The sequence below is a fragment of the Cervus elaphus genome, chromosome 27, assembly GCF_910594005.1.
Source record: "Cervus elaphus chromosome 27, mCerEla1.1, whole genome shotgun sequence".
NCBI classification, from domain to species: Eukaryota; Metazoa; Chordata; class Mammalia; order Artiodactyla; family Cervidae; genus Cervus; species Cervus elaphus.
In genome coordinates, this window is record NC_057841.1 from 52,665,407 (window position 1) to 52,953,764 (window position 288,358).

The 288,358-nt window shown below is 46.3% G+C and overlaps 3 protein-coding genes and 1 non-coding gene across 11 annotated transcripts; 2 read left to right on the forward strand and 2 right to left on the reverse strand.

Annotated features, from left to right (window-relative positions):
• Positions 1–8,928: 8,928 nt before the first annotated feature.
• On the reverse strand, positions 8,929–10,358 carry LOC122684751 (atherin-like). Its single transcript, XM_043889061.1, has 4 exons — positions 10,309–10,358; positions 9,872–9,977; positions 9,497–9,751; positions 8,929–9,435 (listed from the first exon to the last, which is right to left on the reverse strand). Exons 1-4 carry the CDS (start codon positions 10,356–10,358, stop codon positions 8,929–8,931), a joined length of 918 nt encoding a protein of 305 aa, XP_043744996.1.
• On the forward strand, positions 9,072–174,862 carry MAPK4 (mitogen-activated protein kinase 4). 4 transcript variants are annotated; one of them, XM_043889505.1, is made up of 9 exons: positions 9,074–9,320; positions 31,151–31,351; positions 31,667–31,796; positions 37,425–37,750; positions 113,535–114,971; positions 163,337–163,481; positions 164,976–165,137; positions 168,238–168,439; positions 172,214–174,862. In XM_043889505.1, the coding sequence occupies exons 5-9, from the start codon at positions 114,426–114,428 to the stop codon at positions 172,896–172,898; spliced, it is 1,740 nt and encodes a 579-aa protein (XP_043745440.1). In that variant the 5' UTR covers positions 9,074–9,320; positions 31,151–31,351; positions 31,667–31,796; positions 37,425–37,750; positions 113,535–114,425; the 3' UTR covers positions 172,899–174,862. The 4 variants fall into 4 exon arrangements, with proteins under 4 accessions (XP_043745443.1, XP_043745440.1, XP_043745441.1 ...); XM_043889508.1 differs by lacking the exons at positions 31,151–31,351; positions 31,667–31,796; positions 37,425–37,750 and having other exon boundaries at positions 9,072–9,320; positions 113,535–113,681; positions 114,405–114,971; XM_043889506.1 differs by lacking the exons at positions 31,667–31,796; positions 37,425–37,750.
• Positions 174,863–211,317: 36,455 nt separating this feature from the next.
• MRO (maestro) lies at positions 211,318–251,181 on the reverse strand. Of its 5 annotated transcripts, none has more exons than XM_043888924.1 (8): positions 251,126–251,181; positions 234,848–234,969; positions 230,359–230,477; positions 221,330–221,432; positions 219,920–220,066; positions 218,653–218,835; positions 214,824–214,979; positions 211,318–213,184 (listed from the first exon to the last, which is right to left on the reverse strand). In XM_043888924.1, the coding sequence occupies exons 4-8, from the start codon at positions 221,426–221,428 to the stop codon at positions 212,978–212,980; spliced, it is 792 nt and encodes a 263-aa protein (XP_043744859.1). In that variant the 5' UTR covers positions 221,429–221,432; positions 230,359–230,477; positions 234,848–234,969; positions 251,126–251,181; the 3' UTR covers positions 211,318–212,977. The 5 variants fall into 5 exon arrangements, with proteins under 5 accessions (XP_043744859.1, XP_043744861.1, XP_043744863.1 ...); XM_043888926.1 differs by lacking the exon at positions 251,126–251,181 and having other exon boundaries at positions 211,318–212,488; positions 213,077–213,184; positions 234,848–234,964; XM_043888928.1 differs by lacking the exons at positions 214,824–214,979; positions 251,126–251,181 and having other exon boundaries at positions 211,318–212,488; positions 213,077–213,184; positions 234,848–234,949.
• LOC122685138 lies at positions 242,596–242,701 on the forward strand. The gene has a single exon (XR_006338302.1). It is a non-coding gene; the product is annotated as a U6 spliceosomal RNA (small nuclear RNA).
• Positions 251,182–288,358: the final 37,177 nt, after the last annotated feature.

Sequence of the window (288,358 nt, forward strand, 5' to 3'; positions counted from 1 at the left end):
TCCTGGAGGTCAGAAGGTCCAAGATCAAGGCGCTGGCAGAGTCAGTGTCTGGTGGGAGATGCTTCCTGATTTAGAGATGGCTGTCTTCTCACCATGTCTGCATAGGTGAGGGCATGGAATAAATGAAGGGGCTCTCTGGGGATTCTTGTGTAAGGGCACGAATCCCACTCCTGAGAGCACCACCCCCATGACCTAAGCACCTCCCAAAGCCCCACGCCTCCCAATACCATCACTTTGGGAGATTAGGCTTCAGTTTACGAATTTGGGGTTGGGGGCAGTACACAAACATTCAGTCTATAGCATCTGTGAAATGATTTCTTGAGGTTGAATGCCTCCTAGGAAATGATGCTTAAGTAATTCACTCACTCTTCAAGAATTCAAGCACAATCCCAGTAACTGACAGGCAACAAGTAACTGACAGATCAGAACTTCTGTGAAAACAAAGGCACTAGTTTACAATGTGCAAGCATACGTTCCTAACACATTCACTAATCTTTGCTTTCCCTCCTGGCGAACATGTATCCTGGCCATGAGATACCCTTTATGTGGACTCAGTTTGGGTACTTCCTGAGAGATTTAGATTGTTATATTCTTGACTTAGTTGAACAGAATGTATATTCTGGTCTTTGATATTTGACTGATTGCCCTGGAGAAATCACTGGAACTCATTATGCTTTCACTGGAGACTTGTGTGTCTGTGTGTGCTATTTATATTAAAAATATTAAAAACACATTTGTGTGTAATCTACTCAGCTGCAATTTTCTTTCTCTGTGAAAATTATTCACATAAGCTGGGCTGCTTATTGTATCTGTCACTAGTAAAATTCCTGATGCCTAGGACAGAGGCTGGCTTAGACTAGTGCTGGGATCATAGAAACTACAGTCTCTTCTTGCCTATACATTTTATAATGGTATCCATAGAGCCAGAGACAATTTCTGGTGAAGCAAAAATGATTCCAGCACTTAAGAAAAAACTTCCTAAATGTCCCTTGAGATTTTTTCATTCAACTACAAAACCACCGGGGTGCATTTGCAATTGTAGTCGTGTGTGTCTCATTCTGACATTGGGAGATTGGGATCCATGGGCTAGAGATCCAATTCCACATTTACTGAGTGCTTACAGAGGTGGTGTGTGGCTTCCCTTCCCCTGTATTTGTCAAGTCCACATTCAGGTTCAGAAAAACTGTGGTGATGATAATACTAATCTGGAGGTGGGGAGAGGAAGAAGGGCAGGAAGAGAACAAAGAGATGGAGCTTTAAAAGTTAGACAGCTCAGAGTCTTTGTCCTGCAGGTTATAACTATCAGAGTTTAAATATAGAACACTAGTCTAAACATGTCCTAAGCACTCAATAATTGATTGAGGCAAATGTTACATCAGTTGTCTTATAAATTCCTGGGTGCTAGGACCTTACTAGCTTGGCATAATATCTGTTAGGAATCTAGCACAATGGAGTATGCCTAATGAAGACTTCATGGATCAAAGGTTGAAGTTCATGGGCCATTCTAGGGCTGGCAAGCTCAATCAGGTACCAACGAGGCACCGATGATGAGTTTTCTGTCCTTATGGGTGTGAGCTACTCATCAAACCATGGGTCACTTTGATAAGCACGAGTCACTGTTGATAACGATAAAACTCTAGTTAAGGGGCAAGATTAGGAGATAAATGCCAGTATATTATAATACTGGTGGATTGTTTGAGAAGAACAGGATGTTTTAACAGGTTAGGAGATAAATAAAAATGACTTGGAGAAATGAAATGAGGTGAAGCAAAAGAGTCAACTCTCAGTGAGTTCAAATTTCTACACAGAGCAGAGGTGGAGGAAGGAAAGTAGTGAATCTCAAACTTTTTTTGATTATGACCCGTAATTAAGAAAACCATTTAATGCTGTGAGTGTGTATGCTCACACTCACATAGTCATCCTCATACAACATATATATCTGAAATTAAAATAGCATCAAGTGATGGTCTTATCACAGTGAACTCTGAAGTTTTCTATTCTATTTCATTGTTTCAAAAATGCTGGCAAGATCTGCTGAATTGATTTCACAGCTCATAATTACTGGGGTTATGGCCTATAGTTTGAAAAGCACATGACTGGGTGAAGTAAGGACAGAGCAGGGAACGCACAGTTAGAATTTCAGTGAGGTCTTATCGCGGGCTGAAAGAAGAGAATGCTGGGATGGTCCAAGCCAGTGAAGAAACTTCTGGGAAGTTAGCAGGCTGAGAGTTCAGCCCTGCCTGTGGGAATCAGGCCAGCATCAAGTTTTTCCCAAATCATCTGATAGGTCATACCTGGACTGACTTGCCTTGAAGGCACTGCAGGATTTCTGAGAAACCACTAAGATAGGGCGCATGTAGGGGATATTGGTGGCCAGTATCACTGAGTGATGCTCAGTTCAGTTCAGTCACTCAGTCGCTTCTGACTCCTTATGACCCCATGGACTGCAGCATGCCAGCCTTCCCTGTCCATCACCAACTCCTGGAGCTTGCTCAAACTCATATCCATTGAGTCCGTGATGCCATCCAAATATCTCGTTCTCTGTCATCCCCTTCTCCTCCCGCCTTCCATCTTTCCCAGCATCATAGTCTTTTCAAATGAGTCAGCTCTTTGCATCAGGTGGCCACAGTATTGGAGTTTCAGCTTCAACATCAGTCCTTTCAATGAACACTCAGGACTGATCTCCTTAAAGATGGACTGGTTGGATCTCCTTGCAGTCCAAGGGATTCTCAAGAGTCTTCTCCAACACCACAGTTTAAAAGCATCAATTCTTCGGCACTCAGCTTTATTTATAGTCCAACTTTCACATCCATACAGGACCACCGGAAAAACCATAGTCTTAATGAGACGGACCTTTGTTGACAAAATAATGTCTTTGCTTTTTAATATGCTATCTAGGTTGGTCATAACTTTGCTGCCAAGGAGTAAGCGTCGTTTAATTTCATGGCTGCAGTCACCATCTGCAGTGATTTTGGAGCCCCCCAAAATAAAGTCTGTCACTGTTTCCATTGTTTCCCCATCTATTTGCCATGAAGTGATGGGACCGGATGCCATGATCTTCGTTTTTTGAATGTTGAGTTTTAAGCCAGCTCTTTCACTCTTTTCTTTCACTTTCATCAAGAGGCTCTTTAGTTCTTCTTCACTTTCTGCCATAAGGGTGGTTTCATCTGCCTATCTGAGGTTAGTGATATTTTTCCCAGCAATCTTGATCCCAGCTTGTGCTTCTTCCAGTCTGGCATTTCACATGATGTACTCTGCATATAAGTTAAATAGGCAGGGTGACAATATACAGCCTTGATGTACTCCTTTCCCAATTTGGAACCAGTCTGTTGTTCCATGTCCGGTTCGAACTGTTGCTTCTTGACCTGCATACAGATTTCACAGGAGGCAGGTAAGGTGGTCTGGTACTCCCATCACTTGAAGAATTTTCCACAGTTTGTTGTCTGTGGAAACAAACTAACGTCAAAGGCTTTAGTGTAGAAAATGAAGTAGAAGTAGATATTTTTTTTGGAATTCTCTTGCTTTTTCTGTGATCCAACGGACGTTGAGTGATGCTAGGGACCAGACATTGGTGGGAAGTGCCGCCTTGCTGTGTTGTCATAATCGCTGCAGACCTTACAGATAGGTAATTTACACTGTAGAGACACAACTCTTCCCAGTTTAAAATACCAGCTTTCCATGACATTTATGATTAAGGCCACAATTTTTGCTACGGGCCACAGAGCCCTAATGATTTGTGCTCTGACCCTCTCTGACTGCTCTTCCCTCTGCCCACCCTGCTGGGCAGCCTGTGATCACTTCAAATGCTCTTGCTGTTTGCTTGGCCTTCCCTGCACTGTTCCCTCCCCTTAAGCCACTTTTCTTATTCCACACACAACCCAATTTTTGCTGCCCCATGAATCCTTTCTTGATCCCACCTCCCACACATAATGGAATGAAACTAGATCTGCCAGTTAGAACTTCCATACCAGGAAATTCAATTATTTGTGTAAGCATGTATTTAATACATGTCTCCCCACTAGACTATGAGCTCCATGAAAGCAAGAACAGTAACTGATAAAAAAAAAAAAGACAGTTAAAACAATTAATTTAAATTAAATGTCTTACTAGAGATCGGCACTCAATTTCTTAAAAATATCTCAGGCTTCCCTAGTGGTCTAGTGGTTAGGAGTCATGGATTCCATTCCTGGTCTGAGAGGATCCCACATGCTGCAAGGCAACTAAACCCATTCACCACAACTACTGCGCCTATGCTCTAGAGTCCATGCTCTGCAACAGGAGAAGCCACCACAATGGTAAGCCTGCCCAGGGCAACTAGAGAGTAGCCCCGACTTGCTGCAACTAGAGAAAGCCTGTGAGCAGCAACAATGACCTAGAGCAGCCAAGAATAAATAAATAAATAAAATATCTCTTAAATTTATGCTTACCTTTCTTTTTTCATTATATTTATTTTTTCTTTTTTTCCCCAAGACTTCTGAAATAATTATCAATTTATTGCTCCTCTCAGATAACCAGGTTTTGATTTTATTTTCTTTTTTTCTACTATTTCTAACCACTGAACCACATACTCTTATTAGCTCTGGTAGTTTTATATAAAAAAATAGCTAGAGGCCTAAGGTTTTTCATTGAACAGTTACAGCATCTACAGTAAAGACTGTTTTGTATCTTTCTTTTGAAAAGTTGTATTTACTATTTCATTTTCATATCTTATTGCTTTATTTTAGCCACTTAAACAATGTTAACAACATTGATGATAGCACACATCTCTCTCTTGTTCCTGAATTTGGTGGAAATGGCTTTAGTATTTTTCTATTTTTTATGCCGTTTGCTGTGCTATTTTGAGTAGTTTGTGTTTACTTTTTCTTGAGAGACCTTACTGGCCCTTACTGGTTGAATGAAAACCAGAAGTGTCCTGGGAGCCATTTCAAGACAGGAGTGATTAACCATGTCAAATGCTGGATGGGTCAAGTAAGACAAAGCCTGAGAATTGGTCTTTAGATTTAAAATCATGGAGGTCACTGATGACCTTGACAAGAGCAGTTTCCATACAGTAGTAACTAGAATTGGTTAAAGAAAGAACAGAAGAGAAGAATTAGAGACACCAAGCAGAGATAAGTTTTGTTTTGCCAAGATTTGTTATAGAAGAAGGAAGAGATTTGGGAGGGCTGCCAAAGGAACAGAATCAAAAGAGTTTTTGTTTTGTATTGTTATTTTCAAGATTCAAGACATTAAATCCTATGGGGAAGCCACTGCTTATGATCTCTTTATGAGGACAAACTAATGATCAAAGAGTATGCTTAGTCTCTGAGTTGTGTCCAACTCTTTGCGACCCCATGGACTCTAACCCACCAGGCTCCTCTGTCCATGGAATTTTCCAGGCAAGAATAATGGAGTGGGTTACCATTTCCTTCTCCAATGATTGCAGATAGAGGGGAGCATGTCCTTAAAGTCATGTCCTAAAGTCATGTCCTTAAGTGAGAGGATGGGTCTTGCATGTAAGTGGGAGGTGACTTCAGATAGAGCAGGGACAGCTTATTTATAATAAAAGGAGAGAAGGCAGAATAGGACAAATGGGGACAGACACTGGTGAGTGGGTCATTGTAGTCTCCTATTACTTCTTTTGCTCAGTGTATTTAAAGATTTTCTGGGTGATTCTAGTGAACATGTAGGTTTGGAGTCACTGGCCTATAGTTAAAACCAAGCAAACCAAAGGGCTTATTGTTCTTCTCCTCCAACTGTATGCTTGTCTCTCATTTTTCTGTTGGTGAGAAAAGAGCATATCTAGAGCATCCTGGGGTGATGGTGAAGAGTGAGTTGCCTCAATTTGTCAACCTTAGGTCCCACACTGTGAGAACAACCCTAGGCCTGTCTTACTTTCCTAACTGTACAAACTGCACATATGAGAATAGAGAGGAGTTAGACAGACACATGGATAGATAGATAGATACATAGACAGACAGACAGACAGACGGGTAGATAGAATGAATATAGGTGAGATCTCTCCCCAAACAGAGCACCCTAAGAGGGAGGAGGACACCTGGCCCAGCACAGGCTTACTTTTATGTCCCTGCTACTGGGACTCCACCTTCTAGAAGTCATAGTCCAGTCGGTTCCTTAAGCATGACCAGTCCATACCACAAGGAGAGAGGCCACAAAGTCATCATCCCTGATGCCAAATTCTCCTTGGAATAGAAGGAGTGGGGTGGGGAAAAATTGTTTAGTAAATCTAAATTGCCTCCCCTCCTCCACCTAGGCCCAAGTCAAAAATGGGTGTCACAAGAGATTGATTTAGCTAGCACAACGGTTGTGGTCCCTTTGGACTGATATAACAAAAATACCATAGACTGAGTGGCTGATGCAAATAATTATTTCTCATATGTCTGGAGCCTGGGAAGTCCAAGATCAATGTGCTAGCAGATTTGGCATCTGGTGAGAGCCAGCTTCCTGATTCTTAGATCATTGTCTTCAACCTGTGCCCTTTTATAAGGGCACTAATCCCATTGTTGAGGGTTCCACCCTCATGACCTAATCACCCCTCAAAGTCCCCAGATACCATCACACTGGGGATTAGGTTTCAACGTATGAATTTTGAGGAGACACAAGCATTCATTCTATAGCCACAATAACTTAAAAAAATTATATCTATCCACCCTAAGCATGGTGGACATGGCATTTTCCTGATTAAGGCAGCAAGTCCCTGTTTGTGTCCTCCAGGACCACGGCAGACATCAGCACCCTGGCCTAGCCACCAAGGTACAACTTGCATATCCAGTCATAGACAGTGGGAAAATGCTGGTGTATTTTTTCCCCCAGGAAAAAAGAAGTCCAAAATAACCTGGTGGCTTTCCCAACCCGGAAGCTCTCTGTGTGGTTATTTTCTGCTGCTTCACCCCTACTTAGGCCAGCTGTTTCTTTAGGTGTCTTCTCTTGAGGGTAAAAATAAGGAACAACCTGTTTCCTGGTAGCAGCATCCACAGGAGGATGACAGCATGTGATATCAATGTGATGGAGGGAGCCTAGTTCCTATTCATTCCCCTGGCATTGTGCACTAATGGACTCCGATATTAAAATGCATATTTCACACCCTTGTCCCCCGATTTGGAGGATGGCCATTCACTATGCATGAGCCATTCACTCATGCTCATCACACAGAGAAAATTACATTTTCCCAGTTGCCAAATGAAAGAGATAAATTATCTCACGTGGATAAGAACACTGCTTCCACAGCAGTTCCACAGACCCAAGACACTGATCTAAAGCACCCAGGAGGGAGATTGAGATTTCCTGGGGTCTTCCTGGTCAGATGAGTTGGGGCATTTGTTTGCCTTTCCAGCTTTTTTGGATAAAATGAGCATCCTTGAACCTCTTATTCTTCCTTCCTAGGAAATATGTTATAAAATGAATAAATCAACACAGAGCATTTCAGATTTATGCCTACCCACTGAATTGATAACACTTATTTGTAATGAAAATTAAAGAAGCAAAATGTTAAAATGTTCTCTTTCGGGAAGATACACTGGAATGTCTCACCACTGATGTACACATCTGTTTCTTGCACACTCTCTCCTTATCCCAGTGTATTCTTTTAGGTTAATGAGGATCCGATCACTGCTGTCTCTAATTTAGAATCTATTCCTAAACCTATTGGTGGCAGCAGTGGTAAAGAATCTGCCTGTTAATGCCTGTTAATGAGACGCAGGAGACACAGGTTCACTCCCTGGGTCAGGAAGACCCTCTGGAGAAGGAAATGACAACCCACTCCAGTATTCTTGCCTGGAAAATTCCATGGACAGAGGAGCCTGGTGGACCACAGTCCATAGGGCTCCTAAGCCCTTGTGTCCTAAGCAGTTGGACACAACTAAGCACACACACTTAAACCTATCACCAACACTCAGATAATTAATAGCAATTGTATCTGCACAGTAATTACAGCTACCATTTATTATCCTTCACATGGACATCACTATTCTAACCACTTAATGCATTTTTCTAATATGATCTCATAATTTAAGTTTTTTGTTTTTGCCCATGTTACAATTAGCACAGTTATATGATTCACACATTAATTCTTTCAACAGTTATCCAGCGCCTATTACACACCTGGAATTGTACGAGGCCCTGGAGGCTGAGGGGGGCGTGAAGCAGAACCAGAGTACATGGCAGACCCTCCAGAGTGTCGAAGTGAGGTTCTCGCACTGATTGCTTTGGAAGTTAGGAGAAGGGAGGGCTCATGGGCAGCTAAAGCCACTAGTGACCTCATTATACAATATTTAGGTTATCATATTTTTCTCTGCCTAGAAAAGCGGCTTCTCAATCACCCCACTGCGGCGCACGCATTAAGCGACGCCCCTAATCAGTGTGGACCACTTTGGATTTGCCCGAAGGCACCACCTAAACACTAATTATTACTAGCTTATGGGTCTAGTGGCTTCTGCTTTCCTTTTCTCTGGCTTCCTAAGTGTTGCTTCCCTTCTGTTAGTTTTATCCCTGCCGTGCAAAGGAGCACAGATCCACAGCCCCGGCGCCAGGCTCTGGACTAGTGCACGTGCGCTCGGCGCCCCCTCAACCTTCGGCGAGGTCCCCTCTCCCGCGCCACCCAGTCCGGGCTGGCCCCTTCTCCTCCCGGGCGCCCCCGCCTCCGGTCGCTGCATCAGAGCCGGGCGGACCCGGCAGAGAGGCCAGGGTTTCGGCCGAGCGCAGAAGCACTCCACTTCCCGCCGCCCATCCCTCGCGGGTAGAGCTCAAGGGGGTCCCCTCCCCCGGACAGGAGTGAGGACGAGCTCCAAAGGTGATGGAGGACTCTGGGGAGCGTGCGCCCAGGCAGGAAGGGCAGGCTACCCCGGGGACCTGGGTTCGACTCAGAGAACGCGGGTCCCTGGCCCCCCAGGTGAGGTTGCCTTCGAGAAGGCTGGGTCAGAGAAGACTGGTCTACACTGCGCGCGCTCCGCCCCGGAACAGCGCGGCGGAGCGGCCGCCGGGCTTGCGGGAGGAGGGAGCCGGGAGCGCGGGGGAGGCAGCCGCCCCCTGCCGCCCAAGGCCGGGCTCCCCCGCGCGCCCGCCGCCGCAGCAGGTGGGGGCCCGGAGGGCCGGGGGCGGGGCCCAGCTCGGGGCGGAGTCGCGGCGGAGAGCGGGGCGGCGAGGACCCGGGCCGGGGCCAGAGAGGCAGCCGGAGCCGAGCCGCGCGCCGGGCTGTCCGGGCGCCCGCGGGAGCTCGCCGCGCGCCGGGGCTGGGACCGGCGGGGCAGAGCGCGCCGGCGCCGCGGCCGCAGACAAAGGCGCTGCTCGCTCCCGGGCCGCCGCGCTCTCGGGCTCTGCCTTGGGTAAGTGGCTCCCCCCTGCGCCTTCTTTCTTCTCCCGGCTGCCTGCTCCTCTCGGAGTTCCACGGGCTCCCGAGGAGCCGGAGAGAAAGGAAGAAATGACACTTCCCCGCTCTCTCTGCAGCCCTCAGTACACCTTTTAAAAAATTCCTGAACAAAAACACTAGCCGGTTTCACACTCGCGAGTTTCCGAGCGGTGGGACGTCTCCCGTGGGATCGGCGCTGCCGCCCTCTGTGACCCCTTGCTCCGCCGACTGAGCGCGCGGGTGTAGACCCTGGATCGGCGGTTTGGACGTGGAAGTGGACGCTGGGCTCCCCTGGGGCGGAGGGGCGGGGGGTGTAGGGGAGGAGGTCGTGGGGACCGGTTGCCGCGAGGGGACCCCCATCGCCAAGGACTGCTCGGCGTGTTCTGGAGCGCCGAGGGGCTGTTCGCACTGCAAGTTCAGATTTGGATCTCGGTTATGGGGTCTGCCCCAGTCCTCTCGCACCCTCCTTTCCAGCCTTCTCCCTGTCTTCTTCAGGGTTAATATAGCGCCCCCTACGCCCCACCCCACCGAGGCTCCCACTCTGCCCCTTCGCGGCCCCAGGGCGGGGGCTTCGGACGCCTGGGAGGGAGGAAGCCCCGCCGAGTTCCCGGCTGGGGGAACCCCAAACGCTAATCTGCGGCGGGAGGGCGGGCGGCTGCCAGTGGAGAAGGAGGTTTGACATCACAGCGTGGTCCCGGGCCGCTCCCCCAGCCTCTTCCCGGGCTGCCCTCGGTCAGAAAAGGAATCCCGGCTGCCTTTTTTTTTTTTGCTTTTGTTCTGCCGGTAACTCTCCGGAATCCGGGGAGAAGCCGGGGCGTGCCGATACCCCCGGGAGGGGGACCTTGGCGGAAGCTCCAGGTGCAAGCCCAAAGTGACAATTGGAGGCGGCAGCAGTGCTCGGGAGCAGGCAGTGGATCGGCCGCCAGCCTAAGAGTGGGATGTCCGCCGCGGCCGCGCGCCGTCACGCGCCACTCCCGCACTCTCGGAAACGCTTCTTCGAGACGCGCATCGCCATTCACGGATCTGTGTCTGGGTCTTGATCAATGTCACCTCTGCCCGGGTTCTCTGAGGAGCGAGCGTCAGCTTCTGTTCAATTTAATAGCCGTTTATAGGGGCCTACTGTGGGCAAGGCAGCAGCCCTACTATTATCCTCAGAGATACTAATGGAGCACCTACTGTATGCAAAGCAGGTGTGTTATGAACTTTTCAGTTTAGTGGAGTTTATTGAGTACTTGCTGTATTCACGGTACCGATGCTCTGACCGTATCTTAATAGATATTTACTGAGCAACTGCAGCGTACAAGGTCGTTTCTGTTTGTTTTGTTTCTGAAGGGCTGTCCAGTGTATCTTTGGGGGCGGGGGACACGTGGAGGCAAGGAAGTCAAAATATGTCTTCGAACTCTGCAATTCCTTTGGTAACCTGCCTTTAACTTTCCCGGACTGCTTGCTGTGTGGTGTAGGAAGAGCTGGTCCGGTACACTCCAGCTTGAGGGGTTTATCAGACGGGAGCAGGGCAGAATAATGAAAAGGCTACTCTGGGACCTCTTTCCAACTCAGTTTCCTCACTTTAAAAAGAAGGAGGGAGGAGGCAGTTCCCTTTGTGCAAAGCACCCGGCGGTAGTTATTGCAGGGAATCAAAGGTTAATGAGGCAAAGCATTGACACTTAGAGGGGGGGAAGTCTATGGTGGGGACAGAAAGACAAAAGACAAGCCAGGGAGCTTGTGGGGTGGAGCATGAAGATAGGGCCAGGATGGACCGCCCCCCCGCCCCCCCCCCCAACCGCTGGCTCCAAACCACAACCCTGTTGAGAGTGGCTTTAAAATTCTATCTTTCTGGTGGCTGGGGACATAGAGGCAGAATCAAATGGCCTGAGGGCCCTACCTACTAAGAGATTAGATGAGTCTGTTACTCTGATGGGATCTTGAGACACACTGGAATATCCAGATTGACAAGAAAACCATGGGTCCTCAGCCTCTTGGCATTGTTGTTGTATATAGGCTGTTAGGAAAATGTAGACTAGTAGGTATGATGTAGTCTGGTAGGAGTTCTTGTGATAAACACATAAATGGGCTGCTTGGGCAGCATAGGTGAAAACCTAGGAGCAAAGTCTTCCTAGAATTTAATGTCAAAAACAAAATTCTGTGCTCATGGAATTGTGACTTTCCTTTTATCAGACAGTGAGAAATTGCTCTGTATCTAGTATGGTTGTCTTTTTAACTTCAGTTCAGTTCAGTTGCTCAGTTGTGTCCGACTCCGTGACCCCATGGACTGCAGCATGCCAGGTTTCCCTGTCCGTCAACTCCCGCAGCTTTCTCAAACTCATGTCCATTGAGTCGGAGATGGCATCCAACTATCTCATCCTCTGTCATCCCCTTCTCCTCCTGCCTTCAATCTTTCCCAGTATCAAGGTCTTTTCCAATGAGTCAGTTCTTCACATCAGGTTGCCTAAGTCTTTTTAACTTGGCCTCCAGCAGTTCCTGGTAACTGCTTTCCCCTAGTTTCTTGGTATGATGATCTTTTTCTTCTCAAATCATTTCCAATCGCCCTTGAAAAAAATTTTTTTTTAAAACTACAAGTTATTAATTTTTTGTTATGAACTTGAAAGCCCCCTTCAGATCTTTTCTGGAAGTAGCCCCATTATGAAAGATACCTAGGAAATATAGTATGATATATACCTAGGAAATATAGATGAATGACTTGGAGGCCCTGTACTTATATGAGGAGGGAGGGGAAAAAAGGTCAAAATCGATCTATTTTCAGGGCAGGAATAGAGACATAGACATAGAGCACAGACTTGTGGACATGGGAGCGGGGGAAGGAGAGGGTGGGGTGAACTGAGAGAGCAGCACTGAAACATATACACTACTTTTGTACAACAGATAGTGGGAAGTCGCTGCAGAACACTGGGAGCTCCCACGGTGCTCTGTGACTCCCTAGGGGGTGGGGCGGGGCGGGGAGAGAGGGTCACGAGGGAGGGGACATATGTATACTCAGGACTGATTCATATTGTTGTATGGCAGAAACCAACGCAACATTGTAAAGCAGTTATCCTCTAATTAAAAAAAAAGTCAAAATCAGGAATTACAGGGAAAATATAAACTGGCCTTGAAAGACAGAATGTGATTTAGATAGGCAAAGAAGATGAACAAAGACCTCCCTTCTAAATTGTGGGAAAGGATGTTAGTCTAAGCGTGATGGAAAACAAACCATCTTTCGAGCACTTTAGAAATCTGATAGCTCTTCATCTGGGAGAGTTTTGAAGCTCTGCCCGATCGTTTAGCTCTGTGCCCAGTGTTTTGCGAGGTGTCAGGTGGGGGCTTCACCCAGCATGGCCTGGCGTTCACTGTAATTCCCATGGCTGGTGGCTGGTGAGAACCCTTGTCTCCTGTTCCAGCTGCAGGGAGCAGTGCATCCTTACCATTCTTTCAAACATTCCTAGGGTTTTTTTCACCTGAGCTGAACCTGATTGTAATCTTCTTCAAAGCCAAGAATGTGACTTGGTCTTTTCTCTGCATCCTTCCCTCCCTGGAGGCTCGGGCGTAGTCTGCAGGGTAGGTGACTTTTATTCCAGAACCTTGGATTGTCCATTCCTTCCCTCTTTTCCTACTTCCTCAGGGCCTGACCTTTCTCCCTCTTTACCACTTTCAGCTCCTCAGAGCCTTTCACTGTATGAAAACTTAGGACAAAGCCAACCTGTCATCAGCCCCTTTCTCTTGACTAGGAGTGTAGGTCACTGTTCTGTCTTCCAGGGGTCCTTGCACTAGAAGCCTCATTATGGAACAAAAGGCTTTATCCACCATGAGATTTCAGGCTTAGACAAGTGGGTGTTGGAGGTAACTGGGGAGGCGAAGTGCCTTTCTTGGTGCTTCTGAAATGATGCTGCTACCACCTCCTCATGTAGCCAGTCTTGGCAAAGGTCCCTGCGGTCCCACAGTCCACAAAAGTCTGGAGCCTTCATTGCTTGGTGGCCGGCGTGGCGGCTGAGGTCAGAGAGCAGCCCGGTGTGTGCTGTCAACCCGGCCTTAGAGGATTCTTCCTTCCTTCCCTACATGTGCCGTTATCCTAAGGCTGGGATCCTCCACCTGGGCACTCCTGGTGTCGTGAGCTGGAACGCCTGTTGTGGGGCCTGCCCTGTGCATTGTAGCACGTTTAGCAGCAGCCCCGGCCTCTACCCGCTGGATGCCAGTCGCACCCCGCGTCCCCTCCCCAAGGTGTGACAATGACAAGTGTCCCCAGTTATTATCAGGTGTCCCCGGGGAGCAGAATCACCCCCTGCTGTGAACAGCTCTTCTGAGGGGTACTGGTTCTCTGTGCAGTGCCGTGTAACCATTCCCGCTTTCCGGGGAGAGGCCCCCTTTATTGTAACTTGGTTTTCAAGACAGATGACTTGGTAAATATAATGCGTGTGTGTGCTAAGTTACTTCAGTCATGTCTCACTCTTTGCGACCCTGTGGACTGTAGCCCACCAGGCTCCTCTGCCCGGGGGATTCTCCAGGCAAGAATACTGGGGTTTGTTGCCATGCCCTCCTCCAGGGGATCTTCCTGATGCAGGAATCGAACCTGCGTCTCTTACATCTCCTGCACCAGCAGACTGGTTCTTTACCACTAGAACCAGCTGGGAGGCCCACAAGTGTGTAGTGTACATTGTGGCATTTTCCAGGTGAATAATTTCCTGAATCAGAATAAACATCCTTTGCAGGTCACATATCCTAATCTGGTCATCAGTCAATCTTTTGAGACAAAGCAACAACTACCCCCCCCCCAAAAAAAAAAAAAAACAAACCCACTAAACACCTCTCAGCTTCTTCCCCTAGCATGTGTTTGATTTATATAGCAGAAATGCAGGTAGGAGAACCACCGTTGGCAACTACGATTGCCCACAGGGTCATCCCAGCCCACTGCTCGGACAGTGGCTGGTGGGTGGTAGTGGAGGTGGGAAGCGGTGGGCGAGGATCCAGTTCTGGTGGGATAGGATGCTGATATAAACTGAGGAGTCCTGTTTACGAAAGACAGTGACCACGTGAGTGTGTGCTCGGGCCCTTCACTGGCCCTGGGTGGGGCTCTGAGGTGTCAGTTCTATTTGCTTCAGGTGAAGCTGCCTCTGGGCATTGTTGACAGCAGTGGCTGCACAAACAGGAACCCAGAGGCTTGCTGCTACCGGTGACGGTCAAGAACTGAGAGAAGCTTCTCAAAGACTTGACTTCAGGAGAGCACCTGACCAACCTAGAGGTCAAAACAGGATGGTTGAACACAGGGCAGCCAGTACTTCTGTTCCTATCTGCCTTCGAAAGTAAAACTTCCACAGTGTTAGCAGCAACTGCATCTTTGTAGGATGGAAGAAGGGGCATGGCTAGTTCAAGTTTAGCAGCAGGATTCTTGAGTTCTGTCCAGTGGATGGAAGTAACTTAGTGGATCTTGTAAGTGAGATTGGTCTGCTGCCCAAGTTATTGCTTCCGAAAGTGACTGAAACTCTTTTTGAGGTCACTATAATCGTATTTGAAAAGTTTACAGTAAGATTTGGATTCAGACTTCTATTTTGGACCACCCCAGGGTGGGGTGAGACTTTTCCTATCATTGAAACAGGCCAGATAGGAAATACCTTTTGGGGGCAAGGTGGGAAAATAACTCCAGTACTTAAATACTTAATAAAACAAACAAATAAAACCCCTGTATATTTCAGGCTTTTCATTCACCTACAGTCTTTTTCCTTAATCTAAAGTGACATATTTTCAAGGAGGAAGAGAAAGTGCTGTGATTTGTATCTAAATGTGCCTGGCTATGCATGAAAGTGATCTGCCAATATTGCCATTGTCTACATTTAACAAGAATAGAGACTCTTATTAGAAAATCTGATATAGGAGGGATTCTTATAAAAATTAGTAGTTTTTCTATTTCTGTTTGAAGTGATTCAGGTTTTATAAAACTTTTCAAGAATCAAGATCCGTTTGGAGATTTGGGGTCAAATTTACACATTATCTAAGAACGTAGACCTGCAAGGGATCTTGGGGGTCAGTGACCAGCTCTCCTTGCCCCACTGTGTAAATGGGGAAACTGAGGCTGAGAGACGTTAGGTGGTTTGCCAAGGTCACGCAGAGGTCAGAGTCAGGAGTTTGTCCCATTCTCTTGGACACTCAGTACCACTGGGGAAATAACTCGAGTACTTAAAAACATAATAAAACAAGCAAATAAAACCCCTGTATATTTCAGGCTTTCCATCTTTCCAGGTGAATGTTGGTGGAGGAAGAGCCAGGAGGGAAAAGAGCTTGATAACTGGTCTCATTTCCATGTCGCCTAATCCTAATAGAACTAATCACTGACTCAGACTGATTACATCTGTGCCAAAGGTGTGTGCATGTACAGGTTGCACTGAATAAAAACTGAAACAGTTGGATTAGTGGAACGAGATTGTTTTATAAAACTTCCTATGTACAACACAGTGACTATAGTTAGCAATGCTGTATTATATGTTTGAAAGTTGCTAATAGAGTAGATTAATAAAAGACGCTTACTCCTTGGAAGGAAAGTTATGACCAACCTAGATAGCATATTAAAAAGCAGAGACATTACTTTGCCAACAAAGGTACGTATGGTCAAGGCTATGGTTTTTCCAGTGGTCATGTATGGATGTGAGATTTGGACTGTGAAGAAAGCTGAGCGCCGAAAAATTGATGCTTTTGAACTGTGGTGTTGGAGAAGACTCTTGAGAGTCCCTTGGACTGCAAGGAGATCCAACCAGTCCATCCTGAAGGAGATCAGTCCTGGGTGTTCACTGGAAGGACTGATGCTGAAGCTGAAACTCTAATACTTTGGCCACCTCATGCAAAGAGTTGACGCATTGGAAAAGACCCTGATGCTTGGAGGGATTGGGGGCAGGAGGAGAAGGGGATGACAGAGGGGTTGAGATGGCTGGATGGCATTACCGACTCGATGGGCATGAGTTTGAGTGGACTCGAGGAGTTTGTGATGGACAGGGAGGCCTGGCGTGCTGCAATTCATGGGGTCGCAAAGAGTCGGACACAACTGAGCAACTGAACTGAACTGAACTGAATAGAGTAGATCTTTAACATTCTCATCACAAGAAAAAAATTGTAGTTTTGCATGGTGATTACTTACTGTGGTGAACATTCCTGGTATAAATACAAATATTGGATCATTGTTTTACATCTGAAACTAATACAATATTACATGTCAATTACATCTCAATAAAATTTTTGAAAAAAAATTTTTAACTTTCTTTAATGTTGTTTTATATTCTCTTTACAGTAAATAGAAAGAAACATTTATTTCCCTATTGGGGAAAGGAATACAGATTCATTATGGAAAATAGCAAGGTGAATCAAAGTGATTCTTCTACCTGTGATAGACTGATCTGATCATATTGTGCTATGTTGATTTTTAGTGTTTTCTCCTCAGCTCGTTTTTAAACACAACTGAGATGACGCTGTGTTGTGTTGTGCTAAGTTGCGTCAGTCGTGTCTGACTCTATGCACTGTAGCCCGCCAGGCTCCTCTGTCCGTGGGATTCTCTAAGCAGGAATGCTGGGATGGGTTGTCATTTCCTCCTCCAGGGAATCTTCCAGACCCAGGGATCCAACCTGCATCTCTTAAGTCTCTTACGTTGGCAGGCGAGTTCTTTACCACTAGTGCCACCTGGGAAGCCCATGCATATAATTTTAATTTTTTATCTTGTTTTTTCTCAGCTTATATTGTAATAAGCAATTTCCATGTTATTACAAATGCTTTGTAAACATATTTTCAGTGGCTATGTAATTCAGTACTTTGGAACCCTGTTAACTTATTACAGTCTTTTGTTATTAGTGGGCATTGTTTTCTCCCAATTCTGATCACTGTGGCATGACAGTGAGTAGCTTTGCACTTATACTTTTCTACAATTAAAGTTGTTTTCTTAGTAAATATTTCCAGATAGTGAAATTAGTCAGCCAGGGGAAAGCACCATGTTAATACCTTGCTTTCCAGAACTGGAAATGATTTTACCACATCATTGACAACATAGGGTCTTTTATTTTTTTCAACTGTTTATTTAAGGTGAAAAATATGTTGCTTTCATTTGCATTTTGGTTACCAACATGGCTAAACATTTCTCTGTAAGAACTGTTACCTGTTTGTATTTTTTGTTAATTATCTACTTTTCTATTTGGGTTTAGTGCTTTAAAAAAAAATTGATCTGCTTGTAGAAAACCCGTTTTTTAAGACGAAAACAATAAACCTCTGATTGCACGGATATTTTATGAAGGGTTCCATCTAACCGTAATGTTCCACAGTTGCAATACTTCAAGGGCTGTATTTCAGGCTGAACTCTTTTTGTCATAGTGAGGGAGCTGCCTGTTCCATTCCTGAAGCAAGCTTACGTGGACAGGGAGCTCCGTCCTTTTGTCTAGCCAGCAGGCAGTGAGGACTTACTCAGTGCTTCCCAGGCATTAATTCTCAATCCTTTGTGAAGTGGGTACCGTTTTACTATATCCATTTAGATATGAGGAGAGTGATGTGCAGAGAAGTAAAATAACCATGGTCCCATATACCTTTTAAAGGGTTCTGACCACCAATTCCAGCATGTGTGGGTTTTCCCCACACATCTGATAAATTCTCTGTGACACCAGTTGGGTGTCCTGCGGTTCCACTTGATTCTGACATGCTCTGCCTGAGACAGCATCAGATCTGATGGGTCATGGTCTCAGTCCCACAAGACTGCCCTCCAGTTCCAGCCTCAAGCCAGGTTGTCACCTGTGTCTCTGACAAAAGTGAAAAGTGTTAGTCGCTTAGTCGTGTCCTACTCTTTGTGACCCCATGGACTGTAGCCCACCAGGCTCCTCTGTCCGTGGAATTCTCCAGGCAAGAATACTGGAGTGGATTGCCATTTCCTTCTCCAGGGGAATCTTTCCAACCCAGGGATTGAACCTGGGTTTCCCACTTTGCAGGCAGACTCATAAACTGTCTGGGCCACCAGGGAAGTTAAATCAAAGGTTCTCATGACTCCCTCCTTGAGTTCAATTAATTTGCTAGAGTGGTCGCAGACTTAGGAAAAGCCATTTACTCTCTAGATTACTGGTTTATTACAAAGGATATTAAAGTATGCAAATCAATAGCCAGATGAAGAGCTAGCCAGGGTGAGGGCCTGAACCTAGCAGGTTCTGTCCTTGTGGAGTTTGGGGCCCAGGATGGTGGCATGTGGAAGCATTCTCGTTCTCCAAGCTGGAAGCTCTCCAAACGTTTTGGATTTTTATGGAGGCTTCATTACAAAGGCATTATTGGTCAAATCACCGGCCACTGGCCGTTGATTCAATCTCCAGCTCCTTGCCCCAACCCGGAAGTCAGGGGGTGGGACTGAAAGTTCCATCTCTTTTTCCATGGTTGGTTTCCTTGACAACCAGCCCCCATTCCCTAGGTACTTTCCAAAACTGCCTCATGAATATAAACCCAGGTGTGCTGGAATGGGGGTGTATTATGAATACGGAGACACCCATTTCACCTGGCTCTGAAGCAATTTCAGGATCTGAGGACAAAGGACAATATTGTAACAAAAGATATTCCCATTGCATATGTGGCTCAGGAAATTCCAAGGCTTTGGGGAGCTATGAGCCAGGAACCATTGATATGAAGACCATATATGTGGAAAACATATTCTGTTCATCTGAACAGGCAGATACATGTTCCTTGTAAATCACAATATTGAATCTATTTATTTTTGGCTGTGCTGGGTCTTTGTTGCTGTGTGTTGACTTTCTCTAGTTGCAGTGCATGGACTTCTTGTTGCTTCTCTTGTTGAAGACCACAGGCTCTAGGGCGTGCGGGTCAATAGTTGTGGCACATGGGCTTAGTTGCCCCATGGCATATGGAATCTTCCTGGACCAGGGATTGAACCTATGTCCCCTGCATTGGCAGGTGGATTCTAAACCACTGTACCACCAGGGAAGTCCACAACATTACAACTTTCAACCACTGTTGTCCAACCTCTGAGTCTTCCCCAAGGGACCTGCCTCCATTAGTCTTTGAGGAAGCTGGGCTTAGGAAAATTAGCAACTTTTTCGAAACTCCACTACCCATTACTGGGAGAACTTTGTGGTGTAAGGTAATTTTGCTACCTTAATCGTCTTCTTACTTTTATGTCTCTTAGTCTCTCTTCTGCTTCTCCATCCTTTTTATATCTCCTAGCTACATCTGGTAGTGCTTCTGACCTGTCTTCTAAGTCTCACCGTGTCTCTTCAGCTGGGTCTAATCTGCAGTTAAATCCATCTGTTGCATTCTTAATTTCATTTACTGAATTTCAGTTCTAGAATTTTTAGCTCTTTTTCAGATCTTTAATGTTACTTTATATAGTCCTGGTTCCTTGTTCTGAAATTTTTAAGCCCAACTTCTATCACCATGAGCATAGTTAAGTACTGTATCGTTGTCTTACATTCTGTGTCTGGTAATTTTTCCATCTGGGATATGTCTGTTTCTTCTGTTTGGTGTTTGCCCTAATTCTCATGTTGGTTCGTATTTATGTCATCGTATCTCCTCATGTGCCTTGTTATCTTTGAATGTGCGTTAGATGTGGTTTTGAAAAAAAATTTGTATAAATACCATATTTCATCAATTAAGTACATTTTTTTCACATTTTAATCTCTGAAATTCAGATGTAATTTACAGTTGATCAAGATGTACGTTTACAGTTTGTAGCATTTTCCTCTTTTTCATTGGCTCATACCTAAAAAAAAAAAATAGTGCATCATATAATTAGCAGTACTGAAGGTTGATGAAATGAAATAATCTGAGGCTTTGAATGATGATAAACATGACAAGAGTTGTAGAGAGCCTTTTAAATAACCTCTGCAGGCTTTCCGGGTACCAGCAATCCCAGATCAGTTTGGGCACTTGAGATTTTCTAGGCCATTCAGATGACTGGAAGTTTACTTTCTGTTTTCTCTTACTTGTAGGGCTTAGTTGTTGAGGTCGCAACCATGGGCGTGAAGTGGCTAATCAGGCTTTAACCTTGTGGATGCCCTGAGTCCCTGACCCCTGAGGCTGTGAAGGTGATGCTCAGCTTTCCAGCTCTCTCGTCCTGCTTGACAGATTCCCCCCAACCCGGTAAGAGGGGCTTCTAAGACCTAGGGCCACATCTCAGGCTCGTATTCCAGATCTGAAGCCTGAATCCCCCTCTCTCTCATAAGCTCTTTGATACTTTTGTGTGCTGTGTTCAGACACTCAGTCGTGTCCGACTCTTTGCGACCCCATGGACTGTAGTCCAGCAGGCTCCTCCGTCCATGGGATTCTCCAGGCAAAGTACTGGAGTGGGCTGCCATGTCTTCCTCCAGGGGATCTTCCTGACCCAGGGATCAAATCTCAAGTCTCTTATATCCCCTGCATTGGCAGGTGGATTCGTTACCACAGCGCCACCTGGGAAGCTTCTAGGAATAACTAAAGCATTTCATCTGGGTTTCTTTGTTGTGGTCGCTGGGAAGGTTGGTTCTAGTTATGCAGTTTATCGCTGTCGGAAGGAGACAGTAGTGAATCTCACCTGTCTTAGAGGCTGACAGAAGAGCGTGGACTACCAGCTGCTCTTTGCTGGCTCATGGTTAGGGAACTTCCTCCATCCACTCCTGGTCTGTCATCCGGGTTGTAACTGGAAAGTGGAGGTTGGGATGAATACATTTCCACAAACTGGATATAGCTGAACATAGATATACTTCCCTATATAAAAGAGACGAATTCCGCAAGCTTTTCTTAACAAGGTGGGTGACTTGGCAGAGAAAGCGGTTCTAGGAGTTGCTTCTGGATCCCCACCAGTCATCAGTTTCCCCCCGGCTTCTTCCTTCTCATTCCTACTGTCCTACTGTCCTGCAGAAAGATGGGGATTTAGGACCAAGGACCCCGATGAGGGAGCAAGATGCTTTGTGTTCCAGCAACTGTTAGAAGTAAAACAAAAAACTAGACCATATTTGAGCTAGGTGAGGTTTCGTCCCTTCAGCATGGGCCCCGGCATTTCCATTTGGAGAGTGGAATTTCTCACCCGTGGCCGAGGCTGTTCCTTGTGGAAACTGACCTATCGTGTCCACAAGGCTCAGGGTGGCCTTTCCAGAGGACTCTCCTTAAATCTTATTTTTCAAAAGAAGCTCTGTGTTCCTTTCTGGCTTTTCAAAGGCATATGGTTTCCTATGGTTTCTCAAAATCAGCTGCCAATTGTATTCTCCTCCTGCCTCAGTCCAACTCTCAGAGATGTTTTCCCAGCAGCTTTCATGAAGCCAGAGAAATTTACCATGAAAAAAATGTTTGTATTGAGTTTGAAAAAGTTGGGTGAAGGGGCACAGAATGGCAGGAAGCCCTCCCGCCCACCAGATCAGAGCCTCCATTGGCTTTTTTTTGAATGGGGAGGGCTTTTGTGTTTATTTTGGGCTCTTATTTTTTTTTTTCTCCCTGAAAATCTTAGAACTGTCATCTCAGAAAATTGCTTCTGCCCAGGGGACTGCAGGTCAGGAGTGTAGCCATTGGGTGTAGTGATGAAAGGTATGTTATCAGGGACCTGTCCTTCTAGAAAGGCTTGTTTGAGGGGGTAGGTTATCCCCACCGCCTGTTCGGAGACCACCTCTTACCTTTTGTGTATTCCATGATGATTTATTCAGCTTATTTGGATTTTCATTTACTTTTACAGTATTTCACACATAGGAAAGATTACATATAACTATTGTAAGATATTGCATATAACTATGCATATTGCTAGAGATGGAAACCCTCCAATTAGCTTTTAATAACTGTCCTGAAGGGACTTCCCTAGTGGTCCAGTGGCTCAGACTCTGCACTCCCAATGCAGGGGGCTTGGGTTCGATCCCTGGTCAGGGAACTAGATCCCACACATTGCAACTAAGAGTTTGCATGCTGCAAATAAGACCCAGAGCAGCCAAACAGATAAACTGATAAATACACAAATATTTTTAAAAAGATAAAAGAATAACTGTCCTTAAGCAACAAGTCTGTCATTCCACTCCTAAGTAATTCTAAATTGTAACTGATACCTTTGGAAGAAATGATAAATGACTTAATTAATTTTGAAGAAGCAAATTTTCTATTCTCCCAGAAAATGTGCCCCCCCCATGATTATTTTTGGAGGCAGAACTACTAGAAAACCCCACCAACCATAAGAACTTATGAACCAAGATGTCTGAAAACTCTTCAGCCTGAAAGGAAGTGAATTAATTCCTCCAGCATGATTCATTTCAGGTACAAGCCAGCTTCCTTTATTTACCAGTAACTTAGACTCTTAAGCTGATTTTTCTAAAGAGGTATAATTATTTTGACATCAAGGCCATAGTCTATATTTCTAACATCAGATTTTCCATTTATTTGAAGCTGAGGTTTTTCCCAGCCATTTTGAGACTGTTTGTCTGCTAATAAGAGATAATATGCTGTGATTTCAATAACATGTGTGAGAACTACAGGAAGTTCAGACAGAGTTAGCTGAGCAAATTTCTGTACTTGTCATAGAGAGCTGGACACTGCCTTCAGAATGTGTCTGTGATAGTGTGAGTGAGTGCTAAGTCGCTTCAGTTGTGTCCAACTCCTTGCGACCCTGTGGACTGTAGCCCACCAGTCTCCTCTGTCCGTGGGATTCTCCAGGCAAGAACACTGGAGTGGTTTGCCCTGCCCTCCTCCAGGGGATCTTCCTGACCCAGGGATCGAACCCGCATCTCTTACGTCTCCAGCATTGGCAGGTGGGTTCTTTACCACTAGCGCCACCTGGGAAGCCCCAGTAGCGATAGTGCCTTTTACCAAACTTTCTACCAAATAGTCAGAACTTTTTAGAAGACTCAGAACAGTAAAGTGTGATAGCTCTTTCAACAGAAATAAAAGGGGTAGAGAAATGCAGAAGTCTGCGGTGATTTTATTGGTAAGAAGAGAATAAGGAAGATGATTGCAATAAATCACTTAGAAGAGGAGATGAGAAGTATGTTAACAATAGAGTAACCACAGTGACTGTTTTGAGCTTTCTGGAAAGAAGGAGTGAAAATGAAAAACGTCTTGACCAATTACTCTAACAACCCACCCATCTGCTGTGTAATAAAGCCAGTGAAATACGGGCCATCAAATGGACAGGGAGAACTTTAGGGTGTACAGAATAAAGAGAGAGAGAGAGAATTTTCTTTTTCTACACTATGAGAATTTGTCTAGTAAATAGTTCTGGGCATGTCGTGGCCTAAATAACTGTAAAAATTTTCCTATACTTTATCATTTTCTTGAGCTGAATGAAAATTAAAGACAAATAAAAGGCTTAGAGCCTTAACTAATTTTGTTACGTCTCTAGATGAAGGACGATAAGGAGGAGTCCAGCAGGAAAATGCTCATAGTTTATTATTTTAGTTAAAAGCTTGATGTCTTGTTTCTGAATTTTTGTGCATGCTTTCATTCTTCAGGAGTCATTCACTGAATTTGTTAATCCTGAAAGCCCCCTTCTTATGAGCAGTCTTTAAACCTGAAAGGCATTTAAAGAACAAGAGGAGGTTAAAAAAAAAAAAAATCCTTTGACTTCTCTCTCTGATTTATTCAGAAACAGATCCCCAGAACCAGAGATCTATGTATAGGTCCTTTAGCAGCTGAATTTTATTTCACCAACAAACAATACCGTTTTGCTCTGCACTCCTGAGTTGAGGATTTAGCAACTAAGCCACCACTGCCACCACAATATATTAAATAACCTTCTCGTCTTCTGTTCCACCTTTCCGATTGGTAAGAAATAATAAGAGCATTATTCCATTATTATTTAATTATCACCACTCGAAGCTATGTCAGATTTCAGTAATCTAAAACTATATTGTCTTAAACTGAGATTGTTTGAAATAAGATCTTTCCTGTCCAGTAATGGATACCTAGAAAAGGAGGAGGGAGTAGAATCAGGAATATTTACATACATAGTCGCAATTGGTAACCATAAGCTTTGTTTCTGGAAGGACACATGAGGCATCGTGAGTAGTGGCAAAGTAAGAAGTAACTGGTTACACAGGTGGTGGTGTTCAGTTGCTCAGTCATGTCCAACTCTTTGTGACCCCGTGGACTGCAGCATGCCAGGCTTCCCTGTCCTTCACCATCTCCCAGAGCTTGCCCAAACTTATGTCCATCGAGTAGGTGATGCCATCCAACCATCTCATCCTCTGTCGTCCCCTTCTCCACCTGCCTTCAATCTTTCCCATCATCAGGGTCTTTTCCAGTGAGTTGGCTCTTTGCATCACGTGGCCAAAGCATTGGAACTTCAGCTTCAGCATCAGTCCTTCCAATGAATATTCAGGACTGATCTCCTTTAGAATGGACTGGTTGGGTCTCCTTGCAGTCCCAAGGGACTCTCAAGAGTCTTCTCCAACACCATGGTTCAAAAGCATCAATTCTTCAGCACTTAGCATTCTTTGTAGTCCAACTCTCACATCCATACGTGACTACTGAAAAAACCATAGCTTCAACTAGACAGACTTTTGTCGGCCAAGCAATGTCTCTGCTTTTTAATATGCTGTCTAGGTTGGTCTTAGCTTTTCTTCCAAGAAGTAAGCGTCTTTTAATTTCATGGCTGCAGTCACCATCTGCAGTGATTTTGGAGCCTAAGAAAATAAAGTCTGTCACTGTTTCCCCATTTATTTGCCACGAAGTGATGGGACCGGATGCCATGATCTTTGTTTTTTACATGTTAAGTTTTAGGCCAGCTTTTTCACTCTCCTCTCTCACCTTCATCAAGAGGCTGTTTAGTTCCTCTTCACTTTCTGCCTTAAAGGTGGTGTCATCTACATATCTGAGGTTACTGATATTTCTCCCTGGCAATCTTGATTCTGGCTTGAGCTTCATCCAGCCTGGCATTTCACATAATATACTCTGCAAATAAGTTAAATAAGCAAGGTGACAATATACAGCCTTAACATACTCCTTTCCCAATTTAGAATCAATCTGTTGTTCCATGTCCGGTTCTAACTGTTGCTTCTTGACCTGCATGCAGATTTCACAGGAGGCAGGTAAGGTGGTCGGTATTCCCATCTCTTGAAGAATTTTCCATAGTTTGTTGTGATCTACACAGTCAAAGGCTTGAGCGTAGTCAGTGAAGCAGAAGTAGAGGTGAGGGAAGGGATTTTTAAATTTTATACTTTTCCATACTATTTAATTTTTAACATGAACCTATATTTTTATTTAATAAGTAAATATGGGGAAAAATTGAGAAAATAGAAAAAAGAAAAGAAGCCACTGTATATGAGATCCTGCAGCTCTGAATTTAACCTCTGGATTCCTTTCTCAGTGGAAATTCTAGCTTTTATGAGTCATCAGACCCAAGTCTGTATCGACTCAGTTATGTCATCCTCCATGGTTTTGTGTAACTTGTCTCATGTAGCATGTTTTCAATCCCTCTCATGCCTGTGTTTCCTTTGAGCCTCAGAGTGGCACTGTCCATTATGTTGGACTGGTATTATATGATTCCCATTTTACAGGTGAAAAGACTGAAGCTTAAGAAAGACAGGTGACTTATCAGAGGTGACATGTTCACTACCCATGAAGTTCAGAACTAGAAGTCAAGTTCAGTGTTCCTTTAACCCTTGTAGAAAGAACTTGGCCATTTATTTTGAACATTAAAAAAATATTCCAAGCTGTCTCCTCTCCAGTTTCATACCATAGCATCTATTTCATTCTGTCTTGTATCATGGTTAGATGTGTAATTGTTTTCCTCATTAATTTTTTATCACCCTAGACTGTCTCTCTTCTTTCTCTAGCCTTTCTGTGTCTGGTCCATTTGATGCATATATTAATTCTTAATCTTTGTTTTATGGAATTGGATACTCAAGGTACTTTCTCCTACATAATAATCCATTTTTAGGAAAACAAAATAGTAAAAGCCATTTCCACAAGACTAATATCACACTGTCCACAAGAGAATTCAAGCCACATAATGTTTGAGCTGGAAGAAAACCATCTTTTTGAGTATTTATTTTATTTCATAAATGAGGAAACTGAAGATCAAATAAGTGGCTCAAGATCACACAGGGAGTGAGAGGTGACTTGGTATCAGAGGACGGTTCTCTTTCAGCCCAGCCCGGCTCCTGCTGCAGCAATCATTACAGACACTTATTCTTCTGGTCATCAGGCATTTAGATGAATGGTCAATGTCAGCAAAAGATAGGTCACACTTAAAGCAGTAACCATGAAGTGGTAACCTCAAAAAGAAAATGAGGTATTGAGCTGATTTTTCCATGTTTTAGTGAATGATTTTGCAGTTTACGTCCTTTTAAAGCAAACTTGGTATATACGTGCCAGCATTTCCACAAAAGGATTGGGAGTAGGAATCTTTTATATGATAAGTAATCCCACCTTGAGCATTTGCAGTAGAGTCAAATCACCCTTGCTTGTGGGCAAATCTAGGTGCATAGCATCAAAGTTGTGAACGAGGAATTAATAGTGTTTTCTATCTTACTTGTTGGCTTTTTAAAATGCGAGCCATTCCTGGCTTGGTGAATAAGCCACCTGTTCTCCTCTTAAATGGGGAGTGATGAGTCCTCCAGTTCCTAAATTCACCCCTGGGTACCTGAGTGCGCAAAAGTGATTCCCAGTTTTCAAATATGCTGAGAAGGGAGCTGGAAAGGCTTTTTTTTTTTTTTTTTTTGTCTGAAGCTATGCAGAGGAGAAACAGAAGGATAAATTCCAAATAGGGTGACAGTATCAGAAGTGTGAGGACTGGGGGAGCCCTGGGCGTCGCTATCTGTCTCATCTAATGAGACAGATGCCTTTTTATGAAGTACGTTGTTTTTTGTGCCACCGCCTATTGGATTCATACAGCCCTCAAAGGCACCGGCTCCAGTGGGCATAGTTGTAAAAGACATCAGGGGAACAGACATCTTTAAAAATTCAGTTCAGGTTCAACAAATATTTACGGTAGGTGCTGTAGGAGAGTTACGGTAAAAATAGCAGAAGAGTGGCCCAGCTTTTCTGGAGATTGGAGTCTGTGCTGTGCTCTCCAAACTTGTCTGCATGTTGGAATCATCTAGGGACCCTCAGAAATCACTGAGATCTATGTCTAGTCCACCACCCCCGATTGAGCTCGTGGTCCAGCTGGTTTGGGATGTGGCCTAAGGTTTGCAATAGTTGAAAAGAGAATTCTAAAAGTGCAGTCAAATTTGGGAATTAGTGGTCTGTGGAGTGGTTCTCAGCCTTGACTGACTATATTAGAATCACCTGGACTATATATGTATGTCTGTACATATGTGCGTGTATGTGTATATGTATGCATATATATATGTGTGTATGCATGTGTATATAACCATAAGCATATGCACACGTGTGTATACAAATGCATGTGTGTATAAGCATGTATATGCATGTGCATATACCGACATGCATAATATACATGCACGGCTTCCATGGTGGCTCAGATGGTAAAGAATCTGGCTATGAAGCAGGAGACCTGGGTTCGATCCCTGGGCCAGGAAGATCCCCTGGAGACGGGAACGGCTACCCACTCCTGTATTCCTGCCTGGAGAATCCCAGGGACAGAAGAGCCTGGTGGGCTGCAGCCAGTGGGGTTGCAAACAGTCAGACACAACTGAGTGACTAGCACGTTGTTAGCCCTTATACATACTTGCCCAGGCTCCAGCTCTTGAGATTCTGATTTACGTGGTTTCGGATGGAGTCCAGACATCCATATTATTTAAAACCATGGTTCACCAAATTGCTGACACCTGGGTCTGACTCCAGACACTCTAGTTTAATTGGTTTGGGGTCTTGTCTTGGCATCAGAATCTTACCAACCCCCCCTCCCCCTGCCATGCGATTCTAATATGCAGTCAAGGTTGCAATCGACTGGGTTAGTGAGCGAAACCTGGCTACCTTGTGCATAGTAGGTTCTCAAGAAAAATGGTTCACTCTGAAATGAAAACTAGATAGAAGAATTTGTAAGAAAAGTCAGTGCTGAAAAATTGTACATTCCTTGTTCTTCGGGCCTTTCTGCAGGCCTGAATATGTGATGCAGTGATTTGGGGGGAGAGTGGGATGTCAAAAACCTCATCAATTCAGCTCACAACCATAGCCTTTGTTGTGGCCGCCAGTGAAACTTCCAGCTGAAACTGACAGCCAAGATCTTCCTAATTGCTCTCTTCCATTATATCTGCTTGTGATGGGTGGGGCGATCTGCCTGTCACACTCCTGATGTGTCCCACGTTGTGTTTTAAAGAAAAATAACCAGAAGCTGGCTTCTGTGAGATCTCAGTGCTCCAGCCCTGGATTCAGCCTGAGGTGAACTCTGTCCCGGGCAGCCAGCATCTGCGAGGGCCCTCCCAGCCCATCCTGCCCGGGGTTAGGGAGAGCTCTCTGGAGCCCAGAGCACAGAGTTGCCTGGTTTCCTTTGTTCCCTAGGTGATTCTTGATTAGTCCAAGGGGTACTGGGAGGGAAAGTATTTCCGCATCTGGCTGCTTTCAGCCGTGGAGAGGCTCCACCACCCTGGAAAGGGGGAGACTGCCAGGCAAGGAGTTCACCGCAGCTGCTTACAGGGCAAAATCTGAACCCTCCGTCCTGTTGGTCTTTGAAGGCTCTGGGGCACTGATGCCGAAACTCGAGTGGATCAGAATCCCCTGGAGTTGTGTTAAACTACAGATCACTGGGGCAGCTCCCAGATTTTCTGATTCGGTCGGACAGGGGTGTGGCCAAGAACTTGCATGTGTGATATAGGAGGAAGGACCCAGATGGCACCTGGGTGATTTAGCAAAAGGACGTTACTTGATTGCTGCAAATTTACCTAATGGTCACAGGATCAATTGAAGTGACCTCCAACTATAAGATTGATAGGTTAATTGATTTTTTAAAATTATGACTACATGCTAGGCATTGTGCAAGCCTTGTTGCTACAAGGAAGAGGAAGATGTGGTTCCTCACTGAGCAGTTTGTCTTGGGGGGTGGGTGACGCAGCAGTAAGGGGACAAGCACAGTACTGACCGCTTAGTGGAGGGAGTGCCCGGGCTCCGCTGGAACACACATGGGCAGGGGGAGTGTAGCTCAGGGTTGGCTTCCAGGAGTAGGTGATTCTGGGGTGGGTCTACCAGGTGAAGAAGGTGGGGCAGAGTTCCAGGGGCAGCGTGAGCAAAGATGAGCTGGAAGATGAGCACGCCTGGTGTGGGGAGCCCCACGTGGTTTAGGGTGATTGATGGGGGGAGAGAGCTTATTATGGACAGGCAGGCAGGGGCCGGATCCCAGGGATGCCTGTCTTCCACGTGGAAGAGTCTGGGCTGATCCAAAAGCCAGGACGGTCATTGAGGGGTTTTAAGTAGGTGAGTAACACCATCAGCTTTGCCTGCAAGTTGGAAAATGGGCTGCAGGGAGCAAGTGCCTTCAGGAGGCACGGGAGACTGCATGGGAGTCCCCCTGGGAAGTGACGCGGCCACAGGGGACGTGACCTTTACGTCACCTGTCCTTGCATCACCCTCTGCCTCTGCTCGTGTTTCAGACACTCACAGTCATTCCCAGCGTGTGTATTAGCTGATTTCTTGAGTGTTTGCTGTGTGTGCTTTTAGAGTGAAACCAGGCAATCAGTCTTGTGCTTCCCCTATAGAGATGCTGTGTTTCAAGGAAAATTAAGTTAAAGTGAACGTCAAGGGCAACTTTGGAACAGGTGAGCCCTGCATGAAGGGCCTGTGTGGAAGGGATCGGACATTTCCACCTGTTTGGTCTGGATGAGGTCAGGGAGGGATGGTCTCTGCATGTTGTCTGTCTGGTGTGTGTCTGAGTTTTTCCTTTTTGGTTCTAGCTGGGAGTCACTCTTCCCTCTCTTGCTCCGTACCTTGAGAACAGATTCCAAATCCGTATCTTAGTGCGGCCACCTGCTGGCAGCTGTCTTCCCCCACCTCCCCTCCCTTCGGTTTGGGGACTTACCCAGGGCAGTTTCCTAAATTCCTAGTACCCTGGAAATGGCTTGAGTGCTGGGCATCATGGAGGAACAGGGACATTCAAAGTGGATAAGACCCATGCATGCCCACCGCAGTAATGAAGGAATTGTGCATGAAGGAAACCTCACAGAGGGCTGCAGTGAGCTAGTGCTTGGGTAGAGAGCAACCTCTCATCTGTCCCTGACCCATCTTATAAAAAAAAAATCAACACTGGTGGATTCTGCTTGTGGTCCTTCATACTTCATCTGGTAATGAAAATTTGATTTGTGGTTTCCTCTCATAGGGCTCTTCAGCTCAGCGTAATTGATCCATCTCCAACAAATGGCTCTTGAGGAAATTAATTCCTACAGGTCTCGTCAGGACCCACAGAGCCTTCCAGGGATGTTGGAGGCTCCTTCTCCCCTGTGTACCCCTTCCTCCTGCAGGTTGTGGGGTTTCTCCATCGGCTGAGAGGGGCTCCCTCAGGAGCTGTGAGTGGGCTGCTGCTGGGGGAGGCAGGGGTCCCCTTAGGTAGACTGATGACCTGCGTCAGTGAGCAGTCTGTGCTCTGAGGTAATGGCATCAAGATTTACAGGTTGTCAATGCCGAGCTGGCTTTGCTGCTTCACACCAACACGGTAGATGTGAGACTTGATTGCAGAATGAATTGCTGGCAGCCCGCCTCAGATTGCAAGAGTAAGAGCAGAAAGGACTGGCGTGGTTGGTGTTTGCTCTGGTCAGTGGATGCTGTCCAAAGAGGCACAACCTGAATGCCTCAGTGAGGGCTGCCCCAGGCTTTTTGCTGGTGACATGGCCAACTGGGCTTCTTCTTGCTGGAGGGCTGCTAAAAAGGTTTGCCAAATGTCCAAGCGGATTTTCCTTGACTTTTGGCTAGTTAAGGCAGAGCTGCTTTTATCCTGATTCCATCTGCTGTTTGTCTCTGCAGGAAACTCACCATATAGTGGGCACCATCTTGGAAGTCTGTACTGAGGCCGCCTGAGGGGTCTCTGCTTTCTCTCTCTCTCTTGGTGTTTACTGTCGGCCCTGCTCAATGGACCTGCGTGCATGCCAAGTCTATTCAGTTGTGTCTCTTTGCCACCCTGTGGTCCATAGCCCGCCAGGCTCCTCTGTCCGTGGGATTCTCCAGGTGAGAATACTGGAATGGGTTGCCATGCCTTCCTCCAGGGGATCTTCCCAACCCAGGGATCGAACCCACATCTCTTTTGTTTCCTGCCTTGGCAGATGGGTCCTTTATCACTAGTGCCACCTGGGAAACCCCAGTGGACCAGCACTAGAATACAAATTGTTTAATTCTCTAATGATGTTGAATGTGCTAGTCAGATGCTTAATAAATCTTTTAAGTCAGGAACATAAACATATTACTGAACTTCTTTCCTACCACCCTCTTGCTTTCCATTTTCCATCACACAGCGGCTGTTGTCTAACTGTATGCTTGATCTAGGTGCCCGAGTTCCCTTTGGCTCCGAGTCAACTTGTTATCGGAATGTGTCTGCCTTTATGCTGCTCATGGGGCCTTTTGCCTTACACTGGCCCGGTAGGAATGCTTGAGGCGTTTATTCCTCCTTCACTCTGTGAGTAATAAGGGTCATAGTCTGCATATTCATTCTGGGTCTTCTCAATGTACCAAGATGCACTAGTGTTTTTACTTAAAAAGTGAGGAAACAGGATCTATTAATTGTCTGTTGCTGTGCAACAAATGACTTCACAATTTGAAAGCTTAAAATGGCAAGCATTTGTTATCTTATAGTTGTTATGGGTCTGGAATTTGGAAGTGGCTTGGCTGAGTGTATCTAGTTTAGGGTCTCTGGTGAAGGTGTAGTCAAGATGTTGGCTGGGGTCACAGACATCTGACGCCTTGCCCTGGGCGGGAGAAGGAGGGGTCAAGTTCATGTGTGGCTGTTGGCTAGAGGCCTCAGTTCCTCCCTTTGAACATATGTTAAACCACATGAAGTATGTGGGTTCCTGGGTCTGACCAAAGGGATGAGCAGAGGTGGCTGAGTCCATTCTCTGCTAAGAACTCACTTTTTCAGGTGGGTGACGTGGAGCCTGCTCTAGAGAACTCCCATGAGCTGTTGAGGGTGAAAAATGGTTGGGATACCCAGTTACAGAATTTAGAGTTTCTCCCACAACAGTTATTGACTAGGAGACATATCAGTACAGTCACTGCAGGCAAGTGCTTCTATATATTCCTGGGAATATGAAGCTCATTTTTCATTTAAATCTTTACTTTTGGGATGGGATTGCCACCTGGTGGTGACACCCTTAAATTGCAGGGTTTTTTGAGACATGCACCCTGGTGGCTTAGATGGTAAAGAATCTGCCTGCCCTACAGGAGACCCTGGTTCTATCTCTGGGTTGGGAAGATTCCCTTGGAGAAGGGAATGGCTACTCCAGTATTCTTGCCTGGAGAATTCAATGGACAGAGGAGCCTGGTGGGCTAGTCCATGGGGTTGCAAAGAGTCAAACCCAACTGAGTGACTGACACTTTCACTTTATATCTTTTAAAATGTTTTCAATTTGAAAAGATAGTTGTGAAATGACAGCTGGGAGAAAATTTGCATCATACCTTTCAAAGCTCATTTAATAAACTCTACCTCACTTGGTTACGACAAAAATTCTGTAGAGTAAATAGAACAGGCGTTATCATCTCTACATTATGGACGGGAAACAGGCAGTAGAGACCGAAACATTGCCCAAAGCTCGGAGTAAGTCAGTAGAGCAAGAGTGAGGGCTGGAACTTAGGCCTCCAGGTCTACACCAGCAGAGCTGGTGGCAGATGCTCCTGAAGAGGGTTTATTAAGTAAAGTGGGAAGAGGGGGCACATGAAAGACATTTCACTTCCCAAACTGCTGCTGAATACAAGATTTCAGCTGTTTGCTTCACAGGGCTTGCAATTCTCTGTCCACATGGCTGATGATGTCTTTTGTATAAGTATTGCTGAGTGTTCTTTTTTTGTGGGAGAATGAAGAGACCTTGCTGTTTCTGTTACACTGCAGCCTAACAACCCGACCTTGTAGGCGTCCCTGGTGGCGCAGTGGTAAAGACTCCGCTTGCCAATGCAGGAGATGCAAGAGATGCAGGTTCAATCCCTGGGTAGGGAAGATCCCCTGGAGAAGGAATGGCAACCCATAGTAGTGCTCTTGCCTGGAAAATTCCATGGGCAGAGGAGCCTGGTGGGCTACAGTCCATGGGGTTGCAAAGAATTGGACGTGACTGAGCACACAGCACAAGAAACCCACCCCAAAACTTGATGTCTTCACACAACAGTGACTTATTATTTCTCATGATTGTGTGATTTCGGCAGCGCTTGGCTGGGTGATGATTCTGCTTCATGCGGCATCAAATGGGACTACTCGTTTAGCTGTTCTCAGCTGCTAACTGGGTTGGGCTGGGCCAGAAGGTCCGAGAAGGCTTCGCTCACACGCCTCACACCTTGTGTTCTTTCTTTGTGATCCGTCTCCGTGTCTGGCTTGGGCTTCCTCACAGCATGCTTGTCTCAGGGTAGCCGGGCTTCTTACGGAGAGGCTGGCTCCCGAGGGAGCAAGCAGCAGTTGACGGTTCTCTTGAGACCCAGGCTCCAGAGCCCCAGAGTGAGCATCATTCCCATCACCCTCTGCTGGTCCGCGTTAGTCACACGGCCGAGCCAGACTCACAGGGAGGAGAAACGGGCTCCACTTCTTGGTGTGCAGGGTAGCATGCACACGCAATGATGGGAGGAGATGCTGGTGGCCAAATTAGGACTCTATTTAGTACATTTAGTACAATAACATTCATGTGTCCACTTGCTAAGCAAAACTCACCGTCCAGAGACACGAGGAAAAATTATCTGTTAAATCTACCAGCTGTGCATAAAGCATTTGTGAAAATTCAGGGATAACAAATTCAGCCCAATGTGAAGATTAGGGGGAGGAACAGCCCTGGGACATGGGTCCTCTCTCTGCCTATTGGCAGACCAGACTCTCATAGGGGCGCTTTTCTGGGACTGCAGGTAGCTCCAGGAATCATGGCCTTGGTCTTAAAGATTGCTTTATGTTTCAATGCTATTCTCTCAAGTCATCCCACCGTTGCCTTCTCCCACAGAGTCCAAAAGTCTGTTCTAGCACTAAAACATGTATATTACCATATGTGAAATAGATCGCCGGTTCAGGTTTGGGGCATGAGACAGGGTGTTCCGGGCCGGAGCACTGGGATGTCCCTGAGGGATGGGATGGGGAGGGAGTGGGGTCCAGGATGGGGGACACGTGTATACCCATGGAGGATTCATGTCAATGTATGGCAAAAACCACAATATTGTTAAGTAATTAGCCTCCAATTAAAATAAAGTTAAAAAAAATAATAGAAAAAAAGATTATTTTATGCATCTAACCCAAACTCAGTTCAGATAGATATTTATAAATAGAGGAAAAAACTTGGAAATATGGCTTAAAAGTTAGCTTGTTAGATGTTAGAAAAATATGAACTCTTCATGTCATGAGAACGGTATGTCCAAAGCCTTTTATTTGAATTTGAATTATGGTTCAAATTTAAGTATGCTCAAATATGTACTTCTCCAATTGTTTATGTCTAGAAAATGGTCCCTCTCTCTCAGTTTCTTTCTGTCCATCCACCCAACCACATTCCTAGTTCCTGAGCAAGCTTTTTTGTTAGCTCTTAACTGCATTGAGAGAATAGGATACAGGAGTTCAAATTGCAATTAACAGAATTCCCAGCTGGAGCTTCTATTGTTCTGTATGGTTGTCCTCTCACCTGCAAATTTGCATTGCCAATGTATTTGTAGAGCTCTTTATTATTTCAGAGAGCTTTCAGATGCATTATTACATTTTAATTTTCATGGCAACATCCTAAGATAACACTGAGTAAGATTGCTCCCTTGCAGAAAGAAGGAAATAGAAGTCCCAATAGAAGATGTTAACACATTATCGATTGGGTGGAGGGGGGGATTTTTGCCGAAACTAATTCCTGTGGCTGATGATTTGTTATATAAGTGCATATTTAAACTCTTCAGTCAATAACATTCAGGTAACAAAAAATGTACTAATATGTCTCTGGTCAATACATTGTTACAAATTTGTGTGGCAAAGAAGTGGCAAAGCCAGACTTATGTCCTTTTTTTCAGTGTTTTCTCCTCTGTTCCACATATCCAGCTTATAATCTGTCTACCCTAATGCCCAGGGCATGGTGACCAATCATGATGAAAGAATAGTTCTTAGACTACAACATTTGTTAGGAGCTTTACAACAGCCTTGGTCTTGAAGTTAAGATGCAAACATATGCATCTTTAAGTAGAATTTCAGTTAGTGGTGTAAAAACTTGCTTTTCACAGCCAGTGGAGGGGACAGCAGGAACGTGTTAGCCAGCCCTGATGGTGGCTTTCTCTTTGGAGGGGGATTTGAGCTCATTCATTCCTTCACGGACCTGAGCATCACGTAGGACAGGAATAAGAGCAGGGTGCTCATCAGGGGCTGAAGCTCTTCCACGGTGCCCACTCGGATCTTTACTGCCCAGGAGGTGGACAGGTGAGGGCCCATTGGCAACCCTGTGGAGCCACCAGCCGACTCAGAGCCCCACATGCAGATTCAAGAGGAAACTTTGTCAATAGCAGTGAATGGGCTTTTCTGCTGTGCTAAAATTAGAGCTGAAAGATAAACAGAGGTTTATCACTGGAGTGGAATAATAATGTTATGCCATATGCGAAAAGGCTAGTGTGGGTTAGTGATCCTATTGTCCTTGGAGTTCTTCGAGACCATGTTATGAGCTGTGCAGAGATGGGGGGACCGTGCATTCTGGTTGACCAGTGATATTCTCGTACAGTTTCTCATCCTCTTGTAATTGTCATGTAGTATGTTTCCTTTTACTCTCAGAGCTGTTCTGTTTGGGTGATAATTATATAGCCCCCGAAGCATGAAGCTCACGACGCCCCAGGGAAGGTTAGTCCCTTTCCTTGACAAGCCAGTAACGTATGCAGAGAAGTGACCACACAGTGTATATTTTGTGCTTTTTATTTTATTTTAATTAATTTTTATTGGCGTATAGTTGGTTTACAGTGTTGTGTTAGCTTCTGCCGTACAGCAAGGTGAATCAGCTGTATGTATACATAACATCCCTTCTTTTTGAATTTCCTTCCAGTTTAGGTCCCCGCGGAGCATTGAGTATTCCCCCGGGCTATGCAGTGGGTTCTCTTGTGTTCCCTATTTTATGTGTGCGTGTGCACTCGGTCGTGTCTGACTCCTTGCAACCCCATGGGATATAGCCCGCCAGACTCCTCCGTGCATGGAATTCTCCAGGCAGGAATACTGGAGTGCATTGCCATTGCCTACTTCAGGGGATCTTCCCGACCCAGGGATCGAACCCACGTCTCTCGCGTCTCCTGCGTTGGCAGGTGGATTCTTTACCACTGGCGCCACCTGGGAACAGTATCAGTAGAGTATGTCTGTCAATCCCAACCTCCCAATTCACCCCACGCACCCCCCACCTCCACCCCCACTTTATTTTGTGCTTTAATGAACCTGTTCTCCTTGACCCTAGAAGTTGCAATAAGGGCTTTTCTCTTGATTGGCCTCTTCTTCTTAAAAGTGAAAATGCTTGTTGGCACAGTAACAGGCTTGACCTCTGCCGGCTTTGGATTCGGCTGAGCATATGGGAAAAGGTGTCTCTGGTTCCTCGTGGAGGCATCAGTTACATCCTCATAATAATATCCTCCACTGTGTCGGTAACTTAGTCAATCGTTTCTCACTCTCTCTCACAGCAGCCCTCTTCAGTGGAACTAGAGTTAGAGAGAGAATCCCACAGCTTATTAATAATACCGCAAAAACCGGAACCAAGGCTTTTCCCACCTTTTGATTCTACATCCTTGTCTTCATCCCACCTTTTGTAGAGGCTCCCAACGGCTATATTTGGCCATGTTGGCTTAAGATGTTTCTCTTAAGGCCCGGTAAAACTGAAGACCCAGTGAAAGGGGTGAAGTTGTAGCATGCCGACCTCGGTGACCGCACAGAAGGTGGTTACTCTGGAACACGCATCGTTGCTAGTTTACTCCTCTCGTGTGGCCAAGGGGCACCCTCATTACACAGGCCTTCTATTTGTTTAGCGCTTTTATGGTTTGCAAGGCAATTTCTTGCCCTGTTTGCAGCATCTGTTTGATGCATCAGACGCGTAAGGCACAGGTGAGAGGTCTTATGATCATCATTTTTCCCTAACAGAGGAGGAAGGAGGCTCGGAAAAACCGAGTGGATTGCTCAAGGTGACACAGCAAGCGAAAGGCAGTGCTTGGCTCAGAGCGCGAGTATTTCTGACAGTTGACCTCCTCCTGGCCCTGCATTCCTGATTTCATGGAGATTTCCGAGCATGTGCTTAAACTCGGGAGAGAGGGTTTGACTCCAGAGCCACAGGGCTCCGAATGAGCACCTCGTGAGAGGCTGAGCTGGAGTCTCCTCCACGGAGAAGGACAAGCGTGGCCTCTTGACACCACACTGGTGAGAGGCGAATTAAAGCAGCTCATTTTCAGATGAAGCCAAGTGGACAAAAGGTAAGCAGAGATGGGCAAAGGACTTAGGAAGGAGAGGGTTTTTAAGGCTTGCAGATCCTGCCTGTCATGAGGAAGAAATGGGAAAATGCTAGAGGCCCACAGAGGTTGGAGATGATAAAAAAGAAAGGCCCAGAAAAGGGTTCAAGACAGGCCAGTGGCTCCTTCCACAGGGAAACTGTTTGGTTTTTCATTTGGATCAGGGAGCACTCAAGGGGCAAGGAATTTTAGACAAATATTGTGCAAATCTATGAAGGCCAGAGCTAGAAGAGAAACTGAGGGCCAGAATACTCACTTGCTCTGAGTTAGAATAATGCCTTTCCCCCTCGTCATGGACTTTGAAAGACCTCAGTAAGAGAGTCAAGGCCGCACCAGAGGAAGCAACCAGCTCATGTTGGGAGCAAACTCGCTGTAACTCCTTCTCTTGCTTTCTTTTCTTTTCATTTTGTTTTTCTACTTTTCTGTTGTTTTCTTTCTATTTTCTGTCTCCTTTGTGTGATGGAGGGCACAGGCTGATACAGATTTCCTCATACCAGTTATAGAGGCTTTTGTCTCCAAGCAAGCTGGGAATTTATTGATGGAGTGAAGGGAGAAGAGCTGATTGGATGAGAGGAGAGGATTGTCATGCCTTTTGTTCAGTTCCTAACTTTGGAAGGAGCTGACTTAGAATCCCTGGATCTTAGAACTCAAAAAAGGAACCCTAGAAACTGGGTAGTTCAACTTTTCATCAAATGCAGGTGCATTCAAGTTTTCTGCAACTACATAAATTGATGGCAATTCAGAAATTTTGGGAACACTTTTCAGAGAGTCAGAATTTCTAGGCATACCTCATTTTATTACCCTTTATTGCACTTTGCTGATATTGCAGTTTTTACAGATTGAAGGTTTGTGACAATCCTGCATTGTCAAATGATGGATAACATTCTTAGTAGTAAAGTATTTTTTAATTAGGGTGTTTACATTGTCTTTTTTTAGTCATGATACTGCACACTTTGTAGGCTACAGTATAGTGTAAGTGTAACTTTTGTATGCACTGAGAAACCAAAAGAAAAATAGATACTTTATTGCAATGTTCACTTTATTGCTGTGGTCTGGAACTGAACCTGCAATATCTCCAGTGTATGCTTGTACTGTCTCAGGAGACGGCCCCTTCCATCTCATTCTTTTTACCTGTTGATGTTGACATAGCATCTGCCATGTGCCAGACACTGATTGGTGTGTGTCCTTACTTAGTCATGGGGCTAACACAACTTTTATCCCTATTTTATAAATGAAGAAATTGAGACAGAGAGGTTAAGTAACTTACCTAAGGTCACATAGCAAGTAAGTGACAGAGATAGATAGGACTGGAACCCAGGCAGTCTGACTCCATAGTCTGTGCACTTAACCACCAACTTTGCTACCTCTCTGATAAGTGATTGCTTATCAGAGTAATTACTGTTTGTTTCTTATTTTGCATCAAATTGATCCCTTGCATTTTCTGTTCCAGGGTCTTTCACATGATTTGCATGCTCTTGGTACGTCCTCTGGTTGCATGCCGTTTTTTGCATGCAATAGATTGGTGAAAAGCACCTGAGATTTAAGATCAGACTTACTTAAGCTGAAATCTCAGCCTCCTTACTTACTAGCTATATAAACTTGAGCAGATATTTTAGCAGTTTTTCTCGGCAAAGGGCCCTTCATTTGTGAAATTAGACTAAATAAGCTTCCTGGGGTCATTGTAAAGATGAGCAAGGGTAGTACTCACAGTGTGAGCTCCATAAAAGATGTATGTTACTTTGTTGTAACTATCTAACTATAATAATGACATCTGTATTCATTCCTCTCAAATTGATCTGTAGAATAAAACAATCTCAAGCAAAACCTTACCTGACTCATTCAAAGAAACTGATAGGCCAATCTAAATTTATATGAAAATGCTAATCAGTAGTGAAAAAGAAGGACAAAGTTGGAGGACTCCATCTGATTTCAAGATTTACTATAAAGCTATAGTATCAAAGATAGTGTAATTCTGACATAGGAGAAACATAGATCAATGAAGCAGAATAGAGTCTAGAAATAGACTCACATGTCTACAATTAATTGATTTTTTTTTTACAAAGAGGCAAAGTCAAGTCAAAAGGGCTGTTTAACAGATGGCGTTGGAAAAAATGGGTGTTTGTGTGTGCGCTTAGCTGTCAGTTGTGTCTGACTCTTTGTGACCCTTTGGACTGTAGTCTGCCAGGCTCCCCTGTCCATGAGATTTCCCAGGCAAGATTAGTGGAGTGGGCTGCCATTTCCTTCTCCAGGGGATCGACCTGACCAGGGATCAAATCGTGTCCCCTGTGTGTCCTGCCTTGCAGCTGGATCCTTTAGCCACGGAGCCATTGGGGAAGCCCAGAAAACAATGGGTCTCTGTCTCTAAAGAAAAGGAACCTTGAGCCCGACTCCACTGTACACATTGAAACTAATGTTAGATCATAGACTTAACGTGAAAGCGAGACATAAAACTTAAAGAAGGCAATGCAGGAGATTAAGAATTGTGATTAGTCAGAGATTGAGACACAAGAAACATTAACCATAAAAGGAAAAAAAAAGGATACATTGAACTTCATCAAAATTGGATATTTTTGTTCCTGAAGAAATATTATTAATATTATTATAAGAAATATTATTAGAAATAATATATTATTGTTTATTATAATATACATAATATATAATATATAATAAATATTATTAATTTTGATGAACAGACTATCTTATGACTGGGAAGAACTATTTACAACACATATAAATAAGTGTGTGCTTGCTTATTTGTTGCATCATGTCTGACTGTTTGTGACCTCTGGCCATAGGCTTTTCCAGGTAAGGATACTGTAGAGGGTTGCCATTTCCTTCTCCAGGGAATATTCCTGACCCAGGGGTCAAACCCACGTCTCCTACATCTCCTGCATTGGCAGGCAGATTCTTTTCCACTGTGCCACCTAGGAAGCCCATATAAATAAGACTTAGTTAAGTGTAATAAACAACTCCTACAAATCAATAATGAGACAAATAACCCAATGAAAAACATGCACAACAGATTTGAACAGAATAAGATATGCAAAACCCAGTGAAGAGCTTGCATCATTTGTCATAAGGGAAATGCAAATTAAATGAGATGCTATTCATGATTGCTAGAATAACAAAAATCAGAAAAGCTGGGAATATCAAATGTTGGGAAGAAAATGGAGCAACTGAGATGCTTGTACAATACTGCTGGGTGTGTTAAATGATATAATCAACTTGAAGAACTGTTTGTAAGTTGTTATAAAGTCAAAATACATCTATGGCCCAGCTATTTCACTCTTATCAATAGATCTTTATACAGGAGAAATGAAAACATATGTCCATAAAAAGACTTATATGAGAATGTTTGTAGCAGCTTTATTCATAATAGTCCCAAACTGGAATGAACCCAAGAGCTCATCAACAGGGAATGAATGAATAAATTGTGTTATGATCATGGAAAAGGGAATAATACTCAGCAATAAGAAAGAGTGAAATACTGATATACACAACAGAGTCTCAAAAACAAAATAGTGAGTGGAGGGAAAAACCAGAAAAAAAAGAGTACTTCCTAAATTATTGATGTGAAGTTCAGGAACAGATAAGACTAATAATCTGTGATAGAAATTAGAACAGTGTTTGCCTTTATCAGGAGTGGGTGGGAATTGACTGGAAGGGGCTGAGAGGAAATTTTCTAGGGGGAAGAAACATTCTGTTTCTTGCTTGGGGTGATGGTTATATAGGTGGACATAGTCATGAGGACTTGTTATATACTTAAGCACTGTATAAATTCTACCTAAACACTTAAGAACAATCAAGCTATCTGAAATTGAATATGCTAATGATTTAAAGAGTAGCAAGTGCTTTTATTTCCATGGTTTATACTTTCTACTTCTATTAATGTGGCCTGAGATTGCATTTACTTTTTTCTTTTTAAGCAGCAACTTCATTATACTCTTGCCATTTACGGAATTTGTGGCTAATGAAAACTGCCAAGTCTCTCTCTCTTTTAAGCTTGAATCACTACCAAGCAGTGCTCCTTTCTGAAATGCCTTTTTTTGTTTATCTAAATGGGTCTACAGGTAGCTCTTGAAGGAGTAAGTAGAACTTAGATAAACAAAGGAGATATTTCAGAAGATGGAGTAATGCTGTAAATCATAACAATAACTTAAAATGAGGTCCTGCTGACTGCTGGGCACCTTCTGGGGCTTTACACACATTTGCCAATTTAACTCTCAGAACAACTCTTTGGGAGAAAGTGAAAGTGTTAGTCCCTCAGTCATGTCCAACTCTGTGTGCCCCTGTGGACTGTAGCCCGCCAGGCTCCTCTGTCCGTGGAATTCTCCAGGCAAGAATACTGGAGTGGGTAGCCATTCCCTTCTCCCAACCTGGGGATTGAACCTGAGTCTCCTGCATTGCAGGTGGATTCATTACTGTCTGAGCCTCCAGGGAAGCCCCTCTCTGGGAGAGATGTTACTGTTATGCCCATTTCATGGGATGGGGTGATCTGAGACCCAGTGGGAGTAAACGACTTCTGGTCCAAGGTCACGTGGTCAGTAAGGGATGGAGCTGGAATTCACATCCTGGTAGCTCTGATGCCCCAAACTCTGCTCTTAGCTCCTGGGCTAGGAGCACTCTACCTGACCCTGGGTTTGCTTCTGCTTGATATTCTGACACTTTGACCTGTTCTGTCTCCGGTTAATCTTCTTGGAATAGCTCAATCTAGGTTTACTTCCCTGAGCACTTCATGAATTCCTTACATGACTCTTGTGGGAGAACCTGTCTGTAAAGGGGCAGCTGAACACAGTGAGGGCAAAATGTCCCTTGTGATCTCCAGACCTAGTCTTTCTCCACACACCCAAGTTCAAAGAATTCCTTAAATACCATCAATTAGCCCTGAAGGTGCATGCTGCTTTCTACATATCTAACCAAATAGGCATCAGTTACATAAAGTCAGATTGGGCTACACTGCTGGGTAGCAACTCATGCCTGAAAGGAAGAGAGACTTGGCAGTTATCATTAGCCACAAATTCCATAAATGGCAAGAGTGTGATGACGCTGCTCACAAAAAAATAAAAGTGAAATCAAACTCCAGCTACATTAATAGAAATAGAATGGCAAAGAGTCAGACACAACTGAGTGACTGAGCATGCACACACATTCAGAATATGGAGTAATAGTCCCAAAGCACTCGTCCCAGTTTAGAATAAATCTTAACGTGTTCAATTTCAAATGTTATTATTATTACATTTTAACATTTAGGAAGATTTTACACAGATATCAAGTGTTTAGTTTAATGAATGTGCTAAGTCACTTCAGTTGTGTCCAACTCTTTGTGACCCTATGAACTGTAGCCTGCTAGGCTCCCCTGTCCGTGGGATTTTCCAGGCAAGGATATTGGAATGGGTTGCCATGCCCTTCTCCAGGGGATCTTCCTGACCCAGGGATCATTAAGCCCAGTTTACTGACTATGTCCACCCATATAACCATCACCACAATCAAGATACAGGATATTCCTGTTATCCCCAAAAGTTTCCTCATTTCCCTAAGTCAGTTCCCACTCATCCTCACCAAAAACATATTTTGATCCAGAGGGCAGAGGTCTTCTGGACCAGATTGGAATTTTTGTTTACTAACATTTACCAAGCACTTTGTATGGTCACAGACCCAGGGGAAGCATCCCTTGGAAAGGGGTGTCATATACTGGAAGTGGTTTGTTGCAGGGGCAGATTTGATCTTACCAGCTGGGAACACTGCTGTCCACAACTCACAGCCAATCTTGGAGGACACTCACCTGTGCTAAAATCATGACCCTGTCCTGCTCATTTTCCTTCTAGACCAGTGGTCCCAGGGAGTCCTGCTAGATGAAAGCATAGGTTTCTGGTTTTTCATGCCAAAGGATGCATTGAATTGCCTAGAAAGCTCCAGGTGGTGAGATACAAGTCTTATTTAGACCTTTTAATGATCTGCTTTCTTAATAGACTATGTCAAATTGGCCTTAAACTCAGTCAGAAAGAAGACATGAGAATATGTTGGGCCAGGAGGCACCCACAGGACACAGGGTGATGTGTTTGGGAGAGATATGTAGGCAGGGCTCCCCAACGCCTGGGCCACAGCCCAGTGCAGGACCAGTTCAGGCCCATGGTCTGTTAGGAACTGGGCTTCACAGCAGGATGTGAGTGGCTGGTGAGTGAGTGAAGCTTCATCTGTATTTACAGGTGCTCCCCATCACTTGCATTACCACTTGAACTCCATAATTCTGCTGATCAGAATTACCATCTCATCAGCAGTGGCATTAGATTTTCATTTGGGTGCAAGCCTACTGTGAACTGTGAGTGCAAGGGATCATGTAGGTGGCATGCTTCTTATGAGAATCATCCCTAAATCACCACCCACCCCCCGCCCCTGCCGCCCTGATTTGTGGAAAAATTTTCTTCCACGAAACTGATCCCTGGTGCCAAACAGGTTGGGGACTGCTGGCCTAGTGCGTGTGCTTGATAAAGAAGGCATACCTCAGTTTTCCTGGGGAATTCATCATAGGTCAGCTCTGCATATACACTTAGTTTCTCTGGGCTGCAAAGTCCTCAACTGAAAATTGGGATTAATGTGGTGTCTCTATCTCAAGATTATAGGTAAAGGGTAAGTGAGATATGAAGTGGTTAGAGGTCTGAAAATGTATAAAAGCAGTGTGACATTAGGGAACTTGGTCTGTCAAAGCCATCACTATGGCTCCTTGAAGAGGCTGAGCTAGTGGAAAACCAAAACAATACAATAGTTGGGCTTGGGGCTGTAAAACAACTTTTTCAGCCCCTGTGTATTTGAAAATTTATCCTTTGTCATTCATCCTTTAAGACTCCCTCCCCTCACAGCCAAAACCCTGAGAAATGTTAGACTCTGAAACTCGATCTAAATCGAGTCAACTGAATTTAATATTAAATATCTACTGTGTGCCAGGCACTGTGAAGGTTATAAAAATGAGTAAGAAATAGCTCCTGCCTTCCAGCAATTTACAACTTGGTCAGATCCCTTACACGAGGAGAATCTCAAGGAAATCATGCCCCTCTGTTTTACTCACTAACTAACACGGTTACCGGTCTTCTTACTAGTTCATCTTGATTTGTCCGAGTCTCTGCTTTGTCACACATTAAATGATTCCGGAGTTTCCTTTCTACAATGAAGAATGGCCTAGCCAAGAAAAAAAATCCTTTCCTGGACTTCTAAGATAGGCCCAAAATAAATTACTCTTATCTTTTGAAAGAGACATAAATAAACTTGCAGTTATTGTGTTCTCAATTTATGGATGGTTTTTGTTTTAAAAGTTTCCACACACCTTTATCTTCATCATTCATGCCCTGAGCTCTCTTCTTCTTCTTTTATTTATTTATTTTTAACTAAGTGCCACACTTTATTTGCATTTCACCAGCTTTTCCATCCATTAATGTCCTCTCTCGTTCCAGTCTTGAGCCAGTCTAGAGTAAGGCAGCATGCTTAGTTGTTTTGTCTTTCCAGTCTCCCCTGGTCTGTGATAACTTCTCCATCATCCCATGTTTGTTCATGACCTTGGCAGTCTTGAGGAGTACTGGTTCAGTGTTCTGTCCCCCAGTCTGGGTTTATCTGACGTTCTTCTCACGATCAGGTTAGGGTTATAGGTTTTTGGAAAGAACCCTACAGAGGTGAAGTGGCCTTCTTGTCACATCATCTTGAGGTGCAGGGCATTCACAGACAGCACTGATGATGTTAACGGTGATTGAGGAGGTGTTTCCCACGGTTTCTTCTGCCATAGAAAGCTACTCTTTTCCCCTTTGTATACTCTCTTCTTTGGAAGTGGGCCATTCAGTCTAGCACACTGTAAGAGTTACCTCCTGCAGCAGAGTATCTACATATATTATTTGGGTGAATTTTTTGTTTGTTTTTAAAAAATTTTTTTGGCATATAGTTGCTTTGCAATGTCGTGTTAGTCTCTACTGTGCTGCAAAGTGAATCAGCTATATGTTTACACACATCACTTCATGGCAAGTAGATGGGGAGACAATGGAAACAGTGACAGACTTTATTTTCTTGGGCTCCAAAATCACTGCAGATGGTGACGGCAGCCATGAAATTAAAAGTCGTTTGCTCCCTGGAAGAAAAGCTATGACCAACCTAGACAGCATGTTAAAAAGCAGAGACATTACTTTGCCAACAAAGGTCTAGTCATCCAGTACATCCAGTAGTCATGTATGGATGTGAGAGTTGGGCTGTAAAGAAGACTGAGCGTCGAAGAATTGATGCTTTTGAACTGTGGTGTTGGAGAAGACTCTTGAGAGTTCCTTGGACAGCAAGGAGATCAAACCAGTCCATCCTAAAGGAAATCAATCCTGAATATTCATTGGAAGGACTGATGCTGAAGCTACAATACTTTGGCCACCTGATGCAAAGATCTGACTCATTTGAAAAGACTATGATACTGGGAAAGATTGAGGGCAAGAGGAGAAGGGGACAACAGAGGACAAGATGGTTGGATGGTATCACCGACTCAGTGGACATGAGTTTGAGTAAACCCCGGGAGTTGGTGATGGACAGGGAGGCCTGGCATGCCGTGGTCCATGGGGTCACAAAGAGTCAGACATGACTGAGCTATTGAACAACAAAAATACATATATCCCCTCTTTTTTGGATTTCCTTCCCATTTTGGTCGCCACAGAACACTGAATAGAGTTCTCTGTGCTATATACCAGGTTCTCATTAGTTATCTATTTTACATAGTTATCAATAATGTATATGTATCAGTCCCAGTCTCCCTATTGGGTGAAGGTTTCTTGAACAGAATTATTATTCAGCCTCTACCACAGCACATTTCAACCTTATACTACGCTTCATCCTTGCTCTGTGCTTTGAGAACATTAGCTAATTAATCCTAATTAGCCATTATAGTAGAATTTCACTAATTCTCATTTCACTGATCTGTACATAGAACAGTTTTTCCAAAAACCCATCTGTCTTCACTTCTAAGCCGAGATGTATGTCAAGGAAGCCTACGTCTATGAGTGTGTTTCTAAAGGGCTTATCTGCAGAGTCTCAGCATGGGTAACTCTCCGCAGATATTTTACTCATTATTTTCTGCTTTCCTGTGAAGCATTATCCTAAGTCATTTCAAAGAATATGTTCATGAAAATAGCCTTGGATTTTAATCTGTTTATTATATTATGAACTCAAAATGGCACACCTTTTTCTAAGGAGTGCAAAGCCGATTATGACATTAATTATGTAATATCTTCACTCTCAAAACAACCCAGTCTCTTTATGACTTGGTTTCTAATAGAACACAGTTTGGTTTAGGATGAATCTGTCTTGGATTCTGTCTAGTAGAAGGTATTGTATTTGGTGCTTAAATATATCGCCTTGTATATTATTATTTTCCATGTATATGCATCTGTGTGTTTCCTCAATCATACCCTAAATGTTTTAAAGGTGTATTTTGTGACGTATAGCTTTGTCTCCTGTAGTGATTGGCTTCTGGTCTTTGTAGTTGGTGTTGCTGATTGTCTACGCAGCACCCATTTATGCCTTGCCTTCTACCCAATAGAATCCCAGTTTATTCAGGTACCCTCTGCCCCTCCTCAGCCAGGCGTCTCAGGAGAAACTGACCAATCCTTAGCTCCAAGAGTGGTCTGATTTGCTTAAGGACATTCATCTTTCTGGCTTATGATCAGCTTAGGATGTACACATGACCCCAAATAAGCCATGAGAGAGCTTGCTGGGAGCTTCTAATAAAAATTTCCTCCAATTAAAAAAAAAAAGAAAAGCTACAGGGGGATGTGAGTTGGTCCCTTTGCCTATGGACATCCTCGTTTGTAACTGTGAAGATCAGTGCTGCGGGAGCCTCCTCCCCGCTCCAGTGGGAGCACGAAGCTGGAAGAATCTCAGGCAAAGGCTGGGGTCTGCGTCATGCTGTGCCTTTCAGTCTTGTGAAACAACAGATGTGCTTACTGTTTAAGCCACTTTAAGATAAGTTTCTCATTACTTGCAGCCAAAGGCATCCTGAATAATATATAATAATGTATCCTAAATACATTGTGTGTTTATGGATAATGCAGAATTATCCATAAATATTTTTTCCTGATTGATTTTAGTGACACAGGTCCTCTTTGTAAAAGGAGATTATGATTGAACAAGAAACACTAGTTCACTTAGGGAAAGTCATTTCAAACCAGTTAGAAATTTTTAAAGAATATGTAGTATTTGGTCCTAATCAGTGTTTTTTTTCCCCCATAAACTTATTCATTACATGATAGTTCAAACTTGACATTGTTCATGTTTGATGGTATGAAATAAAATATTTGAGGTGGAGTGGACTGATCTGTTCTGTGCTAGTGTGCCTGGAGTGTGGAGCTGGTGTAAGTAATCTTGATTCGTCACCTCCTCCGAAACCCCTGCAGCTCTCTCCTCCAAAAGTTGTTTGCTCTCAATCCCATCTGCCCTTCTACGTGGCATCCCTTCTCTCCCTTTCTTCAGGCCATCCTCTTGTGGGCAGGTGTCCACAGAGCTGTCTTCCTGGAGGCAGGGTTAGTTTCAGCCTCTCTGTCTTGGGAATAGGACACATCCTTCGCTATTGTCCACCCTTGGGCTTCCCCCCTGATTTCCTGGAGATCCTATTTGCTGTTTCATGGCATTAACTTTTATTCATCAAGGCTCTGCAAGCTGACACCTAATAGGAATTCAGTTCAGTTCAGTCCCTCAGTTGTGTCCGATTCTTTGCGACCCCATGGGCTGCAGCACGCCAGACTTCGCTGTCCATCACCAACACCAAGTTGGAGTTTGCTCAAACTCATGTCCATCAAGTCAGTGATGCCATCCAACCATCTCATCCTCTGTCTTCCCCTTCTCCTCCTGCCTTCAGTCTTTCCCAGCATCAGGGTCTTTTCCTGGAATTCAAGCCCAGGACTATTGTTTCTCACCTTTTCCTATAGTTGCTTGGTCATCAGGCACATTCTCCACTCTACTCATCTTCCTTGTTCTTGCCTGCTGCCTCCACAGAAGCTCACTGTGAGGGGTTTACGAGAAAATTTCTCTCCACCTCCACGGACACATCAGTTTGTTTTCCCTCCATCCTCAGGAAAAGAGCCATTAATTTAGTATCTTAAGCCTTAGCCCAGTAAGTAAATTTCTTTTTTCTCTCCAACCAACTGCACGGTATTTCCCAGCTGGTATAATTCACCTCTAGCCCCTGTATTTTTATACCGTGTTTCTTACATTATCTTCCTTGGAATATAGTCCCTTAAGATGCTCTGTAGAAAAATGGTTCCATAGACTGAGTAACTTGAAAAATGCCACAGACCTTCTCAGTGAGTACCCATACATTTTGAAAGAAAGCATTAGTCACTTAGTCGTGTCCAACTCTGCAACCCCATGGACTGTAGCCCACCAGGCTCCTCTGCCCATGGGATTCTCCAGGCAAGAATACTGGAGTGGGTAGCCATTCCCTCCTCCAGGGGATCCTCCCGACCCAAGGAATGAACCCAAGTCTTCTGCACTGCAGGCAGATTCTTGACCATCTGAGCCTCCAGGGAGCCCTGGTCCCATACAGAATAGTTCCCAATGACCCTTATAAAGACTAAAAACAACTGCTGAACTTACATGACCGTAACGCCCCTCAACCCCTTTTTCCCTTGGTACCTCCCCTCCCCAGTTTATTGAGTAGCCTGTGGATACCACTGAGTAGAACTTAGAATTCCCTGAACCTGTTTGAGCTCTGCCACCTCCAAGCCCCGGCTCCGGGGCTTCCTTACCCAGAATAGCTCCCTCCCGATCTCTGCCGTAGGATGGCCAGCCCCCCACCCTACCCCCAGAGCCTGATGCACAGGGATGTCTGTGTGATAACTTACTCTCAAATATTTCCATATAAAAGTTGCAGCAGGAGTGTGGACACAGTTTAACTCTAGTCCACCTGCCCGTGCTAAGTGCCTAATATTTGAGATACCCTAATCAGGAACCAACATTCTAGAGATACTTACCTAGCATCCCAGGCATACATGGTGTCTATCGCTGGGGGCTAATTAGCATAGGATATTTGAGAAATGATTCTTCATGGGGGTACTGAACGGTGTTCGAGATCGGTGATCAGTTGGAAAGATTGTTGATTCCTCCTGCGTGAGGAAGGGTGAATCCCCGGGCCCAGGAGTTGGGTGCCCTCAGGGTCCTGAGATCCCTGTTTCATGGAGGACCCTGGCTGCCTGGGTTCGAAACAGCCTCCTAGAAAACAAGGTGCTGGCCTCGGTGTCGGGGGGCCAAGCTGGGGCCTTCCTGAGCTGTTGGCACTATTCGTGTGACTGTGTTTGCAGGCCAGCCGAGAAATGTTAACCAGTCAGCTGAATTTCACCAAAGACTCGCTTCAGTTGTATCGTACTAGCTGGTAGGGAGGGGGTGGAGATGGGCCCTTCAGCTCAGTCGCTCAGTCGTGTCCGACTCTTTGCGACCCCATGGACTGCAGCTCGCCAGGCTTCCCTGTCCTTCACCATCTCCGGAAGTTTGCTCAAACTCATGCCCGTCGAGTCGGTGATGCCATCTGCTGAGTTATCAGAACAGTCTCGCAGACAGTTTGGGCAGTCAGCAGAGGGGTCAGTCCCCACAGGTGACAGCAAGCTCAGAACCACCCCTCACCCCTCTGGTGCTGGAACTAGACTTGATGCCGAGCCAGGCAAGGAGTCATCAGCCACCCCAAGCTTTGCAGTCAATGGGCTGTCGTTTCCTACATCTCCTTTGTCCCCCTTAGTGAATGCATCTGCATCAGGGACCTCTAAGCCTGGACACCGACATCTCTCCTCTATGACCACAAAGAGGGGACCTTTGCACTCGACAACCACTCACTAGTTCCTGCAGGCGCCCTGCCCTCCATGTCTTCTGCTCCACCCCCCAGCACTCTCAGGGTTCTGTAGGAGCCCGTACCAGCAGACGGCACACTGGCATCCCTCCCAGAACCCAGTCCTCCACCCCAGGCTCTTGTGTTCAGTCTTATCTTTGCTGTGCCTCAAGAGTCCATACCGGGGAAATGGGTATAATAACAGGATCCCCTTCATGGGCCTGTTGCAGGGAAACGAGCTCACACACGCACAGGTCCTGGAGCACTCGCTGCCCAGCTCACCGTACACTGTGCCTGTTCATCCTTCCTTTCCTTGCCCGCCCCCCCTTGCTCCCTTCCTTCCCCTCTCTCTCTCTTTTTCTCCCTCACTCCTCTTGCCTTTCCTTCCTTTATTTTCTTTCTTCCTCCCTCCTTTCCTTCTTTCTTTCTTTATTCTTAATTATTAAAACTTTTTCTTAACACTTGGACTTGTTACACTGGTGAGGAATGAATGAGTTGTATTCCTCCTTGGAAATTTGGATCAGACTTCTATTAAACATCTATCTATGAAACAAGATAGATGTCACCAAGACCTTGTACTAACGTTCAGTTCTTTACTCAGAAAACCGTCCTTTAGGTCGGCCCTTACTTAATCTTATTTGCTCTTGGTTTGCATGGAGTTCTAATAAGCTTGATTTGCTTTGCAACTTGAAGATTAGAAAAGGCACATTGGAAGGAATTTGTGGCTGGCGTCCTCAAAGCAGCAAGAAGCGACTGCTAAAAGTGAAGGAAGAGGCATATAAATATAAATCAGACAAAAGAACTTTTAAATTCTGGAATCTTTGGGGGTAGAAACAAACCCAGAATAGCCCCATACCTCAGTAGTTCTTGAATAGTGTCATTGTTTTAAAAGCCCACTGGAATGGTTGATGCTTGTAATGATGGCCCTGAATGATTGAGATGATTCAATGATTTTTAGCTTGCTTTGTTTAAAGAGGCCGGAAAGAATGTGACAAGCTTTGGAACTTCCAGCAAAGGGGTAAATGTTCGTTTTGATGCTGAGAGTGAGAAATCATCATTTTATTTGTTAAGGCGATTTGTATAACATATCCAGGGCCCCGATCATGCTGGATAAATGAGGCGTCACTTTACACAGTTATGGCTGTTAATGTTTGTTAAAATATCCCCTAATTCATGAGATACAAGCTCGGTTACACTACTAGAGAAACAACCCCCAAATCTGACTCCTGCCAGATCTGCAGGAGTTTTACAGACACACGTGAGGACACAGAGCGTGGAGGATAATAGATCTGAGGAAGAGACTGAAGCCTGTAAATAAAGCAGCCCTTTCCTAATTTCTATTTTTAACTTCTGCTTTCTGTCTTTCCCTAGAAGGCCTTATCCACTGTTATGTTTTGCTAAGTTGGGAACAGATGTATTTTAGAGGTACCAGGGAAAGGCCTGTGGAATATTTTGCTTTGGCTGCAAAGACTTTCCTGGTCACCAAGTTTTGCCTTGGCCTTTTGGGAGCAACTTGTCTCAAGGGTAGAGGGCCCAGAGTGGGGCTTTTGCCCCACCAGTGACTCAGACCTGACCCAGTCTGGGTTAAATACTCGGGTTAAATAGGTAAGGGATTTGAAGGTCTGTGACGGATGATATAGAAAGAGACAGAGCTTGAAATTGCTGAACGCGCTCCCCACTGAGGAGGAGGATGGTAATTACTTTCTGACATCATTGCCATGGCCGTTACCTTACATGGAGCTCTTACTACGTGCCAGGCACCGTGCGCAGATCAACACTTCTGCTCAGCTGCTCTCAACCCCGTAAGGTCAGCCCTTTGTAAAATGAGGAGAGTGAGGCTCAGGGAGGCTTAGTGACTTAGCCAAAGTCACACAGCCCAGAAGAGAAGGAACCGAAGTGGAGATCCAGATCTGTCTGCCTCTGGACAGATGGCAAGGCTGTGCTTTTAATGACGAGGTGAGCACCTGGGGACACCCCTCCCCCAGGACCAGCCCGACCTTGGTCTTGGTGTACAGAGAGGGGCCAGGAGAGGGCTCCTGGGAGGATGCAAGTTCTGCTCTGAGAGAGACATGCCAGGGATGAAGGTACGCAGCCATTTGGATGGGGCCTCAGGCCCACTGCCTGGTCTTAACCCTCCTTGTGGAGTAGGCCCTGTGTTCTAGGACCAGAGCAACACACAGGAACCACTGGGGTGTCCCTCCCACCACCCGGGGAACGCTCTCTGTGCCCTGGCCCGCCCGGCCAATGTGCCCCGACGCAGGGCTTTGTTCAGGGTCACCTCTGACTGGGCAGCTCCATTGCTGATCTCCTTAGGTTTTCAGTTCAGACCTCGCCTTGTTTTTGTGGGGGATGTCTCCCAGGAGGTAGAGAGGAAGAGCGTCAGCCCCGCAAGCTTCCTTCCGGAGGCTGGGCCCCCAGGGCAGGATGCCTGCTTTCCTGGGGGTCCGGCCCTCTGTCCCACTTCTCTCCAGCTGACTTGACTGCTGCCCCACTTCCCCGGGGAACGTGGCAGCTTCTTTCCATGGGCTTAGCCTGAACCCAGTTCCTCAGGATCCTCTTGTCCATTCGTGAGCGGCAGTCAGAGGGGAAGGTCAGGGAAAGGGCCATGACCTCAAAGGGCAGGAGAGGTCTGCGCCAACCATTGCTTCGTCCTGGTGCTCGGCAAGATGTCCCAAAACACAGGGCTTTCTGGGCTGTAGCGGGAAGTGAGGGCCTGGGTTTCTCATGGGGGAAGCTGGGAACAGGTATCCTGGTAACACAAGAGCACTTGAAGAGGACTGGCCTCTGCCCTGGTGTCAGACGGACGTGGGGAGAAGGCCCCGTCCCTGGCTGTGTAGCCGTGGACATTTTCTTAATTTCTGAGGGAGATTAGATAGATTGAGGCAAAGGAATCCTTGTTAAGAATAGTGGAAAATATTACAGGGGGGATAGTATTTTATACACGCACACACACACATATACACATGTTGGCTTCCATAATGGCTCAGTGGTAAAGAATCCGCCTGCAATGTGGAGACGTGAGTAGACACAGGTTCAATCCCTAGGTCGGGAAGATCGCCTGGAGAAGGAAATGGCTACCCACTCTGGCATTCTTGCCTGAAAAATCTATGATCCATAGGGTCGCAAAGAGCCAGACATGACTGAGTGACTCTGTGTGTGTGTGTGTGTGTGTGTGTGTGTGTGTGTGTGTGTATGCACCAGATTTTTTAAAGTCTTGAGTGTCAGGCAGAGGGGTTGGAATTTTATGTATTAGGGATCCAGTCGTGTTTCCTGAGCAGGGATGTCACCCGGTGAAACAGTGCTCCAGTGAGATTAGCTCAGCAGTATTAGTTCCCATTCAAATCCATGCCTGCTCTTGGAGAAAGCTTGCGGCCATTTCAGAAATGCTACCCTGTTGGTGGCCTGGTGTGAGTCACTATGATAGACATCAGTGCTGTCCTCCAAGTAGTTCCAGTTCTGTTTTCTGGGACAGTAGCAGGTTTACATTTTCCTGCTTCAAAGTTAGGTGTGTCTGAGTGACTTGCTGAGACCCGTGCTGGGGTCGGTGAGCTTTCTCTTGAAGGACCAGACAGTGAAGACGTATTTTCAGCTCCTGGGTCCTGGCAGTCACTACCGCACCTGCTCAGCTCTGCTGTCGTGGTGTGGAAGCAGAGGGTGTACCTGGGAGCAGGTGTCACCGTGTTCCAGTAACACTTGATGCACAAGAACAGGCAGCTGGCCCAAGGGCTGTAGCTTGCAACCCCTGAACCAATGCATTGTGAGTGAGAAAAGCTCTGATCGGGGCGTGTGATGACCACGGAAGCACGTGTGAAAATGAAGCCTCTGCCAGTCCAGGACCCTACATGAGCATGTGGCATGAATGAGACGTACACTCGGCAGTGTGGAGCCATGGAGACTCTGGTGGTGTTGCTTATTGTAGCATAACCTGTGTCTGTGATGAGTGACGAGTGATCCGGCATCATCCCTGCGCACACAGTGTCTCCATCATCCATCAACATCCTCCTCCTCCTAGTCCTCACTGTCACAGCTGGTGTCTGCAAGCCCTTCCTGGGGCACGCTACCAGCTTGGTTTCAGTAACTCCTTCCCACGCACCGCCTTTCGCAGAAACAAGAAAGGGAAGTTCAGAGAGGTGAAATAACTTGCCCGCCATCTCACAAATGGTTAAGTGTGGGAACTGGGGTTTGAGCCCAGCTCTTCTAAATTCTTAACTTCTGTGTATCCCGCCTCGGGTTCGGGTCTTTGGATTATGATTTTTTTTTCTTTTATCCCTTCACCTCTTTGATCACTGCTCTTGGCAATGTGTCCTGTTTTGACAGGACCCGCAGTGGTTCTGGCAGCAGGCGGAGAGGGAAGAAAGACCCTTGCTTCCAGAAAAGCGCTGGTCTGGGCAGTGGAGGAGGTAGATGGAAGTAACCAGAGGGATGAATCAGGTTGGCAGCTCAGATGCTCCCAGGAGGAGGACCGCTTTGGGGACTGGCAGATCTGAGCAGTGGCTCTCAGTCCTGTATTTCCCGTATTTCTGTCAGTCATCTCCCAGGCACGCTGTCCTCTTTCCTTGCTCAGCCATGTTCTTGTCTTTCTTTGAAGCAATTAAAAAAAAAATTATATTCCGAAACAGTCTTGAGAAACTGTGTTACTCGCCTTCCTGGCCTGACAAAGCTCTGAACAAGCTATCGAGCTCTGACTGCCATCTTTGATGGTTTGGCAGATAATTTTCCAATCTGGTGTTACAAAGGCCTAGCTCTATTTGATCAAGTAATAGGAAACCATGTAATGAGTTCTTATAACTTCTGAAGAGCTACCACTGAACATACTATCCATTCTGTTATTCAATATTTCTTATTTAAAGTCTCACTTAATTAAATTTCTCTATTTAGTGTCATGGAAAATTTTCTCTCGTTAAAATGATCCCTTGTCCTAATCACCAGTGAGAATTACATAAGCGATTATGTTTCCCTTTTTACCTTGGCTGTTGGGAAGCAGGATTTATTTGATACTTGGGGATAATACCCGCTTGGACTCAGGATCAGAGTAGATTATCTACCCATTCCCCCCTCCTCCTTCACCTCTGGGTTCAGATCTCTGTTTCCGACTTTAAGTTTTAAATCGTGTAACATGCTGTTGTAGGTTACTGAAATTCCTTCTTGGAAGTAGATGAGATTTAAGTTGTAGTGAAGACTTCACGTGCCCATATTGGGGCAAGTCAGAGAGTGAAACTGAGAGCCACGGCTGGCCTCATCCTAGGAGGAGGTTCTTGGGTACCATCTAAGACTGTGCTCAATCAGAGCACTTGAGATCGGGCAGGTTCCCTTCCTTTTCCACAACGATAACTCCTGGGCAAAGGGCCTTTGCTGGGGTCCCGCTGCCAGGAACAGCCCTCCTCCCACCTTGCAGTTTAGTTTTAGTTTCCCTCTAGTGCCCACTGTTGGCAGAAACTGACAGGGCTCCCGTTCTCAAAGGAGCCTTGTGAATGGCAGAGAACTGACAGGTAGGTAGTCCAGAGCTGAGATAAGTGCGTCACGACAGGTGCACCCTCTCTGCCCCCACTTCTTTATTTATGACGTGATGAGATCGAGCACATGGTGTGCAGGGTGGTGGATGGCACTCTTGACCCTCTCCTAGGCTTCAGTCACAGCAAAACATAGAGCCAATCAGGTTCCCTCCTCCCCGCTCTGCGCTCAGTGGTAAGTAAGCATTCTGAGGCCTCATATGCCTCCCCCGCTCCCAGTTCTTGCCTAGTGCCAAGGACAGTGCTTACAGGGGACACTCATTGTATGCTTGAGATATTTAATTATTGAATTTTTAATATATGCAAGTCACCAAGTATTCAATAACTACAGACTGTATCCGGCCCAGGGCCAGGGAAGCAGACCATGCATGAGGCATGGCCTGGCTGTGAATGAGCTTACAGTCTTGTTATAAAGTGATAAACCCAGTAAGCAGAGAGCAGGTTTTTCACCTTTATGATGACAAGAATACTGGAGTGAGTTGCCATTTTCATCTCCAGGGGATCTTCCCGACCTAGGAATTGAACCGAGGTCTTCTGCATGGCAGGTGGATTCTTTGCTGTCTCTGAGCTACCAGGGAAGCCCCAATGAAAAGTCTCAAGTTTTAGTAGATTCAGGTGGAGTTTGAGTCCAGGGAAGGGATAGAGATCCTCATTGCTTGGACTAGGAGGTTTTCAAGAGGATCTGGTTTCTTACCCATCTCTCGTGTACTCACCTGGAGATACAATTACTCCAAAGACATGTGTGTTGGGAGAAGCTATTGATTCTGCTTCCTCTGTCATCTGGTATCGCTTATATTGTGCTTTTCCTCAACATCATCATCCCACAGTGAACCCAATAGTGTGCATCTTGCTACATTAAAAAATGAATGTTTGAGACACCAAGAGAACATTCAACATAGTTACTTGTTCGTGGCTGCAGAAAATCTGCCTCAGAGGAATTCCCTCGGGAGCAGCCCTGGATGCATCCTCACAAAGCTCCACCAAATGAGTGAGCAGAGAGGACCTTTGGCTGGAAGGCATCTCGGAGCTCCTTATCCAGGCCTGGCCCAGAGTGTTACCTTGCGGATGTCACCCCAGGGAGAGCTGACGGCTGGGGCACTGTTCCCTGGCCTCAGAGGAAGGCTTCAGGGACTCATTTAATGAAGCAGCACTTGATCTTCAAGGTCTGCAGAGAAGGATAAAGTGGCCCAGAGGAGAAGGTAGCATTCCTTCAGCGGCCCCTGTCCACGTCAGCACGACATGGGGGCGGGCACTGGATGAAACGACTGAGGAGGACTCTCTGATGCTGGATTCCTTCGAGATGATCACATTGTTGACCCCGCTTTGCCCGAGTTCTTGTGCAGGAATGGGGCTGTGTTCTTCACACAGAGCCCTTGGGCACACTCCCCTCTTTTTCATTTAGATTTTTACATATTGGAGTATGCGGCTCAGGGTAAAGCTTACGAATCTTAAACATACAGCTTGATGGATTTTTTTCCGTGTGTACACTATGCAAGCAGATAAGACTATAGTCTACTTCTAGTTCCCTAAAATTCTTCATGCCCCCACTCCCAGTCAGTTCTCTCCACTAAATATTAGCTTTGTCTGGCTTTGACTGGGCTCAGGAAGGAGGAAATTATCATTGTATATAACAAAATTTCATCTTTATTGTTTTCTTATCAACAGGGCTGCAGAATTTAAGAAGACAGGTAGGGTCGGGGTCATCATCTGTGTATCGCTTATAGGATCTTGCATTCGTGGAGCTAACAGGCATTCATGACCCAAAATCTCCAAACATTACAACATGTCTTCTCTAAGAGCGTGAGTAGCACACCTAGAACTTTCTAACTAGGCAGAGAGCAGAAAGCAACGGGTTACTTCCTTGATTTGATTAGACATCTCGAAAGATCAATGGTAAACAACGACAGTTTCAGCAGAGTTCCTGGAGTGGAACTTTCTAGGTCAGGTAAACACAGGGCCCTGTGTGAATTTCTGGAAATTATGTACATCAGCTTGCTTCTCTAGATAGGTGGGAACTTTTTCAAGCTCTCTCCCTTCTGTCAGAACGTAAGAGTACACACTGTGGCCGATGTCATCACGTGACCCTCAGTGAGTATAACCCCTTCATGACCCGGTATAACCCCCTCCTCCTGAGCATGATGGAACCTGTGACTTGGCTTCTAACCAACAGAATATGGCAAAGGTGACTGGGGTCGGGGGGGGGGTCATTCTCTTAATTAGGCTACATTATATGGGAAAGATGATAGGATGTCAGTCTCATAATTTTTTTTTCTTTTTTTTCATAATTATGCTACATAAGACTCTGCCTTGACAGACTAGAGAGGGAGTCTCCTGTTGGCCTTGAAAAAGTGTACAGCCAGATTGTGAGAAGGTTGGTGCAGAGGGCCACGTGGCAGGCAACTGTAGGTGGCCTCAAGGACCTGAGTGGCCTCCAGCCAACTGCTGGTAAGAAGCTGGGGCTCTAAGGCTTAGAGCTGCAAGGAAGTGAATTCTACTAACAACATGAATGAGCTTGGATTCTTCCCTGGTCAAGCCTCCAGATGAGAATGCATCTCATTCAATACCTTGAGACCTGAGCAGAGTAGACAGACACCTGACCCACAGAAACTGTGAGATGATAAACATGTGTTACTTTAAGCTGATAACTTTGTGGTAATTTGTTACATGGCAATAGATAACTAATACACATACTTATCTGCAAGCATTTGTTGTGTCAAAATAACCCCTCAGTGACACATGGCTCTGCAGATACTCTGAGTCCTGCATGCTGTAAAGAGGACGTTCAGTTCAGTTCAGTTCAGTTGCTCAGTCGCGTCCAACTCTTTGTGACCCCATGGACTGCAGTATGCCAGGCCTCCCTGTCCATCACCAGTTCCTGGAGTTTACTCAAACTCATGTCCATTGAGTCAGTGGATGTAGAAGTGGCCAATGAATTCCTTTAAGGATTGCTATTTATAATAACATTTTACTTTCATACTGTTTGGACTTGACTTCTATAAGAAGTAAATAAGGGCATTGTATAGGACATAAGTTTAGCTGTTCTGAGAGAGACCCAGTATCAATCAGCCCCTTTTCTAACATTTGTAGGGTCTGGGGCAAGAATGCAAATGGATGACATATCATATGTCTAAAGAATGAAAAGTTATAAATCACTGTTACATGTAATATATTCTGCCATGTTGATGAATATGTATTGTAATAACAATATATGTGTAAAGGTCTTTATATCACTGAAGAATGGCAAAATATTAAAGATAATGAAATGTAATTATTATTTTGCATTCTTGGCTATTCAGCTGATGGAAAATATTTGAACAGAGTAACAAAATGTTTAATTCATATATTATTGTATTTTCCATAAAATATATTTTCTTGCTTCCATTTCAGGAAAAGGTCACTAATTATTTTGTTTAACATAGTGGATGTTAGATTGACAGTAAGACTCTAAAGGATTAAAAAATAGATTCTGTGCCAAATTTGAATGTTATATTTTCATCAAAATATAAATTTAAAGTAGTCAAAAATTTTAAATTTAAGTGAAAGTTTTCAAATAGTTTTTTCCAAAGTATTCACAAATCTATGAAAACTAAATAGCAAACATACCAGTTATAAATTATAAAAAACTTAGCATTTTAAATACAGCTGAATTTTCAGTTTCTTAAACATTTAGTTTAAGATCTTATAAAATATTATTTTAAAAAGAGAACTACTTGTAATTGTAGCTTTTAAAGTTCACCTAGGGGCCAATGTAAAGAATCAGGGTCACATTTCATGTATATTATTTCTAGACCCAGATTATTATTGCAAACTATCCCTCCACTTTCCATATGCAACTCTTGTTGCACATTGATCCAGTGGTACTGATGAAATCAAGAACTAGAAGATGAAGAGAAGCAAAAAAAAAGAAAACAAAACCCACAGATATTCTGGCCTTCTGGGAAACAATACCTCTTCATTATGCAGAAATCTGTTGCACTGATGCTCTGTGAAGAAAGATTTGATGAGTTAATCCCCCCTGTGCTGGCACTGATCAAATTCTCCATCCTCTGCGGCTGCATCTGTCTCCGATCCTGGCGGTGGCGAAGTCCCCAATCTTTCACAGTGTTTGGACACAGTGGCCTTTTGTTTCGAGGACTAAGGCAAGAAATGTGGAGACATGTTTCCCTGGGGCTTGAATGATGTTCGTCATGCAAGCAGATGCTTCGGGTGCTGATCATGCTGTGTCAGCGCTGGGTCCCAAGTGATTGGAGCACCCATGTGTTCTTTAATAAGTGTGTATGTGTGTGTGTGAGAGAGAGAGAGATCCATTGCTTTCAGAAGTGTGGGTTCCCATGCATGCATCCTTCTTGTTTGAGTCCAAGGGGGTGTTTGCTGCCCCAAATATTAGCTTTTTAATCAGTATAACCCTTGCCTTCCTTCTCACATTAGTTTGCAAGCGCAACACTCTTGAACCTCTAAGACTTTGGCCACCTGATGTGACGAGCTGACTCACTGGAAACACCTTCATGCTGGGAAAGACTGAAGGCAAAAGCGGGGGCGGGGGGGCTGGCAAAGGATGAGATGGTTAGATAGCATCACCGACTTGATGAACATGAATTTCAGCAAACTCCAGGAGATAGTGAAGAACAGGAAAGCCTGCCATGCTGTAGTCCATGGGGTCGCAATGAGTCGGACACAACTTAGCAAGTCAACGACAACAAATAATAGTCCTTGATGGGATGGCAGCTCAACGGCATCACGGTCTCCAGGACCCAGGCTGTTTCCCTCTGGCTGTTCCCCTTCCCCTAGTTGTTGCCCTCGTCAACATGGCTCAAGATGGTTCCCACCGTATCTCTAATTCAGCCAGAAGGAAGAAGAAGGGACGAGAAGCAGGGCTTGTCCCTCTTGTTAAGAGTCTGACCCTGAAGGTGCGCATACCAATTCTGACATATCCCACTGTCCACAGACGACTGAGAAATGTGGTCTTCTACTGGATGTTCTCATGTCCAGCTAAAAATTAGTCTTCTGTGATAGAAGGGGAGAACACAGTTTGGGTGACAGCCAGTAATCTCTGTCACAAGTATGTATTTTTTTATGTAAGTTTGGAAGGATAATTATTTAGAATCATGGATACAAGGTTGCCCAAGTTCAGTTGTATTTCACAAAACAACAGACTTCTAGGAAAGAGCTTTGGATGGTTTTAAGCACATTACAGGCTGGGGCTGCCTGAAATGTTAAGTTGAGTGGGTGGAAAACTGAACTGGGTTCAGATCCACAACCAGCCACAAACAACTAAAGTGACCTTGCTCCAGTTACATCTGTTGGCCCCAGTTTGCTTTTTAGTAAAATGAGGGCTTTTTATTAGACTTACTGGTTAAGAACCGGGTACCATGGAACCTTAGAGATCCTCAGAGTCACTTCAGATGCTAGGGATTGGCTCTGAACCTTTCTTCCTTATGTATTAATTCTAATTAATTTAATTTCCTATGTATTAATTTTTATTGATTGTGTGATAAAGAAAAAAAGGGAAGAGAGCTTATATTGCCAAAATGAAACTTTGAAAATGCCTGCACACTGGGGTGCCTAGTGGATATAGTAGGATATAGAGGTTGGACTCAATGGATATGAGTTTGAGCAAACTTGCGGAAATAGTGAAGGACAGGGAAGCCTGGTGTGCTGCAGTTCATGGGGTCACAGAGAGTCAGACATGACTTGTCGACTGAACAACTGAGGGGTCAGATTGCCTGCATTTCAACCTCAACTTTGCCACTTACTCTGATACCTTACACTGAGGTCTTCCCCTTTCCTGAGTCTCAAGTATTGCTTCCTCATCTATAAAATGTCATTACTGTTATTTACCTCTTGGGACTGTCTTAAAGCTTAAATGAGGTAATATATCTGAGAGGGCTTACCTTAGAGGATCTGGTGTAACAGATGTGCCTAATAAATGGGAACCATTGTTAATCATTGTCACTATCACCAATCTCATCTCTAAGGCTTCAGCTTTGGGCTCTAAAGCTTTGTGTTTCTGTGAATTGACGTGCATAATGAAGGAGCTTTCTATGAAATAAATGGCTACCCATGGGTTTTTCTCTTTACACCTGGATTTTTGCAGGTTTTCTCTAAATGAGGCACACTCGAGTTAGCCCATCCTAGGTAAAGCAGTTTAGACATAAGTAAGATGTAGAGTTCTGTAATTTCAGAGGCAATATTTAAATAAATTTTTTCAACAGAGGAAAACAATTTCAGTCTTTTAATTCAAGGAGAAAATGAATCAAGTCTGCACATGGCAGGAAATAAAATGCAGAGTTACTAGCACTTTAAATAGTTAACCAGAAGGATAAGCAGGAAAATCCCATGATATGACTTTTTGTCAATCTTGACTTTCTAGGGATTAAAGCTGCTTTTGAGTTTAGACCCCTGCTTATTCCAGTTTGTTAAACCCTTGACAAACTCCAGTGTATTCCACTCAGCAGTTGCACATGAAGGGGTCATATTACAGTCTCCACATTACAGAGCCGATGAAGCAACAGCGCAGAACCGTGTGATCCTGGAACTGAGAGACTTGGAGGTCACTGACTGCAACCATCCTTGTGGGCCAACTGATGTTGTACCCAGAATCAAGTGGAAGAAGTGTAATGGGTCTTTGGCTCCACCCACTCATCTTATGGTGGCTCAGATGGTAAAGAACCCTCCTGCAATGCAGGAGACCAGGGTTCGATCCCTGGGTGGGGTAGATCCCCTGGAGAAGGGAATGGCAACCCACTCTGGTATTGTTGCCTGGAGAATTCCATGGATGGAGAAGATTGGTGGGCTACAGTCCATGAGGTCACAAAGAGTTGGACACAACTAAGCGACGAACACTTCAACTTCAAAAGACTTAACAGGAATGTGCGAGAGAGGATTTTAAATCTTAAGATGAGTGCTGTGTGGTGTTTAGTCGCTCAGTCATGTCCACTCTTTGCGAACCCGTGGACTGTAGCCTGCCAGGGTCCTCTGTCCATGGGGATTCTCCAGGCAAGAATACTGGAGTGGGTTGCCATGCCCTCCTCCAGGGGAATCTTCCCAACCAGGGATCGAACCCAGGTCTCCTGCATTGCAGGCAGATTCTTTACCATCTGACCCACCAAGGAGCCAAGGTTGGGGACTGTTAAATCTTTACTCTGACTTATAATCGTAAGGCCTTTGACTACACCCCATCCATCTTGTTTTCTAGCTCTGTAATGATTCTTGTTTATAGAACCTGAAAATCTGAGCACTGAAGTGATGCTCAGAGTTTATGCAATGCCAGAGTCTTCTTCATATCATCTTTGACAGATTGTTACTGCTCCTTCCTGACTGTGTCCCCATGATGAGGAGCTCATGGCTTTGTTAGGAGGCAGCCACTCCTTTGGAGGAAAGAGCCAACTTATTTGAAAATTTTTTCTTTTGCCCTGAAACTTGCTTTTCTGGTATATGTGTATTGTATATGTATTTATATATCTGACAGCCTTTTTTACCTTCCATATCAACCCTGTTTAAAATTGATCCCTCTTTGCAGGTGGTCTTTGAAATATATGAAGCCAACCCACTTCCATCTTCAGCCTTCATATGCTCTCAGCATCCCTCATATGTTATGATGCCCTTAACCACCTGATCATTCCCTCCGGGCTTCCTTGGTTTTGATGAAAGTGTGTTTGTTAAAGTGAATGAACCAAACCAGTTATCATACCCTTTGCCAGCTCTCACTCTTCTTTTTCCATTTTTCCCCATTTAACTTTATTATTTTTTAATATTAATTTGTTTATTTGGCTGTTCTGGGTCTTAGTTTCAGCATGCAGGATCTTCAGTTGTGGGATGCAAACTCTTCGTTGGGGCATTTGGAGATCTGGTTCCCTGACCAGGGATTGAACCCCAGCTCCTTACATTGGGAGCATGGAGTCTTAGCCCCTGGACTACCAGGGAAGTCCCTCCCCACTTCACTTTAGAAGCTGTGCGTGATACCCCCAATAATGGCTTGATTAATGTTGGGGGAAATAAGAGGAGGAATGTATGTGGGCCCTTAAGTTCTATTTCTCTGCATATATTTCTGTACCAAGATGGGCTCTAAAAATGGTTTTGTCATAATGATTCAGATGGAAATCTGAGGTCTGCCAAGTCTCTCAGACCTTTTCCAGTGGCCATTCCTGTATTTCAGACCTTCATAGTAAACCTGGAGGGTAACGGCTACATCTTTTATTTATTTACTACATTTCCCTTGGCTTTGAGGATACTTGTGCTTGTGTTTTTTAATTACCTCTAAAATGTATTAAGGTACTTTAAAAATCTATCTTTAGAAATGTTAGAGATCACTAGCATTTAAGCACCATATAAAACGCTGATGAGAAAGCATTTACTCTGTGATAACAGTGTCGTCATCATAATGGAGTGAGCCTTCACGTTTGAAGGGATGGATCAAGGTAAACAAGACCATCCCAAACCTGGAAAGGTAATGCACTTTGCTCTGCAGAATACTGTCTGAGTGTCACTGTGTTGGGCATTTGACACTTCCAAGATTCAGGCTCCTGGCTTAAGTAACTGCCTTTCTATAGCATGTCTAAAGACATGTGGGTCAAAGTCATTACATACTATATTTTTAAAAAAAGAAGAAGAAGGTGAATGAAAAGTGAGACATGAAAAATGTATCATTTTAATTATCCTGTCTGAAAAAGTGATGAAATATTCAGCAGAAAAAAATTAAATGATCTGCCATGGTGTGTTTTCCCATGAGTCATTACATATTTACCCAGTCATATGAACTGCCTTATCAAAATTCAGGAGTTTACATTAAACTAGACCTAGAACCCTTGACTTACCCAATGAGACAAGCCGATCTGAATTATCATTGACGACTGCCCCCTCCTGCCGTCATCTTTCCTTCCCCAAGCAGGGAGCACACTTACCCCATGGAAATCTTCTAGGCTTTATTTTTAACCTCTTGGTCCTTTTACCAAACCTGAGTACCATGAACCAAGTTGATGTTGCTTTTCCTTCTTCTCTGCAGGCCTTTCTCTCTGCAGCGCCAGGGAGAGAGGAAGCCCAGCCTCTGGCCAGTCCACAGTCCAGGCAGGGTGCTGGCCTGTGCTGCAGGGTTGCTGGCCATGGAACAGAACCGGGGGCCTGACTCTCTGAGGACATGCAGGTCGTGCAGCCTCTCTGTTTGGGTTGGCAACACAAGTCATGTGCTTCACGTTTGCTGGGGCCCTATCGCTTGCTGAATATTTATTTGTCCCCAAGATTATTTAGTTATCCTCAGGAATCCAGACTCTCTGGCCAGCTTTTCTCCTTTGGCATAGGTTCCCAGAGGGGAATGTGATTGACCCCCTTCTCCCTTCAGAAGGGGCCTTATTGCTCATCGTCTTGGCAGCATTAGAGCAGAAAAGCAAAAAGGGACCCGGGAGGACACAGACTGTGTCTACAGTTAGCAGCAGGGCTAAGATTAGAGCTTGGATCTTCTGATTCCACATCCAGAGTTCTTTCTAGAACCTCTCAAACTTTGGGGCACATGTAAGCACCTGAGGGACTTATTTAATAACATAAGCACCTGCTCTTGTTGTTGTTCAGTGGTTCAGTCGTGTCCAACTCTTCGCAACCCCGTGGACGGCAGCACGCCAGGCCTCCCTGTCCTCCACCATCTCCCGGAGCTTGCTCAAACTCATGTCCATTGAGTCAGTGATGCCATCCAACCATCTCGTCCTCTGTCATCCCCTTCTGATCCAATCCATCAGGGTCTTTTCCAGTAAGCACCTGAGGGACTTATTTAATAAAATTCAGAGTCTTAGTTTTCCCTCTTTAGAAATTCTGATGTGGAATCTGCCTGTTGAATGTGCATCTCTGTGATCTAAGATGTCTTGTGTACACTAGGTCACACTGGCTTATCAACCTTTACCTTCTACTTGCATTCACCTGGTGAAGCTACTCAGTTAAATATGAAGATTGTCATATCCCTTACTCATTAAAAAATTACAGCACAAAGAACATGATCAAATCATTGAAGTAACATAGAAAGTAGAAGAAATCCACCCATAGCCAAGCTCCCTATTAGTCTATCATCTACCTACCCTGTCATCTTTGGAGAGGTTATCTATCAACCTAATAATTCTATTACCTTATTTTCACTTCTTTTGAGTCAAGTAGGCTTTGTTACTTGACTTCCTAAGAAACGAGGCTCTCCAAAGCTATTAAAGTATTAATTAAATTAAATTAATTAATTAAAATAGTATTAATTTTATTGAGCATCTGGTACATTACTGGGCACTGTACTCAGTGTTTTACACACATTCACTCATTTAATCACATTGACCTTATGAAGAAAGTTCTATCATCCCCATTTTCCAGATAAGAAAACTGAGGCTTGGAAAGGTTAAGTGGCTTGTATCAAGTTTTCTGGTTGGGAAGCAAAGCTGAGATTCAAACCCTCCTACTCCAAAGCCCATGCTCTTCCTCACCACCCTGCTTTCCAAACATGCAGACGAAAGACAGAGATGCCTGAACTTCAGGTCCTCATCTCTGTGAAGAAAGGAGACATTCCTAAACAGAAAACAACCAGAGGACAACAAGAACAAGTGTATTTAATTTCTAAAACGTGTGCTAAAGATACATGCTGCTGTAGGGAGGAAGTATAGGGAAATATTTACTGGATTGGAAGCTTTTGAATGCAAGGGAGGAAAAAGACACTTCATCCTGATGGTGGAGGCTGCTATTATAGGTTTGGGGGCAAGGGAGTAGCTCCGTCAAATGGAAAATCACAGAGAGCCCCAGTCTGCTAAAAGCCATCCATTTTGGCTGACTCCCCAAGCAGATCCTTTGCCAGAGCCACTACAGATTTGGGATTTGACTCTTTTTTCCTCTCTCTCCAGAGCTGTTAATCAGCACAGTCAGGACCCCAAATGAGAGGGAAGAGGGATGGCAAGCCAGAGGATTACATTAATAATTCAGGGTATAGGTGCTGCCAGGAGCAGGGTTCTTCCCAGAAATGAAATCTCCATTGTCCCCGGTGAGTTAGTTATTAGAAAAGTTTTCTTGTGATTTCCCTGGAGTTTCTTCAATCTCTCTGTTCCCCAGCTCTCCACGATGCTTTCATTTGACTTTAGCATTAGACATGCTGTTGTTTCATGTACTAGTCATCACTGCCAGTGACATCAACTGGCACTTACTATCTCTTTAAAACTTGAGGTATAATTCACTTACAATATTATATTAGTCTCAGGTGTACAACGTAGTGGTTTGATACATGTATAAATTACAAAATAATCACCATGATAAATCTGCTTACCATGTCACCACCATTACAGTATTATTGACTCTATTCCTTATGCTGTAGGGTTCATCCCTGTGACTCATTTATTCTGTAACTGCAAGTTTGTAGCTCTTGGTTCCCTTTACCTGTTTGATTCCCTCCCACCCTTTCCCTCTGGCAACCTCTGTAGCTCTGAGTCTGTTTCTGTCTTGTTATGTTTGTTTGGTTTTGTTTTTTTAGATTCCACATATAACTGAAATCATACAGTATTTGTCTTTCTCTTCTGACATATTTTACTAAACAGAATACCCTCTAGGTCCATGCATGTTTTCACAAGTGACAAGTTTTCGTTCTTTTATCTGGATGAATAATATTCCCGTGGGCGTGTGTGTGTGTGTGTGTGTGTGTGTGTGTGTGTGTACATCTTCTTTATCCATTTATTTCTTGATGGACATTTAACTTGCTTCCCTACCTTGGCTGCAGTTATAATGATGCTGCAGTTAACACAGGGGTGCATATATCTATTCAAATTAGTGTTTCTATTTTCTTCAGAAAAATACCCAGAAGTGGAATTGGTGATTTATATGGGCTTCCCTTGTAGCTCGGTCAGTAAAGAATCTGCCTGCAATGCAGGAGACCCGGGTTCAATCCCTGGGTTGGGAAGATCCCATGAAGAAGGAAATGGTCACCCCCTCCTGTATCCTTGCCTGGAGGATCCCAGGGACGCAGGAGCCTGGTGGACCACAGTCTGTGGGGTTGCAAGAGTTGGATACTGCTTAGCGACTAAACCACCACCGTGGTATGTTTAATATTTTGAGGAACCTCCATACTGTTTTCCGCAGCGACTGCACTAATTTACATTCCCGCCAACAGTGTGCAAGGGTTCCGTTTTCTTCACATCCTCACCAACATTTGCTATTTGTTGTCTTTTTGATAATAGCCATTGTGACAGGTGTGAGGTGATAACTCACTGTGGTTTTGACTTGCGCTTGCCTGATGGGTCAGTTACGTTGAGCACCTTTTCACATGTGACAGTTATTCTTGGGCACTGCACTGTGCTAGGTGTGGAAAGAGGGTTAAGGCCCTGCCGTTGGGTGTTTATGGCCTGTCTGGGGAGACAGGACCCGTTCATAATACCAACTCACAGCCCTTAGAGTTCACTGTGATCTCAGTGGACTTCATTATAAAAGGAGGACGATGAAGGCCGCAAGTTAAGAGGACAGACCCAAAGCGAGCCAAAGAATAGGAGGCAGGAGAGGCCACAAGGCCTGGCATGGCCTGGGGTTTATAAGGGGCTCGTCTTCTGAAGAAGGCAGGCCTCAAAAGGGGGCTCTGTGGAAGGACTGGAGTTATGTAGGAGGTTTTAGTGAGGGTCCTCCCAGCCCTATCTTGCTGCCCAGACCATAGCAGCTGTGACGGTGTGGAGTTCCACCACGTCTTCCTTGGGGGAGCTACCCCTTGCATTACACGTCAGAGGCTTTCCTGGGAGGCAGGCTCCGTGACACAGATTTGTGTAAAGGGAGTTTGTTAAGAAGAAAGAAGGAAGCAGAGTTGAGCTCTGCTTAAGTTGGGCCGTGAAACCATCCAGTGACAGCCTTGTCTGACACGCTGGAGACTCGTGCAGCTGAAATGTTCTTCAGAGTTGCCCTGACTCAGGGGTCTTTGTGCTCACCTGTCAGTTTGTCCCTGGACGTGGGCTGCCCCAGGAAGGGAGCATGCCTCAGCTGTATTCTGGAGGAAAACAGAGGAGGCGGTTCTGAGTCCCGGCTGTAGCCCCTGGCGTCGGTGCAGTAAGTCCTCCTTTCCTGAAGGGGGCTCTGAGCCCCAGGGCTGGTCCATGCGCAGTGGACATGGTGACTGAGAGCAGCAGTCTCCACGGCTCTGGGTCCATGACTTGTGGCTGTGACGCAGACGGAGTAAGGTTGGAATTGCAGCATTGGTTTAAAAAATAATAATTTTCCTGACCAAGAAAGACCATTTTGTGAAGGGTTGAGTAGCAGCCACCACAAATGGCCTAGTGTATGGGTTTCAGGCTTTAAAATACCAGCCTCATTTGTAATGAGAGGGAAGGCAGTGTTCCCAAGCCAATTAGTGATGGTTGGGGAGGAATTAGTGACTTGTAGAGTCAGATAAATGGTATTATTTCAGATTCTGTCCCCCAAAGATATTTATTTCAGAGACAGAGAGCCCTTGGAGTAAGATAAATATCTCTGTGTACGCAACTGTTAGTTAATTCAGGAGCCAGCCTAAGAAACAAAATAATTTATGGTAAGCGTCCTTTCCAGGAGTTGAAATACTTTGGATATAATTTCTCAGCCTTTAAGAGAGCTGTAGGAGTTAGGAAGGGAGCACTTATTCTATTTATTTTGTTAAGATGGGGAATCTCCATAAAGTAAGGAAAATTCCCTGAAGAACCTGGACCACCTGCGTCTCAGTGCTTGAAGCACCAAGTTCCTTGGAGGCAGGGGAATGGATTACAGAAGATTTATAAACATTGTACAGCAGCGTAGTTTTCTACCAACTCATTTAGACTCCTCCCAAATCTGCGTGTCCCCTAGACTTTCTAATCCATGTAAATGGTACCATAAACCCCTGGTCAGTGAAACAAAATCATTAGGAATCTTGCTTTAGTTCTACCTGTCCTCATTCTTTATAGCTCACCTAGTAGCACATATTAGTTCCACTTACAGAATTCACCTTGTATCTCTCTCTAAACCCCTCCTCTTTGACTTTGACATCCAAGTCACCATCATTGCCCACGTGGACCTCCTTACCGGTCTCCCTCTTTTCATACTTACTTCCCCTGAATATATTCTTTGCATTTCAGGAATCAGCCAGAGGGAACTTATAAACGTGCAAATTAGATCACATCACTGCCCTACCCGAGCACTTCATGGCTTCCTGGTACAGTGGAATGAAGTTAAAACTGCTTTTTATGACATACAAGACCCTATGGGACCCTCCTCTTCAACCTCTTCCCACACTGCTCTTATTGCTTCAGCCCCACCAGCCTCCTTCCTGCCCCAGGGCGTTTGCACTTGCTGTTTTCCCTGCATTGCTTGCTCTTCCTTCAGCTGTTTACATGGATGACTCCTTCTCTTTCAGGTCTCAACCCAAACAATATCTTTTCAGAAAGGCCTTCTAGCTAAAACAACCCTCTCTCCTGAGATAGTTGTTACATCACCTGTCTTTTTTTTTTTTCATCCATGGCCCTTATCACATCTGTTTTTGATAAAAACCACTCCTTTTTAAAAATAACTGTCTGTCTTCTCTCACTGCAGTGTAAGTTCCATTAGAGCAGGAACCTTTTATTTACTGGTTTACTGTTATATCTCATTGCTAACACAATGATGGGAACGTAGGAGGCAAGTAATCAGCATATGGTAAAAGAAAGAATGAACAGGGAAATATATAAGTTTTCCAGGGCCTGCTGTACAGATGGAAGCAGAATACAGAGCACCGGCCGAATGCTGATTTCCTAATGGTATTCCTAGAGGTTTGCACATGAAGCTATAATTCACAAATATTTTATTTAAGAAGGATACACTATCTATAGGAAACCAACACAGGAGTGAGTTGTAGTTCTCTGTATGATGACGCCCTGAGCTCTTAGGTGATGCAGTGCCTCCTCTTAGGGTTTTGTTTTTTTTTTTTTTCTCTTAGGGTTTTTTTTATAGTATGTTGCTTATAAGACAGCCCATACTATATGATCCTTTTTTCCTTTAAAAAATGTTACTATATCTATTTATAACCTAGAGAGGTGGGATGGGGAGGGAGGTTCAAGAGGGAGGGGACATATGTATACCTGTGGCTGATTCATAACGATGTTTGGCAGAAACCAACACAGTACTCCAAAACAATTATCCTTCAATTAAAAGTAAATAAATTTTTAAAAAATGTTACCATAATTATACAGCAAAGGTTAGAAGGGTATTATCGAAGTGTTAGCCAGGATTATCCAGAGTGTTAAAGTTATTCTTTGTTTTTCTTATTTTTATTGTCTGATTTTTGTATGGTGAATTTGTAATCATTTTTGTTTTGTTTTGTTTTCATTGTTGATTTAGTTTTGGTTGCGCTGGGTCTTCATTGCTGCGTGTGGGCTTTCTCTAGTTGCAGTGAGCAGGGTCTACTCTGCTTCGGTGGGGTGCTCAGGCTTCTGCTTGCTGTAGCTTCTCTTGTTGCAAAGCACAGGCTCCAGGGCGCACAGTCTTCAGCAGTTGTGGCACACAGGTTTAGTTGCTCCGAGGCGTGAGGAATCTTCCCAGGTCAGGGATCGAACCTGTGTCCCCTGCATTGGCAGACAGACTCTTATCCGCTGTACCGGCAGGGAAATCCTGTCATCTTTTTAAAAGCAGCAACTGTGTTTGTTGTTTTTCTTCTTAAACATACTAATGGTGAATCCTTTCATGGAATAAAGAATGAGCATCAGCTTTATTTTTTTCTTTAACCTAAATCCAACTTTTCATACCTTGGTTCACTTGCTTGTCATGAATCAGCTGCGACAGGAGTTTTGCGGATGTGGTGGTAGTGATGTCATTGGTGATAATCTTGTTTTAAGAAAAATCCCTTCCTGGAGGGCCTTGTCTGGTACACTCTCCTGGTGCAGCCTCCCGGGAAGTTGTGACTGCCTTGGGGTCTCTAGAGAACCTGTTGTGTTCAGAAAATGACTCTTGAGAGCAGCCGGCAGCTTGCTGAAGGAGTACTGAGTCAGCTGTAGGTTTTGTCAGAGCCCACGGCTAAGCCAGAGCCTCATCCTTTGTGGCTCTGAATTCCGTTCTGATTCCCTCCCTAGGGAACCAGCATGAACAGCTGAAGCTCAGGCCGCCCTACACACTCAGCCGGCCTTGTGCTTCCCTGAGCAGACTGGGGTGCGGAGGAAGGCGCGGAGTGGGTGCAGATCAGGGGGAGCTGAGACTGGCCTCAGAAAGGGTCCACACTGGGGAGGCCTGGGGTCTTGACCTCAGGAAACTGAGCCTCTGGTGACCGGAGTCCTGGGATGCTAAGGGAGAGCAAGGGTGCTGGGCTTGAAATGGTGAGGTTTTTCTCCTTCCTCCCTTCACCCTGCCCCTGATCTTGGTCTGTTTCCTCTCCTGGGCCCCAGCATTCCTCTCTGAGAGCCCCTCTCTGGCCTCTTCCTTCCATAGACCCACCAAAGTCGAGGACCAGCATTCTGTAAATGAACGTGCATCAGGCCCCTAGCAGGCGCCAGGACCGTGACACACAGCAGAGGCCAAGGGGCAGAACTCTCTCCCCGTCGTGGAGCTTCCACCAGGAGGAGAGAGGGTGGACGTGCTCGTGTGGGCAGGACAGAGTGGAGATGTGGACGCCAGGGTGGACGTGAGGAGCAAGTGCCCAGTTCAAAGGCCAGGCTGGATCCAGGCCTGGAGAGGCCAAAAGGTTGTGCCACATTGGAAGCCTTCTCAAAAAGGAGAGAGATGAGCTACTAGGCCCCCTCCCAGGACTCTGAAAGGGGCCCTGCGAGTGAGGAACCCTTGGCTTAAGGTTTGTTAGTTTCCTGGTATGGTAGAGTTCTCCAGAGAAACAACCAATAGGATGTGTGTGTGTACACACACACACACACACACACACACACATATAAAGAGATTTCCTGTATCTTTAGAGAGAGAGAAAAATACATGATTTATTTTAAGGAATTGGCTCACTCGATTGTGGAGACTGGCAAATTCAAAATCTACAGGGCGGGCCGATAGCCTGGGTACCCAGGAAGAGCCGATGTTGGAGCTGAACTCCAAAGGGTGTCTGCTGGCGGAATTCTCTCTCGCTTGGAAGAGGCCAGCATTTTGTTCTGTTGGATGAGACCCACCCATACTATGGAGGGCGATCTGCCTTACTCAGTGTCCTGATTAAAATGTAAATCCTACCCCAAAACACCCCCACTAAAACTTCCTGATTGTATTTGACCTAATATCTCGCACCATGGCCCAGCCAAGTTAGCATATAAAACTACCCATCTCACCTGGTACATCCATCTCTGGATGTGAGGTCAGCAGAGGGAAGGATCGCTGTGGACAGAGCAGCAGAGAAGGCTCCTCAGGAGAGGTGAGGGTGGGCCATCCTTGGGCTTCATGGGGCCCACTGTCCTTGAATATTCAGCCACAGGAGGGGTTTGGGGTGGGGGGTGGTCTGTGTCCCATGACCCTCTACCAAACATCTCACTAGAGGCTGCAAGGATGCTGGTGTGGCTAAAGGGGTTGGTGACCTTTGGCTCAAGGAGTTGTCAAGGCCATTTCTTTTGGCCTACTTGCCCCCATACCGTCCCACCATGAGAACCTGTTTTTCCTTTTACTTGACCTCTTTCTCCTCCATTTTGTCTTCCTATCTTTTCTTGCTGTCCTCTCTCAGCTTAAACCTCAGACAGGACATGGCCCATCTGGCTCACCAGCAGTCACTAGAGGCTCGAGCAAGGGAGCTTCATTCCAAATCCTCAGAATGAGCCACAGCCTCGGTCCATGGTGTCACTCACACGCCCAGGCTTCTGTGATGTTCAGAGAAAGCCTTTGTTGTTGGTATTCCCACACCTGGTGCCCAAGTGGCTCTTGGCGGGTGTTAATTGGTGTGTGATGTCATTTATCATGTAGGTGTAATTTAAGGGAGCCTCTGTGTGTTCCCTGCACAGATCCTCCTTGCTCTCCCCAGCCCCCCATCAATCTGCAAGACAGATGGGGGTTTTCATTTGGCCCTGTACCTACAGGAGGGTAGAACATTCCAACTTTCCTTTCCAATGCACTTTTGCATTCCCTTCTCAAGTCTTGGCCAAGTGGCTTCTATTTCAGCTCCCTTTGTGTCTCCTCAGTTAGATCCTGCCTGGGCCTCCCTTGGGAGGTGGGGTTCTAGAAGCAAAAAGCTGACAAAAATCATTTAGGAGGGTACAATGGATAGCAGTGAGGAAGCAGAAGACAGCCCCCTCCAGAACATTCCTTCCAGCTCCTTGCCACCTGCTTTGGCGTTGGCCTGGGGTCCGGGGAAAGGAGAGGCTTCAACCACACTTCCTCCTCCTTCCAGAAGTCAGCGTCGAGATCCTTCTGACCTGAAAATGATTTGGAAAGTGGAACCAAAACACCCCACCACCAGGGTGCATTCAAAGCAGATTGGTCTGGTGGTAATGGCCCCTTGGCGGCGTTTGGCACAGAGGCCATTCTGTCCCTCACAGCATCCGGATGAGGAGGACACGGCATGTGATCATCCCTGTTCTGCGAGGTCAGGGGAGGCCCCTGAGTGGCAGGACTTGAACCAGAACCTAAGCCCAGTACTGCCTGCCCAGGAATGGCACAGAGGGCAGGGTCTCCGGTGGCCATGCCTTTGGAGGGTATTTACAGGCCACCCCAGAGACCTGGCTGCACAGTCTGCTCTCTCGTGGTTTCCTGGGGCCTGAAGGAAGCATCTTCGTGAGGTCAGTGAGACAAGTCTGGTGGTGGCCGCGTCCCCCCGCGGTGTTAGGTTCTAAGTGGAGCCATGGGGCCGGGGAGTGGGCGAGCTGACACAGGTTCTTCTCTCCAAGCGGAGGTTTAGTCACCAGGGAATTAACTCCCAGCAGGCCGCCCCCACCCATCTGGGCCCCGTGGTGACTTGTGACTCTCACGCTGAGCTGCAGTTCCCAGGGGGTGGGGTCCAGGGGGTTGCGGGGGGGAGGCTGGTTCCCATTGAAGTGCTCCCCAGATGCCAAGTTGCAGCCAGCTCAGCTAATTGGCAAGAGAAGGAGAAACAAAAATAGTGAAAATCTGTGAATTAATAAAAACAGCCTTGAAGCGACCGCCAAAATGTGTACAAATCATGAAGTAATTAGAAGTGTGAAGAATTCTATCGGGTTGACCGTTTCCAAATCCAGCATCTGATCGCTTTAGGAGGCCAAGGGCTGGCAGGCCAGGGGAGTAAAATTCTTTCCATTGCATTCTCATCTGGCCTCCTTGGAGCCTGAGTTTCTTAAAACCCTTTAGGGGTCCAGGCAGTGGCTCTGGGACCTGCTTGAGTCAAATGGGCACCTTCTGAAGGCCCTTTAGGACGTGCAAGATCTTGTCCCAATAGCATGTCATATTTTAGATAAAACTTTAAGGTTTCACAAAGTGTTTTTCGGATTGATGGTCTTATTTAATTTTACTATCACCAAATATTTTTATGTCAGTATTTTTTAGAGTAGGAAATCAAAGTCCAGAGAGTGAAGTGCTGTCAACCCAACTCCAAGAGCTAACCAGTAGCAGAAACTGGGGCCAGATCCAGGGTCTCCTGGTAACCCCGCCAACCTTTCCGTCCGTGCGCATTCTTCCTCTCGAACCCCCTGTGTCTCCCAGCCCACATGATCCACCAGGGAGGTGGGCTCAGACGAGCTGCTCAGCAGTGCTGGGTATTTCTATCTCATGATTCTCACAGCTGAGAGCTGAATGCAGTTCTGTTTGGCCAAGGTATTACATTTAGATAAGTTGCTTGACCCACTTGTTTGATTAATAAACTTGAGGCTCAGGCACAGTCACCTATTTGTTGATTTAAATTTCATTTTATATCCAGATTAGAGTAGGGAGGAGAAAAGGATCCATTTTTCTTATCTTTTTGGAAACACTTTATGGAGACAGATTTCAGGTCTTAAGTGTCATTTATCCGTGAGCAGAGATGGAAACAGTATGTGGTTAGAGTTTCTTTGTTTGGGCTTGTTCTTTTTGATCTGAGGGGACTTTAAGGGTAGGTGCTCACATTCAGTAATTGAAGGGCAGGCATCTCTGAGGGCTGAAATGCAGCCTGCCCAGGGTTTGAAATTCTGAGAGCAGACATCGGAGCAGAACCCTGGGAGAGTCATGTAACGAGCTTGACGTGTGTTGTTAATTCCCCAAGCGGCAGCGAAAGCTCCTGGGAGGATGGAGTTTACATGGTTTACAGCCAGACTGAGCAAACAACAGTGTGATTAGGTTACACGCATTAGTTGGCTCCATAACCAGAATAGAAATGTACATGTTAATCTGGGATGGAAAGTTTTCAACAAAGCGGAGGCTGCTTGCACTGACTTGTGGGAGAGGAGATGGAGATGGGGGAGTCAGAGGCGGTACGGGCTGTGGAATCTGAGGCGCCCAGTGCAAAAGGAAGATGGGGCCCCTTGCTTGAAAATCAAGAATTTTCAAGACGGCCACAGCAGAGCATTAAACCAAATACAAGGTCCTTCTGAGTGTGGGTGGGACCCTGTGAGGTTGCATAGGCTGGAAGCCCCTGGAGAAGGGAGGTTATAAGCTCTGGGCTAGAGGAGGGGTCTGTGTACCAAGTGGCGCTGCCTGGAAGGTCAGAGATGAAAGGCTTTCAGATTATATTTCTGGAGTCACTTGGATGCCCCAAGTCACTTCTAAGCTGCGGGGGTTCAGCCGTGAGCAAGCAGGAGATGCTGGGTGTGTGGTTACAGCTGCGGGCTCTGGCATCTGCCTGTCAGCTCGGAGAGTTTTAAGAGCTCCACTAACCTTGCACATTTCCCATCTGTAAATGGGCTGAATGATAATAACTCCTACTTCTGATGTGAGGACCATGGCTATCATGAATTATCATGTGCAAGTGTCTGGACGCCTCAAGGGCTTTAACGGATGTCAGCAAAGATGACAGGCAGGTAAACAGCCGTGATGCGTGATGGGGAGCCCTGGGCCCATGCAGGAGGGAGCTGGAGGACGGGGTCGGGGAAGGCCGCCCTCTGGGCGTTTGGCCTGCCTGGATCCTGGCTTGTTCCTTTTGGACGGATACCGAGACTTGGGAGTCTGACACCACAAAGCTATTTCCTCTTCTCACTCACTCTAGACCAGCCTCTCAGCGCCATTCTAAAGGATCCAGGGGTGGCCTGGTGCTGACCTCACCCGGCCTCTGAGTCCTGAGCATCCTCCCCTGACCCATCCTTCAAGGTCCTAAAATTATGCTCTTTTCCAGTCCTACCCTTGCCAGGTTCTCTGTGATCCGCTGGGTAAAGTTTGATCCCTTGTCCTGATCGTCACGGCCCTCCCAGCATCTGACCACCCCTGCCTCACTGGCCACGCCCCCTCCCATCACCACATTACCCCAAAACCAGCTTCCCACCCTCACGTCGTCAGCCTCCATCATTTCCCCCAGCTGAGAGCCTCCTTCACCTGGGTTTACAGTCAGATTCAATCCACAGGTGGGGACCGAGTGCCTCTCCTCACAGCCCTTCTGTAACAGAGTACAACTGATCCTTGTTATTCATGGAGTCTGCGTTTGCCAACGTGCCTACCCACCAACGCTGATTTGTAAGCCCCCAGCTCAGGACTTCTGCGGCTTTCACTGCTGTTCATGGTCAGAGCAGAAAGGCAGAATTTCGAGTCACTCGCGTTCCCAGCTGAGATACAACAAAGGTAACACTGGCTTCTTGTTTCCGCTCTCAGACGCTAGGCAAGCTTCCTTTCTGTGCCTGTTTAGTGCCATCTTTGTGCATTTTGTCGGTGATTTCATTGTTTAAAATGCTCCTGAGTGGAGAGCTGAAGGGCTGTCTAGAGTTCCTAAGGGCAAGAAGACTGTGGTGTGCCCTCAGGAGAGTATGCATGTAGCACACATCTGATACGCATCCTTCAGGTGTGTGTAATGGTGCTGCTGACCCAGAGTTCAATGCTAATGCGTCCACAATATGGTACATCCAGAAAAAGGAAGGGGAAATTCAGCAACATGTATGTCAAGTGGCTCCACTGTTCTAACCAAGGGAGGCTCCAAGGAACCTGACCCTATATTTTCCCTGGGAGCAGTGGTTCCGAGGTAACTAATTCAGTATCTGTAGAGACCAAGGCTCCTCTGTCCATGGAATTCTCCAGGTAAGAATACTGGAGTGGGTTGTCATGCCTGCCTACAGGGGATCTTCCTGACCCAGGGATCGAACCTGCATCTCTTACATCTCCTGCATTGGCAGGCAGGTTCTTTACCACTAGCACCACCTGGGGAGGCCATATAGGACATAACTACCACGAATAATGAGAATCAACCTTGCCCCTGCCCACCACAAAAACCCTGTGTTTCTACTAAGTGTCAGACATCGTTCAAACCCCTCTGGTACTTTGTCGCTTCCTGCTTTATCCAGACCAGTGCTTTCTCTGTCTTGTGAGCTGATTTTGCATCAGGGTCTGTGCATTCTGTTGAGTACTCACCCAAACCCTGCCTTCTGGTGCCTCCTCAACATTAACTCTCCAGTTGTGACCCCCAGATGGACACTAAGTCCCTTGAGGGCAGAAGACCATTGGCCCTCACATCATCCTTCCCAGGGAGGTGGATAGTGAAGATGTCCCGAAGCCAAAGGTGGAAAAATTGTTAGAGTGGAATGTGCTTATGGAGAGATGCTAGACCCAGCGGGGAATGGTTCAACAGAACCATGAGCTGCAGGAAAAACCGCAGAGCGCCAGCCCCTCAGGGATGTGGCAGAATCAGAGATCTTTGTAAAAGCACAAAGTGAGCTTTGGAAGTGCCATGTGAGTGTTCTTTGCTGTTGGAATCCGTGGGTGGCCGTAGGGAGGGACCCCGGGGGGTCGGGGGCTGCCTGAACTCCAGGCCAACGGGGCACCAGCCAGGATCCCACCGTGTCCAACCTGCCAAGGATGTCATGCTGCTGAGGGGAGAAAGTGGGGTTTCAGATGGCCCGGGATGGGTGTTCCCAGGCTGCTGCCTCCCGGAAGTGCCGCCTACTCTCAGGAGGTCACATGGCCTGGAGTGGTCACCGCTGGGGCTCGGCTGCCCTGTCCCCGGGCTGCGGGGATTCTCCCAAGCCTGTGGGTGCTGTGGTTGGTGGTGCGTATGCCCGTGTTTCTTCTATTCATTTGAGAGAAGTCAGTTTTTCTTCTTGTTGCTTGCTGCTGCTGCTGCTGTCGCTTCAGTCATGTCTGACTCTGTGTGACCCCATAGACGGCAGCTCCCTGGTCCCTGGGATTTTCCAGGCAAGAACACTGGAGTGGGTTGCCGTTTCCTTCTCCAATGCATGAAAGTGAAAAGTGAAAGTGAAGTTGCTCAGTCGAGTCCGACTCTTTTTTTTTTTTTTGAGTCCGACTCTTAGTGACCCCATGGACTGCAGCCTACCAGGCTCCTCCATCCATGGGATTTTCCAAGCAAGAGTACTGGAGCGGGGTGCCATTGCCTTGATTTCCATATAATTAGATTTGTGCGGTTTTTCTCTGTGGTTTGTCACAATCCACTGTCCTAATCTTTCGATTTCGAAGCATCCGCTCACGGGAGCCCTCTGTCTGTGGTGTTTCCCTCAACTGGTTCTCTTGGATTCTTTCACATTCACGTGCGGTCTCTCTTTGTGGACATTTGTGAGTAATATTAAGCATCTTCTGGTCTTTAATCTTCCTTGAGGACAGAGACTGGATCTGTTTTGTTTTTTTTTTTAATACGTACTACTGTGCTGATGGACATGAGTTTGGGTAGGCTCCGGGAGTTGGTGATGGACAGGGAAGCCTGGCATGCTGCAGTCCATGGGGTCGCAAAGAGTCTGGACTGAACTGTGCTGAGTACAATGCCGAGAAGGTCATAAATGATCTATTGAACTGATGGAGTCACTTACTGGAAACCTTAACAGAGGTTACAGTTTTACACCAGCGTCCCTGGGGCAATAAGGAAATGGACTAAGTCAGGCTGTCACCTGTCCCAGGTGTCTATGCCTGGGGGGGGAGTGTCAGCTTAGCTCTTCTCTACCTCGTGGTGAGAGAGGTGGGACGGACATAATGAAGTCCTGGTCAAGTCTAGAAGACCCTGAGGGCACTGAGGAGTCCCTTTCACGGGGGATCTTTAGGGAAAAGTGACATCCTTCTTTCTGAAGATGATTGCCTGAAAACAAGGACTTGCCTGGAAAGGGACAGCTATTCCCAGGCAGCCGGGGCCGGGTCCAGTGGCCTGAGCCGGGGTAGCCAGAGGGCCCGGGAGTCCTGCTTCCGAATCAGTGAGCAGGGGCCCTAGTTGATTGAAATACTGTCACACGCACTGGCTCAGAGAATATTCTAGTGCGTCTCTGGGATAGTGAAGGACACGTGAGCTTCTGAGGGTGTGATTCTTGTCGCCTCCACCTTTTGTTTAGTGACTCACCAGGCCAAACCACTTGGGCAGCCAGATCTGTCTCACTTAAACACCGTGATCCTCTCAACCTCACACTGCTGAAGGAATAAAACCTTTAACTCCTTCCGCCTTACTCTGAAATCCCGGAGGTCCGGGCCCCCCTCTGATGCTCCTTACCAGTGTCCTCAGGAGAGTGGAGATGGACAGTGATGCTGAGTGTTGGTTTGATTTTATCTGTGGTCACTTCTGGAGAATGGCAGGACTCTAGAAGGTTCTGTCTGTCAGCCGGCTCTCCATCCTAAGGCATTCAGACAAAGCACAGTCCAGCACTGTAGGGTCTCACAGTGGGATGTTACTTTGCTTCTAGTCAGGGGGCATCAGGAAGAATTCGGGGAGCACTGGGCACTGAGCAGACAGTGAGGTCAGGGCAGAGGGTGGGGAACACTAGTTTTGTTGGAGGTTGAAGCTCAGGTTTGTTATTTTTTTGGGTCCTTGCCACTCCCGCATTTTCTTATCTCCCGGGTGCCTCATTTTTCTCCTTTTCAAGCAGGCCTGATGAAACCCGGGCCCTCCCTTCCCATCAGCCCAAAGCAAAGGTGAGTGGGAAGGTTCTGAGCGGTGCTGGGCGCTGTTCCCGGAGGGGGCAGGATGTGAGCTCTGGGCTCTGTGGCTGACGTGGGGTTTGCCTGGCACATGCTACTTCTTTTCAGCCTGGCTGCCCGGTTTTTTTCTTTCCAGGAAAATTGAGGAATGTCTGCTTCGAGAGTGAGTTCAAGGGCAAGGTGAGTTCAGTTCCGGGAGTGAGGAATCTGAGTGGTCCATTGAAGTGACTTGGAAAGAAGTGTACAACACGAGCAGGCTGATGTCCGTTGGCATTTATTTTGTCCTAGATGTTGGCATGGGTCACACCCGCCTCATGTTACACTTGACTTCCATCTTGTATTATAGTATCAGCTCTTTCAGAGAAGGGATCATCTGTCATTCATCTTTGTTTCTCCCGTAACCATGAGAGGTGTTTCTCTGTGTCATGGGAGAAGCTCTATGATCCAAGACAGCCAAGCCCAGTTCTTCATGAGGGAGCCAGGGAACATCTAGGAACCAGAAATTACTAAGGATGAAAATATATTGGTTCAATATCCAAAGAATATCATCCCTATTATACCCATGTGTTTTATATTTCTGTTCTAACTCTCTGAGGCCTAAGAGCTTGAGTCATTTTGCTACTTCTCCCTCCTATGTGACTAGACGCAGGCCGAGCTGGGTCTTGCCTGCTCTGCAGCGGAGTTTCTCAACCCTGACTTCCACCACAGAGTCACCCAGGCCCACTCCTCCACACCCTGATGCCCAAGTAGTTGAGACCCCCTAGGTGGGACCTAAGCATCAGTAGCTGTCAGGCTCGCAGGTGATCCCAGCGTGCGGCCAAGGCTGAGCACGAGGTGTCTGAAGGACGGGAATCTAGTCATTGTTTTGTCTCCAGGGCCTCCTAGAATGCCTGGCACAGAGTGAGTGTTCAGCATGTGTCAATGTCTCCTGTTTCACCATCTCCTCATGGGTGTCACATAACTTCAAACAGTGAGATTCTAGGACCCGCCCGTCCCTCTTCTGGGTCTTCCTCATCTCAGCATTCGCATACCCATCTGTCTAATGGTTCAAGCTGGAGCTGGAGGTTCATCTCTGATGCCCCTCCCCACCCTGCCCAGCTTCCCAGCCCTTCACTATGGAATGTACGTGCTAAGCCTCTTCAGTCGTGTCCGACTCTTTGCAACCCCTTGGACTGTGGCCCACCAGGCTCCTCTGTCCATGGGATTCTCCAAGCAAGAATACTGGAATGGGTTGCCATTTCCTTCTCCAGGGGCTCTTCAGGACCCAGGGATCGAACCCATGTCTCTTATGTTGCCTACATTGGCAGGCGGTTTCTTTACCACTAGCTCCACTATGTGGATTTTACACTAAATCTGCCTCACAATTACACGTTTGTTTCCATCCTCACCCACATCATCAATCCATGGTCCCACCCTCAGTCCCCTGAACTACCTCAGAACTGCCCAGCCAGATGCCTGCACGCAGCCCAGCCTCACCAGTCCACTGCCCACACCAGTCAGAATCATCTTTACTAAGTGCAAGTGTGATCGTGTGGCCTGTTGATTGAAGCCCTTCGGTGACGTGCCACTGCAGTTGGGGACCAAAGTCTTTAATCCTGTTGACAAGACGCCATGGTCTGGTCCTCCTGTCCCGGTGGCCTGCCCACTAGACCCCAGGGTCTGACCCGCTTTCTCAGTCTCAGTTCAGTCCACGCTCTGCCACATCTTTGCTCTCCAGCCACTCTCGCTTTCTGTCCCTTCCTTGAATCTTCCGCTCCTTCCAGTCTTGGGGCCTCTCCCCAGGTGCTCTCCCCACACGCCCCTCCCTCTTTGCCTTGTTAATTGCTGCTGCTCCTTCAGTTCTCAGCTTAAGCGCCCTTATCCCAGTAAAGCCTTCTTAGACTTAACAACCCCTTTGTCGTGTGGTCCTGTGGCCTCAGGCTGTCTTCCCCACGAGTGTTTTTACCTCAGTATAGCTCACCTTCCATCTGAGTGATTTTCTGCCCTGCCTGACTGCAGCCACGGGAAGGCAGGGCTGTGTCTGATTGTGCTCATTCTCTCCCCCGTGCCGAGCACAGGGCAGAACACCTAGAATGTGCGCAGGAAACCCTTGCGGACTGAATGCCTGGCCTTTTTGGTCCCGGGCCTCCGTGCCTGGGAGTTGCTGTGGCTTCTCTTGCCTCCTCTTCTGTTAGGCAGCGGCTTCCTCTCCTGCCTGAGACGCGGTGCTGGTTCCTAGCTGCACAGTTGTATGAAAGATTCCACGTGACGCATCTGCTTTGCCCTATTTTCAGCAGCCTCCTAAAGATCTATTAATATCCACGTCCATCAATTGCTTTTCTATGGGAATCTTTTGATGTTTCTGAATCTCCTTAGAACTTCCCCAAATCTTAATTTTTCGGGCTTAAGGTGTATCTTCTGTCCTGCCCTTTGGCCTGCAAGGGATTTCAGGAGTTGCTCTTTTATTTTGCTTTAGAGCCCATGCCAGTGCCTTATGTCATCCGTGTTCTTTTACATATAAGTGTTTGTGGCCTCATAGTGATGCTTGGAGGGCTGAGTGGGGTGTGTGAGAGGATCTGTGTTTATAGACGAGAAACACAGGGTCCAGGACTGCAGTCTCCCTGTTCCCATCACAGCCTCCTGGTTGCCTTTAATCCACCGCACACCCTCCCCTCACTTTAAAAACCACTAGAAACTAAAGCCTACGTCCAAACAGTTGTTTCTTTGAACATCAGTGGATAGAACATTAGCCTTGATCCTGATTACTGGCTTTTGTGACCTTCTAAGACATTTCCCATTTCTGGAGCTCACTTTACTGATTTCATAAAATGAAAAGTTTAGACCAGATTATTAAGGATCCTTCAATCATAATAATGGTAATAGTAATACTAATGGTGAAAATTGTAGTAATAATAATATTAGCTAGTATTTACTGGGCACCGTGTGTCAAGCACTATGTGTCAGTATTTTACATTGTCTTGGGAAAATGCTGTGTTTTTTCTTTGTCCTTTCTTAAAACACTTCTGACACCAGATTGTGTGGGCTTTTCTCTGACACTGACCAGTTCTGTGACACCAGCTTGGTGTCCTGCAATTCCGTTCCGACACTGTCTGCCTGGAGTTAACGTCAGATTCTATAGGTGAAGGGCTGGTCCTCAAGACTGTCTCCACTGCAGACACCAATCGCAAGTCCACATTGTCACCTGTGCTTCTGACCAGTTGGCTGTCCATCAGAAGTGCTCATGACTGCCTACTTAGATTCAGTTAATTTGCTAGGATGGCTCACAGAATCCAGGAAAACAGTTTATGTACTAGGTGTCTGGTGTATTACAAAGGATATTAAAGAATACATAAGGTGAGGTCCAGAAGGGTCCTGAACACAGGAGCTTCTGTCCCTGTTGAGTTTGGGGTGTACCACCTCCCAACACCTGGATGCATTCTTATTCACCAACTTGGAAGCTTTCCAGACCCATGTTTTAAGGATTTATGGAGGCTTCACCACGTAGGCGTAATCAATTATTAACTTCTAGCCCCTGTCTCCTCTCTGGAAAATGAGAAGTGGAGCTGAAAGTTCCAAGCTTCTTATCATGGCTTAGTCCTGCTGGTCATCAGCCTCCATCCAGGAGCCCATCAAGAGTCATCTCAATAGAACAAGAGATGCTCTGATCACTCAAGAAATTCCAAAGAATATAAGAGCTCTGTGTCAGGAAGCAAGATCAAAGACTAAATAGTAGCAAGTAACAGAGCAGAGACATATATATATCTTTTTATTTCACACCAATTTTAAGTTCTTTAATCCCCTCTACAAGCAACCAAGTAGGGCTCTTTCTGTGGCTCAGTTTTACAGATGTTGAAACTCAGATACAGTGAAGTTAAGTAACTTGCTCAACGCCACAGAGCCAGGAAATGGCAGGGCTAGGATTCAAACCCAGGATCACTGGCTGCAAAGCCCTCACTCTTCACCAGCTGAAGTAGAAGTCACTAAAGTAAAGTAGACCAGGCCTTGGGTCAAACTGATCTGGTTTGAGGACTGACTGCCAGCTGTCAGCCGTCTGATTCCAATGTGGGCACTCTGTCCACCTGTTTTCCCATATGTGAAAAATGGGAAGAGTACCTGTAGCAGGTGTATCAGGTCTCTTGGGCTGCTGTAACAAAATAACTCTAGACATTTATTTTCTCACAGTCTGGAAGCTAGAAGTCGGAGATCAAGGTGTCAGCAACTTTGGTTTCTTCTGAGGCCTCTCCCCTTGGCTTGCAGGTGGCACTTCTCACTGTGTCCTCACATGGTCTTACCTCTGTATTTCTGCACATCTGTATCCTAATCTCCTCTTCTAATAAGGACACCAGTCTTATTGGTGTCCATTAGGACCCACCTATGTGATCTCGGTTTACTTGATACAGTCACATTCTGTGATTCTGGCAGTTAGGGTTTCAACATGTGAATTTAGGAGGTACACAATCCAGCCCAAAACAGCCCCAAAGAGAGTTTTGTGCAGCTTCAAGGACATTGTGTCGGATAGAGTACCTGAGTTAAGCACTCAGTTAATGCCAGACCTTCTCTCTCTGCCGGTTCTGACTCCATGTCCATCTTTTTATCCCAGGGTAATGATGAGACTTGACGCTCTGTTGGCAGCATGTGAGTGAGCATTGGGTGGAATCTGTCTCTTTGGCAGCTATTTCTAGAGTGGAAAAAAAAAATCTCTCCCTCATTTTAGATCACTTATGGCAGAGTTTACAGCCCTCGAATTAACACTGGAGGCCTTGAAGTCTTAGAAAAATATTATGATAAGTCACAAGCCTTCCAACTTGCATGACATACTTCATCCAAGGGTGGTAGCTGGCCTTTCATTTGTCAGTTTCTCCTTCTGCCTCCACTAAGGCAGTGCCTCCCTCCTCTTGCAGCTGAATAACTGAGGCATTAACACTTTCCATACAAACGACAAGAGGAATCTTGCAGCTCCCCACTGCTGTACCCTGGCCCTTCCTGTGTTTGCTTCTGGCCTCCCTTTCCTCCTGGGAGCCCACCTTTCTGAAGTCACAGAAGGTAGGAGGTGAGCTGGCCAAGAGGAGGAGCCAGGAGAACAGAAACATGAATTTAGTGCTGCTGAGTTACTGAAGATGTGCTAGCATGGTGACGTGGGCATGAAAGACATCCCTTCCATGCGGAATCTAAGAGGAAATGATACAAATGGACTTGTCTACAAAACAGAAACAGACTCACAGACTTAGAGAAAGAATTATGGTTGCGGGGAGGTGGGGTGGGGGGGAATGGTGGAGGGAAGGGATAGTTGGGGTGTTTGGGATGGACATGTACACACTGCTGTATGTGAAATTAATAGCCAACAAGGACCTACTGTATTGCATGGAGAACCCTGCTCAATGTTTATGTGGCAGCCTGGATGGGAGGGGTGTTTAAGCGAGAATGGATCCATGTGTATGTATGGCTGAGTCTCTTCGCTGTCCCTGAAATTATCACAGTGATGTATAAGCTATACTCCAATATAAAATTAAAATTAAAAGAAAAGTCTTTTTTGAAATGCCTAATTGAGTGTCTTTAATTAGCATTTCTGTTAAAAGTTTAATATGGATTTTTAATAAAGAGATGTGGAAGCCTTTAGAGACAGACCAGATTCTTCCGTGGAAGGAAGAACCGAGAAGCAGCAACAGCAGCATCATTAAAAAAATAGCAACTGCTGTTGATGGAGTGAGAGCCTGTTACGTGCCAAGCACCAAGCAGAACTCCATAGGTGTGTGATCTTAGCCCTCAGAGCAGGTTTGAGGATCCCCTTCCTTCAGACAAGGCACTGAGGCTCGGGGAGGCTTAACAACTCACCCAAGGAGTCTTAGCTCCTCAGCAGCAGAGCCAGTGTCCAAAGCCAGAGAAGGGAGCCTGCCCAGGGGCTCCCAGGGCACAGCCCGGGAACATCACGTGGGTGACCAGATGGATGGGGCAGAAGAGCTGCCTCTGAAATCACAAAGGAGCACCTGGTGCCCAGAGCTGAAATGAACTCGCCCCTTCAGATATCCAGGGGATGGAGAAAAACAGCAAAATTACAGCTCAACCTCTGCCTATGGGGAGAGTAAACAAGCTGCCTTGAAGAAACGAAAGTAATTCCTTCAGGGCTGATGCCAAGCTTGATGACTGGAAAGGGAGTGAACCTGGAAAGCAGAAATTCTTACAGTCGAGCCAAATTAGCTCAATTCCAAGACAGCAGCTTGTCATCTGTCTTTTCTCTGTGTCTGTGGGAGATTGTTTCCAGGACCTCAGCAGATACCAAAATCCCTGGGTGCTTAAGTCCTGTAGTCGGTTCTTGGTATCTATGGAGGTAGGACCTGTGGAGATGGAGAGGTGACTGTAATTTGCACACCAAAAGGACTTTATTCCTGCTGCTGATTTGAGTGATCTCTGAAAGTTTTGTATTCTATTAGGAGAGTTTGGGAAGAATGGGAAAGAACTGTAATCTCAATGTCAAACCACCTTTCCTTTACCGATTTTTTTCTGGTTGTAAAATTATGGTTATTGCAGGAAATTATTGTGACTAACACAGGAAATTATAAAGAGGAAAAATTTCTATAATCTACTGCTTGCAGATAGCAATCAAAAATTTTAAAGACCACCTTTCTGATCTCTTTTCTATATAATTTTAAAACCAAAAAAAGGATCATACTTTGTAACCCTTTATCACTTAGTGCTATATCCTGCACATTTTCTAATCTCTTTAAATGTTGTTCTTTTTGAATGGAAGTTGTTCTCCCTAATGGGTGATGTACCATAATCTAATTAAGTCCTTTTGTTGGTTGAGAGTTTCTTCCCTTGATTAGCTCACCTGGTAGATGACCATTAGGGACCTCCCAATAGCAGGGCAAGGTGTCTATTTTGGGAAATCAGTGCTATTTATATACAATTTTCTCTAGTAATTATCTCTAACATCAACTAACAGAGGTCTGAACTAGTGTCAGTATCTGCTATTTTTAGCCATTTCACATTCTTTTGTCCTCCTAATAGAAACAGTTCAAATGTGTCGCAAACCTGTAATTCTGAAAGATGATTCATCTTGGGAAGTGTGGGCACAACCCAATGTTCTTTATATACATCCACTCACATATGTGATCTTTATACATGCTCCGTCATTTCAGTCGTGTCCAACTCTTTGCAACTCCATGGACTGGAGCCCGCCAGGCTCCTCTGTCCATGGGAGTTTTCAGGCAAGAATACTGGAGTGGGTTGCCATGCCCTCCTCCAGGGGATCTTCCCAACCCAGGGATTGAATCTGCATCTCCTGCATTGCAGGGAATTCTTTACCCCTGAGCCACTGGGTAAGCCTGATCTTTATATATACACATACATAAAAGCAAAGGGCAAGTGGCAAAGACCACCATATTGGGAATAGAAAAATTCCTATTACAATGAGGTATGCGATGTTTTGAAGGAGACTGACAATCAAAGACTTACTACAAAGTGGACTTTTTGCCCTCTTGGGTTCCCGTCAGCAGCATGGCACCCCAATCTCAAATTAGGAATGATCTTCACACACACACACACACACACACACACACACCTGTGTATTTGGGATGATCTTCACACACACACACACACACACACACACACACACACACACACACCTGTGTATTTGTAGCTGAGCAGCCAGGGGAGGAGAAGAGGGAACATCTTACAGACCTACAGATGGAGCTGGCTTCTATGAGTGTATCTAGAAAAGGAGAAAGTGAATGTCTGATAGCAAACAAAAATTATTTACAAATTCACAAATCGGTGTTGTTTTTTCACTTCGTTATTGCCCACGATTATTATTTGTCAATTTCAGGAGAATCATCTGAGCTGCCACCTGTAAAAATGGTTGAATAAGTCTAGTTGGTGACACAAAATCAGCCTCCATTCTTTGTCTTTTCACTAGTCACCTAGGACCCTGGAGGAGTCACTTTCTACAAATAATCTGTTTCAAGTGTTCTCTCTCTGAAACATGGAACACCAAAAGTGGCCTGGCCGTGTTGTCAGGAGAAGTTGGTTCAAAGCTTACCCTGTCACTAATCCCTCTGTGGGGTTTGGGCAAGTCTCCCTGTCTGCCTTCCCCCTGATTGCCTCATCTGTAAAAAAAGAAAATTCATAAAGATTTTATCTTTTGTATTTGAAGGTACTTTGATGTTGCATAGATATTTGCATTGAACTTCTTTTAAAATATATTTTAAATTTCTTTTAAGAATTATGACCCCCCCAGTCACATTCAGATGAGTTGTGTATAGCACACTCAAAGTGTTAATTTGATTTTAGCTCACCTGAAAGTTTATTCTGCCATCTCTTTTTTTTTTTTTTTTTATTAGTTGGAGGCTAATTACTTCACAACATTTCAGTGGGTTTTGTCATACATTGATATGAATCAGCCATAGAGTTACACGTATTCCCCATCCCGATCCCCCCTCCCACCTCCCTCTCCACCCGATTCCTCTGGGTCTTCCCAGTGCACCAGGCCCGAGCACTCGTCTCATTGCCATCTCTTTTTAACTTAAAAAATAATTTAACATTGTCAGAGTGAACTATATCTTTTTCAAAAAGCTATTTACACAATTACTATAACTTATCTCTGTGAATCAGGATTTTTTCAATAATATAAATTTAATAAAATTTAGACATAAACTGGACAAGTATTACATAAGAATCAGGTTCAGTGTTCTCATTGTCTTTATAATGATTAGAATTTATACTGAAAATGGAATCAATTAAATAGCATAGCTCAGAGTCTGTCTTATAGATATTGTTAGAAGTTATTTAGAATGTTAGTGTTTTTCCATCATTTGTATTTGGTTTTCTGTGAGATCTTTTTTTAAAAAAATGTTCTGCAACATTACCTCTGAGAACCCCTCAGACTTGACATTCTATATAAATTACATTTTTATATGTAAAACAAAATGTATTTGTGGCCTTCCAAACATTATAGTATACATTAATGACCTTTAACGGTTTTAGTGAAAGGCAGGGGATTTAAATAACTAATTAAGTAAATGATAACCATTATAAAAGAACTGTAAGCAGAATCATAATTAGTGAATTTGCTAATTATTTTCCCCACTGCTTGGCTGCTGTTGGTTGTCAGCTGAAATGCATTATTGTGTTTTGGGGAAGAGGAAATTTACTTGGAGATTGCAAAGACTAGCCTACGCACCAGTGCTAAAGAATTCCATCCCAGGGGACTTTAAGGAATGGGTTTTGGACAACTGTTCAATTGATTATTCTAAATTAAATTACTAAGTACTGACTCCAAATTTGGTTTAGAGAAACCTTGCTGGTATATGCATTTCGTTTTCCTTCCCTTGTTTCATAAGTAGAGTCCAAGAAATTGCCTAAACTCGAGTAGGCAGGACTGCTGCTGCTGCTGCTAAGTCACTTCAGTCGTGTCCGACTCTGTGCGACCCCACAGACGGCAGCCCACCAGGGTCCTCCGTCCATGGGATTTTCCAGGCAAGAGTACTGGAGTGTGTTGCTATTGCCTTCTCTGGTAGGCAGGACTGTTGGAAAGTTATTTTCAGGGGCAGCTTTGTCCTATAATATAAATTCAGGGAAGTATTGAATAGAACTCCTTTTTACGGCTGATATCCCTGGAAAGAACGGATGCCCCTCATTTGATTACTATTGATGTTTTAAGGGGTTAAATGGTGCTGGGTATGAGATCTATCATGGCATATGTGAGCAGAGAATAGCATAGCCAGGTGCATCACTTGTTCAAAGCTCAAATGCTCCTCTGTGATTAGCACCCTGCAGGGGGTGGTTGGTAACAAATCAGCGTCAGTCTTGAGCCTTCAAAGTGAGACCAGATCAGCTACAGTGCCATCATTTTCTTGATGGCTTCGTATTGCCTTGGGAAAGGCGTTTCTGCCCCTACCCTCCATCTTCCAAGTCTCTCCTTTGCCAGTGGTTCTCAAAGGCTGGTCTTGAGACCAGTAACATCAGTATCACCTGGGAACTTGCTAGAAACGTAGATTCTCCAGTCTCACCCCATCCCGGACCTCCTGAATGAGACACTCTAGGGTGGGGCCAGTCATCTGTGTTTGAAGGATCCTTCCAGGTGTTTCTGATGCTCATTCAAGTTTAAGCACCGCTGCTCTAGGTCATGGCTCACCGGGGCAGGGGGGACATTCTGGAGTCAGTTCTAGGGACCTCTGTTGACATCATACCAACTGACCTGAGGAGAAGCTTGGGCTTATGCCCTAAGTATTCATTTGGCTTTGGTTCCGGACATTCCTCTTCTTGCTGACAGAAAATGGTATGGATGGTTTTGCCGAAGCAGCAGGAATGGTGGCTGCTTTCACACACGTGGGCACACACGCATCTACCCTACAGCACTCTACAATTGTCTGTAGCAATGAAAAACTAGCTCCTCTTGGCTGTATGCTGATGTGAAATATATTTTCTTATCCTTATTTGCCATCTGTGTATCTTCTTTGGTGAGATGTCCATTTAAATCTTTGGTCCATTTTTTAATCGGGTTATTTGTTTTCTTATTGTTGAGCTTTATGAGTTCTTTGAGTATTTTAGATAAGAGTTGTTTATCAGATATGTCTTTTGCAAAAATATTTTCCCAGCCTTTGGCTTATCTTCTCATTCTCTTGAGGCATCAGGAGCTTAAAAAGTTCCCAGGTGGTTCTAATATGCTGCTAAGTTTGAGAATCAGTGGGTTAAATGTCAAGGCACCTGATGAAGGTGAGGAGAAGGATGGGTGGGCAGTGAGACAAAAGCCCAGTCACTGACAAGAGACCCACGCTCTCACAAGATGGTTCTCTAGGCAGCTCTCAAAGCCCTCTCTTCTTCTCAACATCTTGTCCCACGGAACCAAAGCAACTTTCCATCTTCAGAACATCCTTTCTGCTTTGCCCTGGTGACCGTGAGGTTGACAGTAAGTGGATGACTTCCACTTTAATCTTTCTCACTTTAATCTCTGCAAGCCATGGTTTTTTTTTTTAAAAAAGTTCAAAAGGGAATCATAATGAAAAGCTACCAGGATCTTTCCCATCTTTGACTGCAAACTTTCAAGCATTTCTTTAGTTGTTTTGTTGTTTAGTGTCATATCTTTAAATAATGTACTTTACTTGTTCTGTTGTGGTTTTTCTGGTTTTGCTCATTTTTGTTGTTAGAAAAAAAAGAACAAGACAGAGAAAGGGAGTAATTTAGAGAGTGAAAATCTGCTTGTCTGCCTATGAAATAACCTGACATTGTTAGGTGTAATTTATTTTTTGATGAATCCTTAATTCCTCTCTCACTAGAAAATAAGCATTGTGATACCTGACTTTGATAGTAATTATCACTTTTTAAAGAGCTTATATTTTATCCTTTAACTTCCAGTCCTTATAGTCACTATATCTTCCTTTCTCTTTCCATTAGAGTTCAGCAATGACTTTCAAATTGGTTTGAGAATGTATTTATTTTCCTTCCCTCCTCCTTCCTTTCCCCCTTCCAAATTTTATTTGCTACTGAATCTTTTTTTTTACATGTCAAATTTGATGATATTTACCTTTTATTGGTGACATATGCACCTATAGATTGATTCTAAAAATCGAAAACCAGTAGATGTCAAATTCATTTGCATTGTGGATTTGTGAAAATAATGTGCCCTTCCCCAGTAACTCTCATCCTGCCCCTGATTCTCCACCGCAAGTGACAACCACATTCCCAGAACTTGGGGTTTAAGAAGAGAACGGGAAGGGGAGGGAGACCCCTGGGGTGATGCAGAAGAGCATCCAGCGGTTTCACTTGCAAACCTGCACAGAATCCCAGTTTCAGGAGTTACTTCCCACCTGCCTGTTACCCTCAGTCCGGGTGTCAGTGGGACTGGAGAGCACCCTGCTCTTTTGCCCCTGCCCTGCCCTCAACATGCCTCCTGGGCAGAGACTTCCAAATTCCCACCCTTTCAGAAATGTTGTGAAAACGCTTGTCTTTTGGTTTTTATGCTCTTGTTGTCTTCACTTTTATGGGTTTATATTGATTCAAAGGGCTTCCCTGGTGGCTCAGTGGTAAAGAATCCACCTGTCAATACGGGAGACACGATTTTGATCCTTGGGTTGAAAAGATCCCCTGGAGAAGGGAATGGCAACCCACTCCAGTATCCTTGCCTGGGAAATCCCGTGGACAGAGGGCCTGGAGGGCTACAGTCCACAAAAGAGTTGGACATGACTTAGTGGCTAAACAACAGCAGTTGGTTTAAAGACTCCCATCCGAGCATTTTAATGCCATCTCAGTGGAAAAGGGAGACATCACATGGCTGCTTGGCCCACATGTAGAACAGCATCTGAGTTGCCGCCTCCTCTCTCTGCAGCTGCCTCCTGGCAGGACTGAAGTGCAAGAAGATCTGGGATTTCTGCTTTGGAAAGGAGACCTTGCTTAGATTACTGTTCATTTGGGTGGGTGGGGCGGCGGGGGGAGAGAAGAGTGAAGGGAAAAACAGAATACGATAGTGTAAAATAATGTCTACATTCGGTTGCCTTGGTAACAGCCTCCCTCTGTAAATAACGCTTGGGAGGCTGAAGGAGAAGGGGAGAGCTGATGTCAGCAGATTGATGGGGTTGAGAGAAGGGAAGGGAATCACCAGATTGGTACCACTCAGTGGCTAGAATCAGCTAGTTGGCTGAGAACCAAGTAACACCTGTCGTTGGTATCTGGAGGGTTCCAAACTTATTCAGTCGTGTAAGCAAAAGACTCAGGAGCTGTTTGAACAGAGACAAAAGGCAGCAGTGTTTGGTGGTGACAGTACTACATCATTTACCCTTCTCCTCAAAGAGGCTCCATGACCCTCTCTTCTCCTTTTTTTGGCACCTGAGGAAATGACCTCTGTGATGTCAGTTTACCATTCCCCTAAATAGCCAAGGTGATGCCTAACCTTTCCTAACCAGGACACAGGTTTTCATTCCATGGTTAGTGTTAAGGCTTAAAATATAGATCCCCTGGGAGAGGGAACCTGGTATCTTAGTTACGGAGAAGTCTAGATGGCTAGACTCAAATCCTTCTGGAGGTGCTAACAGGGAGGGGTCTGGGTGTTTGAAAAAAGCGGTAGAGAGGACGTTGCAGAGAAAGAAAAGGAACAGAAAGTGACCTTGGAATCATCCAGATAGATGTTTCCTCACCATTTGCCTGTGACTGGCTGTTCCCCATCCTTCCACTGGCCTCATACCCCACCCCTGCATCCTCTTTTCTAAACTCCCAAGTGGCTGTTCTGAGGGGATATTGATCAGAGTTGGAGTGCAGAATATGGGATGGGATGAGGACTAGCAGGGGAGAACGCTCTAGAGGGAAGACAGGACAGCAGGAGAGAGCGGTGCTCATCAAGGGGACGGCCGGGAAAGAGTGCAGAGAGCGAAGACGGGAGGCAGAGGGGCCTTCTGCCGCACATTCTAAGCTGTGGGGTTAGAGATGAGGGGTGAATGCTGACAAGCCATCCAAAATGGCCCTGGAACTTGGCAGAGCACCACAGGCTCTCCATTGTGGCAGAGACTAGCTAGCCTGCGGTTGGAAGACGGATGGGCTTGTAAGAGTCTGTGTAGGATCTTGCTGCCGGGAGATTATTAGACGCTATATATAGCCACTTGATACTCACAACAGGAGCTAGTCACCTTTCTTGGGGTTTCCTACCATGAGCCCATTAACATGATTTCTGCCTCTGGTCACAAAAGGAAAGGGAAACAAGAGAAAGACAGTCCCTTGTCAAGGGGCACAGAGCAAGCTAGAGGCAATTCTGTGGTGTCAGTTTGCTCAGTAGCTCCACAGGCTGATTACTGGGGCAACTCTTAGCACTCACTGCCCTGGGGCATTTAATTCACTCAGACAGCATCAGTTCAGTTCAGTTGCTCAGTCGTGTCAAAGCAGAGACATTACTTTGCCAACAAAGGTCTGTCTAGTCGAAGCTTTGAGTTTTCCAGTAGTCATATATGGATGGGAGAGTTGGACCATAAAGAAAGCTGAGCGCCAAAAAATTGATGCTTTTGAACTGTGGTGTTGGAGAAGACTCTTGAGAGTCCCTTGGATTCCAAGGAGATCTAACCAGGCCATCCTAAAGGAAATCAGTCCTGAATATTCATTGGAAGGACTGATGCTGAAGCTGAAACTCCAATACTTTGGCCACCTGATGCGAAGTGCTGACTCATCTGAAAAGGCTCTGATGCCGGGAATGATTGAAGGTGGGAGGAGAAGGGGACGACAGAGATGGTTGGATGGCATCACCGACTCAATGGACATGAGTTTGAGTGAGCTTTGGGAGTTCGTGATGGACAGGGAAGCCAGGGAAGCTGCAGTCCATGGGGTTGAATAGCCTCATGGTAAGGGCGTGGGGTCTGGAGGCAGACTGTTGGGCTTTGAAGTCCTGCCCTGCCACTTCCCAGCTGGGTAAGCTTGGGCAAGTTCCTTCGCCAGTCTGTGCCTCAGTTTCCCATTTGTAAGATGGAGGCGATACTGATACGTTTCTGGGAATATCCTTGTGAAGTTTAAATGAGCTGGGGTACATTGTTATCAGTTGTTGTCTTTCAGTGTGGGGAGGTGTATAATATTTATGGGGATTATTACTGCAGCCGTCTTTTATGTGGTATTTACTTTTCACACTGCTTCAGGGCTACTGCTTTTAACTCTCACAAAAGCCCTGTGAGATATAATATGGAAGGTGTTAATATTCCGGTTAGTAGTGGAAACTGAGGCTCAAGGTCATGTCTTCTGTGAGTGGCAGAGGTCGGACGTGAACCCAGAGTTCTTTCATAAGCCAGAGGCTCACCACTCCACTGCAGCTAATGGGCACCTTCTCCAGGGGAGACGCTGCCTCCTCCAGGCAGTCCCCAAAAATCCACGTGAAGCTTTGCATAAAAAGAAATGGGACATCACAGGAGTACGTCTCCCTTGGCTGTTTCCCGAGAGTCAGGTGATGTGGTTTGGTTCTTCACCTGCATCTTCTGCACCTGGGGACACACCTAAAGCTGGTCAGTCAGAGTAGGCAGCTTCTGGGAACAGGAGATGGAGCCTGAGCACCTCAGCAAATCCCCCCGCCCCTCTCAGAGCACCCAAGCATAGTCAAGGGGGACCCGAGAGCCGGGAGCGTACACCAGGACTGTCGGAGGGCCTGCGTTGGCCACTGTCCCCAGAACATCCAGCCAAGAGCCCGCCCATCTCCACTCCACCAGCTGGAGAGCCTCTACTCACTCCCCAGGTCTCAGCTTAGATGTCACTTCTTCAGAGAATCTGCCATTTTTATCAAAGTCTCCTTGTCCCTGCTGCCCATCGCCTCCTATACTTTCCCATCACACGCTCATCACAACTGTAGTCACGCATAGGCTCTATTTGTGCCAGTATCTGTGTCATACCTGCCTCTCCAACCCCAGACTGTAAGTTTCTTGGGGCCAGGGATCGTGTCTGCTTGGTTTGCCCTGGGTCCCCCCCACCACTGCCCGGTACAAAACGATGCAATAAATATTCCATGGAAGTATTAAATATTTTAAAATACACGCAAATGCTTTGGACAGTGGAAAGTTGCTTTGCAAATGTGTTTTCATCTTCATTTTACTGCTGTCTGTGGGGCAACCACACAAGGAGAGAACAGTCTGCGGCAGCTGAGGCTCCCAGATAAATCAGGCAGGACAGTTCGTAGGAAGTCCCTGCAATTTGGCATGTCTGCTTCTGAAGAAGGAAAGTAGACAAGTGAGCCGGAGGAGGGAGTCTTGGTAAACAACCCGAATTTAGCATCCTGAGTTTGTCAGTGTGATGATCTATAAGCTGGGAGAAGGAAAAAAACGAACACCTAAGGGAATGGCTTGCAGTCGCCGTCTGGGTTTATTTTTGCTTGAGCTGGTCTGTTCCTGCCGTGCCCATGATGCCCGAAAGCAGTTACTGGGAATCGGCCAGCACAAGCCCTTCTCTGGTCCCAGCTTCTTTCAGTTCTGCTGGACTCTCTGCAACACTCCCACTAAATCAACTATCTGCCTCCACACCTCCGATCAGCTCCCACTGGACCTCACTGTCCCTCACACCTTGGTGGGTGCTGTCCCAGCGCAGTCTGTGAGCCCGGCCTGATCTTTGGCACCCACCGTTCAGCCGCCCCCTTGTTCCCCGTGAACATCCTACTGTTGTCCAGAGAGCTGACCACGCTTCCACCAGCACGTCGCCCCTCAGGCAAGGCGCCGTTATGAGTCACTTCCCCAAGTGCCCCTGCCGAACAGTTTCCACTCTCGAGTCCCTAAGCCTGCTGCCACCCATCTCTTCATCTGTCCATCAACTTTTTACTGAGCATCTACTGTATATCAGAAACTGTACACGATCGGGGATATAGGGATGAGCCAGCCACTGTGCTTTTGCTTTCGGGACATCCAGAAGTGGGAAGGATGACCCACAGAGAGGTACAGCCGCGTGAGATGACTGCCCGGGTGTAGGCATCGTGCCCCACCATCCTGGAGAAGGGAGTTTACTCTGAGGTCGGCAGGGTTGACATTTGGTGGCACTGCTCCAGGGACCCTAAGAGGACAGGATCACGGACATACAGGCTGTGTGTGCTGGGGAAACAGTCAGGGACTGCTGCCACAGTCTGTGTGTCGTGGGGTGCGGTTTGGGGAGTGGTTGGATTTGAGACAGGAAGATACCAGGTCCGATGTGGGAGCTGTGTGAAAGCTTGAGCTTCAACCTCTGGACAGTGGGGAGCTATTGAAAATCTTTTTTTGTAAAACAGGAGAATGAAATGATCAGATGCATTTCAGATATCACTGGAAGAAGAAAGGAGGATGGATTGTAGAGAATGCAGGAAGGTGGTGGAGAGAGCGTACGGGGGCTATTGAGGCTTCATTCATTCATTCACTCTAAACCTGTTCATGGAAGAAGCCACGGGGGCTACAGTGCTCTCAGCTGCAGGGAAGCCAATGCACGTGGTTCTCGCACCCTGCTGCTACAGTGGCGCGAAAGCTAGAGGGGGTCCGATGCAGGCTCTGGACGTGTCAGGATATCCAGGACCTAAGCTGAGGCTGTGTGGCTGAAAGAAAAGGGGACAGATGGCAGTATTTCCAAGAAAAAGTCTTATCTCCCCCACATCACCACCTCCCCCCTGTTCTCTCCGGTCACAGCCCTCACCAGCTTCCCCTGGGAAGCGATCCCACTGGAGACCCCAGCAGCGAGTGGGAAGAGACAGGCAAGGCCAGGCTCAGGAAACACCCTGAGCATAGGCGCAGGGGGTGGGGGGCTCTCAGATTCCTCCAGGCCTTCGTCCCCGTCGCCTTTTCTGACAACCCATTAGAAATCAGAGCCTCTTTGGAGCCTGTGGGCGTGGGGTAGAAGCCGACAGCCCATTTCTGTCTGCAGTTGTGTTGAAGAACAAGCGAACAGATCGATCCACGGGTCCAAGAGAGGATGATCAAAGTCAGTGTTTGGGTTGCTTTTTGTTTTATTTCAAAGAAAAGCTCCTTTATCATATAAAACTGAACAAAGGGATGAGTGGACCGTGGGTCCCGGGCCCTCCGCCTCAGTTCTGGTCAGTCAGGGCTCTTGCCAGCCCCTTGGCTCCACCCTGACAAAACCCACCCTGCTGTCCTCTCCAGACTTCCTGGGGCCCCGCCTCGTGGGCACAGGCACTACATCCTAAGACTCTCTACCCACCCACACTTGGGATCCTAATTTGCAGTTTCGGCGGTTAAGACAGATTCTAAACCAAAACCAAGTCACATTGTTGCTCGAAAAAAGAAAATGATTTTGTCATTGGTCATATAAAGTCTAACTCTAACAGCAAACTTCTTCCCACCTAGAAGGTTCTCAATGATGGTAGGGGTTGCTCCCACCACCCTCGGTGAGTAGGGGCGACAGTCCTCTGTATCTGTGGGTTCCGCATCTGCAGATTGAAACAGCTGCAGGTCAAAACTGCTAGAAAAAAATTTCCAGAAAATTTCAAAAAGCAAAACTTGAATTTTCCATGCTCCAGCACCTAGTAACGTAGCAATTTTTACTGTACTAGTGCCAAGTCGCTCAGTCGTGTCTGAGTCTGTGAACCCAATGGACAATAGCCTGCCAGGCCCTTCTGTCCATGGGATTCTCCAGGCAAGACTCCCCTCCTCTGGGGGAATCTTCCCAACCCAGGGATCAAACCTGTACCTCTTATATCTCCGAGCATTGGCAGGCAGGTTCTTTACCACTAGCACCACCTGGGAAGCCCTTATTAAGGATTGTACATAGTCTCGAGATTTGAAGTATATGGGAGGATGTGTGCAAGTTATTTGCGGATACTGTGCCATTTTATGTAAGGCACTGAGCATTCTTAGATTTTGGCATCCACAGGACTTACTGGACCCTGGGGAATGATGGTCATCTCTTTCTGCTCCAAGTGAGAGGTGATCAGTACTGGAGAAGACAGCTCCTTCCAGCCCACCCCTTCTAGAAGCTGTTCTGGAAGGCAGCTCTGTCTATGATGCACACCAGTCAACTGCCTTACCTACCCCTCTGAGCCCCAGTTTGCTCTGGCCTCAGAGCATTGATAGGTATTGAGGGCAACATCTACCTAGTAGCCTTCCTCCCAAGATGTGGCTTGGAGACTGGATCTGCCTTTAAGCCTGGGAGTGGCTGGGCGCTTCCCCAGGCAGCTCCCCGCCCACACCCTTGCCTTTTCTCTTGTTCCTGGCACCGGAGAACTCCAGCATGAGGAGGACACAGCCTGGTTTCTGCTGGTGCTCAGAACTCGTTAAATCCTGAGGTTGGTGTATCTGGAGCCTGTAGAGAAAGGGCGAGGTGAAGGAACGCTTCCCTGCATCCCTGCTCCACCCAGGCACTTGGCCCAGCTACCAGCCTGATCCGGGCTTCCAGCTAACGACGCCCAGCAGGTAAAAAAAATCCAGTCCCTGCCTGGGACTCCCGGTACCCAGGAGAGGTGTGGAGTCGGTGGCCGCGGCATAATTATGTTTGTATTGTGTTGGTCACGCTGCTGCCCTTCTCAAAGTTCCAGCACTTTCTGCAGTGAGGACTTTTAATGATGTGTCTAAGGCTTCCGGGCAGCGAGGATTGTCTGGGTACCAAGCGCTCACAACCGCCCAGAGACTCAGTAAGGAGGCAGGAGAGGTGTCTGGGGGTGAGGTGGGGCGGGGGTCCCTCTTTCTTCCCTTGCCCCCCCTTCTCTGTCTCCTCACTTCTGCTTCCTGGTCTCCTTCTCCCCCTTGTTCACCCCTCCAGCTCAGGCCCCACCTTGCCTCTTTTCAGGATTCGGGGTGCCCACTGTCTCGCTGGTACCTTGAGGCTTAAGACCACGCACATCCCTGTGTTTCCTTCACGGTCTCAGTTTTGCGTGAACAGACAGCGGGGGCTCTTGCCCCTGGCCTGTGGGGGCTCGGCTCTCCCCAGTCCAAAATGGACTTGGAGCCTTCCCAATGCTGCAGACACTGGCTCTGTCCCTCCAGGGTCCGTCCGGCACCGTGCTGGGCATCAGCCCTGCACATCCTCGGTGGGGACAGGGACCAAGTCACCATCCCCTCCCCCTCCTCCTCCCCCAGCCCGGCCTGGCTCCCAGCGCCGCTGTCACTGAGGGGAGAGGATCCCAGTCTGGAAGGCTGACAGCTGCTGCCACACGGTCCATATGCCACGCTTTTCCCCGTTGCTGAATAATTACTTAATGATTTGAGGAGGCGGGGCTGCTCCTTCCCAGCCCGCCAGTCCTGGCCGCGTGCTGCTGTCTGGCAGCCTGGTCAGGACGCCGTTCCTCTTTGATGGAGGCTGTCTTGGCCTTTTGCGTGGTGGTCCTGGGGCCCAAGAAACCACTGGAGGTGCCTGCACCCCAAACCGGCAGCCTGGGGCACTCCACGAAGCCTGGTTCCCGCCTCACTGAGTAACCTGGAGTCATTTCCCTTTTCTGGGTCCCAGTCTCCTCATCTGGCAAAGTGAAAGTGTCAGTTGCTCTTTTGTGACCCCATGAACTGTAACCCACCAGGCTCCTCGGTCCATGGGATTCCCCAGGCAAGAATACCGGAGTGGGTTGTCATTTCCTCCTCCAGGGGATCTTCCCAACCCAGGGATCGAACCCAGGTCTCCCGCATTGCAGGCAGATTCTTTGCCGGCTGAGCCGCCTGGCAGGGGTGAGGGTGATTGGCGTGAGTTGAGCTGGCAGTGTTCTGACACCCAGAATGCTCACCTTTCTCCAAATGAAGTCAAACCCAGCTAAGAACACATGTGCCAGCTGGAAAACCCGGTGTCCCCATCTCGGCTCCTGTTCTTTGCCTCATTTATCTTAAGAACCCCAGGGTGGGAGACGGGCAGGTGCAGGGGCTGGGGGTGGTCCCCTGCCCACCTCCCTGCTTCCTCTTGCTCTCTTGCTTCCATCCCTTTTTTCTCCAGCCTTCCTCCACTCCCTTCCCAGGCAGTGGAACTGTTCTTCTCTAGGGAGTTCTCATAATCGAAAGGCTGATCACTTCCTTCCCTCCTGCTTCCACGTCCAGTAGGTTTTAATGGCCTTGACCATCAAACATAAGAGGCCTGTTTGTATGTAGAATCTCTCACAGGCTTGCGGGGGCTCATTGCGTCTAAGAGGCCAGTGACACTCGCTGGTATGTCTCCTGCTAGAGCGACGAGGAAAATGAAAAGGCAAGCACCCATCAGCACGTTTCCCTTCCAGTGGGTCACGTTCCTCCCGTGTGATCTCTGTGGCTTGAGATCATGAGTCGTGGAGTCTCATAACCTTTCAGTGAAGGAGGAGTTCACAGGGAGAGTGGAGGAGAGGGCGATCGACACGTGGAGGCCACTAAGAGCAAGTGGCCTCACCGTGATGGGCTGGGTTAGCCCCCTGGTATGAAGAAGCAGAGACATCACTTTGCCAACAAAGGTCCATAAATCAAAGCTATGGTTTTTCCAGTAGTCATGTATGGATGTGAGAGTTGGACCAGAAAGAAGGCTGAGTGCTGAAGAATTGATGCTTTTGAACTGTGCTGTTGGAGAAGACTCTTGAGAGTCCCTTGGACAGCAAGGAGATCAAACTAGTTCATCCTAAAGGAAATCAACCCTGAATATTCATTGGAAGGACTGATGCTGAAGCTGAAACTCCAATTCTTTGGCCACCTGATACGAAGAGCTGATTCATCTGAAAAGACCCTGATGCTAGAAAAGATTGAAGGCAGGAGGAGAAGGGGATGACAGAGGTTGAGATGGTGGGATGACATCACTGATTCAATGGACATGAGTTTGAGCAAGCTCTGGCAGATGCTGAAGGACAGGGAGGCCCGGTGTGCTGCAGTCCATGGGGTTGCAAAGAATTGGACACGACTGAGCGACTGAACTGAACTGAGTGTCTTAGTCTGTTTGGGCTCCTACAACAAAGTACCATAGACTGAGTGGCTTATAATTACCTGAGGTTTGTTTCTTGTGATCTGGAGGTGGGGAAGTCTGGTCATTCCCATTTCACAGATTAGCAGCTCCTTGCTGGAGAGCACCCTGGCAGCGAGAGGACTCGAACCCTGGCCTCCTGGCCCCCCTGCCCACAGCTTTCCTCCTCGGCTGTGACAGTGCCGTGTGGACCAGAGATTGTTGCTGTCATCTGAGCTGTCAGAATACCACCTCTTCTGTCACTGTGAACAGGGGGATGCAATCACCAGGAGAGAGAACATTCTTTCTGCTCTACGAATGATTTCTTTGTACCTTTGAGTGCAACCCCTGGATATGATTAGCCTCCGTGGGAAGAGTAGGGGGTAGTGTGTGGTGCATCCACTGGACAATGGGCCAGGTACCTGGGTGGGAAGCGGACCAGTGAAAGGAAGTCAAGAACTCCATGAAATTTATTAAAGGGACTGTACCGCACGCAGGATTCGAATCAGGAAAAAACTTGTGACATTCTCGCATCTGGGTGGTATCTCATGAGGAGAAAAGAAGTGAGTATCACAAATTTGAATTTGTCAAATTTGTCTGGACCACGGGGCTTCTCAGAATCCATTTGTTCTGCCCTGTGCTGTGCTTAGTCGCTCAGTCATGTTTGACTCTTTGCAACCCCACGGACTGTAGCCCGCCAGGCTCCTCTGTCCATGGGAATTCTCCAGGCAGGAATACTGGAGAAGGTTGCCATGCCCTCCTCCAGGGGATCTTCCCAACGCAGGGATCAAACCCAGGTCCTCCTGCGTTGCAGGAGGACTCTTAACCATCTGAACCACCAAGGAAGCCCAGGAAGACTGGAGTGGGTAGCCTATCCCTTCTCCGGGGGATCTTCTCAACCCAGGAATCAAACCGAGATCACCTGCATTGCAGGTGGATTGTTGTGCCCAAATATTATTTATCATTAAGTAAGTTAAGAATTAGACATTGGGGCCAGAGTGATGCACATGGGTTGCTGCCTCTCCAAGCTTCCAATCAAACACTGAAGACAAGGGATTAAAGCTCAAACTAAAAGGGAGAAAGTAGTATAAGAGGGGAGAACACAGCCTGACAGATAAGCTAATCTGGGGAGGGAACAAAGCAATCAGGGAAGGCTTCCGGGCCAGAGTGATGCACATGGGTCGCTGCCTCTCCAAGCTTCCAATCAAACACTGAAGACAAGGGATTAAAGCTCAGACTAAAAGGGAGAAAGTAGTATAAGAGGAGAGAACACAGCCTGACAGATAAGCTAATCTGGGGAGGGAACAAAGCAATCAGGGAAAGCTTCCGAGATGAAGGGGCATTTAAGCTTAGACCCAGAGGAGAAGTAAGAATTAGCCAGAGGAAGAGAGGAAACGGCTTGCATGGAGGCCCAGAGGCAAGAGAGAAGATGACATATTCAATGGATGGCTGGTGAATAGAATCGAGGAAGCTATGAGGTCAGAGGCTGATACCGTTAGAAGGAATGCCAGTTTCCAAGGCGATTTAAAGGATCAAGGCAAATGCTTCTCCTCCAAGGAACTGGGGAGACTAAAGAAACAAAAGTGAGCCCTCAAATGTGAGAGGGATGGCAGTGGGAACTTCATGGCAGGAGCCCCCATAGGAGATGACAGAATGCACGAGGATTACAACCAAGCCTGGATCAGGAAGTGGGCTCAACCCCCATCTAGTGTGTGATCTTGAGCAAGTCACTTCACTTCTCTCAAAACGGAAGGGAGGGGAGGGGACAAGGTGCCTGCCCTGCACAAATCACTGGCACTGTGTTTATTCATGTCGAGGATAATTATGCCTTCCCTGCCATGTGCCACGGAGCTTCAAACATTGTTGAACATGTGTGATGGTGCCCAGCACATAGTAGGCCCTCAGTAAACAGCAGCAAGTCAGACTGTGTGCCTGGGGAGCATGGTGGGGGCTTGATCCCAGTGGGGGCAGGAGCTCAGAGAGAGCCTGCCCGTCCATGCAGATCAGCTCTGCCCTGAGAACCAGCTGTGGGCAGTCAACAGGGGCTCTCAGAATGCTGATGGAGAGGGGTTCTTGTCTTCCTGGCTCATCAGGGAAGAGGGGTGATCACTGGTTAGCAGCATCTGCTGTGGGTGCAAAAATGGGTTGATAGTAGTACACGTGATGCATATTTGCCATTTCTGATCTAAAGATAACTTAATGCTGTATCCTCTAGCTACAAACCAGGGATCTTTCAGCATCCTTGCCATGTGCTGACCCTGCAGGTGGGGAGTAAGTGGCTCCCCGTACGGGCCCCAGCGTTTGGCAGGAACAGCCAGATCTGAACACCGAGCTCCTCCAGGGACCACGATGGCTCATGAAATCTGGGCTCAGAGAGAGTAGTCTCGGAATTCAGGAAGGCACAGTGGCCCGTGGGCACCGTGCAGTGGGTGCTAGTGTGAGTGTGGGAGAAATGAAGGAGGCAGGCTGTGCTTTGGGGAGGCTGAGACCCTGGCTGGGATCTCTGCCCTTTAGAACGCAGTCCAAACAAAGCAAGCCCCAAAGGGCTCACCTTATTTAGCCACTGAAGTCATAGCTGTCCTGATTTAGATTTTGAAAGAGGCCAACATCTTCTGTGATCCCAGGTTTTCTTCCTCAAGGAAAAAAAAAAAAAGTTTTTCCTTTGCGTCGATAAAGGTCAAATGGAGGAGTTGTGTCAAATCAGAAGGATTTTGGTGCTGGCACACACACACAGCCTCACACACTTGTGATCCGAAAGTCACACTCGCAGCCTCCAGCCTGGGAAGGTACAGCTCCTGCCCCCATGCTGTTCCCGTGGCGACCAGCACCCACTCCCCACCACGCGAGGACCCAGACTGCCCGCCCCCAGCTCTGCACCGAGGTGGGCTTTGGAGCTCCAATGAGGTCGCCGGAATTTCTCTCCGAGCTATTTCAGTATTGTTGGGAGGCTTGGGAAGCCTTTGTTCTCCCTGGCTGGTTACGTAATTTTCAAGAGAAAAGACAGAGGAAAAACTGAACTGAATGCTTCCAGAGTCTGCTTTGAGGGGAGGCAGTAACCCCAGAGTCTGATGTTCCCTCTGCTCCTTTTATCCTTCCAGCCCCTCTGGAGCTCTCCTCCCAACCCCCCTCAAGGAGATGAAGATAAAACAGGTTCCCCTCCTGTTTCTTACACTTGGCATCCCCACTGGCATGTTCTGGAGGAAGCCGTATACGGGAAACCAGCCAGGGCCAGTGGCATCGCTGCCTCGCAGGGACGTGAAGGCATTTGCACATCTCAGGAGAGGATGCTCACTGGGGCTGGCTTGGGGACCAGGGCCTGTCAGTGGCTCCCCACTTGGGACATATATGTATTTTAGGCCAAGCAATGCTTTGGGCCTGGGGTTGGTGGCTGAACTGCTGGCTGGCGTGTGAAGGGGTATCCAAGGACCTCGGCTGGAGTGTCCTGGGGGTGAGAGAGGCTTGGGGCGTAGGACTTGCAGCCTGAGTCGGCTTCATGGGTGTCGACCCAGGGGAGAGCCAGCTGCCCCTGCACCTAGGTTCCCACAAACAGAAAGGGCTTCCGGGCTCAGACACCTTTCTACCCGTCAACGCCCCCCAGCCTGTTCACCTCCTGGGTGGAGGGAGTGGTACTTCAAGAGTCAAAAGACCAGGAAGAGTTGTTACCCTTGATTCCTGGGCTCCCCACGGCTGCTGCCTAGTGCAAGACGCACAGAGGCTCAGCGCTAAAAACCAGAGAGAACCCAGTGATCACTGCCTCGGGATCAGCAGCCCTTTCCTCGGTGAGGCCACGTGGTCACCTCTCTTCTGAGCTCGTGTGGCATCCTTGCTTGAGCCCCACCTTCATCCCCAGCTCACCGTCTGTGTGTGTGTGTTAGTGACTCAGTCGTGTCCGACTCTTTGCGACCCCATGGACTGTGGCTTGCCATAACACTAACCCTAACCAGCCTCCTCTGCCCACTCCTCCCTGGAGGGATTCAAAAAGCTTTCTAATCTGGGCTCGGGGGCAGTTGTCTTTCCATACGGGTTATACTTTGTCATAACCCTAATCTTACTGCAAGCAGGTAGCCATCCCTGTGTCAACTGGTATTTATTTCTAGAATCCTTACTGTGTGTCAGACACTGGACTCACCCATGGGGTTATGTCAGTGAATAAAGAAAGGTAAGATTTCCCAGCAACCCTGACTCCCCAGGATCCTGTCTGGGTCTGGAATCTGATGGGATCTAAGCCAGCTCTGACCCAGGAACCCTACCCGGAGACTCACGGTCTCAGGCCAAGTCTTGGCCATGTCAGAAACTGAGGTCTCCAGCTCCCTCCCCTCCGTTAGTCACCTCTGGCCTGTAATAAACACCCCCACATTTAATGCACTTAAACAGCACTTGCCTTCACACGGTTTCTGTGGGTCAGGATTCTGGGCCCAGCTTTTAGCTGGTACCTGTGGTGTAAGGCCTGGGTGAGACTTCAGTGGGGCCGTGGCCTCCGGGGAGGGCTGCAGTCCCCTCAGTCTCACCGGGGGGGAAGATCCGCCGCCCAGCTCACTCATGTGACTGCCGGTGGGCCTCAGACGATCCCACTGTAAGATCTCACCTGGGTCTCCCCTCGGGGCCGCCTCATGATGCGGCCTCTGGCTTCACCTGGGCTGAAAGCCACAGTCTTCCTGCATCCTGATCTCAGAAGTAACATCCCATTACTCCCGCCATATTCCGTAGAAGTGAGTTAGGGGGTTAGTAGAATGTTGGTCCAGTGGTTAAGACTCCGTGCTTCCACTGCAGGGTGATGTGGGTTCAATCCCTGGTTGGGGAACAAAGATCCCACATGCCTTGTTGTGGCCAAAAAAATAATTTTTCTTTTTGTTTTTAAAGTGAGCCACTAAGTCCATACATGCTTAGGGGAAGGGATTCAACAGGGCCTGACGCCGGGAGGTGGGGACCTTCCCCCTCCTCCAGGAGGCTTCTCTGACTGACCCGCCTGGTCCTAACTCCTACACCACTTACAGGAGAAGCACCAAGTTGGCCCCCGAATATTCTTGCACCGTTTCTGTAATTGTTCTGTGGGCCCACTCTCCCTGTAGGAATATAAGCTCCTTGAGGTCAGGAGCCATATGTTCCACATCTCTTTATTTCCCACTTAGACCAACCATATACTTTCTATCAGGTATTTCAGGTTAAGAACAAGCCAGTAAAAATGTCTTAAACAAAAATAGAACTTGACCATGTCACTTGGCAGGAAAGCTGGAGGCAAGCATTTCCAGTCTTAGCTTAGCTATTCAGCGATGTCTGCAAGGCCCCATGCTCGTCTGCCAACTCCAGTGTGCTGGCTTTGTCCCCAAGCTTGTCCCCACGTGGTCTCAAGATAGCTGTTACGGCACTGACACCACGCCTTCCTACAACTGCATCTAAGGACAGGGAGGAAGGAAAGAAAACTTTTTCAATGAAGTCCCTCCAGTGATCTTTCCTATAAGGCTATTGTCCAGAACTAGATCATATGACACCTCTAAACCACACACTGTCAAATGGGAGTTGCATTAGCACGATTGACTTAGACGCATGGCGCTCGGTGGGGAGGGGTGTGGGAGATGTCATCACCCTCTGGGATTTTGGCAATGTGTGAGGCTGTTACAGGAACCAGCGGTGCTCTTGGCATTTACTGGGCAGAGCTGGGGTTGCTAAACTTTTGGTAATACTGTACTGTGTTGTTGCGAGCCTGCCAGGCTCCTCTGTCCATGGCATTTCCCAGGCAAGAATACTAGAGTGGGTTGCCATGTGCTTCTCAAAGGGATCTTCCTGGCCCAGGGATTGAACCCACATCTCTTATGTCTCCCGCATTGGCAGGCAGGTTCTTTACCACTAAGCACCACCTGGGAGGTCCCCAGAGCCTCACGAAACAAATAACTCTACTGTGAAATTGACAATGCTGTCTCTGCTAGAAAGTGCTGCTTTGGACCAGTGGTTCTCTGCTGGGTGTGATTTTGTGCCTCCTCCACTGGTGATAGTTTTCAATGATTAGAGATATTTTAGTTGCAACAACTAGGGGTCACTACTGGTGTCTAGTGGGTAGAGGCCAGGGATGCTGCTCAATATCCTAAAACGCACAGGCCAGGCCTGCAGCCAAGAACAAAAGTGCAAATGTTAGTTGCTTAGTCATGTCTGACTCTTTCCGACTGGTATGCCAGGCAAGAATACAGGAGTGGGTTGCCATTTCCTTACTCCAGGGGATCTTCCTGACCCAGGGATTGAAGCCGGCTCTCCTGCATTGCAGGCAGATTCTTTACCATCTGAGCCTTCAGGGAAGCCCCAAGAATGACTTAATCTTAACTGTGCTGATGTTGAGAAGCTCAGCTGTAGACTCCCCATCCAACCACGGGTCATCCCTGAGTTGGGCTTGGCCATTCAGTGGCTGACCCAGACTTGGTCTGTGTTCCATTTGGAGGAAGTGGGAGTGGTTCCTGGGGAGGTGGGACCCTCCCTCTAGGATGGCCAGTCCCTGCAGCCAGGGGCTCTGGCATCCGAGGCTTACAGTTAGAGAAGAGGTCAGGTACTGGTTGGAAGGCAGGATTATGGTCGTTTGAACTTAGCAGAGGTTTTGTTTATTGATTTTGTTTTGTGTTTGGTATGTTTTCTTTCACCCAATCTCATTTTAATGTTTCACTTCTCCATTTTTCTTTGTATCAAGTGGGCCAATTAACTGTGATCTCCATACTGGGGCTGAACACATGCTGGAAAGGGGGCTGCTTTGTGCTTTAAGGACCCCAAGGTGTGCCTCCCCCAGACTTGTCCTTCACTAGTCCTGGGAGTCACACTGGGTCTAGATAGTTCTTGGTGTGGGAATCACTTACTTGGGCTCAGCTAATATGTTACAGGGATGAGACGTGTGGACTCTGGCAGCAGGCAGACTCGTGTTTACACCCCCAGATTCGCCACTGGCTGCTTGTGTGACTTTGGGAAAGTTGTTTCCTCGGGGCTTTGTGGGAGAATGATGTCAATCCCAAGGGACTCTCATGAGACCCAGCCAACTAATGTCAGTCCCTTGGCCCAGCGTGAACCCTCCCTGTGTGTAGGTACCCTGTCTTCATCAGGTTGTCTTTGCCACTTCCCCAGAAAGCCTCTGTGAAGATGCATGTGGGGTTTGGGAGTGAGGCCCATCAACAGCACCATAGAATCATCAAAGAGTTGGAAGGTAGTTTGTTGGAAAGCTGGGTCCAGAGGGCATGAAATGTATAGATGAGCTGAACTAAGCCTGATGGAGTCTGGAGCCCAGGGAACCTCCTAAGGAGGGCAGTCTTGGGGCCTAGGGCAGCTCCGAGGGGAAGTGAGGTAGGGTAGGAAGGGCCCGATTACCGCATACTTCAGTGCCTCCTTGAGAACAAGCTAGAAGATGTTCCTACATGATCCAGAGCAGGGGTCAGCAACTTACCCCCTGGCCAAACCCAGCCCCCCACCTATTTTTGTAAATAAAGTGTTCCTGAAATGCAGCCATGCCATTCATTTAGGTATTGTCTGTGGTTGCTCTTGTCATACAAAGACAGGGTTGAGTAGTTGTACCAGAGATGGTGCTATAAAGCCTAAGATATTTATTCTTGACCCTTTATAGGAAAAAAAAAAAAAATTGTCAGTCTCTGCTAGGGCACTTCATTCACATAGACTACAGCAATTAGGATCACCAAACTTTGAGTCAGGCAGACTCGACTGTGATATGAATGATAGCACCTGGAACTGTGCAGTGGATAGCCTGTTCAATGGTAAACATCAGCCCCGCCGGGGGAGGCTTTCCTGTAAGTTTTTAGATGCTCAGGAGTGGGAAGAAAGCAGTGTCTGGGAAATGTCACCACCTCGCTAGGGGCCATAGTTCCTGCTGAAAGCTGCCAATGTGAGGTTGGGGAGGATCAGAGGAGGTGAGTCTAAATTTAGACTTTCCAAAGCCACTTTGTAAACCAGAGCCCCAGGAGTCCTCGAAAGGGGCGGTTGGCACACACCAGCTCGTCTCTGGTTTGCCTCTACATGTTAAAAGCTGAATGCGTGAGAGGATAATTAATTGGCCTCAGATAAGAGATTGGTGGAAAGTTGGTGAGAAATCAGTGGAGAGGAGAAGCTCCGCTGGACGGAGTCCGGGGGTAGAGATTTCCATTTGTGTGTTTTATTACAACATTCCCCATGGAATCATGGGAGCCTTGCTGCCCTTGGAAGAATTACACGCATTCTTCCCCCTGAGTGTCATTCGAGCCCAACTGAACCATGCCCTTTCCGCCTCTCAAGGTGAATGCCAGCTCCCTAGTTCCCAGTCACACCTGTGATTCAGAGCAGCTCTGAGCCACCACCTCCAGATGGGGAACGGCTCTGCTTTGCTCTAGAAGCTTCATCACATCGAGAGCTGCCATCCACCCTCTGCCCAGGAGGGCACATCCAGGGGTGGGGTCTCAGACTCCCCAGGGCCGATGGGCCCATGCCAGAAAAGAACCACTAATCCGAGACTTCTTAGGTAATTGGTGTTTCATAATCGGTCCACCTGTGGGGAAAGGCAAAGGGTATATGGCAGAAATTATAGGGAAATTATATGGGAAAACTTAGAAAATAGGAGGTTTGAGAAGGGATGAATCACAGTAAACTCAAATGGGAATAGAGAAATGGTCAGACAAGGGCTGCCTGGTTTGTGTTGAAATGCTGAGAGAGGCAGCATCTCAGTTCAGAAATATTGGTTTGTCTGAGCAGCCGAGGCTTATGTGAAGAGCTCTGTAGCAATGAACACATTGCATTGGGGCAGCGGCGGAAGGGAGGCAGGCTGACTGTCTCCGGAAGGTGAGCATTGCGGTTTTGTAGACATAACAAGTGGACCAAAGGTAACACCAGTCCACCATTATGGTCTAAGTGCTGCTTTGTGTCCTGGACTTGAAGCTTAAAGTCAAGTTGAGAGATGGACATGTATAAAAAGTTAAATAACAGCCCAGATTAGTATATGGCAAATGTCAAACACAGTATATGCAGATGGATGTACAGGAGTTCAGAAAAGATTGGAATGTCACTGAGGACACTTCAGAGGGGAAATGAGACTTCATCTGGACTCAGAGTGATGGACAGGGTTTCAACAGGTGGGCAGGAAGCAGAACATTTCAGGAACTGGGAAGATGCAAGCAAAGAAGCAAGGAGTTTAAAGAGTATATTTAGGGGCCATGAGTTCAGTGGAGTAGCTGGAATAGAGCCTTCCCAAGGTGAAGAGGCACCTGCCAATAGTTTGTTGAGCAGACACACACGGCAGCCCCTCTGCCTGTGAGAGGAAGAAGAAAGAGTTTTAAAAATAAATAAAGCCCCTCTTAATTATCCACAGATTATCTGCTCTGCAGCTGATCTGGAACAAATCCTGCCTGCAGCTTGCTGGTGACGTCATCTCCCTGTTTAGGCGCTCATTCCCGTCCGTCTCCGTTTACCACCCAGTGGGAGCCGGAAAGGGAAGAAGCCTTCAGCGTCTCCCCTCATAAAGCAAAATATACAATTGCCTCTGTTTGCTGTGCACTTGGGAACCAGGCCAAGTGTATGGGTAGAAAGTGAAAGGAGTTCCAGTTTAGTTTCTATTCCCTGACTTGGGCAGCAGGAATTGGAGGAGGGATGGAATGGGGCCCCAGGTGGTTCTTTTGTTCCCCCGAATTAGGTGACCAAGTGGACTTCACTGCACAGGCCACAGATTGACTCAGTGGGTGGTCTCAGCACTATCTCTAACTGGCTTGGAATCTTCAAAGTGAATGGTATTTATCAATTCCTCAAGTGTTTATTGACCCTGTCTGTGCTAGAAGCACTAAGCTGGCGTTCTTTGAGCCTCAGTGCCCTTATTTGCAAAGTGGAAACTCGTACTAGAATTGCAGTCTCTCAGTGGAGATGCTGGCATTATTCATTGATGGAGAGGCTCGTCAGGATGGTTAGCAAAGCCAGCTCTGCCTATTAAAGGCCTGTAGTGCCTCCTTGTCAGAGTAGCCAAAGAAGGCAGGACCACCCTCAGTTAAGGACCACTGGACTTGTTTGCTACAGTTGCTTCCCAATCTGAAATTCTGATTATTTTGTGGCTGGGCCCAATAAAAACATATATAGTAGAATTACTGAAGGTTGATGAAACATCAGAATAGCAGGTACATCTTATTCAAGTATAAGGGAATTTTTAAGAGTAGCAGCAACAGGTAATATCTCTTGAGTAATTATTATGTTTCAGATTCTTGGCAAATTCCTTTCATTAGAAGTCTTTAGAGAGCATCTGATTGTTTACTATTTCAGATCACTTGTGTCCTCTAATTTGTCCCCTTAATTTTAGAGCATTGAGTTGACAATTGTCTTGCTTCATTTACCATTTGCAAAGTTCAGATGTGTACGTAGCCCTGTAGGGGACCCTACAGTATGAAGAGAATTAAGAAGCAGCCCTGGCTAGATTCACTCCTTTGCATAGGATACAGTATTTGTTCTCTGTGTATATGTGGACTTAACAAACTCATGAAACCTGTGACTCCCTAAGAAGCTATAATATTGCCTTTACTTCAGAGATCTAAATTGTTATTTTTGCCATTTTTTTCCTCCCCACTTAAGTCCTTTGCCTGTAATTTGAGTCAGGAACCACCAGGGGGCAATCAGAATATGATCTGATTCATTGCTTTCAAGAGCTAGGTCCCCATTATCTAAAAGAATACAGTTCATCTGCCAATCCTACTGTCATGCTAAGAAGTCTGTGTCCTGCTTTGCTGTGCAGAAAGTTCCTTTTCTAGGGTGGCAATAAAATTTCCTTATAGTTTGTATGTATGCATTCTTGTGCTATTACATGGAAAGCAAGAGATGCAAATAATTAAATCTGTGTTTAGCAAATTCTCTCAAAAGAAGGAAGAAAAGGGGTCCAAGTAGAAAAACAAATTTATTGATCCCTTATTTTCCGTCTGCAATGAGTTTCTTTTTACTGTTACCCTTCTCAGCTAGTGCTGCTGTGTGTGTTTGGAGGGCATAATGAATGATTTTTGCAAAAGTCAGAGCTGATCACTGCCACCCACAGTTTGTGCATGTTAACCTTCAGGGAGAAGGCATTTACATTAAAGGCACACTAGCTGATGATCTTATCAAATCAATCCATCTTCTCTCTCTTCCAGGGGAGAGTTGCACACAGCAGGCTGGGTGGCTTGGGCAGTGCAAAGCCTGGAATCCCCTGAGCAAGCAATGTTTCAGCTGGCTGGACAGATCAAATAACACTTGGGCTGGTTAACAAAAGGCACCCAAGTGGGAAGGTGTTGGAAGCTGAAGTGTGGAAATTTACCCAACATTGTTTCTTTGACAGGGAAGGAGACTCGGTCTGAAAGATGCTGCATTCCTGCCAGCCTCTCTGGGTCCAGCAGAACACAATCTCCTTCACGGTGATGTGGATGAGGGGGTGACAGAGGACGCTGCCCGCATCTGAAGTCTCCGGAGGGTCCAGGCCAGGCAGGTGAGACCCAGGTCTGGGACTTCAGGTGCAGCTTGGTGTAGAGCTCATGAAAGGTGCATGAATTTCTCCAGCTTTCTTCACCAACATTCAACAGACTTGTTTGGGCTTCAGAATCTGAGAGGAGCTGGTAGAAAGTAAAGCTGGCAGAGGTACAGAGAAGTCCCTACAAGCCCCTCAAATCCACTGTTGGGATCCCTTCGTACTGCTTGGGACCTGGAGGGCAGCTCCCAGGCTGCCAGAGGCTGCGACACCACTAGACTTTGGACCATCTAAAGGAAAGGAACACAGCTCAGCAACGGCTCCACATTTGAGCCAGAAGGAACCTCTTATAACAAAGGATTTAAAGGGGAGAGTTTCTGCATCTTTACTTTGTGGTCCATCATGAGAGAAAACTTTCCATTCACATAGATAATGGGACTGGGTTTTCTTTCCAAGATACTGTATTTGAAAGAATCATGAGCCATTCTAAGCTTCCAGGGAGGCTCAGGGTACATAGGAGTTGGTGGACAGCCTTCCCAGGGCAAGGCTAAGGGGACAGTCTGAGCCTCCAGCTTCTGCAGCTCAGCAGGTATGGACAGATGCCACTCTTGTCCCCAGAGAGCCAGTGACATCACCAGGAGAAAAGGCATCCTTCAGCCTTGGGACTTGACAGAATGAGGAGGGCTGGGGAAGCCAGGAGCTGGGACTTGGTCTTTCCTGACTGCCCCTCTGTCTCACGGGCAGCGCTTGACCACTGAGCCAACCATGGCTGAGAAGGGCGACTGCCTCGCCAGTGTCTATGGGTATGACCTGGGCGGGCGCTTCATTGACTTCCGGCCCCTGGGTTTCGGCGTCAACGGGCTGGTGCTGTCGGCCGTGGACAGCAGGGCCCGCCGGAAGGTGGCGGTGAAGAAGATCACCCTGAGTGATGCCCGCAGCAGGAAGCACGCGCTCCGGGAGATCAAGATTATCCAGCGCCTGGACCACGACAACATCGTGAAGGTGTACGAGGTGCTGGGGCCCCAGGGCACCGACCTGCAGGGCGAGCTGTTCAAGTTCAGCGTGGCCTACATCGTCCAGGAGTATATGGAGACCGACCTGGCGCGCCTGCTGGAGCGGGGCACGCTGACCGAGGAGCACGCCAAGCTGTTCATGTACCAGCTGCTCCGGGGGCTCAAGTACATCCACTCGGCCAACGTGCTGCACCGGGACCTGAAGCCCGCCAACATCTTCATCAGCACCGAGGACCTCGTGCTCAAGATTGGGGATTTCGGGTTGGCGAGGATCGTCGATCAGCACTACTCACACAAGGTATGTCTGGCTGGAACGGCTGAGACGGGCGCTCCACGGAATCCTCCAGAACGCTCAGTGTTCGAGAGGGTATTCCTAGCTCCAGTGGAATCAGAGGACTGGGGTCAGTATTTGGGGGGAAGCTGGAGGGTGCGAGAAAGAGGGGAGGTCCGATTCTTAGTCTTGCCTCTGCCACGTGGCCAGGACCAATGATTCATGGCTCTCCCAGAGGGGGTTGGATTAGATGATCCAGCTCTAAACTCTGTGGCTTTATAATTGTGCAGCTGGGGAGCTCCCCAGTGGTGTAGTGGTTAGGATTCCGGGTTTTTACTGCCGCGGCCTGGATTCAATCTCTGGTGGGGGATCCCGTAAGCTGTGTGGCATGGCCAAAAAAAAAATTGTGCTGCTGGTAAATTTGCCTCTAGCTCCTTTTTATCCCCGCCATCCGCCTAACCTCCTCCTCTCCATACCCTCTACTCAGGACTCCCCGGGAGGCCTCCCAGGGTTTGAGTCTTACTCTCTGGCTCATCTCGCCTCCTCCTTCCATCACAGCTGCCCTGCTCTGTGTTCCAGTTTCTCTGTGGACAGAGGCACGAATGGTGGCTCTGATAAACTCATTCTCGGCGTACACTATCCAGCGAAGGGCTCAGCTCTCCCAGGTCCCGCGATGCCCTGGGCCCGCAGTGTGATGTTGGAGCCACAGGGTCTGGTTGGTGCCGAGTCGCCACACGGTGGTCAGCTAAACGCTCCAGTGGCTGCAGAGATCAGAGCTGACCCGGCCGCACTGACACTCGTTCTCAAGGCCTCTGACGACTTCTTACCTAATCCACTGGGCCCTTCAGGAGCTAGGAGTTCTCGAAAGTTCTGTTCTCCTTACCCCAGTTCCTCTGACTTTAGGGGAGCCTCTGAGCATCTCAGCCAGGCACCCCTCAACAGAGCTGTGGGGTGGCTGTGACTTCTGGCCTCCTGCCAAAACTGGTGGATCATGAATTTTTACTTCTGGGTTGGCCAAAAAGTTCATCCCAGTTTTCCTGTAACATCGGGCAGAAACACCCGAATGAACTTTCTGGCCAACCCAAGAGAATACATGCATTCCGCAGGAAGTGGGTGCACCATTACCTGTTACCAGCCACAGGGCTGGGGCGGGCAGTGAGTGGGGAGGGTATCTCTGACCTTGAACGTGTTCCAGCTTTCTCTCTGAGGCCCCCTTCCTCTGCTCTCCCCTGCCGCCCTCTCTGCCTCCAGCCAGAAGGTCACAGACACTCAGAAAAGGTGCTGACCGGCCTGGCGCAGCTGCAGTGGGGTGGTGGGGGGGAGGGGGCTGGGGGGCAGGGCTGCCTGTCCCCCCTCCCTGGCTAGAACCTGGGCTCCAGCTCAGATTTCAGACCTCGAATCGGCCCAGCTGGCTCTCGTTGCCTGGTGCCGCCTGAACCATGAGCTTGCCCTCTGTCCCCACTACTGCAGCCAGGCCATCTGTCAAAACTGACAGCCGAGTCTGTAGGAAGGAATGTCCACGGTGGGGGGAAAAAAAAATGCCATTCCCTTCTGTCTTCCTAATCCCCTGTGCTGGTTCTCTTTTTTTTCAAAGGAGCAGTGATTCCAAACAATTGAACCGAAAGTTTTAACCCAAATCTGCCCTTATTTGGTAAAAGGACCATAGAATCCGTGACACTGTTATTTCTGGGATGCCCAAAACCACCTTCTGGATTGGAATAAACCAGGACGTTTGGAAATAATAAAAGGAGATTTTCTTCGATACAAGTGAAGTGTTATTATGGGAACGGGCGCAGAACAGCACGTGGTAAGGGCTTTCAGGAAAATGAGGGCAGGGGGTTGTCGGGGCAAACAGTGTCTGTGGCAGTGATTCCTAACGAGGTGTGAGGAGGTGATGCTGTGATGGAGGCAGAGACCTGGGCTCCCTTCTGGGGACGCTGCCTGGGACAGTCACCCCCTGGGCGCCTCCATTTCCCCATCTTTGATAAAGGTGATCGTTTGTGCCCTGCCTGCCCCCCTGGCTCGTGGTTATGAATCAAAATGGAACATAAAAGCAAAGCCCCTTAGAAAGTAGTAAGGACCTCCCCCCGCCCCGCCCTGCTCAGAGTGCTGGCTGAGTACACGGGGCCTGGGAGCTATGCTGGGAGCCAGGAGGAGACCCAGGTTCATTGACCACCAGCTGTGGCCGTGCGCCTGTCCTGCAGGGGTGGGAAGCCACCGTCTCTCTGGTCGGGACTTTCCATTTTCCTGATGCAGAGGAATTTAGATGCTCTGACTTACTCTTCTGTGGGCTCTCTTCAATAAAATTAGCTGTGGGAGGTTTAAAAAAAAAATCACTGGAGCCAGTGACAGGCCCAGTAGGTGCTTACATCAGCCCTGGGTTTGGCAGGCGTCCCCCACCCCCACCTGCCTCCTCCCTCTGCTGCTTTTAGCTTCCTCCCTACTCTTCCCCAAGTGATGACGAAAGCTTTATATTCGGTGCCTTTATCTGATTGCATTTAAATCAGTTCTCATTTAATTCTCATAATGCCATGAGGCACTTTGGGCAAATGGTCCATTTTAAGATGGAGAGAACTGGCTTTCTCAAGATTACTTGGCTGACTGCGGCAGAAGGGACACAAGAATTTGGCCTTCTAGCATCTTGAAGGATGGTCTTTCCATGCGCCATTTCCTCCATGGAGGCCGTCTGGCTCTTCCCTTCCTTTGAGTCCTCCCCCGCCTCTCCCCTGCTCCCCATAACCTGGATCTTTTAGCACCCACCATTGTCTGCTTTATGGTATTTCTGCCGGTGTCTCCTATGCTCTCTTAGGCTAAGAACTCCGTGGTTCTTGACGGCATATCATGTTCATCTCAGTTTTCTCCAGGGAATCTAATCCTGTACCTGAGACATGGCCCAGGTGATTGTGTTGACTGTCCTGAACAAATGGAAGAATTGTCATGGGCCAGCACATTGCAGATGGCAAGCTAGTTGGGCTCATTGATTCCATGTGCTTAGAAGGTTTGACTCTCAGAAAGAGACTTGGCATTCTTCCAGCCGACGGAAGTCAGAATGTGCACCTGCTCTCCCTGGTGTGTTTGGAGGACGATTGCCTTCACGTGAGCCGCTCTACACTTGACCCCTCTGAAAGCTTCAAGGATCCCACACTTGCGCATTTGGGCTGCAGCCAGTGCCTGTGTGTGGGTTACAGCCCAGGGTCAGGGACGGGCTTTGCGATCTGATGGCAGGGTTGGGGGCCGGGGGAGGAGCTGGACATGGGTGCAGCAGCTGGTGCTCATTGTCCTCATCGTAACTTTGTCCTGAGTGGACAGCAAGTCTCTTTCCCGTCCACGTCCCCCCTCGTCTAGCACAGAGCCTGGCCCAGGGTAGGTGTCCATTGTGTTTGTCTCATGGAGGAAAAGGCCTTCTCTTCTCTAATGAGTGTGTGACCGCTTTGGAGCATCAAGTTACAGTCAGCAAGCATTCTGGGCACGTGACCCCTTCCCACACCACGCCGAGGGTCTTTGATTTTGCAAGGCAGAGGGCAGCTAGAGGCCCTGGTTGACCCACACTGATGGTAGAATTTGGCAGTGGGTAGCAATGGGGTCCTCTGATGGCTCTCATCAGACACGACATGGGGGACCCCTGGTTTCTCTGTGTCATTCATCATATGACCTCAGATCCTTTACCCTTGTGTAGCTCATTCCCAGACTGAGAGATTCCATAAGGAGACCTCCCAATCATCTGGTCCATTTCTTCCATTTCACAAATGGTAATACTGAGGCCTAGGAAAGAGATCTGCTTAAGAGCACACACAGATTGGCTGAGCCAAGGGTACCATGCCCACTGTTCTTTTTCTGAGCTCCTTCCCAACTGTCTGATCTGTCAAGTGGGGCCATCATTACCCTCCTGCTTAATTCATAGGATCCTTGTTAGCATCAGTGAAAGCAGGGATGTCAAGGGCTTTCCTGATGCACGAAAGGCTAAATCACTAACACAACCACTTGCCCAGTAGATGCCATGGCAACACCAGGCAGACACCCAGATGTCAGTTTCCCCTCCACCAACATATGGACCCAAGGATCGGGGGGCGCGCATGCTGCAGTCCACAGGGTGGCAAAGAGTCAGACATGACCGAGCAACCGAACAACCTGACGTGATGGCCGAAGGGCGAGTCAGGAGGCCCCACCTCCTGAGGGCGGCTGCCCGGCCTGTGTTCTTGTCATGAACCCTTTTCTGCCCGCCTCCTCGGCAGGCCTGCTAATTAGTTCCTTGTGTGTGTGTCAAGAGGAGGCAGCTGGAAGATCAGAGCATGTTTCCCCTTGAATTTATCCTATTAGGGAGTAGATGAGCTCAAAAGAGGGGGAAAAAAAAATGTAGTTTAAGACTTCACTAAGTTCTGTGTAAATTCTGAGAAATGTCAGGAGCCCCCAGGAGAGGGTGCTGAAGGCTGAACAGCACGTTGACAGCCTGATTAGCTGTGTGAACACGTCCCTCCAGGCAGGGGCCTGTGAGAGGAAACCATCTTTTGTCCTTGCCGGGGGTTGCCAGCAGACCTGCCTTTCCTGGGAGCGGTAAGCAGAGAAACCTGCAAAGGAAAGAAAGCAAGAAAAAGAGGCCCATAGCATATGTCTTGGTGGATCATTCGAGCAAGTGTAAGTTTTCTGCCAGGCTGGCCTGCCTTTGGGTCCTGACTCCTTTCTTTTGGTTGGTGAGAAGGTTCTTAAGATGCAGAAAGTTCCACAGGATGTTATGGAAAAACCTGGGCTTTCTAGCCAACCCAGTCCTTCAGAACCCTCCGTCTTCTTACCTTATAATTTGTGATTGGAATGCTCTCACACTCTGCCTCCGTATCTCAAGAAGATTTCCTTAGAAGTCAACTAGTACCATCGTCCTCAAAGCGTGGCTCTGGACCAGCAAGCAGCATCAGCCTTACCTGGGCACTTGTTAGACATGCAGGTTCTCAGTTCCCATCTCAGACCTACTGGATCAGAAACTCAGCGTGGGGGCCCAGCAAGCTGCAGTTCAACACACCTCCAGGTGATTCTCATGAGGGTGAACTCTTAAGCATCACTGATCTGAAGATGTGGAGTAGCTTGTCTGTGAGCAAGCTACTTTTATTTTGTGAGCGTTCCTTATAGTTTTTTTTAAAAATACTTGTTTATTTGGTCACATCAGGTCTCAATTTGGGCGCGGGATCATCGTTGCTTCGTGTGAGGTCTTGTTGCACTGCACTGACTCTCTAGCTGAGCTCATGAGCTCAGTAGTTGTGATGTGAGAGCTTAGTTGCTCCGAGGCACATGCGATCTTATTTCCCTAACCAGGGATCGAACCCATGACCCCTGCATTGCAAGGTGGATTTTTAACCACCGTATCACCAAGGAAGTCTCCAGAAAGTGGACACTCCTGGTGTATCTGCTGATGCTTGCACTTGAGGTTCTCAAACTTGAGCTCAATGAAGAAGGCTAAGAACTCCTCCCAGGTAACATAGGTGTGTTTGAAGTAGGTACCTTAACCAAAAGGGGTACTTAATGGTGGTGATATCAGGCACTGTGATGGGGAATTGTGAAGAGGGTTTTAGGCAGGTTGACTTTTAAGGCTTCAGTCACATCACTTGGGAACCATCCCTTGAGCTTGGTGGAAAACTGTACAAACAGTCCATCGGGAGTGCTGGTTCTGTTTAGGTTTAACTCTTTAACGAGAGTTAGGTGATACTGGGGCTTCCCGGGCTGCTCAGTGGGAAAGAATCTGCCTGCCAAGCAGAAAGGTGAAAGTGAAAGTGAAGTCACTCAGTCATGTCCGACTCTTTGCCACCCCATGGACTGTAGCCTACCAGCCTCCTCCGTCCATGGGATTCTCCAGGCAAGAATACTGGAGTGGGTTGCCATTTCCTTCTCCAGGGGATCTTCCTGACCCAGGGATCGAACCCGGGTCTCCTGCATCACAGGCAGACGCTTTACCCTCTGAGCCACCATGGAAGCCTGCCGAGCAGGAGACATAGATTTGATCCCTGGGTCGGGAAGATCCCCTAGAGAAGGAAGTGGCATGACACTCCAGTATTCTTTCCTGGGAAATCCCATGGACAGAGGAGCCTGTCTGACTACAGTCCATAGGGTCGCAAAGAGTCGGACAGACTTGCAAAAAAACAACAAGGTGATACGAGCAATGATTTTAGAAAACATGCTTTTTATCCTGGTGTAAACTACCTCACTAGATGTTATTTAAAGACAAGACATTGCTTTCACAGTTCAGTGAGACTGTTTGATTGAGGGCTCAGCAAATTACTGCAGTTTGTTAAGACTTGTGGTTCAAGGTCCCAAAGGAGGCAAAGAGGTACATGATGGAAAATGTATCAGCCAGCTTCCGAAGGCTGTGCACAGAGCTTTGATTAGCTGTGTTTTTGCTGGTGAAATTGTGTTGATCCACCACACCTCCTCCTCCTCCGGGCCACTCTGCATGCCTTTGATGGCTTCTTGTCTGTCTAGGCCAAGATAACCCTCCTCTGCCTGCCTAGGCAGACACACAGATTCCTTTGAACCTGAACCTAGGAGAAGGAATGTCCATTTCTGTGGCTGAAATAGAGTCTTTGCTGCTGATCAAGAGAATGTCCATTTGTTGTTCTGTGTGCCTGTATTTTGCATGGCTTCCACCTTGAAGATGCAGATAAGTAGGTGCAGGAAGGGAGGAAGGGCTTGCCTGGGATCCCAGAATAGGACTGGGGTCCACAGTGCAGGCACTGGGAGGGGTCCAGCCACTCCTGAGGTCCCGGGTTTCATGAGAAAGTGGACTCGTTGAAGGACAACTTGCTTGGGGTGGTGGGGGGGGGGGCAGCTAGAAGTTCTTAAGCTGCTAAGAACATTATTCTCAACCAAGTGGAGGTGAAAAGATTTATTTAAAAGGCTATGAAATATCTCATTTTAAAAGGGAAAACTATGACCTAGAGGATTAGAACAGAGATTATTCTAGAGTCAAGTGTCTCTGAACCCTCAGACTGACCTGGAAAAGTTCATTTTGTTGGCTTTCAGAGCTTCCCTGGTTCCTACTGCACCCCTACCCCCAACAGCAGAGTCTTCATTCTGTCCCTAGGCCTCCTGGGTCCTTCTCTACCCACTGCCAGAACCCTACACCCAGGGAAGCAACCCCACTTAGCTCCAGTGGTGATATTATAAACCTTTAATAACTGGCATGACCCAGGCACCAACCAATTCCAAAGGAAGCTGGCAGAGTCCTGGAGGTGCCCTGCTTGCCAGAAGTTGATCCTTTATTGCGCGATCATAGGGATGTCTGGGAGTATCTGGGAATGAGGCCAAGGTGATGAGCGAGGGAACGGGGCTTGGAGCAGTGGCTACTTCCCAACCGGTCTGCAAGGACTTCATTGCTCTGACAGCTGGCCTGACTGTACCAGTGCATACCAGCCATCCTTTTCCGCCTTCCTCTGAATGTCAAAGTTCACTCTTCCCATACACCTGTGGGTCCGGTTCTCCACTGGGGGTGAATGGTTGATTAAATAGCGCAAAGAGATCACCACCTCCCTCCTTACTGTCAACACCAGCCTACTCACTCACCTACTCACAATTAGAGCTGCCATCTCCTATGGTGAGCTCCAAAGCTCCAGAAGAATTCAAGAAGCAGGAAGTCAGCCTTCTTGCTAGGAATGCTAGAGAGTGGCTAGTATTTTATGTAGTTCAGGCTTGCTGGGGACATATTCTTTTATCTAGAAAGTGTCTTTATTTTATTCTCATTTAAAAAGTTTATTTTCCCAGGACAGAAAGCTCTGAATCTATATTTCTCTCCTTCAGTACTTAAAAATGTCCATGCTTTATTTCCTATCTCTAACGTTTCTCAAGAGAATGTCTTCATATGGATCATTTTTACATACATACATACATCATTGTGTATGTAATGTCTTTTTCTAACTGCTTTCAAGATTCTTTTTTGATCTTTAACTTCCAGAAGCTTGATTGTGATGTGCCCAGGTATGGTTTTCTTTGTACTTATCCCATTTAGATAATTCATTGAGCTTCTCAGATATATGTATTTTCCCCCACCATATTTGGGATGTTTTCAGCAATCATTTTTTCCAGTCCCCATTTTCTCTTCTCCTTCTGGGCTCTGATTATGTGTATGTTACTCAGCTTGATATGTTGCAAAAGACTGTCTTCCAGTCTTTTTCTTTTTCAGAATGGATAATTTCTACAGTTCTGTCTTCAACTTCCTTGACCTTTCCTTCTGCCATCTTTAATTTGCTGTTAAGCTCATTGGATGAAGTTTTCATTTTGGGTACTGTACTTAACTAGAATTTCTATTTGGTTCTTTTTCATAGTTTCCACTTATATACTGAGATTTCCCCATCTTTTTACTCACTGAGATCATATTTTTCTTTACATCCTTGAACATATGAAAACTGCTTTAAAGTCTTTACTAATTTGAACATCTGGGACATCTCGGCATCTGTTTCCTATTGACTTTGTTTTCCTTGAATTTGGGTCACTCTTCCTGCTCCTCCGCATTTCTAGTAATTTTTGGTTGGTTGTGGATATTACAGTTGATACCCTGAAAGAAGCTTGAATTATATTGTCTTCCTTTAACGAGTGTTGAATTTTGCTCTGATGGGGAGTTAATTCACCCATAGTAAATTACAGGATCCTTGATCCTGTTTAAGCTTGATTTCATGCTTCAACAGGGCCGGCCTAGAGTGAACCTGACTCCAGAGCGTGATCCTTACTCCTGTGGTGTGACCTTGCGTTATCTCACTTTAACATCTGGAATGTGAATAAGGAGTTTCCCCTTCTGGCTAGATCGAAACTCCTACATGTCCAGGGTTTCTGCAACCTCTACTATCCGCGTTCTGCTGTAAGTTCCAAAGTAACTACTCTTTGCTAGATCTCACCCTGTGTATGTGCAGACCAGCCTTCAGCCAGAGGTCTGGGGGGGATCTCCCCCACCTACAAACTCCTGAGCACCTACCACATGAAGCTCCTTCCTCTCTAGTATCCTGTCCCACGGGGTCCAGTGCTTCTGCAGCTGCAGACCCCAGCCTCTAATTCCTCAACTCGGCAGACAGCCGTGCTCTGCTCCATCCCAGCTTCCTGTGCGGTGGTTGGGAAATCTACGCAGGCAGAGCGTCAGGTGAACACGAAGCTCACCTGATGTGTTTCTTTCCCTTCTCTCAAGGATCATATACAGCCTCTTCAGTCGCTCAGTCGTGTCCTGCTCTCTGCGACCCCACGGACGCAGCACGCCAGGCCTCCCTGTCCATCACTAGCTCCCGGAGTTTACTCAAACTCATGTCCATTGAGTCGGTGATGCTGTCCAACCATCTCATCCTCTGTCGTCCCCTTCTTCTCCCGCCTTCAATCTTTCCTAGCATCAGGGTCTTTTCAAATGAGTCAGCTCTTCGAATCAGGTGGCCAAAGTATTAGAGTTTGAGCTTCAGCATCAGTCCTTCCAATGAACACTCAGGACTGATGTCCTTTAGGTTGGATCTCTTTGCAGTCCAAGGGACTCTATTGAATCCCTAAGAACTGCTGTGTCTGTTTGTTTTGTTTTATACTTGATTTCAGCAGGAGGGCAAATCCAGCACTGGTTACTCCATCATGATCAGAAATGGCCAGCCCTAACACTTAATGACATAAGACTCTGTGTGGCTGAGAATCTTTTCATGCTAGCACACAAGCACCTTGGAGGAAGTGTTGATGACTTATCTCTACACCCCTGTAGCATGCTTAATGAATATTATTAAATGGAATGAAATGAGAGTCTGGGAGTAAGTGTTGAATAATGTGTTCCTCCTTCATTTATGCCTAGGAGATGTGCTGGGAAGGGAACTCCTTTCAGATAGCATCTTCCATCCCTTCAGTCTTGGTGGGAAGGATCCCAGTTGCTCCAGTACTGGCTCCAATCTCTCTACTTAGGGACTCCAAGGTTATAAATGTCTCAGGAACGTGACACACTGCCTTATTCTATAGGCAGATATTCCTGTGTTTATACTGAAGAAGGAGGATTAGAAAACTGGATCAAATCCTTTTTCATCTTCTCCTGAAATGTGATTTCTTCCTTCATCCTTTACTGCGGTAGTCTGTTGAGGAGACAGCAGTATAGAAACGGAAGACTCGAGGGGAGCATCAGATTACTATGTTTATCCTTACTTTCATGGGTAGCTTCTCAGTCGGTACCACACTTGGAGCTGGGAGAGAACAGCCTTCATCTGTAGCCTCATTTGCTGCCACCCCAGTCATCTTTTGCCGTAACATCACTGACTTCTCATCATTTTCTGGAAAATACCTGGTGATAGGTCTAGTCCCCACACTGTCCCCTCTGCTCCCACACACACCCCTACTTACCCCTGCAAACTCTACTCAAAAGCCCCACTTCTGTAAAGCTTCACCTGCTCTCCAGGGAGAGTTAATTACACCTTCCTCCGGTTGTCCTTAGCAGTTATCTCCATGCTATTGTGATTATTTATCTTATACATTTATGATGATGCCTCTACCCCAATAGATAGTAGGGCCCTTAGTAAAATAGTATGTGTCTCATTCATCATATGAAGACGCTGAGGCACAGACAGTAACTTGTGCCAGGTCCCCCAGCTAGTAAATGGCAGAGTTGGGTTTCAAAGTTTCAAAGCCTAATAAAATAACCACCTCATAGTGCCTTCAGAGGTCATGCTTTATCCACTGAGCATACTGCCTTGTTGGCTATTTAGATGACAGTGTTTCTAGAGGTCACATATTCTGACTGTCCTTTCACTGACTGACCTACTTGTCATACCCTTTCCTAAAATCTTCCAGAACAGATACCTTGTGGAGTCAGTGGGAGCGTGACATCTCTGCTCCATAAATGACTCTCCATTCACGTTGTTGGTATTTTGTTGTTGTTCAGTCACTCAGTCGTGTTCAACTCTCTGTGACCCCATGGACTGCAGCACGCCACATTTCCCTGTCCTTCACCATCTCCTGGAGTTGGCTCAAATTCATGTCCATTGAGTCAGTGATACCATCCAACCATCTCATCCTCTGTCATCCCCTTCTCCTCCCACCTTCAATCTTGCCCAGCATCAGGGTCTTTTCCCATGAGTCAGCTCTTCACATCAGGTGGCCAAAGTACTGGAGCTTCAGCATCAGTCCTTCCAATGAATATTCAGTGTTTATTTCCTTTAGCATTGACTGGTTTGATCTCCTTGCAGTCCAAGGGACTCTCAAGAGTCTTCTCCAACACCACAGTTCAAAAGCATCAATTCTTCAGTGCTCAGCCTTCTTTATGGTCCAGTTCTAACATCCGTACATGACTACTGGAAAAACCATAGCTTTGACTAGACAGACCTTTGTCGACAAAGTAATATTTCTGCTTTTTAATATGCTGTCTAGGTTGGTCATAGCTTTTCTTTCAAGGAGCAAATGTCTTTTAATTTCATGGCTGCAGTCACCATCTGCAGTGATTTTGGAGCCAAATAAATAAAGTCTGTCACTGTTTCCATTGTTTCCCCATCTATTTCCCATGAAGTGATGGGACTGGATGCCATGATCTTAGTTTTTTGAATGTTGAGCTTTAAGCCAACTTCTTCACTCTCCTCTTTCACCTTCACCAAGAGGCTCCTTAGCTCCTCTTCTGTTTCTGCCATAAGGGTGGTGTCATCTGCATATTTGAGGTTATTGAAATTTCTCCCAGCAATCTTGATTCCAGCTTGCGCTTCCTCCAGCCTGGCATTTCACATGATGTACTCTGCATATAAGCTAAATAAACAGGGTGACAATATACAGCCTTGACGTACTCCCTTCCCAGTTTTGAACCAGTCCATTGCTCCATGTCCGGTTCTAACTGTTGCTTCTTGACCTGCATACAGGTTTCTCAGGAGGCAGGTCAGGTGGCCTGGTATCCCCACCTCTTTAAGAATTGCCCACAGCTTGTTGTGATCCACACGGTTGAGGCTTTCGAGTGGTCAGTGAAGCAGAGGTAATTGCGCTGATATTTTGCGGGGCAGCCATGTCACTCTATCGGCTCATATTGAGGTTGTAGCCAGCTAACTTCTGTTAAGTTTGGTATTCCCTATTCAGGTCCACGGGCTTCCCTGGTGGCTTAGAGGGTAAAGCGTCTGCATGCAATGTGGGAAACCCGGGTTTGATCCCTGGGTCAGGAAGATCCCCTGGAGAAGGAAATGGCAACCCCCTCCAGTACTCTTGCCTGGAAAATCCCATGGATGGAGGAGCCTGGTAGGCTACAGTCCATGGGGTCGCAAAGATTCAGACACGACTGTTTGTTTGTTCATTCACATTCATATCGTTGATTTTTAGCCCAAGTACCAAACTTCACCCTTCTACCTGATAAGTCTCACCTTCTTGGCTTCTGGCAAATATTCCAGCCTGACAAGGTCTTTTGGCTCTTTGCTTTATCACATAATCTTATCCCATACAGTTTCATAATTCACAAGCCTGTTTTCTTTGACTTCACCCATATCACCAGTTTTAAAATGTGTGAAGAGATCAGGTGAAAGGCTTCGTCTCACGGCCGCCAGCTACTTCCTTCCAGGGTGACACTGTCCCTAAGTCAGAATCCTTTGGGTTTAGTTGTCCAACCAGTTGTGAATTCACATGATTTCATAGTGATCTGACCCATGTTTCTTCATCGTCCACAAAGACGTCCTAAGAGACTGAGCTAAATGCTTTACTGAGATTCAGGGACATCGTTTATAGTATCCTCTCATTCTACCTCAGTACAATTTTAAATTCATCCCAAAGTAAAAAATCCCTATTCAACCTGCATAACCAACTATGATTCCTAGATACATGGAACTCAGATCTTGGCAAATACTACCTCTTTACTTAAAGAAAACCCGAGACATGAAAATTTAAACTTAACAAATTCATGTTGGAGGGTAAGGCATGGTTAAGTACACTATGTTCATCTGTTAAATAGAAAGATATACAGCCATTTTCAATGGTGACTTTGAAGAGTTTAGAATAATGTAGAAACTGTATATGTAATAAGGATTAAGGGTTAAAAAGGAAGATACAGAATTGGATGGACGGTATGATCATAACAGTTTAAAGGAAGGAGAGAGGAGAAGAATGATATATAAAAAACAGACGAGAAGGAAAAGCTCCAAAATGCTAACGACTGGACTATACATGCTGTGTTGTTTTTTTTTTTCCAGTCATTCCAAAAGTACAGTGTAAACATGCACACTTTTAAAAATATTTATTTGTGGCTGTGCTGGGTCTTCGTTGCTCCAGTTGCAGTGAGCAGGGTGGAGAAGGAAATGGCAACCCACTCCAGTATTCTTGCCTGAAGAATCCCAGGGACAGAGGAGCCGGCGGGCTGCCATCTATGGGGTCGCAGAGAGTCGGACACAGCTGAAGTGATGACTTAGCAGCAGCAGTGAGGTGAGAGTTGCAGCATGCGGGCTTCTCACCGCAGTGGCTTCTCTCGTCGTGGAGCAGGGGGTCTAGAGTCTGCGGGCCTCCATCAGTGTGCAAGGGCTCGGCAGGGGTGGCTCCCAGGCTCTAGAGCACAGGCTTAAGGCTGTGGCGCACGAGCTTCGTTGCTCTGCAGCACGTGGGATCTTCCCGGACCAGGGGTCGAACCTGTGTCTCCTGCATTGGCAGACAGATTCTTTACCACGGAGTCACCAGGGAAGCCTGAACATGCATAATTTTGTCCCGGGGATCTCTTCAGGTAGGAAGCTGGGGAAGTTTGTTTGCTGGGTGGGAAGAGTAAGCTTGCAAGAACATGTTTATTGCAAAAGAGGTAAACTCAGATCATGTGGCCTCTAAGAGAGCAGGGTCAAGCGCCGCGGCCTCCAGCCCAGGAGGCTGAACATGCTGGCCCTCGGCTGCATTCTGCCTGGAGGTGCCCATGCTGCCGAGTGTGTGAATCTCACCTCCCCACCCAGGGTGGCAGCTGTGCCTCCCACTGCCTCTGTGGGAACACGGGACAGGCTCTCCTGGGTGTGCCATCCCCTGGGAAGCAGGACCAGGCCCCCCTCAGAGGCAGGGTGGCCAGATGCTCACTGCTGCCGTGGAACCCTGAGCAAGTTACTTCACCTTCCTCCCAAGCCTCTGACGGCTGGCTGCATCCTCTCATGATAGATTCTACTTCTCAGGGCTGTGTGAGTCGAGAAGATGATGTCTGTAATGTGTGTGTCAGCTATCTCGGAAGGACTCAGTGAACAGTGGCTCCTTTTTTTTTTTTTTTAACTATGATCATGAATCACCATTGGAGGGAATTCTGATACCTGAAATTTGACACTAATGATGCCAAAACTCAGCCTCTGTGCACCAGTGCAGAATCGATTCTCAAGAGTTTTGGGTGAAGTAGAAAAGCTTTATTGACATGGCAGGCTCACACTCTCAAATCTGTGTGTCCCAAGCTGGGGGGATTTGGTGAGGAGTTTTATAGCAGTGGTTGGGGTTGGGGGAGGTTGCTAATAAGCATCAGGGTTTGTGTGGGGTCTGGTGGCTCAGATGGTAAAGAATCCACCTGCAATGCGGGAGACCTGGGTTGGGAAGATCCCCTGCAGAAGGGAACGGCCACCCATTCCAGTCTTCTTGCCTGGAGAATTCCATGGACAGAGGAGCCTGGAAGGCTACAGTCCATGGGGTCACAAAGAGTCAGACAGGACTGAGCAATTTTCACTTTCACTGCATTTCTTTAATCTGACCTCAGGTGGTCTCCTGATAAGCGTCTCTGGTTCTTGAGGTTATCAAACTGTGACCTTCTTTCTGGAATGAAGAATGCTTCATCAAGTTAACATCTTCCATTTGTTGGAAGTTTCAGTTCTGTAGACGAGTTCAAAGATATCGTGTGTATCCTTTAAGGCAGAACCAGGCCCCTGCCCAAGCCTGCACTATTGTTTCTTCACTGCAACTCTCTTGCCTCTACATCCCATCCGATCCCTATTAGCAACTCTTTGAACCTGCCCTTTAGGACTCAAAGACCGTCATGGAGGCGGAAGCCTATTTCCTACAAATAAGAAATGGGGGACACAGAATGGCTTCCATGCCCAGGAGCCCTACAGGGTCCTGCTCAATTACACTAACAGTAAATTTTATTGAGACAGTTGACCATGTTTTATTTTCTCTTCTAAGATACAAATTGAAGGAGTGAAGAGGAAAAGTTCAGAAAGCCTTTATTTGAATGCACTTGTCAAAATAGATGGATTAGGAAGCAGTGCACTGGGGGAAGTGTATTTAACCCAAAGAGGGACCAGAATAGGGAGCTGCCTGCCTTAGTTTCAACACTTTGGCCATTTAGCCAAAGTGATTCTAGTACAGAGGTTATACACTGAGTGATATTCAAAATACTTCATTGCTCAGGTTTGGGACTGACCAATCAGCATGGACCCTGGTTGCTGTGAGCACCCAAACCCCTACCTCTGCATACCTCAGCCTACAAAGCCTGGCGAGCAGGGCCTGGCCTCCCCAGAGATGCTCATTTAGATGAGCAGCAGCTCCACATCTGGGCACGCAGAGCAGTAATCGAGAGCCAAGCCCTGGTCCCAGAGCTGCCCTGCGCTCTTATTCCTGCTTCCTGCTCTTGTCCATGACACCATGTTTGCCCTCTGCTCTCCACCACACCTCTGACAGCAGGCCTGGAGGAGCTGTTCCTTAGTCTCCCTGCTGGGCCATGCTGGCCCCTCCTGTGTCCCCAGATGACCTGGACGGCAGGTTTCCAAGATGTCAGGGCCTCTGGAGTATGGCCATGAAGATGTTCTTCTGTGTTGTACCTTCTACGCAGAACTGCCGCCACCTGCAGAAACCATGCGTTCTCCTGGAGGTGATCTCAGTTAAACAGTTGTGATCTGCAGGACTCATCTTCTTGGAGATGAATATTTCCCATTTTACATCCCTACACTGTTTATTTTGGAGTTGGAGTCACAATTCCATGTGTAAGAGAGCAAGCCCAGAGTGACCATCCCGGCCGACTACACAGGCCAGCACCCTGGAGGAAGGAGGTTGTCTGTAGATCATGTGATGAAGGCAGAGGAGTCTGAAGCCAGAAGACTAAGCTTTTAAGTCTGGTTGTCTTGGCTTTTTATGTGAGCTTTGTTCTGTGGTCACCAGCTGCCCTCAACCCTGACCCCAACCAATTTGCATATGGTGGGTGGGTCAGACGCTAATGAGAGTGTAAACAGGTGATGGCTACTATAGCTAGGGGACCAATATTGTCATTTCAAACCTGAAAATTTTACCGCAGTTCACAATAGTGCATCCTGGAAATTCTTTCCCATCCTTGGTAACTCTGGATCTTCCCACCAACCCTCTGAGGGAGGCAGGTCACATTACTTACTGTTCTCACTTGACAGCTGAGGACTAGGGAGCCCCAGGGGTTGAGCGGTTCATCTAAGACCCACTGCTAATAAGTAGCAGAGGTGGACCAGGCCTGCCTCTAGGGACCCAGAGCAGCTGATGCAACTGGGCTCAGCTTCAGAACTCGAGAACTCCCCTGCTGCCTTCCGCGATGAGGGAAGAGTCATAAAACAGGGGGCACTTGATTCTGCTTTCCCAAGAGGACACGAGACAAACAGAACAGTTCTGTGACCTTCCCCGCACCCCACGGTGAGCAGAGAGGGAACCAAGAGAGGAACTGATGGTCCCTGTGTCCTCGGCCCGCCCTCCTCTCTGCGGGTCTCTTCCCACGTCCCTCCTGCTGTCCCCCAGCACTCCCACAGGCCTCCTTCTTCCATCTCTCCCCACTGGACACTTACTGAGGCCCAGGGCCTGCTTCTTGGGAACACAGGCTCCCACCAAGGGACCAGAGCTCGCTACCCCAGCATTCAGCCAGCTGGAAAAGTGCTACCAGCTAGCATATGCCTTTTTCAGTAGAATACTGGCTTATATTTGCCTTTAGACTCTTTTAAAAACAGTTCAGCTGAAATAAACAATTCACCCATTTAAAGTGTACAATCCAATGGCTTTAGCATATTCAGAGTCATGCATGTAGTACCAGAATCAATTTTAAAACGTCCTCAAACATATTCCAAAAAGATCTCACCCACCTTAGTCACCACCCCCCAAAGTCTCCACACCTCCTCACCATCCTAGGCAAGCAAAAAATCTATTTTCTTTATAGATTTGCTTATTCTGGGCATTTCACATAAATAGAATTGTGCAATATGTGATTCTTTGTGACTGACTTCTTTTACTTAGTGTTTTCAAGGTTCATCCATGTGGTGGAAGATTTTAGTACTTCCTTTCTTTTTACTGCTAAGTAACATTCCACTGTATGTACAACATTTTGCTTATCTATTCCTTAGCTGATGGATATGTCAGCTGTTTCCACTTTGGGGTTTTTTGATTAATGCTGCTATGAACATTCATGTACAAGTTTTGAGTTTTGAATTACAGAGGTTTTCATTTCTCTTGGATTATATACATAGGAGTTGAATTATTGAGTCATATGGTACCATTGAAGGAATTACTAGGATGTTTTCCAAAATGGCAGCACTATTTTACTTTCTCACCAGCAATGTATGAGGGTTCAGTTTCTCTAAATATTCACACACACTTGAGATTTTGTTTTTATTCTAGCCATCCTAGTGGGTTGTGAAGTGGCATGTCATTGTGGTTTTGGTTTCCATTTCCCTGATGTCTAATGATGTTGAGTATCTTTTCATGTTTATCGTCCATTTGTGTATCTTCTTTGAGGGACTGTCTATTCATATCCTCTGCCCATCCATTTTAAAATTTTTATAGAATTGTACAAGTTCTTTACATATTCTAGATGCAAATCTCTTATCATATAAACAGTTTGCAAAAAAAAAAAAATTTCTTCCATTCTTTGGGTTATTCTATTTACTGTCTTGGTGTTACCCTTTGAAACCAAAAGTGTTTCTTTTGGATGATATCCAGTTGATGTACTTTTTCTTTTCTTGCTCTTGCTTTTGGTGTCAAAACTAAGAAACCATTGCCTAATCCAAGTTCATGAAGATTTAACCCATCATTGCTCAAAGTTTTATAGTTTTAATTCTTACATTTGGGTCTTTGATGCATTTTGAGTTTACTTTTATATAAGATGTGAGATTTTTGTCATAAGTTTTGAAATCAGGAGTGTGAGTTTGACAACATTGTTCTTTTTCAAGATTGTTTTGTCTATTTAGGTCATAAAAAAGGATACATTCTATAATAAGGATGAATCTTGAAACTGTTAATGCTAAGTGAAAGCAGTCAGTTACAAAAGGCCACATACTGTATGAATACATTTATATGAAATATACAAAATATAAGCAAATTCATAGAGACAAAATATATTTGTAGTGTTAGGGGCTAGAGGTTGGGAAAAAATGGAGTGTGACTTCCAATAAGAATGAAGTTTTATGTTGGGGTGACAAAAACATTCTGGAATTAGGTAGTAATGATGCTTCTATAACCTTGCCAATGTACTGAAAACCACTGGATTCTTAAATAGTGAATTTTATGGTATGTGAATTATATCTCAAAAAATTAAGAAACAGATCATTTGAATATCACTGTATCTAATTAAGATATTAAAGAAAACCCCAGGCCCAAATAGCTTCATAGGTAAATGTTACCGAGTATTTAAGGAAGTAAGTACCAATTCTGTAAGCTCCTTCAAAATATTGAAGAGAACGGACTACTTTTCAGTTCATGCTAAGCAATACCATGAAGCAAAACCTGACAAAACCATTACAGGAAAACAACAGATTAATATCTCCCATTAACACTGATATAAAATTTCTAAACAAAACTAGCAATTTGAATTTAGCAACGTACAAAAAGGAAAATGCACATCAGTCAAGTATGTTTTATCTCAGGAATGCAAGTTTGGCTTAATATTTGAAAATCAATGTTATAACCATTTTGGAAAATGATTTGGCAGTTTCTTTAAAAGTTAAACTTACATCTACCATGATTCAGACATTGCACTTCTGTATATTTACCCAAGAGAAATGAAAGCATATGTGCATACAAAGATTTGTGTATAAATTTTATAGCAGCTTTCTTTTCACAGAGAAAAACTAGAAGCCACTCAGATCCATAAACACCCATGTGAACAAACTGGGTCCTACTCGGCCTTCATAGAGTAACCAGAGGGGGCTGCACTGCTGGGATTCACAGGATACCTTCTACAGAAGGCCACTTCTCCAAGGTCGGGAAAGGTACCACCCTACCAGATATATAAAAATAAACAATAAAAACCAGCAATTTAGGTGAAATTAGGCAGAAGAACAACATGTTCCACATTAAGAAATAAAATTTTTAAAAGCCCAGAAAAATAACCAAGCGAAGTAGAGATACACAATCTACCCAAGAAGGAGTTCAGGGTAAGGATTGTAAAGATGATCAAAGAACTCAGGAGAAGTGATGCACAGAGGAAGAAATTCGAAGATTTAAACAAAAAGAGTTAGAAAATATAAAGAACAAACAGAGATGAAGAATATAGTAACTGAAATGAAAAATATACTAGAAGGAATCAGTAGTAAACTAAATGATATAGAAGAATGGATCAGCAAGCTGGAACACAGGAGTGGAAATCACCGATGCTGAACAGAGAAAAGAAAAGAAATGAGGCCAGTTTAAAAGACCTCTGCGACAACATCACGCACACTCATATTCATGTTATAGGGGTCCCAGAAGGAGTAGAGAGAAAGGAACTGACAACATACTTGAAGACATGATAGCTGAAAAACTTCCCTAACCTGGGAAAGAAAACAGACATCCACATCCAGAAAGAACAGAGTCCCAAACAGAATTAACCCAAAGAGAAACACAAGACTCACTGTAAAAGGCAAAAAAAATAGTGTATTAAAAGCCACAAGGGAAAAACAACAAATAACATACTAGGGAACTCCCATAAGGCTATCCACTGACTTTTAAGCAGAAATTCTGTAGGCCAGAAGGGAATGGCATGACATATTTCAGCTAATGAAAGAGAAAAACCTACAACCAAGAATATTCTACCTGAGTAGAATTCTACTGGAATGAGAGCAAGGCTCTCATTTAGATTTGCTGGAGAGATCAAAAGAAAAAAAGAGAGAGGACCCAAATCAATAAAACCAGACATTTAAAAGGAGAAGTTACAATTGATAGCAACAAAATACAAAAGATCATAAAAGACTACCACAGATGACTATAGACCAATAAAATGGACAACCTAGAAGAAAGGAACAAATTCTTAGAAATGTGTAATCTCCCAACACTGAATCAGGAAGAAAGAGAAAATATGAACCGACCAGTTACCAGTAATGAAATTGAATCAGTGATTTAAAAAAATAAACTCTCAACAAACAAAAGTCCACAACCAAATGACTACACAGGTGAATTCTACTAAAGATTTAGAAGAGTTAACATGGCTTCTTCTCAAACTATCCCAGAAAAATATCCCCCCCAAAATTATCCCCCCCCCAAAAAAAGCACCAAAGAAGTGCTTCCAAACTCATTCTTCAAGGCCTGCATCATTCTGATACCAAAATCAGACAAAGATACTGCAAAAAAAGAAAATTACAAGTCAATATTATTGATGAACAAAGATGCAAAAATTCTCAACAAAATATTGGCAAACCAAATCCAATTGTACATAAAAAGGATCATACACCATGATCAAGTGGGATTTATCTCAGGGGTGTGAGGATTTTTCAATATCTGCAAAATTAATGTGATACACCACATTAACAAGCACATGCATGCTAGTCACTCAGTTGTGTCCAGCTCTTTGCGACCCCATGGACTGTGGCCTGCCAGGCTGCCTGTCCATGGGCTTCTACAGGCAAGAAAACTGGGTTGCCATTTCCTCCTCCAGGGTATCTTCCTGACCCAAGGATCAAACCCATGTCTTCTGTGTCTCCTGCATTGGCAGGCAGATTCTTTATCACTGTGCCATCTAGGAGGCACCACATTAACAAATTGAAGAATAAAAAGCACATGATCACCTCGTAAGTTTAGAAAAAGTTTTTGGTAAAATCAATATCCATTTATGATTTAAAAAAAAAACTCTCCAGAAAGTGGGTATAGAGGGAACCTACCTCAACATAATAAAGGCCATATATGACAAACCTACAGCTAACATCTTACTAAATGGTAAAAAGCCTACACTCAGAAGTAAGACATGGATGCCCACTGTCACCACTTTTATTCAACATAATACTGGAAGTCCTAGCCCCAAAAATCAAACAATAAATGAATCCAAATTGGAAAGGAAGAAGTAAAGCTGTCTCTGTTTGCAGATGACATGATAATATACATAGTAAATCCTAAAGTCACCACCAGAAAACTACTAGAGCTCATCAATGAATTTGGTAAAGTTTCAGAATACAGAATTAATATACAGAAATCTGTTGCATTTCTATATACTAACAAGCTATCATAGAAATTAAGCAAACAATCCCATTTACCACTGCATCAATAAGAATAAAATACCTAGGAATATACCTACCTAAGAAAGTAAAAGACCTGAACTCAGCACACTCTTAAGACACTGATGATAGAAACTGAAGATAAGATAGATGGAAAGATACGCTGTGTTTTTGGACTAAAAGAATCAATATTGTTAAAATGACCATACTACCCAAAGCAATCTGCAGATTCAGTGCAATCCCTATCAAAATACCAATGGCGTTTTCCACAGAAACAGGACAAATAATTTTTAAATTTATATGGAAACACAAAAGCCCATAAATAGCCAAATCAATCTTGAGAAAAAACATAGCTGAAGGTATCATGCTCCCTGCCTTTAGACTATACTACAAAGCTACAATAATCAAAATATTAATGGTGTTAGCACAAAAACAGACATATAGATCAATGGAACAGACTAGAGAACCCAGAAATAGACCCACACACTTAAAGTCAATGTATAACAAGGAGGCAAGAATATGCAATAGAGAAGAGACATTCTCTTTATTAAACAGTGCCAGGGCAACTGGACAGCTACATGCAAAAGAATGAAATTAAAGCATTTTCTAACACCATATTCAGAAATAAACTCAAAATTATTAAAAATCTGAATGTAAGACAGGAAACTATAAAACTCCTAAAAGAAAACATGGCAGAACACACATTATTGACATAAATGTGGCAATATTTTTTTTTTTGGATCTGTTTCCTAAGACAAAGGAAACCAAAGCAAAAATAAACAAATGGGGCCTAATTAAACTTAAAAACTATTGCATAGCCAAGTAAACCCCCATGAAAAGACAAAATGAAAAGACAACCTACTGAATGGGAGAAAATGTTTGCAAATGATATGACCAATAAGGGATTAATATCCAAAATATATAAATGGCTCATACAACTCAACATCAGGAAAAAAAAATGCAATTTAAAAATGGGCAGAAGACTTGAATAGAAAAGTCTTTTCTATTCTTCCAGAGAAGACATATAGATAGCCAAGAGACACATGAAAAGATACTCAACATCATTAATTATCAGAGAAACACCTATCAGAACAGCTGTCATCAAAAAGACCACAAATAAAAAATGTTGGCAAAGATGTGGAAAAAAGGGAATCCAGTACACTGTTGGTGGGAATGGAAATTGGTGTGATCACTGTGGAAAACAGTATGGAAGTTTCTAAAAAAATTAAAAATAGAACTACCACCTGACCCAGCAGTCCCACTCCTGGATATATACCCAGAAGAAATGAAAATACTAATTTGAAAAGACACATGCACCCAAGTGTTCATGGCAGCATTATTTATAACAGCCAAGATATGGAAGCAATCTAAGCGTCTGTCAACAGATGAGTAAAGAATATTATTGGAATACTACTCAGCCATAAAAAAGGATGAAATTTTGCCATTTGCAACAACATGAACGGACTTGAAGTGTATTATGCTAAGTGAAACAGGTCACAGAAGGACAAATACTATATGACATCACTTACACATGGACTCTAAAATATAAAACTAGGAACGTTAACAACAAAAGAAAACAGACTCACAGATACAGAGAAAAAGCTTGTGGTTACCAGTGGGGAGAGGGAAAGAGGAAGGGGCAAGATAGAGGCAGGTGATTAAAAGGTACAAACTACTGTGTATAAAATAAACTATGAGTATATATTGTACAACATGGTGAATATAACCAATATTTTATAGTAACTACAAATGGAGTATAACCTCTAAAAATTATGAGTCACTATGTTATATACCTGTAACATAATATTATATATAAACTATTAATGAGTATTTGAATACTAACTATGGTCTAGATGCTAGGGAGACAAACACAAGACTGTAGACAAGGGCTCTGACTTCATGGATTCTATATTTAAGTCGGAAGCTTAGGTAGACTAGATACTTCATCATAGTCCCCAGGTTCACCCACACAATCCTTTCAGCTCCAGGTGGAGTCGTCCCCTCCCTCCCAGAAGTGCAGGAGGGCTGGATGCAGGGCTGCATGGAGCTGGACTTTGAAGAACCATGGTTGGGTTTTCTTTCTCTCTGGGGTTCCCCTTTAGGCCTCTGGCTCACCATCCATGTTCCTACCCTGACCAGCAGGAAGGGGTTTAGGCCTGGTGGTTCCTCTCGTCTTTTGGAGACTTTCTCCTCACCCTAACCTCCATCAAACACCCTTGGAGGAGCCTCTCTATTTGCTTAAACTCCTTTCACTGGCTGCGTCATTGCGACTCAGACAAGCTCTGAGTCCCGACATTCCTTTGGGTGGCCTCTGTCTTCAGGAGAGCAGGAGGCGAGGTGTGGAGGGGGATGACTCTCTGCCCTCACCAGGTAGGGGTGGATCGGTTCCTTAGAGCAGCTCCATGTCCTCAGAATGGCCACGCAGGAGAGAGGAAGATCTGTCCCGAGGAAGATCCCACCCCGGGGGCTCTAGAGACCATCGGCAGAGAGGTCCTGGGAGGAAGCTGGATAGGGTGGAGGCTGTTGCAGGGATCGAGAAGCAGGTTCTGGGCAGGCCTGTCAGGACTGGGGACAGAGGGACAGGAGCAGCATGTCGGGTGACCCACAGCGGTCATCACATTTGCAGACCTGGCTCCCCGGAGGTGGTCCCAGCCCACCTGTGCTCACCAGCCATTCCCCTCCCCGTCACACCTTCCGGATTCCTTTGTGGAGGCTCCTTGCTCAGTACGCTTGCAGTGGGCATCCCACAGCCCACCAGGAATGCATGGGACTAAAGAAGTTGCTCATTTGGGAGCAAAACCCTGGCCTGAGATTCAGACAATCTGATTTCTAGGCTTCCTTCCACTCCCAGTTCACCAAGTGACCAGGAGCAATCAGTACTGCTCTGTGCCTTGGTGTCCCCATCTGGAAACAGGAACAGTGGCTGCTCTTCTGAGGGCGCAGAGGCATGATTAGAATTGAAAGCAATGTGGGCTGCTTTCAAAGACCAGAAGAAAGACCAAGGGACTGGCGTCGGGGTCCCCAGTCCCAGCCCAACCTCCCCACATTACCAGTGTGACCCTGAGCAAGTCACCCCGCCCCGCGGGGCTCAGCCTCCTCTCTGTCAAATGACAGAGTGCCCCTGCTCCCCACACGCTGCCGTGGGGAAGATCAGAGTTCAAAGAAGAGGACACACTCGGGGACGCGGACGTGCCACGCGTGCGTGAGGAGACACAGCGACCACAGAGCGCCAGCGGGGAGACTGATGATGAAGGCGGTCAAGGACTCCCCCGCCCGTCCCAGGGTCTTCCCCTCAGTCCATCGCAGGACAAAGACCCCAGAGTTCTAGCGGCGAGGCTGTGTGGGATCAAAGCACCCTTCATCCCGGATCATCGGGTCTCTGCCCGGCTGTGTTCACATCACCCCCAGGCTGCGTTTGGGAGAAACAGCCAGGTTTAAAGATCATCATCATCCTGAGGGGTGCCAGGTGGTGACCCACGGCATGTCCCACTCCCCGGGGGGCTCTGTGGTCACAGTGATATATGTCTGCTGCTCTCACGGCGAGTCCTGCCGCTGGAGCCAGCGTGTCCGTGCTTGATGAATTTCCCAACCGGCTCGGGGCAGGCGGCACTCAGCAAAACAGCAATTAGCAGGAATGCTCAAGCGACCAGAGTGGCGTGGTTCTCAGGGACACAGACGTGAGGGCCACGTAAGAGCCTAGATTTCAGCTCCTCTCACTGCCCAGGGAGGCCCGCCCACAAGTGTCTTGCCTGAGATGATGGTAAAGTCTAGACTTGACTCTGAGGAGCAAACAGACGACCACAAAACAAATACAAGTTGCATCATGAGTCCCCTTGTCCTTTGGACCGTCAACTTCCCATTGGTTCCGAGTCTGAATACTCTGTAGACCAAATGTCTTCCACATTTTCTACGCTTCTCTCTGGTGCCTGACGCCATGATGAACTAAAATGCAGAAAGACCCGGAAGCGAAGAATGTCAGTCAGTCATCAAAAACTGAATTCTGTTCCCTGGGTGCTAGGCACTGAGGCCGGAAATGAAATGGGGACATTTCAGAGATATTTCCAAACACAGAGGTTGAAACAAAAAGCCTTTTCTGCTTAACCCTCTTTTAGCCAAAACACCAACCAAATCATCTCCGCAAAAGCACTGACACTTCTGCATGATATTCTTTAACACTCTGCTTCCTTGCTGAACAATGGATTTTCTTCTCAGAAGTGGCTCCTGATTTATGCAAACCAAACCACCCTACTCTGTGCTGTTGGAGAGCTAACGCAAGGTGTGTTTGCTCACACTCCAAACCCAAAGTCCATTTTGCAAACGTGCTTCCCTTTAAGCTTGTACATGGTAAGCAGGTTGAGGTCTTCCTGCAGCCAGCGTGGGCCCAAGTTTTCTGGGACACGTCTGCTCTGTGCAATGAGACTTCCTTGACATCTTCCTCAGTTGTTTGGCAATGTGGCAACCATCCCAGAAAGGGGTACTGCTTTTGTCAACTCCACTCTGGTTGACTGGAGGAGAGAGGAGCAGAATCAGGACTGGGGTCACGGAGTTTGAGCAGCGAGACCAAGGAAGCCAGACAGGATGGATGTGAGATCCCTGGCAAACCCACCTTAGACTCAGGATCCCCTAGCCCCCAGGCTTCTCCACAAAGCCTAGACTGGGAAAGCCCAGAAAGGAGGGATGCAAGGCCTGAGTCAGAGCCCCTGAAGGCTCATCTCTCCCAAGCTAACTCTTCTGCTTCACCTGCCGTGCTGTTTCAAGTCACTACGGTGACCTATGCAACCAGGCAGCTGTGACCTTGCTTCTCTCCAGGGCCCCTTAATAATAGGCAGCAGAAAAGGAAAGTAATTGCTGTACTCCTCTTTTAAAGTGATACTGTTCAGGTTGGACTTTCACATTTCTAAGCCTCTCCCACTTCCTACTTTTTTAGATCCAGGTGTGAGTTGATATATAAATTATCCTCACTTCCTTCCAGAAAAGCATCTTGCTGCTAACAATGCTTGACACAATGAGTTAACTTCGCCGACATATTTCAGAGCACCCAAATGCACAAGAACAAGACATTCAGAACAAAAATTTAAAGAGCTCCGAATAGAGATTGTAAATGACAAAAGAATTTGGCACTCGCTATGTAACCACTTAAAAAGCTCCTTTTATCCTAAAGAGAAGTCATCTGTAATTGAGGTGAGGAAATCAGGTGAAGGGAAAGTATAATAGAATTATTTCATTTCTGAAAAGAAAGTATATATGTATGTGGATGGAAAGAGGGAAGGAAAAAATGAGAATTATGCTAAACTGTGATTCCCTTTAGGGAATGGGGTTGGGGGGGGTGGTACCTTGAGAATCAAGGAATGACTCACTTTGAAAGATTATTTCTTTACTGGCTGAGATTTTTGAAGTGAACCTATACCAATTTGCGATTAAAGAATAAAACAAAAACCTGTCTTGCAAGACAGCAAAATGAAAGCTCCAGAAATGAATCTTCCAGGAAGGCAAAGCACTTTCAGGAAGGGCAGGGCGCCTGAGAGGTAGGAAGGAGCGAGAATTTGACTCTTACTTGTAAAGGGAGGATTCGTGGTCAGTTGAAATTTAACATTTTTTCTGCCTTCTGATGGAGGCCTGTGCTATTGAACTTAACAAATCCTGGAGCATATTCTGGGTGAGAGCCTCCTCTATGTATGTATGGGGTTTCCTGCACACCCACACATGGTCATTTAAACGCCCATGTAGCATTCAGTACAGACAGTTTTCCGAAACCAATCTTCAGGTCAAAGCATTAAAAAAGATAAAGCCTGGCGAATTTTTTTTGCACAATAGGTTTTTCTTTTTTTTTTCTTTTTATTAGTTGGGAGCTAATTATTTCACAACATTTCAATGGGTTTTGTCATACATTGACATGAATCAGCCATGGAGTTACATGTATTCCCCATCCCGATCCCCCCTCCCACCTCCCTCTCACCCGATTCCTCTGGGTCTTCCCAGTGCACCAGGCCCGAGCACTTGTCTCATGCATCCCACCTGGGCTGGCGATCCGTTTCACTATAGATAATATACATGCTGTTCTTTCGAAACATCCCACCCTCACCTTCTCCCACAGAGTTCAAAAGTCTGTTCTGTACCTCTGTGTCTCTTTTTCTGTTTTGCATATAGGGTTGTCGTTACCATCTTTCTAAATTCCATATATATGTGTTAGTATGCTGTAATGTTATCTTTCTGGCTTACTTCACTTTGTATAATGGGCTCCAGTTTCATCCATCTCATTAGGACTGATCCAAATGAACTCTTTTTAACGGCTGAGTAATATTCTGTGGTGTATATGTACCACAGCTTCCTTATCCATTCGTTTGCTGATGGGCATCTAGGTTGCTTCCATGTCCTGGCTGTTATAAACAGTGCTGCGATGAACATTGGGGTGCACGTGTCTCTTTCAGATCTGGTTTCCTCAGTGTGTATGCCCAGGAGTGGTATTGCTGGGTCATATGGCAGTTCTATTTCCAGTTTTTTAAGAAATCTCCACACTCTTCTCCATAGCGGCTGTACTAGTTTGCATTCCCACCAACAGTGTAAGAGGGTTCCCTTTTCTCCACACCCTCTCCAGCATTTATTGCTTGTAGACTTTTGGATAGCAGCCATCCTGACTGGCGTGTAATGGTACCTCATTGTGGTTTTGATTTGCATTTCTCTGATAATGAGTGATGTTGAGCATCTTTTCATGTGTTTGTTAGCCATCTGTATGTCTTCTTTGGAGAAATGTCTGTTTAGTTCTTTGGCCCATTTTTTGATTGGGTCATTTATTTTTCTGGAATTGAGCTGCAGGAGTTGCTTGTATATTTTTGAGATTAATCCTTTGTTGCTTCATTTGCTATTATTTTCTCCCAATCTGAGGGCTGTCTTTTCACCTTGCTTATAGTTTCCTTTGTTGTCCAAAAGCTTTTAAGTTTCATTAGGTCCCATTTGTTTATTTTTGCTTTTATTTCCAATATTCTGGGAGGTGGGTCATAGAGGATCCTGCTGTGATTCATGTCGGAGAGTGTTTTGCCTATGTTCTCCTCTAGGAGTTTTATAGTTTCTGGTCTTACATTTAGATCTTTAATCCATTTTGAGTTTATTTTTGTGTGTGGTGTTAGAAAGTGTTCTAGTTTCATTCTTTTACAAGTGGTTGACCAGTTTTCCCAGCACCACTTGTTAAAGAGGTTGTCTTTTTTCCATTGTATATCCTTGCCTCCTTTGTCGAAGATAAGGTGTCCATAGGTTCGTGGATTTATCTCTGGTCTTTCTATCTCAGGTTTTACTACTGAAAGCTTTCCAACTGAGGCTCTTACCCCATGTACCTTTGTGCAGGGAACACCTCTGATAGTCTCAGAGAGTGAGTGTGTGGAGCCAGCACTAGTTTTATCCAAAACTGCAGAGCTAGTAGAGTCTGTATCTCTCGGTGTCCTCTCTGCATCCCTTGGCTCACATTAGAGCTTCCCTCCTCACTTTGCGATGCCCCACCTCCTTTCCCATCCTTCCTTAAACCCACAGGAGCACCGCTGGGTGCTTCTTCCTTCTCTAGAAACCCTCCACGGATCTTAAAAGGAGCTGGTATCGGTCATTTACATTTTAGTATAAATGTTAACATATGGCCACAGAAGCAGGAGGTCTTTATATCTTAAGTTTTCCTCTTGACTGTGAAATGGAAGGTTGAATCCCAGGGAAGGGAATTTCCAGGCAACAGCCAGCAGGTGGAGGCAGTATTTTTCAAGCAACCTTCCTACTGCTCCAGAAAGCATGCCACCTGAAGCTGCCTCGGTCTTGGGTCTTCCTGCCAAGACTCAGTACAGGGCCTCCCCGAGTCCTGAGGGCCCCCTCTCTGCTCTCCAGAGGATACTTTTCATTGTTCTCCACATTGTTCATTTTTCTCCTCCCATTGTTCTCTAACTGGCACATGTCAGGTTTCTGGCTCATACCACTCACCTTTTGCAGGAGAGAATCTGGACACCCAGGATCTGGCGGGGTCTCGGGTTCACTGTGGAGAGCCCAGGAGAGGGGACTCTGGAGAGCACTGTGTGACCTTGGGACTTGCCTGGTGGTGCAGTGGACATGGGTTCAATCCCTGGTCGGGGAACTAAAATCCCACATGCCATGGAGCCACTAAGCCCGCACGCCGGAACTAGAGTCCATGTGCTGCAGCAAAAGACCCTGCATGCCGCAACGAAGACCCAACACAGCCAAACGAATTCATTTAAAAGGCTGTGTGACCTTGAGCAAGCTAGTCACCCTCTCTCAGCTCAGCTTTCTTACCTGGAAGAAGGACACAATGGCATCTCTTTCCTTGTGTTGTATTAAGTATGGATTGTGATAAAGAATGCGAAGGGCTCAGCACGAGGCCTGGCAGGCTGGAAGCCCTCAGGAAATCTGAGTTCTTACTTGGTGGAACAGAGAGCAAGGCACATGAGAGGAAAGAAAACCAAAAATCCCAAAGGTGGCGAGAACCTGCAGTCAGAGAACTTGGCGCCAGGACACCCGTTCCTGTCAACTGCTTTGATCCGGGGGCCTCCTATGGGTTGTGCAGCAAGAGGGGACGCGTGAGGGTTGGCTGGTGGCTCCCAAGCCCAGCACAAGATTGGAAATGATGGCTCGTAAGTAGCAAGAACGCAGGACGCCAGTTTCTCTGTTATGCAGCCTCACTCATCTGAGGCACGGGCGAGACAGAAGCTAAAAGGATCGTTAGCTGCTGAGCAGATGGTACATAGCTGGTGCACGACTTATCATACACTTTATCTGAGCCTGAGTACCTTCACTTTACATGCAGTTCTCACAAAATTCATTATCCAGTTGTCAAGGCCACCATGGATGAGAGGCAACAAACCAGGGGCGAGACAGGAGGCGCAGAGAGAAGCGACAGCCAGGAGTCTGCCAAGGAAGGAGGCAGAAAACTAGAAAGACAGACATTAGAATTAACACGGAGTCACAGCCATCAGGCTCTGGAAGAGGGTCTGCCTCCCTTTGATTTCCGAGAGCTGCGGTGTGTGATGGCTCAGAATTCAGAATTATGATGTCCAACTTCTTGACCCTGCAGAAGGATGCTCAGTTACAGCCAGTGCATTTTAAGCAGCCAGCGGTGTGTATAACGTGAAGGACAATAGAACCTTGGGGTGGGGAAACGTTCAAGTGTGCATGGGCTGTCCACAGATTTCATTATCATTTCATTCCCGTGATAATCCTGGGGTAAAGGCAGGACTCATGCTATCATCTCCCGTTTGACAGATGACGAAACGAAGCCTTAGAGTGGCTAAGACACTGGCCTCGGCTCACGAGACTAGTGCGTACTAGAGCTGGGCTTCCCCCAGGACTTCTGACTTGCAGTCCAGTGCTGTTTCCACCACTTGGATGTTTTCAAACTGTGTTCCTGGGAACCCCAGGGTTCTGCCGAGAGGCTGATGCAAGGACACTGCCTCCCCGCCCCGCCCCCCACCGAAGCAGGGCTGTGATTTCCCACCTCTGATCCAATGAGGAGTGCCCCTCATTGGATTTGTCCACAGGAGTCTTTAGATGAGGAAAATAAAAAAGATCCTGCTGTCTGGAGGAGAAAAAGAATGGACGAAAGAAAAACTGTGAAGCCACTGAAAATGTTGCCCAAAATATTGGGGGAACATTTCCATCCAATTAAAATTAAAAGAAAGTCACAGGGCCGTGTGCACACAGGGGAGACCTGCTGCTCTCCAGAAATCTCAGCCGGCCAGAAGGGCTTTTTCTGGGGATGTCCAGTCCTCCTGGAGGCAGGTTCCCTGAGGGCTGCCCAGGTGGGCTCAATCGCTGACCTTCAATGGAAAGATCTCAGCCTGCACTCTCCACGCCCCTCCTCCATCCCCTACACGGGCACGCAGGGTCCCCAGGCCACCCAGGGCCATCACGGATGTTTACAGTCCCTCTCATGGGCCACACGTGTTCTTCCTCTCCACCTCCAGGCGACACCTGGCAAACTCCTCAGTGACGCTCAACTAACCCAGCACCATCACTTCACATGGAGTCCTCTCTGCCCAACAGAGCCATTCATCAATTCTTTCACAAGGGCTCACGCCTGTTGTATTTCAACAACTTAGTACTTGTTGAATGAACGACAGTTATCTTTCTGCGTGTTAACAGTGACCTCACGTCCCCCAGGGTACCACCATGTCATTTATCTGAGGGTAAGACGATCAGGCCCCACGACAGGTCCCCGGGAGTGTTATCTGCAGAGAGACAGCTTCTTTGACACCACACCGGTGGCCATAAGTCACCTGGGAAGAGCTGGCCTGGCCCGCTTTGTCACTCTGCACCCACAGCCGCCTCACCGAGAGGAGGAAAGAGCGTGCGTGACACCCAGGTGTTGGTCATTCCCATGTCACCACCGTTACCACCGGCAGACACTTGCTGGATGCGGACAGTCTGGGCTGGGTATTTTAAGAGGGAAATTATACGACTTCTCCTTCACCTGGCCACTCTAAGAAATTGGTCTGAATTGTAAGCACTTGATAAATAGCAGTTTTGACTATGACTGGAGCCGATGATCCAAGGGGAAAGACAGGACACAGACTAAAATCTTAGCAAAACAGACAAGGTGGCATCTAGCCAGTATGGAGGCAGTGACATGATGGCATCCTTTGTCGAAAACTTTCCTTTCCCCGCCTCCCTTTCTGGCCCCGTTTTTCCCCTCTCACTTAGAGGACATTTTGGAGCTGAAGGGCTTCCCTGGTGGCTCAACTGGTAAAGAGTCTGCTTGCAGTGCAGGAGACCTTGGTTCGATGCCTGGGTTGGGAAATGTATCAGAAGAAAATACGTATGGATGTGAGAGATGGACTATAAAGAAAGCTGAGCGCCGAAGAATTGACGCTTTTGAACTGTGGTGTTGGAGAAGACTCTTGAGAATCCCTTGGACTGCAAGGAGATCCAACCAGTCCATCCTAACGGAGATCAGTCCTGAGTGTTCATTACAAGGACTGATACTGAAGCGCCAATACTTTGGCCACCTGATGCGAAGAGCTGACTCATTTGAAAAGACCCTGATGCTGGGAAAGATTGAGGGAGGGAGGAGAAGGGGACGACAGAGGATGAGATGCTTGGAAGGCATCACCGACTCAATGGACATGAGTTTGGGTAAACTCTGGGAATTGGCGATGGACAGGGAGGCCTGGCGTGATGTAGTCCATGGGGTCACAAAGAGTCAGACACGACTGAGCAACTGAACTGAACTTAGAACTGAAGGGGTCAAAAGAGGATGTCTTGAGGTGGGGGTAGGGTGTGAAGTCAGCCCTGTGGGTTGTTAGGATGTATACAGGAAGGGAGGGAGGAGCCTTTCCAGGGGAGAAGAGAGACTGGGGGAGGGGCAGAGCCGGAAGAACCTGAGAGAGCAGGCTGAGGAGTATGAAGACAATGCAAGTGAAAAAGAACCATTAAAGCCTCTCTCACCATGGAGACTGAGAGGGAAAGCAGAGGAGCTTCTGCAGTGTTCGTGTTGAGCCCTGACAGAAACCTGGTGCAGTGTGAGTTCTGTGTTGCAGATGAGAAGTCTGAAGCTCAGAGAGGTTAAGAAAGTTACTGCGAATCACCAGCAAGTACATCGCTGGCCCAAGATTGGAACCCAAGCTCACATTCTCAACACAGATACCCAGCGTCGGAGAAATCTTTGTCTGGAGGGGCAGTGCAGGCTGCACTGGAGGAGGCTGCAGCCAGGTCCTCCTGCTAAGAAAGTCCAAAGATACTTCAGTGCAAGAGTCAGGGCCCCAGCAGGGCAGAAACACCTAGGAGGATTTGTAAAGAATTTTGCTTTTGCTATTAAAAACAAACAAAAAATCAAAGTCATCATCGTGGGAAGAAAATTAGACCCTTGCTGGACACTGTATTAGTTTGCTAGGCCTGCTGCAATGAAGCACCACAAACTTTAACAACAGAAATCTAATGTCTCACAGTTCTGCAGGCTGGAAGTTCAAGATCAAGGAGATTTGATTTGGTTTCTCCTAGCACTGTGAGGGAGAATCTGTCCTCTGCCCCTCCTCTAGCTCCTGGCAGTTTGCTGGCGATCTCTGGCATTCCTTGGCTTGTGGGAGCATCACCCCAACATCTGCCTTCATCTTCTCCCAGCATGCGTGTATGTCCAGATCTCCCCTTTTTAGAAAGACTGGCCATATTGGATTAGTGAAAGTGTTAGTCTCTCAGTCATGTCTGACTCTTTACGATCCCATGGACTGTAGCCCGCCAGGCTCTGTCCATGGAATCCATGTAAGAATACTGGAGTGGGTAGCCATTCCCTTCTCCAGAGGATCTTCCCGACCCAGAGATCGAACCCAGGTTTCCTGCATTGCAGGCACATTCTTGACTGTCTGAGCCACCAGGGAAGACCTATATTCCTATATTGGATTAAGACCCACCTTAATGTCGTCGTCTTAACTAGTTACATCTGCAGTGACCCTATTTCCAAATATGGTCACCTTTTGAGGTGCTGGAGGTTGGGACTTCAAGGTGTGAATCTTGGAGGACATAATTCAGCCTACAACAGGCTTCCTTACACTAATAGTTTGTGTGGATTTTATTTGAATTACCTACAGGAAAGGAGCACCACGCTAGATCAGTCCTAAGGGCCTCTAAATCTCTCTTCCTGGCCTGGGAGACCCCAAGAGCAGAGCAGTGTAGGAGAGTACAGACCACGAAGTCCTGACCTTGAGGTGGGATGAGGCTCGGATACTTGAGCCAAGAGAATAGCACGAGACAGTGCTCCCTGGCGTTGACCCCACTGTCCAACCCCAAGGCTGCGTGCGGACATTGTGAGCTTCCCTGGCGTTGACCCCCACTGTCCAACCCCAAGGCTGCATGCGGACATTGTGGGCCTCCCTGGCGTTGAACCCCACTGTCCAACCCCAAGGCTGCGTGCGGACATTGTGAGCTTCCCTGGCATTGACCCCCACTGTCCAACCCCAAGGCTGCATGCGGACATTGTGGGCCTCCCTGGCGTTGAACCCCACTGTCCAACCCCAAGGCTGCGTGCGGACATTGTGAGCTTCCCTGGGGGAGAAGCAAAAGTCATTCTGCAGAAACTGCAGGTCCGAGACAGCAGTGTGTTGGGTTATTCTGCGGCCGTACTGCACTCGCTGTATGTGGGGCTGTACCTGTGGGCCTGCAGGCCTTGTAGATGCCCGGCCTCGAGACCAAAGAAAGAGCCCAGAGACAGCGACAGAGACCACGGATCTTACAAGTCGGAGGCAAAGGGTCCCGGGGGAACACAGCACCGCGTGCAGAGCAGGGCACGGTAGCCGTCTTGACTACTCCAGGGAGGCGGCGGCTACCATTTATAGGGGGAAGTGACGTTAGGCGGGCTTGTCAGTTACCGAGGGCGATGATTAAGCCTTATAATTAAGAGGACCGGATGGTCATGCGAGTGAAGCGGGGACTGGCCGAGCAGGGCATGCAAGAGAACAGGCATCTCAAGTGGCCTAACCGTACACCCCAGGAAAGACTATGAGGTTCCAATCTGGGGTCTCTTCTGGGCCCAGGGACCCTCCTCCCTACTTGGCCGAGGGCCAGAGCAGCCAGCATCAGCTGCCGTGAGCTGTGTCGCCCATAAAACAGCCTGGGAAGTCAGGGGCAAGAACAGCCCCTTTTCCCAGCGTAACTTGTTTACACGGAGTGTAACTGAGAACATGTTTAATTGGGGTAATTATCCACACAGACACAGACAGTGACGGCAGCACACCGCAGCACTGGCTGGCCGCAGTGGGGCTGAGGTCCTGGGAACGTGTAGGCAGTCAGCCTGGCATGGGGCCCCTGGCACATGCTTGGAGGAGAGGCGTGGTGAGGAGGAGGAGAAGTGGGGTGTGAAAGAACCAGTGAGAAACTCAAAAGAGTTCTGGTTCTGTATACAGAACAGTGGTTCTCAAAGTCTGGGCCCCAGAGTAATAGCATCAGCATCACATGGGAACTTTGTAGACAAGCACGTCTCTGGCCCTACTCCAGACTCACTGACTCTGAAACTCTGAGGGTGGAACCGGGGCTTGGAGTTTAACAAGCACTCCAGGTGACTCTGATACCTGCTTCGGTTTGAGAATTGCTGACATAGAGCATCGCGAAGCTGTTCAAGACAAGATGGGGCTCAGCCACAGCTTCTGCACTTTACTAGCAGGGTCACCGTGTCTTTATCTAAGCCTTACTTTGTGCGTGCTCAGACGCTTTAGTCCTGTCTGACTCTTTGCGACCCCATGGACTGTAGCCCCTGCCAGGCCCCTCTGTCCATGGGATTCCCCAGGCAACTATACTGGAGTGGATGGCCATGCCCTCCTCCAGGGGATCTTCCCGACCCAGGGATCAAACCCAGGTCTCCTGTGTCTTCTGCATCACAGGTGGATTCTTTACCGCTGAGCCACCAGGGAAGCCTGAGCCTTACTTGTCTATAAAATAGGAATAAAGACATCTCCCCTATGGGAGCAGCAAGTGGACTGCAGAGGTGGGAACTTCTCTGCTTTGTTCACTGCCCTGCCCCAGGACTCAGAGCTGGAACATAACAGCTCAGTAGATAGTTGCTATGCTGGTGATGCAACAGGACTATGGTGAGGTATTCGTTGAAGTTCTACGTGTAAAGTATTGATACAATGCTTGGCAGGCATCTAGTAAGTGCTTCGTGATCATGCGGGTTATAGACACAGATGATGGTGATGGTTAGGAGTTCCTCTTCTGCAAAATGAGAGGCTTGGCTGAAATGACCTGCACCGTCCCTTTTAGAGAGGAGTCAGAAGATCAGGTCCTCAGCCTCTGAGGGTTCTAACTGTGCACCAAAATATCTAAATGGGGAGGAGAAAGGAGGTGGTGGACTGTCATTTCGTTCACAGGGGGATCAGAAGGAAACAGGACAACGCTGGTCACCTCTGGGCCTTGGGCCCAACAAGTACAGAGCATAACTCAGCCATCTAGAAAGTTCTCAAGGGCCCCTGAGTAGCTTGGAGGTTTCCAGATGAGTCTGGGTCCTAACTCCTCAACGGGAGGCCCTCTGTTGGCAGACAGCCTGAGGCACAGGGTTCGTGGGCCCTGCTTGCCCAGTGAGCCGTTTCTCAGAGCTGCTTTGTGGGACGGGCTTGTCCGGGCCAATTAACTTAGTTACAGGAGCTCAGCCATATTCCTCTGTCACCCTGAAAAGTGCCAAACCACAGCAAGACCACAACAATGAGCTCCTTAAAGGACAATAATGCTCTTTCCCTCTGGGAATCAAAATGACAGCTGATCATGGTTCTCATTCTCCTGAAGGCAGAAACCCAGTCAGGGCCTAGGTTAGATTGCTGGGCCTTGCCCACAGACACTCCTGTGGGTGGCACATCTCAGATCAACAGGAAATAAAATCAAATCGGGCAACAAGTCGGCAGGTTTCAGTGTCAGCCTTCCACAGGGTGGCCAGTGGCCTCCAGGGTCAGACCATCCCAACAGCCCTAAATAGCAAAGAATATAACCACAGATTCTGAATTAAGAATATACTATGAACCCTATGCCCATAAATGTTCATTTATTAAATACATTTATTAAATAGTAATATGAAGTGAATAAGTTCTTAGAAAAATATAATTTTTATCAAAATTTGACTCAAAAAGAACACCTCAACAATGCAATAACCATTAAAGAAACTAAATCAGTAGTTTAAAAGCTCACAACAAAAACCTCAGGCCGTATAGTTTACAGGCGAACTTTTAAATAACATATAAGTTTTATCAAACTCTTACAGAGAACGTAAAAAGAGGAAATACCCTGCTACATTAAAACCTTGCTACCAAAATCAGAAGCAAATTAGAGGAGAAAAAAAAGATAACATGATCATTTCAACAGATGCAGAAAAACATTCTAGAAAATGCAGTATCTGTGAATGATAAAAACTCATACTAACTAGGGAGAAAAGGATTTCCTTCACTGAAAAATGGTTTCTACCAAAAATCTCAATGTTTTCAACAATGAAATGTTAAAAACCTTTTTTTAAAGCTAGGAGCATGCTTAGGTTGTCACTTCTGCTCATCATTGCACTTGTCCTGGCAAGCAAAATAAGGCAAAACTGTTATTATTCACAGATGATTTGACTGTAAGTAAAGCCTCAATCTACAGCCAAATTAATAGATTTAATAAAAAGACTTTAGTAGTGTTACTGAATATAATAAGATCAGTATATAAAATTCAACTTCATTTCTGTACACTGGCTGAAAGCAGAAAACATAATCTTAAATAATATACCATTTATAACAGCAGTCAAACTACGTGGTAACTTGGTGATTCAGTTCGTACCCAGAGTTAGGACAAACCTCACAGGTTAAGGGCATTCCCCCCACAGACCGACCTACACTTCAACCACAAACTCAGGGCTTCCCAGGCCACTTGCAAAAATAACCAACTCGCTACAAATTCGAGGACTCCCACACCCCCTCGCCTGAACAATTCACAAAACTTGGGAAAGCCCTGTAATTAGGGCTCTTTTAAGCTAATCCAATAAACTACAGATATAGATCACAACCAGTCAAAAGATGAGGCCCACGGGGAAAGATCTAGGAGACGCCCAAATGTGAAGCTTCTTGGTCACCCTCTCGGCAAACTGATGTGTATCACCGACCGGGGACACTGACTCAACTTTCAGTGTCCAGGGTTTTAACTGTGGACGTGTTTCCATGGTTTGCAGCTACTTCTACTAGAGTTAACTTAACGAGTTAAGTTAGTGCCAGCATCTTGCTGTAGGAATAACCTCTAGGAATACCTCTGTGGCTCACTAAATCAACTCAGGAGTGTCACGACAAAGCAGCAGGGCCCACCCTATCATAGAACATGACGACAGCTAAGACATACGGACAGCCTGGTTGATGAGCGTCATCAACTCAAAGAACAGACGTTTAGTCACCACAAAAGAAAACTGGAGATTCCCCCAAATCTTACAGCTCATAAGGAAAAGAATACCTAATAAGGTTTTCCCAAATCTGACAATAATCTTGAAAATTTATATGACATTGCTGATAACTAGTTTTGAAGGTACAAGAAACTTCTAGACTATCTACCCAACTAAAGAATCGACTGTATTAGAGGAAAGACTGAGTTATCTTTTCAATTATCTTGCAAATACTGAATTAGCTTTAAATTCTGCCTGTAAAAAATTATATTACAAAACTGTCATAGACAAGATCAGAGATTATGAAATCCATTCACATGTTTGCTACCCGCAGTTTGCCAAGCAGCTAATTAGTAAAAATGTTATTTTTATGACTGTTGTGATGTTTGTGCTATTTTCCAGCTTTTCAGAATTTTTAATTTGCTGCACTTTTCTGATTCAAAAATAAATATTCACTTTCATACCCAATTTTGTGTTCACAATTTCTAGGAACCACCCCCCCAGCATGGATCCACCCTGCTCCCCTTCTGCTCCACTCTTCACCCGGTGACTGCCTCCTCCCCGCTCCCTCCCTCACCCAGTGTTGACTTGTCACTGACTTTAATGACTGTCTTTGCAGTTGAGCCAGCAAACTCACTGTCTACAATTGGGTTGTAAGCTCCTCGAGGACAGTCCCCTAACTCAGAGCATCACGTACAGGGCCAGCGCCACCGGAAGCACCGAAGAAATGCTGTCAAAATACCTGTCTGAAATGGGACCGGTGTTCCCGGGCGCAGGTGACCCGGGCAGCCTCTCAGCACTGGGACACTTCTAAAGAAGGCCCATGCCGGGGACCTGCAGCATGGGAGGAAGAGAAGGGTTTCCGCAGAGAGGATGCGGCCCCTGATGGATAACATGAGCCGGCTGGTTGCCTGGTCGGCAAGGAGGGAAGACCCTTCTCGAGGTCAGGGTTGGGCAGGGTTACTGAGCCTGCACTCAGACCCTGCGGAGAAGGGCTGGAGTCTGTGGTCTCCCCGCCCCGCTGCCGCCTTGCGTGCCCTCGGCAGTGGGCTGGCCTCAGCGCCTGCACTCCCCACACCTCCAGTGGCTTTTGTCCCTGCCTTGGCTCAGCAAGTCCAACGGCCCCGGCCCTCGGAGGCTCAGAGATAAACGGGGGAGGCCGTGCGTTTCCATCCACACAGAGCACACTCAGTAGTGGCCACGGTGACCGTAGAAGACAGTGGGCAAAGGGTCAGTATGTTTCCTCTCCCAGGTAAATGCATTAACAAGGACCTTACCTGGCACTTCCCACAGCGCATCCTGCGAACGATTGGTCCCTAAGATGCACCTAGAAATGAGAAGTGGTTACGTGGACAAAGAGAAGTACTAAAGACTGCATCCTTAGCCCCTGAGGTGGTAAAAAAAAAAAAAACATACTAGTCGCTGCCAACCTGTCCCAGGGTGTTTGTCCACATGCCTTACCTGCCCCTAGTAGCCTCTCTGGGGTGTGGACGCATCTAGGGAAATACTGCCTTCACTACAAGCAGCAACTGTGGGTGAGACTTGCCAAGACAGGTGGATAGTCAAATTCAACAGTTGGGCGTTTCTGGCTCCTTCTGCCAACTTACTGGCCTTCCTGCATCTGGAGCCCTGAATGACCACCACCGCCTCCCCCCAACTCCTCCCTTTCTCAGGACCCGGGAGAGAGGGATTTCTAACACCTGCAGCCCAAGGCCTGACCCCTCCCACCGTCATCTGTGAAATAATCTGCCTTTTAAGTTCCACCTGATCCTGGATGGAAACGAGCGAGACCACGAGGGTTCTCTCTTCCTTTTCTTAGCCGATTGAGTCCATCTTTGTTACCTTCAATAATGCTGGTGGTTTACACGCCAGAGCCTTCGGAGAAGGGGAGTAGTCCAACGAAGTGCCTTTCATTCTTCTGGGTATGCTCTCCCCGCAAGCTGAACAAGGGGGGATTTTAACCTTCCGTGAGGGGATGAGTGAACAGAAATGAGGTTGGGGTGGGGGAGGGAGGCTGGGAGCAGGAGAGGAACTTCGGAGACTGAACTGTCCACTGGAGGACTTGGTGACCTTGGCACTGTGTCACCGACCTTCTGCCACCCACCTCCCTCCCATCAGGAATAGTAACAGCACCCACCTTGAGAGTATACTTGTGTGCTAAGTCGCTTCGGTCATCTCTGACTCTGTGCAACCCTATGGACAGTAGCCCGCCAGGCTCCTCTGTCCCTGGGGATTGTCCAGGCAAGAACACTGGAGTAGGTTGCCATTTCCTCCTCCAGGGGATCTTCCCGACCCAGGGATAGAACCGCATCTCTCATGTCTCCTGCATTGGCAGGCAAGAGCGCTGCCAACTAGCGCCACCTGGGAAGCCCCCACCTTAGGAAACTGATAATCAAATGAAAGGATGCAGAGCTCAGGTGATACCTAGGATGTGGTCAGCTCCTGGCAAACATGATTATCATCCGCATCACTCAGTAGTGCTTTGAGGGGTGAATATTCTCTTTCTTTTTTGAGAGTGAATTAGAAGGGATTGCACTAAAGCCCTGAATCTGACCTCTAGGTTGGCCCCAAGGGACCAGCTCCCAGCATCAAGGTCACATCAAACAGAAATCTACAGCCACACCTCACATCTGAGGGAGCCCCTAGATTTCAGAGGGCTGGACTTGAACACGGCAACTACCTTTGTCCCACAATTCAAGCATGGCCCACAAACTTCAAAATAATCTCCCCTTGACCGGTGATCAGTGTCTGAAATTCCACCACGGGCATATCAATCATTCCTTTGGCTTAGATTTTTATCCAATTCAGTCACCACATTGAAAGTGAGCATCTACCCTGGAAGGAAAACAGCCTTCAGGGCCTCCTCTTCTGTGGAGTTGTGATCTGCAGATGAAGAGGTCCAGGATCACAAAGGCTTACCAGCTAAGCCAAGCAGAGGGGAGGGACCTGCAAGAATTTCCCCAGAGAGAAAATGAAAAAAATAAATACCTTCCAGGGTTGTCAGGAGGTCAGCTGAGTTAATGATGCCAAACTCGTTCCCTCCTCCTCCTAAACTGTTGTCAGTGGTTTACACCTGGGGTTAACGAGGGCCCGAGAAGAGGGCTTGCTAGGTGAGAGGGTGAAGGTGAGAAATAGCGTTTCTATTTGGGGACAGGACGGGGAGACAGAAAGGGAAGCCTTGGGCTCGGAGATCAACTTCTCTGATGGTCTTCCCCGCAGCGGCCACTCCTTTGATTCACTCTGGTCTCTGCTCACTTGTCCCTCATCACAGAGGCCTTCCTAGACCACCCACCCAGTCCCTCACTGTATCTCCTCACCCTGCTCGATTTTTTTCTTCCTCACACTCCCTCAGCTGTCTTTCCTACCAAATGCATGTCTACAAGGACTTTGGTTTGCTCTCTGCCAGGATGGAATCTCAGCACTGCCAGTTCGGACCTAATTTGGCCTTGGTCAGGCTAGTCCCTTCCCTGTGCTGTCTTCATAGGGTCATTTTGATGATTAAATGCACTGATAATAAAGCGGCACTTGGCACAGTGCCCAGCACATCCTAAGTTCTCAATAAATGGCAGATGTTGTTGTTATTGGTTATCTTCCAGTAAAATTTTCCTTCCTGCGGGTCAGCTGTCTGGAGAAGACTGCTGTGGCCACTCAAGGAATTCATCTCATCTTGAGTGGAGCCAGAAATAGAAGCCTGCGCTAATTGGGGAACTGTGAAAATACTGCTTACCTTTCCAAAGCCAATGAGCCAGGGATCCCTAGGATACTGGTTCTCAAATATGGCTGCACATTGGGGTCACCTGGAGAGTTTTAAAAATGACTGATGCCTGGGTGCTCTGCCAGAGACTCTGATGTCATCGGCATGGTTGGTGGCCTAAGCGTCGGGACTTGTCTTCAGTTGCCCAAGTGCTTCTAATGTGTATCAGGTTTGAGAGCCGCTGCTCCAGACTGCTGCCAGATTTCCCCCTTGAAAGTCGGCGAGAGACAAGTGTCTAATTATGGCCTGCTGGTTAATGCATCTTCCTAAAAGGGGCCATTCACTCACAGTCCAGCCCATTAAAAATTAATCACTTTGGCCCCGCAGGGTCCCCTCACTTAGAGATTGCTAGTGACTGCGGTGCAGATTTCTAGGACTCTAGCCCCCCACAGAGGAAAGCCTAGAGGCCAGCAGCACAAGCAAATGGGGAAACTGAGGCTGAAGCGACTGCACCAAGCCTTCTTTCCACCCAGCCCAGCCCTGGTCCTGGCGAGGACGGCGGTATTAGAACTGGCGATCCAAACAAACGAAACATCTTGTCATGTCTTGCACTGTAACAGAACTCAGAGCTGATGATCAGGATCCCAGAGGGATAATATGCAAAGCTTTTATCTGTGATAGGAGCTCTAGTTGAGTGAGAAGACAACCACATTTTGAGAAAGTGCTTTTTAAAAAGAAGCTCAGCTCCGTTGCTCCCACTTTCCTGCTGTTTAAAGTAGGGAGAAGTACATTACGCTGAGTGAAAGAAGCCAGTCACAGACAGACAGATACTGTATGATCCCGCTTATATGAATAGTCACATTCAATAGCGCCAGAAAGAGAGCTGGTCGACGGGGGCCTTTGGGGGCTGGAGTATGGAGAGCTGTTGTTTAACAGGCACTGACTCAGTTTTGCACATGGTGGTGATGCTGGGACAACAATGTGAATGTACTTACTACTACTGAATTTTGTGCTTAAAAACAGTTAAAACGGTGAATTTTATGTGTATTTTACCACAATTAAAAATAAGTCATTTTTAAAAGCAATTCTGATTTTTTTTTTTTTAGTGTAAAAGGAAGGGACCACATGAGGGCTGCAGGCCTATAGGACCTTAACTGGGCTTTTGGTTATTTCCATGGAAACTGGGGGAGAGATGAATTTCACTGGAGAGGATCCAGAGCAGGGAGTGGGGAGGGGGCAGCCCTGAGAAAGGAGGGCATCAGATCAGCACTTAAGGGGCATCCACCTTAGAGGTTAATGATGGCTCGGACGGTAAAGAATCTGCCCGCAGTGCAGGAGACACGGGTTCAATCTCTGGGTTGGAAAGATCCCCGGCAGAAAGTAATGGCTTACCCACTCCAATATTCTTGCCTGAAGAATTCCATGGACAGAGGAGCCTGGCAGGCTCCATGCGTCCATGGGGTCACAAAGAGTTGGACACGACTGAGCGACTAACACTTTCACTTGAGAAGTTAATGAAAATTCAGGGCAGCTGATTTAACCACACTGTTCACCATGTGTATTTTAGCTGCATAAACAGAATGTATATGCATGCTCAGCTGCTCAGTGGTGTCCAACTCTTTGCAGCCCACCAGGCTTCTCTGTCCATGGAATTTTCCAGGCAAGAACGCTGGAGTGGGCTGCCACTTCCTTTTCCAGGGGATCTTCCAGATCCAGAGATGGAACCCACGTGTCCTGCATTACAGGCAGATTCTTTACCACTGGGCCACCAGGGAAGCTGTAAACAGAACGTACCCGGTGACTTACCAATGATTGTGTTGTACACTGTGCGTTCCTTCCCTCAGCTTGAGAGAGTCCCTGCTGCATATTTTCATGGAAATGAGTTTAACAGAATGAGTTTGGAGTCGGCAAGAAGAAAGGCGATTCCTCTGTGGTGTTCTTTCTGTTTTAAAAGGCTTCTAACATGCCTGATATGGATATTGGCACAAATAAGAATTATACCTTCGGAGGAAGGAGGCTGTTGAGAGGGAGGCCGTGTATTTCTGCTTAAACTGGGCCTCTGAGAAGGTGGTGTTTTTCTAAATGATCTTTTGATGAGTGCTTGTAACACAAAGAATTAACCCCTATTACAGGTCAGTCTGCTGCTCAGTTAGAGAAATCTGCCTGGCCTGTGAGCAAGGCATCAATCCCTTGGGCAGGGCAGGATATTAAAGATCATCCAGGGTTTTGCTGGTCCAAATGCGGTCCCCCAACCTGCAGCATCAGCACCACCTTGTTGGCCTGATGAAATGGAATCTGCACGTGTTTAGCCCAGGTCCCCAAGAATTCAAGTGTGAGCCAGTGTCTGAGGATCTGCGGCCTGGAGGGTGCTGCTGGCTCATCTCCCATCAGCTTGTCCACCCCTGTCTGCCTAGGAGCCCAGCCCCACCCTGGGACAGCCTGGTGGATTCGAGGGCTCTCTTTCTTAGAAAGGCAGTTCAGCCATCTATTCAGATCACAGGGACTACATCGTCCCAAACTGGCGTTGCATCCCAGCTGTGCTGCTTGCAGCCTGGGTGACCATGGATGGGTTGCTTACCCGCTCTGTGCCTCCGATTCCTCCCTGTCAAATGACTGTCATGAGAGTCCCTAACTCATGGGGTTGTCGCAGGGATTAAAAGAGTTAATCTCTAGGAAGCATGAGAGCAGTTCAAGTATCTCAGTAAGCGTGAGCTATTATTATACTGCCTGGATTTCTGCCTCATGCCATGGCTCACGTCTGTCCCTAGAGCCTCAGAGAACAAGCTTAACTCCCCATCCGTATGACAGCCCTGTGTATGTCCGGAGGCAGCTCTCATGCCCTCTGCAATGTTCCCCAGGCTCTAAGCACCCTGTCTTTCCCATTCCTTGGGTGACGTGCCTTTGATTTCCACAGCACATCCGCCAGGAGCTCTTCTGAGAACTTGCGCCTCCACAAAATCTCAGCATCCGTGCCACAGCCCTGTTGACCCCCTCAAGCTCAAAAGTTCTTACTTCTCCGTAGCCTGACTCCTCTTTCCCTTGACCCAGGTTTCTTCGAGATCACACAGGATCCATGTGTGCATTCCTACCCCCTTCCAGGGAAGCCTGGTGCACCGGGGCCTTCCTGAACCTGTTAACCCCTGGCTACCCAGAGAGCACCCGAGTGCAAGCCTCTCCAGGCTTCCTACAGCCGCCACCAGGGCTCCACAAACGCCCTCCCTCTAGTGGAGTCTGCAGGAGCCCTACTAGAGGCACAGGCCTCCCCGGGACCTTCCACAGAAATCCCCATCCTACCCACCTCCCCTCCCTCCCCAGCACCCCTCCCCCCACTTTGTCTGCCCTGACCCGGAAACAGCCGCACCCATCTGTCCCCATCCCTCCTTCCCCAAGGCTCCTTTTGTGCCAGAGCCTGGCAGAAGCCACCGAAAGAGAGTGAGTTAGTCGCTCAGTCATGTCCAACTCTTTGCCACCCCATGGACTGTAGCCCGCCAGGCTCCTCTCTCCATGGGACTTCCTAGGCAGAAATACTGGAGTGGGTAGCCATTCCCTTCTCCAGGGCATCTTCCTGATCCAGGGATCAAACCCACATCTCCTTCACTGCAGGCAGATTCTTCACCTCCGTCCTATGGCTCCTGAAACACATCAGGGGCAGCCTTGCCTCTGCAAACATCTTTTACGTTCAGGGCAGGTGCTTCAGAAGGAAGCCCCCTGCATCCACTTCAGTCCCAGATTCTGCAAATAGACAGGTGTTAATTACAGGGAATTCCATAACAGCCTGCTCATCAGAGTAAACTCCCCTCAGTACCCTCCCCAGTGAGCACTCTGCTTTAGCCTTCCTCTGACACTTGTACCCTCTGGCTGGAGAATAACATTGGACCATTCTTTATTTATAACCCACCTGCCCAGATGTGCGCACCTACAGTTGGGCTTGTCTCTCATTTTGAGACTCAGACTTAAACTCCTCACAAACTACTCTCCAACCACTGAAACCACAGGGATGAGTCCAGATGCATTAGGCTAAGCAAAGGAATTTCAACTCAAAAGGCCACACACTGTGATTCCATTTATATGCATTTTGTACAAGGCAAAACTAAAGGGATGGAAAAGAGTGGTTTCTAAGGAACTGGGGCTGGGGGGTGACCCAAAGCGGGCAGGAGAGAATTGTGTGAGATAATAGAATTGTTATACATCTTGATTGTGAAGGTGGTTACAATCAAAACTCATGGAACTATACACTAAAAAGTGAATTTTACTGTTTATAAATTATACATCAATAAACCTGGCTTTAAAAAAAATTACACTTGCCAATCCTTTCTGGAACAAGGCAAAGCGTAAGGCAAAAGCCATCAACTTTTGTAAACTTCTCACCCACTGCTGAAAGTGGGAATTGGACCTCCTTGTAAAATCAGGTCTGTTAAAGAAAGGGATCAGTGGTTCCTGCAGAAGGTGCCCCATTTTGAAAGGACTCAGACCATGCGAGACTTTCCTTACTCATTCATCCGTCCATCCACTCGACAGTGTTCATTGGACATTTCCTAGGAGGCAGACCTGGGACAGAATCGAGCAAGGCAGAAACGGCTGTGAAACAAGATACAGCCTCTGCCCATAACGGGGAATCGTCCAGTGGTCCGGGGGGTTGGCTGGGTGAGGCAGGTGGGACGGCAACTGCAGAGAAGTAAAGTGCTCAGTCGTGTCCCACTCTTTGCCACCCCAGGGGCTGCAGCCCACCAGGTTCCTCTGTCCGTGGGATTTTCCAGGCAAGAATACTGGAGTGGGTTGCCACTTCCTTCTCCAAGAGATCTTCCCTACCCAAAAAACAAACCCACATCCCCTGAATTACAGGCAGAGTCTTTTACCGCTGAGCCACCAGGGAAGCCCCAGAGAAGTAAAGAAACAGTGACAAAACAGGATGGTGGAGCTCCTGGGAGGGGGCGTTCAACCTCATCCCAGGGAGCTGGGAAGCTTCTGGAGAGGAAGCAGGCCTCAGCGAGTTAGCCAGGAAGGACAGTGGGTGTGAAGACACCCATCCCTGGAAGGTAACATATGCAAAGGCCTAAAGGACAGAGAAAGGGGGCACGTATTCTTAATTTTTTTATTTTTATTTACTTTTTATTTATTTATTTTTTTAAGGGGGCACGTTTTAAAAATTACAAAGAACTCATTTGGGAGCCTCGAGGCTGGGGAATGGGGATGCTCTAGTCTTTTCTTCCTTTCTTCCGCCAGTTTGAGGTCCCACTCTGAAGAACCACGTGTCACAGAGGAGAGAAAACTGCCGTAACTGAGGGCCCTCGGGTTTTAAACACAATAAATCTGCTCAACAAGTGAAGAGAGTTCAGATTAATTGATTAAAAGCTCCTGGGTACTTGAGCTTCCTAACTTTTACCTCTGTTTTAACCTGGGTCTGTGATACTTTCTACTTCAGCAAAAAAGGAAAATTAGATGCCAAATTGGAAATTACAACAGCAAATTACAAAGTGTTCCCTAGACTCCCTGACTGGATACCCCTGGTGCTCACTGTCTGACCTTGACCACCAAATAGGTCTGTTTTTTCACTTTAAACTGTTCCAGGTAATGCAAATAGACATTTTGCAGATTTCACTGTTGCACATGCTTTCTGAATTACAGAGAGAACAATTTCCACATGGCCTGGCTATATTTCCCTAAAGCACCTATGACGTCATTATTTCCCACAGGAAGGGCTTCCCCCCCAGGCCACACACTGAGCAGTGTCTGAAATCAGCTAGAACATCCACCCCATACTCTGTAGAACTCCCAGAACCCTCTGGGCCAACCAAAGCTGTGTCCAAGACTGCCTTTTTAGGGCTGCTCCCCCAAGCCCTTCACCCACACCCATGATGAATCTGGCTTCGTCCATTCCCTGCAGGAGATTGGTGTCTGGCATTGTAGCAGAATTAATCATCAGCGCCAAAGCAACCGGCTTGATTTCCATTTTCCAGCTATTTCTGAGATTCAGCCCGCTGAATAAATGAAATTCCAGTTTCCCATCATTACTCTGTTGATGATGATAATGAACCCGAGTACGGCTCCTGTTTATCCACCTTCTTACTAGATGAGGGTAGAGTGTTACGTGTTGTTACATCAAGATGGGCTGGGAAAGCGTTGCTCCTTAAATAGTGGCATCCTGTCCCATTCCACAGAACAGAACTCCAGGGCCTCATAAGATTCCCCCTCCAAAGTCTTTGACCCCTCAAACCTGCTTGAACCCCTCCATACAGATGATCAACAGGAAAGGATGGAGAGTGAAAGGGGTCTTTTCTCCCTGAGAAGGGACAGGAAGAGAGGTGTAGGAGGGAGTGAAAGTTGCTCAGTCATGTCCGACTCTGCGACCCCATGGACTATACAGTCCATGGACTTCTCCAGGCCAGAATACTGGAGTGGGTGGCCTCTCCCTTCTCCAGGGGGTCTTCCCAACCCAGGGATGGAACCCAGGTCTCCCGCATCGCAGGCAGATTCTTTACCAGCTGAGCCAGCAGGGAAGCCCTCTGGGAGGGAGGGTGTCTACAAATGACTGACCATTGGAAGCCGGGGTTTTGTCTTCCAGGGTTACCTGTCAGAAGGGCTGGTAACGAAGTGGTACCGCTCACCGCGCCTACTCCTCTCCCCTAACAACTACACCAAAGCCATCGACATGTGGGCCGCCGGCTGCATCCTGGCTGAGATGCTCACGGGCAGGATGCTCTTTGCTGGTAAGCTGCTACCTGGCCACCCTCCTGCCCCTCTGCTGCAGCTCAATAAAGGAGGGGGGTGGGGGTGGGGAACATACTAATCACAAAACCTGCTATCCTCCTCTTTGAGGTTGCCTCTGACTTTGACGGCACTACTTGGAGGCAACTTGTTATCAACTATTTCAGGCAAAATACTACAAAGGCTAAAAAAAAAAAAAAAAAAAAACTTCTTGAGCACTAAACTTCCAAAATCAAGAAATCATGTCTCTTCAAACACCTTGAGATTGACCCATGAAAACACCCATCCTACTTTTTCAGCTCCTTTCTCCCCTCTCCCTGCCACTGTGAGAGGTCGATCCGGAGTGCTCATTTAGAGAGGGGACCACACCAGGCTCCCAGAGTCCCTGAAACTGACCCTACCTGAGTCCACTGCAGGGAGAAGCCAAGTGACTCCTTCGGAGCAGACACTGACGCTTTGGCACTTTCTGGGTCAGCATTCACACGTGCCTAGTGCCACACACGGCATCGTCGGGGGAACACGGGAGAGCCCTGCCCTTGGCCTCCAGCTTCTGGAAGACTGGGACCCCACAGAAATCGGTGGTTGGTGGGGATGGGGGGAGGATGCTCTGTGCAGCTGGATGAGTCAGGAAGGAAGACCAGGCTTGGTTGGATTTAACCCAGTAGAGGTGAATGGCAAGGCTACTCGTGCAAAAAGGGAAAACAAAAGGAATGGAATGGCCCAGAGGCCAGAGAGGGCAGCAAAGATTCAGACCTGACCCATCCCAGCAGCATCAAAGCTCTGAAACAGTGTCAGCGATGGCCTGGGTGTGAAAGAGGACTTGAGTTTCCGAGAAGCAGAAAGCCTGAAGCTTCTTATGGATGAAGATGCTATTCATTCCCAGCATCTAGCATGATCCTTGGCAGGGAGAGGACACCCCATAAATATTTGTTGAATGAACGAATGAGTAAGTGAATGAGTGCTTGAATGAGCCATTCCGTTCTGTCCCACAGACCTGGCGCACCCCGTCTTCCTCCCCCTGCCAGGAGGAGCGCTCATAACATGTCCCAAACTTAATTTGCTATTCCTGATTTTTTTTCCCCCTCCTAATGGGAATCCAAAAGGTAAGACTCATTTCTAGGCTTAAAATCGCTTCCTCCCCCAGCCTGGTAAAGGGCATGCACAGAGGTGCATAGGAAGGAACGCTTGGAAAGCCCCGGGTCGGGCTGCTCCCATCATTTTAGCGCGGGCTGACTGAGGCTGTATGAGGCTGTACCATTCCGGAGGTACAGAATGCTAAGAGAAAGGATGGGGCCCCAGAGACTACCCCTTCTTCTTTCTGCATCTGACCAAGCCCCAGAGATGGCAAGCAACCTGCCCACCGTCACCCAGCAGTTAGCAGCAGAATGAACCCAGGTCCCCGGGCTCCCACTGTCCTAGGCTCCTAGGCGCTGGGGTTTCCACACCCACCAGCCGCGTGGGCGGCAGGCGTAACCATCTGGCGCTTGCCTCCCCAGGGGCTCATGAGCTGGAGCAAATGCAGCTCATCCTGGAGACCGTCCCCGTGATCCGGGAGGAGGACAAGGACGAGCTGCTCAAGGTGATGCCTTCCTTCGTCAGCAGCACCTGGGAGGTGAAGCGGCCGCTGCGCAAGCTGCTCCCGGAAGTGAACAGCGAAGGTACCGCCGCCTGACTGTCCGGCCGCGTCCGGAGGCTGCGCCCTGCGCCGTGGCTTCACCCTGGGGCCCGAGAGCAGGCAGTCTCCTCCAAGAGGACCAGAGTCCCTAGACACAGAAGCGGGGGATCCCTGGTAGCGGGCCTTTGTCCTCGCTGCTTCTAGACCGAGTTCAGCCATCAGGCCACCCTCAAGGCAGTCCACTGCTGGTCCTCCATACTCAACCCTGATTTTGCTTCCTTTTCCTTCCTTCTCACTTGCCTCCCTCCCTCTCCCCAACCTCCCTTTACTTTTTTCCCTCTGGAAGGCATGGTACGGTTTCACCAGCTTCAAAGCCTGACCCAGGCTCAGCTCCCAGTTCCACCAGTGACTAGCTGTTTAGCTTTGGGCAAGTTTCTTAACTTCTCTGAATCTGTTTCCCTAACTGTAAAATGGGTATAATAACACATGACACATAGGGTCATTGTGACAAGTAAAACAGAATTTGTACAGTCCTTGGCATAGGATATTTTCTCCATTATCTGAGATGTTAGAATATCACAGTCTCATATCTGCTAGAGTCTTCCTTGTTGTTATTCAGTCGCTAAGTTGTGTCTGACTCTTTGCAACCCCCTGGACTGCAGTATCAGGCTTCTCTGTCCTCCACTGGCCCCCAGAGTTTACTCAGATTCATGTCCAGTGAGTCAGTGATGCTATCTGACCATCTCATCCTCTGCTTGAGGAAATTCCTATATCAGATAGGATACAGGTTTGGCCAATTGTAAGAGAAACCCAGATTCTCAACAACTTAAATGACATTTATTTCTTATTTAAGAAAAAAAAAGAAGTTTATTTCTCTCACATAAGAATCTAAAGTAGACAGTCCAGGGGCACTGAGGTAGACCTGGTCTATAGTCATCCAGGGGTCCAAGGCCCCTTCTGTCTTATATCTCTACCACCTTAGGGGGTTGCCCTTACCCCTTTGAGGAAGGTGGGGGAGGAGGGCAGCCCCTTGCCTCTAATGTCATGAGCCAGGATTTGGACACTTCACTTCCATTCATGTCCTGCTGGCCAGAACTTAAGTCACCTGGGCCCACCTCGCTGCAGTGAGGCTGTGAGATAGAAACTGATCCCAAAGCCACTGTGTGTCCACGTCCATGACTATGAAAGAGGAGAATAGGCATGGGTACAGGCTACCGTCTCTGCCACGCTCCTCCCCATCAAGAAACCAAGAACTTGGACTAACAGTGTCTTTAGCCATGATCCCCTTTCAATCAATAAACTGTCTCAGCTTTCCCATCATTAAGGGAGAGAGGCAATTTGATTCCCCACTAATTAAGTCTAAGCCCATCCACATATTCTTTGATTCTTGGGCCTCTGTAGAAATCCTGCCATGTGACAGGAGGTTCAGAATTCTTAGGAATTCTGGATCAGGGACGAGTCATCCATGCCCCTTCCCAAACCACTACACACAGCAACCCCTCTGAACATGGTGGGCCCATCTCAGAGAAACCAGAGACATGATAGATGGCCTACCTGCAAAGACGGATACCTGTCAGAGATGAGCAGAGGAAGGAACACACCCTAAGGGGCCAGCGAGAGCTCTAGGTATTTGGGGAGGGGATGAGAGCTACACTATATCAGAAACACCAAAAAAACCCAAAAATGTGTGGGAGGTTGAACTTGCAGGAGAACGAGCTGGGGAGTGAGGGTGGCGGTTATGAGTTAAGGGGAAGCTGGTGCTGTAGCCGATAAACGGGAAATCTCTGTGGCCTGCCCACTAGCAATGTAGTCACAGATCGACTCAAGTCCAGACGAGGGGGCCCCTGCCTGGGACACAGGCCATCTGCCATCTTCAATCAGAGCTTCCAAGGCTCCCCCAGGCACCAACTTCCAGCTGAAACCTGGGGGGGGTGGTGGGGGGAAGAGAGCAGACCTGCAGGAGGTTTTGAAGAAGATGGCCTTGATCTGTCAAACCTCCAGGGGCAACATGTGGGAGAAGAGCTCTCGACCCAGGAGCCCCGGGCTGGCAGGCTCTGTCCGCCCGCCCTCCTCCACGGTGACTGCTCTCACTCGGGCTTTCTACTGCTGGGTCCTACAGGAGGAGGGTCCTCCACCAGCTCCCCCCACAGCTGCACTCAACCCACGACACCTGATGGTGGGGGTGGAGATGCCCCACTTCCCCCCTCCAGGTGGGACCACCTCTGAGGCGCGTCCCACGCTGTCACCCGGAGGACCCGGTGGAACAGAGCCCCAGGTGCCTTCAGCAGGAACTGCTTACTGGCACGTCCTCGGCGGGCTTCTCCCCCACCCCCCACCTTCCTGGGGGGGTGCTTCCTGGGGTCACTGCCACATAAAGTGCCTCCACCCCATTCCTTGTCTCTGCAGAAATCCAGCCAAAGGCAAAGTTCTAGCCCTGACCTCCCATAACCAACGGTGACCTTATCTTACAAGTCATTTCTATCCCTCTGTATGTATTGTACATATGTGGGCACTCAGTCATGTCTGACTCTTTGCGACCCCATGGACTGTAGCCCGCCAGGCTCCTCTTGCCCATGGAATTTTCCAGGCAAGAATACTGGAGTGGGTTGCCATTTCGTGCTCCAGGGGATTTTCCTGACCCAGAGATCGAGCCCACATCTTTTGCGTCTCTTGCATTGGGGCAGGCAGATTCTTTACCACAAGTGCCACCTGGGAGAAGACCGTAACCCCTCTGAAAGTGAAAGTAAAAGTCACTCAGTCATGCCCGACTCTTTGTGATGCCATAGACTATATGGTCCATGGAATTCTCCAGGCCAGAATACTGGAGTGGGTAGCCTATCCCTTCTCCAGGGGATCTTCCCAACCCAGGGATCAAACCGGGGTCTCCTGCACTGCAGGTGGATTCTTCACCAGCTGAGCCACCAGGGTAACCCCTCCGTTAGTTCATTTGTGGAGTCAGAAAGCAGCATCTGCTCTGAATTTGTCCCCAGACTGTGGTGAGGGTCCTGAGAAAGGGAACGGGTAAGAAGCCCCTTCACAAACGGAAAAGTACAGACACTCGGGGGCATCCCCTCGCTGAGGGGTCTCATTCTCAGCGTGGCAAGGGCACCAGTGACCATCCCGCCCTGCTCTGCTCCCCACAGCCATCGACTTTCTGGAGAAGATCCTGACCTTTAACCCCATGGATCGCCTGACCGCCGAGATGGGGCTGCAGCACCCCTACATGAGCCCCTACTCTTGCCCCGAGGATGAGCCCACCTCGCAGCACCCCTTCCGCATCGAGGATGAGATTGACGACATCCTGCTGATGGCCGCCAGCCAGAGCCAGCTCTCCAACTGGGACAGGTGCGGCTCCAGGGGCCCACGACCCCATCCTCCCATTTCCATCTGCCTCCGATCCTCCCTGACCTCGCCTTCTGTCTCTCGAGTTCTAAAGTCCATGGGGCGCTTTCCCCAGCTTGGCTTCCCGCCCTTCTCCCCTTGCCTCTAGATACTCGCTGTAGATGAACAGCCGTGTCCCGCGTGTGCAGCCAGGGGCCTGCCTCTGTACCACCCAGCCACCGCCCCCTCCGTCCCCAGCCCAGATGCACCACACACCCGGGGTTCAACACAGAGTCGGGCAAGCATTTAACGTGCACCCACGGCCGGAGCTCACGTCTTGCAGGCTGGGAATTTGCCCCAGAAAAGCAAAGTGCAGCAATGCAAGAAAATAAGATGCAATTCACCATCACACAACACCTTCCTGCTATTCACATCCTTTGCGTCTCCTGAGAAGCCAGTAAAGGAGGCACCATTATCATTATTGCCCACTGATACATGAGGAAGCCACCGCTCAGAGAGGTTAGAGATTGGTATCGTGTTACACGGCTAACAACTTGGCCACGAAGGGCAGTCCCCTGTCTCATGTCAGACACCGCTAACACTCACAGAACTCTTCTCTCCTAAACTGGGCCGGGCCTCAGAATCCTTCTCAACCCAGTGTGCCCAGAGTCACTACCAATGAATCAGAGCTGGGGAGAAGATACATTTTTTTGTTGCTGCTGTTGTTTTTTTTTTTTTTTTTACAAACTCCACATAAGCACACAGTGATCTCTCAGGGCCCTTCCCGTTCTGATGTTCTAGATCAGGCAGCTGGACGTTTAGGCATCACCACCTGCTAATTCTGGGAGGGGAGCGATCGTGGCTGCTCCGTTTAGAAACAGAACTCGAGGGCTTAGCAGCTAGGACTCCGAAGGGGCCGAGGTGGGAGCCCTGCTGCTGTGAGAAGGCGACAGCTGGTTACAGAAGTGACAGATGAGCAGTGTCTCCTTTTCGGTCATTTGACAGATGGTGGTTTCAAATTAAGGAGGCTCCGAGGGAGGGTCAGGGCCACGTTGCTATTTTGGGACAGGCTTGTTGTTGTCGATAGTTGTTATCAAGAGTTGCCAGCAAATAGAGATTAATGAAGACCCTCTCTGCTGCTGCTCCCATGCTAGGCCTGCCCTTGACTGTGGTCCCTGCAGCCCTGCCCCCTCCACTCCACAGCATCTAGGGGCACAGAGCATTGACGTAGCAGGGTTCATCCTATGCTCATCACGGCTATGGCCTGAGGCTGGTGCCAGGAAAACTGTAGCAGGGTTTCTTTGGCCCCTGCCCATCCACTCTGACCACTTCTAAACCTGGGGCTCCTCTGGTCTGACTTTTCCCATCACACCTGCATGACGAAGGCGGATGACAAAGGCAGTGACAAGCCCTGCCCACAGGCCCTGCTGCTCTGGGCAAGCTGTTGACTTCTGAACGCACGTGTCCTCACCTATGGAGCAAGTGACAACACTCCACGGGGTTGCTCTGGAGACTGCAGACAACTTATCGGGTTGGCCGAAAAGTTTGTTAGGGCTTTCCATACCATCTTGTGGAAAAGCCTGAATGAATTTTTTGGTCAACCCAATACATTTGGCCCTTAGCATGTAGCAGCCAAAAGTGGAAGACATCTCATTGGGGTGTTATTAAATGCTATCACAGAGCTGCAGAAGAATGGAATGAATATGAGCTTTTCCTTTTTGAATTATGCCCACCCAGTCCAGCCAGTGTAGAAACTGGCAAGACAGTTCAGTGAGTTACGCAGCTGGAGCACTCACGGTTCACTGAAGCCCTGAATCCTCAGGCGTGCCATCTGCACATACTCACACTCTGTCCAGGGTCCAGGCCTAACCCTTACCAAGATACTGGTCCTGGTTTCGGGGGATTCTGAAACCTCAAACTAATAGAACTTTCTTTCTAACAGAACCATTAGAGTGTCCAGAAGTGATGCTCTTCACAAGTTCTTCCTCCTAGAAATCTCTGCCGTTTCAAGGACCCTCCTGGGAGGAGGCAGCGTTCACCTCGAGGAGTGGCTCCTGCCCTCATGTCATCAATGGGCAGAGCTGGCACCTTCCTGTGCTTCACAAACCACAAGGCCTGGGCCTCAGCTGCCTGCCCGCCCAGCTACACAGCGAACCTGCCTGCCCTTGGTTCTTCCCGTGTGAGCACTCAGCCTCCTGTTCCAAGAGGCTTCCTCTGTGCTCCCTGCCTCCCCGCCCCCTAAATTCCGCATAGAACACCTGACACACGGAGGGCTCAGCCCAAGCTGAGGGCCTGCCCACCTGCTCCCCTGCCCTTTACTGGGTGACTGCTCTCCAAGGCCCCAGGACAGCCGACAGGGAGCAGAATTCCAAGGATCCTTGGCCTCTCTTGAGGGTGCCTGTAATCCTTTGGTACGCCCCGCCTGCTCACATCTCACACAGTGCTGCAGAGCCTCCAACCAGAACCACCAAGACAGGGTTCTTAGCCCTGATTGGAGCTTAGAAACACCTGGAAAGGTCTGATGAACACAAAGCTGCAGGGCCTTTCCCTAGACATCCTGAATCAGCATTGGAGGCGCGGGGCGGGCATGGAACTTTATTTTCAGTTCCCCACCACACATACACACACACACACACACACATACACACACACACACAATTCTAATCTGAGCCAAGGCGGTGAAGCACACACACACACACACAATTCTAATCTGAGCCAAGGCGGTGAAGCACTCATCAGAGCCCTGCTACTCAAAGTGTGGGCCGCGGACCAGTAGCATCAGCATCACCTGGGAACCTGTTAGACATGCAGATTCTCAGACCCTGCCTCATCTACTGGATCAAGATCTGCATTCTAACAAGGTTCCCCAGGTGATTTGTGTGGACATCACAGTGTGAGGAGCACTGCATAGGTGGATCCACTAGAAAATGTGTTCCAAGGAGACAAGGATTTTGTTCCCTGCTGTGTCCGGTAATGCCCAGTACAGCACCTGGCACAGAGGAGGTGCTCAAGAAATATTTGTAGGGTATTGAATGAATGGGCTTCCAAAGAGGCCCTAGTGGTAAAGGGCCTGCCAATGCAGGTTTGATCCCTGGGTCCAGAAGAGCCCCTGGAGGAGGGCATGGCAACCCACTCCAGTATTCTTGCCTGGAGAATCCCATGGACAGAGGAACCTGGCGGGCTACAGTCCATAGGGTCACAAACAGTGGGACATGAGTGAAGTGACTTAGCACGCACACACATTGAATGAATTCCATCGAATTCTCCAGGCCAGAATACTGAGTGGATAGCCTTATCCCTTCTCCAGGGGATCTTCCCAACCCAGGGATCTAACCCAGGTCTCCCGCATTGTGGGCGGATTCTTTACCAGCTGAGCCACAAGGGAAGCCCAAGAATACTGGAGTGGGTAGCCTATCCCTTCTCCAGCGGATCTTCCCAACCCAGGGATCAAACCGGGCTCTCCTGAGTTGCAGGCGGATTTTTTACCAATTGAGCTAGGAGAGAAGCCCCTTGAATGAATACAAGAGGATACAATCAGTCCCTCCACCTGCGCTCTGGGGGGCTCACCGTTACTGTTCCTTTGTCCCTGTCCCTCTCACCTTGGAGGTGGGGGACAGCAAGAACTGGGGGGACTGGGAAGGAATGGAAAGCCTGCCTGTGGGGGCAGACAGGGATGAGGGGGGTTGGCTCCCTCCGCAAAGCCACCCCGGCTGGCGGCTGGTGGGGCGGGGAGGTGGCGGGGCTGTTGCGGGGGGGGGGGGGGTTGTTGTCCAATGGGCGTCCCGTCTTACCCTGCAGGTACCCCGTGAGCCTGTCGTCGGACCTGGAGTGGCGGCCCGACCGATGCCAGGACGCCAGCGAGGGGCAGCGCGACCCGCGCGCGGGGTCGGCGCCGCTGGCCGAGGACGTGCAGGTGGACCCGCGCAAGGACTCGCAGAGCAGCTCGGAGCGCTTCCTGGAGCAGTCGCACTCGTCCATGGAGCGCGCCTTCGAGGCCGACTACGGGCGCTCCTGCGACTACAAGGTGGGCTCGCCGTCGTACCTGGACAAGCTGCTGTGGCGCGACAGCAAACCGCACCACTACTCGGAGCCCAAGCTCATCTTGGACCTGTCGCACTGGAAGCAGGCGGCCGGCGCGCCCGCGGTGGCCGCGGACGCCGGGCCGCGCGACGACGAGCCGGCCAGCCTCTTCCTGGAGATCGCGCAGTGGGTCAAGAGCACGCAGGGCGGCCCCGAGCGCGGCGCCAGCCCGCCCCCCGACGGCCCCGAACGCCGCCTGTCCCCACCCGGCCGCCCGGCCCCCATCGACGGGGGCGCCAGCCCGCAGTTCGACCTGGACGTGTTCATCTCCCGCGCCCTGAAGCTCTGCACCAAGCCCGAGGATCTGCCGGACAATAAACTGGGCGACCTCAACGGCGCGTGCATCTCCGAGCACCCCGGCGACCTCGTGCAGACCCAGGCCTTCTCCAAAGAAAGGTGGTGAGGGCGGAGGGGCGCCCCAGGCCGACCCCCTGGAAACCATCCGGGGAAAGACCGACCCGGCCGGAGGGGACCGCCCCCCGGCACCTCCACCAGCCCTTCCGCCCCCTCTCTGCTGCCCTGGGGTTAGCGGAACAGGAAGGATCCGAGGAGCGAGAGGAATGTCCATTTCTTAAACTGCCTTAATTACTAGCCTTTAACCTCTGGGAGCGTGTTTGAACAGGAGCCTAGTTTGGGGGTTGGGGGTGGGGGGTGGGTTGATCACTTTCCCAGCAAAGAAGAGGCCCTTGTGTTTTTACCATTGGTGGTGTGCAGGGCAGAAAGGTCTTAGCAGTCAGAGGCCCCACCTGGGTGGCTGGGTGGAGAGGAACCTGGCAGAGAGGGTTGGCACCCTCTGGACAACATCCTCAGCTGACAGATGAGAAACACAGGGAGGTCCAGAGAAGCCAGGTGACCTGCTGATAAGATCAGGGCCTAGTCTGTGTCAGGGCAAGCCTTGAATCCCAGTCTCCTGGCTCCCAGGCCAGTGTCTGTCCACTAAACAATGTCTTCCTCTACTGGGGTCACTCTGGCCTTTTTCTGAGAACTTGGTTCAAGACATTTCTTCCCTGTCCATTGCCAGCTTATCCATTCCATGTGCTTTTACTCAAAGCCGTGTCCTGTGAATTCTGAAATTGGACATTGAGCCAGCTTCTTTCCCCTTGTCACCAAGTGTTTTGTTTTTTTTTTTTTCCTGGCTCCTCAAGTACTGAATATTCCCACTTGCCTCACCCCGGTGTGATCTGAACTCTCGGTTTCAGATCAGACCAGTTCGGGATCTGTGGGTAAAACCACCCATCCTCCCAGGCCTGTGCACACAGCTTTTCCAGAACTTCCTATGCACTTTGCTGACACACGCGCAGACACAGTGACACAGCTCTTGTTCCCCAGGGAATGCCGTACACTGGTGAGTCTAAAGACAGCAATTCCAAGAACCCCTGCAGCCTGCCCCGCACCCCTCGTACACACAGCCCCGCTCCAAACCTTGCGAGCTTCTGCTCTAAGCCCAAATTGCCCCTTTGGAGGAAAGCAGTGAAGTGCCTGGAACAGAGTGGATATGCTGGGAGAGCGGCTCTCACACAGGACCCATCGACCTTTGTTAATTCTGCCCTTGACTTTGACCATCCATTTGGCCCCAGCAAACAGCAGGCCCTGAAGAAATGCACTGGAGAGCAAGGGGCCTTGGGGACAAGGAATCCAGAAAGGCAGGAAGGTCTGCAAAGTGGGGTGCCGACATCGAGGGCCCTCAGGGGTCAGGTACCAGCATGAGGACCCCACGGCAAAAGAAAGGACTGGAGACCACCATGTCCTCCCTAGCTTAGGCCAGGATGAATTTGGGGCACGCCACACCAGAGGTGCACTTGTGCACAGAGCCTCAGGGGACAGCGTGTAGCATGGCAGGCCCTCTGCAGAGGCATGGAGCCCGGTCCTCGGCAAACGCTCTTCCGTTTCCACCACTGGCATTCAGCTCCCCCCAGAGATGCCCACAGTAGCCGGTCTGTAAACAGAGGATCCCCCAGTGTTGATCATAGGCTGCGTTCACCCTCACCTCAACAGCACCTTAAATCTAATCAGCTAACTAGGATCTGTACCTTGAAACCTGCAACACATTAGAAACTTATATTTAAAAACAATTAACCATAGTGACCAATTTTTACCTGGGAAATATGTAAATATGAAGTGTTGGGGTTTCTTTGTTGTTTTTCTTTTTTTTTTTTAAGAAAAGGAAACGTACACCGCTCTCATGTGCCATTTGTCCTCAGAGGGCGGCTTTACTTTTTTGGTAAAGGAACAAGCTGCTGATCTTGACAAGGAGTTCATATATAATTGTTATTACAGAGGAATTGCTATTACTCATGTTTTAAAAATATCTATTAAACATTATTAAACTTGATCGGGATGGGCCAAATAAAGTTTTATTGGAACATAGATTCATTTGTTCGTTTGCTCATTCTCATTCATTTACACGTTATCTGCTGTCTTTAACAGCAGTTGAGTCATTGGAATGTGGCTGGATTCTCCCTGGACCTATGAAGGCAAGGTGTTTTGAGGGGTTGCAAGTTGAAGGGGAGGTGAGGAGAGAATCTACAGAGATTGGTAAAAAAGGGAAGACATTCTGCAATCACTGGGGTCAGGCCCAGTGTCCATCTTGTATATTTCAAACCATCTCTTGGAGTCAAATCTAAATCTTCTGACCAAGGTTGGTTCTTGGTCCCACAGCTTCTTCCTAGCTTGGAGCTCTATCAGTGAGGAAAGTCAGAGGAAGCACTGGCTTAGTTTCCTTCAAAAGCAAACTCAGAGACAAAGAGTCAATGCAAGTAATTAAGGGGCGGGAGAAATGACCTCAAGAGACACAGGTGATAGGGAAGTGATGGGGAGGGGAAGGAAGCCAACAAGGGTGATGCCGCCACTGTGGGCAAAGCAGCTTGATCCCAGCAGGGTGCTCCATTAGGAACGTCCACCTCGCCACCCTGCCCACCCTTGGAGGATGACCACATTCTTGGGCCGTTACCTCCCAGCACCTCTGGCCTGGCCTGCATTGCAGCAGAACGGGCTCCAGTGGCCACAGAAAGGCCACAGGCATAAGGACACAGGTGCTGGCAGGTGAAAGTTGGAGTGGCAAGGGCAGAAAGACGAGGACCAAGTAGATCTGGGCAAAGCACCAACCCTCGCAGGTGTCAGCAGTAGGATTTAACGCAAAAAGGGTTCAGAACCCCTGTTAGTGTTGGCAATACACTCCGGGTTTCTCAACCCCTCCTATCCCCTCTTGACTGCCTACAAGAATTAAAACCAGTCACAGGGCAGGAAGCTGCAGGTAAAACTCCAGTACACAGAGGTGAAAGGCTGGAGGTACTAAGGTGACTGCTACCTAAGCTACCCATGGCTTTTCATTTCAATCTCCTAAACAACTCAAGCCCAGCATCTGTGTCCCCGCCACAAGTCCCACTAATCCAGCTCTGGGATCAGTCGTCCCTGTCACTGTTGAGAAGTTTCAGTGTCAAACCGATGGGGGTCTTTGTGTCAGACCCTATTGGCAGGGCCTGTGGTGTCCCTGCAAGAGCTGTGCGTAGGGCCACTTTGACCCTTGAGACGTGACTTTTGCTTTTTACACGAAGAACTTCACGAAGATCTTAAAAAACCCTTCCAAACATTCAGAGTTCAAGTTCCTTAGCTTCCACTGATGTCTCTTTCTTGCTCTGCACGTTCTTGACTAACAGGTATGTTAACACTCTTTATGCGTTGACACCTTTTAGCACCCAGTGGCTAATTCCCACAGGAATGACATATGGCAGGGTTCTAAGAACAATCGTGGTCAGGAAACAGAGCCCAGTTCACCAGACAACTGAACCTGCAGGTCCAGTCTCCTCAGTACAGTGCTTTGGCTGGGCAACTCAGCTATATTCTGGGTCATTCATTTCATGAATAGTGATTGGCTTTGTCTCTACTCACAGCATTAGAGTGATGATCAGTCTCAAGGTGCTTACCATGGGATCAGACTGGCCCTTGGAGCACCTACCCCACCCCAGTCCCTTCCATCGAGCTTAGTTGACAGGCTTGTCGAAAACAAGCTCTGCTGTGGGAGAAAACAAACTTGTGAATGACAAGTTTGTGTCTGAGAGCCAAACCGTGTATTCAACTATTGTTTCATCCTGTCTTCCAGAACTCTGGACCAAAGCAAGACTTAACATCTTCTCCACTTTAAATCATGGGCTCAGTACTAAGATAGAGCTTTTGACTGACAGATTCCTTTGCAGACACAAAGACAACGCGAGCTGTGCAGAGATGTGTCAAAATATGGTTGTGGGGGTCCCAGTGGCTGTCAGAGTTCGGTCACTGCTGTCCTGGCTTCGTTCTCGGGAATCTTAAGATGGGGATTCCTGAGCAAGTGATTGATGGAGGAGATACCTGAAGATGACAGAGGGTATGGGACACAGAGGAGGGCTGGGGACAAGTACTCAGCAAGTACACAGTCCAGGCTAGAAACCAGCTTCAGCCCGACCCCACGGAGAGCTCTGCAGCACAGATTGCGCTGTGGAATTGGCCCCGCCTTGAAGAGGAGAGGACAGCCTTTTGTGCCTTCATCTCAGCCAGTCTTTGGTTGCAGGCTGTGGTGGTTGGTGGTGAGGGGCAGGACCTATTCACCAGAAGAAGTTCTAGGAGCAGCTGTGAGCCACTCAGTGGTCAAACCCACAGCCACGGGACAGTGGGCAGACTCCCTGCTGAAGGGGGTCTGGGAAGGGTACCATCCACATCAAAGAGCCCTGCACTAGGCGCTGGGGGGATAAAGCGGCAGAAAGGGGGCCGGCCCAGCAGACTGTTATGGTTTGAGTGGAGAAATGAGGCAAACACATAAACCCTCTGAGGTGCAAATAAGAGACCTTCCAAGTTCCCCACCTGTTGGGCATGCCAAGGCCCATTTCCAGCCCTTTCATTATGAGCTTTCTGCTGTTCAGTTGCCTAAAAGCTACCTCTCCACCATCGCCCCCTACCACGGAACTCTCAGCCAAGTGACTGTGTTGGGGGTCCCCAAGCCCACCCCCCTACACACACACATATCTTAACAGCCTGTTTCTCTGGAGAGCCCTGACTAGTGGGAGCACAGGGCTTAACATGTACCAACCATTTTAATCCTCACCACAATTGAGGAGGCAGATGTCATCAAACCCATTTTACAAGTGTGGAACCAAGGGACAGAGAAGTTAAATAACTCACCCAAGGTCAGCGTAACAAAAGATTTCAGCCAGGAATAATTGAGCCAGATGGCCTGGGCTGGAATTCCAGCGCTATCACTTACTCACTGTGTGACCTGGAACAAGTTCATCTTTCTATGCCTCCATTTCCTCATCTGTAAAATGGGGATAATTATAATACCTGTCTCATAGAATTATTGCAAACATTAAAGATGTTAAAATCTGTAAAGCACTTAGTGTTTGTACGATACAGTGTTTGACATGTCGAAAGTGTTTTATATGTATTTGGTGAGTAAATTAAAAGAAACAACATTATTAAATGGCAGATTCAAAATCTGTACCTACTAAATGATACTTTCAATTTTATTTGTTCTCTGGGATTTTTAAATTGCTTTACATCAAACAGGTAGAAAATCCACATCTCCGTTAAAAACAAACATCAACAGCAAAACCCCACCCTTTGAAGTATTTGCTCAGCCCACAACCTCCCTTCTCTGAGAAGTGTATTCCGGCTCCCCCCCATTCACAGGAGAGGCCGCTCCATTCAAGCTGGAGCTACGGTGACCTTCCGCCCTCAGCCTTCCCACTCCGGTCCTGGCGACTTGACCAGGGTACACACCCGACCCAAGCTGGACCAACCGTGTTCTCTCTCCTGGGAATGTAGATTTAAGATGCAGAGACATTTGTCAGTTTGCTGCGGCTTGAACTGAGGACAAACCAACCTCAGAACCGTGAGATGACCAAGTTCACTGAGAGTCTTTAGTTCCAGATGGAAAGAAATGAAGCAGCGGTGTAGAGAAGGTGAACGGGAGAGAGACACTGAACTGCCCTTGTGCTGGTCGGGTTTCTCCAGTTTCAGTCGCTCACAGGGCCCTGACGACACCTCCGGCCCCTGGTCCCCCTGGGTTACTCCAGGACCTGAGAATAACACCCCTTTATGTGCATCTCCCTTGAGTGGACTCTCACAGCTGAGAAGAGCCTTGACTCAGCTGCCTTCCTGTCCAAGCCCCGTGCTGAACCCCCACCCCTGACCTGAATGTGGGGGACCCCTGTCCCCCCAGTATGCATTCACGTTTTGGCACAGGTAGCTCATCACAGCGGCCTCCTGTGAGCAGTGCTTTGCCCCAAAGGGAAGAAACTGCATAGAATTTCATGAGGTGAGAGGGTCTGGGAGGGACTTAGATAAAGCCTTCACCTGGGCCAGAATTGGGTGAACACAACCCGGGTGGTACTAAAGAACCTGCCTGCCAACACAGGTGGCCATGAAAAATGCGGGTTTGATTCCTGGGTCGTGAAGATCCCCTGGAGGAGAGCATAGCAATGCACTCCAGTATTCTTGCCTGGAGAATCCCATGGACAGAGGAGCCTGGCGGCCCGACCTATGGTCCATAAGGTCTGTGCACAGAGTTGAACGTGACTGAAGCAACTTAGCGCACACGCACGAAACCATGGGGGAGCAATGATGCCAGGTGGGAGGGAAGCTATGGCAGGGCCTCAGGGCTAATTTCATCTCCTCCAGACTTCTGCCTCAGGCTGCCCTGACCTGAGCAGGGCAGCGGTTGGTCAGTGGCAAGAGAAGCTCCCACCTGCAAACTCCGTTCTCGTGATTTCAGTCACCTTCCAGGCTGTTAGCCACTGGCCGCAGGCGGCCACTGAACCCTTAAAATGTAGTTGGTTTGAACTGAGATGTGCTGTAAGTGCCAAATACATTCAGATTTCAAAGACTTAGTACCTCCCCCTCAAAGAATGTAAAATATCTCACTCATAAATATTTATATTGATTACATGTTAAAGTCATAACATTTTTGTGTGTGCGTGAATGCATGCTCAGTCGCCTCAGCCACATCCAACTTTTTGCCACCCTATGGACTGTAGCCCACCAGACTCCTCTATCCATGGGATTCTCCAGGGAAGAATACTGGAGAGGGTTGCCATGCCCTCCTCTTCCCAACCCAGGAATCAAACCTGCATTTTCTATATCTCCTGCATTGGTAAGCAGGTTCTTTACCCACTGGGAAGCCCCCATAACATTTTTGATATTGTATTAAATAAAATACATTAAAACTAACTTCATCTGTCTCCTTTGTTTAAAAAAAAAAAAACATGACTAGGCTTATACAAAAGTTTTAAATCACATAAGTGCCTCACATTTTACTTCTATTAAACAGCACACTCTGACACTCTCATTGGGAACAAACTTCAAGGGATCAAGGACACTAGGATGTTGTTACAATTAAAGTTTCATCAAAATCTGTGAGCTCGGGAGTTTATCCAGCCAACAAATGTCCTCTGACCATAAGAAGGAAAAGAGCCACAGCTGTTTTTCACCAAATGGATCTCATTAAATTAATTACATTAGCACTGGATAGCTCATTCAAGGCCCTCTAGGAGTTTTAATAAAATCAGTAGCGTTAGGGCAGAAAGAGATCGTGTACTGAATCTTACCCTAGAGATAAAGTTGTAGGTTTAGGGAGGTCAGCTGACCAGAGGAAGGTCATATAGCAAGATGTTGGCTCCTGGCTCATAATCTACTGCTCTTCCTTCTGCAGGATGGTGCCTTATCTTGGGGCTTGAGGCATTCACTGTGGTTGGCTATCCAACAATCACTTCCAACACCGTTTCCCTTTGTCTCTGTCCCTAGAGGCAGAAAACTTTGCTTTTCCCACCTTCCTGGAAGCAATCCATGGCCATGTGATCTAGTTCTGGTCAATGAGATACAAAAGGGTATTTCTTGAGAAACTTCTCAATACATATGAGATGAAAACCTTCTACCTCTGCTCCCTGTTTTTTGATGCAATGCTGGAGCTGCCGCAGCCATCTTAAGATCATGAGGCAACAAACCAAAGGACGAAAGGTCACACAGATTGTGGAGGTGCAAAAGAGGAATAGAAAGAGCCCAAGTTCATAACACTGTCATAAGTTTACTGAACCAGCCCTAGAATTGCCTACTTTCAGATTTTTTGTTAAGAAAACAATAAATATCCTTATGATTAAGCCAATCAGTCTTCAGTTACAAGACTTAGAATCCTCCCAGTGGATGCTGAATGCATCCCAGTGAATAAAGACTCATTTGAAGGTCCCTAATTCCTCCACTATTTTATTCTGCTTCATTTCTGTCACTGTTGCAGTCTGAGCTGCTGTAGCTTGACAATCTCTTGGCTGATCCCAGTGGCATATTTCCGCTCAAGGTTATGCCTTTTATTGCAAAGAATCTGACTTTTCCGAGAACATACAAGCAAAATTTTCAATCCACAGTGATTGGGCTTTCTTGTAGATACAGCCATATATTACCCTCACCCACTCCTGCCACCCTGGGAAACCTTCTTGCATTATTTATTGTGTTCTTAACTTATAGTTCTCTAGTCATTCTGTCCTTCCAACTAATTTCCTGAGATGTTTACTGGACACTTTAGCTGCTCTCAGAAATACCTGCAGTCCCCTCTTTTCTAGACCCCCTCCCTGGATCTCATATCTGCTCCTATCTCCTTTGCACTATCACCTTTGCATTTCCTGGGAGAAGACAGACATCGATCCAGAGAAGCTCCCATCTGCAAGCCCTATTCCTGCATGATTTCCAGTCACTATCCAATTCAGTAGACACTGGCCACATGTGGCTACTGAGCCCTTAAAATGTAGCTCATCCTACCTGCCATGTGCTGTGAGTCAGGAGTCCCTAGTCTCCAGGATCCAATACTTGATGATCTGAGCTGGAGCTGATGCAATAATAATAGAAATAAATGTAATGTTCTTGAATCGTCCCGAAACCATCTCCCCCAGCCATCCACGGAAAAACTGCCTTCCACAAAACCGGTCCCTGGTGCCAGAAAGGTTGGGGACTCTGCTGTAAGGGTCAAATACACACCAGATCTCCCAGACGTAGTATCTCCTTCAAAAGAATGTAGACTATCTCATTCATAATTATTTCTATTGATTACATATTAAAAGTATAACATTTTGAAATCATATTAAATAAAACATATTAAACTAACTTCAACTGTCTCTTTTTACTTCTTTTAATGTAGCTGGCTAATGCAAAAGTTTTTGATTATATACTTCTGTCAGACAGCACAGTTCTAGAATGCTATGAGCTGATTATGACCTTAATTCTTTACAATAATATTTCATTTCAGTGAGGTCTTCAAACTAAAAAAAGTGACCCTCCTAACAGAACTCCAGACTCCATTCAGCCTGTGTGGGGCAGGTCTCTTTCAAATCAAATCAAATTATAAAATGTTGGCCTCTTAAAGATTGTTTGCAAACCCACTTAAACTGCCCTAAACAAACAAACAAAAATAGCATTTATCACCTGGCGTGCTGCAGTTCATGGGGTTGCAGAGTCGGACACGACTTAGTGACTGAACAACAACAAAACCAGGTACAATAGTGTTTCTCAAAATCTGAAGGCCAGAAGCAGAATCGAGCCTCAGGAGGGACTAGACAGAAGCCCTGAAGAAGCTGAGAGTCAAAGTTCTTCTCTCTCCACTTCCCTTTGCAAAAGTGTTATTATCTCATCTCTTGGCCCAGCCACTTTCATTTCACTTGAAGCCCTGAATCTGAATGTCTTTCTGCTTCTTCTGAGTTTAGCAAAATCAATCACGGAAACCACCAGAACAAAGCGGAGGATCAAGATGACCTCTTTACCAGATTACAGGTAATTTATCTCCAGTGGTGCCAGACACTGCATTTTACATTTGGATCCCGTCACTCTGAGCTGTGATTTATTTATTAGACTTGACAATGAGAAGAGTCTGCCTTGTGCATGTAGAGGAAATTTCAGTCTGAATCAGAAAACAGAAGGCGCTGTGCCAAGGATGGCCACTTGGCACATCCAAGTGCCAAGTAATCGGGGGGCAGCGAACCTCCTTGCCATCAAGGAGCTTGCAAAATTAGGTCAAAAGGGAAGGGAACTCAATAAGATAGCTCTCTATTACAAAGATCTGCATATGTGGAAGACTATAGAAACAAAAAGTCATCCCTAAAAACCCTAATGGGAGCTGGTCAGATTAAAAAGGTGGTCAAGGCTAGACCTCTCACCAGTGTGCCAGATGGCTCCCCAAATGGACTGAGCAAAGCCCTGCAGTGAAGAAACCCCCTCACTGACCCTGCTACTCCAGCCTGTCCCAGAGCCAACATCTCCCAACCCAGTCCTTCCATTCTCCCATGCACCACATTACCTGGAAGAAAAAAAACATTGCACCAGCTAAATTCACCACTAGCTGGTGAAACATGTTCGCCAGCTAGATTGAGAGCAGAGCCCAAGAGAAAAGGACAGAGGTCTGAGAAGTTCGGGTGAGATGAGCAGAACAAGTCTGAGCCTCTGATGGAATGAAGGGTAGCAGAATATACCACCCCGAGATAAACCACATTGGTCCCAAAATTATATTGAACTGAAGGCAATTAAGAAGCAGTAAGTGCAAGAAAGCTCTCCCTATCTGTCCTCTTTCTACCTAAAGAGAAGATGTAAATTTTCCCTTTATTGGAGACAGATTCTTATCAGCCCAGAGAAGGCACCAGAGGATTCTACAAACAAACCTCACTCTATTTCCTCCCATTCGTTTACCTTCCTGCACTTGCCACCTTTGGAAGCCTGAAACTGCTTCCTTTGACTGTTATTTCTCTATAGATGCATTGTCGTCTGTTGAAGATGCCATATAAACCAGAGATCTGAGCCACCATTTTTTAAATTGATTTATTTTAACTGGAGGATAATTACAGTATTGTGATGATTTTTGCCGTACATCAGCATGAATCGGCCACAGGTATACAGTGTTCCTCCCGCATCCTGAACCACCCCCACTCCCTCCCCACCTTACCCCTCTGGGTTGTCCTAGAACACCAGCTTTGGTGCCTGGCTTTATGCATCAAATTTGCACTGGTCATCTGTTTTACACATGGTAATGTACATGTTTCAATGCTATTCTCTCAAATCATCCCACCCTCGCCTTCTCCCGATGAGTTCAAAATTCTGTTCTTTACATCCGTGTCTCCTTTGCTGCCCTGCATGTAGGATCATCGTTATCATCTTTCTAAATTTCATATATATGTGTTAACATACAGTATTTGTCTTTCTCTTTCTGACTTACTTCACTCTGTATAATTGGTTCCAGGTTCATCCACCTCATTAGAACTGACTCAAATGCATTCCTTTTTATAGCTAAGTAATATTCCATTGTGTATATGTACCACAACTTTCTTATCAATTCATCTGCCGATGGACATCTAGGTTGCTTCCATGTCCTGGCTGTTGTAAATAATGCTGCAATGAACATTGGGGTGCTTGTGGCCCTTTCAATTCTGGTTTCCTCGGGGTGTATGCCAGCAGTGGGATTGCTGGGTCACATGGCAGTTCTAGTCCCAGCTTTTTGAGGAATCTCCACTTGGTTCTCCACAGTTGAATCATCATTTTGAGTTACCCTTCATTTTGGGTTTCTAGCATGTGATGTGCACTGCATGTTAATAAACAGGTTTTCTCCTGTTAATCTTTTATTAGAGTCCCAAATGAAAACCTAAGATACTTAGAGGTGAAGTCTGACCTCTCCTACGAGACCTCTGTTCAAGGGAAGAAAGACAGAAACCAGGTGGAAGAACGCGCACCTGATGATGGAGATTGACCTGAGCTGAGAATGAAGGGGAATTTCCACCAGCAGAGGTAAGAGCCTCTGGGGAAAGGTTTTCTGGATAAAGTCTTTGAAATCTGTCACAGAAGAGAGCAAGCCAGGTCAGACTCGGAGAGAATATGACAGGACGGGGATTTCGGAGGAGGAGCTCTCAGATCAGAAAGCCCTGGAAACGTGGGGACCCAGAACTTGACCTTCTTTCCTTCCACAACGGGAGCCTTCAGTATTTCAAATGCTGCCTTCTTCCGGGCTGGCCTGGTTACTAACCTGGAGCCCTGTGGTGGATCTCTCCTTGGTAGTGAGGCCCAAGTGGACCATTTCTCCTCTTAGAGACCACACTGCCGTGTTTTCCCAGGCCGAGCAGTCAGACAGCTCAGCCAGCCTGCGGTAGCAACAGCAGTGGGATGGCTTTTCTCTTCTCTTCTCTGGCGGGATCCTGCAGGACTCCCAGCCTTAGCCAGTCTCTCCTGTGCCCTGAAGAAGCCACCTCAGCCGCCCCGTGACACCTACCATGTCGCCTCTCTCAGCTCAGGCTCTGAGAGGCCATATTTCCTGGGAGGCCCCTGGGACTCACGTCATCAAGGCAGTAGGTGCAGGGAAGCTACGTTAAGGCCTCCTCAGGGTCCCTTCCTGCGGAAGCCAGAGCCTCTCATGATTCCATGATTCCGTTCTGTCTTTTCCTGCCTCTTCCTGCTGCTTCAAGGCTCCCTTCACTCGGACAGAGGGAGGGGGAAAGCTCAGCCCCCTGAGGTAAACCGACCCCAGCAGGTCCTCCCCACCTGCCTCTGACAGGGCCAGGCCGTCTGCGCTCTGGGGCTCAGGCCAGCGTCCCTGCCATGCAGGTGAGAAGTGGGTCACTTCTTTGGCTCTTCTCTTCTAGTAAAATGTCTATTGGCTTCAAAGAGGGAGGGGGACATCCTGCTAGGTTGTGGCGTTGGGCTCTGTGAAGTCGCCATTCAAGTTTAGGACCCCGGGGTTGGCTTGTACATGGCGGGTGGTCATCATCTCGAGGCCTGCCAGCTGTTCCCAGCTGTTCCCACCTTCCCCGGGCTCCTCCACGCCCCTCTGCCTGGAAAGGCAAGGCAGGAGCCGGGCCTCTAAGCCCAGAGCAGTTCAGAGCAGAGAATCTCACTGTTAACACCTCCAGCTGGGTGCAAGGGAAAACCTCTTAGGAGCTCTGTAAAACTTTTGTTTTCCCTTCTCTTGTCATGCCCTCTGTGGAGGCTGCTGGCCCAGATCAATCACCTCAGTGTCTCCCCATCACTTCTTCCCTCACCCGCTGCTGTCCAGCCTGAAGGAGACGTTTCTTTGGCACAAACCAGTGGGAGGACCGATTGGTCATCAATATGCATGGCCTGGAATGTCAGGAATTGACCCCTCTAGGGGGAGGATTCCTGGGGAGGCCGGGCTGACAGATCAGAGTCAAGCTCAGCATTCTCTGCTCTAATCGCCAGCTTGATCCTATGGTCTGTCAAACAGGGCTCAGCCCCACCTGCAGACCCCACTAGTGCCCCAGGGACCAGAGCTTCCACCATCTGACTTAGCGACGGCTTACAAGGAGGTAAAGGACCAAGGAGAGATACCACAGGAGTGACTGAGAATCCAGGCACTCTGAAGGGGTCTCCATCTGAGGGAAGTTATTTATTAGATAACCAGCCCTGGAGTAACCCCAAGGCAGTTCCACCTCCCTGGCCCCTTCTCAGCACAGCAAATGGTCCTCCTGGAGCCGGAGGAGAGCGATGGCAAGAGAGGAAAGAGTGGAAGCCGGCTGTCCCCAGCATCTCCCCTCCCCAAGGACATAATTACTCCTTGGGGCCAGGCCTTGACCTTCCCTGGAAGTGCGATGCTTCATTGTAACTGTCCGTTTACATGGCTCGAAGCCCTACAAAGCTTTAATGAGAAGCAAGCAATTGATAAGATGGGGACATGGTGACAAACTCTCATTTGTTGGAGGTCATGGTAAAGAATCTGCCTGCAATGCTGGATCGATCCCTGGGTTGGGAAGATCCCCTGGAGGAGGGCAGTGGCAACCCACTCCAGTATTCTTGCCTGGAGATTTCCACGGACAAGAGAAGCCAGGCGGGCTACAGTCCATGGGGTCGCAAAGAGTCAGATATGACTGAGCCACTAACACTCTCACTTTGATTTTAATAGCTGTACTTCCAGTTCAGGGATGCTGCGAAAAATGATGAGTATGGATTGTTGTGTGTAAAGACTATGAAGCAAGAAGTTGTTGATTATTATGATTATTATATCAGTCCCCCTCTGTAAACCACCTCAGATGAAGGCTTAACATGTTCACTTTAGGGACTAGGGTAATGGGCAGCAGAAAATTGTGCCTTCTAAGTTAAAATTCTCCACAGTATTCCAGATAAGCTGAATGGGGTTCCCAAGGGAAGACGGGGGGTCCCTAAAAGGACTCTCACTGCTGACCAAGGATCTGACCCCGGGTCCAGAGTCTAGGCTGCTGGCTGTCACTGTCCACATCATGAGCTTCAACTGTTAGAGAGGAAAGACTTTTCTTATGCTGGGGTCTGTAATTTAAACTGACAAAAGACTGACCACAGAAAAAGGTTTATTTGCCTACATGTGGGGAGAAAAGAAGTAACTGTATATTTAGAAGTAACTAAACACAGTGGACTCTTGAATAGCACAGATCTGAACTGTGAGGGTCCACTTAGTCACAGATATTTTTTCAATAGTGAATACTACAATACCACTCGGCCCAGAGTTGGTTGAATCCACAGATGCAGAGGAACCTCGGATGTGGGGGGGGGGGGGGGTCCCAACTATAAATTACACACAGATTAACCCCCTGCATTGCTCTAGGGTCAACGGCAGCTGAAGCCAGAGGATACCTCTAGTAGGGGAAAGGGAGGGGGCAGAAAAGGCTTTCATGGGCTCTGGGGAAAAGGAAAAGAGTTTTTAGGAGTGCAATCAAGAGATAAAGCCTGTGATAGTATTTGTCTATACAAGTGTGAACCTGGAGGTCTCCGGTCCATGGGGTCGCAAAGAGTCGGACACGACTGAGCACCACCACCACAACACAAGTGTGAATAAACTTTCCATCTCCTCCAAGGCCTCAAACCCCCTGGGGTGGGATTTGGTGTGGATTTTACTCGCGTTCTCCCTTCCGTGGGGTAAATCTGCCCTGTAGAAGGAATTTATAGCAGCCTTATTTCCCAGAATGCTTTTGCTTCTAATCAGATGAGGAAAGCAGCCCCAGAAGGTTTCTATCTCCATCTTTTGATTATCCATTGCCTTCAGCTCAAAAGAATCTTTATGCTAAAGCGGATATATTTGGAGGGCGGTGCATTCTGATCGCCTCACGACTGAGAGGCGGCAGTCATCAGCGACCACCCCAGGATGAAGCCGCAGAGCGGAGCTGTCCCTCTGGGCTTGCACCAAGGGCATCTTGCTCCCTCCTCCCCAGAGCACCCTCCACCTGCCTGTCATCCCCTCCCTCGCCCGCGGCTCCCAGCTCCCTTCCCTTGGGTGTTGGGGGTGAGTGGGGAAAAAACAAGAAATAATGACCACGATGAAAGGAACCACAGTTTCTACCATTAGTGCTGTTGTGTTCCTAACCAGCCTGGGAGGAGTGGGGTGGCTGTCAGCTATGAAGGAATATTAAGCAATTTTAATCAGGGCTTTAAAATGCAAACCTCACACTGAGCAGAGAGGTTAATAGTTCGAAATAGGGGGAGGAGGTGGATTATTTTTAGATCTCTCAAGAAGCTAAGAACTTGCTAAAAAAATACCCACAGAACCAGTGTCAAATGTGAGGGGCGGTGTGGGGGGAGTTAAGGAGAGGGTCCAGTTAAGGCTCAGTGGAGGGTCCAGAGGAAGGCCGCCCTGTGCTGAGGAGGATGTGAGAACACAGGTAGTGGATCTGGCTGAGTCAGAGCTGTTGCGCTCTGGGCAGCGTCTGTGAAATCCAAGCACCGAGGAAGGGAAGCAGGGCTCGGGCTGTGAGATGCGGGACTAGGCTACAGAGCCCAGGTTTAAGCCTGGTGGGGTCAGTAGACAGAGGGCAGAGAATGGATTTATCTCCCGTGAAGTGGGCTGCAGGGAAGCAGAAATGTCAAGAAGGCTGGGGGCACATGTATGCATGGTAGCGAGAAGACCTCGGGCCCAGGAGAGAGGAGTCCTGGGTTCCTCGCCTGCCCAGCTTGGGGTGTGAACCCTGTCCCATGTCCATCACACACGTGATGAGTCCAGAAGCGCACCCTCTTACGTAGTCCTGCACACACGTGTAGTGTGAAAGATGACTACTTCACAAGACGGAGCTAAGGTGGACACACACCAGGATGGATGGCTCGAGGGCCACAAGAGGTTTGCCCTGTGCAAGTCTCCATGGCAACAAGAGCCCTAGACAGGACGGGACAGGGTTAAATGCAGCTGACTGAAGCACCCCTGTGGTGCTCAGAGCTGAGCTGCAGGACGCACAAAACTCCCACCCTAAAGGACCTCCTGGCCAGGTGCAGGAAGCCGGAAAGTGACCCACGTGGCTGCTCCTAGGCTTCGAGCAGCTCCAATCTCAGGCGCAGTCCCAAGCCAGCTCTTCGCTTGCGGACTCTGGTGCCTTCCATCTGCCACTCCTGGGAGGCTGTGCACCCCAAATTGAATCAAACGCCTGGTGATGGAATTACTAGGAAGTGCAAGGAGGACAGGGGTGCTGGTGGGGGGAGGGATAAGCGTGGGCAGCAGGCAGGGAGGGGGAAATTGCTGCAAAAAAGCAGCCAGCAGCTGCTGCGAAGGCCTGGAGGAGAGGCAAATGAGATCTGACCAGACCTAGCAAAGACAAAGGAATGGGCAGAACCGGGCTCCTGTCCGGGGTCTGCTGACCACCTGCTCCAGGCGGGAGGGGCAGTGGACAGCCCCACAGACCCGCAACACAGACCACGCTTCCTTCTGGAAAGAGTTAGCCAGAAGGAAGTATCTCTTCCTTTCCTACCTCCCCAAATGCTTCTACTCAGCTGAATCATGAATTTGCCAGCCTCGTAGGTAGGGTCTGTAGGACTGTAGGATGGCAAGGACTCTAAAATAAACCCAAGCCCAGAAAGCACCCCTATTGCTAGGGTGGGGAAGGAAGTTCCACTATCAGAGACCCCTTGTCCCTGGGGAGGAGGCTCCGAGATGTCTGTCCTCTGTCAAAATGCCAATTTAGCATCCTTGGAAATAGACAGATTTCATGCCATCAGTCGCTGGTACCTCCCTGTTACGGAGTTTATCTGAAAGGAAAGGAAATGTTCCACACGGGTCTTGTCAGAAGGGCCCCAAAGGAGACAAGATGCCCCCAAGAGTGGTGAAGAGAGCAAGGACGGGAATTTACCCCGAGATTAAAACAGTGGGAGAAGGAAGAAGGCAACAAGAGGTGATGGAAAGAGACTCAGAGGAGAGGGAGGGCGTAGGACGCCAAGGAAAGAGAAAGACTCCTCCCTGAATAACGATGTCATGTTTTCCACTTATCTCATCTGGCATCAGCCACCCAGGGGCTTGCTTTCATATGAAAGAGAATGGTACTCAGTTTGGTCTTTGTGTATTTCCCCCCAGAAGCTATTTGTTCTAATCAGCATCTCAAACAGCCCTCTTCCCACAAGCCCCCTTGATTCACAACCTGCCCTTCTGGAGGCTGAGAACAGACATCTATTTGGACACTTGCAGAACACCCGCACCACGCAGGAAAACTAGGGGACACGAGAAGGACGCGGAACAGAGTCTTTGCTACCCTTGGAAGGTGACCCTGGCAAGAGGCATCCACAGCGATCTCCTCTCACACCCAGGAGCAGGGTCTCTCCTTTTCTCTGCACGATTCACCCAGGAATGTCCACTCTGCCTCCAAAAGCCTGACTCGCAGACCTGGCATGCATGCGAGTGTGTGTTAAGTTGCTCCAGTCGTGTCTGACTCTTTCCGACCCCCATGGACTGTAGTCCGCCAGGCTCCTCTATCCACAGGAATCTCCAGGCAAGAATTCTGGAATGGGTTGCCATGCCCTCCTCCAGAGGATCTTCCCAACTCAGGGATCAAACCCAGGTCTCTTACATTTCCTGCATTGGCAGGTGAATTCTTTACCACTAGCACCACCTGGGAAGCCCGGCAGACCTGGCACCTGGAGCCAACTTCCATCAGAATCAGGGAAGAAATGAAGTGAGAAGGAACCGGCTGAGTTGAGGAGAAAGAGATGCTGAGTTTGGGAAGCCTCAGTGCTCTTGAGGCCATGGTTTGAATCTGATCCTCGGGTCTCATTGTTCCAACCCACCCAGACAATAAAAGTGAAAGTTGCTCAGTCGTGTCCAACTCCTTGCAACCCCATGGACTATCCAGTCCATGGAATTCTCCAGGCCAGAATACTGGAGTGGGTAGCCTATCCCTTCTCCAGGGGATCCTCTCAACCCAGGGAGCGAACCCAGGTCTCCCACATTGCAGGCGGATTCTTTACCAGCTGAGCCACGAGGGAAGCCCAGGAATGCTGAAGTGGGTAGTGTATCCCTTCTGCAGATCTTCCCGACCCAGGAATTGAACCAGGGTCTCCTGCATTGCAGGTGGATTCTTTACCAACTGAGCTATCAGGGAAGCCAGACAATAAAAGAGGCAGACATCCAAGGTGAAGATAACAGGTGATGGGCAAGTGTCCATCTGAAACTTCACCTGTCCCTCAGCTCGGGTCAGACCTCTCCTCCCTCAGTGCCTGTTTCCTGGCCTGCAAAACCAGGACAACTTTAAAATCACTTCACTTATTCCCTCGATGAATGAGCATAGAGTCAGGATCTACTATAGCCCAGAGATTGGGGCCAAGAGCCAATGGGGAAACGTTGGGGAAAATGAAATACTATACTACAGCCCTTCAGCTAAATAGGGAGCCTTTCAGCCTCCCTATTGATCCATCTTCTGAGCTTGCAGAGGGCCTTCGCATCTGACCTCACACAGTCCGGAAGGGAGGAAACCTCCAGATGAAAACTCGAAGGGTGGGGGGCTTCAGTGCTCTGTCCACAGCTCCATAACTGCTCATGGCTGGACCGGGCTGTGAAATTGGGTCTCCAAGGTTGGAGGCCCACCCAGGTGGCCCAAAGGTTTAAGGGTAGCCTGTAATGGGGGGATCTCAGGGGGTAAAGATGGGTGCTATAGGCTGGAGGTTTGGGCCCCGCCAAATTCATGTTGAAATTTTAACCCCCAAGGTGATGGTATTACGAGGTGGGGCCTTTGGGAGGTGACACGTTCGTGAGAGTGGAGCCACGAATGGTGTCTGTGCTCCTGTAAGAGGGTTTGAGAAAGCCCCCTTGCCTCTCCTGCCGTGTAAGTTACGGTGACAAGACGGCCATCTATGAGGAAGTGGGTTCTCACCAGACACCCAACCTGCGACACCTTGACCTTGGACTTCCATCCTGCTCATCGGAACCTGTGTCCTTGGAGAACTGAGCTTCCATGCATGAAATCCCACTCTCCTAAAACGACATCCCAGAGAGACCACATGGAGAGCTCTAGACGGCAGCCCCCACCGAGCCCATGCTTCAGAGAGACGCCTGATAGGTGAGCCAAGAAGCCTTCTGGCCTCCAGAGTCCAGCCACGGACATCTCCCCAGGCACCACAGAGCCGAGGAGGGCCTGTCCCCTGTGCCCATCTGCATTGCCAGCACACCACTTCCATGACATCAGGTGGTCATTGTTTTATACCCTGAGGTGTCAACAGAGTTGTTCTGCAGCAATGAATCGATCCCAACAAAGCCGGACCTGAGCTCAGGACACTGGTGACGCTAGTCTGGCCCAGGTCTGAGGACAACTCTCCAGGGCAAGGCAGGAGAAAGTGGCTTGAGCACCAGTCATCCCAGCACCAGGAGAGACCTGCGGGGAACTTCGAAGCTCTGGGGCCAAGGAAGTGATGCTATGGGTGAAGGAGGACAGCTCAGAGGACCCTCTGAGTCCTGGCAATGATGAAATTAGCGCTCCCTTGGCAGGCAAGGCTTCTGATGGTGTTCTACAGCCCACTCCTCTGGCCTGCCCATGGATCTTGGAAGCACACTGCCCCCAGTATTAAATCCTTTTTTTTTTTTCAGATGAAAGCCAGAGGAGCAACTGATACCTGCAACTGAATCTGCCTGGGGCAGAGTCCATGCACCCTGCTTAGATTACTGATCAAACCTGATGCTAATCCATTTCAGAGACCACATCCCAGCCTTTTTACTGATTCTCTGAGCTCCCCAGAACGCTTCCAGTAAATCCCCTTTGCTTTGCCAAAATTGCCTTCTGTTGTTTGCAACCAGAAAACCCCAACTGAAACAAAAGTTAAGTTGAAAATGAGAAGGATAGGTTCTATTTAATCCCATGTTTGAAGAACTCACTTTTCAGATGAACAACAGTGTAGAAAAGAATGATGATTTCCATAGGGTGGAAAAATGTAATTGTGATTTTTTTTTTTTTCAGTCTTTAGGAGTGGCTCTTTTGTAAAGAAAAAAACATTCAGGAACTACTTTGGTATTTAAAGTTAACACTCAAATCATTCAAAGGCTTGGTTTTCTTGAAGTTTTTAAGTTCAAATTAGAAATAAGTTCTATTTATAAATCTTTCAAATTTTCACAAATGATTTTAAGAAGACTTTCACAATGTAATTGAATTCCTTTAAATATTCAATTCCTTTAAATATTTAGTGTACTGATAAAGCCAGCACACTCAATTTCCTTTTTAAAGTAAGTCAGTGGCTGGCAAACCAAACAACTTTTCCAAGTACCTAAGGAATTCTTACAAATCTAATAAAAATTATCAAGATGATGATTAAACTCTTCTAAATATTCCAATGCTGTTTAAAGACTTGGCCATTTCAGCTTAAAATCTAGATGAACTGCTCAGTCCTCTAATAAGCCAAATTCTCCAGATCCTTTGCACTGGTCACTGCTGGGGCCCCAGCTTTGCACAGACAAGGTCTGACAGCATTTCCATCCACAGTCCCTTGCTTTTCACCCTTGTCTTGCTTCTCAGTTCCAAGGCCAAGGACCCCTTGCGAGCCACTATGCCTGAACACATGCGTAGACCCAGAAGTGTAAGGGATGTGAGGTCAGGCGGGAGAATCCAGAAGCACTGGGTTCTTCCTATGGTCTCCTCTACTGTCCCTTGAGCAGACAATTCTCCGACATATTTCACAAGGTTGCTCAGAGGTGCTTGCAGGATGGGGCTTCGGTGACCCACGGCAATGACCAACTCAATTGAGAGTGAGTGAGTGGAAGTCGCTGTCTTGTCTGACTCTTTGTGACCCCATGGGCTGTAGCCCATCAGGCACCCCTGTCCCTGGGATTCTCCAGGCAAGAATACTGCGGTGGGTTGCCATGCCCTCCAGGGGATCTGCCCTGACCCAGGGATTGAACCCGAGTCTCCAGCATTGCAGGCAGATTCTTTACCATCTGATGCAGTTTTGTTGTTTTACTTCTATTCCCTGGGATTTCTTAACAAAACAAATTACCTGCCCAAATCCCATCACAGTAGCTCTGTTTCCCGGGGTGAGGTGGTGGCTGGGATGGGGTGTGTGGGCTAAGACAAATACTGGTACATACAAATTATTACCAGATTTCACACAATAGTGATACCATGGATTTGGTTTGCCTCATAATCTCTGTTGTCAATTCTAAGTCACTGCCAGGTTAAAGGTTCCACTAACTGGGTGGCTTAAAACCACTGAAACTCTCATAGAGAGTTCTTAAAACTAGAACTCTCATAGTTATGGAGGCTGGAAGTCTGAGATCAAGGTGATTTCAGGACTGTCCTCCCTGTGAGCCTCTGGGTAGAATCCGTCCTTAGCTCTCCCAGCTTCCGACGGCAGGGGGCAATCCTTAAAGTCCTTCAGCTTACAGCTTCATTGGTCAGGTCCACTCTGCCTCCATTTTTATATGGCGTTCTCGCTGTGTTTCTTCACATCGTCTTCCCTCTGTGTGTGTCTGAGTCCAATTTTTCCCCTTCTGTAAGGATACCACTCACAGAATTAGGGCCTACCCTAATGACCTTATCTTAACTTGGATAAAGCTGCAAAGACCCATTTCCCAAATAAGATCACATTCTTTTTTTTTTTTGACCATGCTGGGTCTTAGTTGCAGCACTGAGAATCTTTGTTGTGACAGCAAGGGCTCTTAGTTGTGGCCTTCCGGATCTTTTTCCCTGACCAAGGATTGAACCCAGGGCCCGCCTGTATTGAGCTCGAAGTCTTAACCACAGGACCACCAGGGAAATTTAGGATCACATTCTGAGATACTGGAAATTATAACTTCAATTTATCTTTCAATTCAATTTATAACACCCATGGAGGGAACAATTAAGTAATTCTAATCATCTAGTGGGTTTCCAAGCAAACTTTGAGGTTTCCCTTCAGCTGGCCATTTTGCAAACTGACCGGAGATTCTGGCAGGAGGTAAGAACAGAAACTGTAGGTCTCCAGGATGCGGAGAAACTGAGACATCTTCCATAGCCATTATGCCAGTGTGAGTCTAAAAGCCCACGCCTTCTGAATGGGATTATGGAAACAGAGATCATAACCCACAAATTCTTTCATTCAGCTTCGGCTAGAAAATGGGAGAGGAAGCAGATCCCCAAGAATCAGCCATTGTTTCAGAATCCTGAGAAAACGAGAGATTGTTGATACAGGTGCTCTCTAGACATAAGTCCTGGGGTAGCCACTAAATCTTATTAGGTAGAACAGGAAATAGTAGTGAATATTTAGACACCTGTGAACAAATAACATAAGCTAATTCTGTCCACATTCTGTATCTTGTCATCAGAGTTGTCTAGTTTGCTAGGAAGTGCAAAGATATTTGCTGTGATAGTGAAAGTTTTAGCCTTATATTTCCAAGGATTTTGACTTGTAATCTTAAGACTAATATGTTTGTTTTTTATAACTACATTTGAGAGGATGTTTACTGTAGAAAATGGTGTTTGTTCACTTGGAGTTATAAGCTACACTTGTCATAGGAGGTTGATCTTTCCCAACAATCTTGGTGACAAATTAGTTCACTATGACAGCACTTGTCTGGCTCAGATGAACTCAACTCATAGAAAAGGACTGAAATGTTTTTCTTGTCATTAGGCACCTAGCTAAAGGGACATGTCTATGTGCAACATGCATTTATTAGTAGAGTGATTCTAATGGATTACCTTAACCACAATCTGACAGGGTGATCCTACTGGTTAAGTTGCTTGAATTCATCACACCTTTCCTCATTCTTTTTTTTTTTTCCTTTCCTCATTCTTGAGTTTGAATGATCATGTTCCTAAGTCACTGGCAGCCACTCGATGGGATGTGACTATTTACTTTTTTCTCTCGTGAATTCTTGTCATAGTCTCCCTACAACCCACAAATCCATTTGAACACAACAAAATGCCATTTGACTGAATTCTTCAGATCTCTCTGACTTTATCTAGCTTAACAGTCATAAACTCTAAGGTTACAAAAATGAGAGGAGGTCAACTTCTCAAAGAACAATCTTCCGATGGGTACCCACTTTCACAGTTCCCATAAGGAATTTCCGGAAGAAACCTAAGTGAAAAACTGAGAAGTCTGATCCTTACAATGAATAGTTAAAACCCCTTATAGAAAATGAGTGGGTCTTTGGCAAACACTGTATTCATTCGTTCATTCAGTTGCTAAGTCCTGTCCTACTCTTTTGTGACCCCGTGGACTGTAGCCCACCTCGCTCCTCTGTCCATGGGTTTCCCCAGGCAAGAGTACTGGAGTGGGTTGCCATTCTCTTCTCCAGGGGATCTTTCTGACCCGGGGATCAAACCCGTGTCTCCTGCGTTGGCAGGTGGATTCTTCATTGCTGAGCCACCAGGGAAGCCTTTAGCATGTGTGTGTACATATATGTATATATACATGTATGCAATGGACGATTACTCAGCCATAAACATAATGAAATTCTGCCATTTGCAACAACATGCATGGATCTAGTGGATATTATGCTTGGGAGAAAAGTCAGACAGAGAAAGGTAAATACCGTATATTATCATTTGTATGTAGACTCTGAAAAATGAAACAGATGAGGGAACACAACAAAACAGAAACAGACTCACAGATATGGAGAGCAAACTATCAGTGGGGAAGTGGCTACCAGTGGCGAAGGGCAAGATAATGGTAGAGTATTAACAAGTACAAACTACATTTATAAAATAAATCAGCTCCAAGAATATATTGTACAACACGGGGAATTCAGCCAATATTTTACAATAACTTTAAATGTGGTATAATCTCTAAAAACATTGAATCACTATGTTCTACACTTGACACCAGTATAATATTGGAAATTAACTACACTTCAATTAAAATAAAACTGAAAAAAAAAAAAATTCAGGAACGATGATGTGCAATAATAAAACCCTTCCATGGCAAAACAAAAAAACAAAAAATGTTCCACCCACGGAGCCTAACAAAGCCACGGGCCCCAGGTCTTGCCTCTCTCTTTGTGCCTTGACCTGCCCACATGGCCCCTTGAGGCATGCCATGCACTTCCTCCAGGACCTGTGAGCACATTCGCTTCTATTTCAGTTTCTCGTGTGGTTTGTTGAACAAGGGGACTCACCACCAGCACCCTGGGGTCCACTTAACAACTGTTGGTTTCACCGTGTCATAACAACACTAAACTTGGGTGAACCTTAAAAACACTAAACAAAAGACAGATACAAGAGACCATATATTGTACAACTGCATTTATAGGAAATGCCCAGAAAGTAGATCAGCGGTTGCAAGGATTTGGGGTGGGGGTGGGGGGAGGGGGTGAGAAATCGGAGTGTTTAAAGGGTACAGGGTTTTCCTTTGGGGTGATGAGAAAGTTCGGAACTGTACAGTGGGGATGAATGCAAGACACAATATACTAAAAGCCATCGAATAGTACGCTTAAAGTTATTTAAATAGTGAGCGTTCTGTTGTATAAGTATCATCACCAAAAAAAATTTAAAAAGTGAAATAAAACAAAAAACATATGAACAAGGAGCTTGCATGGAGTGAGGGGAATCAGCCAGCCCCAGGAAACAGGGGGAGGTGCTTCTGTCCGGGCAGCCCCAAGCCAAGGCGAGCCGCAGGGCAGGGCCATCTCAAAAGCCCAGGCATGCACCTGCAATCTTCAGGTAACAAGGTAGGCTGAGCCTTAGGCATTGCCAGCCAAGCACCAAGAAAGGCTTCAGCAAATTCTTATCGAAGGGCTGGAGACAGAAATGAACGAAACTTTCTGCCTTTGTGGTGAAGGATGGTACCTTTCCCTCCCACCTCCACCTGCGGCAGCAGAACAAAAGCCTTTCCAGCCGGAGAGTTCCCCGTGCGCCCTGGAAATCCTGCACCACCCTTTTCCCTGGAGAACTCTGAGCGGAAGAAAGGCAGGGCGTTGGCGCCCTCCTCCGGTCACTGAGCGGCTTTGCTTTTCTCCCTCTGATTAAGGTGAGTCTCACCCGCTGGCTGAAGGGGACCGCAGTCTGCGCTCGCTCCATTCCTCGAGATGTTTGAGAAGCTGGGAAACCAGGGTCATGAAAGTAGCGCAACCTTTATCTGCATAACGAAATTTACCATTTTAACCATTTTCAATGAAAGGTTCAGTGGTGTGCTGTGCTTAGTCGCTCAGTCGTGTCTCTGTGTGACCCTATGAACTGTAGCCCACCAGGCTCCTCTGTCCATGGGATTCTCCCCCGGCAAGAATACTGGAGTGGGTTGCCATGCCTTCCTCCAGAGGATCTTTCCAACCCAGGAATCGAACTCGAATCTCCTGCATTGCAGGTGGATTCTTAAGTTTATTCATATTGTTGAGAAATATCACCACCATCCATCATCAGGATATTTTCATTTCCCAAACAGAAACCCCATATGCATCAAACACTAACTCTCCTTTCCCTCTCCCCCAGAGCCTGGCAACCCCTAGGCATGTGACTTCTCTATGTACATCAATTTCAGATGAAATGGTTTATTAGGTTTATATCTGGTAATATATATATATATAATATATAATATATTGGTGTAAAAGTAATTGCAGTTTTGCATTGTTAAACATTGCTGTTTAATATCAGAATTCATTCTTAAATAAATGTAGTTATGTTACACATCATTTTAATCAGTATTTCTCTGTTTTTTTGCTAATGACTTATTACTGTTTATTTTATATTTATTTTAGACTACAGAAATTATATTGACAAAAAGCAAATTAGAGCGATTTTTTTATTCCAATTCAAAATGAGCCATACAGCAGCGGGGACAACTCACAGCATCAACAAGCTGGCCCAGGAACTGCTAACAGTAGTGGTTGAATAAGTTTTCAAAGGAGATGAGAGCTTTGAAGATGAGGAGCGCAGGCCAGCCATCAGAAGCGGACAACAACCAATTCAGAGCAATCATCAACGCTGATCCTCTTACAACTACAGGAGAAGCTGCCGTAGAACTCAACATCAACAATTCTACAGTCACTCAGCATTTGAAGCAAATTGGAAAGGTGAAAATAAGTGGGTGACTCATGAACTGACTGGAAATAAAAAAAAAAATCGTTGTTTGGAAGTGTCATCTTCTCTTATTCTATGCAACAACAATGAACCATTTCTCAATTAGATTGTGATGTGTGATAAAAACTGGATTTTCTACGGCAACTGGTGATGATCAGCTCAGTTGGTAGACCAAGAAGAAGCTCCAAAGCACTTCCCAAAGCCACCCTTACACCAAAAAAAGGTCATGGTCACTGTCTGGTGGTCTGCTGCCCGTCTGATCCACTACAGCTTTCTGAATACCGGCGAAACCATTACATCTGAGAAGTATGCTCAGCAAATTGATGAGCTCCACTGAAAACTGCAATGCCTGCAGCCGGCATTAGTCAACAGAAAAGGCCCAATTCTTCTCCATGACAAAGCCCAATAGCATGTTGCACAACCAATGCTTCAAAAGTTGAACGAATTGGGCTATGAGGTTTTGCCTCATCCATCAGATTCACGTGACCTCTCACCAACTGCCTATCACTTCATCAAGCATCTATCTAGACAAACTTTTGCAGGGAAAACGCTTCCACAAACAGCAGGAGGCAGAAAATGCTTTCCAAGAGTTCTCAAAGCATGGATTTTTACATTACAGGAATAAACACACATTTCTCATTGGCAAAAATATGTTGATTGTAATGGTTCCTATTTTGATTAATAAAGATGTGTTTGAAAAAAAAAGATGTGTTTGAGTCTAGTTAAAATGATTTAAAATTCATGGTCTGAAACCACAATTACTTTTGTACCAACCTAATAGTATTTGTCCTTTGGCTTCTTACACTTTGCATAATGTCTTTATCAATACTTTTTTCTTTCTTCCTTCCTTTTTTCCTTCCCTCTTTCCTTTCCTCTTTCTTTCTTTTCTGCCACAAAGCATGTGGGAGTCTTACTTCCCTAACCAGGGATTGAACCTACAACCCCTGCATTGAAAGCGTTGAGTCTTAACCACTGGACCACCAGGGAAGTGCCTTCATCAATATTCTACCTTTGAAAGCACCAGAGGAGTTTTTTAATAACTACTGATGCCTTGTTCTTAGCCCTAGAAAGTCTGATGTCATAGGTCTGTGGTACAACTAGGCACCTGAGTTTTTAAGACCCTTCAGGTGATTCCAATGTTCAGCCAGGCTGAGCGCTGTTCCCAAACCAGGTTGCACATCAGATTCACCCGAGGTGCCCCCAGCCCCTCATGTCCCACCTCTGACCAACTCGGTCAGAATGTTCAGGAACAGGCCATCTTAAGCAACACCCTGAGTGACAGCTCAACACCAGGGAAACCCTTTGACAGAGCCCACCCTGGCGGTGACGGTGGGAACGCACCATGCAGACGCCAACTGTGGCGATTGACCTGCAGAGGGCGCTGTCCCACTGGATGCTGGAAACAAGTTAGGATTAATATTTGCTATTAATATTTGAGAAAGCTGAGCTTCAAAAAAAAAATAGTGATAATGACCACACTTACCTATGATAGTCTAGATTCTAGAATGATTCCATTTAGGGAGGGAGGTTACAGGGCAGACATGCAGTTTCCTGTGCTGTCCTCGTTCGGAATGAGTGGCAAGGCTATGGGAACCTCTGACAGATTCATGCAGCCCTGGTGAAGGCCTTCCCCCTGCCTGGGCTCCAAACAGCCCTGACAGCTGAGAGAGGCACGTGGATAAATGCACAGGAACAGGGCCCTTATGAAATAGAAAATAGCAGGGAAAAAAAAAAATCAGGGCCAGGCCAAGAAGGGCAGGTTCACCTGGGGCTCCTGTAGCCTGCCTCTGAGCAGGGGTCCCCCACTAGAAGTTCTCTGCCTGGACCCATGGTCTAAGATAGCAGGCTTTGGGGCTGCAAAGGGTATTACACCCAGAGCCGAGGGCCCCTGGTAATGACTCTCAGAAGAGGAGGTGAGAAGGCGTCTCGCGGGGCTACAGAGAGAAATGAGGAGGGCCTCACACCTGCCTCCACTCCATCCAGTTAGCTATTAGCGCCTCCATCACTGTTAGCTGTTACCCACTCAGAGCGCCTCTCTTCCCAGGAATATTCCATGCAGCCAAGGTGAAGACCTTAGCTCATACCAGGCCAGCCACATGGGTAGAATCCTGCAGGCAGTACATCCCAGTGGGGTCCCAGGGAAAGATCAGCAGTTCTTAATATAGAAGGCCTTCTCCAAGAAGTGCCAAGGTCCTGGTTGGTCTCCAAGAGCCCTGAACTCTTAAGAATGTAATGATGGATGGGAGAAGGGATTTACTGCTAGAGCCCAAAAGTTGGCTGTCAAATCCTAAGGGCTTCAGGGGGAAAAAAAGAGAAAATTGTGAGCCCGGTTAGATTGGGCTATTTGCTGCAGCAGATACAGGTGGTTTTAAAGAAACTCCACTGAGTTTTCTAGCACTCTTTGAAATACAGGTTCTTCAATAAGCAGTGTATATTTTGGGAAAGTTTTTTTCTCTGCAGTTACCCATACATATATCTTGTACCCACACACACACACACACACAATGCCCCACTGAGTTCTGGAAGTTACACCATTAAAGGAATAGGCTTAAATTTGGTGAGAAATAGCAGCCTAATGACAGGAGGGGGGTGGACTGCAATCTTAACTGACCACGCTTGCCTTCCTGGCAGATTCTGTGTGGTTAGTTCAGCTTGTGCTGTTAAATAGTCCTAGAAAGGGCAGGGCAGGGTTGGGTACTTGGAGATCTTCAGGCAACCTTCAAACCTGCGGTTAACAGTGAATAAACCAGCAGAAGTGTAGGAAACTTAAACTGAGTATCAAGGGGTCATTCAGGGAGCTGACCCGGAAGTGAAAGCGCTGTGCTCAAAGGAACAAGGAAAAGGGCCTGCTGGACCCTTGGGGGGCAGATCTGTTCACAATGGGGCGGGCGGAGCTGAGGGGTTTTTTTGTTTGTTTCTTTTCTTCTTTGTTCATGCAGCAAGCTGGATCTCAGTGCCCCAGCCAGGAATCACAGGGATCAAACCCAAAGCGCACCCCACCCCACCCCACCCCCGTGGCAGCGGAAGTCCCAGGAATTGAGTTCTGAGGCCAGAAATGATTTCCACCCCCTCACCCCACACACCCAACAGGCATATCCCAACCCAGCCAAATCCCATCCCAGCCGGAACCTTTCAATGAGCCCCTTGTTGAGTTTTGTCCACTACCTCTTCATGCAAAACATCGCATAGCGCAGAAAATGCGTTTATTCAGTCCAGGGAAGCCAGGGGAGGGTCAGAAAGAGGAGAAGTGAGGAGTGAGTGAGAAAAGAGACAAGGCGGTTGCCAGTTGGTTTTTCATTTTGAGTGGGTGTTTCATGCCCACCCGCGGGGAAAAAATCATTGTCTGATGCCTTCAATGCTTGAGAGATCACCACTCACCACTCTTACTAAGTGAAAGTGAAAGTGTTAGTTGCCAAGTCATGTCCAACTCTTCGCAACCTGATGGACTGTAGCCCTCCAGGCTCCTCTGTCCATGAGATTGTCCAGGCAAGAACACTAGAGTGGTTGCCATTCCCGTCTCCAGGGGATCTTCCCAACCCAGGGATCAAACCCGAGTCTCCTGCATTGCAAGCAGATTCTTTACCACCTGAGCTACCAGGAAAGCTCTTACTAAAAAACACTGTAAGTGAAAAAAGCCTGAGGTGCAGTCCTCTTCCATGGACTTAGGCCATTTGCCACACCGCAGGCTTCAACTCTAGGAACACTTAGAGGCACGCAGGGTAAGATTTAGATGCTTCCTTAGAAAAGGTATGAGGACTTCCCTGGTGGCTCAGATGGTAAAGCGTCTGCCTACAATGCGGGAGACCTGGGTTTGATCCCTGGGTTGGGAAGATCCTCTGGAGAAGGAAATGGCAACCCACTCCAGCACTCTTGCCTGGAAAAGCCCATGGACAGAGGAGCATGGTAGCTTACAGTCCATGGGGTCGCAAAGAGTCGGACACGGTATTGTAAAGTAATTAGCCTCCAATTAATGGAAAACCAGAAGTTACAGACTTTGGTCCCTCAGGCAGACTTCATTTATTGACATGTAAATTTAAATCATATTTAATAAAAAGCCTTGTGACGTCCAAAATGCTAGGCCAGCATTACTCTTCTTGGGAAAAGTAGCCCAAGGAGGTTCATCCATAGTTAGGTCTAGAAATCAACACAGATCCAAGTAAGCAAAAGTTATTGCAGGTCTAAACCACTGCAATTAGGCAAATACTGTAATAAAGTAAGTCACATGACCTTTTTTTTGTTTCCCAGTACGTATGGAAGTTGTGTTTCCACTATACTGTAGTCTATTAAGTGTGCAACAGCACTTGTCAAAAAGCAACGTACATCACTTAATTTTAAAATACTTTATTCCTAAAAAATGCTAACCGTCATCTGAGCCTTCAGTGGGTCATAATCTTGTTGCTGGTGGAATTCTTGGCTTGGTATTGATGACCGCTGACTGATCAAGGTGGTGGTTCCTTGGGGCCACCGTGGCAATTTCTTAAAATAAGATGATAGAGTTTGCCACACGAATTGCCTCCTCCTTTCATGAATTATTTCTCTGTAGCATGCAATGCTGCTTGAAAGCATTTTACCCACAGTAGAACTTCTTTAAATGCGGAGTCAATTCTCTCAAACTTTGCCACTGCCGTATCAACTAAATTTAGGAAATAGTCTAAATCCTTGGCTTCCCTGATAGCTCAGTTGGTAAAGAATACACCTGCAATGCAGGAGATCCCAGTTCGATTCCTGGGTCAGGAAGATCCCCTGGAGAAGGGATAGGCTACCCACTCCAGTATTCTTGGGCTTTCCTTGTGGATCAGCTGGTTAAGAATCTGCCTGCAATGCAGGAGACCTGGGTTCAATCCCTGGGTTGGGAAGATCCCCTGGAGAAGGGATAAGGCTACCCACTCTGGTGTTCTGGCCTAGAGAATTCCATGGAGTCAGACACGACGGAGCGACTTTCACTTTACTTTTTACTAAATCCTTTGCTGCCATTTCAGCAGCCTTCACAGCGTCTTCACCAGGAGTCGCTTCCATCTCAAGAAACCTCTTTATTTACCCATCTATAAGAAGAAACCCCTCCTCCATTAAAGTTTTATCATGAGGTTGCAGCAATTCAGTCACATCTTCAGGCTCCACTTCTAGTCCTAGCTCTCTTCCTATTTCCACCACCTCTGCATTTACTTCCTCCACATTAGACTGTACCTGGAAGTTCTGGATAACTTGCTGTGGCTTCCACGTCAGCACTTGTTGCTTCCCCTTGCACTTTGACATAATGGAAGTGGCTTCTTTCCTTAAACCTCATGGACCAAGCTCTCCTAGCTTTTCTCCTGTGGCTTTCTCTCCTCTCTCAGACTACTTAGAATTGAGAGATAAGGGCCTTGCTCTGGACTTGGCCTTGGATTAAAGGAATGTTGGGACTGGTTTGATCTTCTATCCAGACCACTAAAACTTTCTCTGTGTCAGCAGTAGGCTGTTTCACTTTCCTATGATTCGTTAGCTAACTGCTTGGCACAAGAGGTCTAGCTTTTGACATGCGTGTGTGCACGTGCATGTGTGCGTGCTAAGTCGCCTGTCATGTCTGACTCTTTTGCAATCCATGGACTGTAACCTGCCAGGCTCCTCTGTCCATGGGATTCTCCAGGCAAGAATACTGGAGTGGGTTGCCATGCCCTCCTCCAGGGGATCTTCCCAACCCAGGGATCGAACCTTCATCTCTCACGTCTTCTGCATTGGCAAATGGGTTCTTTACCACTAGTGCCATTTGGGAAGCCCCACTTTTGACATGCCTTCCTCATTAAAACAGAAGTTAGAAATGACTAGGCTTAAAATGAGAGGTGGGCTCCTCTTCCTTTCACGTGAACTCTGAGCGGCTACTGTAGGGTTGTTAACTGACCTAATTTCAATGTTGCTGTGTCTCAGGACACAGGGAGGCCCGACTAGAGGGAAAGATGAGGGGACAGCTGGATGGTGGGGCGGTCAGAACACACTCAGCTTTTATGGATTGGGTCTGCCTTCTTACATGGGCATGTTTGTGGCCCCCAAAACAATGACAAGAGTAACATCAAAGATCACAGATCACCTTAACAAACATAATCATGCCAAAGTCTGAAATATTGCAAGAATTACCAAAATGTGACCCAGAGATTTTGTGTCTGCTCAGCACCCAGAGTCTCATGCTCGACACAGAGTTGCCACAAACCTTCGATTTGTAAAGCATGCAGTATGTGGGAAAGGCAACACAATGAAGCTCAGTAAACTGAGGACTACTGTAAACAGACTTACTGTGTGTATTCCCTTGTCAAGATAACATCCTTTCTTTGTTTACCAAGAGTTAATAGGAAACAACACTTCTAAATAAAACCAGTTAACCATCTAAACCAGTACACTGTGTTTAATACAGGAAATTGGATTTGTTCCCTTAAGTCATAAAATTCTGTTTAGGGAATTGAATTTGTTTGCTATGGTTGTAAAATGAGCTCACTAGTGAATTAATTTAATCCAGCATTCTGCACATGGTGTTGATTTCCCTGCTGGTCAGAAAATCTGATTCCTTGGATTGTTCTTCTCAGGCTCATAAGGGCCTAAAAAAATAACCTGCCACTCTAGCAGCTCTAAATTCAAACAGATTGCAACTTTTATTTTTCCATAACAGAGTCATAACTGTTTTGAGTTAAACTTGATCCCAATATTCGAGGGATCTAAAAGAAAAGTGCCATGATTTCGGAACACGGCTCTTCCTATCATAGAGAAAAGGTTTGGGTGTAACTAAATGTCACAAAATAGATCCATGTTGAACTTGTAAATGGAATCCTATTTCACAGAGTAACAGGGGGACCTGTTATCTGGCAAAGCATCTTGATGTAAAACCATGTACCAAAGCTAATTTTACTGTTTTTAAGATTTTTATATATTGACTGTTACTTTTAAATAGAAGCCTGTGTTAATATTGTAGTTCATTCTTTCCACCACTTTCGCTTGGATAAATAGGCTACGATAATGACTGACTAGTATGTAAATAACACCTCATCTTGGAATAACAACTTACAATTTACACAGACTGCTTCATTTGATCATCAGAATATCTTGTGTGGTGAGTTTCTCTCCCATTTCACAGATGAAGGAACTGAGGCTCTGAGAGGTTCTGTGACTTCCCAAAGGTAACCAGCCAGTAGATGACAGAGTCAGGGTGCAAGTCTTCAGATGCTGAGTCCTGTGTCCTTCCGGCGCACACGATGTCACATTAGGGAATCAAGCTTCTCTCTTTCTCCAGGGAAGTTGTATCTGCTGATGTAGTCAGTGTGAGCGAGCACGTGGAAAGCTTTAGACTTCTGTTCACATATTTTGCTATGGCAGAGCCCTGTGTCTCTACTAGCAAGGCTTAGGAAACAATTTTAACTCTCTGATCTACATTTCTGAAAAACATTTCTTCTTGAAGGGAGACATTCGGGCCATTTCCTGATTAACATTTGCAAAGCGCTGCAGGAAACTCATTATCTTGAAAGGAACACGATCATGGCAGTCGCATTTGGAAACAGAAGGTGAGGTGTTAATTATTAACATGATATCACCCCAAAGATTTATGCAGAATGATTAACGGTGCTGTTGGGAATGTTAGGACGGAATGAACAGAGCCCTTGAAGCCATTCCTGGAGCAAGAAAAGGCCTGGCTCCTGCTCTGAGTGTTCACAGCAAGGACCCAGCGGGAAAGAACAACTTGTTTTTCTTATTCAGTTATGATTCTTCCTTATTAAAATGCATTAAGGCATTCCAGCGCCTACAAGGTGACAGATTCAGGCTTTGTTGAGGCACCAGCATTTGCAATTCTATAAACTCAGCCATCTTTGCTGGGCCAAGGCTCAAAGTTAGTCTTGGGTGGCTGGTGAGGGGCAGGGTGCACAGCTGCCCCTGGGATTCCAATCATTCACTGGGGAGCACAGGATCAGACTCACATCCCCATGCTGCAGGCCAGAATGGACCTTGCTAAACACCTGGGTTCCTCCAGGAAGAGAAGGAACAATATCTGGAGAGTGGGTTGCGGGTAAGGAACAAAATTAACCAGTGTTTGCAGGGCACCATCTATGAGCCAAGCACTGTGTGACGTGCTCCCTGTAATCTAATTGAATCTTTGTAGAACAACAGCTCTGAGTTGGGTCATTGTGTCCATTTTAGAGATCAGCAAACTGAGGCGGGGTGCACTGTCTTACAGGGTCATGTGGGTGAGTGGCAGAGCCAGATTCACACTCGTGGGGCCTAATTCCAGGCCCCATCCTCCCAACTGCTCTGCCCTCCCTCGGAAGAAGGGCAGTTGGAATTGACCCAGGGAATGGTAGGTGGAAGCAACGACATGGAGGGTGAAGCATTCAGGAAGTAGGAATTTAAGAAGTGCCAGGGGAAATTAGAGGTTGGTGTCTATGAAGAATCTTATGTGTCAGGCTTAGAGGTCTGTGCTTAACTTGGGAAATAATAGGAGCCTTTGGATATCAAACCATCTCTCCGCAGTAAATTGGGATGTATTGGATTTACCTAGGACCCAAGTTTTTTCTAAGAATATTTAACACATACATAAATACGGAAAACACTTATTGTACTATGGGCAGACTGGAAGAATGTAAATTCTGTCATATAAATACATGGATAGTCAACCATAAGCAGTTTCACTTATGAACAGGTTATGTCATCAAGTTAAAACAAAAATGCCACAAGAGAACAAAGGCAAACACATATTTACTGAGCGTGAACAATGGCCACCCCCGGCTTTTCAAAGCATATCACTTCATACACTGATAGGCATTTAATTTTTACCTTAAAAGACCATTTTGGTGTGTGTTTTATGATTATAAAAGTAATAGAGGCTTACTGCCGAAAACTTGGGAAATGTCAAAAAGTACAAATATGTGTCTGCCTGGTTTATAGCACTATCTGCTGGCTCTCCTACTTGGCTGCCGTTTCTTTTGACAAAACCCACTCTAGTGTTTTTCTGATGTGTGAAGCATTCTCTCAATTACTCCCCAGGATTCGGTTCACACCGATGACCAGTACGGATCACACCCGTTAGGTCCTCAACTTCCTTCTGTGCCTTTTTCTCTCCCTCCTCCTCTCCCTTTGAGAAAACCCCATCTCATGAGTGACCTAAAGCAGGGGCCAAGCTTTATGCGATCCCCACCCTGACCGCTTAGCCTGGCAGCGCTTGACTTTCCTTTCTCTCTCATTCATTCGACAGTCCTATGTCTAGGGTTTAAAAGTAAGAAATGTCAAATCACGGCCTTAGGCTGGCATTCAGATTAACAAGCACCGCCTGGGGAAAGAAAAACTTGAAATACATGTATTTTATGTTATAAAAGTAACCTGTAGTTGGGTTATAAGGAGAGAAAGGATCACTTTCATTTGTCAAAACAGGCTCCTCCCGAGGAGCGATAACTTCAGATGACTTTCAGACTCTTCCTCCCCACAGTCAACATGTATTTTCTAACCACTTACTGAGTACCTTTGAGGTCATATAGGAGATAAAAGGGTTTCCCCGAAGGCTCAGTGGTAAAGAATTCGCCTGCAATGCGGGAGACACAGGAGATGTGGGTTCGATCCCTGGGTCAGGGAAGATCCCCTGGAGGAGGGCATGGCAACCCACTCCAGTATTCTTGCCTGGAGAATCCCATGGGCAGAGGAGCCTGGTGGGCTTCGGTCCATGGGGTCACAAAGGGTCAGACATGATTGGAGCAGCTGAACACAGCTCTGTGCAGGAGACATAAAAATGTGCAAGGCAGGGTGTGGCCCTGAGCAGTTTCAGACCTATAGGTTAAAAGTTCCCAATGAGGCAGAACATGTTAGGTGGCATAAGGTGGCTGGAATGCTCTGGGCATTCAGAGAGGGGAGTTCTTCCCTGACGGAGGGGATCAGGCATCTGCCCAGGTCTTGGAGGACGGACAGGAGACACACGTGAGATGTGCATGCGTGTACGGGTAAGTGTGCCCGGGTGAGTGGGGGAGGGGATCTGAAGCAGGAGGAACAGACCTAGCAGAGGCAGGGAGCCCAGGAGCCCAGGCAGTGTGTAGGGAAGAGAGGAGCCAAACTGAACGGAAGCAGAGAGAGGAACAGAAGAGGCTGGAAAGGAAGCGTGTGAGCCCATGGCTGAGAGCCCGGGATGGCAGAGTTTGGACTCCATTCCCACTAGTTTGGAACTACTCAGTCATTCACCAAATGTTTCCCTATCACGAAGTGAAGTGAAGTGCAAGCTCAGTCGTGTCTGACTCTTTGTGATCCCATAGACTCCTTCATGGGATTCTCCAGGCCAGAATACTGGAGTGGGTAGCCTTTCCCTTCTGCAGGGGATCTTCCCAGCCCAGGGATTGAATCCAGGTCTCCTGCACTGCAGGCAGATTCTTTACCAGCTGAACCACAAGGGAAGCCCGTTTCCTTTTCATAGACAACATCAGATAGAGACAGAAAAACAACTCATGGGCCCTTGCTCTCACCATCATGGAATTCCATGATGACTTAACTTTCTAGAAGGATAGGTTAAACTCAAAGACACCTTATCAAGAGCAGGACAAAACCAGCTAAAAGGCAACACTAATGACAAGAATTTATTTATTTATATTTTTTGCTGAGTAACAAGCTGTCCCAAAATTCAGTGACTAAAAAACAACACTCACCTGATTGTGTGCTAAACTGATTCAGTCGTGTCCGACTCTTTGCGACCCCATGGACTCTAACCCGCCAGGCTCCTCTGTCCGTTGGATTCTCCAGGCAAGAATGCTGGAGTGGGTTGCCACGCCTTCCTCCAGGAGATCTTCCCAACCCAGGGATCAAACTCAACTCTCATATACCTCTGCATTGGTAGATGGGTTCTTCAGCACTAGCACCACCTGGGAAACCCCACTCACTTGATTCCTTACTCGCAATTCTGCAATTTGGGATGGTCTTGATGGAGAGAAGTGGGGCTTTTCCGTGTGGTACTAGCTGGGGTAGCTTGATTGACTGGGGTCTGGCTAGAACGGCCAACTTGTGTCATACCTCTGGGTCTCAGACCTCACCAAGGGCTGGGGTGGCCTGCACCTTGAAGGCCTGTGAGCTTTGTAGTTGCCCAGCCTTGAGGCCAGAGACAGTAAAGAAAAAGCCCAGAGATGGCAATGGGACGTCTACGGTTTCTTAGACGGGGGATCTTACACAAAGGCTCCTGGAGCAACAACCCAGCATGTGTGGCAGAGGGCAGGCGGGACATGCCAGCAGTCTCCTTCTCCACTCCGGGAAGGAGGAGGCTACCATTTATAGGGGGGAATTGACATCAGGTGGCCTCATCAGTTACCAGGGAATAATTAAGCCTTATAATTAAGAGGATTGTATAGTCATGTGAGTGAAGCAGGGACTGGCCAAGCAGGACCTATCCAGAGAGCAAGAGGACAACCTTCTTGAGAGGGGGAACCCCATAATAAGGGTCCTCAGTTCTCCTCCACGTGCCATCTCCGTGTGGTTACCTTGGTCTTCCTTCCAAAACAGAGACTTCAGCAGTTCTTCTTCCTTCCTGGTAGTCTGGCTGTTGATGCGGCAGCTGGCTTCACCCAGACCGCAAACCAGGAAGCTGCTGGGGCTCTTAAAGCATAGCTAGAACCGGCACGTGGCCCTGCCAACACCTGCTACTGGCTAAAGCAGGTCCTGAAGCCAGCCCTGAGGGCAGAGAGTCACCCAAGGACAGGAGGCCTGATCCCCTGGAGGACACCAAAGTAACGATATACCACAAATCTTAAAGTGATTCTACAGCATCTTCCACAACTTTAATCAACCGAGGGGCCTTAAGTGCACAGATGTTTGTGCTTCCGGGTGTGGAAACTGCCTGCCCGCCTCCACCCCCATCTGTTTGAATGTGGTCATTTCTCACACAGTCTCTGGTCACTGACTAGAACCGCAGTAGTTCTGAACCAACCTTGCAGCTTAGTTTTGAACAGGCCACCATCTGAGAAGGAAGAGGGCTCGGCTCAGAATCATCTCACCAGCTCAGTCCCGAGTCTGGATGACTCCCTAGAGGCCCTGCTGTCTAGTACCCAAGCGTCAAGACAAGAAGAAAGCAAGCCCACTCACGCCTGGCTCCAGCCGTCCCTTCTGCCCCCTCCCACAGCCTGTCTCTCCCAGGACACGTCTCACCCCCTAGTCTGCGTTATGCGGTCCTGTCTTTGGAGAGAGAGGACAGAAAACTGAGCTCCTGGTGCTCAGACTGACATCACGATCCCTCTGTAGCATCTGTGACCTTCTTGTGTTTTCCATTTTCAAGACTGGACATAGTTGGTCCAGGTATGACCCAAACACCAAGATGAGCAGTAAATACCAGGATTTCCAGGAGAAGACTGAGAAGACATTGGCTGGAAGGAAGGTGGGAGGGACTGTGAGATTTTCCTTTTTATAAGATTTATACGACTTTTTCCTTTTTATAAATTTATAAGATTTTTTACAAAAGGGACTGTGAAACTTAACTCATTATAAGACTAATGTGACCCCACTTATAAATAGGATTGATCACCAGAAAACTGACACAGTAGCCAAGAGATGATTAATAAAAATGTATCATCAGTACACATAAAAGCAAAAGTTAACTGAATCAAACAGAAGAGCAGCAGCGGTGGTTTTTTTAAATTAGTTTTATTTTTCTACATTTCTACATTTTATTTTTTCTACATTTCTAACCATCCATCAGTTATTCCATAACAAGGCAGTGTGCTGACTGAATGTAGGCTCCCGTAGTCAGGATTTGAATTCCAGTTCGATTAATTACTGGGAAATCTTGGGCAAGTTAATTTCCCTGTGCCTTAGTTTTCTTGGGCTTCCTTGGTGGCTCAGATGGTAAAGAATCCACCTGCAATGCGGGAGACCTGGGTTTGGTCCCCAGGTGGGGAAGATCTCCTAGGGAAGGAAACGGCTACCCACTCCAGTATTCTGGTCTGGAGAAGTCCATGGACAGAGGAGCCTGGCAGGCTATAGTCCACAGGGTTGCAAAGAGTCAGACATGACTGAGTGACTTTCACTTTAGTTTTCTCACCTATAAAACGAGGGTACTAACAGTACCTTTCTCACGGCTTGTTGTGAGTATTAAATAATACTTGCAAAGTGCTTAGAGAGTGCCCAGTGAACTATAAATATGCTCAATACACATTATTCATTATTAGTATTCCACATATTACCATTAGCTCAAGGTTTTTCAACACATGCTTCATTGATTTTTTTCCTCTTTATTAACTATTGTTTGGAATGATCTTGGAGATACTGACTGTTGATGACGATGAACTAGAAATTGCCCTCCACGCTAACTTCTTGGTACCTTGGCCAACTTTAAATAGGTCTCACCAGAAAAAGGTATTAATAACAAATGGCAAAGGATCAATAGCAAAAAAAAACAAAAAAAGAAAAAAACAAAAAAAACTTCAGGTAATGTTCTCCTAAGCCTTAAAAATTAAAAAGAAAGGTTGGCAACAGAGATATCCTTAAGAAGAAAAATGCTGAGAAAAAAGCACTGAATCCACATACACTTTAAATGTTTTAAAGAAAGGATGCACCTTGTCATCAAACTTGTGTGGAAGAAAATGAGACATAAGCTATTTAGAATTTAGTTTCGATGCAACTATACAATTCCACAGCCTTAAGTTTGCCATCAATTGCTCTCCCAACATTCCATTTTCTACCACAATCACCAGAGGCAACAGAGCATCCAAAGGGTTAAAAGAGGGGAAATATCAGCCCCCAGCCATGCGCTCACTGGACCCACCTCCCTGCCGCTCTGTGTTTACAGGATTTTATTTGCATAGAAGAACTGCAGGAGCTCGGGATGGTAGTGGCTCTGAAAGAAATTGGCAAAGGGACACGTGAGGGAAGGATCCGGCAAACCTCCTCTACTCTAGAATGAGTTGATGGTCATCAAAGGCTGAGCTTGAGGATAAACAACTTTCAGGTTCTCAGAGGAGGAGGAATCATCACTTGCATTCACCCAGAGATCTAAGACAGGTGGTGCTAGTGGTAAAGAACCCGCCTGCTACTGCAGGAGACATAACATAACGCAGGTTCCATTCCTGGGTCAGGAAGATCCCCTGGAGGAGGGCATGGCAATCCACTCCAGTATTCTTGCCTGGAGGATCCCATGGACAGAGGAGCCTGGCGGGCTACAGTCCATAGGGTTACAAGGGGTCAGACACAACTTAAGCGACCTAATACACACACAGAGATCTAAACAGGAACTGCCCTTGTATTTTGTGCACAGTCCTCTGGGCGTTTTGCCATTTACATTGCGTTGTGGGTCAATTACAGTTGAAACATTCTCGGCCTGAGTTGTTTACGGGGGTGACTCCCTGGCGTGCCGACCACCTTCCGCCTTAACGCGGCACCGGCCGCGCAGGGATTGGAAGAACGACTCCTGCCCTCGCTCACTCACCAGCTGCCGGCAGAGTTTCGGGTTCCTTTGATCCTCCTCATTCTGGAAGCTGTAGTCCTTGCTTTGTCTCAGATATGGAGAACAGGCTCGAAAAGTTGTTTGGCAGGCCTGAGAGAAATAATACTACCACGTTATGGTCAAAAACATGAGAGTTTTATAATCCCAAGCAAGGAGGAGGAATGCACCAACCTGTGGTCTGGGGACCACTGGGTGTGTGAAAGTCACTTCCAGGAAGTTTGAAGATTTGAATCTTAAAGGATTTATGCTTATGTTTTTTATTTTATTTTTTCAAACTTTAAGCTTTTTATTTTGTATTGGGGTATAACTGATGAACAATGTTGTGATAGCTTCAGATGAATGGAGAAGGGACTCAGCCATTCATATACATGTACGCATTCTCCCCCAAATTCTTCCCATCCAGGTTGGCACATAACTTTGAGAGGATTTATGCTTATGCAACGACCATGTCTATAACTTCGGACTGGTGGGGAGGGCAAAGCTAGAGTTTACCACAACCCTTCCTGTCTCATCAAAAGTAGTGGACTGCTCTATTTAAATGGATAACCAACAAGAACCTACTGTACAGCTCATGGAACTCTGCTCAATGTTACGGGGCAGCCTGGATGGGAGGGGAGTTTGGGGGAGAATGGATACATGTGTATGTATGGCTGAGTCCCTTCACTATTCACCTGAAACTGTCACAACATTGTTAATCGGTGATACTCTAACACAAAATAAAAAGTTAAAAAAAAAAAAAACTATTTTAAAAAGTTGTGCTAGATTCCTAAATTCAATTTCAATCTCAATCTCTCTCTCTCCCTCTCCTTCCTTCATGCACCGCCTTAAAGAAGATCAGTGATTTAGTGGAACCCTTTGCTGGACTTCCCTGATAGCTCAGGTGGTAAAGAATCCGCCTGCAATGCGGGAGACCTGGGCTCGATCCCTGCGTTGGAAGACCCCCTGGAGAAGGGAATGGCTACCCACTCCAGTATTCTGGCCTGGAGAATTCCATGGACTCTGTAGTCCATGGGGTCTGACAAAGAGTCAGACACGACTGAGCAACTTTCACTTTCACTTGCTCCTGATGGTTTTGAAATTCTCACCTGCTCTAAAGCAGCCCTGAGGTCCAGCCAATCTCATTAGGACACATTTTCTCCAAGAATGAAACAAAAGTTTCGTGGCTCAGACAGTAAAGAATCAGCCTGCAATGCAGGAGACTCGGGTTTAATCCCTGGGTCGGGGAGATCCCCTGGAGAAGGGAATGGCAACCCACTCCAGTATTCTTGCCTGGAGAATCTCATGGACAGAGGAGCCTGGTGGGCTACAGTCCATGGAGTCACAAAGAGTCACACACAACTGAGCCATTAACACACTTCTCACTTTTCATAGGAAGCTAAGAAGCCAAATCTGAACCAGGTGCGATGACAAAAGCTAACTGGGAGTGAACAAATCTCCTCTGAGAGGAGCTGCTGCCCCAGAGAGTCAGCCAGCACCTCCCTGCCCCCTCTCCATCAACCTGACTGTATCTGGCATTGACAGGGGCCGGGACCAGGCAGGCAGGGCAGGAACAGATGGAAAAGAACACCCCTGCTCAGAGAGGAATCAATCAGCCATCAGAGAGGCGCTTTCTCCAGGACTCACACGGATGTTCCTCTGAGCGTCCACGACGGAACTGGCATCCCGACTCAGCAGGGCTGCCTTCCCGCTACATGGTTCCAGGCGGTTGCCCAGAGAGGCTCAGACTTACCGTGGCCACCTGGGGATTCCTGTCCTGTAAGTGGGTCAGGAGGGAGTCTTGAGTCTGCTTCACCTGACGGGTAAAGAACCTCTTCCACTTCCGTCCAGCAAGGGCAGCCAGTTGCCCAAACAAGACAAAGGCCGAGTATCTCAGGCCGTCATTCTCCTGCGGGTCCCCCGTGAACAGAACAACAAGCCCCGGTCAGTACCACAAAGAGCTGCATCACGGGACAGTGAGGCCCTATTCCCTGCACGTTCCAGGTGGGCCCTGACCTCTGTCTCAGCACTCGGCCGGCTGGGCTGGGGGATGGAGAGGAGACCCCTTGAGTCTGCGCTGAGGCTCTCCTCCAGCAGACTCGGGGTTAGACGCGGGCATCCCTGTGGCTACTCCCAGGTCCCCAGAATTTTTCTTCATTATTTAACATTTTGGAGATTGACGATGTTTACAGGGTTTGAAATTCAAAATAACCAAGTATTATGGGGTTCCCTGGTGGCTCAGATGGTAAAGAATGTGCCTGCAATGCAGGAGACCCAGGTTTTATCAATTCAAAATAAACCAAAAAGGTTTATAAAAAAGAAAAAAAGTATGTCTCCTTCCTACACTTCTCTACCTGCCACCAAAGTTCCCTCCCCACAAAGTCATATATTTTGTATGCAGCCCTCTGGAAAATTAAGAAGGAAAAAATAAAATATATATTATTATATAGCCCTTTCCCACATTTTTCACAAATGGACATGGACCATTCCACTGTTAGGCACCTTGATTTTTCATCACTCTCTCTGGGAGCTCTTTTCCATGTCAATCCAAAACGAGGGTTTTTTTTTGGCGGGGGGGGGGTGCTGTGTCATATGACCCACTCCCTGTTAATACTCCCAGCACTTTTGCCAGGCCATCTCTCTTTACTTTGGTCTGAATTCTCCCACATGCAGCAGAAGCCATTGTTTCCTTCCTGACATTCTGCCAGCTCTCCAGCTCTGGATCTGATTGCCTGGTGTGTCCCTGACTGCAGGTCAGCAGCTTCAGTCCTTTCTCCATCTCCCCAGGGAGCTGTCTGGTCCAAGCATTTCCCTGCCTAGGTGAGGAGACATCGGGATTTGCCCAGAGTCACAGGATGAGGGAACAGAGAACCAGAGTGGTAACCCAGTCTCCTGACTCATGGTGAAGGAATAAATCAATGTTTCCTGATCCTCACCAGCTCCAGGTCAACCAGAGGGAACCGGACTGGGACAGGCCTCCTCACCTAGAACTGGGGGGCCACAGACATTCAGCAAGACTGGACACCAATGATCTCTTGTGAAACAGTGTTTAGCACGTGTGACACATACAGAAATTGCTTTAATGTTGCACTTTCTCCACTGTTCTACCAGTGTGTGTGTGTGTTTAATTCAATTCAGCTAGTGCTCATTGAGTCCTGACTCTACCTGAAGCACTACCCTAGTGCTATGAGATGTACAGAGGTGTGTAAGGGGATGTCTGTTCCCCCAGGTCTGACAGTCATCTGACGGGGACACCCCACAGGCAGGCAGGGAAGGATGCTCTGACAGAGTTACGAACTGTCAGAGCTCCCCACGAGTATCCCCAGGTTTCACCACGACAGGGCTCTCTGATCAAAACTCACAGTCTACCAGGCTTTAAAAAATGATTGCATGGGAAAATGGGTTACCTCTTTACTCCTTAAAGCCAGACCTGGGGTAAGTTCCTTGACCCCCGCAGCCTCAGTTTCCTCAGTCACAAGATGGAGCTGATAAAAAGAGCTCATACTCCCTTAACCAAGAAACGTGGGGCCAGAAACTTTTTGGAATTCCATTTTTCAGCTCTCAGATTCAGTGTCCTTAAGCGTTTATTTCATGTATTACACAACACTCCCACGGGAGGGTCTGCAGCAATACCCCCGAAAGCAAATGCGCTTGGAAAGGGGACTGAGGAGTTTCCCCTGAGGCCCTCGAAGTCCTTGTCCTTCCCGGCTCCTCCTCCTCCAAGTCCTCGTAACCGCCCTCCCACCCAACCCACAACCTTAATGCCTAACTGCTCCTCTCCTCTGGAGGAAATCCAGTTTGCCGGAACCTTGGTTGCTGATGTGCACAAAGAATCCTCCCTCTTTCAAGACCCATCTTTGCCCACCGCGTACACACACACAGGATTCCATCACCCCCGTCCGCCCCACCCAGGAGGGTTCACTGTAATGGAGCCCTGCGTGTATATATATATACACACTGATGACGTTGACGCTCACGTGTGCTCAATGACATTCCCGAGACTTGATAAATTAGGATTGATGCCCCGATCCCCGATCCCCGGTCCTATTTAAAATATCCCTCCCTTCTTCCCTAAGGCTGAACACTCCTTTCAGGGACTCTCATGCCTGGAATTCTAAAACAAAGGCTTATGCTGTGCCCCACCCCCCCACCCCTCAAGATCGCATGGCAAACAAGCCCTGGCGACTAAGATGGCACCTCCAGAGAGACTTAGAGACACCTCCCTGGAGATATCTGCTTAATATTCCAGGGAGGTGGAGCGGAGACCTCCCTCCCCACCCCAGAGAGCCCTGGTTCACATCCCAGAGCACAGGCCTCTCTGTCTCCCTGAGCAGGAGGGGAGGCAAATGTCCCAGCAGCTACTCATAAGCTTCAAGCCCCATACTTTACGGGTTTCTCTTCCTCCCGTGGGGTGCAGTCACCCGGCTCTCACCAAGTTACTCCTGGGGAATCAGCTGTGCGTAACTCATGCAAGATGCTCTGTGAGTAAATGCAAGGTCTGTTCCCTGTCTACAGGTCTTGCCTTTCTCTCTCTCTCTGTGTGTAACTACGGTAAGCTAACTGATCAGCTCCCGAGCCCTCACATTCTGTGTCTAGGCACTTTTTGTTCAGCCTGCCTTGTCACCCAGCAGTTAAGAGGGCAGGCCCTGATTGTAAAGCAAGTGTCCTCCAATTAAAAATCAATTTTAAAAATTAAAATAAATAGATAAGCAACAAGGATATATTGTACTAAGAATTAAAACCATTATCTTGTAACAACTTTTAATGGAGTGTAAACTGTAAAAATACTGAATAACTATGCTGCGTATCTGAAGCTAGTATTGTAAATCAACTATACCTCAATAAAAACAGAATTCAATTAAAAAAAGTTTTTTTAAAAAACAGAAAAAAAGAGTGCAGGCCCTGAGTAGAGGGCCTAGTTTCATACCCACTGACTCGCTCCATGATCCCTGGGCAAGTTATTTAACCTTTCGGGGCCTTGGTTTCTTCCTCTATAAAGTGAAGGTAACAGCGCCTGCCTCACTGGGTTATCGTGAAGATGAGACGATCCATGCTCACTGCCTGGCAACATGTCTGCACACAGTAGGAGCTCACTAAACAGGAGCTACTCTGATCATCACATTTGTAAGAAACCATTGAACGCACGTGGGCATCATCATCATTAAGTGTGTATACACTCACGGTTCTATTACGACAAACACTCCTTGATGGGTGGTGATGGAATCCTACATATCTTTATATGTCTTCCATAACCCCCAGCACAGTACCAGTCTCTCAACAAGAAAGTTGAAAGTGAAAGCCACTCAGTCATGTCTGACTCTTTGCAATCCCATGGACTATACAGTCCATGGAATTCTCCAGGCCAGAATACTGGAGTGAGTAGCCTTTCCCTTCTCCAGGGCATCTTCCCAATCCAGGGATCGAACCCAGGTCTCCCACATGGCAGGCAGATTCTTTACCAGCTGAGCCACAATTTCTTAATAACTAGTGAATAACAGAGGCCTTGTTTCCTGAGCAACGCGTCACCGGGGGCTCACATGTGACTTTAAGAACCTGGAATCTTCCCGCGTCGTCTCACTTACATCATCGAGCAGAGTCCGGGTCTGGAGGGTGATGTCTATGAAGAAGGAACCCAAGGCTTTCCCCTGCATCTTGCCCAGGATGATGGTCAGGGTCTTCATGCTTTCATGGATGACTTCAGAGCTCACTGGGTCATACAGACCGTGCACCAGCAGATCTAGGATAATCTTCTTATACTTTCTCACCTGTTAGCAAGGTTTGGAAAGCGTTAGCAGCACAGCAATCGCTCCGCATGGCTTGGAAAGCAACTCCACCTCTAATCATCCAATAACCTGGGCTTGGACTAAGAGGTCGTAGCTTTCTTCAGCACGGGATGCAATAACTCTCAGCAAAATAACAAATGCTTTCAATAATCTGACCCAAGAGCCCAGTTCGGCCTTGGAAGAATGGAAAGAGCAGTCTGGAGCCTGGCCCTGTGGGTGGGTGAGGCTGGGGAGGGCACGTAATGGAGGGTGGTGGGCTGGGTGACCTAGGGACCGGTGGCCTATCGGGGACTTTGACAGGGGATGAGACGAAATGGCACTGAAGTTAACAGATGCTGAAGGAAGAAGTGGGGAAAACATCTTTTCCTAAACAAACATAAATTCTTAGAAAAATTAAATTCTTTTACTAAACATAAATTCTTAGAAAAATTAAATTCACCAGAGGGTGATGTCCAGCCGTGTGTTAACCTTGCCTGCGGTTCTGTATCCCAAGGCTGATGATACTGAGGAATCACGACCCTGAGCTGACACCAACGGAGTCACATGAGCCTCTGGACAGTCTCCTGCCCTTGAGGGTGGGAGGAGCCAGTGACTCTGAGAGCTTCTGACCTCTCAAACGTCACGGTGGTGATGGATGTCGTTCCATGGTTCCCTTAGATCCCAAGGCAGACAGGATGGGGAGACACTCTCCTGCTGACCATGAAGAACTAAGCTGCCATGCTGTGTGAGGGCAGCTTCTGGGAGCCGAGGATGGCCAGTCAGCAAAGAAAGAGGGACCTTAGTTCTACAACCGGAAAGAACTGAATTCTTCCAACAGCTCCCAAAGCTTGGAAGATGACTCTGAACTTCAGAAAGGAATGCAATCTGGCCCACATCTTGATGGCCGCCTTGCAGGCCCCTGGGCAGAGGACCCAGCTGAACTGTACCTGGACTCCTGACCCAAGAAAATGGCAAGATATGAATGCCAGCCCATGGAGATCCATTACACAGCAGTGGACCCCCAGTCCTGGGCCACTGTGGAAATCCAGGCCACGAGGGCTGGCCGAGCACCCCCTGTCCTTCCTACCTTGTCCGGGGTCTCACAGGCCATGGTTCCCAGGCCTCTCATCACCATATGACGCTTTTTAACACTGGGGTCCCGGGCTGTCTCTGCCAAGATGAAAAACACATTCTTCAGAGGTTCCTGCTTCTGAAGCCTCAGGTTCCAAGAGACCTAGGTGGTGGGTCAAAAATACATTGATTTGGGAGTGTTCAGAGTGACATCCTACCCATCACCAACCCTAATCCCTCCCTATAAGAAAAACCTGTTTTGCTGCTTGATTTTACTCCTTCTTTCTCTGCCTAAAGACACCTGGTTTTTGCTGGGAATATATTGTTTAATCTATGTATTGGAGGAAAGAATGGAGGAAGAGAAAAGGGGGTGGAGAAAAATGATGCAGAGCTCATGTTGAGGTAGGTTTGGGGGGATTACAGAGAGGGGTGTCTGGGCAGCTGTGGATGTGACAGAGCTGAGACAACGGGGCTTTAGGAGTGTTCATGTGATCTGAGAAGCCCAATGTCTTTAATAGGACAGGGGAAGCTGTGTTCTCTAAATCCCAAAGAAGGGTTTCCTTGACCTTCTTTCTCCCACAGCTCTTCCTTGTTTTTCTGCTCCACCTTATAGCTAAACCTTGAAAAACGTGTCTATACTCACTTTCTCCAGCTCCTCTTCTCCATTATTTCTTGAACCTTCACCCATCAGGCTGATGGCACCCATACCCCTTCCCCCACTCTCTGTCCCCAGTAGGTCTAAATCCCAGGGTCAATTCTCAGAGCTCATTTTACTCTACCTCTCAAGAGCCTTTGACACAATTAGCAAAGCACATCGACAAGCATTTCAGCATGTCCTACCCCAGAATGTGAGCATCTGAGCAATGAAGATTAGGGAAAGAAATGCATAAATAATGCATATTGGGAAGCACTATGTGGCTGATGCAGAAATCTGGACTTCAAGGTCTAAACTCTAACTGTAGGGCAAGAGATGGGATACTAGAGATTTGAGCCCTGATACCAAGAAGGGTGTGTTGTCCTGGGCATCACAGAACACGGCAATGTGTTGGAGTCAGAACCAAGACAATGCAAGATTCAGGCAAGATCCAGAAAAGATCCTAATTATCCTTAGTAGAGGGTGTGGGATGGGGCTGGAGACGAGACCGACAGCCCTATTTGGTGTTTGTGTGATTACCAAGGCTCATCAGTATTTCTGAATATTCATTGCAGTTCATTCTATAGTATTATCATTAAGTTCACAGCAAGCTAAATTCTTCCCAACTCATCTTCTTGTTATCATATAAACAATTCATTTGTGTTAAGAGCTGCCATCAAACTTTTTTCAGAAGAGGCACCTCAGTAGGAGGAATGGAAAGAACCCACAAGCACATATATCACAAAGTGGCTGCTGATACAGGCCATTTGTTCATAATAATTTGTCTCAGACCTTGGAAAAGAAAGACATCACTGACGTGCTTTTCTTCTTGGGCTGGGTGGTGGGGCTGGAAAGGGGCTGGCCCAGCATTCTTCCTGGTGTTTGGTCCATGGAACTAAAAAAAGAACAAATCATCATATGAGCCACAGACACTCAAAGCCCAGTGCCAGGTGCTTCTTTATAGAAGAAGCATCCTTGAGGTTTGTCCTGGGGAAGCTGTCACCAAGGAGATGGACCAGTCACATCAGAAGATAAAGAGCAACACCAGCATCACAAATCATCAGGGAAATACAGATCAAAACCACAGTGACATCCCACCTCTGGGAGTGCACCCTCGGTCAAAGCCCGCAGTGGGTTAGGGCTTATTCCTTGAAGAACCAGGTGCTAAGCCAAGCTCTTTGTTCTGCTTTGTTTCTATACAGCTTGCAATTTTACCACGTGTGTATATTATTTAAAATATATCGGGTTGGCCAAAAACCCAAACGAACTTTTTGACCAAGCCAATACATTATAAATAAAGACAGCTTGCAAAGTGATTCTGATCTGCAGCCTGATTTGAGACCCACTGGTGTAAACCAGTGCTTCTCAGACGTGAGTTATCAGACGTGAGTTATCAGAGGAACTTGTTAAAATGCGGATTCAGACTCAGTGGGTCTGGGGTGGGGTTTCCTGCCTTTCTTATAAGCTCCCAGGTAACATCAAGGCTGCCAATCCCGAGTACCACGCTTTGAGAGCAAAGATGCAAAGTTGAAAGCTACAGGAGATAAGAAAAGGCTATGTGCTAGAAGTGCTGGTAGAGACGTCCCACTGCATGCAAGAGAGCTTTAAAGGAAAGGCTGAAGCATACTGTACGCATCGAGATTCCAGCGGGATTCCGTGTAGTATGTTTCATAGGAAAGGTAATAATAACAATTAAAACAGGAAAGTGGTAAAAGATAAGGCATCAGGAAGTAGTTTAAGGCCAGCTGTGAAGGACTGACTAGAGAGTTTATAGTTTTAATTGTAATATTAAGTTAAATTTGATTAGTTTAATTATGTAATTAAATTTAATTTAGTTTTAATTCGTATATGAGTGAACCATTGATTTCTTTTTAGATGAAATCCATGTAACATACAATTAACTATTTTAATAACGTTGTGCAACCACCAACTTTATCAGGTCCTAAAACGTTTTCATCAAAGAAAATCCCATACCCATTAAGAAATCACCATTCTACCCTCCCCGCCCAGTCCTGGCAACCATTAATTGGATTTCTGTCTCTACGAATTTACCTAATTTTGGATATTTAATGTAAATGGAATCAAACAATACTATGGCCTTTTGGGTCTGGCTTCTTTCTCTTGGCATGATGTTTTTGAGGTTTATCCACGTTATCGCACATACTGGTACTTTATTCCTGTTCATGTCTAGGTAATATTTCATGGTATGGAAAGACCACATTTCATCTTTTGATGGACACTGGGTTGTTTTCACCTCCTGGGTACTTCGAATAGCACTTCTATGAACAATGGTGTACAAGTGTTTGAGCGTTTGCTTTCAATTCTTTGCATATGTACCCAGGAGTGGAATTGCTGAGTCATTGGAATTGCTGAATCATTGCTGAGTGATTCTATATGGGCTTCCCTCGTAGCTCAGTCGGTAAAGAATCTACCAGCAATGTAGGAGACTTGAGTTTGACTCCTGGGTCGCGGAGATCCCCCAGAGAAGGAAATGGCAACCCACTCCAGTATTCTTACCTGGAGAATCCCATGTACAGAAGAGCCTGGCAGGCTACAGTCCATGGGGGTCACAAGAGTTAGACATGACTTAGCGACTAAACCATCACCATGGTGAGTCTATGTTTAACTTTTGGAGGAACTGCCAAACTGTTTTCCACAGTGGCTATAATGTGCAAGAGTTCCAATCTTCCCACATCACCAAAAGCTTAGTTTCCAGTTTTTAAAAATTATTATTACATTCATCCTAGTGGGTGTGAAGTGGGTTGCCCTTCTGGGTTTGATTAGCACTTTTTAAATGACTACTGGTATCTTTTAGTATGTTTGTCTGTAGTTTGCATACCTTTATCAGAGAAATGTCTATTAAAATCCTTTGCCTATTTTTTAATTGAGTTGGTCTACCTTTTTGTTCTTTAGTTGTAGAGCTCTTTACATATTCTGGATGAGTGCATGCGTGTGCCTAGTGTCTCAATGGTGTCCGACTCTTTGTGATCCCAGGGACTGTAACCTGCCAGGCCCTCTGTCCATGGGGATTCTCCAGACAAGAAAACTGGAGTGAGTTGCCATGTCCTCCTTGGATCTTTGCAACCCAGGGATTGAACCTGGGTCTCCCACATTGCAGGCGGATTCTTTACCATCTGAGCCACCAGGGAAGCCCCACACTCTGGATACTAGACCCTTACCAAGGGCTCCCCAGGTGGTGCAGTGGTAAAGAGCCCGCCTGCCAAACTAGGAGACCTAAGAAACCTGGGTTCGATCCCTGGGTTGGGAAGATCCTCTAGTGGAGGGCATGGCAACCCCCTCCAGTATTCTTGCTTGGAGAATCCCATGGACAGAGGAGCCTGGTGGGTACAGTCCATGGGGTCACAGAGTCACACTCGACTGATGCGACTTAGTGCAGCGAAGACCCTTATTGGATATTTGATTCACAAATACTTTTCCCACTCAGTACTTTGTCTTTTTTATTTTCTTGATAATGTTTTTATGCACAATAGTTTTTAGTTTTAACAAAGTCTATCCATTTTTGTTGTCATTGTTACTCAGGCTTTCAAGTGACATATCTAAGAATTCACTACCAAATCCAGCCACAAATATTTACCCCTATGTTTTCTAAGATTTTTATGGTTTTAACTCTTAGACTGTTCATCCACTTTGAGTCAATTTTTGTGTATAGTGTGCAGTTGGGGTTCAGCTTCGTCAAAACCATTAAGCTTTGTTTTGGTTTTTAAAAAAAATTTTAGTAGAATTGACAGGCATGGAGCTAGAGTGGTTCTCAACCCTGCTCATGTTGGAATCACCTAAGGAACTTTGAAACATTTAACGCCCTGTCTACACCCAGTGGAGAAGGCAATGGCACCCCACTCCAGTGCTCTTGCCTGGAAAATCCCATGGACGGAGGAGCCTGGTAGGCTGCAGTCCATGGGGTCGCTAAGAGTCAGACATGACTGAGCGACTTCACTTTCACTTTTCACTTTAATGCACTGGAGAAGGAAATGGCAACCCACTCCAGTGTTCTTGCCTGGAGAATCCCAGGGACGGGGGAGCCTGGTGGGCTGCCGTCTGTGGGGTCGCACAGAGTCGGACACGACTGAAGCGACTTAGCAGCAGCAGCTACACCCCAGATCAAGTTTACCATCATCTCTGGAGGTGGGCCTGGGAATGAGTATTTTTAAAAAACTCACCAGGTAATTCCAATATGCAGTTACTGAATAGTCTAGTGACCAATCATCTTGTTTTGCCCTGGTGATATTATGATTTATAAGAAAAAAAATATATTTGGTCTTGGCCCCATTCCTGGCACAGAGGTCCTAAAACCCTGGGAATTCCCTAAATGATTAGAACCATAAAAGCATCTTCTCTCATGCTAATGAGGTGGCCCTAAGTCATCTAAAGGTGGGGGCTGGTTGTCAGGGGAACCAATCCAGTGATCAGAGGGCTGGAACTTTCAGTCTCAGCCTCTTCTCCTGGGAGGAGAGGGCTAGAGATTGAGTTCAGTAACCAGTGTGAATGATTTGATCAACCGTGGCTGGGTAAAGAGGCCTCCACAAAACACCCAAAGGATGGAGAGCTTCCAAACTGGGGACCGCATGGAGCTTTAGGGAGGGCTGTGTACTTGGAGAGGCAGGGAGCTCCTTGCCCTTTCTCCACATCTTGCCCTGTGCACCTCTTCCGTCTGGCCGTTTCTTAGTTATATCCTTTTATAATAAACCCGTGATTCAGGAAGTAAAATGTTCCTCTGAGTTTTATGAGCTGCTCTAGCAAATTAATCAAACCCAAGGGGTGGGCTATGGGAACCCTCGGTCTACAGCTGGCTGGTCACAAGCGCTGGTGACAACCTGGACTTGGGATTGGCCTCTAAAGTATGGGGACTGCGCCCTTAACCTGTGGGATCTGATGCTATCTCTCTAAGTAGATAGTGTCTGAGTTGAACTGAACTGATCTAAACGGAAATGAATTGTGGGGCACCCAGTCAGCACCTACTGAGGAACTGGAGAATAGATTGGTGGTGTGCAAAAAAATCACACTGGGGCTTGGCCCTGATGGGTTTCCTGGGACATGGGACTTTCAGAGCTAAGAGCCGAAAAGTCCTGGGCAAGCCAGGACAAGTTGGCCCTGCTAATTTTGCTAGAGTTCTGAATTTATTTAATGCAGGTGACTGCTTAGAACCCAGTCCTGTTAAACAGCTGTGCTTCAGAACATTTGACTCTATGACCTGAAGGTACATGGGGATTTGGTTTCTCCATCATCTTTGCCCCCCTACCCCAACCCAAGCTGGTTTCAGTAATGCTCTCTTAGTCAGAAGACACTCAGGAGACCCATGAAGACACCTCTTCACCCTATAATCCCTGTCTCTATTGCTTCTTCATCCCTGGACAGCACACCTCCCCTCACCACTGCAATGAGGGACCCCAAACCCCCACCCACCCCCCCTACCCCTGAACACTGCACTCCCACTAACTAGCAAGATTTTTTTGTTTTTTACGGCAACGTGGCATGTGGGATCTTAGTTCCCTGACCAGGGATCAAACCCACACCAGCTGCATTGCAAGAGTGGAGTCTTAACCACTGGACCACCAGGGAAGTCCCCTAGCAAGATGGTTTTTGTTTCTTGAATAAAGGTGTTCCCATACACTTCACCCTGAGCCAGTGGTTCTCACACCTAAGTGCACATCGGAATCACCTGGAGGACCTGTTAAAATACAGATTCCCAGAGCTCGTCCCCAGGGTTCTGATTCCGTACACCTGAAGCAGGACCCATCGATCTGCATTTGTAACCAGCTCTCAAGTGATGCTGGGATGGTCCCAGTCCAGACACCGCCACACTTTGAGATCCTGGGCCTTTAAAAAAAAAAAAACACACACACAGTATTACTACATCATCCCCTTCCAGAATGAAGGGATTTAAAAATTTGCACTGAGCCAAAAAAAAAAAAAATGCTTTGTTGTTCCTTTCTGCTGAATTTCTGGACACAACCTTTTGTATCAAAGGAACCTGCCACTCCTCAGGCTGAATGCTTTGGATCGGAGCTGACGGGCGCTGAGCCGTGGGTATGCGGAGCTTAGAAGAAGAAAGTTCCCTTGAGCTGGTGGTCACTCCCCAAGGAGAGCACAGGCCTCAGTAATAAACAGCTGGTGTCCCTGTTCCGAGGCATAAGAAAATCATGCCCGAAGGAAGGAAAGCCAACCTGCTTCCCTGGTCTTCACTCTGGCCTCTCTTGCAGGATTGGCACAGCACAGCTGAGGGCTTTCACCACCCAGGCCGCTTCCCCAGGCCTCAGAAGGGAAAGGCCTCACCTCTTTCTTAGAAATTTATCTATTTATTTATTTTTGGCTACACTGGGTCTTTGTTGTTGCAGGCAGGTTTTCTCCAGTTGCCGTGAGCAGAGCCTACTCTCTAGTTGCGGCCAGAGGGCCCTAGGCTGCATGGGCTTCAGTAGTTTTGATTTCTGGGCTTTAGAACACAGTACACAAACACAAAAGTTGTTGGCACACAGGCTTAGTTGCCCCATGGTACGTGGGATCCTCCCGGACCAGGGATCGAACCCGTTTTCCCTGCACTGGCAGGCAGACTCTTAGCCACCGGACCACCAGGGAAGTCCCAGCCTTGTCATTTCTTAAGAGAAACACCTAATAGAATTTAAGGCCATGGAAGGCTCTCAAGCTGAGCAAAGTATGTGAGGTTGAGGACCCTGCTTGGGGGATTCAGTTGTGTTTAGAAAAACACAGGGCCCCACAGTAGCTCACCAACTCCCATCTCCCCAGCAGAAGAGAAAAACTGTGATCTTGTTTAATCTCAAGGTGTCAGGGCTCATCTCCATCTTTGGGGTGGAGAAAGCAAAGCATTTCTCACCGTATTGGCTGGGCCTCCTATGTCGGAATGCCCCAGAGTGCTTGTTAGAAGTGCCAGGCCTGCTCCATAATTACGGGATCAGAGTCCCAGGGAGCGGAGGGCCTGATTGCGTTTACAAGATGCCTGGTGACGGTCCACACAGCTGGCGTAGAAGAACCTCTGGGATATTCAGGAGGAAATTAACCAACTCCAGAAGTGGCAAACTCCACTCACTTAAGGCTGCACATTGAATTTCTCTTTCAAAATAAAATTAAAATCAGGCCAAGCTGTACAGGCTGTGATTTGGACATACCTCTTGGATACTATTCTTTTTTTTTTTTTTTTGGATACTATTCTTAAAGGTTTGTTTTAAAAAATACAACAAACGTAAAAGTTACTTTGGGGCTGCTGAGCCCTTCACCTGAGTTTTGTCTCCCGAGCTTGTGGCCTCTCAAACGCCTCCCTTCACCCACCTGCCTTGCTGCCTGCCTCCCTCCTCCTCTCTGCAAATTAAGCCCTTTCAACCCAAACCAATCAAACAAAAGGACCATCTCCACCTGCTGCAAGACAGAATCTCCAAGAGGAATGTTATAAACAAACTATGAAGAAACAGAGTGTGTGGATTTGAAGACTTAGGTGTTCACGCATGCATGCATGCTAAATCGCTTCAGTCGTGTCCAACTCTGTGTGGCCCCAGGGAGAGCAGTCTACCAGGCTCCTCTGTCCACAGGATTCTCCAGGCAAAAATATTGGAGTGTGGGTTGCCATTTCCTTCTCCGATTTAATTGTTAAGTCACGTCTAACTCTTTGGAACCCCATGGACCATAGCCCACCAGGCCCCTCTGTCCATGGGATTTCCCAGGCAAGAATACCGGAGTGGGTTGCCATTTCCTTCTCCATAGGTGTTCATAATTCCACTCATAAGCCCACTGGCCCCAAACAGCCATTCTTCACTACGAGAGTTGGGTTCTTCTACTGGGTGACTCAGATGCCTTTTCTAGCATGACTGAGTCCTCTCAGTCTGGAGGACACCTGAACGCCTTGAGCCTAAGGCCAGGCTCTGCTTGGAGTTTTGTTGACCCCTGTGCACCTTCTTCAGTGAATTCTTCCCCGTCTGGAATGTCCTTCCCTCTGTGCTGATGACCTGCCCCCGATGGGGACAGTTTCACCGTCACAGCGACCCTGAAGCTTGTCTTCATGGCCCCGTTGTGTTCTTACCTGGTCTTCCTGAACAGACATGACTTAGATGAGTTTTGCCCTTTAGGCTGACTCCCAAATGCCTCTGCAAATTTAATTCCTTCTGACTCAAAATGTTAGGTTTATAATCAATAATCTTTTAACTCATTAAAACTAAAAGCTATATTATGAAGACCAAAATTCTTATCTGTTAAATGAGGGAGAGGGAAAGAAATTGGTAGGTTTGCAACAATCCTTCCAACACTGAAGTTATTAATGATAATAATAATATTAGTAGCTACCACAACTGGACACTTGTGTATGCTAGGCACTATATTTAGCACTTTGTATACATTGCAGGAGAGGCTGTTTAGCTGACCTCTACTGAACCGACTTGCCAGGTTAACCATATTCTGCAGGCCCTCTGCGAATGGTACATACACACCAGTGCTTGCGGCTCATAGTTTTCACTTAACTTCTGCTGCATTAGTCCTCATATGCTTACCAAGAATCAGTTTATAACAGCTGTACTTGTTACTGTAACTGTGAATTTTAACTATTACAGAAACTGATGAAATATGAGAAAGGGAGTTGTTTCTGTGAAAACAAAATTGAATATGTTGGGAGGTTTCAACAATGGGGAAGCGGCTAAAAAAAAATGGCTGTCCAATTAAGATTTGTGTGGGTGGACAGAAGTTTGAAAACAGTGTTAATAATCTGTAATGATTTACTGGAATTGGAATGTTCGTACAGAAAGTTATTTTACCTGAGTCTTCCCAGCTGTCTTTAATTGCTCACTACATTGAAAGAAACCCAACCTAGACCTCACAGATGCAGTGTTATGCATGTGGTTTATGCAAAAAAGCTCAAAAAACACCCCCTGGAGGATTCTACGTTCAAAGAAAAGGCCATGGCCCCACATTAAAAACTGGGAAATTCTACCTTTTAAGGTAAAATATTTGATGTCATGTTTTATATCAATATCATGTTTTATATCAGTAATTCACTCCTTCAACCATAAGCTCTCTAAAATCCATTCCCAATCTCTCAAATAAGAAGTCTTCGTTTTATTTCATTTAACCTTTACAATAATTTTGACAGATGGGTTTACTTATGCCCACTTTAGAGGAGAAACTGAAGTTTAGAGTAATATAAACAACCCATGTCTATGTGTGCAGGCTTAGTCACTTCAGTCATGTCGGACTCTGCGACCCTATGGACTGTAGTCCACCAGGGATTATTATGTTAATGGGATTCTCCAGGAAAGGATACTGGAGTGGGTTGCTATTTCCTCCTCCAGCAGATCTTCCCCACCCAGGGATCGAACCCGGTCTCCCGCATCTCCTGCACAGCAGACAGATTCGTTACCACTGAGCCAGCTGGTTAGGCCATAAACAACTCAAAGTAAAATAGCTACTAGCAGAGAGGAGTTTCAGACGCCAAAACTACACTTCCCATGACTGTGTTCTAAGCCTGTATCCAGCTCCTAGACGATGTCCTGAGTGCTGGCCAGGTAAGGACACACCACAGAGACACTTGAGTTTGAAGCATCGGTATCTTTTCAGCCCCACCCTCATCTAAAGCTCTTAATACAATGATCTTAATATAATAATCAAAATCTATTGGTCATAGATTAGCATAGTTTGTGAAAAGAAAAGAAAAAAGTCTTCATCAAATCGCCTGCTACAGTTTTACAAAGGGAATATCAACTCTCTGATGCGGTGACCCAAGTGACATTCCAGAAAGGTCTGGGGATGCAAGTGGACCGTGGCCTCCTCCAGCCGCAGCCCGGTGGCCCCAGCCGGGAGCCGGCCCTTACCTGCGGTCACGTGGCGATGCGGCAGGTGCGGCCGGAGCCCCGGTCACCGCGCAGAGCTGCTGTTCCCGGGGTAGCCGCCAGATGGGATGACTCGGCTCAATTTTCCCAGCCCTGAATTCCTAACATAGAAGAAAGGAAACGAGAAGCAGGGTCTGTTCAGGATAACGGGTCAGCGCAGAGTGCTGGAAAGTCTCAGATGAGGGAAAACAACACAAATCAAAGTTTAGATGGGCTTGAAGTGGGGGAGGGGGCCGACCTCTGATAACCACAGCCCTGTCCTAGGTGGACACAAGCCCCCTTGTATCCTTTCCTTCCCCAGACCGGGATGAGGTGTTTTCCCACCTCTCTGTGCCGTGTTTGCCTCTTATTCGCCCCTCACTCCGAGTCCCACCCACAGTTTCTAAAGAAAGGACTGCAATTCTGAGGCTCCTTCGCCTGCGCGGAATGAGGGCCCTGCCCAGCCGCGATCCCGGGGGCGGACGCTAGATGGCGGCATCGCTCAGTGGACCGGTTCCAGGGAGCCCCTGCGAACGGCAGGCCCTGCGGCGCTTCCCTCCCTAATCCAGTTGGAATAGTTTTGAATCTCAGGACGGGACACTGTGTTCCCGGCCAAGCGGAGGCTTCATTGTGACTGACTGCTGCACCACCAGCCAGAGCGATGACCGTTGATGTCGCTTCCTGCCCAGCAAACAGGTCCTGAAAGGACTGATTTGAATTCTCAATAATGTAAATGATTTATTGGGAAAACCAAGTCAAGCAAAAAAGCCTGTGTATAAAAAGTCCTTGTGCAATTTAAGAGCCTCCCTTCCATCATTCTTTCTTCCCTGGACTCTCCACCCAAGTGCATACATCTATTTGTTGATAATTATTTACTGTCTGAGTGTGTGTTGGGTAACTTGGGCAATGTGTGGGAAAAAGGAAAAAGTTCTATTTTTTTTAAAGTTCCAGGAGCTTCTGGTTATGCTAATAGGTAATGTTTATTGAATATTTCTGAGTGCCAAACACTGGGGTAGATAGTGCATAGACCATCTTGTTTGATTCTTAGGTTAGTTCTCTTAACTTTCATAATGGGGAAATTGAAGCACAGAGATGACCTTGCTCAAGGTCGAATGGTTAATTAGTGGCAGAGTTAGAATTCAACCACAAGTGGGCTCATGTCAGAGCTTAGACCCTTAGCCATGATACTGGGCAGTGGGCAAGTTTGGGAAATCTAACTGGGTGACAGGTGGGCAAATATAAACTGAAGTATATCAGAGTGGAAGTTTGGAAGACAAAGCAGAGGGAGAGAAAACGGATGCCTTGAGAAAATAAGAATGAGGCTAAAACAAAAGCCTCTTCGGGCATACACGGGCACCCAGATGACCTCTGAAAATGCAGTTTCAACAGGGAAAAGAAGCTAGACTACAGAGCTGGGGAAGAGAGAGGGGAATGAAGGCATCTTACTGTAAAAGGAAGGCCATAAAGAGACTAGTGGAGACAGCAAGGTCAAGAAAGGCACTACCGTGTTGCTGGGTGATTTTAAAATAGAATACAACTTGGATGTGTTTCAAAACTGTTGCAAAGGAGACCTAAGAGGTAGGTAGTGCAAGCAGTGAATAGTAAGATAGGAACAGCTGAACGGAGGGATCAAGGGGACAGGGGAGAGAGTTGGCTCTGGAGGGGAGAGAGAGAAGACCCTCCCGACACCCACTCCTCAATTTTTATCTGAAACTGGGAGACAACCACAGAGATGGAGATGCATCAGCGTGAAAATGAGAAGAATGAGCAAGTTCGATTCATCCAAATCAGCCTCTATCTTCTCAGGAAGACCAGAGTTGGATTATCTGCCAAGAGTGGGAATAAGATTGAGGAGGTCATATCCTTGCGCTGAACTAATCTATGCAGTGCTTAGGATGACCAAAAAGCAGATAAAATTAAGCCAGGCCACAGAAGCAGATAGAGAAACAAAATCTATGCTGCAAGTGTCAGGATTCTCTGCCAAGTCTCACGGGTGACTCAGGACTGAAATATACCTGCCCCCCTGCCCCCATGGACGGAAATACAACAGATAGACTATTAATAACCCCTCAGGTCTAAAGTTTCTTTGTATGCAGGTGTTGATACATTTGGCAGAGAATTAATGTGTTCCTCATTTGCCAAAGGGGAAAACAAAAGGCAGACAAGTTTGACTGTTTGGCTTCAAGTCATAGAGAAAATCCGGGCACAACCAGAATTGGTACTCAGGAGCCTTGCTGATCCAAATTCTGCTCTGTTAAACACTTCCCACAAAGAGCATGGACATAGCCAACGACCTCAGAGAGTCCCAGACCCAGCAAAATCTGGGAAGCATCCAGACCAAGACATAATGCCGAAGCAACAAAGGTTCACCTAATATGGCCTTGGGACACAGCTCAGCTCTTCTGGGAATTAGAAGCCTCTTTGATAATTTGATTGCAACAGACTGATGTACTTATGACACAATATCCTTCACATACTGTAATTATTTCATTTTATAATTTAACAACTCTATTTTCACTCTCAATTAATACTTCCTTATTGTCGGAAGTTCAGGGGCTGATGCCTCTGGAAAAATCAAAGAGGGTAATTATTGAGTCTGCTGTTACTGATGAAAAAGACAACAGGCAGAACTAAATTGGTCAGCAATTCACTGTCGACTTAGACTTGGCACATGAGGACAAATGGCTGGCAGCAATCAATACGGTTTCCTCTTTAGGGTCAGGATGTTCAGAAGACCCTCCTTCTGTACTTGTGTGTGGTTGCTTCAGGAAACTTGCCTAAAGGGGATGGTTTTGAGTTTCTTCCCTCTCATCTTCTTTCAGGAAATACCTCCAGGTCAGGCCAAACTCTCCCTTGATTTTCACTTCTAAAAAGAAATCTAATCAGCTGCCTGCTCAGCCACAAATTAGGAATGCCAGTTTCTCATTCATTCTTTCCTTGTTCTTCAGTTGCTCACGGAGCTCCTCGTTTCAAGGCAGAGTGCTCCCAGGTGCCCTCTGGAGACCACAGAGGGCAGAGAGAAGACATGGTCTTCCATGTCTGTAGAAGTCATTAAGGGCCCAGGAGAGGAGGTGACAAAGAGCAGTCCCTCAGGCTAGCCTTGGGTTCGATCCCTGGGTTGAGAAGATCCCCTGGAGAAGGGAAAGGCTACCCACTCCGGTATACTGACCTGGAGAATTCCATGGACTGTAGAGTCTATGGGGGTCACAAAGTGTTGGACACAACTGAACGATTTTCACTTTTCACTTTCTACTACAGAGCTGGTTTATTTTAATACAAAAGCAACTTTTTGTTTCAAATCTTTGAATACAATAGATAGCACAAGGAGATGCACAGGATTTCTCCCTCTTTAAATACCTTCAGGCACAGGGAGGCAGGAGCCTACCTACGAAGTCTCTCCAGTTCTACCAACCAAGAGCAAGAAGCTGCTCTCAGCCGTTTCCTTGTCCAGCCCAGCATCTGGCTGCCCTGCGGTCTGTTTCCCTGACTATCTCACTTGACAGTCATTGTCAGTACTGAAAGCAAGAATATGTTCCAACTTTTCTGTTAAGTAGCCTGAGATGATCTCGGAAAACAGTTTGCTACTCAACCCAGAAAACCCACAAAGTCATGCAAATCCAGAGGTTCAAATCTTCATGTTCACTGCCCAGATCATCGAAGTGTGCGTGTCTGAAAAGCCGGCAAGTCTCTGAAAGATGTCACTTTGCAGAAGCAACGTGTGCCCCTCCGTCGTCCCAGTGGCCGAACGCCCAGGCCAAGAGGGCTGGCACAGGGTTGGTGGACCCTAGAGTGCTTCATGTTTGCCGAAAATGCTTTAACGCGCAGAGAGTGATCCTGAACTAATCTGATGTCACTTCTCACTGGGTGCTGAGCTCATTCAGGTGAGCAAAGCCCCAGGGTATGCCTCTGGGTTTACAGAGCTCACAGTCAGATTAACCCCCATGAACTCCAGCCACTGGCCAGTGAGCCTTACTGAAAAAGGGCAGATGGTTGCACAGAAGAAAACAATGCCCCAGAAGAAACTGAGGAAGCAAAACCTTATGGTGCAGGAATAAATTCAGCATAAAATAAGTGCAAATAAAAATAAAAAAAGAAGAAGTTCAAGTTTTTTGTTTGTTTATGACCCCATGGATAGGCTCCTCTGTCTATGCATGGGATTTCCCAGGCAAGAATACTGGAGCAGGTTGCCATTTCCTTCTTTAGGGGATCTTCTAGACCCAGCGATTGAACCTGAGTTAGCAGGCCGATTCTTCTTCTCCTTTTTTAAGAGTTCAAGTTTAAACATCTTTCCTAGCTGAGACATTAATTACCCACACCATCACCCGTACCCCCACACCATCATCAAAACCCCTACTACTTGCAAAAATAATCCTAGAAATATGTAAACATTTCTCAGCCCAACTGGTTCAATCTATAGCAATCAATGAACTGTGTTGAGCGACAGTGTTGAATAGAATTGGTTGAATCCAGAAAATATTCCGTGCTGTCTTACCTGAGCTGGGTGATGAGGCCTCCTCCTCAGAACTCATCCTGGTGAAAGACGAAGTGATTACTCCCAGGAACATCGCAGTCCTTTAAACACGCTCGGGGCTGGCCATCAATTGCGTTTTTGTCCTTGAAGATGAAACATAGAGCAGATTGACATTTTATCATGAGTGGGAAATGCATAATAAGGCCTTTTTAGGCTATCTGTCCCTGATAGTTGCTAGAGATTCATTACAGGCCATGCTGTTTTGCAAACTTTGAAAAGTTTTGTGTTCGTTTCCTGTTTCTGCAAGGGCCCAGGGAGAGAGCCCCAGGAGCCTCACTGCGGCAGAGAATTGAAACAATAGATAGCCGGAGAGTAAAATCAAGCCCACCAACACGATCACAGGTCACATTCTCCCTGCTTTTCACATCCCCAGGCGTTCTCATGCTCTCCGTCGTGTTGTCTCCCACAGTCCTAGGAAAGGGATCGCTCTCAGGCCTCTCTGACAGCAGGGAGGCTGAGGGGCTGGTAGAGTGAATAGGGGTCTTGCCCAAAGACTCCAAGCTGGTTGATGGACCAGGCTTCCTCTCCTGCTCTGAGCAGTCACAGTAGTGGAAGGGTTCGGCACTCACCTCTACAGGCCGTTCCCACCCTCTGCGGTCTTCCCTTCTCTCACCCTTGACCTTTGCCACCTTGGTTTCTCCTCCCCTGCGCCACCTCCCTTGTCCCTGTCTTCAGTTCGCTGTGGGCATCGCTACACACGCTCCTTCCTCCTCAACGACTTGGTTTTAGGATTGTGTTTACTTTCCCTTCAATGTTGCATTTACAGTAGAATCCTGTAGAATTCCCGACTGATGAGTATGTAGCCATTTGATGACAATGAGAAAGACCTCAGTCACAGTTTGGCCATCAGAACAATACATCCACACTCAGAAGTGCTCTATAACGTGGGCTGGGTTAGAAACCCAGACTCGGGGACTTTCCCGGCAGCCCAGGGGTTAAGACTCTGTCTGCCACTGCAAGTTCGATACTGGTGATACCGGTCAGGGGAACGAAGATCGCACATGTCACGGGATGGGGTCAAACATTTTTAAAAAAAAGAAAAAGAAAGAAAGAGATCCAGGCTGCGACTGGGATGGTTGACTCCTCTTTGAGAGACTGGCGAAAATTATAGCACTAGAGCACTCTTTCTAATAGCCCACAACAGATGTATTTCAACAATTCCATCTTTGATCCCATAATACCAACATCCCACCATAGCTCCATCACAGTATTCCTACGCCTTTCCTGATATTGTTCACTTAATCCCTCCAGAGAAGAAAAAAAGAAGTCAGTTTGATCAACACACATCTGTTTAGGAATCAAATCTGTAGGCTTTTAGGTTCTAGAGCAGCTGTTTCCCTTTCCTGCTGGTCTGTGTTCCTTCGAGAAACGATACATTAGATGGTCCCTGGAAGGAAGGGGAAGGAGGTAGCAGGCAAATCACCCAGTTTTGCCCTGGCTGTACTGGTCCTTCGCTGCTGCACTCAGACTTTCTCTAGTTGTGGGGAGCAGGGGCTACTCCCTAGTTAGTGGTGCATGAGCTGCTCATTGCCATGGCTTCTCTTGTTGCGAAGCACGGGCCCTAGGGCACGTGGGCTTTGGTAGTTGCAGCTCCCAGGCTGTAGAGTGCAGGCTCAACAGTTGCGGCCCACAGTCTTAGTTGCTCTGAGGCATGGGAGATTGTTCCCGGACCAGGGATCAAACCTGTGTCCCCTGCACAGGCAGGCAGATTCTTTCCCACTGAGCCACCAGGAAGCCCCCACGTGCCCTTTGACTCAGCAATTCAGTTGCTCGTTGTTCACCCAGGGCAGAGATGATTTTTTGTAACTTAGAAAAAAAGGATTTCTTCCTCAAGACGCTTTATGTTTCTCTGCCAGAAAATTATCATAATAAGTATTTGCAGTGGTGACATCCACCTGAAACTAACCCAACATTGTAAATCAACTATAGGCCAATAAAAAATCTTTAAATAAAATGAAAAATTTAAAAACTAAAGTTATGACGTCTACAAAGTGATTGGTGCCCATACAAAGGAGTCACTTTGTGTAGTGTACAATCTGTACAACTGTCTACGTTGGCCCTGCCTGCATGCATGTTCAATGGCTTCAGTTGTGTCCGACTCTTTGTGATTCCATGGACTGCAGCCTGTCAGGTTCCTCTGTCCATGGAGATTCTTCAGGCAGGAATACTGGAGTGGGTCGCTATGCTCTCCTCCAGGGGATCTTCCTGATCCAGGGATCAAACCGACGTCTCTTATGTCTCCTGCATTGCCAGGAAGGTTCTTTACCACTAGCGCCACCTGGGATGCCCACATTAACCCTGGTTACCTTATAAATACATACGAAGAACAACATCAGGATATATGTTTAAAAATGTTGATAGAAACTTTTTTTGTAATAACAAAAGGATTGTTGTGATGTCCATCAGTAGGGGACAGTTTAAATAAAAATTTAGGGCACGTTTATATAATGGAATTCTAGGGAACCTTACAGGAATAAAAAAGTAGATTTATCAGTTCGGTTCAGCTCAATCAATCAATCGTGTCCGACCCTTTGCAACCCCATGGACTGTAGCACACCAGGCTTCCCTGTCCATCACCAACTCTCGGAGTTTACTCAAACTCATGTCCATTGAATCGGTGATGCCATCCAACCATCTCATCCTCTGTCGTCCCCTTCTCCTCCCACCTTCAATCTTTCCTAGCATCAGGGTCTTTTCAAATGAGTCAGCTCTTCGCATCAAGTGGCCAAAGTATTGGAGTTTCAGCTTCAGCATCAGTCCTTCCAGTGAATATTCAGGACTGATTTCCCTTAGGATGAACTGGTTGGATCTCCTTGCAGTCCAAGGGACTCTCAAGACTCTTCTCCAATACCACAATTCAAAAGCATCAATTCTTTGATGCTCAGCTTTCTTTATAATCCAACTCTCACATCCATACATGACTACTGGAAAAACCATAGCCTTGACTAGACAGACCTTTGTTGGCAAAGTAATGTCTCTGCTTTTTAATATGCTGTCTGGGTTGGTCATAACTTTGTTTCCAAGAAGTAAGAGTCTTTTAATTTTATGGCTGCAGTCACCATCTGCAGTGATTTTGGAGCCCCCCAAAATAAAGTCTGTCACTGTTTCCATTGTCTCCCCATCTATTTCCCAGGAAGTGATGGGACCGGATGCCATGATCTTAGTTTTCTGCATGTTGAGCTTTAAGTCAACTTTTTCACTCTCCTCTTTCATTTTCACCAAGAGGCTCTTTAGTTCTTCTTCACTTTCTTCCATAAGGGTGGTGTCATCTGCATATCTGAGGTGACTGATACTTCTCCCAGAAATCTTGATTCCAGCTTGTGCTTCACTCAGCCCAGCATTTCTCATGGTGTACTCTGCATTTAAGTTAAATAAGCAGTGATAATATACAGCCTTGACGTACTCCTTTCCCGATTTGGAACCAGTCTGTTGTTCCATGTCCAGATCTAACTGTTGCTTCCTGACCTGCATACAGATTTCTCAAGAGGCAGGTCAGGTAGTCCGGTATTCTCATCTCTAAGAATTTTCCACACTGTGGTGATCCACACAGTCAAAGGCTTTGGCATAGTCAATAAAGCAGATATAGATGTTTTTCTGGAACTCTCTTGCTTTTACGATGACCCAGCAGATGTTGGCAATTTGATCTCTGGTTCCTCTGCCTTTTCTAAAACCAACTTGAACATCTGGAAGTTCACGGTTCACATACTGTTGAAGTCTGGCTTGGAGAATTTTGAGCATTACTTTGCTAGCGTGTGAGATGAGGGCAATTGTGCAGTAGTTTGAGCATTCTTTGGCATTGCTTTTCTTTGGAATTGGAATGAAAACTGACCTTTTCAATCCTGGCCACTGTAGATCTATATGTGCTGATATAAAGAAATGTTCAAGATATATTAATAAGTAAAAAAGGCAAGGTTCAGAGGAGAATATATTATAACTCAATGTTGTAAAATTTTTAGAAGAAATCTGATATAGCCCTTTTTTTCTTCCAAGACACTCAAGAAATCAACAGGAGTCTCTTTGGAGAAGAATAACTGGGGGAAGAAGGAAGCTTTTAGTTCAAATGTATACCTTTTTGTGTAGTTTGAATTTTTCTTACCAAATGTATTTATCGCTTTCAATTAAAAAAATCAACAAGGGTAATCAAAATAGAAAGTTACAGGTCTTTTAAAATTTTAATTTATTTTATAAATGTTTATTTATTTATTTGGCTACACTGGGTCTTAGTTGCATACATGGGATCCTCAGCTGCAGCCTGTGGGTTCTAACTCCCTGACCAGGGATGCAACTGGAGCCCCCAGCATTGGGAGCGGAGTCTTAGCCACTGGAGCACCAGGGAAGTCCTTACAGATCTTTTTTAATTCTTGCACTTTTGAGCATAAAAATATCTAAGAAATATTTTTTAATTGCTGTGCACATCCTCCCATAGAATACATTTAAAAAATAAACTATGGTTTTTTTTCAGTTTGTAAACATTGTTGATAAAATTTTTTTTTAGTAAAAGAAGTTCAATTTATAAATATTTAAGGTAACTTGAGAAATACAAAGTGAAAAAGAGAACAAAGCCCAATACAAAGATTTAGCTAATATGCAAACTCCTGGTCCATCTAAATTTGACATATTCAATCTACTTAACTGATTTGCTTCATGTGGTAAATTTTTTTTTATAAAATTCAGCATACCACCCTGGTTATCTTTGTCAAGGGCATAAATGTATCACTCAGCCTCCAGTGTTCTGTGTTTTCTCTTGTAGCAGTGGGGCTGAGGAGTGGGAGTGGGCAGGAAGCTGGTGGAGGAATGGAAAGACAGAATCCTCTGCACCTCTTAGGGCATTTTCACCTCTCACTTCGTGTCTCTGAAAACAGAGACTAAATTCATGTGTCCGTTAGACCACAAATACGTTCAATCATAGAACATGAGCATTATTAAGCTCACTTTATTAATTCAGTTCTTGTTGGGTGTAAATTCAACTCTTCCTGAGTTGCCTGTCATTTAAAACTGAGGGACCTGGTAGAAAGCTGATAATTGTATGTCATTTCACTTTACAGTACAAAGTGGGCGTAGAAGAATCAGATGAGCTGTCTTTCTCCCTTTGATCTTTGGAGAAAAGAGAATTCTAATCATTCCTCTCTATTTGTTCTTGAAATTAAAACTTCGTTAGAATGAAAAAAAACTGAATTCATTATTACAAATTTTGTGCTAAGAATTCACTCTCCCCAAATGAATATTTATTTAGGCTTCAGATACATAATTCCAAAAAGAAAAGGAGAGAGAAGGAAAGAATGATTGTTCTTGGATGAGCAGAAGTGACATTGAATATCATTAAGTAACATAGCAACCCCAAATCTAACAATAAAGTGACATTTCTATTTTTTTTTTTAAGGAAGAACTATTTGTATTTCTTTTAAAAGTCTCTCTGGGATGTAGGAGGAGAACACATTGAATGCGAAAACTTTTACAGAACATTTTTCTACTTCGGAGCTTGGTGAATCATGCATTTGTTCCAGTGTTAAGAGTATCAGACCTTGATTTTGATTACAAGTTATACACATTCTACACATTGGAAAGTAAGTTTTAAATACTGAACTCCAGGGCAAGGTCTTCCTTCGACCCATTAATGTAACAAATACTCTTTCTACTTTGCTGAATTTCTGTTTGGAGACATGATTTAGAGCCCAGTGTTTATTTGCTGACCACATTTGCCCTGTGTGCCCCCGACTGTGTCATTAAACAAATATTTATTCATTCAATAAACATTTATTGAGAGTCTCCTCTGTGCCAGGCTCTCTGCTCAACACGAGGACATAGGGAAGATGAAGATAAATATATAAATACAAAGACATGATCCCCGCCCCCTAAGAGGTCACAGGCTGGCAGGCTACGGGCTCTTCCATCCAACGTCCATGAGGATGATTTTTCCTGTGCATTTCGGGCCAGGACTGAAGTAAGGCCAACTTACCCAGTAGGACAAAATTCTAGGAGCCGCTCATTCCCAGGGGTGAGCGAAGGCAGACGGCATCCCCTGGCCACCTGGCTGCCTGAGCTGCCCACACGGCCTTTTCCTCCCATCAGCTGCCCTTCTCCCAGTTCACTGACACACTCACGCTTATCTCAGTCACTCCCCCCAGGTGTTTACACTCGGTGTCTATTTCTCATGCCCAGGTCACCCTCCCAGTAACCATCCTGCGTTTAACCATTTCTTCCAGGCCTTGTTCAATCCCCACCTTGAACGTCCTTCCCAGGCCTAAGAGCCTGGTCAGTTTCTCCTCACGCACTTGCATTCCTGCAACGGCCTTTATCACCAGCCAACTTTTTAAAAACTAATTTTAATTTTTTTGGAGACACTGCTTTGGGAGAGACCCCTGGTCTTCTCCTTACTTGTTCAGTTGCTCAGTCGTGTCTGACTCTCTGTGCCTCTGCGGACTGCAGCACGCCAGGCTTCCCTGTCCTTCACCATCTCCTGGAGTTTGCTCACATTCACGTCCATTGAGTTGGTGATGCTCTAACCATCTCATCTTCTGCCATCCCCTTCTCCTTTTGCCTTCAATCTTTCCCAGCTTCAGAGTCTTGTAGTAAGTAATAAGTCTTTCCTTTTCCCCGAAAAAAAATTTTTTTTATTTTTAATTGAAGTATAGCGTTTTGTTTGGGGTTCTTTTTTCTTTTGGTCATGCCACAGCTTGTGAGATCTGAGTTCTATACTATATAGTGGGCTTCCCAGGTGGCGCTAGTGGTAAAGAACCCAATTGCCAATGCAGGAGAGAGAAGAGACCCAGGGATCGAACCCAGGAATCAGGAAGATCCCCTGGAGGAGGCCATGGCAACCCACTCCAGTATTCCTGCCTGAAGAATCCCATGGACTGTAGCCTGCCAGGCTCCTCTGTCACAAAGAGTCGGACACAACTGCGGTGACTTAGCACACATGCATACTATATATATATATATACTATATACCATAATATATGGTATATTCTTTTTCAGATTCTTTTCCATTATAGGTTATTACAAGATTAACACCAGCCTATTTGTATTACATTTTATTTGTATTTGTATTACAGTTTATTACATAAGAACCTGTCTCCCCAACCTGGGGTCGGGTGCCCGTGGAAAGCAAGGCTTGTGTTCCAGTCTTTGCAGACCTCACTCCAAACCTTCGGGACCCAGTACAGTGTGTTGCACCGGTGTGTCTTAGTCCACTCAGGCTGCTGTAACAGATACCACCGACCGCGTGGCTTCACAACAGACACCTGTACTTCTCACGGTTCTCACAGCTCACAGGAGGCAGTGAAGCCCAAGGAGCCAGCCAAGGCAGTTGCTGCTGAGGGCTGGCCTCCTGGTTGGCAGACGGCTGGCTGTCTTCTTGCTGTGTTTTCACACAGAAGCAAGTTCTCTCTCAGCTCTCCTTTGTAAGGGCGCCAACCCCTTTCCTGAGGGCTCTGCTCTCATCACCCCGTCACCTCGCAAAGGCCACACCTCCAAATACCATCACACTGGGAACTAAGTTTCAACATAAGCATTTAGGGAGGAGTCCAGATAGTCCCATAGACCAGTGTTTTAGCAAATGATTCCTTTATTTACCTGATTCTTTACAATCTTCAGCACATTTTTAGGGATTCTTTTTGCTTTAACAAAAGCAAACATTGATCTAAGGCATTCCCAGCACTTGAATTTAATTCTACAGAAGCAAAATAGAAATTGTAAGAAGTTAGCTTGCTGCGCTTGCTTCGGCAGCACATATACTAAAATTGGAATGATACAGAGAGATTAGCATGGCCCCTGCGCAAGGATGACACGCAAATTCATGAAGCGTTCTATATTTTTTCACAGCAGGATCCTCTATGACCCACCTCCCAGAATATTGGAAATAAAAGCAAAACTAAACAAATGGGACCTAATTAAACTTAAAAGCTTTTGCACAACAAAGGAAACTATAAGCAAGGTGAAAAGACAGCCCTCAGAATGGGAGAAAATAATAGCAAATGAAGCAACAGACAAAGGATTAATCTCAAAAATATACAAGCAACTCCTGCAGCTCAATTCCAGAAAAATAAATGACCCAATCAAAAAATGGGCCAAAGAACTAAACAGACATTTCTCCAAAGAAGACATACAGATGGCTAACAAACACATGACAAGATGCTCAACATCACTCATTATCAGAGAAATGCAAATCAAAACCACAATGAGGTACCATTACATGCCAGTCAGGATGGCTGCTATCCAAAAGTCTACAAGCAATAAATGCTGGAGAGGGTGTGGAGAAAAGGGAACCCTCTTACACTGTTGGTGGGAATGCAAACTAGTACAGCCACTATGGAGAACAGTGTGGAGATTTCTTAAAAAACTGGAAATAGAACTGCCATATGACCCAGCAATCCCACTTCTGGGCATACACACCGAGGAAACCAGATCTGAAAGAGACACGTGCACCCCAATGTTCATCACAGCACTGTTTATAATAGCCAGGACATGGAAGCAACCTAGATGCCCATCAGCAGACGAATGGATAAGGAAGCTGTGGTACATATACACTATGGAATATTACTCAGCCATTGAAAAGAATTCATTTGAATCAGTCCTAATGAGATGGATGAAACTGGAGCCCATTATACAAAGTGAAGTAAGCCAGAAAGATAAAGACCAATACAGTATACTAACACATATATATGGAATTTAGAAAGATGATAATGATAACCCTATATGCAAAACAGAAAAAGAGACACAGATGTACAGAACAGACTTTTGGACTCTGTGGGAGAAGGCGAGGGTAGGATGTTTCGAGAGAACAGCATCGAAACATATATATTATCTAGGGTGAAACAGATCACCAGCCCAGGTAGGATGCATGAGACAAGTGCTCGGGCCTGGTGCACTGGGAAGACCCAGAGGGATGGGATGGAGAGGGAGGTGGGAGGGGGGATCGGGATGGGGAATACATGTAAATCCATGGCTGATTCATGTCAATGTATGACAAAAACCACTACAATATTGTAAAGTAATTAGCCTCCAACTAATAAAAATAAATGGGAAAAAAAAAGTTAGCTTGCTAAAAAAGAAAAAAAATGTGTGTGTTTTTTTTCCTAGCAGCTAATTAAATGCAACAACAGATTAAGTAAATGAACATTTTGTTCAGCACTAATTTCCTCTGTGTGGCAGGGAGGGAGTAAATTGGTTAGGACAAAATAGGCTTTCTATTTATGGTGTAAGAGGTGGCCACTGGGGGAAGGTCTATGGGCTACTACTGAATGGCTTCTAATAAAGAATCACCCTGGTGACCCTCTTCAAATTGGGCAACAATCGCAAGATCTTCTCTTTCCTGGTGATGATAATGTGTTGTGGAATAGAATTGGATGCAGCCAATTTTATAAGCAGCGTTTTCTATGTATTGCTAATCCACTCCAATTGTCGGAAACACCACACATCCAGCACAGACGGGCATCTAAGCACATGAGTTAGAGTGCTTCTCAGGATGGTGCCCTTCATGCGCTGTGTTTAAAGTGGGTAACAAACATAGACCCACTAGATAGCAGAGGGAACTCTGCTCAATGTTATGTGGCAGCCTGAACGGGAGGGGAGTTTGGGGAATAATGGATACATGCGTATGTACCGCTGGGTCCCTTTGCTGTCCGCCTGAAACTGTCACTTTATTAATCAGCTGTACTCCAATACAAAATAAAAAAAACAGATGGTGTCCTGGAGGAGTTAGTGGGCTGGGGCCCTTAGCATAGTTTTTACTAATGGCATTCGCTCTGTACAGTGGCATTTGATCTATCACAATTATTCCGGTATTGATCCCACCTGAGCTTTTGTGAAATCCATCCTAGAATTAACTGAATGGGCCAAAGCTTGAATCTGCCCAATCACTGGCCTCGAGACTAGTCATTCCCTCTTCTTGCTGTTGCCATACGCTAAGGGCCTACCGGAGGAGATGTTTGTCTTCATGCGGTGACTATATAATGCAGTTTAATTTTGGTAATATAGTTTAGGCCAGCAAATTCAGAATACTGAGTAGAAACACCTATCTTTCTTGGAAGATGTTAGCTAAAATTCTCTGTGATCTGTTTTTCCTTCCTCCCTCCACATCCAGGCATCAATCCTCTTCCACCTTAAAGACTTAAAACTCAAAAGAAGCACCACTTGCTGAATGTAGAACAGAACAGACTGTCTCTAATCCACGATGACTTTACAATTGCCATCAATTATAGGTTTTGTCAACCAGGAGCGGTTCCAAATGAGGAAGCCCCAGGGCACCTTCAGGAGACCTGCTCTGGAACGCGGGAACATTATAGCCAGAAGGTAAATAAGGGGAAGCTCACACTGCTCAGTATATGTGTTTCTGAAATCAAGGAGATTTTTAAATTAGTTAGCTGGAAGTTGATTGTTTTAAAGGAAATAGGAATGAAGAATTATTGATTTTTATCTGCTTGAAACTTTTGACTTTAGGGCTTCCAAAAAGTATGGAGGGTCCTCAAAAAATTAAAACTATAACTACCAAACATATCTATGAAACGGAAACAGACTCACAGATAAAGAGAACAGACCTGTGGTTGCCAAGGGGGAAGTGCGATGGGGAAAGGAAGTATTGGGAGTTTGGAATTAGTAGATGCAAACTATTATATACAGGATGGATAAACAACGAGGGCCTACTATATAGCACAGGGAACTATATTCAATAACGTGTGATAAAACATAATGGAAAAGAATAGAAAAAGAATATATATATATAATTGAATCACTTTGCTGTATAGCAAAAATTAACACAACATTGTAAATCAGCTATACTTGCTTTTTTTAATAAATAAAATCATTTTCATAAAGTCGACTTTTTCTTTTTTGCGGCTTTTTTTTCCTGAATAAGTTAACTGTCTGTATTTTTCCTATTAATACCGTTCAAACCAGTATCATTTAATCTTTCTACAAACGTTGACAAAGCTCTTGTTTTGTGTCTCATTCTGGGAATATAAAAATGGAGAAGAAACCATGTTTTTGGTCTACAAGCAGTTTATAGTGTAGAAGAGCCAGATTTATAAGTCAATAACATAAGAAATTGGGTGTCGTATGTCTACCAGAGAACTATAAGGGTGGAGGACAGAAAGGCCAGAGTCATCAGTTCCTGATGAAATAGAGTCAGAATTTAAGAATCTGAGTCTTTAACATCAGAGACCTTTTCCAGAGCTAGCATTTTCTGAATTGATTGTATCTTCAAGGACTCCTCAGATGTGTCTTCCCTTAGTTAACAAGGGCATATGTCAAAACTCTTAGTTTTTTGGTTGTCTTAGGTGAAGCACACAGGATTTTTTAGTCGAAGCATGAGAGATCTTGTTCCCTAACCAGGGATCAAACCTGGGCCTCCTGCACTGATCCAGCACTCTTAGCCACTGGATCACCAGGGTAGGCCCTGTCATAAGCTCTTTAATAAAGTCCTGTTAGTTGGGGAAACCCTTTGTGTTTGCAGTGATGAGAGATCCATTTGTCAATGTCTGTCTTGACGATCCCTGGTTTATAGGAAGATAGCCAAAAGGCAAATGTGAATTCCTACTTTCCTTCAAGGTCAATGGGAAATCACTGGCTTTTTCCCTTCGGTCACTTGGCTCTCCTGACGAACAGGAGCACACAGCACTAGCAAGTGAGCAGGCGTCTACTTGTGATCTCCAACTTCTGAATCCGTTCCCTCAACTTTTAGCTAAATATGGATGAAATTTAAAATTCAGTGACTTCTTATATCAACGAGTGTTTTTGACCTGCAGATTGTGACTCATTAACAGGTCATGAAATCAGTTCAGTGGGTCTTAATCAGCTTTTATAAAAAGAAGTAGAATAGAAGAAAGTAAAATGGAAAATATCAGGATGCATTTCATCAAGTAAGATAAAAACTGGTGAAACTTTTTATTCCCACTTGTGTGTGTGTGGTCACAACATAAACTGTATTTCTCACTGTGTCACAGGGAGAAAATTAAGCCACTGATCTAGACTCTAATCCTCATAAAGGCATTTATAACCATCTAGCAAATATTTGTTGAATCGACCTGATTTGTACGTGTGTTTGTAGATTTACTCAACAAACACTAAGCCTGTATGTATATGACATCGACCATTGTAACCCCTCATTTAAATTTTGTGAAAATGAAGGATGAGAGCAGGCTTTCAAAGGTTAACCAGCTTCAGTAAATACTCTTTTTTTTTTAAGAATAAATCATTCTGTTTACCAGGACTGCTTGATAACCTTTAATTTGGCTCAGCCCCCACCTGCTGTATAAAATAGACCCTAAGGTCTCTAAAGAGTGTCCCGAACAGATCCTACAAAGCAGGAAGCCCCTGAGAAAGAAAGAAAGTAAGTAAAGAAGCTCAGTCGTGTCCAACTCTTTGTGACCCCATGGACTGTAGCCTACCAGGACCCTCCGTCCATGGAATTTTCCAGGCAAGAGTACTGGAGTGGGTTGCCGTCTCCTTCTCCAGGGGATCTTCCTGACCCAGGGATTGAACCCGGGTCTCCCGCACTGCAGGCAGACGCTTTACCATCTGAGCCACTAGGGAAGCCCCTGGGTCATAAGTAAACAGAGGTTTCAGGTCCTAATCTGTCCTGTGCTGGCCCAAACTGCTACCTGACAGCCAATCCGGCCACTCAGCACAAGTTCCTGGCCCCTGAGCGTAGATGTTGTCACAGGTACCTGTCCCTGGCGTTCTCTTTCACGCCGTGGATGCTGAGCGCTGGTTTTTTCTGGCTGTGATGACCGCCCACCCCCACCGGCACTGCAGTCATAGGCGTCTCTCTTCCCGGGAGCCGCAACCTCCCTGTCCCTCGGTGGGCGGGGCCACCACTATCCAGAACTCCCGGTGCCCATGACGGTCACAGGCTGTACCCAGCTTGCAGATCTGGGCCAAGCCTGCAGGGGCCTGCACCATCCCATCTGCCCTTCTGTGCTTCCGTCTCCCTGCTGTGTGGGCTAGATCATCCCATGAATTCTTCGGTTCTCTGCCTGAGGGTCCAGGGGAGGAGAGTGGAGTGTTGGGAGGAGACTGGGGGGGAGGGGAGTTGTGGCAGGGGTATCTGGTGATGAATGCAGTCAATAAGGCTCAGCCTCTGACCTGCTTGCAGCCCGGTGGAGGGGATAAGACCGTGATGGTCCACAGATAATCTGAGCAACCCGGGGAGGCGGTGGGGGAGGATCCTAGAGGCCCCCTCGCAATCCCTACAGCAGAACAGAGTGCCCTTCAGCAGGACCAGAGCTCTGAGGTTTCACAGCTGCTGCCATAGCCCGTGTTCCAGTGCTTCCTGGAGCAGGGGCTTATCACATCCCCTTTTCCTGCCCCTGAAGGTCAGGCATGCTTCTCCCATCTAAGCGTCAAAGCTTCTTTTGTAGGGAGCATAGATGTGGCCCCACTGGGATAGAACACCAGAGCCCACTACCCAGACAGAATCTGCAGAAGGGTCCATTTTTGTGCCTTCTGTTTTCACTAGTGGCTCAGTGGTTAAGAATCTGCCTGCAATGTAGGAGACCCGGGTTCGATCCCTAGGTGGGGAAGATCCCCTGGAGAAGGGGATGGCTACCCACTCCAGTATTCTTGTCTGGAGAATTCCATGGACAGAGGAGCCTGGCAGGCTACAGTCTATGGGGTCGCAAAGAGCTGGACACGACTGAGCAACTAACACTTTCACTTTTCCCAAATTCAAACATCACAGCAGCCTTGTCTGTGTCTTAGAGCAACGCAGAGTCCCAGCTTTCCAATGTAAACAGCTAATGAATAGAGCAACATAAAAATGAACACTGAAACTTCCTTAAGGGGCTCCTCCTCAGAAACTGAAGAGAAATTCTTGATCACTTCTGTGTGATCTGGAAGATCAATTGCATTCCAGAATCTTCTGGTTTAAAAAAAGCAAGCAACCAGCAAGTTTTTAATCTGTCATTTGTCTGGTTTTTGGCACTGCAGCAAAATGGCTAAATCTAGATCTGGGGTCAAATCCCAGCTTTGCCACTTAACATCACTTAACCTTCTAAGCCTCAGTTTCTCTATCTATAAAATAAGGATAATTCCACAACCTACCACATTAGGTTGTTATGAGGATAAGATTAAAAGAAACGATCTTAAGTACCGAGTATAGTATCTGGCTCATAGGTGAACAGAGCAGGACCCCGTGGTCCTTGGCCCCCATGTCCTCTGCCTGCCCTTCACAGTCTGTGAAAAACTTTAGCCAATAAATAAGTTTAATCAAGGAAGTGAGAATGTGCAGAAACAAAGGAAAACAGTCAAAGGAGACCAAATAATAACGGTTTAGTCATTAAGCATAGTCAAGGACCTTTAGTTCCTTCTCAAGGGCTATAGATAATATTCTGAGCCATATCCTGTGAGCGGTCTTATAGATACCGAAACCAGCACCAGGCGGAGAAGTTAACTATGCAATGGCCGATTGTAGATGACATGAGCTGCCACAGTTCTGAGAACTGGCCTCAAGAAATGGAAGCAAACAGACCCTGAACTGAATGTAACTGTATGTAAACTGAATCAACTGTATGTAAAACAATCGAGATGACGCTGGTCAGACAGCTGATGACCAATTTCAAGATGACTGTCAGAGCTGACTGTGCTATTTCTGCTTGGAGACCTCTCCATCTGTCTACAAACGCTCTAGCCCACTGATCGTTAGTTGTGGGGAGTCAACCTTTGGACAGGATGGCCGTCCCTGTTTGCCAGCATCCAAAATAAAGCAAACTTTCCTTTCCGCTAACTATTGGCTTTTGAGCAGAGAGCAGCCAGACCACACTTTCAGTTACAACAGGAAACAAAAAATGTTCATTATTGTTGTTACAATTATTAGCAACTATGAGAACTGGTGAAAGAGTAGGATAAGGTAATTCAGACTAAGACAAATAATAGAGAGTTCATAGACATGTGTCCTTACTTCAAAGTAGAAATTAAATTTTCTGTATTTCAGTGTATCCTACTTGTCTGCTTGTACACATAACAAAGCATAAGGGACACAGCACATCACACAGTGGAAAGAACATGGACTTCAGAGTCAGACTGTGCTCACATCCCTGTCTTTTACTTCCTGGGACATTTGGGCAAATCACCTAACCTCTCTGAGCCTCAGGGTACATGCGTGCATAGTCGCTCAGTCTTGTCCAACTCTTTGCGACCCCATGGACTTATAGCCTTCCAGGCTCCTCTTTCCATGGGATTGTTTCAGGCAAGAACACCGGACTGGCTTGCCATTTCCTCCTCCAGGGGAATCTTCCTGACCCAGGGATCGAACCCGTGTCTCCTGCCTCTTCTGCATTGCAGGCAGATTGTTTTACTGCTGAGTCTCCAGAGAAGCCCCGAGCATCAGTGCATTCATCTACAGAATGGAGTCATAATAAACTTGTAGGATTGTGCTGAGGATTCAAAAAACCTCCTCTCATCTCCTTCTTTCCCAGGCTGACAGCCTGTCCTATGTGCACAAACAATTCTTACCCTAGAGGAGCCCTTATCACGTTGTACCATATTATCTCCCCCACCATAGCATAAATATCTTGATTGGAGTGAGCCTGTTTTGTTTGCCTTTCAATCTCTGGTATTTAGTGAGGTCCTTGGATATAGTTGGTGCCCAGCAAAAGCTCGCTAGCTGGCTGAATGAATCACTGAAAATGGCAGAAAAATAGTTGATAGGAAAAAGAAATTCATTTACTCCCCATATTCCAGAACAAGCTTAATAGCTCTTTCATAAACGAATTGTGTTGTATGCTGAGATTTTCTCACTGTAGTAGATGTAATCCGATTCATGCTTCATCTAATCTTCAAATAAGTGGTATTACCATGCATCCCACTATCTTCCCATGTCCTCTGGTTCTGTGTTTTCTGACCTAGCTTCTAAACTTTCTGCTGAATGGAAATCTTTTGTTATATTATCATTACACAAATAACACATGGTCACAAAAAATCACAAGTCTGGAAAAGTTAAACTAAAAATAAAACTAAAACACTCCAAATTCTACCAACAAATTATTGTTAATATTTTAGGTATAAGCTTCTAAGATTTTTTTTACACAACCTTATCAAAATACAATTCATTACATTGTTGTACTAGCATTAGTTTGTATTATTCATTGTATTATTGTATTAGTTTGCTAGGACAAGGTATCAGTTAGGGTTCTCCAGTGAAACAGTAAAGGGTATCTGTGTGTGCGTGTGTGTGTGAGAGAGAGAAAGAGACAGAGAGACAGAAAGAGAGAGATTTGTTGATTAATTTAAGGAATCGTCTCACACAATTGTGGAGGTGCAAGTCCAAAATCGACAGGGTAGGCCAGCAGGCTGGAGACCCGGGGAAGAACTGCAGCCCAAACGCGGTCTTCTGGCAGAACTCCTTGCTCAGGAACGTCGGTCTTTGTTCTATTAAGGCTTTGATTGATTGGATGAGACTCACCCACATTAGGGAAGGTAAACAGCTTTACTCAAAGTCCACCATTCAAACATTCATCTCATTCAAAAACACTTTGACAGAAAAGTCCAAAATAGTGTTTAACCAAATATATGAGCACTGGCTGTTCTGCCAAGTTGATGCTTAAAAGTAATCTTTGCAGGCAGCCATGACTAAATGTCACAAACCGGGTGGCTTAAAGCCGAGGAGTTACTTTGCCACAAACCTGGAGGGTTCAAGTCTAAGATTAAGGTGTTAGCAGGGTTGTTTTTTTCTGAGGCCACTCTCCTTGGCTTGCAGATGACCATCTTCTCCCTGGATCTCCACATGGTCTTTCCTCTGTGTGTCTGTGTCTTAATTTCCTCTTCTTAAATAGACACCAGTCATATTGGACTAGGCTTCATCCTAGTGACCTCTTTTTAAATGAACTGCTTCTTTAAAGACCCTCTCTCCAAATATAGTCACATTATGAAAGGCTGAGGGTTAAGACCTCAACAAATGGCTTTTGAGAGGGACACAATTCAGCCTGTAAAGGTACCATTCTGAAACTGAGCAGGACCCTGTGGGGCCCTCCTGGTACAAAAAGAATTTCTGTGTCCCCTGTTTCTTGTTTGCAAAGAAAAGGTTTCAGCCTTCTAGACCTTCCCTGAGTACCAAAAGACAGATTCAAACAGTTGTTAACCAGGGAAGTGAGGGGATGCATAAACAAAGGAAGAGTAGTCAAGAAACAATAGTGCAGCAATAAAGCAGAGTCCTTTTGAACTGTGGTGTTGGAGAAGACTCTTGAGAGTCCCTTGGACTGCAAGGAGATCCAATGAGTCAATCCTAAAGGAGATCAACCGTGAATATTCATTGGAAGGACTGATGCTGAAGTTGAAGCTCCAATGCTTTGGCCACCTGATGCAAATAGCCAACTCATTGGAAAAGACCCTGCTGCTGGGAAAGATCAAAGGCAGGAGGAGAAGGGGATGAGAGGATGAGATTGTTGGATGGCATCACCAACTCAGTGAACATGAGTTTGAGCAAACTCCATGAGATGGTGAAGGACAGGGAGGCCTGGTGTGCTGCAGTCCATGGGGTTACAAAGAGTCAGACACAACTGAGCAACCAAACAACAACAAAGCAGAGTCCTAGTTCCTCCTCTAGGAAGGATTCTTAGCTGAGCACAGAAGAACTGATACTTCTGAACTGTGGTGTTGGAGAAGACTCTTGAGAGTCCCTGGGACTGCAAGGAGATCCAACCAGTCCATCCTAAAGGAGATCAGTTCTGGGTGTTCATTGGAAGGACTGATGTTGAAGCTGAAACTCCAATACTTTGGTCACCTGATTCAAAGAGCTGACTTATTGGAAAAGACTCTGATGCTGGGAGGGATTGGGGGCAGGAGGAGAAGGGGAAGACAGAGGATGAGATGGTTGGATGGCATCACTGACTCAATGGACGTGGGTTTGGGTGGACTCTGGGAGTTGGTGATGGACAGGGAGGCCTGGCGTGCTGCAGTTCATGGGGTTGCAAAGAGTCAGACATGACTGAGCGACTGAACTGACTGAACTGAACTGAACTGAGTTCCTCCTCAAGCAATATAATACATCTCCAAGTTCTTCCACAGAAACTAAGGCCTCCACCCTTAGTTGGTGGAGGATGGTAACCACATGCTGAGACCCCAGACCGGATGGAAACAGAGGGCTGATGGTTGAGACTCCTAGAATACCACTCTGTTACTTCAGGACCAACCAATCAGAAAAATTCACATGCCCTGCAGCCCTCCCTGAATATTTTGCCTATAAAACTCTTCCTGGAAAACTATCAGGGTGTCTGAGGTTTTTGAACATGAGCTACCCATTCTCCGTACTTGGCCCTGCGATAAACCTTTCTCTTCTCCAAACTCCAACAATTTTGGTTTGCCTGGCCTCATGGTGCATCCGACACATGAATTTGCATTCAGCAACAATTCAGTTCACTCACTGGAAGTGTGTAATTCAATGTTGTTGTTGTTTTTTTTTAACACATTCACAGAGTTGTACCGCTGAACTCTGGTCCACTCACCTGCTACACAACAAAGTCAGTAAGCTGACACTGGATTGTAGTGAAGGAGAGTACAGCATTTATTTGTAGGGCACCAAAAACCTGAATGCTTTTTTGTAGGGCACCCTGAGATAAATTTCAGGGAGGGTTTTTTAAAATTAATTAATTTATTTATTTAGCTGCACCCGGTCTTGGTTGTAGCATGTGGAATCTAGTTCCCTGACCAGGGATTGAACCTAGGCCCCCTGCACTGGGAACTCAGAGTTTTAATCACTGGGCCACCAGGAAGTCCCCAGGGAGAGGTTTTTAAAGGCAGCATTTGGAGTGAAGGTTGCAGCTTGTGGACTTCCTTCTGATGGGTTGGTAGTGAGGTAATGGGGTGATATTTGGGGAATGATAACCATCACCTTTTTTCTTCCAGTTGGTCTGGGGTCTACATGCTTCTGGTCAGTAGGTAGTCACCATTCTCCACTTGGATGGGTGGGGGGATCTTAGTTTCTGCATAATAGCTCAAGGATATGTACCATATTGTTATGCATACCCCTCAAGGTGGAACTAGGACTCTACTTCATTGCTGAATGATTGTCATTTCTTTTTTTTTTTTGCTCAACTGTTTTTCTGTGGTCTCCGTGTTCCTTCACTTTCCTAATTAGTAACAGAAGTGCCTGTTCTTTGGAACTCAGGGAAGTACTGGGAAACAAAAACCTTTTTCCTACAAATGAGAAACAGAGGGGCTTTTGTATCTGGGAAGGCTCCACAGGGTCCTGTTCGGTTTCACAACCATCACTGTAATCAAATATAGGACAGTTTTATCACCCCCGAAAGAATTTCCATACCCATTAATAATTACTCCCCATTCACCACCCCCAGCAGAGGAAGGATCTAAAGCTCTATTCATAATTAAGGAAATGGAGGCCTGGAGATTAGTCCAGGGCTAGAATCTACCTGAGAAAAACCACAGGGCTTCCTCCCCAGGGAGGAATTTGAGATACTGATAGACAGCCACCTGTTCAGTTATACTCATTTTTCTAAGTGCCAAAATAAGAACTAATATTCCCAAGAATTTTTCCATCTGTCAGTAAATCCCATGGCTATCCCAGCTGTATTATTGTGGAGCTAGATATCTGCTTCTTGTACTCATGTTCATCAGGGTATTACAGTCTTCTGCTTAAGCATCTTGTTTATCCTCCCTTAGAAGCAGGTACAAAGTGTCCTTCTCAGAGAGTAAAGAGCCATCCAAGTCTGAAGCACAAGCTACCCACACACCTAGGGTTTGGTTCGTAATGTGGATGTCAGCAAAAAAACATGATATTCATTGTTCAGAAGTCCTGCCACAATACCCCCACTTGGAAAAGGCAAACCAATTAGTTCTCTTCGCATTTTTTAGAAAAGATGATGGGAAATGCCACAATAAATTATGTCATGGGTCACACAGTTTTTTGGTTGAAAAACAATTTAAAATACAAGGAAGGGGGATTTCTCTTCTAATTATGTGCATCCCTAAGACGCTAGTTTCTTTAGACATTTTGTCACTTTTCCTTACTAAAGTGACTTCAAGCATAGCACTTAGCAGCCCCCTCAAACTTCTAGCCCCATAAGCTTCAAGCATTATCTTCAAAGATGTGCAGTTTGAAGATTCCCACCTAGTACACTACTGTTTTATAAAACAAATAAGTAAAATTATTCTGGGGTGATGGGGTTTCTATAAAAGAAAGCATGGTAGGAGACAAGTTTATATACTCTGTCCACAGCACACTGGGGTGGGGTAGGTACTGGATTGCAAAATAGCATAATAAACCCAGAATCAGCTCTGGTTTGATGGCCAAACTAGGCTAGGGCCAAATTCTTATCAGTGAGTTAGGCTTATAGACACTTGCTTGGACTTTGCTTTGCAGTGTAAAGATATTTCAGTCCTAAAATCTGATCTCTGGCCCAGTAGTAGCACTTTTTTTATGGCCATGTGGCAAGCAAGACCTTAGTTCCCCTACCAGGGATTGAACCCCTCCACATTGGAAGCTTGGAGTCCTAAACACTGGACAACCAGGCAAGTCCCATCAATTTTGAATCAAAAGTCAGAGCATGGTCAAAGTTGCTCTGATACTCCTGCTTCAATTCATGCCCCTTCTAGCTTGACAAGCCAGTCCACACCCAAATTTCCAGCTCTTCAGGTCCAAGAATAGAACTGGAAATGTGCACCACCCTCAATGTAGAAAAAGACCGGGATTCTACAAAGAGACACAAACTCTGCCCAGTTATATACCTCTCCCTCAGCCAAAACAAAGACAGAGCTTGTCTATTTTTGAGATGTAATCAAAAAGGATAATCCAGAACTTTCATGCAGATTATGTGTTTGCTTCTGTATAATGTAATTATCTAGTAGTAATAAAATAAGCTACCATTAGCAGCATTAATTGACTTTCATATGAACTCATTGAAATATAGAACCCTGAATGTACAGACAGATCCAGGTCAACAAGGAGAGGTACTAGGACCCAGAGTTTCTTCCCCTCAACTTAAGGAAAAGGTTTCTTTCCCAACACCCCTAGCTTTGTTGTAATGCCATTACCCATTTCTTAATCACTTAAAATTCCAAAAGAAGTACCCTTGACTCACTTTTCTTTCTTTTGTGGCCCTAATCCCTTTAGTCATCAATTTCCAAGCATTATTTCCTTGAAAAGTCTCACATCCTCCCTTCTTCAGTCCTCAGCCAGGGCAGGTCCTCAGTAACTACATGCTGATCACATCTTGCCCTAAGCTCCTCCCCATCTCATCTGCTTGATACATCCATACCAGAACCCCTGTGATGCCATCTTCATTGAGTCATTCCTCAGCACAAACACATACAATGGTGGCCCCCTGGAACCTCCAACTTCAGCCTGTAATCCCCTACCAGGTTTTTGAAGTCCTTCACAAACAAGATTCCTCCACTAGTCTTTCTAATTCTGGGTGGCAAGGCTGGTCTTAACGATCCTGCATTGTAACACGGAGTAGGCAGGGAGTAAATACCAGCCAAACGAACCACCAACGAACCTTGAAGTCCACAGCGTAGGTCATATCACCTATTTGACTATAATTAGTGGAGCAGAGAGTTAATGAGTAGTGTGGATGTTTTGTGTTCATACAGGCAATAAAGCCCAGGAAGAGTATTTTGACAGGTCAGTACTTTGCCTGGTCTTGTAAGCTCTTGCAATCCTTCTCTTGAGTGCAGAACAATAAAACACAATTATATCATGAGTACTTGTAAATGGTAGTATAGACTCAGAAGAATTGATGTCAAATATTTCTTAAAGTTGACTGCAATGTGGTGATTTATAGGAATAATATATGTTTGGTCTTCATCCACAGTTCCTGGCTCACAGCTCCCCAAACCCTTGGAATTGCCTGAGTAATAAGAGCAATGGGATATTTGGTCTCTTGTCTTCTGCTCCCGGAAACACTTTAAGGAAGTTGACATTTAGAGTCCCTTCAAGCATGGGACTGGTTGCCAGAGAACTGACCATGCCTTTAGAGGGTTGGAACTTTCAGTACCACCCCCATCTCCACCCCACGTTTCTCATTTCTGGAGAACATGGAGGGGTCTGAGGTTGAATCAGTTGCCTTTAGTCAATGATTTAGTCAATCATGATAATGTAATGAAGTCTCCATAAAAACCCAAAATGGACAGCTCCTTGATTGTTTTTGGGGGAGCTTTCATGTTGGGGAACCAGAAGACTTCCGTGTTCCCAGAGCCAGACCCTAAACACATCAACCACAGAAGTTCCTTTGTTCAGGACTTCTCCTGATGTATTTCTTCGTCTGGCTGTTGGTTCATGCCCTTTAATATCCTTTTATAATAAACTGGCACTCTAGCAAGTAAAATGCTTCTCTGAGTTTTGTAAACCATTCTGGCAAATTAATGGAACCCAAGGAGGGGGTTGTGGGAACCTCTGATGTATGGCCAAACAGTCAGAAACATAGGTAACAATCTGGACTTTGTCCTGGCCCCTGAAGTAGGGGGCAAGTTTGTGGGACTAAGCCCTTCACCTGTGGAATCTTATTCTATCTCCAGGTGAGACAGTGTCAGAACTGAGCTGAATTGCGGGATACCCTGCTGCCATCCACGACTCGCTTGTTGGTGTGGGAAAGCCTCCAAGGACACCGGATGGAACTGGGTCCAGAAACCCTCTTCATTTTGTACAGAATTTGAGGCTCTCTGACCACAGAACATTGTTTTGTTTGATCACATACCCTTTCACACAAATCAGATAAACTATAAATAGCGCCACTTGAAAATATAAAAATAAAAGAACACATCATTGCGGAAGTCACTTAACATTTCTAGGCCTCAGATTCCTTTTCTGTAAAATGAGTTTGTGCAAACCAGATGATCTCTGTATTCCCTTCAATTTTGGCTTTATTTTATTTCAAATGCTAGACAATCATCTTCTGCTCCTTAAATTAGCAAGTTAATTAGTTTGAGCATTTAGTTTTAAAAGCACACAGGCCAGTAAACTCCTGTATCTCCAGTGTATTTCAATGGAATATTCAGAGAGTTGGAAGCTATTTACTTTGATAAGGAAGGAGGTTTTTTTTATTTCAAGCAACACCATGCTGCCAATCATTACCATCATATGATTTTAAGAAGACATTTTAAAGCCAAAAACTTAGTCTCCGGATAAAAGATAAACCTTATGTTTAAAACATTTACTTTATTTTTAAAAACACATTGCAACCTCTTTGTCTCATTTCACCACAGACTGATGAAAACTTAGTCACAGACTGATATCTGTTATCATCCTGACATCATTTCTTTTCCTCTGTGTGACCTAGGATGTATTAAATCCAGCTTCCCCATCTGCACATAAGGGCACAAGTAAGTCCACCATTTCATCATCTATAAATAGAAAATATAAAATTTTGGCATTGGAATATGTATTAAATGGAAGAACCAAACGACATATTTCACCCCAATGTTTATGAGTGACAGTCGGCTCAGTCGTGTCCAACTCTTTGCAACCCCATGAACTATAGCCTGCCAAGTTCCTCTGTCCATGGGATTCTCCAGGCAAGAATACTGGAGTGGGTTGCCATTTCCTTCTCCACCCCAATGTTTATAGCTGCACTATTTACAACAGCCAAGGTACGGAAGCAACCCAAATGCCCATCAACAGATGAATGGATAAAGATATGGTATAACCCTGGTGCAAAAGTAATTATGGTTTTGAACCTGAATTTAAAATCATTATAACTAGGCTCAAATACACTTTATTAATCAAAATAGGAACTATTACAATCAACACATTTTTGCCAAAAAGAAATAAGTTTGTTTATTCCTGCAGCAAAAAAATCCATGTTTCAAGATTCAATGAACTCTTGGAAAGTATTTTCTGTGTGGAAAATGTGGAAGCATTTTCTCTGAAAAAAGTTGTTGAAATGCTTGAAGAAGTGGTGGTCAGTGGGCAAGAGGTCAGGTAAATATGGCAGATGAGGCAAACCTTGTAGCCCAATTTATTCAATTTTTGAAACACTGATTTGCAACGTGCAGTTGGGAATTGTCATGGAGAAGAATTGGGCCCTATCTGTTGACCAATGCTGGCTGCAGACCTTGCAGTCTTTGGTGAAGCTCATCCATTTGCTGAATATACTTCTCAAATGTAATGATCTCGCCGGGATTCAGAAAGCTGTAGTGGATCAGACCAACAGCAGACCATCAAACAGTGCCCGTGACTGTTTTTGGCGTAAGCTTGGCTTTGGGAAGTGCTTTGGTGCTTCTTCTTGGTCTAACCACTGAGCTGGTGGCCACTGGTTGTCATATAAAATCTGCTTTTTGTTGCATATAACAATCCAGTCCAGAAATGGTCTGTTGCTGTTGCATAGAATAAGAGAAGATGACACTTCAAAATGACAATTTTTTTGATTTGTGGCCAGCTCATGCAGCACCTACTTATGGAGCTTTTTCACCTTTCCAATTTGCTTCAAATGCTAAATGACCATGGGATGGTCAATGTTGAGTTCTTCAGCAACCTCTTGTGTAGTTGTGAGAGGACCACCTTCATTGACTGTTTGCACTTGGTCATTGTCAACTTCCAATGGCCGGCCTCCTCATCTTCAAGGCTCTCGTCTCCTTTGCCAAACTTCTTGAACCACCACTGCACTGTATATTTCTTAACAGTTCTTGAGTCAAATGCATAGTTGATGTTGTGAGTTGTCTCCGCTGCTTTATGACCCATTTTGAACTTGAATAAAAAAATCGCTCGAATTTTCTTTTTGTCTAACACCATTTCCATAGTCTAATATATATATATAAAAGAAACAGCAAGTAATAATTCGTTAGCAAAAAAACATAAAGCAAAAAATGTGCATTAAAATGATGTATAACACAACCACATTTATTTAAGAAAGTATTCCAGTATCTAATGGCAAATTTCAACAATGCAAAACTGAAATTATTTTTGCACCAACCTAACATACACACAATGGAATATCACTCAGCCATAAAAAATGAAACAATGCCTTTGCAGCAACATGGATAAATCTGAGACTATTAAACTTAGTGAAATAAAATACTGCATGATATCACTTACATGTGGAATCTAAAAAAATAATACAAACAATTGTATATGCAAAATAGGCTCACAGACATAGGAAAAAATTAGTGGTTACCAAAGGGAAGAGAGAATGAGGGAAAGGCAAATTAGGAGTATGGGATTAAGTGATATAAACTACTGTATATAAATAGATAAGCAACAAGAATACAGAACAAGGAATTACAGCCACTACCCTGTGATACTTTTTTTTTTTTTTTTAGCTATAATGAGTAGATTACTGCCTCGCAAAGTCCATAATTAAGGTCCTGTTACAGTAGCCACTGGAAACTAATTTCTTTCTAAACTGCAGCTGATATAGAAAAAAAGGAGGGTGTATTCTGTCCACCAGCATAAGCGGAGACAGTGGAGATTGCATTCCAGCCCCAGTGGCCGCTGGCAGCCTGGACACTTGCATGTGATGAAGGGATGGGGTTCCAGGAGGAGCTGAGACGTGCATTACGTGTTCAGATTTGAAAGGCATCAAACCACCCCTCCAGCTACAAAAGCACCTTTGAAAAACATGACATTATCTTTCAGAGTAAAAAAAAAAGTTTGTTGTTCAGTCGCTCAGTCATGTCTAGCTCTTCATGACCCCATAGACTGTAGACGGCCAGGCTTCTCTGTCCATGGGATTTCCCAGGCAAGAATACTGGAGTGGGTTGCCATTTCCTTCTCCATTGTGATAGGTTTAAAGAGAGTAAACCTCTTTTACAGAGTAAACTCTGTAAAAATACTGAATCACTGTGCTCACACTTGAAACTAATATGATGTTATAAGTCAACAATGTTTCAATAAAACAAGAAGTAAGGTTCAGTTCAGTTCAGTTCAGTCACTCAGTGCTCAGTCGTGTCTGACTCTGAGACCCCATGAACCCCACGCAGCACACCAGGCCTCCCTGTCCATCACCAACTCCCGGAGTTTACTCAAACTCATGTCCATCGAGTCGGTGATGCCATCCAGCCATCTCATCCCCTGTCGTCTCCTTCTCCTCCTGCCTTCAATCTTTCCCAGCATCAGGGTCTTTTCCAATGAGTCAGTTCTTTGCATCAGGTGGCCAAAGTATCGGAGTTTCAGCTTCAGCATCAGTCCTTCCAATGAATATTCAGGATTGATTTCCTTTAGGATGGACTGGTTGGATCTCCTTGCAGTCCAAGGGACTCAAGAGTCTTCTCCAACACCACAGTTTAAAAGCATCAATTCTTTTTTTATAGTCCAACTCTCACAACCATACACAACTACTGGGAAAATGATAGCTTTGATTAGACGGACCTTTGTCAGCAAAGTAATGTCTCTGCTTTTTAATATGCTGTCTAGGTTGGTCACAGCTTTTCTTCCAAAGAGCAAGTGTCTTTTAATTTCATGGCTGCAGTCACCATCTGCAGGGATTTTGGAGCCCAAAAAATAGTCTCTCACTGTTTGCATTGTTTCCACATCTATCTGCCATGAAGTGACAGAACTAGATGCCATGATCTTTGTTTTTTGAATATTTAGTTTTAAGCCAGCTTTTTCACTCTCCTTTTTCACTTTCATCAAGAGGCTCTTTAGTTCCTCTTCACTTTCTGCCATAAGGGTGGTGTCATCTGCATATCTGAGGTTATTGCTATTCCTCCCGGCAATCTTGATTCAAGCTTGTGCTTCATCCAGCCCAGCATTTTGCATGATGTACTCTGCATATAAGTTAAATAAGCAGAGTGACAATATACAGCCTTGACGTACTTTCTCGATTTAGAACCAGTCTGTTGTTCCATGACCAGTTCTAACTGTTGCTTCTTGACCAGCATACAGAATTCTCAGGAGGCAGGTAAGGTGGCCTGGGATTCCCATCTCTTGAAGAATTTTCCATAGCTTTTTATAATCTACACAGTACATGTTTCACTTGTCTCTAATTTTCAAGGCTTAATGCAAATGTCCTCCCCCTTCAAGAAGTCTTCCCCACCCCTTCCAGCTGTGAGGCGAGCAGAAGTAAGGCAACTTAGATTAGGAGTAGGCCTTCCTACTATCAGGTAGCTTTTGCTTAACAATGACCACTGTTTGCCAGTTAGGACCAATTAGCTTTCACCGATGTTTGCCAATTAGGAAATTAGGAACCGGGCGGAAACCCCCAGGAAAGTCCCGTGTGCGTGTGAAAGTATTGACCAATGACATTGCTTTGCAAACGTGTAACCAATCCGCTTCTCACCCTATAAATTTGTGTAACAGCTCGGGCTCGGGGCTCTCTGACTCACACCACTGCGTTGGTTGCGGGCGGAGAGTCCTGGCTCGAGTCAGTAATAAACTTCCCTTCCTGCGAGTTGCATTGTCTTGGAGGCCTTCTCTCTTCCCACTCTGGGATTCCGACATCGGGCATAACACAGCCAGAAGCAATCTGCCCTTTTTTGAACTTCCTGTCTTGTTTCATACTATTTTATCTCACTTTTCAGTTTCTTCCAACTTTGCATTTAGTGTTATAGTGCTGTGCTATGCAAGGTGCTCAGTCACGTCTGATTCTGTGTGACCCCATGGACTGTAGCCCACCAGGCTCCTCTGTCCATGGGATTGTCCAGGCAAGAATACTGGAATGGGTTGCCATGCCCTCCTCCAGGGGACCTTCCCGACCCAGCAATCGAAACTGCATCTCTTAAGTTTCCTGCATTAGCCGGCAGGTTCTTTACCACTAGTGCTACCTGAATATTATAGTAAAAGATGTAAAAAAATATTGCTTGCTCTATTCAGTTGTAAAGTCCTCGGTGTTGAGAATAGTCTTTGGACTTCATGTGTAGCTAGGCACATTTAGCAGAAGATCCTACAAGAAATGGATTATCAGTAAACTCAAGGAAGAATGAAGCAAGGGAAGAAGGAAAAAAAAAAACTAACAAAACTTTAAGTCTGTAAGTTAAAGGAAAGGATTTTCTACCTGGAGAAGTCCTCTAAGGGAGTATTCAAGAGAAAGTGTAGAAGCAGAAAAGGAAAGAGAGCTGGGTTAAAAAGCCAACAGAGAGTGAAGTAAGCCAGAAAGATAAAGACCATTACAGTATACTAACACATATATATGGAATTTAGAAAGATGGTAACGATAACCCTATATGCAAAACAGAAAAAGAGACACAGATGTACAGAACAGACTTTTGGACTCTGTGGGAGAAGGCGAGGGTAGGATGTTTCGAGAGAACAGCATCGAAACATATATATTATCTAGGGTGAAACAGATCACCAGCCCAGGTTGGATGCATGAGGCAAGTGCTCGGGCCTGGTGCACTGGGAAGACCCAGAGGGATCAGGTAGAGAGGGAGGTGGGAGGGGGGACCGGGATGGGGAATACATGTAAATCCATGGCTGATTCATGTCAATGTATGACAAAAACCACTACAATATTGTAAAGTAATTAGCCTCCAACTAATAAAAATAAATGGAAAAAAAAAGCCAACAGATAAGAGAAAGGGATTATATCTAAACAAACAAGGGACAGAGAAAGGGGGGAGAGGGATGCAGCTGGGAACATTTTCTTTATGGGAGATACTTTGTTTCATGACCTTCCCTTGTCTCTCCTTCTGCTTGTTGGGTCCGCTTGCTCAATGTGTTGACTTGCCAGCAGAAAGAAGTGAGAGCTAGGCATGTATATGTGGTAATCTCAGGCTTGCACTCTGAGAAGCCAAGTTAATTCCTTCCCTAGAATGTAAGGACTATTCCTCTGAGAGCAATCAACTGACTGACTCAGGAATTTTTCTCAACTGTCTGTGAGCAGATTCATTCCTACAAAGAAATCACTGGAACATCTTGTTCAGCCAAATCATTTCTTCTTCAACAAAGTCCAAGCCAGTTCTTACAATGCCAGGCTGTCTTTCGCTCACCCGGGACACTGTCTGGATAAATCATCTTAGCCTGGGTCAGTGGGGGGTGGGGCAGAACCTTCTGTCTTAGATAGAGGCATATCACCCACACACTGCTGTGTGATCATCCTTGCCAACTCAGAGCTATGTTCATTTGACACTAGCTTTGTTCCAACCATTGAGTACATCAGTTCAGGTCTGGTCTTCTTAGAGCCAGCACCCCAGACTCAAGTGTCCAGAATAGAACCCTTTGCCTTTTCACATATCGTTTGCTTTTCTTCCTGATTCCTCAAGTCTTGATTTAACCTCACTCTCCCAGGTCAGGAAGCCTTCAGACCTATCTACTAACCAGCCCTAAAGGCTCTTTCTCTCTTGGGCCTACTCAGATGCCAGGATCTCCACCCATCTCTGCTGTAAACTCCAGGGATGAAGCCAGAGTTCCCCTCCTTATGCAAAAGTTGCCACTGAAGCCAAAATTAAGTAAAAAAAAAAAAGAAAAAAAATCACACCTACCATATAGCACAGGGAGCTATACTCACTATCATATACTAACCTACAATGGAAAAGAATCTGAGAACGAATATATATATATATATATGTATCTACACGTTTACCTGTCTATATATCTGAACCACTTTACTGCATACCTGAAGCTAACACATTATAAATCAACTCAGTTCCGTCGCTCAGTCATGTCCAACTCTTTGTGACCCCATGGACTGCAGCACGCCAGGCTTCCCTGGCCATCACTAACTCCTGGAGCTTGCTCAGACTCATGTCCATCGAGTTGGTGATGCCAACCGACCATATCATCCTCTGTTATCCCCTTCTCCTCCCACCTTCAATCTTTCCCAGCATCAGGGTCTTTTCTAAGGAGTCAGTTCTTCACATCAGGTGGCCAAAGTATTGGAGCTTCAGCTTCAGCATCAATTCTACCTCAATAAAAATTAAAAAAAAAAAAAAAAAAGAAAGATAATGACTATTCACAGCACACAAAACAAAACAAAGCTTAATCATTTTTCCTAGGAAGAGTTTGGTAGCCACTCCCTGCACAGGAACACTAGCTATCTATAAATAAACACTGCATAGTTTTCAGTGTTCAAAAGTCACAGCCGTAGGGGGTTCCCAGGCTCTGTTTCTAGAGGCAAAGCTCACACCCACCCCCTTCTTCTGGCTGGATCTTCACCCCAGGAGTGGACAGGGCTCACAGAACTGTTTCACTGTCCTCTATCAAGAGGTGGTTTGCATTTCTAAGACTCTCCTGTTCCATGTCTCTGGCCAAAGAGTGACCACTTTCCATTTTCTTAGGTCTATTTTTTTAGCTAACTGGTCTTAAAATTTAGAATAATTCCTTCATCTCCCGCAAAACTGCAAGCTCTATCCTCTATCCCTTCCTTCCCATTCCATCCCCATTGTGCTGTTTTAGGTTCTCTTAATATTAATAGGCGAACTAGTCTAGCTTATCCCTCTGTCCTCCTAAGTGGTCACTTGATCTCTGATATCATCCCAGAATGATACTTCTAAAGCACTTTTTTTTTTTATTTTTAAAAAAATTTTAATTGGAGGCTAATTACTTTACAATATTGTGGTGGTTTTTGCCATATGTTCACATGAATCAGCCGTGGGTGTACATGTGTTCCCCATCCTGGCCCTCCCTCCCACCCCCCTCCCCATCCCATCCCTCCCCTCAGGGTCATCCCAGTGCACCAGCCCGGAGCACCCTGTTTCATGTATTGAACCTGGACTGGCGATGTATTTCACATATGATAATACACATGTTTCAATGTAAAGCACATTTTCATTATGTGACTACTGTCACTCCATCCAGGTATGACCTCCCCTAAAATTTTGGGCAACTCCATTGGTTACAAAACAAGGACAAACTTACTGAGCATGGTATTCTAGGCTTCCACATCCGAGCCCCAACCTGCCACTCTTACATTCTCATAGTCTACATTCCAGCTATTGGAACAAGATCTAAGATTCCAAATCTACCTCTCTGTCTGGAATACATTTTTACTTATCAAAGCCCTAGCAATCATTTACACAAAACCCCACACACGGGTGTTCTATAGCAACTTTATTCATAACCAGGGAATCTTGGTTTGGGCCCTGGCTAGGGGGGTCCTTTCTCTCCTACCAGTGGGGTTGTGAAATATTACTGGCTTTTAATCTGTTTTCCAGATATAAGGAAACCTCTTCCCTCAAACTCATTATGACTCACAGCAACTTGGTAAATTGTAACTTTGTAGGTAAAATTGAGACATTTATCTTTTCTGTGTACCCATCCCTCCAGAAATTGGAAACTTAGGTTCCCAGCAGCCTTAAGGTGAATAAGAAAGGTCACCGCCTGACAGCTGAAGGAATCTCAAGAGATTTGGGAGACCCTGAAAAGAGATGAATTCACCCAAATCTATAGAACTTGGAGGCAAAGCCCTCGGCATGGCTTTTGAGAGGCCTTTTAAAAGTTCAGTCTGAGCAAACAAATTAATCTTAATTTGGCTATATTTGGCAAAAAATGAAGGCAATTTTAGAGAGGAAAAGATTGTTTCAAAGGATATTAAATTCTAGTTTTCTTAGTTGAGGTCCATATCTAAGACTCACCTCCGAGCTAATTCTTTGTTATGTTACACAATTGTAAAGTTTAATTGAATTATTAAAAGATAATTTGTTTCTAAATTTGTTTCTGAAGCTTATCACAATGATCTATCTTTGGATAAAAATCAGATGCCCCACAACCTGCAACCAGGAGATTATGCATACTGGAAAGGGCATAATTTGAAGAACTGTCTCCATCCTAGCTAAAAGGACCCTTACTGGGAGAAGGAAATGGCAACCACTCCACTGTTTTTGCGTGGAGAAACCTGTGGACAGAGAAGCCTGGCAGGCTACAGACCATGGTGTCGCAAAAGAGTCAGTCATGACTTAGCTACTCAACAACAACAACAACTGGGTACTCTTAACTAGCTTATTGTGAATTCCCAGTTTGAAAGGGCCTCTGCCCTGGACTGGTCTATAGAAAGGACTGCTGACCTGAAATGACACCCATATCAGAGCAAGAAGAAGATAGCAGTGGTAGGGAGTTGAAACCGAAACCCAGACCAGGCCTGTAAGACCCATCCTCCTAACTCAATCGAACTGTTTAACAAATGTTTGTCTCCCTGTAACATTGAGTGGTATTGCTTTACTTCTAATCTTACTGTTGCCCCCAGTGTTTAGGATGAAAAGAAAATTCTCCAGTCACAGAGTATGTACTACTCATGACATGTATCATCGCTTGCTTTAAGTCCACTGCTAAAAGCCCATGTGAGATTCCCTGGTGGCTCAGACGGTAAAGCGTCTGCCTATGTAAAATATTGGTGCTATAATCAGGTACGACTGATAACATGCATAGCCTATAAATTAGCATACCTCTGAGCTTCTTCACAATGTCTGATTAGTTTTCCCCTAAAGTGGATAATTACACAAATGTGTATGTGTGTGTAAACACACACACAGAGAAGGCCTACTTAGCACTGAGGAATAGGATGGACACGGGACAGGAAGTAATCACCCTGGGGTCAAGGGATAAATATTGAAAGATTTGCAAACAAAAGGGGAAATGATAGGAGAAAAACTCACATTCTGAAGTATAGGGAAGTCCTTCTAATTTAACTTGAACTTAATAATGACCAGAGTAGCCTGTTTGGTGCCCACTGATCATGCTTTGTACATCTGCTTTGGCTCTTGAGGAAGGGAACGCATTTGAAAGTCAAAATGGAGTGGCTGTGGTTCAGACATCCAAAGTGGGGCTGTGTGACCACTGTGGATAAGATTTTGGACACATTGTATTGCTGAGGACTTGAATTTTCTGAACTCTGTTGGACTTGGGCACACTACCAGTTGCTTTCAAGCAGTGTCCCCTGGCAGCTGGCAGCTGAAATGAAACCTTATGGTCTCAAGGTCTCCTCATGCAATTATTAAATTTTTTGCTTTAGATTAGATTTCAGCATAAAAATAAGACATATGTGTAATGGCCATAACTTCTGTTATGTGTATAATACCACTTAAGAAGTTAAAAGCTAGTTTAGATAAAATTAGGCAACTGACTACCTGGCTACAACAAAATTTCCCCAGAAACACCAGGTCCAGATTGAATCTCAGACTTATTTTCCTGAATTCCTCAGGGAATGAGATCTGTTTTCCCAAGATTTATTGAAGTTTGGGTTGTCACTCTTCCTCCTCCTTTTAATGGGTCTACTGCACCAAAATGGTTGAGCAAGGTACTCGGATCTTAATTACGCATTCTCCCTGTTTGGTGTGTGCAATAAACACTGTACTTTCCTTCACCACAACGTGGTGTCAGTCAACTGGCTTTGGTGCACGATGGGCAAGTGGACCCAAGTTCAATTCAGCAACAAAAGTAACTCTGCATAACATCATAACCGTGGATATATGTTATCCATTTGCACAAACCCATAGAATGTACACCAAGAGTGAACCTTAACGTAAACTATGGACTTTAGGTGATAATGATGTACTGACTTTGGTTCATCAGTTGCAACAAATGGACCGCTCTGGGGTGGGGTTGAACCTGTGTGTGCTGTGCCAAGTGTGGGGTCACAGTGTATGGAAACATTGTACCCTCCTCTCTGCTTTGCTGTGAACCTGAAACTACTCTAAAATAAACAGTCTATTTAAAAGACAAACCTGGGCAATCCTTCAAGGCTCAGAAACAATGACGCTCCTTCCCAAGCCTCCCTTGATTTTCACCACCTGAGATGCTTTCTCCGTACTCTGTGCTCACAGCACCTCCACACACCTTCTCCAGAGCCCTCACCTGCTCTTTGTATCACAGTGACATGTTCACCAGAGAAGGCAATGGCACCCCACTCCAGTCCTCTTGCCTGGAAAATCCCATGGATGGAAGAGTCTGGTAGGCTGCAGTCCATGGGGTCGCTAGGAGGGGGACACGACTGGGTGACTTCACGTCCACTTTTCCTTTCATGCATTGGAGAAGGAAATGGCAGCCCACTCCAGTGTTCTTGCCTGGAGAATCCCAGGGACGGGGGAGCCTGGTGGGCTGCCGTCTGTGGGGTCGCACAGAGTCGGACACGACGGAAGCGACTTAGCAGCAGCAGCAGCAGCGTATTCACATCCTGTTTCCTCTTCCAAACCACAAACTCCAAAGGCCCAAGGAAGTACTATTGATTTTTTAAGAATTTATTTGACTGCGCCAGGTCCCAGTTTTGGCAGGTGGGATCCTCGCTGCCTTATGCAGGATCCTTAGTTGGGGATCAGGATCCAGGGTTTCCGACCAGGGATGTAACCGGGACCCCTGCATTGGGAGCAGAGTTCCAACCACTGGACCACCAGGGGAAGTCCATGATTTTTATGTCTTTCAACATCTAACACATCTCCTTACATAAATTTCCTTAAACACTATTTGTTAAGTCCTTTAATACACCAGTGTTGAGTTTCGTCCACAACTTTGTGTATCAATAAATAGCTTTGCCAGGAATTATGTTAATCATTTCTCATATAACTGTACTCTCAGTCCAAAGGTTAATCTATACAAAGATAAACTTAAATAATAATAAATCCCAGTATGTTCTATTCCTGATAACTGTATGCTTATCTGGCATTTTACACAGTTCTTTTGCATTCCCTGAGTCAGAGGAAGAAAGGAAACCAGACAGATAAGGAACAAATTCAAGGTCCCAGCAAATGAGGGATGAGATTAGATTTAGAACTTTGCAAGGTTGAAGGAAAGGTTCTTGCGGAGCTCCCTGGTGTGCCAGCTGATGAAGCAGCTGATGAAGGTGCCAACTGATAAACAAGGTGATTTGACCAGCATCTTGCACATGACACTAAAGAAAGGTATCTAGCGGGCAGACGACTGTCCCAGCAGTGCGGTACCTCCTGGGTGAGTTCTGGCCCGGCATTCAGAGGAGCTGGGTGTTAGCTGCTCCTCAGCCACTGAGGGAACCACGGTTCCCCTTCTAACCCTAATGCTGCAATCTGGAGCAGTCCCTTCACTTGATCAGATATTCCGAGTGCATGACTTTGTTGCATCTGTGCGAAGTATAAAGGGAAACTAAGACTAACACAGTTGAAAAAAATTAACAAAGTGGGGAAAAAACAAAATGAGCTCCACTTATGGAAAGTCTGGAGAGTTGGGCTATAAAATCTGATCTTGATACGGGAAAGGGGAAGAGGGCAGAAAATACTGGACTTCAGACTTTTACAAAACCTCCCTTATCTCATCTGATCTTCACAGTAAGTACCTTAAGAGTTGTGTGAGATAAAAGGATGGTTAGCAGGTTCATCTACAGGTGAATAAAATATTTCAGGACCCCACTCCATCAATAAAGTCCTTGAACAAATCTTGACAAGCCCCCTTCTGCGCCTTTAGGCTCCTGTAATTTGTACTGGCTTGCTGCTGGTTGCCGGCTTTACTCTGTGACTGCCTGGATTCCAGAAAGATGAAGAATCTAAAAATAACAAAATATTTTCTAGACTTATGACTTGAAGTTCATTGCTTCTTCCCACTACCCTGACATGGGGGCATAATGTGACAAAAGTGTTGTTTTTGAAAGATAAATTAGACAACCATTAGTGAGATGGAGGAGCTCTGGAAGAGAAGGGAGACAGAATTGTGACCAGGTAGGAGTTGTGGCAATTCCTGAAGGCTAGAGAAGGCAATATAAAGAGAAAGAATTGAGTCTCGGTGATAACTGGATTATAGGAGATGGAGGAAATATCATATTCAGACTCCACTGTTATCTATTGAGCATTGATTATATTTCTGGTTTTATACTTGGGTAGGTGCTTTCACATGCCCATTTAATTTGCTCTTCAGAACAACCCTGAAGAAAGAAGTTTTATAAGAGATATTGAGGAAATCACCATGGTCCATGGCTAGGAAATGATAGAATTTGAATCTAAATGTCTTAACTCCGAGTTTCAGGTTTTTTTCAAGACATTATGGATCTATGGGACTTCCCTGGTGGTCCAGTGATGAAGCATCTGCCTGCCAGTGCAGAGGACACGGGTTCTATCCTTGATCCCAGAAGATCCCACATGCCTCATGGCAACTAGATCCATGTGCCACAACTACTGAGCAATCTGGAGTCCACATGCCACAACTACTGAGGCTGTGTGCTGTGACTACTGAAACCCACGCACCCTAGAGCCCATTCTCAGTAATATAAGAAGCCCACGCATCGCAACTAGAGAAAGCCCTCACATGCACAGAAGCAAAGACCCAGTACAGCCAAAAGTAAAAAAAAAAATAAATTTTTATAAAAAGACATTATGGATCTAGAGAAGCGGGATTTACAGAAACAGCACAGCTGGAGGAGCAGCCCACAGAAGGGACATAGGCTGGGTTTGATTCTGGATCCATGAATGTGAGCCATGATGGGACATCCTGGAGATAGATGTTCAGTGCTGACCTGGCTCACAGTCTTGCTTTCCATCCCCACTCACTTAAACGCAGTCCTTCCCCAGAGTCCGGGCCTCCACTGCACCTCTTCCCCAGGTCACACTGGATTCAGCCATTTCAAGCAGCTGCTCCACCCAGTTACCCTACCTGTTGCCCATGACTGCTGAGCCTCCCAGGTTTGCAGTTTTCTCATTCCCATTCAGCTCAGTTCAGTTGCTCAGTCATGTTCAACTCTTTGTGACCCCATGGACTGCTGCACGCCAGGCTTCCCTGTCCATCACCAACTCCTGGCGCTTGCTCAAACTCATGTCCATTAAGTCAAGGATGCCATCCAACCATCTCATCCTCTGTTGTCCCCTTTTCCTCCTGCCTTCAATCTTTCCCAGGATCAGGGTCTTTTCTAATGAGTCAGTTCTTAACATCAGGTGGACAATGTATTGGAGTTTCAGCTTCAGCATCAGTTCTTCCAATGAATATTCAGGACTGATTTCATTTAGAATGGACTGGTTGGCTCTCCTTGCAGTCCAAGGGACTCTCAAGAGTCTTCTCCAACACCACAGTTCAAAAGCATCACTTCTTTGGTGCTCAGCTTTCTTTATGGTCCAACTCTCACATCCATACATGACTACTAGAAAAACCATAGCTTTGACTAGATGGACCTTTGTTGGCAAAGTAATGTCCCATTACATATGCTTTGACTTTCTGGAAACATTGATCCCTTGATCTTCCTGATTTCTTTTCTTTTACTCTTCTTGGCTCCTCCATCTCCTCAAATGACCCCAGACTTCTTGGCTGATCATTTAGATCCTGCTGTTACCAGCACCTTTTATTCCCTTGCACCCTCTTCCTCTGTGGCATCTCAAACAACACTTCAAGCCTAGCTCAGTGTTACAATCTGCCTTCCTGCTTACTTAATTACTAGAGAAAAATGTCTCAATCTTGCAGAGAACACTTACAAATCCTCCAGCTTCAGCTGGGCCCTCAGCAAGTACCTCCTCAATCCTTTCCCTGCCTGGTTTCCCTGTCAACTGTTGTTATTTAGCCACTAAGTTGTTTCAAACTCTTTTGTGACCCATTGGACTGTAGCCCACCAGGCTCCTCTGTCCATGGGATTTCCCAGGCAAGAGTAACTGGAGCGGGTTGCGATTTCCTTCTCCAGGGGCTCTTCCTCACCCAGAGATCGAACCCAAGTCTCCTACATTGGCAGGCGGATTCTTTACCACTGAGTCACCAAGGAAGCCCTCCTTCTCTCTTGCCTCCTGTTACAGAGAAAACCTTAGGAGCGCCACGCATGCTCTCCCTGTCACCCTCCCGTCTAGAAATGAATCAACACACACTCCCTTCTTTACTGTGTTTCCTCCCACCACAGAGAATGGACTGTCCCTTCTGCCCAAGGCCAGGCCCCAGCCTCCTCTGCTCCCACGCAGGCTACACGTCATCTCTCTTCCTCAGCCGACTCTTTTCCTTCAGCTTCTAAACCTGCTCCAGCTTCTCCTCCTAGACCTCCCCTGCCCTCACTTGTCCCCTTAGCTGTTGCCCAACTTCTCCGCTGCTCACTCAGACTGCTCGAGAGTCAGTCTCCACTTCCTCACTTCACACTTGCCCCTCAACCCGCTGCAGCCTGACTTTCACCTCCAACCAGCTCATAAAACAACGGTCTGAACTGAGAGAGTTTTTATCTTCCCGGACCTCTCTGCTCTATTCTGTGTCGGGGTGTGGCAAAACACTCATAACATAAAATGTACTGTCTTACCATCTTTAGTGTTCAGTAGTGTTAAGTATATGCATTGTGCAACCATTTTGTAAAACTGAAACTCTGTAACAGTGAAACAACTCCCCATTCCCCTCAGCCTCTGGCAACCACCATTCCACTTTATTTCTTTAAATCTGGCAACTCTAGATAACGTATATAAGTGTCTGTGTCTCTGTGTGTGTGTGACTTATTTCACTTAGTACAATGTTCTCAGAGTTCATCCATCCTATAGCATGGGTCAAAATTTCTTTTCTATTTAAGGCTGACTACCATTTCATTGTGGGCTTCCCTGGTGGCTCAGATGGTGAAGAATCTGCCTGCAACGTAGGAGACCTGGCTTAAATCCCTGGGTTGGGAAGATCCCCTGGAGGAGGACATGGAAACCCACTCCAGCATTCTTGCCTGGAGAATCCCCATAGACAGAGGAGCCTGGTGGGCTATGGTCCATGGGGTCGCAAAGAGTTAGACACGACTGAGCAACAGCCCAGCACAGCACACCATTTCATTGTATGGAGAGACCACATTTTCTTGATCCATTCATCTGTTGATGGACATTTCAGTTGCTTCCACCTTAGATTACTGTTTGTTGCAAATACAGGTACAAAAATATCTCTCAGAGACCCTGCTTTCCATTCTTTTGGATACCCAGAGAAGTGGGATTGTTAGATCAGATCATCTGCTCCATTTTTAAAGCCTGTCGTTTTCCTCCTTCCTGAGGCTCTCTGCTGCACTGCTTCTGTGAGACACCATCCTTGTTTTCACATCCAGTTCTCTTTGTATCCTTCTTTCTCCATTTCCTCTCTGGTTCTCCCTCTGCCTGCCCTACGGGGTCTGCACCTATCAGGGTCCATTCAGAAAAATAGAAACTGCCTTTCAAAGAGAGGGTCTTTGATGCAGAAAGATGGTCGGTTACACAGTCAATGGAAAGTTGAGAAGATGTGAAGGGGGATGTCAAGGTAGCCCAGCTCAGTAGCCATAGGAAACCACTCCCACTCCCAGAACTGGGGAACAAAGGAAGAGATGAGGTGAACTCTCATCATCGCTGGGGCTCAGGGTGGGCCTCCCCAAAATTTGCCACCATGGCATATTATTTTGAATCAAAATTTCTTAAGAAACAGCCTATGGGGACGTCCCTGGCGCTCCAGTGGTTAAGATTCATGCTTCCACCGCTTGCGGGTTCGTTCCCCGGTCAGGGTACTAAATTCTGCCTGCTCCAAGGTGTGGCCAAAACAGGAAAGGAACAGCCTATGAGAGAGAGACACTTGGACGCTCCTCCCTAAAAGCAGGAAATGAATCTCCCCTGTGAAAAGTTCCCTCCTTGCACCTGGAAGGAGAAGGACACCCTTGTTGCCAGAGTTGGGAATTCAGGCAGACAGTTCTATACACACAAACCTTGTTACTTCTTTAATGTACTACCCCAAGCCCAAACTCTGTTTAGATTCTTCACTAATTACGTACCTAAAGTCTAGGTTTCTTTGTCCTGTCAATTCTTCACACATTTATCATTTCTCTAAAAAGTATAAAAGTGCTTTGACCGTGTCTATAAGACCTCCATGTATAAATTGAACCTGTGGTTTTTTTTTTTTTCTCCTGTTAAACTGTGTTATATCCATTTTAATTATTGGGCCAGCCAAAAGTGCACAAGAAGAGTAAGGGGAAATGTCCCCTCCCCCACATCCCCAAGGGGCAACTAGAAGTTCTCAGAGGGCCCCTTCCATGCAGTCCAGCTGGTACCTGGACCCTCACCAGAGCTGCTCAGTGCTGAGACTTGAGAGACAATGTTAACAATTACAAGCAGGAAGAAAGTCCATTCTGCTCCCTTCAGGCCTCCCTGTCTCCCTTTAGTGGTCTCACTGGCAGAAGCCAGCAGGAATCCAGCTGGTAAGGGAGGAGGGGGACCAGGGGGGCGAGGGGGAGGGGGGGGACCGGAAATCCCAGCAGTAGCCTCAGCGAAGAGTCTAGAGGGCGGATGTGGAGCTGGAGACATTGCATGAACGCTGAGCCTGGGGTTCTAGCCTGGGCCCACCATTCTACTAAACCCACTTGAGAGGAGGCTTTTCAATTTTCTAGTAGTAAACTCTTACCTGCTGCCATACCAAGCTAAGTTGCATCCAGTCGTATCTGACTCTTTGCAACCCTATGAACCTGTAGCCCGCCAGGCTCCTCTGTCCATGGCATTCTCCAGGCAAGAATACTGGAGTGGGTTACCATGCCCTCCTCCAGTGGATCTTCCTGACCCGGGGATCAAACATGCATCTCTTCAGTCTCCTGCATTGACAGGAGGGTTCTTTAACACTAGCGCCACCTGGGAAGCCCCAGTAAACTCTTATGGTGACACCCAAACTTGTATCTTTCTACTGAACTTCAGACATGTTTTTCTCTTCAGTTGCTTGCTGGAAATCTCCAGGGCGGTGGCTCACAAATTGAACAGGCTACAAACTGGACTTGTCATCTTTCCTCCTCAGCCTGCTTCTAACCCTGCATTCTTTGGCTCCACCAGGCTCCACCTAAGCCCATTAGCTCATCCAGAAGCCTGCAGGCTCCTCCTCTCAATGGCTTCTTTGCCTCTCAGATATCTCTTCAGATCCTCCCTCCCTTCTGCTCCATCTCTGCTCCATGGTCCCAGTTTAGGCCGCCATTCGGTTGCCCCTGGCGGATTCCATAACCTCCTCAATGTTCTGTTTCTTCTTGCCCCCCTTAAACTCACACAGCTGCCTAAGTGGTCCACTCAAACCCATGTCTCTCCCTTCCTGTAATAAAGCCTTCGGTGGCTCGCTCCTGTCCTTCCCTCCTCCGGCCCTGCCTCCTCCCCGGCATCATCTCTTGCCCCTCCCCATCCTGTCGCCTGCTCCAGCAATTCTGAATTGCTCGAGCTATGCTATTTCTTGGGCTTCCCAGGTGGTGCTAGTGGTAAAGAACCGCATGCATGCTGTTTCTCATCTTTTATTTCCTCTGCCTGGAAAATCTTTCCTCCTTCATAGCCCCTTGGAACTAAGGCTACTCATTTAAAACTCACGGCAAGCAGACAAACTCAGGGCAGATGCCTCCCCCCGAAACCCTTCCCCAGCACTCAGAAGATGCTGGAGTCGTGAGGCATGACAAGTGTTGAGGCAGGCAGAGAGGTGTCTCCACCCTCCAGTCACTGGTCCCCAGGCTGCTCCATCCCCACTGTCAGAGCCAGACTGGACTCGCGGGTGGCCCAGTCCTGCTGGGGTAGGAGACGGACAGGCCTGAGGCTGAGCAGCCGCTGGTGCTTCAGGATGGGACACCAGCAGGAGCACTGGCCCTGACTGCATGCATTCTTGTGGGTTTCCCTGCCTGACCCTTGTGCAGAGAAGCCCTCAGTCTAGGGGAAGTTCCTAAAGGAGGGGGACGATGCCAACTGGAAGCCACCTTGGCTGACAGATGCCTGCTCACACCAGGGCCAAACCTGGAGATGACTGGCTAGAAAAACACCCAGAAAACTGCCCCCTATATAAACAACCTAAGCCAACCTTATTGTGGGCAGCTCACTCCAAGCTCACTTGTGTGCTCTTCCACATGTATTTTGTTTTTTCCCACACGTACGTCGCTTCTTCCACACATACTTTGCCTGTAATAAGTGCTTTTATCATTTTCATAATTTTAGTCTCTTTGCTGAATTCTTTCTTCAAAGAGGACCAGAGCTTGGGCTCCTCTTTCAGTTTTTCACCTCCAGAATCACGGCACCCTGTCCACATCCCACTCTGCCCCTGCAATATTCTAGCTCTTCCAGGTCTTGTTCCCCTAACTTCTTGTCGAAGCAGATTCTCCTGTGAAGTTTTCTATGTACACCTCTCCTTTACCAGCACATCCAACCTCCAGACTTTAGAGTTTCTCCCTCCAACACACATCTCAATCTGAACAGTTCTCCAGGAACAATCTAGAAGACTGTTAATAGTCTCTCTCCTTGCTGGTTCCTGCCTCCCTCAATTTCTTATTCTGTAGTCAATGGCAACCCACTCCAGTACTCTTGCCTGGAGAATGCTATGGATGGTGGAGCCTGGTGGGCTGCAGTCCATGGGGCTGCTAAGAGTCAGACACGACTGAGCGACTTCACTTTCTGTCATTAGAGAAGAAAATGGCAACCCACTCCAGTGTTCTTGCCTGGAGAATCCCAGGGACAGGGGAGCCTGGTGGGCTGCCGTCTATGGGGTTGCACATAGTCGGACACGACTGAAGTGACTTAGCAGCAGCAGCAGTGAGGGTCAAACTGACCTTTTTGGAATGGAAATCTGATCTTGTCAATCAGCTGTTTAAAAACTGTTGGTTGGTTGATCTTTGTTTTTAAATAGTAATTTGTCTTTAAAAATTTAAAGGCTAAATTATTTAACTTCAAAGTCCTGCAAATCATGTTGGGTCTGTCCCCAGCTCATCATCTTGGTATCAACCAAACAGTCCTTCCTCAAAGTCTCCTTCTGCTGGGTCATCATACACCCTGAATACTCTTTCTTCACTTTGCCCATTTTCTACTCTGCTTCAGGCCTCAGCATAAATGTTTATTTCCCCAGGAAAGCCTTCACTGATTCTTTTTCATTTTGGGGGGCCACACTGTGTGGCATGAGGGAGCTGAGTTTCCCAACCAGGGCTGGAACCTGTGCCCCCTGCATTGGGAGCATGGAGTCAACCACTGGACCGTTAGGGAAGTCCCTTCATGGATTTCTAAGCCAGTTCACCTCCCCGTCTTAAACACTCTCTGTCACTTTATGCTTCTCTCTTTGGAGAAAATGTCTCAGGTATAAAATTGTATGACTTGTCTAAGGCCTGTTTCTCCCACTTGGTAGATTGCAAGCTCCACAGAGGCAAGGACTAGGCTTGTCTTGAAGCCTTAGTGCCTGACTTGATATCCAGCACGTAGTAGGGCCTGGCTATGGTTTGTTTCTTGCTACAGTTTGTTGGATGAATGCCAATTAATGTTTGAATTAAAATGAATGCTTTCCTTTAATTTAATCTCTATATGAGATGATGGATGATCATTAAATTTATTGCGGTAACCGTTTCATAATGTACATAAGTCTGGTCCTTACGCTGAACCCCTTGAAGTTACGCAATGCTCTGTGTCAATTATATCTCAGTAACACTGGAATAAAAAAGAATACGACACAATCAAATGAAATTAATGTTTCCTCACCCTTATCCCAGATGGGTTAGGTGTGTCCTCTCTGTGTCCCCATTATACATGGTTGTTGTTCAGTTGCTCAGTCATCTCTGACTCTTTGTGACCCCATGGACTGCAGCACACCAGGCTTCCTTGTCCTTCACTGTCTCCCTGAGCTTGCTCAAACTCGTGTCCATTGAATTGGTGATGCCATCCAACCATCTCATCCTCTGCTGTCCCCTTATCCTCCTGCCCTCAATCTTTCCCAGCATCAGGGTTTTTTCCCAGTCCATGGGATCACAGAGAGTCAGATGTCACTTAGCAACTGAGCACGCATGCAAGCACTCAAGAAAAAATGTTTACTGAATGAATGGAGCCTCTTGAGGGGAAAAGAACAGGACCAGAAGTGGGAATTCATCGTAGGATCCAGATCTGTGCATCATCTCAATGATGATGATTTAAGATTGAGCTTTGGGGGTCAACCTTCATTGAGGGGCAGGAGGGAGAGGAGATAGCAAAGGCAAGGCCAGAGATCCAGAGGATTACTGTGCCAGGGACGTTAAAAAAAAAAAGAGTTTCAAGAAGGAAGGACAAGTCCACTGGGTCATATTTTGCTGAAAGAATGAGGAAGTTGAGGACTTAAAAAAAAAGGGGCGGGGGTGAATTCCTCTAAAAGGAGGAAGTTCTACACAGTTTTAAAAAACACTGTGGCAATGGAAGCCAGATTTATGAAATGAAGACGGGAATGATTTCCCAGAAGAGAGCAGAGACGTGGGCTGTTTCTTGAAAGAGCTTAGCAGCATGGAGGCGAGTCTAGCTCCCCTATTTGGATAAAGTAAAAGGAGCTCCAGTAGACTCCTTCTCACGTTTTCTTCTCCCTTCTCTTTCTGCCCTTAGAAGTACAGAATAGGTTGAATTCATGACAGAGAGTTCAGTTTCCCATTTCTTGCTGTTAGCATAATGTTTATTGAATGCTATTTTCACAGCTGGCATAAAATAACATTCTCTTCCTTCCCCAGACTTACATAAGGACTCTGGTGGCTTTTCATGTCTATTCAGAAATTGTGAATGAAATCTAAAAACATAAATTCTTTCTTTTTTTCCACAAAAGGTGCTAACATACATTCTTCTACCAAGAGAAAAAAATTTTAAATGCTTTTTAAAAATATCTTCATGGACTCTTTAAAAAATGTATTCTAGAGCAGTTTTACTCCATGAGTAAGAACGTAGAGAATACATTACTTTCTTAACATGTCTAACAGTATGTGCCTCTGGCAACAGGGAGAGACGTGAACAAATGCCTCTTAAGAAGGATCAGAAGATGACTAACAGGAGTTTTCTAAATTACACACCTTGGAGGCTGGGAAATCTACCGAAGTTTCAACCTGAAAGCAACCCCTACAATGCTAGCCAGGTAAATCTGCTTTTGTGCCATAAGGCTGAATCACCAGAGTGAGGGAAATCCCAGGCAACAGTGTCTCAAGCAACGCTCAACAGGTGAAAACGGAGGGAAATTTACTGAAAGTCACGAAAGACCTTTTGACAGAGAATGTCTCAACATAACCGTGAAATTGGAGCTCTGATGAAAGAAATTGCTACAGAAGACTATTTTCCAGTAGTGAGAGTTGAACTCATAAATTGCCAACAGGTGGAACGAGGTTCTTAGCTGAACTCGGACAAAAACAGCCTAGTACAGAGAGTATGTGAACTCGGACTGAGAAAAGTTTATTCATTTCAGTAAACTCTACCTGGAATTTAGCATTTTCTTCAATTATGGACGTAGGTAACAAACTGCTAGGATTATAGAAACCATGAATTTCTGTACCACCTTCCAACTATTGCAGGTACTATGTAACACGATTTACACTCATCATTACTAGTTATTCAGCCTATCACTAGATTTTTATTTAATGCATTATAAAGTAGCATATGTATCATTATGCCAGAAATTTGAGGTTTAAAAATATTTTGTAGCTTTATTTCATTATAATTAGATCTTCAGTGATTCCATGTATTTTATTTTATGCATTAAAAAAAAAATTCAGAAGAGTCTGTAAACTTCACCAGACTCTCAATGCTGATCATTACACACAGAAGATTAAGTACCCTGGTCTGGTACTTTATGAATAAAGTTTATGGTTCATCATTTCTAGTTGCAGGCACAAAGATATGAACCAGATTTATACCATTTGGTGCCTTAATAAGTTAGAATCTGGATATAATGTTTGCAAGGTTGTGTTGTTTAGGACTGATCATTTACTCCATGTTGTTCTGTGCAACTTAATTTTGGTTCAAGTGTAATAAAGGAAAGATGTTCTATGTCCCTTTGGATGCCTGTTGAAGCAGAATGCTCCCAATTAATTGCTGGAGCTGGTGTAGACCCTGACATGAACCATCAGAATGGAATAAAACCTCCAGAGAGGTCCTGGGGTCCCCCAGATATTCCTAAGGCAATGAATGGCTATGGAAAGAACATCTAGAATTCCCAGCCCAGGAGTGCAGCTTGCTGCTGGAGGTGATTCATTCTGGGAAGCATTTCAGAATGCTACTAAGTCTAAGATCAAAGAGCACTGGAGGAGAGGCAACTAGGTTTCCTTTGTGGTTAGACCATATCTTCTTGATGTAAAAAAAGGTGAAATATCCAATTTAACAATGTCAGAGCTGTTTTAGATTTCTGATATTCCATGTACCGAGCACTCCCCATTTATTGCTCAGTAGGAAAACATGTTGGATAATCAAATTCTCTTTATGAATTCAGGTTCTGTAGTTACCCTCTTGGCCAGAGAAATCTTAAGCACTTTATAGAAATATGTCCCTGTACTGCCCCCAAGAGATAGAACCGCAGAGCTAGCTTTTCATCCCATGTAGTCAAAGAAACACGAAGCCTGCCTGGTCTATTAAGGACCTGTATACAGAGTTATACTCAAGATACCAGGAACACTATTTGGATAATCAACACAAACCTTCCTAAGATTTTGTTCCCAGACATCACTCAGAGACTTTGCATGCGTCCTATTCCGTGTAAACATTCCACCTGGTGCCTAGCTCATAATTACACATCTGGAGAATTAACAAAAAAAAAATTGCACTGCTCATGATTTAAGCATTACAAATCCTCACTATGAGAAGGAAAAAATAATTGTGTTTTCCCTGACTCAGGAAATATGTGAAGGTATACAAAGTAACACGGGCTTATTATTCTATACTTAGAAATAACAGAAAAGCTATGATAAACCTGGGCTTCCCAGGTGGCGCTAGAGTAAAGAACTCACCTGCCAATGAAGAAGATGTAAGAGATGCTGGTTTGATCCTGGGTGTGGTAGATCCCCTGCAGGAGGGCATGCCAAACCACTCCAGTATACTTTGCCTGGAGAACCCCATGTTCAGAGGAGCCTGGTGGGCTACAGTCTATAGAGTCGCAAAGAGTCGACGTGTCTGAAGCAACTTAGCTCGCGTACATTCATGACAAACCTAGACAGTGTATTAAAAAGCAGAGACATCTCTTTGCCAACAAAGATCCATATAGTCAAAGATATGGTTTTTCCAGTAGTCGTGTATGGGTGTGAGAGGGGGACCATAAAGAAAACTGAGCACCAAAGAAATGATGTTTTCGAATTGTGGTGCTAGAGAAGACTCTTGAGAGTTTCTTGTATTGCAAGGAGATCAAATCAGTCAATCCTAAAGGAAATCAACCCTGAGTATTCATTTGGAAGGTCTGATGCTGGAGCTGAAGTTCCAATGCTTTGGTCACCTGATGCCAAGAGCCAACTTATCAGAAAAGACCCTGATGATGGGAAAGATTGAAGGCAAAAGAAGAACGGGTTGGCAGAGGATGAGATGGTTAGAGAGCATCACTGACTCAATGGACGTGAATTTGAGTAAATTCCAGGAGATAATGAAAGACAGAGAAGCCTAGCATGCTACAGTCCATGAGGTTACTAAGACCCCCCCCATTCACAGCAACATGAGATCACAGAATCTAGGACCTCAGGAGTCTTCTGTGCTTCTCAAGTGCCAATGTGTGTGGAACCACCTGAACCTGTCCTAACAAGCTCCCAGGTGATACCAAAGTTGTATTCCTGGAGTCCTCCCTTAAGGGTTTATAGACAATGATGGTGCCAGGACTAGGATATAGAATAAGTAACACCAAGCAGCCAGTTCAGGAAGATCTTAGTGGCAGCCTTAGCAAGACCGAATCACTTTGGATCACTTAGAGGGTATTTTCACAGTGACAATGACAGTAGTAAATTGTTGCCTTACTCTCTCCAGGTTACTTGAAAGTCCTAGACAAAAATCAATTGTGATGCAATATCATCCATAGGCATCAAAATGCTACTTTTCCTTGGGGGTAAAGGTTCTTTTATTATCAATAAGCCTATGATATTAACCCCTCTGTTCTTCACAAAAATTTCCAGAACTTTCCTTAAAATATTTTGGTAATGAAGACACTGCTTATTATGGTATTAGTTGACTTTTTCAGACAGTCTGCAAAGTTATATTTAATTATGTAAGGAGTTGTTAGCACTGTTTTGGAGGTAATTATCATCATTAGCATGTCATTGTATTTTAGGAATAACAAAAACATTATTGTTTCTTAATGATAGTATTTACCTTCACCAAATGTTTTTATGTCTCACTCCCAGACTAGGCTAACAGGTTTGTTGCTACAGTGTCTAACACAAATATCTTTTGTGTTATACTGTTTACTTTCTCTTATATTTTTAAAGAGTTTGCATTTTTAATGACCCTGATTTATTGAAGGATAACTCCCAGCATTCATAGTTAATACTTGCTATTCTAAGGCAGATAGAGTTGTGTAAATCTAAATATAGTGGTTAGGACAGTCTGCTTTTGCTATAGATAATGTGCCAACCTAAAACCAATGATCCTGCTCACGTACATTCTCATTACAAAGAGACTGACCCTCCATGATTCTCTGGAACCTCAATAATATGGATTTCCGTTATGGAAACATGGGCTTCCCTGGTGGCTCAGACCGTAAAGAATCTGCCTGCTGTGAGGGAGACCCAGGCTCGATCCCTGGGTCAGGAAGTTCCTCTGGAGAAGGAAATGGCAACCCACTCCAATATTCTTGCCTGGAAAATTCCATGGACAGAGGAGCCTGATGGGCTACAGTCCATGGAGTCTCAAAGAGTCAGACATGACTAAGCAACTAATACTAATACTATGGAAACACACTGTGGTGTTGGGATGAAATCAAGCTGCTCTAGAGAATTCCCTGGCAGTCCAGGGTTAGGACTCAATGCTTTCACTGCTGGGGCCTGGGTTCATCCCCCATTGGGGAAAAATCAGCTTGGCATGGCCTAAAAATAAGTAAGTAAATCAAGCTGTTCTATTTTCATGGCATGTTTTTCCAAGCATTTTTCATGGATTTGGAGAAGGTGGGCAAATGTGTATCCATCTCGAGACAACTGGCTACACACATCCTTAAAGTCTGCCTAATGAAGAGTTTTACAGGAAAGTCATGTAGCTAGGTGTACACTAGCAGCCTGCCCCTTTATAGCCCCTCCCGCTTCACAGGTGAACCAGCCAAACCAAAGGCAAACCCAAAGATCCCAGCCTCACACAAACCAATCCCCACCCACGTCCTTCTCTATTTGTTCAGTAACCTAGCCCAATAACTTATTTCCTCCTCCTTGTTGCCTGTTGATTTGGGCCTTGGCACCTTGTTTTACCTGATCATCTGCTTTGTAATTTACCCTTCCATGAAAAGCTTGAGCCTTCTTTCCAGGCTCAGCATTTTTTCTATTCTCTGCATGACTACTTTTTTTGGGCTGCTCTGCAAATTTTGTGAGATCTCATTTTCCCTACCAGGGACTGAACCCAGGCCAAGGAAGTGAAAGCATGGAATCTTAACTGCTAGGCCACGAGGGAACTTCCCTGCATGGCTATTTTGACAACCCCACAAGGCCTGGTGAGCCACATTCTGGGCAGCCAAGAATGGTCCCTTCCTTTTTCTTAACGCATTCAGTGGAGGACAAGGAAGAAGCCTAGAAGAAAGGTATTAGATCCACAACAGAGTTTCCGTGGGGAATGTCTGCTCCAAAAGAAACAGCAATGCATAATGCAAATAGTTTATTTTATGATCCCCCAGAGAAGGGAATGGCTACCCACTCCAGTATTCTTGCCTGGAAAATTCCACAGACAGATGAGCCTGGCGGGATACAGTCCATGGGGTCACAAAGAGTCAGGCAGAACTGAACGACTAACGCTTTCACTTTCATTTTTTCAAACATGTATTTGCTGGAGTGGATATAAAATTCCTGCAGTAAGGTGTGTAAGTTATGTCATTCAAATCTGACAAATGTTTATACATGTATACACTTGTGTAGCTCCTGTCCAGACTGTGATAAAGAATGTTCCCTTGTGTCTCTTTTCAGCCAATCCCCCTTAAACCTAACTGTTTTACTGACTTCTATCATCAAAAATTTCTCCTTAAGGAATTCCCTGGAAGTCCAGTGGTTAGGACTCCACACTGTCCCTGCCGTAGGCCCGGGTCTGATCCCCAGTTGGGGAACTAATATCCCATAAGCTGCATGGTGTGGCCAAAAATATTTTTTAAAAAATTCTCCTTAAAAGCTAATTTCTTATAACTTATTCAGTCAGTAATTTCTGTGCTCATAGCACCAAGTAAAATGTCATGATTGTCTCTCACTCACACTAAGTCTAGCTTGTTAAGTATTATAATAAGCAGTATTAAAGTAAAAAACTATTTGCTTAATCCCAGCAAAATCAAAATTAAGAACTACACACAGCCTTTCCCTAATTTCTTGTTCCATAAGGATTGCACCTTGGGATGATACAAATGGATGAAGTGCTTGGAGCCAACTGTGTTTCAGAATCTAGAAAGTTTGGGATTTGGGAAAACATTCCAAGGAGCATACACCGTATGTTTTATAATGTCCTCAGTGGGATCTGAGGTAGTGCCATAAAAATATTCATATTACTGAAGAGAAATATATGAATACTTATATCATGTTGGGGAAACAAAGACTATAGACAGATGTGACAATTTCTTATTTGTCACCAAATAAATTCTGACACCACCAAAGTGACAGAATCCCCCCAGATGGGGAAAAAACATTTTGGGTTCTAGAATTATGGATAAGAGTTAGTGAACTTGTATTTAATATATTAAAAACTTCTCTGCTTAAATCAAGATTCGCTCTCATGTTGCACCCTCCACCAAGCCTTCTAGGTAACATAAGTTGAAGAAATAATTACTTCTGGGAATACCTCTCTGTTTGCCAGATGAGATGCTACCAGATTCATGATTAAAGCCAATTAGATCTTCTAATTTACTCAGTTAAATTTTGTTTTTCTTTTTTAGCAGATTGGAGACAGTGATGGGCTCCAAAGTGAATTTCCAATGGCCTTTGGAGACAAGGGAGGAGAAACATATGAACGGCACCAAAGAGCTCTGAGTTCACTGTCTTTTTCACCGTTTGTGAGAGTTGTTGAATGAAAACGCATTTCCTAGTATAGAGGAAGCCAGTCAGCAGTGGGGGCGAGAGGCTCTGCGCAGGGTGCAATGCTTACCCTCAGAAGCTTCTCACGCTAGCAGCCTCTCTCTCCCATCAAACTAAGTCAGCCCTGCACGCGTGACCTCTGCCTGATCATACGGACACATGCAAGAGATCTCATGCTTGAAGATGCCTGCTCCAGAGCTATATTGGGCTTCCCTAGTAGCTCAGACAGTAAAGCATCTGCCCGCAATGCAGGAGACCCAGGTTCAATCCTTGGTTCGGGAAGATCCCCTGGAGAAGGAAATGGCAACCCACTCCAGTCTTCTTGCCTGGAGAATTCCATGGACAGAGGAGCCTGGCAGGCTACCCGTCCATGGGGTCGCAAAGACTTGGACCCAACTAAGAGACTAACACACATGCATGTGCATGCACGCACACACACACACAAAAAAAACTATATTATACAATTCCACCTAATCTGATTTAGGTGATATGATGGTAATGTTGATGAAAATAATCAATAAATAATCTATGAGAACAAAAAAGAACTTCATCTCAGCCAAGCTGAAGACTATAGCCCAGAGACAGATTTGAGAGGCCCTTGAGTTGTGTTCTGCCAGACTACAAAATGGGGGAGGCTTATAAAAGGCAAAGCCCACAAAACTGATAAGCTGTTTGTCAATAATTAGGATTGGAGCTGGCAAAAATGTAGTTTGCTTATTCATCGAGGATTGGTTGGGGTTCAAAATGGTGACATAGTTATGGGGGAGGTGTTGAGACCATAAAGTTGCAGCTGCTAGCAGCCATTGTTTTGAGAAAGGCTGGTGGTGTCCTTGAGTCTGATTACAGTTCTGAAAACTCAAGTTCTCAGTAATGCAGGTATGTGTCTGAAACCACATCCACAATGGCCATCAGACTTTGTTTTGAATGCCTGAACCACAGTTATCCCATTTTGATTTTTCAAATACATTGTTTTCTTTCATGGTTAAAGCATATGTGCAATGCATGTTTAATAGACCACAAAATAGGCTGTTCTAGGTAGCATAAGGTTTAAATTAAATCAAGTTTAAGACAAAAGGACTTTCTCATACTTCAGTGTGAACATTTCTTCCACCAGTAACAAAAAGGAAATTTTTTAAAAGCTTTTCATTGTGTTTAGATGGATTTGGAAGTACTTTTGTTTAAATTTATTACAAAAGTCTTCAGAAGGGAAGTCAAATTATAATTGCCATTGCAGAAACAAAGACTGCTGGGATTTTATATTTTGGAAAACCTAGAGAAACAGGAAAAGAATTTTAAAATGTTCATTTTGAGTTAACATCTCAACATTTCAATTTATGAGGTCATAAATGCAATTAATGAAATAAAAGAAGTAATCACTTCTTTTGAACTACTACAACACTTTGAGCCTTGTAGCTCACTTGGTAAAGAATCTGTCTGCAGTGCAGGAGACCCGGGTTCCATCCCTGGGTTGGGAAGATGCCCTAGAGAAGGAAATGGCAACCCACTCCAGTATCCTTGCCTGGAAAATCTCATGGACAGAGGAGCCTGGTGGGCTGCAGTCTATGGGGTCCCAAAGAGTTGGGCATGACTGAGCGACTAACACTTACTTAAATTTTTTTATAAGGAAATGTTAAATGTTCAATTACACACAAAAGTAGAGAATATAGTATAATGCTGCTGCTGCTAAGTCGCTTCAGTCGTGTCCGACTCTCTGCGACCCCATAGATGGTAGCCCACCAGGCTCCCCCATCTGTGGGATTCTCCAGGCAAGAACACTGGAATGGGTTGCCATTTCCTTCTCCAATGCATGAAAGTGAAAAGTGAAAGGGAAGTCGCTCAGTCGTGTCCAACTCTTAGCGACCCCATGGACTGCAGCCTACCAGGCTCCTCCGTCCATGGGATTTTCCAGGCAAAAGCACTGTAGTATAATAAGTCCCCTTAAAGACAGGACTCAGTCTTAACAAATGGTGACATTTTGCTTATCTTGTTTCATCTATTACCATTTTTCTCCCTAGAACAACGTAAAGGAAATTCATGACATTGTGATTATGTCATTTCATCCGTAAATACATACCTAAGAACAAACTTCTCTTTGAATTCACCCATGTGAAAAAATGCTTTATCTCCATATTATAAGGTAGACTCCTTGAGGGCAAGCAGTGTATCTTTTTCATTCCCATTTCCCAATTAGCTCATCTCAGAAGAAACTTTAAATTTAATTAATTACTTAGTTTTATTTTTTGGCTGCACCGGGTCTTCATTGCTGCTCAGGCTTTCTGTAGTTTCGGAGAGCAGGGCCTACTCTCTAGGTACAATGCGCAGGCTACTCATTGCGGAAGCTTCTCTCGTTGCAGAGCACGGGCTCTAGAGCCTGCGGGCTTCAGTAGTTGTGAGGAGCAAGTCTAGTTGCCTTGCGGCATATGGGATCTTCCTGGACCAGGGATTGAACACGTGTCCCCTGAATTGGCAGGCGGATTCCCAACCACTGGACCAACCAGGAAGTCCTCACCAGAAACTTTTATAGACACACAAAATAAACTACACTCTGAGGATTGCTTAATGAACGCATGGCCTCAGACAGTGGTTCTTAAACTTGAGTATGTATCCAAATCAACAGGAGGACCTGGCAAAACAGATGCTGGTCTCCCACCACAGAGTTTCAGATTCAGTGGGTCTAGGGTGGGGCTGTCTGCATGTCTAACAAGGTCCCAGGTGATGATGAGATGATGATCCAGAACCACGCTTTGAGAACTCTTTCATTAGAACAAAGAAGACGTCAGTAGTCTAAACCTGCCCACTAATTATTCAAACATTAATCATATGGGAGGACTTAGGAGGAATACAGGGAGAAATGATTTTTATAAATCCCCACTTTCATGAAGCTTATATTGGATGAAAAGTA

Coding starts and splice junctions, on each gene's coding strand:
- LOC122684751 (XM_043889061.1), bottom strand. CDS start 10,358: ATGGCGATGCGCGTCTCGAAGAAGCGTTTCCGAGAGTGCGGGAGTGGC. Junction 9,978..10,308: donor CGAGAGTGCGGGAGTGGCGC/GTGACGGCGCGC, acceptor CTCCCGCCGCAG/ATTAGCGTTTGGGGTTCCCC. Junction 9,752..9,871: donor GGGGCAGAGTGGGAGCCTCG/GTGGGGTGGGGC, acceptor CTGAACTTGCAG/TGCGAACAGCCCCTCGGCGC.
- MAPK4 (XM_043889508.1), top strand. CDS start 114,426: ATGGCTGAGAAGGGCGACTGCCTCGCCAGTGTCTATGGGTATGACCTG. Junction 165,138..168,237: donor CCCGGAAGTGAACAGCGAAG/GTACCGCCGCCT, acceptor TGCTCCCCACAG/CCATCGACTTTCTGGAGAAG. Junction 168,440..172,213: donor CAGCTCTCCAACTGGGACAG/GTGCGGCTCCAG, acceptor CTTACCCTGCAG/GTACCCCGTGAGCCTGTCGT.
- MRO (XM_043888924.1), bottom strand. CDS start 221,428: ATGGACCAAACACCAGGAAGAATGCTGGGCCAGCCCCTTTCCAGCCCC. Junction 218,836..219,919: donor CCTGTGAGACCCCGGACAAG/GTAGGAAGGACA, acceptor CCTTGCTAACAG/GTGAGAAAGTATAAGAAGAT. Junction 214,980..218,652: donor CCCGGACTCTGCTCGATGAT/GTAAGTGAGACG, acceptor GGGGACCCGCAG/GAGAATGACGGCCTGAGATA.